The following is a 288,358-nucleotide window of genomic DNA, read 5'->3' as shown; positions in this document are numbered from 1 at the left end:
ACAAGTGTCTAAAAGAAACGTCAATACAAATTATTTTATGTAAGGTCAAGCAGTTATATATGGTACAATGTATTGCGGTAAGCTTTGGCCTCTCGCGCGTTGATCAATTGTTACAAACACAATTACACGTATTTGCAATACCAATCATTGAACCGGGATTAAATGTCTATACATTTAACGGGGCTGTGTGTAAGAGATCCTCAATACCAGATATGTATCAACGATGTTAACGGAAACGCGCACACACGCGTTTGTATTAAGTAAAGTATCACGCGAGTACGCCCTTTAATTCAATAAAAGAGCAATATTGCTTCTTCAAAGAATCAATGCACCGGTATATACTTTGCGAAAAAACATCATATTTTGTAACTCTCTATTCGATGAGTTTCGTTCTTGAATTTCAAGCATCTGCATACAAAAAGTAAACTTGGGAATGTCTTCTATTATATGAATAACTTGTCAGAAGCTTTTTTATAAACAGTCCTATTCCTATATAACGAAGACTTTATTTTAAATGAAAAATGATCGGGGTTTCTGCTCGTTTAGTGTTGTTTTGCTGTTTATGTTTATTATTCTGTTTCCTTTTTTATCATTATTAAGGGCTATACGATTCGTTTTCAGTATCGATCAGATAGTGTTTAGCGGATTCTTAAAATGAGTTTATATTACTGATGTAAAGTATAACTAGTTTCAACTAATTTGACAGGATTATTGTATTTGCAAGAAAAATTAATTCTCGATAAATAAAATACAAAATAAAAAAACAGCATCAACTCAACGATTTCTTTTTAATCAGCATGACACACGTTTGGCACAGAGCAAGGTTTAAATCTTGCCCCTGCGGTAATACTCGGCTGCGCCACATCAGTCAACTTATTTATGTAGACTTTTATAGTAAATAACTTCGAATACCTACTTCTCTTTCACCGTGAGGCTCAGAGTTTTAATATTTGGTGTGTACCATCGTCGCATTGTCCTCTATGAAGATTATTCAAATCGTGTCTCTGGTTTCCAGGTTTTGCAACATCAAATATTCCTCTGAGGTTAAAACTTGCCACGCTCCAGCGGTTTCATGATTAATATAAATTGACATTGTAAAAAGCTGTAGGAACAAAATTCTTCTCTAAAACATCACGTCCCATATCTTCTATATTGACCCAATTTGAGGATAAACAAATCAGATAAAGGTCATGTACAACGTTTATCACAATATGCTTGTTGCACCAATACTGAATACGTCCCAATCGTTGCATGATTAATGTATACTTACATAGTAAATAACATTTTAACATATGTTATATTCGTTTTAATATTTTCCGAGCCTTACGACACTAGAGCACTATCTTTATTTTTATAGTATTTGATTAATGTGTCTCGTTTGGCTTTCATGTTGTTGTTTTTTCATTGGTATATTTAATTGAGATTGTTTTAGACGCGTTTGGATTGTAATTGGTACTGGGGTAAGTGAGGCCTTAAATCCGTTCAAAACGGAACATGCTTTGTATTGAGGGTCAAAAGTGGTGAGCCCAGTTTTTATCATTTCATATTTATATATTATGTTATTGTATAAAAGTAGTCGAAAAAAGCACAATAATTTTTCTCCTGATACAGAATCTGGAGTTTCATTATTAGTTTTATTTAAAACATATATTTCTCTGAAGCCGCATAGGTGAGATGTTGAATATTTGGCATGCAACAATGTCTTGTAGTCCCCTTTAAAACTTTTTAATCATGTCGCTGATGTCTAAACTGGCCATGAAATAGGATCACATAAAGTATATAAACTTATATAGTGAAATTTCGAAACTATTCACCCCTTGATAAAAAGGAAAGCGATATGCGGCCATGGTTTTTCCTTCTTTGTCTTCATAATGTTGATGAACATTAAAACGATTTTCGTCTGCGTTTAATTTTTATTTATCAGTGTTGCCTATCTATTTACTGTTTCTGTCATTACAGTTACCTTTTTTTTTGTAAATAGTTGAACGTTATTGAATGGAAGATCCGTCCGTATACAGACTTAATTTTACACAAAGGATCATTTAACGGTGCTAGTATTTTACGAGCGTAATTGATTTTTCAAAACGCGTAAGCACCGATAATTATTATATTTGGATCGCTATCATGAATATGTTATCAGTATTATTTGTTAAAGTTACTCAGCTAGTCTCCAACAATATTAATGCAATCGGGCTTCAAAGCTGCACATGGTTTTAGTTGAATAGCTAACAACCCATAGGGATTAGAACCTAGTTCATTATGCGAACACAAAATGAGATTTAGTTTCCCCCCATGAACGTATTTGAGAATTGCGAGGACATTTTATGACCGTGTATCTTTATTAATGTGTTGGCTCCATAATATTTTGGAAAATATTCGTGCGCATTAAAAAACGACGCCTGTCCTTATGCTGTCATTTGACATCTCTTTCATTTACTTTCGATATCGTAGTTTTTAATGAAGATAAAATGGCAGTTTGTTTTGCTGATATAGATTTTATGCGTTTTAATGACAGCAAAATATATTGTTTGAAGAGAAATCCCAATTTATTTAAAAGCTTTGAAAATGCGAAGTCTATTGAACAAACATCGAATAAGAGAAATAAGTGTGGTCTTACCGAAAATGAATTGTTCACTTATGAGGTAATTATATTTACTCAAATAGTTGCTCTTGTAAGAACTGTCCTAAAGGCACGTGTTTACTTGCTTTTAATAACTTGAAGATGGCATAAATTTGATAATCGTTCTGGAGTGTGATTGTTTCTATATTTAGATGCAATATTCTAGTTATTGAGATTAAAATATCAACGTCTCACAAGCCCATACAGGAACAATTGCCGACTAAGGGTTGTAACAATCGACAACTGAGTTATATACGTGCCTTATTTAAGACTTATAACACTCCAGAGACAACCTGAGAGGAACAATCTCGTTGTAAAATGAAGTTGCTACGAATAGAATTGCTCATTTGCAGATCTCCTGATAGAGTCGTTCACCTGCTACGAATAGAATTGCTCATTTGCAGATCTCCTGATAGAGTCGTTCACCTTAAGTCTACATATCACTTTATTGGGTAATTGATGCAGCTACATATTTTACTGTCATATATTCCTGCTTTTATATTAATTCTTGGAGGATAGGCGACGAAATCTGAATGCAGAGAACTCCCTTGTTTCTCTGCTTAACACTTTACGACGACTGAAAATTAGATTTTCATTTCCCTCATCACAACAATTAAAGATTGAAAATATCTCGCACCACGAGCAAACTCTGGATATTCGAAATGTTAATAACTAAAAGCTACAAGCAACTGTAACAATGTAGTTCACTGTGTACAAGTATATTCACCATAATCAACTTGATGCCTATCAAATTTGCGCGAAAAAGATATCGATATTTTAACAACGGCATTACCTTAATACTTGTATTTATATTGTCAAATACCATTATACGCTGTGCTTGAATCCACGTGTTTTGCAACATATGTTAACAGGTAACAAAGTCGCATATGAATGTTCACAAATACAAAATGTGGCATATGGTATGGTATGTCGCTGAGGATGCCTTCGGATTCATTTTACATGTTACACATTGATACGAATAAGGAATTAATTTATTAGCAACATCACACATAATTTTAAAATACACACAACAGAACAGCAAGCTGTTTACAAAAACTTATTCGTAGCATGCGTTTTCTTTGCAAAGTCGTCGCCACTTATCTACCAATGAAATGCCGATGCTGTTGTATCGTACTTAACAGTCTTCGGCGTCTTAAAACAGTGATCAGAGACAAAAGTCGGATATTGGGAAGTAATGCTTATATCTGCTACATTAAACATCAATTCGTGGTTTCGTGTCGGTTGCTTTTATCATGCAAAGCGAAACTAACAACTTTTTTCAAAGTGATAATTGTTAATGACTCCCAAGAAGAAGGCATATGTAGCGTGCTTTACCACACTCCCGTTAGCTTCGTAAACGGGATATTATTTACTTATGATACATCCATAACTTAATCATAATGTTCAATTCTTTGCAAACTTATGGTCGAAATATCGGTTAATAGTCTGTAAATAGACTTCGTGTTGGTTTGTGAGCGCGGGTTTAGATCCACTAAGCCGAATCTAACAAGCTTATGTCTGTTGATTGAGCATTATTGAGCATGATATTTACAATAAGTAAAACTCAAGAACAATTGAGCCTTGTTCTGAGAAAACTGGGCTTAATGCATTTGCGTTAAGTGTCATCCCAGATTAGCCTGTGCAGTCCGCACTATCCACATAAACTTGATTTTCGGTAAGGAGAGACTTCCTTGAAAATAAAAATACCATAAAAACGGACAGTGTCGTCCCTGATTAGCCTGTGCGGACTGCACAGGCGAATCTGGGATGACACTTTACGCACATGCAGTGAGCCCAATTTTCTCAGAACACGACACAATTATTCGGAAATATGTCTTAAATAAGTCCGTTAGTCTTTTATTTAAAAAAGTGACTAATCTAAACATTCCATAGTTATTGTCAATAAAACCATCGGGACAGAATTTATTTAAACTTCGAAACACATTAATTGTTCTGATGTTAATTAAAAAAGTTGTTCCAATAGTCAAGTACCGTTGCACTAGAAGCCACCAGAGCTGGTTCGGGTTAGATTTTCCTTTTGTTGATTGAATGTTTTGAAAACTCAAACTCTTAAAACACAAATTTCTTCTTTAAACACCAATGCTGAGTTTTCATTAAAATTAAGTTAAAAAAGTGAAGCAGAGGTTGAAACCGTTTGTTTAATGGTGTGTTGAACGTATTGTCTGTTACTGTATTGGTAAAAGGTCACTTGCCTTAACCCATTTATGCCTAGTGGACTCTCCCATCCTTCTAAATTGGATCAAATTATTTCCAAAATTAGGGATGTCTTGTGTATTTATTTATATACTTAGAATATTTCTAACAGAAATTCCTTTAAGCAAACAGCGCAGACCCTGATGAGACGGCGTCTCATCTGGGTCTACGCTGTTTGCCAAGGCCTTTTTTATAGGCGCTTGGCATAAATGGGTTAAATATACGCTAAGCGGATGGATGAAAATAGGCAATGTATTTCCTGTAAATATTGTTATTATTTAGGAATAAACTAAATAGTTTTCAATCTAACACTCCTTCCATAATAAATAAATATCAATCAAATGATGACTGACATACATGATCGCATAAGCCTGTGCGGATTTGTGCATACGTGCGTGCGTGTGTGTTTGTGTTTGTGTTTGCCAGTGTGGGTTTGTTTTATAATTCATTATGAGAACACTGTAGTTAACCCATGTATGCCTAGTGGAATCTCCCATCCTTATAAATTGGATCAATTTATTTCCAAAATTAGGGATATCTACTATATTTATTCCTATATTTGGGATATTTCTTACAGAAATTCCTTTAAGCAAACAGCGCAGACCCTGATGAGACGCCGCATCATGCGGCGTCTCATCTGGGTCTACGATGTTTGCCAATGCCTTTTTTCAAGACGCTTGGCATAAATGTGTTAATTGAAAAGCAACCAAACCAAATTTCTGATGATGAATTGTAAGTCAGCTGGCCTGTTGTGCCGAGAATTTCACTGTATCACAAGATACTGTCATGATTGAATATTCACAACAAAGATGCGTTTCCATTAAAACACGTTAACTTTTGCCATGCATACAAAGGTACAAACAAATCACAAATGGATATCGGATTGGCGTAGACAGTAATTATATATCAGATCCATTTCTGGTGTTGTGGTGCCTCCGGGATTTGATGTACTATGGAACATTATAACTATGCCAGAAGCGCCTTTCATTATTCCGCTAGAGTCAAACACATGAATCTCGGTACATTGCGTTGAATAAAGCAGCTCCAAAGATTACTTCCAACCGATTACCACCGATACAATTTTCATTAAGTGAGCGATGGTAAAGGCAACATTCAGACGTCAAATGTAAACATTATGAAAAAACAACCTGTCGTTCTACCTCAGAGGTCGTGGTCAAACATAGAGGTCAAAGATTACATTTGGATTAACCCATGTATGCCTTGTGGACTCTCCCATCCTTCTAAATTGGATCAATTTATTTCAAAAATTAGGGATATCTAGTATATTTATTTATATTTTTAGAATATTTCTTACAGAAATTCCTTTAAGCAAACAGCGCAGACCCTGATGAGACGCCGCATCATGTGGCGTCTCATCTGGGTCAACGCTGTTTGCCAAGGCCTTTTTTCTAGACGCTATGTATTAATGGGTTAAAAAACCCAGCTTATCTGGGCATTTACTTTGGCATTCATCATGCGATTTAAGTTGACTGCCCGTACATTATTACCGTGGAGAAACTCAAACATATCATACATGTTTTCGTTCCTTTTAGGTTATACATGCTAAAATGGATTTAAACGGGTGAATCGTAATCACATAAAAAATGAGCCTGACTTTGTGCAAATGGGGCTTAATGAATGTGCGTTAAGTGTCGTCCCAGAATAGCCTGTGCAGTACGCACTGGCTAATCAGGGACAACACTTTCCGCTTTTATGGTCTTTTTCGTGTAAAGAAAGTCTCTTATTAGCAAAAATCCAGTATATGCGGAAAGTGTCGTCCATGAATAGCCTAGGCGGACTGCACAGGCTAATCTGGGGCGACACTTTACGGACATGCAGTAAAGCACCCTTTTTTACAGAGCACGGCCAAAATGTGTGGTCAGCTAAAGAAAGCCAACGTTTATTTCATGATGTCTGGTACATCAATATTGGCTAAATATTGCGGATGAGTTTGAATATGTATAGATAATCCTTGTATAAACTAGTTTCTGCTGATGTAATATCTATGGCTATGCCAAACAATTGAATAATAGTGCCCGATTTTCTGTTTCACGAATCAATACAAATTTCTCGTCTTGATTGGAAACTATCTTCCAAAGTTATCCAGCACAAGTCGACTTTGATTACAGCGAACTACAAGAAGTAATTGTAGGCTAAGCTTTCTAGCGATTATTAAGTGTTATGCTTTTCTTTTATTTCGAAAAAGACATTTATTGTATTGTATGATATAAACGTGTTTTTTTAAACCGAACTGACGAAGATATATGTTCAACAATAAAGTGTCTGTTGTTTATAACGATTTTTCCTTCAGTATATAATTCATTAGTTGTATAAGTATGCATGCTTTATGTTATGTTTATCGTGTGCTATTACAATGGTGTAGCATTTTAAAATTATTCATAAAAAGCTCGACATTTTGAACTGTCTGAAAGTGGCTATAGTCCAATCAGGGTGGGCTGTAGGAAAACCGGTCTTTATACATGTGCGTAAAGTGTCCTCCAAAATGAGCCTATGCAGTCCGCAAAGCCTTATGAGGGACAACAATTCCCGCCTTAAAGCCCCATTACTACTCAAAATCAACGAATATGTTGTACAATATTTCGTAAAATAAAGTTAAACAATAAAAAATCAGTGTCCCTTATGGCAATTGCCGAAATTTCAACGCCAGATGTGGTCTGGTAAAATTGATGTTTGTAGATACATAATGCTCCATTTTATAACTGTTTCGCATATTTAAATCCATTTAATTACCCGCAACGATATCTTTTCATACGACATATGAACACTAACATGGTACCATTTTATTGTTCGTGTGTCGTATGAATAGATATATTGGCGGGAAATTAAAATGGAAATCATTGTGACACAAATAGATGAAAACGAGCATTTTGTATCTGCAACAATCTATGTAATCATATCACATCTAGCGTAGAAATTGTGGCTATTGCTATAAGGAACACTGATTGTTTAGGTGTTAACTTTATTTTACGAAATACTGAACGAAATTTTCGTTGACTTTGAGCGTTATAGAGGCTTTAAGTGTTTGTCGTCAAAATAGAATAGGCTGGTCTGAGACGACACTTGACGCACATGTCCGTTAAGCCCGTTTTTTCCATAGCGAGGCTCGTGTCTTTCCGTAAGTAAGCTACTGATAATGAACATAAAACGTCTTTTACAGAGACTAGAGAAGATGAGACAGGCATAATGTGTTCCAATGTGCGAATCAATACCATCGTATTTCCCAGATGTATCAAACCTCCATTATACTGCCATGTTATTAACAGTTAATTTCAAAATGGACAGCTTGGGATGGCATTCATGTTCGCCAATACGTGATATTAATGTTGGCCAAAGACTTATAACATATATTCCATTTTCATGAGTGAGTTGGTGTTTGCAAAGTTTCAAAATAAAATCCACATATAACATTTCGTCGCTGTTCTTCGAAAACCGCGTAAGTCAAATTGGCGCAAATTGTTATTTGATTTTATAAGAACGGCGGGTTCACGGGTCATTTTCTGCGAAAATACTGTATTTCATATCCAATTGGAAGGCATAGTTATGAGCACGTGAGAAAATCCTGAACACTCATTGGTGCACTAATTGTTTCTGCAAAAACTGCGTAAGTCAATTTTTCCAACTTTTCAAAATACATTTTTTAAATATTTTTTGAAGTTTTAAAATATATTTATTTAGATAGTCTTAGTCAAAATGGGCATACTTTATAAAATTTAAAATTTACTTACGCAGTTTTCGAAGAACAGCGACGAAAATTTGTATTAATTAAGTTGAGTCACAATCTGAAAGGACACTTGAATGCAAGCGTTTGTATTTATATATTCAAATTTTGAATCGACAATTTCCAGGAGGTGACTCAAGTTTTATTCAGTGTTGTTGTGTTCATCGTAGGTTTTGCGCTCAGTCTAATTGTATGGCAATTTGTTTCTTGACTTCAAAAAGAAATCGTACTGTTGATATGAAAGATATCTCCGATGCATCTGGAGTTTTGCTTTGTTAAAATGAGACTCGCTCTGACAAAAAACGGGGTTTAATGCATGTGCGTAAAGTGTCGTTCCAGATTTTAGCTTGTGAAACCCGCACATGCATTTCAGAGACGACACGTTCCGCTTAAAATAGATTTTTTGCGAAGACAAATACCATACCAAAGAAGAATGTTGTCCCTGATTAGCCTGTGTGGACTGCATAGGGTAATCTAGGACGACATGTTAAGCACATGCATTAATATGAGGCTCAACTTCAAATGATTGCAGCATGCATTTATTTTATGTTGTTGTTGTCGTTGTTTTTTCAGCAATGATGCACATTAAGCTGAGACGTTCTTACGTATACACGTGATGTAATTGTCAAGCGGACTGAATCCGGCCATTATCAGACGTAAGTGTTGTGGCTGCGTGTATATTAAGACGTGGTTCATTAGTGTGTTGTGTTACATGCGGTACGAGGTCAACGTGTGTACTTTAGACAGGATCACTGTCTTTGTCACCAATTCGTATCATGAACCCACATGCAAAACATACACATGTTTTTTAAATGTGCAACAGATCACGTGAACTTAAGTGACGTTTATCGCAATGAAAAGTGTTTGTTTGCAAGAAAGCATTTATTTGTGGTCATCTTCGAAAGCGTTGGGTGAACATATGGTTACTGCTTTATTGTAGTTTAATTACTCAATATACCAAAGAATCATATTAATCGCTTATTAAGAACTACAAAATCAATATAATTTCACCGATTTTAATGCGTTATATTTAATTCGGTTCACTATAGGTTAGAACAGATAGCTAAAGTTATGTTTCTTGTGTAGGGTTTAATATAAGTTTCAACTAACATTAGATAGATAGACAAACAGACAGACAGACAGACAGACAGATGATAGATAGACAGATAGACAGATAGACAGATAGATAGATAGATAGATAGATAGATAGATAGATAGATAGATAGATAGATAGATAGATAGATAGATAGATAGATAGATAGATAGATAGATAGATAGATAGATAGATAGATAGATAGATAGATAGATAGATAGATAGATAGATAGATAGATAGATAGATAGATAGATAGATAGATAGATAGATAGATAGATAGATAGATAGATAGATAGAGATAGATAGATAGATAGATAGATAGATAGATCGATAGATAGATAGATAGATAGCTAGATAGATAGATAGCTAGCTAGATAGCTAGCTAGCTCGCTAGCTAGATAGCTAGCTAGCTAGCTCGCTAGCTAGCTCGCTCGCTCGCTCGCTCGCTAGCTAGCTAGATCGCTCGCTCGCTCGATCGCTCGCTAGCGCTCGCTCGCTCGCTCGCTAGATAGATCGCTCGCTCGCTCGCTAGCTCGCTCGCTCGCTCGCTCGCTAGCTCGCTAGATAGATCGATCGCTAGATCGCTCGCTCGCTCGCTCGCTCGCTAGCTCGCTCGCTCGCTCGCTCGCTCGCTCGCTCGCTCGCTCGCTCGCTCGCTCGCTCGCTCGCTCGCTCGCTCGATCGCTCGCTCGCTCGATCGCTCGCTCGCTCGATCGCTCGCTCGCTCGCTCGCTCGCGCTCGCTCGCTCGATCGCTCGCTCGCTCGCTCGCTAGCTCGATCGATCGATAGCTAGCTAGATCGATCGATAAGAAAGCTAGATTTGATAGATATATAGATTTATTTCAGTATAATGATACAACATGATAAATCATACTTACATGAACTTACATTATATCTATACAAAAATGCAGTATGTTGCGATGTATTTAGTTCAAAGCAGACGTATGTATAAGTCAATGTGATACTGACACATACTCTTGACATAATCATCATTTCACTTTAATTATATACTCGAGCATCACTATTCTGCGATATTGTAGATGGTTATACTGTACACTAGTTTTGTGTAGGGCCGACCTCGTTTGCCGAAAACAGGCAGTAATGAACGTATAGTAATACTGAATCGAAAAACACAGAGAATATAATATTTTTTCAGTCGACCTTGGGTTAACTCATTAATAAAACATGTATTTTGTCTCGATTGTGAACAGATTTGTAATAAAACAGAATTTTTCTTTCAATGATACATTCTCATCTTACTACACGCTGTTCCGCTGTTAATTATGACTTCTGCAATCACTGCTATTATCATATAATCATACGTGATTTATTTTAAGTTGTATCGCTCAGTTAAGCAGTATATTGTAGTTTTTTAACAAAGCTTGCAAGCCCGTATCCACTAATTATCGACGTGTCAAACAAAATCACAGACAGCTTGATAGCTTTCCGAGCATTGGATGTTCTTTAAGCGGCGACTTGATTTGTTGTTTTTTTCCAAAGGTTTAATTGTTGTAGATAAGTTTGTGGGAATGCAGACTCGGTATTGATTGTGCGCAGATGACAACACTGGAAACAATTTTCGCGTGACATTAATGACTCAAAGCACTGAATTAAGCATCGCATTGCTGGCAAGATGCAATACAGGGAAACACCGAACATCGCGTGGGTATTGTGCTAAATAATGCAAGATCCTTCATTCAATCTGAATTTATTAGGTCGAATATCCTTCCCTACATGCTCTAATCTATGCCCATAATACTTACTTGATAGGACGTTTATGAATGCGAGGAGACGGTAATTGAATTGTGTGCGTAACATGTGAGCCCGCTTTGTGGAAAGGGGGTTTCATGCATGTGCGTAAAGTGTCGTTCCAGACCGCAGTCCGCATAGGCTAATCAGGGACGACATATTCCGCTTTTATAATATATATTTATATATTATCTTTTTATAATATATTATAATATTTTCTGTAAAATTTTATGTGAAAAAGTCTATTCTTAGCAAAAACCCAGTTTAGGCGGAAAGTGTCGTCCCTAATGTTTCAAGTAATAAAGATCAGACATTTCGGCCCTTCAGATAGGTATTCTACAAAAATAGCCATATAAAAGATGCCGGTTAAGAGTTTATGTTTTCTAAAGGTATATTTTACGATCCTATGAAATCCTTAGAAACTGTATATTATGCTTTCGCAGTGATCAGAAGTAGCAGTTATTTTGAATATAGAACAGTTTGAATGAAATTAATCGCTATAAATATACGGGTCGTTATTTTGGAATATTTGGGTTGCCGACCATTACATTATAGGGCAAATTCATGTATGTTTAAGTTAACAGTGCCCGCTTTAAGAAAGAGATTTTAAAATAGATGATTCGCTACGTATGGTTGTGTGTACTTAACGTAAGACACGTGACTATTGCTGAGACATTGCACAGTTCAGTAATACTATGACAGTGTACGCAGAGGCGTATTTAGGTGGGGGGCTAGGGGGCTAAAGCCCCCCCCCCCCAGCTGGCTGGCTAGACACGATTTTTAATAAAAATGAGCCCCTTACAGTTTCAATCCACTTGTGTATTTCCTGTCATATGTCCCTAATTAAGCCATAAACAGCTGTCGATTTGTGTGATAAGCCCCCAGGCATGTGTACAGACAATCTAACCATCGTCAGCTTAAGTGCACGCTTCATTGACTGTAAGTAATAAACTGCGCTATTTGATTGGCTGAAGAAGATACATTCAACAAATGAAATTCATCCATACATTTAGCTATAGATAAATGTTTACAAATGGCTGCCGCATGAGACTTGTGAAAAACAATCTTTCAATTTGTAGCAATTAAAGAGTTTAGACGAACGCAATGGACAATCATTATTATTTTTTCGGTAATTTCTTTGATGAATTTAATTGGTATTAGCTCTTTAGAGTGATAATCCTTTAAAGTAACAAGTTATTGCCAGTGAAATTCAACTGCACACTTAATGACTGGCAATTATTTTTTTTTGTTTTTATTTGGGTTTTTTACAAATCGGGCTAACTGCTTTGATGTTCATCCATAGTTTTTAAAATTAAAAAAGACTCAAAAATTAAGAATTACTTTGCTATATGAAACTAAATCATTTTCTTAAAGCGTGACAACATCGAGGCAGCAACACCCGAATTAAACTACACAAGACACCTAACGACTCCCTTTGTTGACACTTTTGTGAACGAAATGGACACCCGATTCAGTTATTTGCAGACTAAGGCAGCCATGGGATATACGTTTATACCTGATCAAATGTGTTCCTCTCCTGTCAGTGCTAGTGACCTTGAATGGTTCAATGATGATCTCCCTTCCCCTCAGTCCCTCCCTGCCGAGTTGCACTTTATATGGCAGGCTAGGTGGAAAGGTGTACCCAACCCACCTACTTCCCTTCAGGGCTCTGATGCACATTGTGATTCACAGCTGTACCCCACCATTTACACTGTTTTGTCCATATCATGTGTGTTCCCTGTCACATAATAAGAGTGTGAAAGGAGTATCAGTGCCAAAGCACTTGTTAAGACAAAACTAAGATCATCAATGGGTCAGGACAGGTTTTCCGCTGTGTGCCTGCTTTCCATTCATAGGGACATGGACATAAACATTTTAATGTTGTACCTAAGTTGACCTAGTAGGATATCCAACAAGGTTAAATAGGAGGTCCACCCATCTTACACCGTTAAAAAAGTTATGGATAAAGATAATGTCTCCCACCACTTTAGTGGTTTGAGAGACATTTGATTTACCCCTGTGTGTCTGTCTGTCCGTGTGTCTGTCACACTTGATGTGTGAACTCAAGTTCTTATTTGTTTCACATGCACTTTTATCATGCAAAATGCTGATTAGATAGCAGGAAATCGCATCATTTCAAGGTGCCATTAAAAAAAAAATCGACGACGGAAGGGGACACCCCTTCCGCACCCTCCCCTGTTGAGCCCCCCCCCCCCCCCATCTCTGAAAATTTTCTGGATACGCCTCTGGTACGTATGTCGGTTTTATGTCTGAATACATCGATCATGGTATTGTAGCAGACGACCTGTAATTTCAGACCGCACTGCCTCGTTTGAATAATGCTGAATTGGTAGAAATACAGGATTTTTTCACGTTTTATAAAAGTATCTGGTTTTAACCTATTACACTAATTTATTAAAATGTCAATTTTATAGCTTAACATCATATAAGGTTGGCATTTTCACATTTTAACGATAACAGCTTCATCAATAATTTTCTCTTGTAATGTTAAACCGTTCACGGAATCCAGGACTTGGGGGCAGGGGATCTTTCAAAAATTTCCTTTTTCTGTCTAATCTTCATTTTTTTAAAGGTAAAATCTTCAACGCCCCGGTTTATACTAAAAGTACATAACACAGTATTCATATACATAGTATTATAAGCAACAAATGATCCGCGTTCTGAGAAAACTGGGCTTAATGCATAAGCGGAAAGTGTCGTCCAAGATTAGCCTGTGCAGTCCGCACAGGCTAATCAGGGACGACACTTTCCGCTTTTATGGTATTTTTAGTTACAAGGAAGTCCCTCTTTACCGAAAATCAAGTTTAGGCAGAAAGTGTCGTCCCTGATTAGCCTGTGCGGACTGCACAGGCTAATCTGGGATGACATGACGCTTGACGCACATGCATTTAGCCCAGTTTTCTCAGAACAAGGCCCAAATGTAGTACATCACTACAGTACATAAAAACAAACGTCTCGAAGAGGAAAGACATTTAGTGATTGAGAAAAGGCGCATTAAAGTTTTATCACGTAAAACCCTCAGCCAAGAAGCCAAGAAAAGACTTCAAAACAGCTCAACAACATTATGGATGTCATCCAAGGAAGGATTGATGGCGAAACTTTCCACTTGAAGGGGATTCATCTGGAATTAATGTGTTATTTTTTGCCCTTACTTAAGCAATTATCAACAAGAAGTCTCAACAGGAATCATTAGGCTTTAAGGAATAATACATGATGAATGTTTGTTATTTCCTTGTCACAAATTTGAAGTAGACCATAACATATTTTAATGTGTGACTTTCATAATGGCCACTTGTAAAAACGTGCTATTAAAAGAGTGTAACTGTGTTTTTTGTTGGCTTTGTTTGTATACCGTCTATAATGTGTCATACAGTTTTAAACTTCCATCTGTTCTTGTGAACACTATATGATACATGGAATGTCCATACACCACACGTAAGCCTTTACAATACAGGGCAAGACATAAAATGCATAAAAGGCTTTTTATGTAGTCTGCGATACATACGTTGTGCTTTATTGCGTTTAACAGTGCTTCAATGTTGACAGCCAAATGTATTCAAAGACATCTGCAACGTTGTTCGTTCATGCCAATTGACGCAACACGCTGCACATATATGTGCAATTTATTCCCAACAATTGACCGGACGCCAGATAAGCGATCATTCCGATCATTTAGTGTTTTTTTGTAAGACGGTTATTGCGATCTTTGTATTTATTATCGTATGAGCCTCGCGTTAGGGAAAATGGTATTTAATGTGTGTGCGTTAAATTTCGTTGGAGATCATTCTGTGCAGTCATCACAGGCTAATCGGGGACGACACTTACCGCCGAAACGGCATTTTCGCTAAGAAAATACTTCCTTTAAAGCAAGATTATACGATTTTGTATATGTGTTAAATTGTAATATATTGATAAATATGTTTCAATAACACAAAATAGGAAAGAAAAATTGTACATTGAAGACGAATTTCATAAAATGCAGCAAAGACAAATAAGCGCCCCGAGCCGATTGCGACGAAGATATTTCGTACATATTTTTCTACAATAACAGAAGCATTCGTCTTTTTAGTTAGTGTTCGTGTGTCGAATGAATAGATATCGTTGCATGAATTTTAAATGAACCGTTAAACTAAATTTAGATTCACATCGTACATGCATGATATACATGCTGGCGAATTCGACTGTACATCCTTTTTCGATTTCAGAATTAAATATCTGGCTTATTTCGAATTTTTCGACAAAATCGTATAATCTCGCTTTAAACAACAAATACCTTACAAACAGAAAGTGTCGCCCCGGATTAGTCTGCATGGACTGCCCAGGATAATCTGAGACGACACTTTACCTACATACATTAACGCCACTTTTTCCCATGGCTCATATGGTAACTATAAACGGTTACTATTTTGTTAATTCGTTAGTTTAATGGACAACTTGTGAGCTTTAAAATATCAATATTAACTATAATACGAAAATATTGTTCGACGCATCTCAAGGTTCCATATATTTGGTATTTTATTTTTGTTAACAATTATGATGGCGTTTTAAACATTAAATAGATTTTTTTTTTCCTTTCTAAAACGTGTTAAATGTATGTACGGTTTTATTCACGATTCACTTATTACAATTTCTATTAATAGGAAAAGCTTTATAGCGGATGTACCGCTGTATAACAATGTCCTGAAGTAGACAGTTGTTACATCTGGTTTTATGTCGCAACTAAGAGTCTAGTCTGATCGTGCGATTGCCACGCAGATATTTAACCATTTAAGAATACTTGATATTGTGAATAGGAATATACGTGTCTGTATTTCTGTATTTTCAGATGTTGTATTGGCATGAAGCGGCTCTACTGTACATCATCAACTATCTGGTAACAGTAGGAGGAGTTGATCCATGTACGTAAATGATCATAAGCAAAACCCTTTCAGTTGTTAAAATTGTTAATTATTCAATTTCATAATTCAATTATGGTCCCTTACGTCTAATATACTGTTGATTGTTGCCGCCATTGTTAGTGAGTAACTTAACGTGTAAGACTGCATGTATATAATAATGTGATATTACTTGAATGTATGAAAGCAACACTTCGCGATCGTGTCAGAATGATGTTTAATGAATCTCTTAAATGTAATAGATTATACATATAAATAACGCGTTTATCGTATTGAGAGCAAATCTAGATTTTCTCGCCAGCCTTTAGGTAACACATCAATCAACATGTCATGCACTTTTTATATAAATAATACTAGATAAAAAAATATGTATTTGTAACAGAACATACCAGATTTCATCCATGTTGATAAAAAATATGTGCATATTGTTTGATCAAGCTTCAACACCATACTAAAGATAGCTTAACCAAATTCTCTCCTTTGATGTCGTGATTCTTGTTAGGTGTTGACATATCAATTAATATAGTTTACAAATAAGCCCTTTTATCGAAGAAATTACTTAACTTCTATCGAGCACTATATCTTGCGTTATTAAACATAATATATCAGAATGTTGGCATAAATGTTGAGTCAATGTTTAATAAATATGTTTGCGTAAATTTGAATATTTTATAAATATGATGTTTTTTAACATATCGGACTTTCTCTCTCTTTTCAATAAGCCTCACGCGTCCTATGCTATCGAGCTAAACTCTAAACTACATATATTTATACTAATTATGGTAATAAAGGAACGATAAACATAAAGAAAATCAAAGAGGTCGATGTGGCGTAGTTGATATGGTGCCTAGCGATCGGGAGGTCACGGGTTTGATCCCCACTGTGGGAACGTTCTTTAGATCTCCCCCATAGACACCCAGGAAAGGGATTAGAGAGCGTTTTAAATAAGCTATAAATGCAATCTAGGTTAAACAAAAAAATAAAGAAAGAAACTAAACAATATATAATTTTTAACAATAGTTAGATTCCTGGGTAGAACCAGTACTTTGTAATTATATTATCATTTCTACTGCAAAATTATTTATCAAATCATATAATCATACACATAAATTGCGCATTATCGATTTTTATCGATCAACAAAAATATCTTTTCGTCGTTCTGATTATGTTGGGAGATTTTGCCAGAGCTTTCTTGCGTGTTGGCGGGTTTGAAGGCAGACACAATAAGGCAACAAAAGACATACTTGTCGAACCGGCGCCCATCTTTGTCATTCTTGCGGATAAAGATTTGCTTCTTCAAATCCGCAAAAAGACCAGAATGATATCGAGGAAATCAGCCTCTCTATCTGATATCAGAGCCAATATACGTTGTATACTAGCTAATGAACAACGATACATAGAAACATAGTTCTTAAGATTTTGCAAAAGCAGTCTACGTAAATACTGATATAAGAACATGCTAAATTTCTTTATGGCACGTACATGCATTTTTATCAAATCGTTATGCATATATCTTAAAACTTAACAGAATACAGTTATCGAGTAATAGAATATAAAAGGCATATGTTATTAATTGGTATTGCTAACATAAATAAAAAATATTTGAAATGTGAAATGGAATTTAATGAAACATGCTATGCATTTTTTGTTATTTGATATCGATAGCTTATATTTATAGTATGTATATTTGTTTTAATATTTAACTCTGTTGAAGTACTTAAATTATCATCATGCCGAATGCATTAATATTTAGAACAAACTATATTATAAAAAAAATATGTGTATTAGAGTACATACTTGTGATCTGAGAATAATTTGTGCTTAATCGGTGTTTATTTCCAGCAAAGGAAGCTTGTTTAGCTTCCGATAACACTTACAGAGGGACAGGTAACACAGTACATGCAAAAACGAGACTTTCAAGCCATATTTTAGTTAACTCGCCCTCAAAATCGTATATCCGTACATATGTATATACTTACCAGTTAATGCAGTTACACACATTTTATAGTGTGTAAAATCAAACGTATGTAGCCTTTAAAAGATGCAACAATTAATTTTATTGCTAAGGTTACTGGAATTAAATTTGAAATGAGTTTAATTGTTTGGACATGTTCATGCCTTTATATATTGTTGAATACAGCTAGCTTGAGTTATTTCCATGCCAACTTCATGTCTTTGTATAGTTTCAGTGGCATACACACATTTTGTTTAAATAAACGATTCAACTGCTTGACAATTGCTAATAAGTATACATTAATGCGGTAATGATACGATTTTGAAGGCCAATGTACTTTTAATATTTCATAATTTGGCGCTTTACAATTAGCAGTATGTCTACATATGATTCATTTCTAAAGAAGTCTTTTTGCTTAAAATTAAATCAATTTTTCATCGAACTTTTTATGTAATAAACATAACAAGTGTCACAATGTTATCCCTTTTAGATATATATCTGTATAGCTTGGTTTTTCGAATCGGGTTGTATTAGCAATTATGTATTTGCTCTAAAAACATATATATGAACAGCGCTCTGAAAAACCCGTGCTTAATGCATGTGCGTAAAAAGCCGTCCAAGATTAGCCTGTGCAGTCCGCTTAGGCCTATTCGGCCGTCAAAGAATAGCCTGTGCAGTCCGCATAGGCCTATTCGGCCGTCCAAGATTAGCCTGTGCAGTCCGCTTAGGTCTATTCGGCCGTCCAAGATTAGCCTGTGCAGTCCGTTTAGGCCTATTCGGCCTTCCAAGATTAGCCTGTGCAGTCCGCTTAGGCCTATTCGGCCGTCCAAGATTAGCCTGTGCAGTCCGCTTAGGCCTATTCGGCCGTCCAAGATTAGCCTGTGCAGTCCGCTTAGGTCTATTCGGCCGTCCAAGATTAGCCTGTGCAGTCCGCTTAGTTCCATTCGGCCGTCCAAGATTAGCCTGTGCAGTCCGCACAGGCCTATTCGGCCGTCCAAGATTAGCCTGTGCAGTCCGCACAGGCCTTTTCGGCCGTCCAAGATTAGCCTGTGCAGTCCGCTTAGGCCTATTCGGCCGTCCAAGATTAGCCTGTGCAGTCCGCTTAGGTCCATTCGGCCATCCAAGATTAGCCTGTGCAGTCCGCTTAGGTCTATTCGGCCTTCCAAGATTAGCCTGTGCAGTCCGCTTAGGCCTATTCGGCCGTCCAAGAATAGCCTGTGCAGTCCGCACAGGCCTATTCGGGGCGACACTTTCCACGTATACACGAATTGTCGTTTATGAGAGACTTTCTTGAACTGAAAACTCCATTAAAGCGGAAAGTGTCGTTCCTGATTAACCCATTTATGCCTGGCGTCTAGAAAAGAGGCCTTGGCAAACAGCGCAGACCCGCGGCGTCTCATCTGGGTCTGCGCTGTTTGCTTAAAGGAATTTCTATAAGAAATATTCTAAATATAGAAATACATATACTAGACATCCCTAATTTTGGAAATGAATTGATCCAATTTAGAAGGATGTAAGAGTCCACTAGGCATAAATGGGTTAACCTGTGCAGCCTGCACAGACTTCTGGGACGATACTTTACGTGCATGCAAAAAAATCTTCGTTAAAAATGACCAGGCTCGGTACGATTCTAAAAAATATATACAAAAAGCAATCAACGTTTTATCAGATTGTTTTATTAAATAGTTCTAGTTATTTGTTCCGAATATATATTACATCTACGGATTCATGCTTGCCGTTTCTATGCCTTCCAATTATCCCCTGACGACCAGCCGTGTATCGGATTTCTGTTTAACTTTTAGTTCCAATGAAAACGCCGAGGTTGATGACGAATGAGGTGCCAAGAATGCTACGTGTTTGTAGTTTTCACTAGATGCATGATTTAATGGCGGCTCAGTCGTTATCACACTGGCATTAAAAGCTTAAGAGCTTTATTATCTAGTAAAATGTTATTGGGAAAACATCTTAAAGTATATGAGTTTTTTTTGTTTAGATAAAATAATAATTGTTTTCAAAATTGGCTTGCTCTTGTTTATTAACTTAAGTGCATCGTCATATCATTTAATATTGCAAACTGAAAAAAAAACAGTTATCTGATGGCAAAGTTAGTGTGTTGATGACAACAAACAAAACACAAGCAGAATATAATGTGCAAATGAGCCTGTGAAATCGGGAAGGTAAACCCAGATTAGCCTGTGCAGCCAGCACAATATAAGCAGAGATCACAATTTCCGCTTTTAAGGAATTGTTTGTTTGATGGCAGCCTCTTCTTAGGTTTAGGCGGAAAGTGTCGTCTCTGATTAGCCTGTTTGGACTGCACATGCTTATCTGGGACGACACTTAACGCACATTCATAAGGCCTCGTTTTCCAGAGATAGCGATGTTCAAATCCAACGAAGGTATACCAGTTAATCAATAAATTCCCTTTCCCCATTTCAGCCTGCGGCTGCGTGGTGTTCCAGAGCTACGGCCTCTCACATGGCCACTTCTACTCGCCAAACTACCCGAACTTCTATCAGTCCAACTTCGACTGCATTCTCTACACCTTTATCGGCGATGTCAATGAAATAGTAGAAATCAAATTCCTGAACATGGACCTTGAACAACAGAGGACAGCACGAGGGCATGAGTAAATTAGTTTTATTATATGCAGTAAAATTAAATCGATTAGACCTGTATTTAATGAGACATTCTACAGTTAAAATAGATAAAACGACCCTGTGTAGTCTCCACGTTTGTGTTGTAACTGTTTTGCTGGTTACGCCTTGCAAAAATATCAAGGTGAGAATTGTATGCTTATTTCTTTTTATAAAGGATATCCTTGGCTGTTCGATAGAACTGCTACGTTATTTTCAGTTTCAATCGACGTTATGAGTCGCGCTCTGAGAAAACGGGGCGTAATGGGTGTGCGTAATGTGTCGTTCCAGATTAGCCTTTGCAGTCCGCACAGGCTAATCAGGGACGACACTTTCCGCTTTTATGACATTTTTCGTTTAAATGAAGTCTCTTCTTAGCAAAAAAAACAATTTAGGCGGAAAGTGTCGTCCCTGATTAGCCTGTTCGGACTGCACAGGCTAATCTGGGACGACACTTTACGCACATGCAGTATGCCCAGTTTTCTCAGAACACGACTCTTATGAATGTTTATAAATCTGCGTATGCCGCGTCCGTATGTGTTCCGTACCGTCTCATGTATTTGCATCTAGAGCGTTTCTGTCAGTAAACAATATTGCTTTGGACGCAGTTGCAATAATAACAATGGCAGGCATTCTCACTTGGGAAGCCTCGCCGCCTATAAGTGATCGAGCGGTAGACAATTATAATTTGATAAAGAAACCTTTCACAATTTCCAGAGCATTGCTGGGAGATTTTCAATGGTAAAAGAGCAAGCGTTGTCCTCAGTTTGGAGGCGTGTGGCGTGAAGAACCATAAATTACACAAACCTTGTGCGAAACAGTGATTACATTTTAACAAATTTAAGTGCGTTGACTGGCGCACTGAAAAGGAAAGGCAATTAAACGTATTGTACGAATATTCCACAATGTATTGTATGCACACCATATTTTACGCAGTTACTGTGGGATTTTACAATTAAGTCGATTCATGAAAGCGTAATAATAAAACTGTCTAGACTGTAATAGTATTTGTTATCCTGCATACAATTGAATTATATGGTTTCTGGATTACTGTTTAATGTCGTGTTCTCTAAGAAAATTAAGTAAATAGAGTCCGTTTTACATATGACGTACACAACCAAAACGTTTCATAGGTTAATAGATTATAGCGTTGTATACAATTATTGTTTGCTTTGTAACGCGACGAGAACAAGTATAATATAGCGCTTTATATAGACTAAATAATATAATCGAATAGAAAGAAATACATAATTACACACGTAACGTACATATTGATCATATGGTCAAGAGTAAGAGTATATATAAAAGATTATTTTCTGGTAGAGATATGGTCTACACATGGTCTTATACACATGTATGAAGGTATAAACGAATTGTATAGTGTGTTATATGATTAAAAAGCAGTATATGTGTATTTATTGTTTTAACATTTGAATTAGAATGTGAGATTGTAAACAAAAACCATCCTAAGCTATGTGTATGAAAAATTAGATATATGAATGACCCTTTGAGTAAAATACTAGCGCTAAAACCACTTGGCCACCCGTTCTAAATAACGTATTTTAAACTTATGTAAGCAATCCTCGTAATATAACAAAATATTACGATAACAACATAACTCTCTTGATTATTCAATCGTTTTGCGTTTGTAACGCTTTATAATGTTCAGGTTTTTAAATCGTCAAAAGATGCATATAATCGATATTTTAGAGTGTGGTAAATGTTCAGTTTAAATGTTTCCTCGCAAATATCATAAACTTCAACGAACATTTGGAAATCTGAAACAATTTTTTGCAATTATGTCAATTTACTAAAACGTTAAAAAGGTCCCTTTAAGATTTTCGCACAAAGTATTACATTTATAAAGAGGTCATTTCGCTAACAACATTTCACTATAGACCCTTATACAAAATAATAATAATGATGTTCATTAACATAGTTATACCACACGTTTATTTTAGGTGCAAAGACTATATTCGAATCTACTCAAATACGGATCGAGGGGAGGTTAATGAAGACAGTCGATACGACGAGGAAATTTGTGGATCGCTCGCGTCAATGGAAGAAAAGAAGTTCTATTCAAGTGGTCGGGCTTTAGTACTTGAATTCCATATCGGAGCAAATTCATCAGAAAAAAGACATACTGGCTTCAAAGGAGTGTTTTCTTTCTTAGAGAAAAGTACGTCTATTCAATGGAGTTCAATGTTATTTGGATATGTTTTTAACGAATATGGAAATGGATCTAGTTTGATCAATGTTATTCTTGGAATTAAGTACTAGCACTTAGTACAAGTCTTTCAAGACCTGAATACTGATTTTCTAATTAAGCTGTGTTTTCTAAAAGATTATTCAATAATTTTCAAAAGCATATTCATAGAAAAATATTTAGTGTTCTTTTATGAACAAGCTACTGTTCGAAAAAAAATGTTGTGTGCTTATTTATTTAAACGTTAGAACTTTTTTCTTGAATAAATGTGTTAAAAGAATATTTATCATATCAGAACAGACGCGCTTTGTTTGCGAATGCAATTATTCACTTTTGTACCCGATTAATTTGCATTTGTTGGATTTAAATCTGAATACAAGAAAAAATAACACTTGCATAATTATTGTGATGTTATTAAATTAGCCGCGTTCTGAAGAAACTGGGCTTATTGCATGTGCGTAAAGTGTCGTCCCAGATTAGCCTGTGCAGTCCGCACAGGCGTAATCAGGGACGACACTTTCCGCCTAAACAAGATTTTCGGTAAGGAGGGACTTTCTTTAAACGAAAAATCATAAAAGCGGAAAGTGTCGTCCCGGATTAGTCTGTGCGGACTGCACAGGCTAATCTAGGAAGACACTTTACGCACATCATTATGCCCAGTTTTCTCAGAACGCGACTCAAATGTCTAACCAGTTTTTGTCCCCCGGTTTTACCCCTTAGATAAGTGTGTTACCTTGTTTGGGGCTCATCTGCACACTAAGTGTACAGGCAAGATAACAGCGTCACTTTTGTGTTTTGATAATAATTATACATATTGTGCGACTCCTACTTCGACCTGTTAATTGCTTATAAACTTCGGAAACATCTGCCTTTCTGACTCTGACTCTCATATTAATTTCTGTATAGTTTCACTTTCACATTTGTACTTGCGTATGCACTAACAACGTTATTTACAACAATCGACGTTCAATTTATAAGACGTTCCGCAAATGCACAGATATTTCCGATTTCAGTTCTAAAATATAATCTTTCAATTAACAAAAAACATATTTGTATTCGTGCTTTGCAACGAATTCGATTAAACAATATAATTTTTCATGTTTTCCGATTTTAAAATGTTAATTTATTTTTAAACGGACATGGCTGAATGCCCTCTTATGAATAGCGCTTTTAAATTTGAAAAGATTAACATATAGAACTATGTACTAGTTGTTCTGTTTTATTATATTTTTGTTTCATTTTACCTTATTTAACATTTGTATAAGATTTTTTTTAACTTATTATATGTTTATATGTTTATCTTTATATTACGTGTGTATGTTAATGAATGAATAATTCGTTCAACTGTCTCAGTATTGAAGTTGACACAGATTAATTGTTTAAGTACCTTTTGGGAATTAACGTATGTAGTAGACATGTGCACTATATGAAAAAAATGACCATCAATGCATTAGAAAGGATGTGTCTTCTTTGCATTTTCGTATTGTCACAAATTGTTGAGGCCTTTTCTTTTGCTATTATTCTTATAGCTCTGTCTTATGCGCTATCGTTTTACTGTTACGCATTACGTATTTTACTAACATTTACGTGCTTACATTTTTATTCCGTTGCACACATTTGATTTTCAATTACACTGATGGATAAGTTAAATAAATAGGCAAAAATATCGCAAAAGCATCGTTATTAAAGCTGCCTTTGAGATTTGTTCCAAGAAATATGTGCTATTAATGGTATGTTTCATTGTACAGGTGCATTTAAAACCGACGGCCTATTGCAGTACGGTACGCAATGCTCCTACAACATTCAAAGCATGAACAACCACACAAAGGGTAACTTTTACTCGCCGAGATACCCGCAGAAATACCCCCGCTCGTCACATTGTCAGTATATGTTCATGGGCCAGGAGACGGAGACGGTGAAAGTGACCTTCAATCTTATACGTTTGCCCAAGCCAAATCAGTAAGTGAAAACAGAGACAAACATCTGTTACTTTATATCATAGCAGTTCCAAACATCGTCATGAATAAATTAAACATTTGAAAAATTCTATTTATATTGCAAAGTTGAAACATATATAACCGTTATGACTAATATGCTTAAAACCTCAACACATTTTAAAATATCCCGTGTTGCCAAAATATATGGAAGACAAAGAAATAATGTTTCTATAATAGTATTATCTTAAAGAACTTTATACACACTATGCATGTTATCCGAATGAAAATGTAAAGAAGGCGAGGTTTGTGAAAAACAGTGATTAATTGTGTCGCGTTCTGTGAAAACTGGTCAAAATGCATGTGCTTAAAGTGTCGTCCCAGGTTAGCCTGTGCAGTCCGCACAGGCTAATCAGGGACGACACTTTCCGCCTTAATTGGCTTTTTGCTATGAAGAGATTTTATTTTAACGAAAAATGTCACAAAAGCGGAAAGTGTCGTCCCTGATATGCATGTGCGAACTGCACAAGCTAATCTGGGACGACACTTTACGCACATGGATTATGCACAGTTTTCTCAGAACGCGACTCAATTGCTTTCACAATGCGCAATATGCTGTTGGATCCAATAATCCCAGGGTAGAATTGATACTTTTAAGTCTTTATAATAGCATGTTACATTCCTATATAATTTGTCCCTGTCATGAATGTTATGTGGAAAGGGAGATAACAAAGATATATCGAAATGAATATTTGTTTGTACAGTTAAAACCCCTTTTGATTACATTAAAAATCCAAAAGCGGTGACCCGATTTTAATTGATTTGTATTTTGTGTTTTTTATGTGATGCCACCTGTATTAAACCAATGCTTTGTTAAAGTTGTGGGAAATGTGGTTTAATTATTCAGTGGCTGCTATTGTTTGATTTCTGTTATTTCAGTTGCGGTGACTACATCCGGGTATACGACGGGAGCAACAGTTCCGGCAAACTGCTTAAACAATTTTGTGATCATACTTTTAATAATGAAGTAGTGTTGTCTACGAGTCCATATTTGTATATAGAATTTAAGTCTGACGACGATAAAGAAAAAGAGGGATTTTCTGCTGAATATACGTTCTTGGATAACCGGTGGGAAGAGAACAACCCGTCGCCCACAAGCAACGGTAAGAAATTCGATTGAACTTTCGAAATTGGTGTTTCCTGTGAACTCTTTGTCTGTGACTTGTTGTACATTTATTAATTCAGTAAAAGACATTATAATGATCATTGAAAAAAAGTTATAGTAAGAAATGAAAACTTAACATATGCACGTGGAGACTTTTCTAACGCAACGCGTATTCAAATCAAGATAACTCTCTTATTTTTGAACGGATTTTGTTACAATTTGGACTCAGACTAATTCAACACATATCTAATAATCCAAGTAAATTTAATTGAAATTGATCAATAATAAAATATAAAACATATACAATTTTTAAAAAAAAATCATTGAAAAAGTAAATTCGCAAATCGTACATCGTAAAATTATAATGTGAAATAATAAACGCATTAACTTACACGTCTTAATGACCGACCGGCTTTTAACATTGTGCTTATATAAGCCATATTGTTTTTATAATTAATGTTATGTTTTTCTGGTGTAAAAAAAAACACATAGAATGATGAAATTGAAATTAAATTGTAATTATATAGCGCGCTGTTCTACACATGACAACTTTTCGAACGCAGCATCTTTCAAACTTAAATATCTCAATTATGAGTAATATTTTGATTTAAATTGTACATGTGATCATTTGACTACAATATGTTCAAGCAAACGATGAAATCATTCATCCATGACGATCGGATGCTTCAGCAAGTGGGGAAGGTAGACTTCAACATGCCGATTGCGCTGTTGCGCTGCTGAAATTAAATACGAGACATATTTATTTTTAAATTGATATTATGTTTTCCTGGTGTATCAACCCACCATAAACGAAGAAAATATATAAAATTAAAATCATATCGCGTTTCACCATTTTCACGTGAAAAAAAGATGAAAACACACCTACCCCACGCACAAAAGCGCCTGATTATCACGGATGAATGATTTTATCGTAATCTTGCACAGAATATAGTAAAATGATCACTTGTGAATTTTTGAATGAAAATCTTAACTCATCACTGAGATATTCAAGTTTGAAAAGTGTTGCGCTAGAAAAGTCTCCAAGTGTTCTCATATAATATAGTATGATAAGAAATGTACACTTATACATAATTGTTAAGTATTAAGTTTTTTTTAGATCTAAGACTCATTTGAGAAAGCGATTCAACAATTTGTTTAAGTGAACCTTCATGTTAAATTTAACATATTTTATCCCACTTTTACAGCGAATTCGGTTGATTAAAGCCCCGTTGATTAAATATCATCTATAATCAACGGCAGGAAATGACGTCAATATTTCGACGAAATGACGTCATACATCCAGCGAAATTATCCAGTCAAACTAATTTTGTTTAAACAAAAAGGTTTACAAAATAAAAAGTGGGATAAATAGAATAATAGATTAGTGTTGATTATAGATCAGGTTTATCATGCCAAGGCTCGTGCTTTTTGTTTTCTAAGCCTTGCATGATAAACCTGATCTATAATCAACACTAAGCTATTATTCTCTATGTTATTATCTGTAAGTAACGTACGGATGCCTTTGTGTTGTAAGTGTTGTGCCGCTCTCTGTGGGACTTTCGCCAGTTTAGTTTCTGGTATTCCTCTTTACAGATGGTAGCTCGGAACGTGTTACTGGGCCTATCATAAGTAAGTACAAGGTTTATTATACATTTTCAACAAGGCCAACACCATAAGTGAGTTTCGTTTTAAGCTAATTTCTGAACTGGTAACATCGTTGATCGATCTTTAAACCATTATAACAAATGCGCTGAGCAAGGTTAATGATGATTTGGCAAAAGATATTACTTCAAGAGTGCACACACGATTTTTCTTTACGTTGACTAAGTGACCTAGTTTTTCACTCCACGTAATACAGTTTCACAATCGGTTTCATAAAGATTGACCAGTTAATGTGGCCCCTAGAATGTTTACAAAGTAAATGTTTACGACAGATAAATGACGACGCAAGACGGACGACGAACGATGGGCGCAAGGTAATCACAAAAGCTCACAGAGCGCACGATGTGCTTCAATGCGCTAAAACGAATAAACTTACTAAAATTAAGTCGCCGCATAGGTTTCTTCCATGCTCTGCAGTTGCACCCCTTCGAAATATTAGGTAACTTTCACTGATTCGTTATTTCTCCTTCATATTCATTAGACAAATTGTATCTAAGTTTTGATATTACTGTTGAATACTCTAAGTCTGTGTTTCCGGCGAGGTATGAACCAATGGTTCGTTAAGTATTTTTTAAGTTGATGGATTTTAGTTTGCTTTCAAAAGAAACGAATTTTGCTGATATAACTGCTTCTGTCCATACCCGATGTCGGTTCTTCCGTCCTTCCGTCCTTCCTTCCTTACTATTGTCACTCGGTCCTTACGTATGTATCACTTTCATTGTGTCCGCGCAGGATCTCAGACACAAATGATCACAAAATGAAACTTAATATACAACATCCTTAAAGTGTACACTTTCGAATCAATCCAGCCAATTATTTGTAATGGATGTATTATACTTTGCTATGAAGAGTTTTAAGTCCACGCGAGATCTCAGACACATATGATCTGAATTTTATCAACTTGATACTCAGAATTCCTATAGGAAGCTCTCCTGTCGCTCCGGTCAAAAGGATTATTCAGAGAGTTATTTGCCCTGCTATGTGTCAATTTCTAATAGTTTTTTTGTGTGGTTCTGATTAAGATCACAATTTTTTTCAGCCGCATTCGATGACACCTAATATGCATTTTTTAGAGTGGACATGCGCATACAATGAGGTTAATTCGCTCCGTGGATTGTTCAGGGAGTTACTGCCCTTTGAATACGACTTTCGATCCACGTTTAGGTTATTCTGCTGCAATTATTGTTCAGGGTCATTGCTTTTTCATAAATAATATTGCATTTACTGATTTATTGTACGTTTCTGTGTAAGGTCACTGGAGCAGATTATTTGATGAAATTTTAAGTATTCCCACATGGTGGACGCGCGCATATTTTCATGACGTTCCTCTCCGATGAATTAATTTTTTTTTAAATATGAATTTGTTCCCACATAAGTTACCCATACATAAACAAAGGGAACCATCGGAGAGCACCCGTCAGTTTCTCTGATATTCTTGTTTGTAGTTGTGTCCCTTATCTCGTGGTTTTAAATATAATATGTGACTTATTGTTCGTGTGATTGTAGGATACAAGAGTTCATGCATGACACATTACGTTTATCATTTCTATTGGCTTAACGACTTGCATATTAATAAGGACAAGAATTGCCAAATATTTTGTAATTCGAAAATTGCCGTTGTAAATGTATTCTTTGTCTAAATGTTTAAGTTGTTGATGAACATGCAATTGTACATATATGTAACATCTACATGTAGCTATTAGATTGTTGTAATTGACATATCTTCCTATAAACATTATTGTATTGACTTTTTTTACAGTTTAAAACTGATATAATTAAAAGAAAAAACACACGAGTTATTTGTGACATTTAAATTGTATACATAACGCATTTATTAATAGCAGAATAAACAGATATTAAATATTTGTACTTGTATAAAATAGTTCGAAAATGCGTAATAATATTTAGCTAAAATTATTGAAACACAAGATACTTTCTACTGAACATCTACTTACGTACGTTAAATTGTATAGAGAGGTGATAGTGAGCATACTTGATATCTCGTACAAACTAGAATACAATTCGTTTTCATTATAAACACGTTTTCCTTAATTACGTTCATTATTTCAAGCATGTTTTAAGCTTAGGTAAATCTTTAAGTTCTAAAACACCATGAAACATAGTTTGCTCTTTTAATTTTAGTGGGTTTATGTCTTCTAGCCCTTAAGGCTGTCTCAGAATAGTTAGAATCCAGTTAAAAGAAACATGAAAATAGAAAAGTTGATCAATAAATGCACATACATACTGTACGAGAAAGATCTAGACAAATATAAGGTCGTTTACAAGACTCATAACGAATTGTCATGGTCTCTTCGAGGAAGTTCTAACAATCTGTCTGCTTACGTCCCATCGGCTGTGCATACAAACGTATATAATTCATTCTATGTTTATATGACGTCTCTTCCCGCCTATCCGATTATGTTTGATGACAACAAGGAAAGTCCATTCTAAAAGAATGAATTGCTTGCGTAGATTGTTAATGTCGTATTTATGTTAACCTATCATCGGTCATTGGGTTTTATAGAGGAATTCTAGAATTCCGGGGACATACGTTTGCTTCTTTTTTTAAACAAACAGTAAACAATAAGTTTTTGGAAATGGTGTACATTGCCAACTTTATTTATTACGGTTTCTAATGTTTGTCAAACTTGGCTATCATTCGACATATAGGAGGTCTGCTATGGGTCCAGCATTTCCTTTTCATATACAGCAAATTTACTCTGCATAATAATTATTGTTTCTCATTTTGTTGATTTTTTCCAATCCGCTGTTGTAAAAATCTTCTGTTATACAGTTATGGTATCGTGGCCTAAATCGATCAAATAAAAACGATTTTTACATTCCATGCATTTGTCTTATTGGTACTCAACACGCGATAGTTAATCGAAGTAAATCTATAAAAATAAAACATAACTTTCGTACAATTCGTCTTTAAACGTATCATTGTTATATTCCATTGAAACCAAGCGATGTTATTTTTACAAAGAACATTTTACAATAACTTTAAGTAGAGTGATGACTTTATTAATATATCTCAATAATTTATGCTTTACACAGAGAACATTAATTCCAACAAATAACAAAAGTGTATTATTTCATTGAAATTCATTTACATTCGTTGCGTTATGGCTAAACTTGTACGCCAAGACAAATGAGTCTATAAAACAAGGCACTCCTAAAACCCCGATTCTGACAAAGTCCATGTTTGCTAATGCGTTTCACACTCTTGCATTTTAGTCAATTTAGAAAAACGCTGACAGAAAACCATTACCAAATATTGTTAATGGGTATCGCTGTAATGTGTTGTCATATGTAGTTCAGAACGTTCGAGAGATTCTCTAGATTTATAAGGAACCGTATCAATGAGATGCTGTAATTTTGAATTATTGCTTCAATTATTTGTTGAATGGGAAATCCGCTTCCTGTTAGTTATATACAAATTGCAACTCACATTATGAAAGTCTGCATGCATTACATAAATAAAAATAAATTTAATACATATTACAAAAATAATTTATATAGGTGTTTCATTACGTAATGGTCCGTCATAAAATAATCACAAATATCTTGTTTAACTGTATATTTCATAGGTTAACATAATATTCGCATATCGTAATTCAGTCTGAAAAATTATGAAAGACCATTTATTGGCTTTGTGAAGATGCGTTGAAAGCTAGATTTGTATGCGTAGTGTGTGACCTTGTGTAGTGTATTGCCTTGGTTACGTATGTCATGGTGACTTAGAAGGTTACAATACACTAAATGATCGCTTCATGCAGGGCTGTACTCTCTAAAAAAATATCATAGTTGACAGGAAGGCATGTTTTACACTTTTTACCATTATTCGGGTGTTATCTTGCGGAGATAATGGTAGGGCATGAATAGGTGTTCACTACTGAATCCCTGAAATATGATACACGTGAAGACTATAGTAAACCATTGCACTAGCAAAGGTTACATTCCACTAAGAAACGGCCGAAAAAAAAGTTGCAAAAACAGTCGATTTTGATTTGTGTCAAGTTCTTTCTTGCATTGTACATGACATACCTTTTTTATTGCATAAATCGATTCCGCTTAGAATGGTCTTTAAGAAAAGGTATGGTTATGGGGGTCTCTATGTGCAAAATGTTGCATTTATTTTCGCTCAAAGTTGTCGCTTTTACATTGAATTATATAGGGAAACTATTTAGTGTATTATGACCTAAACGCAAAACCAGGCCTAGTCACAAAGGAGCTGTATTTACAGAAAATCATCATTTCTTAAGTGGGATATGACGCGTTTTGGCAAATTTCACGGAATAAATGCGTTTGTTTCACGAATTTAAGGAGCATCGTGAGTTTTTAAGAAGAAAATACGTTTTCAGAGGAAAATAAGAAAAAAAACGTACAAAAACTCGTCTTGAGCATCTCAAATCGCAACAATTTGTGCTGAAAGAGCTCATGAACACGTTTTAATAGTTGTTTACTTCTTTTTCTACATAGCTTGTAACAATATTCCAGTATTTTGACCGATTGTAATTATTTAGGGTAATCGTTTTTCGCCTGAACGCCCGTTATAAATCAAAGCTCCGAACGCGAAAGCCACATGGCTTATCAGGCGTTATAATAAAGTGCAGTTTCAAGCATTTCTACGTGAAAGATCGGTCTGAAAATTGGCATGCACATAGAAAATAGGTTTATAAGTATCGAGAAGTGCTTTTTTTTCGCGATGTTAACAGTAAACGTTGTCTTATAGGTTACAATACACTAAATGATCGCTTCATGCAGGGCTGTACTCTCTAAAAAAATATCATAGTTGACAGGAAGGCATGTTTTACACTTTTTACCATTATTCGGGTGTTATCTTGCGGAGATAATGGTAGGGCATGAATAGGTGTTCACTACTGAATCCCTGAAATATGATACACGTGAAGACTATAGTAAACCATTGCACTAGCAAAGGTTACATTCCACTAAGAAACGGCCGAAAAAAAAGTTGCAAAAACAGTCGATTTTGATTTGTGTCAAGTTCTTTCTTGCATTGTACATGACATACATTTTTTATTGCATAAATCGATTCCGCTTAGAATGGTCTTTAAGAAAAGGTATGGTTATGGGGGTCTCTATGTGCAAAATGTTGCATTTATTTTCGCTCAAAGTTGTCGCTTTTACATTGAATTATATAGGGAAACTATTTAGTGTATTATGACCTAGAATGGTTATATAAAAATCGTGATATTTCTTATAAGTCGTCTAAATGGGAACTAGGCGTTCGATAAAAATCTACTTAACCCATTTATGCCTAGCGTCCAGAAAAAAGGCCTTGGCAAACAGCGTAGACCCAGATGAGACGCCGCATGATGCGGCGTCTCATCAGGGTCTGCGCTGTTTGCTTAAAGGAATTTCTGTAAGAAATATTCTAAATATAGAAATAGATATACTAGACATCCCTAATTTTGGAAATAAATTGATCCAATTTAGAAGGATGGGAGAGTCCGCTAGGCATAAATGGGTTAATCTCGCCATGGTTCCGATATCTTGTGTGTCTACTGTATTTACAATGAGTCTAAATTTCGCCCGATCCTCTGTGTTCCACATATCTCATTCATGTATTCAATGTATTGGTAAGTCTCAATGACGTCACCGAAGCATATTTATGACAGATCGCCTTAGGACTGCGGAAAATGCGTTTGAGACAAATGATTGTTGTTTTCCTTTCATGTGACTCTTATTCTACGAGATTTAGATTAGACGTATAAAGAGAAATATCCATTGGTTTATTATAATTTATTTGAAAGGTTTTAGTACACAAATCTCAATTTTTAAGTTAAGTTTGCGACATATAAATTATCAGTGCTTGTAATGCAAAGGTTGGATTTAATCTAGTCCAATTCTCTCTTTGAATAATATATCGCTTGTGTCATGTCACCAGTTGTCTAGATATATTGATGTTTTATACAAACATGCAATTTACTTTTTTATAGCAAGAGCTTTTTATGTCTTAGAAGCTGCATTCGAACCATATATCATAGAACTTTGTCTAATATAATGTTCATGTATTGCAAACATTATGGATTTCTAATTCGTATAAAATACGGACCATTACATTGATGTTCAGTATAAGTTTAAAGAAGAAGAATTTGCGCTCGTATTTGCATAACACACGCTGGGTATGAAGATACTTTGATAACAGATGGCACTTCGATACCAGATAACAACAAAGCCACGCGCGAGAGGTAAGTTCATCAGGGTTTTTTTAAAGTTATATCATAAAGATTAGTTTTTTAGACAAGGCGCATGGTCGAGTTTATGAATGGTGTATCCTTTTCTATTGCAAAGAAACAAAATGACGGAAGAATGGTAGATTTTTCCCCAAAAAATAGAAAATTCGGTTGGAAAACAGCATAAAATGGATGAACAGTAAACATTTCAACAAAATAAAACTACTTAGAAATATTGCAAGAAATTGTTTTTTATACCAGTATGTAGAGTAATCACTGTGCTTCAAATACTAAAAATTTGAAAGTATTAAATGAAATATAAACGAAGATAGAGCATGTTTTAATAGGTAGTATTCGTGAAGTTGCGGATACTTTGATTCCCGATATAGGGCACTTCGGATAACAGAGACTTTCAACAAATTGGGCACTCGGATAATCGAGTTTTATCTTCTACCTAAAATGCATTTATGTATAGTATGGCTATTCTTACCAAACATTTTGAAGTTCGAATCAATTTGCATTGTCAAGCCCGACACATTGAGAATTTATGCATAACGTAATTACATACACAAGTAAAATATAACCAATGGCGTTGTTCGTTTTCAAAAACCTTATTACTATTAATTTATATAATTAATATTATAATTTCAAATTTTAAATAAGATTCAAATGCTTATTTCTGAAGTAATACATTTCAAGTAACGACCGAAAATAATTGTCTAAATAATAAACTTGTTTTTAAGTGGTACTTTAGATTTAATTAGAGAATTGAAAATACAACGGATCATGTGGATCAACACGACTGTGCTCAATTGAACTTATAGCAGGACTCTAGATAAGGGGAGCAAGTGGTCTTAAAGCGGTCAAAACTCCTCATATAATCCTATGTCATTGGTGCTCATTAGAATCCCATCATGAAGACCATACTATTGCGTAGCCACAAAATTTAAAAGGGATTGGAAAACTCCCTTTATATTGAACTCTACTTATAGGAAGCACTTCCCTTTACACTCCCCTTTCCATTTTATTATCATATTCCAAAGGGATAAGAACATGTTTCGGTAATTCGTTGTTAATTGAAGTCAGTACATACATTTTTATGTATTGCCTGCTTACTATAGAAATAGAGTCTCATTTCATTACATGCATTAGGGTATTAAATAATATGATATTAAAGCATAAGACAATAATTTAAGTTGCTTCAAACCAATTTAGAATAGTCAAAGCATTGGGAGTTCAAATAAGGAAGTCAAAAACTTACACTTGGCACTCAGTTAAACAAATAAATACACTAAAATCAAACAGACAAGGAACGTCTTTCTGAAAATAATTATTATCAGTATCTTCATCTTATGAAGACTTGAAATGTAAACAGCAATGCGTACATATATATTGTTAACCTTACATAACACAATACCGATATTGGTTTATCATTAAAGTTTTGTCCCTTGGCTATATAAAGATAATTTGTTCCAGACGATGGAGTTAATAGTAATATGATTACTTTGACACTCGGATGATTATCTGAACGACAAAAAAGAAATGAATAACAGTAAAGCATTCTTTCCTGGTAATAAAACATATATATTGTTGACCTACTTGTCACAAAACAGTCCAAGTAATATTACTTTGAGGCGTATGTTATTATAAAATGTCAGCAATTCTCGGGCAGCTGAAGTTCATATTGTTTATTTTATGTGTTTTCCATCCACATAATACGTGAAGGCTTGAAGGGCCCTTTTCACAGCTTTTGGCAGATATTGACGTTTGTCATTAAATGCTTTATATTGATACATGTAAACATTGGATCAAAAAAGCTTCAGTAAAAAAAATCAAGAATTAAATTAAATAAAGAAAAAAGTATCGCTAAACTGGGCTCAAATCACTGACCCCTGGAAAAAAGTCTAACGCTGAGACCACTCAGCCATCCCCGCTCATACAGTGAGTGATGTATTTTGTACTTTTTATAAGCAATCCTCGTAGTGTCACACAATATAACGACAACAACAGAACTCTTCAAATTATTCAAGCATTTCGCATTGCAACGCTTTATAATTTTCAGGTTTTTAAATCGTCAAAAGATGCATATAATGGATATTTTAGAGCATGGTAAATGTTCAATATAACTGTTTCCTTACAAATATAATAACAACAACGAAAATTTGCAAATCTGTAACAATTTATTTTAAATTTTGACAATTTGTCAAAACGTGAAAAGGTCCCTTTAAATGGCACGAATGCATATTGCAGGAAAGAAAGCGATAAACGTAATGGATTCGATATACCGGTAAAAGTAATATGTGATTAAAATCCTTTATGACTAGCTATGCCAAATACGTATGTATATTTTCATAAGCGATACGCATCCATCAATCTATGCATAAATTGAATTGTTGATATTGTATAATGTGTGGTAAATAATTTATAAATTGTCGATGTTTTGACCAATATAAATACGAGGATTTATTATGTAAGACTTTATGAATATGATCCATACTTGATTTGGTTTTTGTGATTCGATATTTGAAGATTCGATTATCTTGTTCTTAACCAGTTCTTGCGTTACTCTGGAGAACATAGCAACTAAAACCAGACACATCCGATACAAAGAGATTTTACATCTGGGAATTCGTGTTTTCCATTCTTCAATTTAAGTGTAGTGGAATTGGTTTCAGTATTGAGACATATTATCTCTCTTTAACATTAGTCTATTATATCACTGTTTATTTCAATGAAATATGATCAGAAAATTTAAAAAAACGTATTCGAATTAACATGTAACGCGCTATGTATATATTTCGTTCATTAAACACTCTATAAAAGTTGGAGTTTCTTTTAGATATGTCCTTGGTTATTGGTTGCCCTGAATTCGGGCGATGCTGAATTTTCCGTCAATATGCCTATTGTTCACACAGTGTGTGTGCCCACATATTAATCTCGTAGTTCTCTGCTTATGGTAATGCCCAATGACATCTCTCTTTCTCTCTCTCGTTGTTCTGAATGTATATCGTTGATACACGGAAAATCAATTCGAAGACAAATGTTGTTGCTGCGCTTCGTGAGAACATCATTTTTAGCATAGGTGCGTTTACGCACCTATGCTTATGGTATATACCACATTTCGAAAATCCACATCAATCGGTTGCTCTTTATGAAGCCTTACCTGATCAAAAATCAGACGAAATATCTATTTAATTTAGTATATGGTCATTCTTACAAATTTTTTTTTGAAACGTTTTTCTAACGTTTTCTTCCAAGAATATTGCTGACACCGTTTTTAGTGAATTTTTCTAAGACCGTTTTATGTCAAAAAATCTTCTTATAACCTAAAACAAATTTCGTTCGTAAAACAATTCTATCTGCATTATAAATCTCAATCTCCTACGCAGTGGCCTCCCTTATACTAGAAGTTACTGACCGGGCGAAGCAAGGGAAGTAACTGCTGTGAGGAGTTTCTATAAAAATCTGCATCCAGAAATCTGTATTCAGAACTCAATCTGTTGTGCACGTCTGCATCTAACGCTTACCACAAGTTTTACGACAAATTCTTGACGCAGACGAATAGGGTAGCGTCTATTTTCATTTGTGAAAACAATAGTTCGATACAGATCTGTCCGTGCTTAAATTTTGAAAGGCTTGGGTAATTATTTTTCATAAGCGTTTCAAACACTGATGTAAATGGAAAGATTATCTATTTAAATAGTCGGTAATTGTTTGAAATTATTGATTTGAGAAATTCGCGGATGGCGATATCGAACTACATTATACCACGTGACGCCATTCTTCCCTGTATCTTGCACCTATGCTTTTAACGCCATCGGCGCTCTCGTTTCTTGCGTTACTCTGGAGAACATAGCAACTAAAACCAGACACATCCGATACAAAGAGATTTTACATCTGGGAATTCGTGTTTTCCATTCTTCAATTTAAGTGTAGTGGAATTGGTTTCAGTATTGAGACATATTATCTCTCTTTAACATTAGTCTATTATATCACTGTTTATTTCAATGAAATATGATCAGAAAATTTAAAAAAACGTATTCGAATTAACCTGTAACGTGCTATGTATGTATTTCGTTCATTAAACACTCTATAAAAGCTGGAATTTCTTTTAGATATGTCCTTGGTTATTTGTTGCCCTGAATTTTTGGGCGATGCTGAATTTTTCGTCAATATGCCTATTGTTCACACAGTATGTGTGCCCACATATTTCTCTCGTAGTTCTCTGGTTATGGTAATGCCCAATGACATATCTCTCTCGTTGTTCTGAATGTATTTCGTTGATACACGGAAAATCAATTCGAAGACAAATGTTGTTGCCGCGCTTCGTGAGAACATCATTTTCTCTTAAAGCCCAGTCCACAAAAAAGTTCTAACAAAACTAACAATGTTCAGTGATTGATTCGTATACTTGTCGACCAAATTGAAAACTCATCGCACTAAAATCAGTATATTAATAAAAATATGGAAATTTCTAAACGCCATATAAATGTCTATGTGTTTAAAATTCACTAACAAATGCTCCGCAAAGAATACCATGACATTATGTGTTAACGATTATTGGCATTTTATGGCTCAACATAGATGCATCAGAACCGTCCGTAATCATGTGATATTACTAACCACTTGCGTCAGAATATAAAATGTTAAAATCGCGTATGCGTAATATATACAATTAAACTTGAAATAATACTCATCGCACGTTTTCAGAAAATAATCAGACATTTTGTAAATATAGGTTTTATTCATTACCTTTACCAATGCAGAATATCGTATTTGAATAGAAATAGTATATTTTCTATCAAAGTTTGTTATCAAATAACCCACGGTCAGGAGTATAGATGCGTATATTAAAATAACTTTTGCTAGTGCTTTCATTTCCCACGCATCTTAAAGGGATCTTTTCACGCTTTGGTAAATTGACAATATTGAAAAAAGTTGTTTCAGATTCGCATATTTTCGTTTTAGTTATGATATTTGTGAGGAAACAGTAATACTGAACATTTACCATGGTCTAATATAGCCATTACATGCATCTTTTGACGATTTTAAAACCTAAAAATTATAAAGCGTTGCAACGCGAAACGATTGAATAATTTGGAGAGTTCTGTTTTTGTCGTTAAATTTTGTGAAACTACGAAGATTGCTTATATAAGGTATAAAATACATGTACGTCATATATGTGTATTCGGCGGAATAGCTCAGTAGGCTAAAGCGTTTTTACTTCAGGACTCTGGCAGGACTCCAGGGGTCACTGGTTCGAAACCTGCTCCGGGCAATGTTCTTTACCTTTTTTAAATTTTATTCTTGATTTTTTACTGGAGCTTTTACGATCCAATGTTTACATTTATCAATATAAAGCATTTAATGAATAAGTTAAAAAATGCCAAAATCTGTGAAAAGGCCCCTTTAACTTGTGACCGTGGGTTATTCGACAAGAAACTATGATATACAATAATCATGTCTTAGATATTGAAGCTTCTGGTGAAAAAAAGGTTATTCCATCAATAGTACTGCTACATGGACGACAGACGAATGGATATGGTATTTTTTATTGGTAATTTATTTGATCTAGACAATGTATTGCAGAGCCTCTGCGGTTTATTTTTATATATGCATATACATTGATTGTGATGAGTGACGTTCAACTGAACTGACTTATGCATTTGTGTTGCGCCTTCTATTTTCGATAAAATTCTTAAATATTCTTACACTCAACTTAAGCAAAGATGTTTGCCCATTTATCAAACAATAGAATAAATATTCAAAACAGAGTGATTAAATAATTTTTGCGAAAAATAAAATGATGTTAACAGAAACATTTCCAACATAAAATTACTTAAACTTTCGAACACCGCGTAAGGCGTCATGGACAGAGCTTATTATGTTTCGATGTTAAGCTCTGCACGTGGTTAATAGTTTGACAGAATGTCTGTTTCTATCAGATATTAAAATTCCTTACGAACGAAACATGGCTAATAGTAATTAACAGGCGTGTGAAGGTTGTGTTTTATGATTATCTAACAATGTTAGTAAGAAAGATAGATGTAATGCAACTCAAAAACACTATCATAATGATTTTTTATCTGCTAGATTTTGTTTTAGTGACCGTATTTTCCTATACAATTAATCGTAAACAAATGACGCTGGAAGGGTCAAAACAAAGTATTGTGGATTCGGCATGCCAACATTATAAACATATGTATCAATCGTTTTTGTCTTTTTACCTAATCATGGTAATTAATGTTCTTGTTACTTTATTAACACCAAGCTATTATTCGAGGTAGATATTCCATTCACTTGAAACGGTCGTTCTATATTCATTTAAGAGGGTTGTTTTGTTTGTATAGGAATGTATCTGTAAAGACTATGATCTTCCTCCTCCTTATATATCATGCTACGAGTATATATCATGCTACGAGAACGCTTGCCAATAATAACCATAAAATATGATTTGTCTATAATGCAATTAAGATCAAGGATCAAGAAGCTAACACTACTGTAGTTGTATTGTATCAAACAACATATGATGATCAAAACCAATACTTCAATACATTTGACAATAATAAATTATTCTCGGTTATTAAGTATACTAATGAACTTGCAACGCTTTTTACGCCTTTTTTAATGTCATGCATATACACTGATTATGTTGATAACACATTGAGGATCTCAAGGTTTCCAAGACGCCACTCATATAATCATTGAAGAGAACGTTACAAATGACAAGATCACAGACATCGGGTATGCAATCAGCTCCTGTCACTCCAACCAAATTGTCAGACTGCATTTTTGACATATATGTTAAAAAATGAAGTAACCGAAACTCACGAGTTCGAATATTTATATGTCTTATGAGTCACCATGGATCAAAATTACGAAACAGACAAATGTTAATTTAATAACAACACTTGTTAATTTAGGAAGAATTACTATTGCATGAATCACGCAAAATATCTAGAACCTCACCGCACATTTGTCAAATATGATAACTAGTAATGCGTTGTGAGTTCGTTTTTCTTTTGATGATTATTTTAAGCAGTTAACCCATTTATGCCTAGCGTCTAGAAAAAAATGCCTTGGCAAACAGCGTAGACCCATATGAGACGCCGCATGATGCGGCGTCTCATCAGGGTCTGCGCTGTTTGCTTAAAGGAATTTCTGTAAGAAATATTCTAAATAGAGCAATAAATGTACTAGACATCCCATTATTTTGGAAATAATTTGATCCAATTTAGAAGGATGGGAGAGTCCACTAGGCATAAATGGGTTAAATCATTGATAAATCCACTATGTTCCTGCATGCATACACACCGTTAGAAATGAATGACTCTAGATTAAATAAACATATGGTTTTATTTCATAATAAAGCATAAATTTGGTATTTGCTGTCCAATAAAATCCAAAATTCGGGCATTATGTTAACATTCGGTTTGTTACAGCATCCCACGTGCTGCTGTAAAATTAGCCCCCCCCCCCCCCAAAGTTATAAATGTTGTTTGTATAGCAGATACTTATTTATAATATAAGCACCATGATGTCAAGCATACACAATGCATAAGGATTGAAGGTTCGTAATTTTTGACAAAGAACTTAAACATGTAGGGTTGAATGAAAGAGGATGGTTTCGTTTATTTACAAAATCGCACCTACAGCTGCTTTGTGAGTTCCCGCCATTTTATGTCAACTATTTTAAAGCCGATTTTTTGCAATAACAGGTCTTATACAAATGTGTTCTTGTGGCATAGTTCTGTGAATTTAGACTCATAAAAATCATCGTTTGAGAACCGATACTCGCAGATCTTCTCCTTACTCCTATATGCGAACCATCTGTACGTTGATGGCATATTGTTTGCTGAAATGCGGATTTGTTATATCTTTGAAAGAACGCAAACATTTAAACAATACAAGTTCATATTGATCTGTTAAAATGTTACAGAAAAATATTTATAATATATTGATATGTGTTACATAAATGTAAGCATTCAAACGTTACTCACATCTAGATAGAAAACTAGTTCCTAAATCTAACTCATTTCTTTAAAAGAGTCAATGTTATTAGTATTCAGTTCTTCATGCATTTCTTAAAATCCATATATCCTGAATTCAGCAACTAAATTGCTATCGTGATATGTATTGACTAATCAGCATAATGACCAACACCATTGGTACTGATGCCCTTGCACACATGCTTGGGGATGACTTGACGCGCTATTGGTTTATTGAAGAATCCTTCGGCAAGTGTGTTGGGATCAGTTTCAAGCATATCTCTACAGATTGTCTGTTTGATTCATTATCCTCCATAACGTGGAAAGAATGGTTTTTCACTGGTGAATATTATTTATTGGGATAACAGGACTTGCTAGCTGTTCCATTGTACCGTCGCGTAGGTCGAGAAAAATAGGGATATTGTTGGATTATAGTGTGTATTTTGATTTGGATTGCTTTACTTTCACTTCAAGCGGTTTCGTTTGAACCAGAACTTGCGAGATAACATGAATCTGCTAGGGATTGCATTACTTATGTTTGTCGGTGCTGAATGTTACCGTTTAAAAACAAGAGATAGAGAAAATACACGTGAGTGTTTCAGTTTTCAGCATATGTTTGACTTCATGAATAGTTGTATCAGAATTTTGTTGATATCATAAAGAAAGTACTAACATGACATTTGTATAAGTATAATTTTATACAGTCACGCACGCAGTATATTGTAAATAAAATAAAATGGCATCAAGCTTATGTTAAACGGATATTTTTACATTCACCAGCTATTCCATAACGGCTTGATTTTATGGTTTAAAAACAGATAATACTAGTTCAAAATTGTCTACATCGATTTGTTTTTCGAATCTTATAAATAAAGATATTGTTTGTTGATGGATCCTGAGAGCACACATGAACATCTTTGATAATGTGAGTCTCAAAGTAAATTAATAGCATCAGGTGGAAAGTATGTTTTATGGCGCATAATATGAAATGTATAGCCCTTTAAGAGGCTGCTTAATTTTTTTTAAAGTCATAGGTAATGTTATTGTATTCTAATCTTTCACACACATTTGTTTTATAAACGTGATTTATGTAAGTAAGTGGTGAAATTAGTCTGCATGTTATACAATGTCTCTGAACGTCTGAAGATTTACAAGTATGTGTCGCTATAAATATTCTATTACATAAGCGATAAATTAAGTAAATTGCGCTGATACATGATTTATCGTCATGCTGATCAGAAACCGATGTCCGTAGGCGTAACATGTGTCGAGATATTTCATCTTTTGTAGTATCTATAATAAGTTTGATATGACTTATCCGAATGCGTGTAAGTGTATACATGTTTTTATGCTTTGCCATGATTGTGTCTCGAGGCGATAAAAAGAGTTATCTGTTCTTGATAATATTATGAAAAGGGAAATTATTATTTCTACTATAGACGTGAATTAAATTGAACTGAATAAAATTTATGCATTACTACATATATGAAAGAAACATGTGTTTATAAATATATAGAAATGCATATAACGTCCACACAAATCCTGCTTGAAGGAGAGTGGATGTTCAAATCTGTATCTCCTACATGAACATGTATTCGTTTTAGAATAAACTTTGTCAGGCCTTTATCCAGGCTTTACTTGAAAAAAAAAATAAAACCACAGTAACTATGCGTTGAAAATATACTTAATCTTTATTATTTTACCGATTTCAAACCAGTTGTTTTGTATTTTGGTTCGTTAGGTGCCCTTTACATACAATTTCGTAAAAGTAATTGTGAACATATTTGGCGTCTTTTCCTTTAAGCACACAGGATAGTTCGCGATCTAACGTGAAATTAGAGTTAATGAAAAAAAAATGTTTTCTCGTATTCGAAGCTAAATACTGAAGTGATTTGCCAGCGCACTAATGCCTATTTATTGCTTTCTTCGTTTGATGTATTAGCAAGGAATGGCCATGGTCTGTCTCAATTTACTCACTGCCGATTGTCAGATGCTTTAATTCGATATATGTGTTTATCAATATATCCATCTTCCGTCAATGTATGATGATTTGCACACCACATACAAGCGTTAAATTAAGTGGGCTTTCAATTCTTGTTACTAGCTTTTAGTCTTTTATATATTGAAAGTGACCAACTGAGTGATAACGAAGGTAAAAAATCATGGTACAATGCTAAACATTCGAAATTATACAATCTGAGGTCAATGTCTTTAACTGTTAAAGACGTTTTATGTTTATGATTAGTGATGTATTTATATTGCCATTTATTATATATGTAGATGGTCAATTCCTTAAATTAAAGGCTAGCAGATGGTTACACTTATTTATCGCCTGACAATCTTCCTGAGTTTTCATTATATCTTTTTTACTTGCAAAAAATGAACATCTTATAAATCCACCATTCCTTCCAAAATTTCCAAACCATTAAATCACGACGGGGATAATTATAAGCATGTGTAGCAGAAGGCACTTATTTGGACGCCGCTTCCACGCTGAAGCAGAAGGCACTTATTAGGACGCCGCTTCCACGCTGAAGCAGAAGGCACTTATTTGGACGCCGTTTCCACGCCTTTGGCAACGTCTGTGTCAATAGTATTAGACATCGTCATGTACACAGGAGTTCAGTTATTTTACTCTGATGAAGCATAAATCTGCATTCGTCGTTTATGGAGAACGCCTATCTCACTCGAAAAAGAACGAGATCAGTTTTAAAACCTTCCACATAAATTACATAAAAAGCAAGAAAGTATTGTCATACTTTTTTTAATATATTGCACAATGTCCAGAACATATTACGTTCAACCGAAAGTAAGACCAACGTGATGGTACTAGTTATCCTTGAAATAAATAGTTACGCAGTAAAATGTATTTTGTAATTATTCTTTAGTCGGATGTGGTTATCAACATAGAACAGAAATTTATTTGCCGATGATTTAACCTGTATCGTTTCTCTGGCATTTTGACAAAAATAACCCCCTGTTAACATTTAAAAATGTCGATTCTAGCAGTTTAGCCCAAACCAAAAGCGAGTCTATTATAAACGTCTAGTTTTAGTTAATAACAACTTTATTTGCCTGATGAACTTTGTATGTATAGACTGTGAATTATGAATCCAATCACACGACTATTAAATCGATCATGGTGATAAAGGGGATATATTTTTAGTCGTTCCGGATTAGATCCCAACTCCAGATTATCTCAAAAGACTTAGAAAGTTCTTGTTTTGCACCAATAAATGGAGTGGATAATGAATCCTAGGCCTCGATGCCATCGAGCTTGATTAAATATATCCCTTTTCCAAATCAGGCAACGTATTATTAAATAGAAACTTTGAATGATATTAAGTTATTAAATCGCCGTTAATTGCCAATAAAACGTGATCAGAAAATTGCCAAGAACAACTATTTTAATTATCTGTAACGTGCTGTGACTAAATATTCACAAAATGTTCGCTAATTTGAAACTCTATGAATATTTGTTTTTTTCTATTAGATCGGGCCTTGGTTATTGATTGCCTTGTATTCGGACGTTTGTGAATTTTCCACCAATATGTTTATTGTTCGCACAGTCTGTTTGCTCAAATATTTCTTTCATATTTTGCTGATATGGTAATTCCTCATGACATCTCTTTCTCCCTGTTCTGATTGTGTTTCGTTGATACATGGAAAATCAATTCGAAGAAAAATGTTTGTCGACGCGATTGGTGAAAATTTATAGTGCTCTGTAAGGCCCAGTGCATAAGATTGTGAAAATAAAACAGTTTTGCATTAACTAATTCTGATTAAAACTGTGCATGTCTAAATAAAAACACAACGCGCTGAAATCGCGAGTATTAATTGCCTAGTTTTCATATGTGATGGTATATAAAGCCTCTGGATTAAATATATAAAGTTTACACGCGCTTTCGAACCCTAAAACAATAACATTCATTTAAAAAACGGAATAAATTTCACGCAAATAAATACGAACAGATGCTTTATAAGAATGCGTTAACTTTTTATTCGTTGGACATGCGTTTTAATATCGAGACGATAATAATAATATACCATCATCTTTTTAAATAGTATTAAATAGTATAACGGATGTTATTCTAACAACACCAATTGTGAAGTCAAAGTGGTTTTATGTTTATTAAAAATCTCATATATTCTACAAACAGTAATCTTACTAAATGGTCATTATTTGTATAGTTATTGCCGTAGTGTAAATGTACTTTCAACACAAACAAAAGTGATTTGCCTATACTATGAACACTGCAAGTTAGGGCTATTTAACACTCTGTAGATTCTAGCAGTTTCCAAACGCCATAAAAAATATCTCAGCGTGTCAAGAAATACTCCACAATGAGTACCATGACATTATGTGTTAACGATTATTGGTATTTTATGACTCAACACAGATGCATCAGAACCGTCCGTAATTATATTATATTAATAACCACTTGTGTCAGAAAATAACATTAAAACATCGCTATTGACCTTACTGAAGCGGTAAAATATATACTCGTCAAACGTATGCGTAATATATACGTAACCTATACAAAATTACATATGATTCATCGCACTTATTGGCAGGGTGAACAGATTTTATGTAAATATAGTTCTCATTCATTACCTTTACAAGTTGAGACTAAGAAAAATAAGATTCCGTTAGAATCGTAATTATATTTTTGCTAGTATAGTTTTCTGTCGAAGAACCCACGGTCAGGAGAACAAATGCTAAGTATCAACTATCAACTGATTTAATTTTAACTAGCGGTCGTGGGATAATCGACACCAAACCATGATAAAAATAGTATTCCTTAGATATTGTAGCTTCTAAAACAAGACTGATGTTAATTTTAATGAAACAATGCTGACTTAGATCATGATGATATTTTGTCCCGAGTTATTCAATCAATAGTTACGTTAAAATGACGACACACGAACGGAAACGTTATTTTAATGTATTTATAATTGACAATGTATTTTGCAGCCTCATCGGTTTCTTTTGATCTATATACTTGATACACATTGATTGCATTAAGAGACTTTTTTAACTAAAATATGCATTATTTCATCTTGTGAAGCCTTTTAGTGCCTCGACAATTGTATGTATTTATTTTGACCTTGCAGTCAAGGATAACCCATGAAAGTGCAAGCACTTATTTCCAATGGGGTCCTTTTGGGGCAATGGGGCAAGCTGTTTAAAGAGACAGTATTTGGATACAAGGAATCCGGGTGTGATACTCTAGCTCTTTGTGAATAGAGCCCTTGGTTCTTTTACGTGCTCAGTGTATAGCACCGATACACGCGAGAATTACCTGGGTTTCATACCAGTAGATCTCTAGTTGGGTGGGAAACACTTGAAGCATTTCTTAAATTTCCAGTGCCCCGGCCGGGAATTGAACCGGGGACCTCTGGAATGGTAGACCAGAGTGTTACCACTGGACCACCGCACCACCCTAAATTCTATAAATGTTCTTATACACGTCTGAACCCAAGAGGTTTTGTCCAACAATAAAAGTCTGTTCAGTCACCACAAACAAACTATTATGCAATAAGCGGCGTTTACGGGTTAAAACCCTTAGTGGTCATATGAAAATGTTTTGGTGTAGTCAGTGCCAGCCACAGTGTCATCAAAATATGTTTCTCTCAATATAATCGAGAGTAATAGGAATGCGTTGCTTCTTCAATTATTTCCTCAAGGGGAGAAAATGTCGGCGGCGCATTAACAATTATTATTACAACTAGGTGCTTGTCATTGCCTTCCAGTGTGACCCTAATGAGGGGGAGATACTTTGGATTATTGACAACCATTATTTATTATCGTAGCGTCCTCTTACCCTATTGCCATTTTAATATACGACTTCCAAATGACTTTGAATGTATCCGACAAACACATAGAGAGATTGAATTATTTTACAGACAATAAAAGAATGTTAGCTTAAAGATTTTTAATTTGAATTTTCAATTTCAAATTTGAACTGAACCTTTTTTTAAATTACAAACACCGCGTGCGCTATTATGGACAGAGCCTATTATATGTTTGGATGTCAAACTCTTGTTGAGATTTATATGTTGGCTGCATATTTGTTCTTTTGCGATATTAACATTCCTTACATTACAAAAATGGTTAATTGTAAGTTACAGGCGTATAAAGGTTATGTTGTAAGGTTATCTAACACATGTTATTTAGAGTTATAGGAATAATGAAACTACAGAAACAATGAGTTATAGTTTTAGCTAGACGCTTATGAAGTCAATGTATTTTAATTAAAACTGGGGTCATTGCTGGAACGGCCAAAACAAAGCATGGCGAAAATAAATAAAATACATCAACATTCGGCTCAAATATTGCAATAAATGTCCATTCTTGTGTTCTTGTGACTATATTAACACCCAGCTGCTATTCGAGATATATATATTCTATTCACTTAAAACGGTCGTTTTGTTGTAACGAAATTTAACAGTACATATGTTGATCCTTATCCTTATCATACTCTGAAAATTCTTAAATATAATTTTCATTAAATATAAGTCGTGTACAAAACAATACAAAGATGTCGCACCGTCAAGTCTTGAGATTCGCTGGCCGAGTATGGCACAATGTCCATTTTCGCTCGACGCTACTCATATAACCATTGAAGAGAGCCAAACAAATGTCAAGATCGCAGACATCGCGAGGTTGTAATCAGGTCCTGTCTCTCCAACGAAATTGTCAGACTGAATTTGTGACACATTGTAAAAAGATGATATTACGGAAATATGAGTCACCGTGGATCGAAATTACGAAACGGACACACGTTAAATAAACAATCTAACTTGATAATTTATGAATATAGTTATATCCGCCCAAAACGCCAAATATCGAGAAAGTAATTTGGAATTTGTCAAATATGATGATAATTTCTTATATTTGATCAGCATAGCTAGATGAATTTTTTTCTTCAAATCAAGTTTCAAACTGTTAAATGGTTGACAAAATCAACTACATGTATACACCTTCATGCAACGATACAGCTAGTTATGACTGACTCAAGATTATATAAAGATACATGTATTCGTTATTGTTTTCATACCAATAATAATTATAGTGCATAAGTTTGTGCGTGCTGCTCACATAAATCAATGACATGGGCTTTAACCCTTTGCATGCTGGGAAATTTGTCGTCTGATAAAATGTCGTCTGCTGAATTTGTAAAATAAGCATTTTCTTCATTTTTTTTCAAAGAATACTATCAGAATACCAAACAGTTTGGATCCAGATGAGACGCCACGTTCTGTGGCGTCTCATCTGGATCCAAACTGTTTGCAAAGGCCTTTAAAATTCAGCTCCAGCGCTTTAAGGGTTAATTCATGAGGTAAATATTGAGCACGTGTTAACATATACGTTATTACAGCGACTCACGTGATAGTGTAGCATGAGCTTCCTCTCGAATTCATTACTATAGTTTGTGTAAGCGAATAATCAAGGTCAGACAAATACAGAGCAAAAGGGTTTATGCTTTGATGATTTACTAAAAGCGTGTATGGTTGTATAAATACGACAGGGTAACTTTAAAAAATCGATTCTACAACGTCTTTATGATTTCTTTAAATTTTATTGCAACGTGATTAGTACTCAGTTATTCAAGAATTACTTAAAATCAATGAATACTGAATTCTACAACTAAATTGTAAAATACCCTTATCACAAATCGCCCCATTGGTGCAAAAAGGTACCATGTGCCTTCAAATTGCAATGTGACATGGTACCTTTTTATACCAAGAGGGCGAAATCACCGTTATGTCCTACACCCTCTGCGCCGTGCCTTTGAACACACGCATGGTGAAGACTTGAAGCACTATTGGTTTATTGAAGATTCCTTCAGCAAGAGTGTTGAAATCCGTTTTAAGTTTATCTGTCGTCTACAGATTGTCTGTTTGATTCGTTATCCCCTGGATAAAATGTGTGTTCACTGGTGAACAATATTAATAGCGAGAATAGGAACAGTTCGCAGATTCATTGTGCAGGTTGAGAAAAATTGATATCGTTGGAATATATCGCGAGATAGTATGAATCAGTTAGTGATTGCATTACTTATGTCTGTCAGCGCGGAATGTTACCGTTTGAAAACAAGAGATAGAGAAAACACGCGTGAGTTTTTTTTATTATCAGCATATATAATATTTCATGAATAAGTATACTAAAATGTTGTTAACATGACAAATTGAGTAATTACCTAATTTTTGCATAGGATAAGTCACACCTTAAGTATATTGTTCATAAAATATAATGTCATCGAGCTTGTGTCTTATTTATATCTCACTTTGTAGTAATCAGGGTATTCCATAACGGCTTATAGTAATATGTTACAAATAATGCTCGTTTTAATTTGTCCAGTCTACGTTGATTCGATTTTCGAACCATACACATTTAGCCTCGCTCTGGGAAAACGAGGCCTACTGCATGTGCTGAAACTGTTGTCCCGGATTAGTCTGGGGATTTTTGCTAAGACGATAATTCTTTTCATCTTAAATTAATTGTGTCTTGTTCTGAGAAAACTGGGCTTAATGCTTGTGCGTAAAGTGCCGTCCCAGATTAGCCTGTGCAGTCCGCACAGGCTAATCAGGGACGACACTTTCCGCTTTTATGGTATTTTTAGTTTGAAGGAAGTCCCTTCTTACCGAAAATCAAGTTTAAGCGGAAAGTGTCGTCCCTGATTAGCCCGTGCGGACTGCACAGGCTAATCTGGGACGGCACTTTACGCACATGCATTATGCCCAGTTTTGTCAGAACAAGACACAATCAATTAAAATAAACTAATTACGGAAATTTTCGTCAGTGTTTCCCCGTGTGTTGTGCGCAGGCTCGTCTAGGACGACACTTTATGAACATGCATTATGCCCGTTTTCCCAGAAAGGGCCTCATTTTGTTTGTTCATCGTTCCTAAGCGCATCAATTCAAATCATGACTTGCATCCCTAAAAGCACATTAAAAGCGTCTGGTGGATATATTTGTTATGGTACGTAATCTGACATTTATAGCTCTGTATGAGGCTACTAAACAGTTCAAAAAGTCATATTTAATGTGTTTTTTTCTATTATTTTACACACAGTTGTAATATAAGCGTGCTGTATGTGGGTAGATTGAAGCATTTAATTGCCTATAATACAAAGCCGCCCTGTCTCAGAATGTCTGAAGATTTGGCAAGCTAGAACAGCTGTGAGGTTGAGTGAATTTCGGTGTTACCGGATATGTCGTCATGGTAATGAAACCTAGTAGCTTGCTATGACCGCACGTGTCATATGTATCGAGATCATTCATTTTTTATTTAATAAGTTCGCTTCGGCTTATACAATCACGTGTTATTTTATTCATGTGTCTTTGTTTGATTAGGATTGTTTCTTCTGGTAGCGATTCTTACGAAGAAAAAAAGTTATATTTTCTAAATTATATTTCAAAAAGCGAAATTAATATATCTTGTTTGAACATGAAGTCAACCGAACAGAATGAAAATCGTTTCTTCGTAACTAAATATATGAAAAACAAATGTGAGTATAAATAAGATGGACTTCCGATGGACAAGTTATTTGCATATAAATAAGTTCAAAATTTATATTGGTATCCGCTTGTACTAAATTGATTGAGCATTAATAGTTGAATACATAACTTCAACTGCTACAGATGTAGTCAATAGTTAAAACAATGTATGTTCATACTACTCTTGAGTAGGTTCTGAAACCGTCATGTACATATATTAACATCTATTCGTGAAAGCATAAGATTGCCCATGCATTTTTCTAGGCTTTAATCGAAACTACAGTGTGTGTTTTAAATAACAGTTGTATTTTGGTTTCGATTGTGCGCGATCTTTTACTCATAAGCTAAACTAAATATCAATATTTACTACGTGTACTATTACATTTATTCTTTATTTGCATGAATTATTCAAAGATATTTATAATAACATTTCCAATACACCCACTTGCTTTGCTCACCTCTCAAAGCTTCAGTCCACCGGAAACAAAACGATTCGTACAAATGAAATATAATACTTTCCAGCCTTCATATAAATGGTTTATTCTTACTTGATTACTTTCGACGAAATCCCCGACTCTCATATGCAAAATAACTAATGCGATTTATATTCACCAAATCGTTATTATTTTACCGATTTCAGTTCAGCTGTTTATATGTATATAAGTATTGTAAGATGTCCGTAGGAAACGTTTTCGTGAAAGTAATATTTGAACATATTTGGAATATGATGCTTTAAGCCAAAAGGATGTGTCTCGATAAAGAGATAAATTAGAGTCGATGTCAAACAAACTAATTCGAAGCTGAATATTTAAGTGCTTTGCAATCCCACTAATGTCTATTTATGGCCTCCAGGGCGTGATGAATTAAAAACGAAGTACCTTGGTCTGTCTCAATCTTCTTACTGACGATTGGCAGATGCTTTCATCCTATTTGTGCGTTTTTCGTTGGTCAAGTTTTTATGATTCTCCTTCTTGCACATTTCCATTGACTCAGCTTGACTTAGAGAATGTATAAAAAAATGATCGAGTGTCGTACACTCAAAATATTGTTTGGCTTTTCTAAATGTATTATTTCGTAAATAAATAACAGTATGATATTATCCTGCTGATTCAAATAGGTATGTGCGTTGGTATTTTGTAGATACATGTACATGACAATTTTGGCAATTCGTAAAGTATAAACAAATAATATTAGGATTACATAACATATCAAACAAATGGTAAATTTTCAGTTGGCAGTAATCACTTTTGCACTCACAAATACTATAAGGTTATTATAGTTTTATTGTATACCGATATTATGTAAATGATATTTTTGATTTCGGTTTTACAAGTTTCCAATTAGAAAGGCAATACAAGACAATACACATGGCACAATATTAAACATAGACATTTTCAATCTGAGGTCAACACATTGGAACTGTTACAGAAATTTCATGTTTATGTTAAAGGGATCTTTTCACGGTTTGGTAAATTGACAAAATTGAAAAAAGTTGTTTCAGATTCGCAAATTTTCGTTTTAGTTATGATATTTGTGAGGAAACCGTATTACTGAACATTTACCATAGTCCAATATAGCCATTATATGTATCTTTTGACGATTTGAAAACCTAAAAATTATAAAGCGTTGCAACGCGAAACGATTTAATAATTTGGAGAGTTCTGTTTTTGTCGTTTAAATTTACGAAACTACGAAGATTGCTTATATAAGGTATAAAATACAAATACCGTGTATGCTCGGCGGAATAGCCGAGAGGGCTAATGCGTTTTTACTTCAGACTAACTCCAGGACTCCGGGGGTCACTGGTTCGAGCCCTGGTACCGGCTACTTTTTTTTCCTTGTTTTAATTTATTCTTGATTTTTTTCTGGAGCTTTTAAGATCCAATGTTTACATTTATCAATATAAAGCATTTAATGACAAACTTCAAAATATGCCAAAATCTGTGAAAAGGCCCCTTTAAGTGTTTTATTATTTATATTGTCCAAAATAGTATATATAGTTAAATCATCAATTTCTTAAATAAAAGGCTAATGGAAGGTTACAATAAATAATCACTTTATATAATTTCTTGGTCTTCATTATTCTTATTTTTACTTGGCTTTGCGCTAAATTACAGAGCTGATGTATCTACCATTACTGACAGTATTACAAAACCATTTAATCAATACGGGCAAAGTAGAAACAAGTCTAGCAAAAAGCACTTTATTGGACGCCGTTTCCGCGCCTTTCGGCAACGCCTGTATGAATAGTTTTAATGCCAAATTAGACATCTCAATTTGCACAAGATTTCATTTATCACAATTTGCCCCGAGGATGCATAAAGCTTTCTTCGGCTCAGATGGAGAGTTCTTTTCCCACTCGAAAACAACAAGATAATCATTAAAACCTGTCACATACATTACAACATGAGAATAAAGTATTGTTTTACTCTTTAATTCTAAGTAACGATAGCTTGCGGGAATGTATTGCTTTTTATATGGTGTACTTATATGGATATTTATTAACAAACCGTTCATCTCAGAGTGAAAGCATACGGATATGTGCAATGTGAATACAGTACAATAAGTCATATTATGAATGAACGCTTTTGCACAAGTGTTGTATAACTTCAGAGCTCCAGATAAGATGCGTATCTGCGTATTTACGCATTGAACATTTAAAAAAATGCTTTAACAATAGGCTCAGTACGTAAAATTATGCAATACAAATCTTGGTACGTATTTGTGATCGATTAAACTGCGTTACCGGTTTAACCAATAATCTAGTGTAATAATTTTCAGAGATCTAATTGTTGAAGAAGTTTATAGTTAGCTTACATAGCCTACAGGCAGTGTGACTTTATTTTCAATTGTACAAGCAGTGCCATAACATAATTGCGAAATTTGTACACTGTCTGTGCGTATGTGCAGCACCTGTTGTCTTCGCTTACCATAATAGAGCAATGGATTACTACGAGGTGTGTTAAGATCAATGGCCTTTTTAAAAACTCTCAATGGCTGAAACATAGGAGTAAAATTCCCTTTAACAATAATATCAGTGGGTAAAATACCCTTTAGACCAAATCCTTATCTGGAGCTCTGGTTGTATTCAACAAACCGCAACATTTGGTAAAAAATCTCATACCATGTACACCAGACAATGACTAAATAAAGTGTATTTAACCCACTAAGCACAGCCTTAATTATAACTTTATGACGTGGGCTTAGTTTAATTTAACCGGTTCAAACCTTTAATGCCTTGGATTGATTGTTCAAAAGGCGGTGATATCAGCTTTAATCGCTGTATATATGTTTTTGTTGGGTTGTATTAATCGTCCTGTATTGTAAAGGCAACTGATCACTTGCCTTTAATAAACGCCTGGTGGTTTTAATAAAGAATTGTTTCTTGTCAATGTTGCTGTAGAGATATTTCCCTATATAGTTAAGCCTTAGACTGTAATGTTATCCAATACAAGCACTATTGTGTTGCTATATTGTACATGTTAAAGCTCAACTTTTGTCCAAAAGAAAAACCTATTGTGTGTTAATTCGCAGCACCACAAATAGAGACAATTTCATTTTTACAAGACGATATGATTGATTAACACATGTTACATGTACAATTAAATAAAAGAAGAACCTTTTTAAAAGCGTATGAAAAATACACATGTGTATGATATATAGTAAAACACATAATATGCATCATCCTTTTGTATGTTTCACCAGTGGATAAGTGCAACAAGAATTTCGTGAGCCAGCCTAACCATAAAGGGGGGGTGATCAACAGTCCCAATACAGGGAGGAGCTACCAGTCCGGGATCATCTGCCAGTACGAATTCGAGGCCTCGGGACAGGAGCGAATACAGCTGAAAATTACCAAACTTGATCTTCATTATTCTGCAGGCGATCCGAATGATCCTTATGGGTAAGCATGATCTTAATTATACTTATGACAAACGGTCCTTATGCTTAGGTAGATTCTACATTACTTCAGCGGTTGTTACAAAGACCCATGCGTCAAAGTAGATTCAACATTACTGTATAGGTTATCTAAAACATCCTTACGGTAAAGAAGAGTGTACATTACTTCAGAGGTTACGCTCAATGATCCTTACGTTTAAGCAGGATCTGCAGTACGCTTACGACAGTCTACATTACTTCAGAGGTTACGCTCAATGATCCTTACGTTTAAGCAGGATCTGCAGTACGCTTACGACAGTCTACATTACTTCAGAGGTTACGCTCAATGATCCTTACGTTTAAGCAGGATCTGCAGTATGCTTACGACAGTCTACATTACTTCAGAGGTTACGCTCAATGACCCTTACGTTTAAGCAGGATCTGCAGTATGCTTACGACAGTCTACATTACTTCAGAGGTTACGCTCAATGATCCTTACGTTTAAGCAGGATCTGCAATATGCTTACGACAGTCTACATTACTTCAGAGGTTACGCTCAATGATCCTTACGCCTAAGCAGGATCTGCAGTATGCTTACCCCAGTCTACATTACTTCAGAGGTTACGCTCAATGATCCTTACGTTTAAGCAGGATCTGCAGTATGCTCACATTACTTCAGAGGTTACGCTCAATGATCCTTACGTTTAAGCAGGATCTGCAATATGCTCACATTACTTCAGAGGTTACGCTCAATGATCCTTACGTTTAAGCAGGATCTGCAGTATGCTTACGACAATCCTAACATGTAAGATTGTTTATGGCACAAGATGAGACATCAATGTTCATGTTGTGTGAGAAAGATCTTATACATTCTACTGACAATTAGACTATATTGGGTTTAATCCGTATAATTCTTATGACAAAATCATTCGTCCGTATAAATGAATTTGATTTGAATTATTATGTGTATTAATCTGTTAGGTGTATGATTTGAACCATTAAAGTTGCGACCAAAAACGTTTTATAAAATAATAATAATAATAATATTAATAATAATCATAATAATAAAAATAATACTAATTATAATAATAATACAATCCCAATGACTCACATACATAAATGGTGATAAGCATTATGTGTTTGTGTTTGTTTCCTGAGATGGACCCAATGCCCAGTTTGAGTTAGCATGAAAAGCGATTTACATATTAAATATATATTGATTTTTTGTTAATATGGAATTGTTTATAATTTTTGTCGTTAGAAAATTCATTTGGATCCATTAACTCGTAAGGTAAAATTATGTCCAAAAGGTTGCTAATTTAGAAGCATATTTGTATGTATTGTTTTTCGTCATAATGTTCGTTATGCTTTAATTTAGTTATTTCCCCCTTTTCAGTTCAATGAAATGGCAACATTTACGGTACAATAAATCGATAGATATAACATGCATCTAAATGTCATGAAAATATTTCAAATACATATATAACATAAGTTTGGTAAACCGATCAGTGCATGTGTGTATAATGGAAATAGTTTAGTAATGACCGTGATACGGTTCATTTTGAAAGTCTCGCAGCATGTTCATGCAAACATATTTCGTCCCGGCAACCAGAGTATATAACCATAATGTATGATAATCTGTTTGAAATCACTTATAACGCTTATGGATGCCCTGAAATGATGATTTAACCATTTTACCAACGCTTTCGTCACCTTTCATAACGAATTTAATCACGCAGCTTACCCTTGGAAGTTGATTTGTAGGGACCAACATATCTTTACACAAATAATTGCTGAAGTGCGCGATGCACGTGCAAATAATGATTATAATTGCGTTGTGTTTTTCTTAGACAACATTTTAGCAGTATACGTTTGTCATTATAATTTGATTTAGGTCATTCATATTTAACACTTAAAGCGCTGGAGCCGAATTTTAAAGGCCTTTGCAAACAGTTTGGATCCAGATGAGACGCCACAGAACGTGGCGTCTCATCTGGATCCAAACTGTTTGCTATTCTGATAGTATTCTTTGAAAAAAATGAAGAAAATGCTTATTTTAGAAATTCAGCAGACGACATTTTAGCAGAAGACAAATTACCCAGCATGCAAAGGGTTAATGCAAGTAGCATCTTCCTAATCTAAACAAATATTAGTATAACCTCTAGCATAGCTTTGGATTATCGAAGTGACACAGCAATATTTATTGCACTTTGCCGATTACATTACGCGGCAGTTCTGTTATTTGCATGAAACAAAGATAAAATTGACTATATCACGGTGTAGATGCATATCGGTGGCCTCTCTGTCAAAATGATGCCTCTCTGTTCATTCTCGGCTGCTTCTTCTGTTATAATCATGAAAAATGGATAATCGTAATTCTCAAAACAGATAAGAAAATCTAAAATTTCATTGTGGCACGGAAAGCCTCTCGATTGGCTCACTTTTCTGGCACGGGAAGCCTATTCGTCGATTATATGTATCCGATAGCGTTAGTCCAAATAATTACGTTAAAAGTCCCCTTCCGCTTTTGATATTTACATCCAATATTCTGACATTTAAGTTTTTACTATCAACACTTTTAACAAGTGTTAAACTCATTTTACTTAGAAAAATAACAATGTTAATCGACGACTAGGCTTCCCGTGCCAGAAAAGTGAGCCGATCGAGAGGCTTTCCGTGCCACAACGAATGCGAAAGTAGGCATTTTTTAAGTAAAATTGACGATAATTACTATATAGCGTACATTGAACTCAAAGTTTTGATCAGAAAGATGATATCAATTATATTAGATTTTTGACATATTACGGAACAGCTATGTTAAAAAGTCATCAATGTGGCATGTATGCACGATTGTTCCACCACCCTCGTCATCATTCCATCTTCGATAGAGTTTGTGATAAGTGTTTGGACCTGCGGAATACTGTGAACCTGTAGCTGGATATATGCTTCAACTCATGGACCACCTCTTTTTATGCACAAATCTGTTTACGGGTTTTAATTTTAGATTTTCTTATCTGTTTTGTGAATTACGATCATCCATTGTTCATGTTTATAACAGAGAGGCAGCCGAGAATGAACAGAGAGGCAGCATTTTGACAGAGAGGCCACCAATATGCATATACACCGTGTATATCTGAGACGTGTGCCATACTGCATGGTTTTTATTCGACGCGCATGCTCAAACTAACGTTCGGTTCTCAGCTTACTAACTTAAAATGAACGAATGCACTAAATTATGCATTAAATGGCTAGACAATGATTTCCTAAGACATTTCAAACGTGTCAAGTCCATTAACCGATCTTGGTCCATAAACATTCTGAAGCAATATACCTACTCGAAAAATTTGGCTCTCTGGTGAAGTTTATATGTTTTGAAGACATAAGCCTTAGTTGGAAAGATTCTATTACGTTGACTATTGATTTTACGTTTTAAATATTTACATGTAATATTACAAAACGGAATTATAATGACAGAATTGTATACAGAAATAGGCCGATACCAAATGATCAGATGTGTGCATTAATGTATATACATGTATGTATAGATCATGTATTTGGATCAACTTATTTGTTTTATAATGAAGGCAAGTTGATTACCCTTATTGCTTACAACGTTACCTCTCCGAACAAGACAGAAAGAAAGAAACTCCTAATAAAACAGACACTACTGCAATATTTACGTGCAAATTATGCAACTGTAATGGCCACACGAAATAATGTTGCACAACCTTTTTGCCGCCGCAGCTGCGAAAACCAGGACAGCCTAACGGTGTTCGTGTACATCGACAGTAAGGAGGTAGAGCTGGGCGAGTTTTGTGGGCGGAAGTTTCCGCCCCAGCTGATGTCTCCGGGACCGCGGATGAAAGTCATCTTCAAAAGTGAAAGTACGCCCAAGGACAATAACTCAGGGTTCGAGTTAGCGTATAGTTTTAGAACAGGTAAATACTTGTGTTTTCGATGCTTGTGGTTTGTGTACATCAAATGAGTTTAAAAAACTTAAGTTTGATTTAATGATAGCGTATGTATTAACTGGTAATATATAACTTCAAGTCAATCAGCATTAATATAATGTATTATTAAAATGATACGTATTACTTTGTCATTAAAAATTAATACTTTGACTTTTCTTATAAAAGAAATGGACGAGCGCAAGAATTGTTCTCCTTATAGAGTTTTTGGAGTTTAATTATTCGCTTTATTAAGAAATTTAGCTTAGTTCCTATCTGATCCATTAAAATACCAAATAATAATGTATTCCGTTTTAATTTCATACCATTCTTTATCCAGATTACGGGGTCGAGGGTAATGGACAGCAGGATGAGAGACACGGTAATAACCCTTCACTTATTCTCAGTTTACTTACTAAATTTGCCTGACGATGAGATTCCCTTGTCATTTATGCCTAGCGTCTAGAAAAAAGGCCTTGGCAAACAGCGTAGACCCAGATGAGACGTCGCATGATGCGGCGTCTCATCAGGGTCTGCGCTGTTTGCTTTAAGGAAATTGTGTACGAAATATTCTAAATATAGAAATTAATATACTAGACATCACTAATTTTGGAAATAAATTGATCCAATTTAGAAGGATGGGAGAGTCCACTAGGCATAAATGGGTTAATTGTTTAGTGGATCTGTATGCAAAAGCAGTCGTGTTACGATGGTTGACAGACTTTATCCCAGCTAGCCGGAGCGTATTTTCGTTTTACATGACAATGCCGTTCAACAAATGTCAATAAAAGCTAATCGTTAACTTGTTTGAATGCACATGCCTTGTATTCCATCAGCGTTCTGGAAAACATTCGGCTTAATATGCTTGTGTGTAGAGTGTGATTCCAGATTAGCTTTTATGAAATTTTTCGTTGGAGGGAAGGTTTTCGTTTAACCAAATTTGCCAGTCTAGGCGAAAAGTCGTCCCATATTTGCCTGTACGGGTTAATCTATGGGAGTCGTTTTCTGAGAAAACTGGGCATAATGCATGTGCGTAACGTGTCGTCTCAGATCAGCCTGTGCAGTCCTCACAGGCTAATCAGGGACGACACTTTCCGCCTTAACTTGATTTTCGGTTAGGAGGGACTTCCTTGAAACTAAAAATACCATAAAAGCGGAAAGTGTCGTCTCTGATTAGCCTGTGCGGACTGCACAGGCTAATCAGGGACGACACTTTACGCTCATGCATTAAGCCCAGTTTTCTCCGAACGCGGCTCAGGGCGAGTCTTTAAACACAAGCATTAAGCCCTATTTTCCTAGATAGCGAATCATCCAAAAACAAATATAACAAAATGTCAATTAGTTGTCGCCTTTTCTACTCGAAATTACAATGTAGCGGATAGTGTATAACGTCTATAATATTTTGATAAATAATATTATGACCTAATATTTACTATTAATTGTTAGTCCATAATTTGCATAAACGCAAGATATTATGTCAGAAGGTGTATTTAAGATTAGGTTAACGTCAAATCGCATGCAGAGTATTTATATTTAATAAAAATTAAGCAATCAGATATATATTTTTCATAAATACCTAATGACGTTTCAACAACATTTTGTCCGAAGAACATACGAAATATTCGAATTAACTTCCATTTGTTATCGCCTCATGGTGTCTAGCATATATCACTGTTGACAACATGCTGACAAATATTTCATATTAAAGCTTGCTCATTCAAATTTGATGGATCCCGGATTCGGAACGGTTCCTTTACGAGTCCCAATTACCCGGGCCCGTACCCTAGGAACACTCAATGCAATTATACGTTCCAAGGACTTACAAAGACAGATAAGACCAAAGGAGACCGAGTTCGAGTTACGTTTGAGAACTTTAATCTCGATCGGTACGTTGCCGTACGCTTTCCACGTCAGCGTTATAGCCCCCGTTGTTTGTACTGCACAATTGCATGATTTTACAGTCAGATTCTTTTTATATTATAGATTGATATTACAAAATTGTGTGCCATTGGTTAAGATGTAATTTACTTTGCACCTTTCAGTAGAAAACAAAGACGTCCTTGCTTATTTTTAAATGTTTTGATCGATTACAGTTGTACATATGAGTCGTGTTCTGCGAAATCTGGGCTTAATGCATGTGCGTAAAGTGTCGTCCCAGATTAGCCTGTGCAGTCCGCACATGCTAATCAGGGACAACACTTTCCGCTGTTATGGAATTTTTAGTTTCAAGGAAGTCCCTCCTTACCAAAAATCAAGTTTAAGTGGAAAGTGTCGTCCCTGATTAGCCTGTGCGGACAGCACAGGCTGATCTGGGACGACACTTTACGCACATGCACTATGCCCAGTTTTCTCAGAACGCGACTCATATATGTATGGGTTTAGTTAAACATAGACCACTATTCTATGTACTGTTTACGTCAGCAATGTATCGTCGCAAGGTTCATACATACAGTATTACACCAATACGTGTTTATGTTGTTGCATGATCGATTATAATCATTTTTATTTTTATATTATGGTTTTACCTACGTAGATAGAAGCAGGTCCAATGTGTAAGGCAAGAAGATGAGTGCCAACTCAACAATTCTTAAATTGACCTTTACCTTAACCCATGTATGTCAAGCGTCTAGAAAAAAGACCTTGGCAAACAGCGTAGACCCAGATGAGACGCCGCATGATGCGGCATCTCATCAGGGTCTGCGCTGTTTGTTTTATGGAATTTCTGTAAGAAATTTTCTAAATATAGAAATAAATATACTAGACATCCCAAATTTTGTAAATAAATTGATCCAATATAGAAGGATGGGAGAGTCAACTAGGCATAAATGGGTTAATTCGGCCTAAATGCGATGGCAGCAATTGTGCTACAAACAACGGGACTCCATACTGACTAGGTTGGCCGTACTGACTAGGTTGGCCGTACTAACTAGGTTGGCCGTACTGACTAGGTTAGCCGTACTGACGCCATACTGACAAGGTTGGCCGTACTGACTCCATACTGACTAGGTTGGCCGTACTGACTCCATACTGACTAGGTTGGCCGTACTGACTCCATACTGACTATGTTGGCCGTACTGTGCCTACATGACACAAAGTTTGCCTCACAAATTGCCTTCTCTTCTTCCAGTCTGCACATTCCAATTTCACAGTGCATTGCACTCACAGGGTTTTTTCACATCTCCAAATTACGGGGGGCATTACCCCAGAAACACTGAGTGCCATTACATTTTCTATGGGAAAAAGAATGAGAGGGTTGTCGTGGAATTCTCCCATTTCGATGTGGATGGAATAATTCCAAGGTAATTATACGGATTAAGCACCTGAATAATTACATCGTTGTAGAGATTCTCAATTAACATGAAATAATTGTATTATTTAGTACAACAGTTTTTTAATTCCACTCTTCAGTTTGCTTTTCATGGTAGCGTTTATCATTATTGTTATAGAAATTTACTAGGTTAAGTACCAAGTGTGTGTTTTACTATTTATTTTACGCACGGTGTTCTTTTTCTCTTTATTTGTCTACATTATTACATATATAGTACACCATTTAACTGTTGATGCCAAGCACTTGTAGTTTAAGTATCGCATGAAAAGGTATGTTGTTATATTATTATACTGGTCATTTGTGTGGTCAACGATGTATATGATTTTTTTTTATTTTGAACTGCTTGTATCTAATTTATAAATTTCTATATAAACAACATTTCTATATATTCAACATATGAGTCGTGTTCTGAGAAAACTGGGCATAATGCATGTGCGTAAAGTGTCGTTCCAGATTAGCCTATGCAGTCCGCACAGGCTAATCAGGGACGACACTTTCCGCTATTATGGTATTTTTCGTTTAAATGTAGTATCTTCTTAGCAAAAATCCAATGTAGACGGACTATCGCGTTCTGAGAAAACGGGGTTAATGTATGTGCGTAAAGTGTCATCTCAGATTAGCCTGAGCAGTCCGCACAGGCTAACCAGGGACGACATGCATTATGCCTGATTTTCTCAGAACACGACTATTGAATGGGCTAATGTTAATGCGTACTGGAATTTCTTCAACGAGTTGAATGTATTTACATTTGAATATATAAAGTGGGCGTTCTGTTTGGTCGTATACATTAACTGCGAAAAGAAAACCATGTCTATAAATAACCAATAATTGTTTAACATATCAATATAACCAAAATAGGTTAGTCAATTAACCACTTGAATGACTTATTTCACAACAATTCAATAGTTTTCGTACATTATTGAAGTAAACACTGACCCTAAATAACAATATACATTATGCCTCGCAAAATTAAAGTTAACTCTTTGTTTGTTTTCTGAGTTTACAAAATTGAATATTAAAATCAGCTTGCAAAAAAACAAGTTAAAATGCCAACATTCAACAAATAAGTATTAAATACCGGGTATGTGCTTCAATGATTTCCATCAAATATATATTATTTATGCAATATACAACGAGCTATAACATTGTATTGTTCGCACTTATATGCGTTAATTGAACCGCTTCTAATTGTAAGTATAGTTATGTATTTGGAATGCGCTCGAGGGTTTTCGGTGCGCTGTTTTGTGATAACGCGATTTCAAGTTGAAAAAAGTGACATCGGAAATAAAGCCTCTATAACGCTCGAAATCAACGAAAATTTCGTAAAGTATTTCGTAACATAAAGTTAACACCTAAACAATCAGTGTTCCTTATAGCAATAGTCACAATTTCAACGCTAGATGTGGTAGGATTACATAGATTTTTGTGTATACAAAATGCTCGTTTGTATTTATTTGTGGCACAATTAATTTCATTTTAATTTCCCGCGATTATATCTATTCATACGACACACGAACACCAAGTTAGTGTTCATGTGTCGAATGAATAGATGTCGTTGCGGGAAATTAAAATAGAATTAAATATGCAAAACAATAATAAAAACGAGCATTTTATATCTACAAACATCTATTTTACCAGACCACATCTGGCGTTGAAATTTTGGCGATTGCCATAAGGAACACTGATTTGTAATTGATTAAGTTTATTTTACGAAAATTTGTACGACATTTTCGTTGATTTTGAGTAGTAATGTTAATTAAACGTTCAGGAAATAGATGAAACGTATGTTGTTATAATGTACATCTTACTCAAAGACTGCGATCATAAATAAAACTAGTCTAGTATTTTAAATAATGGACAACGAAGCTCAAATAAACCTTATGCAGATTCATTTCTAAATAAACCAACAACGCGTCTAAAATTAATTAAATTCAATTGACATACATCCAATAAATTAAACGTATATATTTTAAACCCTTAACATTAAAAACATTCTGCTGATAGTTAAAATAAGTTACCTTAAAATAAATCTTGATATGCATAGTTGTGGCTATATTTATGTTGTATTTAGCATTACCCCCCTCCCATTGCAGATGTGACACCAAGACCGACAGCGACTACGTCTCCTTCTCCAACTTCTTGAATAGCGTGGACCGAGCGATGCCCCGTTACTGTGGTAGCCGACCTGCCTACGAGCCAATCAAATCTGACGCCGCCTTCTTCCGCGTCACGTTCGAGTCTAACGACCAGTATGACGCAAATGGATTCAAGGCTAATTTCGAATTCGTTAGAGGTAGGTTTGTGTTTCCGTACCTTTTGCATACGGTCCTTTAATAATGACGATTAAAATGGATTGAAAGCCAGACGTGAATTGAGATTATATAGATGTTTTGGTATCTCTTATATACGACACTAAACATCATGCGGTTTAAAGAGTATACCAAATGTGTTTAACCCATTCATGCCTAGCGTCCTGAAAAAAGGACATTGCAAACAGCGTAAACCCAGATGAGACGCCGCATCATGCGGCGTCTCATCTGGGTCTACGCTGTTTGCTTAAATGAATTTCTTTAAGAAATATTCTAAATATAGAAATAAATATACTTGACACCCCTAATTTTGGAAATAAATTGATCCAATTTAGAAGGATGGAAGAGTTCACTAGGCATAAAGTGGTTTAAACGGTGCATATCAGATATTCTTTTACTATAATGTTAAACCTTTTGCAATTTACAATTATTCAAACAAACATGAATCCATGCAGTCGTTGCATAAAATTTTAATTCAGTGGAAATGTCCATAATGCTCTATAAAATTGTCGATACCTGAACTCAATACCTCTACATCCTACATTTTTGCAACATGTGCCACTTGCTCTATAATATAGTATTTTTATTCCGAGATAATACTCGTTGGTAATTTTGATCCTGTAATAGAAAATTTATTGATTGTTATCATTGATTGTTAAGATATATATGTCCGACTCTATATATGCCCAGTTTAACGAATAAAATGTTATGAGGTTCATTTTTATAAGAACGTTTACGTAAGCGATTTATTCTTGGCTCATGGTTAGGGTTAGGGTTAGAGTTAGGGAGAGGTTCGACACACCGTTAATCCGGTTAAAACTCACGAATCTTGGCATTAACTGTTTCAATGCAGTGATCTCAGCTTTTATCATGTTTTATGTTTTATGTGGTATTTTATGTATCGCATTATAATGTATGGTCATTTTGTCAATTGATTTCCATAAACGGATAACGTGGGTGAAGTTATTGCAAGGTTTACTCAACCTTGCAATATTCATTCATTTCGATTACCCCTTTCCCCTCCAGTTTTAATGTATAAGTGTAATGTTTTACGTTGTGATTTTCAGACGAGGACGAGACAGATAGGTATAAAACACCGTCACCATCCCCATGGATCACCCAGAATCCCCCTAATTCGGTTCCGGCTCAAAGCGTCAGTCGCTTCAACTTTGCCATAATTGCGCTGGTTTTCGTGCTTCAGTCTGTGATATTTTCTTGACATCAAGTCGCATATGTATACGCGGTAAGGACGACGCGAGACCAGGTTGTCCGTCATTAACCATAGTTAACCATGGTGAATTATTTGCACAGCATCAATCTAGAGGAAACTAACGAATGACTTGATGGAGAACTTAGAAAGGAACGGCGTTACTTATTCGAGAACCTTGTCGAAGAAATGCATATAAATCGATACATATCATGTTGTAACGAACATTATTCGTCATCCTACCAACGGCTTACAATTGCACTACAAACATCAAGAAACATGGACGATTAATGTGACAAATATAAACAATATATTAATCAACGTATTTGGTTACAGAATAATAATTCCGATCGAATAGCATTCCCGACGTTCTACAAATGAAATATCAACAATTGGGATGCTTAATTATTTAAATGTTTGAAAGCAAGATCAATAAAGTCTAGTCATCGCCAAAGATGCGTGTTTTACGTTACATGTTATTTAATGTCGATGATAATAGTCAAGATTATTAAAAATATTGAAAACGTACCGTAGCGAACTTATTTTATTAAATGTGTGTGTGTTCATTTGTTTGATACAATCTGACGCCGAAGTGATCAAATTGCTCTTCTGACGAGTTTTGAAGATTGAACTGGGACCAAACAAAATTATACGTGTGTAACATTATTTGAGCCGCGTTCTGTAGAAACGGAATAAAATAAACGTACGTAACGTGCCACTCCAGACTGCACAGGTTTAACTGGGACGACACTGTCCGCTATTATGATATTTTTCGTTTCAAAAAAGTCTCTGCTTAGCAGAAATCCAGTCTATGCGGAGACTATCGTCCCTGATGAGCCTGTGCGGATTGCACGGGATCATCTGGGATAACAGTTTACGCACATGCATTAAGCCCAGTTTTCCAAGAACGAGACTCTGTTGCAAGTTGCGTGTCATAATATTTTGTTAATATATAAATTATGTATTATTCGGGGCTATTTCGTCGACGCTAAAATTGTTAATCGTTCTTATGCTGCATGTACGTCCTAAATATGTTGTGTATATATACAGACATGTATCTTTATGTGTAAGATTTATGTACGTCTGCTTCACAGAAGATGACCTATCCATAAGACGAATCAGGTTATTGGGCCGTGCTCTGTGAAAAGGAGGTTTAATGCATGTTCGTAAAGTGTCGTCTCAGATTAGCATGTGCAGTCCGCACAGGCTAATCAGGGACGACACTTTCTGCCTAGACTGGATTTTTTGTTAAGAAGAGACTTTCTTGAAACAAAAAGCATCATTTAGCCTGTGCGTACTGCACAGGCTAATGTGGGACGACACTTTACGCACATGCATTAAAACTCTTTGTCATAGAACATTGCCCAATTATTCTTATTTCTAGTTACCTATCGTACCATATAACATCGTACAGTGTATGGCTTTTATGAATTATTTATTCGAATTAACAGTTTTAGATAAGTTAGTAATACTTGGTTGTAAAACGTATTCCAGAAATATGTGGAATATTCATTGAGGTTAAGAGTTTAAGAATCGATCATTCACTAGATCAAAACGCTTCAACATGTACCTTTTTACCTATGGCACCTCTGTTAAAAACAGTTTACGTCTATATATTCAAACTGAATAATATTAACTCTCGCAGTCAATGTGTGATATGTTCGTGACAATTACCACCGAGGTTTTATAGATTTACAGTTTATATTTTATATTACCACACACTAATTGTCATGAAAGTTGTGTTGGTTAGTGTTTATAAAATTGGTTTAAGAACACGATGTTAAAAAATGAAGCTTATTTAATAATGAATTACATGTTTACGTTTTTACGGAATCGTATGACTTCACATACAGTACAGAATCTTTAACCATTTCCTCCATAAGATGAAAAGTGAAAAAAAAAATTGCAACCAGCATAAAACCAGAACAGCCTGCGAGTTACTCGCAGTCTGTTCAGGATTCATGCTGTTTGCTGCTCATCATTAACTAAGGGTTGAAAATTAAGCCTTTACAACTCGAATTTAGTAAGAAAGGCCTATAATTAAATATAACTTGCTATAGGACTAGACATGCGTCAAAATACGTATGTAAGTGTTAAAGGACAGTGGTTAAGACAACTGTTCAGTTTAAAAAAAAACTTCAGTTTTTGTTTATTGAAAACAATAACGAAATCTGCTGTAGATATGTTGTATGGATGTATTACCGATGACCCACCTATTTCAATGAAGTGGATTGGTTTTATTGTATGAACTATGCTTTATTCGCAGTTATCTTTCAATTTTGTTAATGGCATTCAAAAACTGGCTTCATGAATAATTAAACACCATATACATTGTTTGAGGCTACATTGTAAACAACGAATGGCTTTAGCAAAATATATACACACAATTTGATTTGTATTGTTGGTTATATATTCACATAAGAAAAGAAGGCCACATATAGAGAAGGAATTGCAATTCTTGTATTTATTAATTTAACCACTTTATTTGTTTGAGAGTTTTACGACTTTGTTTTCAAATATTTAATGCACTGAGTAATTTGTAATTTATGTGCACACACTATTTATTAGTGTTATTATCCTCATGCATTTATTTATACAGTTATACATGTGTTATTTACTATCAACATATTTTAAGTAATCGTTACGCGTGTTCGCGTTGGCCCATATATATTCGTATAATGAAAACAGTTGTGCATGTTACACAAATATTTTAGTGATTTCTTTGCGAATATATGTTATTGTAGAAGTGAACATTGATTTGATTAAAGTGTGTATTTGTGTGTAGTATACTCATATTTAATTTTAAAATTAATGCAATCATTCAATGTGTGTTCATTAAGACGTGGAAATAACAGATACTCATCATTTCTTAATAACCGACAAAAATCATTACACCATATTTCTCTTTATTATTATAAATAAATAATCGATTTTTCTTCTAACCAATGATAATCATATGCATGTTTGCATTAAGTATTTTTAAATGGAATATTTGATAACATTTGTGACAATTATTACATTGCTTCTCTTTGCATTGACCTGTTTATTAGTGTTTTGTTCTGGCAAAATATTAACATTACAATTTAAATAAGTTTTTAGTTACCCGCTTATCATCTGTGTTCTTCGATTGACAGTTTCAGTTATTGTATGGCCTATGGTTCCCAGACTGCACAAATCTATGGTAATAAATTGCGTCGTGACTTTAAACTGGTATACATCTATATGTTAGTCAAGAGTTGCTTACTAGTTAAGTCGCATCGTGAGAAAATGAGTATTATGTTAAATGCAGTCTTGTCAGGAGCTACGCTGCCCGTTATACAGACACGCAATGTTTTGTGCTCTCATTAGCGATCAGTATGAGTTCTCATCACAGTAATCAGACACGCAATGTTTCGTGCTCTCATTAGCGATCAGTATGAGTTCTCATCACAGTAATCAGACACGCAATGTTTCGTGCTCTCATTAGCAATCAGTATGAGTTCTCATCACAGTAATCAGACACGCAATGTTTCGTGCTCTCATTAGCGACCAATATGAGTTCTCATCACAGTAATCAGACACGCAATGTTTCGTGCTCTCATTAGCGATCAGTATGAGTTCTCATCACAGTAATTAGACACGCAATGTTTCGTGCTCTCATTAGCGATCAGTATGAGTTCTCATCACAGTAATCAGACACGCAATGTTTCGTGCTCTCATTAGCGATCAGTATGAGTTCTCATCACAGTAATCAGACACGCAATGTTTCGTGCTCTCATTAGCGATCAGTATGAGTTCTCATCACAGTAATCAGACACGCAATGTTTCGTGCTCTCATTAGCGATCAGTATGAGTTCTCATCACAGTAATCAGACACGCAATGTTTCGTGCTCTCATTAGCGATCAGTATGAGTTCTCATCACAGTAATCAGATGCAGATGCATCTCATTGAGCTACACTGTTCGGATGTCTCTTAAGCCCTATTTTTGCATGACGAGGCTCGACTATGTATGGCTGTGTATGTCATGTTATGAAACGTTTGCTGAGAGTGTCAATACCAGTATTTAATACTTATTTTATATTTGTCTTATTCTATAATGTAATCATGCTATCAGTACGTTTACTTGATGTTTCTCTTTTCTATTTATCAATAAACAATGAATATATGATGTGTTTATACTCTTTTCAATAGTGGTGACTGTTTTATCTGCATTTTATTTGTAATAAGCATTATAACAAACAAAAATTCAATTACATAAGTAGCAAAGGACTATTTTGCTTTTGTAGTTTCTATTATGAAATAAACCTCAAACAAGTGAAAAGGTCTATTCGCTTGTGTGCATAAAGTATATACGAGAACTCCATGAATAGAATAATATTTTTTACATTTATAAATCATACACAGTTTTTATGTATAATTAGCATTTTTATTACAAAAATTAATCAATATAAACAAATGAAACATCAGCTGCATCAGCGGGTGAGGAGGCTGATTATAACATGCGGTCCTCTATTTACGACAATTTACAAATTGCAACACAGTATGACACGAATCAAAAGCACTAGAAACAACATAAACACAAAAGTGAAACAACGGGGTCACCAGAAAAACTCAACACACACAATTGTAAAAAAAAAACAGGGTCACCGCATTGAAACGGATATTTTTCAAAGCAATAGGGATGTCAACCGGTTTTAAGAGCTCCAAACCCGACATTATGCCCAGACGTATTCACAGAACACAGAACAGTCAGATGTAAATACTTACCTCAAAGCATGGCAAGTAATACGAACCTCAATAAAATTATTTGAAATATTTGAGGCTTCGCACATCTAGATTTTTTTATTTACATCTACGCTATTACAACTGCTTATGTTCACGCAAGTTAACGTGCAAAGTGGGTAACTGCTAAGCATATGAGCCTCGACCTGTGTCGGCACATATTTATTTATTTATTTGTTATAGTGTCATCAATGTACACAGTATATAATCACATACATAACACAGTTTAAAATACAGTACATTCCCAATCTAAAAAGATTTACAAATGACTTTTAATGTTAACAAGACAAACTAAGAAACACAATAAGATAATCAAGATCCGTAGACTATACTTTATATACACATTATACAAATAAGATCTAAAGTATCCTTGTTAATCGGGTAATTGAAATCTGCCTTAAGAAGGGATGTTGAAACACATTCTCAAAATGGGTGTAAAATAATGGAAAGTGTTTGATCAGATCTTAACACAATTTGATTAACAAGGGAGCTTTAGGATGGAGCTAAAACAATTTCACTTATAAAACTATTGTCATATATGCTCTAAAACATGAACCTAGCAATTTAAAACTAAAATATAGCTCACATCAAATTGGTTTTCAAGCATTTACACTATGATACATGTATAACACTTTAAATTGTTATTGTACAATACCAGTTTTCTTTTGTTCAGTATGTTGAAGCAGGTTTTGGCACTAAAAAAAGCTATGTCTGAATTAGATAATAAAAATCCTACTTTATCAGTATCAGATAAGGTTACAAAATGTGCATCTAATTCTTCTGCCTTTTGTAACAAATCAAATCTAATAGTTTCGTATAGAGAACAACACATGCGTCTCATCTTCAATAGTATCCTGACAATAAAAACAGTCTCTTTGCTCAACTGGCAAACCATTATATCTTCCCAACTCAATACCAATTGGCGCAGTTCCACTGCAGAATTTTGCAATAGCTCCCCTGTATGACCTATTAAAAATAGTGCTACGATAGCCTTCAGTTTGTTAAGTTTATTTGAACGTTCAATATAATCTCAGTTTATAAAGACCATTTCCATTTCTAGCAGATTCACGATTTACATCATTTAACCAATCTTGCTTAAAACTGTCTAATATTTTAGGTAGTACAGAAGCATAAACATCATGTTTTTGTATAGGTATATCGATATAACAAAACCTTTCCAGGTTATAATCTTTTAGCATTTTACAAACTTTAAAATTCCAATTTTTACATGTACTTCTTGCAACACTATTGCCCCATACAAATATATTCCTATTTAATCTACTTTGACTCATACAGCTAAATCTTTACCAACTGGCTAATACACTTTTCCAACAAAGGTAGGCTTCCAGCCAACATCTCCTAAAACAGCGGTATTTGTGGTATATTTCCCAACATTCAAGAAGTATCGAGCAGCTCTATTCTGCACTGAACTTATACAGGAGAAATTGTCACAATCCCATATGGAAGAAGCATATGTAATTACTGGAACAACTGTTTACTCGTACAATTTTGAAAACGCTTCATATGGAATACCCCTAAATGTCTTGCAGAAATCTAAGTGCTCAGTTAACACAAGACCAAGATATTTATACTGCCTATGCAGTCCGCACAGGCTTATCAGGGAAAACACTTTCCGCATAAACTAGATTTTCGATAAAAAAGAGACTTTCTTTAAGCAAACATTACGCAAAAGCGGACAGTGTGTAAGAGGTTCCTTTCACTTGAAATCAATTGACGGAACAGGAAGACAGCCACCAAACCCAAAAAGGTCGCCGTGGTGTAATGGTTATGGTGTCCGCCTAGCGATCGTGAGGTCACGGGTTCGAGCCCCACTGTCGGAGCGTTTCTTTAGAACCCTCTCCCCAAAAGACACCAAGTACTGGTTCTAGGCCCAGGACATGAACCCTCTCCCCCAAAGACACCAAGTACTGGTTCTAGGCCCAGGACATCGGGCGTTTCAATAAGCCTTATGCGTTCGATGCAATCGAGCTAAAATAAATAGGTTTAAACTAAACTAACAAAAACATCGCAGTAACCACAAGAGCTAGAGCTAGCTATCAAAACACACTGGACTGATCCCCACTGTGGCACAATCATTATAAAGGGTTCTGGTTGTTAAGGGCCAAACACACTCGATGACGCATACAACACGGCTGTCAATGTGGTTGTTGTTGTTTTTATTACACTAAATATATTGTATTCCTTACATCGCATACGACGTTTACATATAATATGGACATGTTTTTGTCCCAAACTTTAAAACCTGAAATAAGCAATTCAAAGATTGGTGTCAATATCTACTATTTTGTGCGGTTCGCTTCAGTACAACAATAATGTATGACTTACATCGAATAGTCCATTCATTGTAGACAACATCTGATTCTACACTTACAAATATGGCAATGATGAAACGCCATAAACATTTCAGAATAGTAATTCTTGGACCACTTGCTAGTCTTCATCGTAAGGCAAGATGTAAATTGCCTATACAATACAGGACAAAACATGCTTAAACATACAACAGTTTTATACAATGGTAATTTCCGGGTGAATTGGTGAAATGTGGGCCTTTAAAATATTTGCAGAATGTTCATGATCATATTCATATGGGAAAAAAATAATTGCACAATATGTACATGTAAATAACACTTAAAATACATTTTTAAATCAATATATAATAAACAGGGACGAACTCAAAAGAATTCGACAACAAACATAATGGCCGAAATCTGGTAACAGTGTTGCAAGCTTTAATAGAGGTAAGGAGTTTTACTCATACGTTCATAAATAACAATGTCTATGGGAAAAAGACCGAAGTGCCTGAATGTCGTAAGTATATGCACATGTACAGAGTCATGAAAAGAATGCACACTCAAAATGGTGTGAAGGTCTAAAGTAACAGGGGTTTTCCTGGCATGAAATTACAGAGCAAATTTATCTATATATATTTAAGAATAACTACCTTTCAAACCAGTAAATCAATACGAGCAAATTAGAAACAGATGTAGCATAAATACAATGTATTGGACACCGTTTTCGGGCCTTTGGCAAGGCGGTAATGAATAATTTTAATGCCAGATAAGACATCTCAAGTTTCACAAGACTTAATAACTCTAAATTTGCATGATGAAGACGAGCTTTCGTTGGTTTTAATGGAAAATTCCGTCCTTACTCGCGGAGATCTACATTAAAAGCTGGCCCATAACTTACAATATACCAAAAAAGAACATGTATTGGTTGTCTGTGTCTACATCTGTTCCAACATGCACTTAAAGAGAGTATGAACGATTTTTATACGTGTTTTATATGTGTTAAATTGTTATATATTGATAAAAATATGTTACAATAACAAAAATAGGCAAGAAATTTTTTACATTGAAGACGAATTTCATAAAATGCAGCAAAGACAAATTAGCGGCGCCCCGAGCCGAATGTGACGAAGATAAGTACATAATTTCCTACAAGAACCGAAGCATTCGTCTTTTTATTAGGATCGGAGTTAGTGTTCGTGTGTCGTATGAATAGATATCGTTGCAGGAAATGTAAATGATCAGTAAAACAAAATTGTGTCTTTGTGCCGTATGAACGCATCTGCACTAAAACTAAATTTAGATTCACATCGTACATGCATAATATACATGCTGGCGAATTCGACTGTACAGGCATTTTCGATTTCAGAATTAAATATCTGGCCTATTTCGCATTTTTCGACACATATTCTTTTAACTTTTATTTAATTTATATTGAAATATATTGTAAGGAAAGTTTCCTTACTTGACATTTGTATCACTCCCGGAAACAGGTGACATTATGAAAATGTAAACATTATAAACATTCATAACACATCGACAGAAAATACCTGGATAGCCTACGGAGGAAGCCAGCTGAAGCCACCAGAAATCACCATTGTTTATCCTTTATTTAGCAAATATTGCTATTTGTTAGTCTGTCACTGTCTTTTGTCAAACACTAAACTCAGCGTTCGTTTGATTGTCAATTTCATGTCGCGTAGGTTATACTGCACACTTAAACTTTAAATAGTTGCAGAGGTTAATTTTGTGAATGTAATTATATTCATCCCCTTTATGATCTATAACTTTAAATATTTACTTTTTAAGCAGTAAAAGATATTGTTAGTCAGCGTCTTTGAAAGTGACCGCCATGTAAAGTTCAGGCGCGAACTATTTTTCGTCTGTAAGCTAGGTCTCGGCGTCTGATCAGTATTAACATTATTGTTTTTATAATTTAACAGTAATCCTTTGAGAGTATTTGGATGCTTCGCCGAGATACAGCCTAGTCATTTGTTGCATTATATAAATGTTAATATTTATATGAGCAGATGTTATTTCTCATGGGGCGGAGTTTCGACTGTCTCACCTATTCATACGCCTTACCATTTGTTAAGTTCGGCGATTGTTTGTTTCATGTATCTATGTTCAGCTGATTATTTGTAAATACTGCTTTTCGTTAAAGCCGTTAATTTGACCAAAGAGCTGTATATGATGCATTGAGTTTAGATTGTTATATTATTTAAGGAATGGACCTGAGCACACTTTGTTGTTAAAAGCCGAGGATTTCATTGGTTCATTTTATCACGTGGTAACTGAGTCGGAATCTATAAATACGGACTCAGAATTCAGTCTCAGCATCTTCTTTCACACCTCCTTAAGACAACCAACAACAACGGTAAATTCATTACATACTCTTATTATAAAATAAACAGGATGGAAAATAGAATGTTCAGACGAATGAGAGCTCCTCCGTTTACTACTTAATATTAACGCTTCAGTACAGTAAATGTAATTATTTATGTAATAACTACAGTTAAGAAGATCCCGGTGCATAGGCTCGGTCCTTCCTCGTCCATTGTGTCCACTTATATTCAGGGACGCCCGCTTGGCATATTGTATTGTCTATATGCAAATTATATATATATAGATATAACAAACACAGTATTAAATTGTTGAAACTTTTATTTGGTTTCGTTGTTGATGAACCCGAGGGATTGAAACTCCGGATCGGGGTCAACTATAATCAAAGGGATGGCTATTACTGATGCGTACCAACGGTATACTACCTACGCTAGGTATCCTGACAAGAGTACGTGAGGCGGTATACTCGTTACACTGGTGTCAGAAGTGGGATATCATCGGTAAAACCGGACCTATTCGACGGTCAAGAGGACTGGGAACAATACTTCTCTCATTTTTTAAACTGTGCTGCACTTGGAAACTGGCCAGAGAAGACACAGCTTCTTGTACTGTCATCGTGCCTTAAAGGGTCGGCAAGGACCTTCTACATTGGTCTACCACAAGAAGACAAACATTCGTACCGAAATCTCGTAAGAAGACTTGATGAACGATTTGGTAGCTCAAAACAACAACCACGATATTTAGCCAAATTTGAAAGTCGGAAAAGACAGGCAGGCGAGACAATAGCTTCCTTTGGAGATGACCTGAAACTCATTGCTCAACGTGCATATCCAAACATAGGTACAGCTGGTCAAGAGAGTATAGCTTTAAACCAGTTTTACAAATCGCTTACCCCGGAAATGAAATGCAGGTGCATTGACAGACGATACTCAAGCATTTTTGAAGCCATTGAAGCAGTTGAACAATACGAATCCATCATGGAGGGCGCAGATAGGAAACGTCAAACCAACATTAGGGTTATCACCAAATCGGATAGTATAAGTGTTTCAAATGGAGAAGTAAACAGCATTCAAGAAAATATGCAGAAAATCATGACGAGGCTCGACACACTGGAACGACAGTCAAACAGTAGTAACCGCTTTGAAAGTAGATCAAAGTACAGGAAGATTCGTGACCCGCAGACATACAGCGGCTGCCACCACTGTAAGTCAAAACATCACTACATTCGGGATTGCCCCCAATTCAAACAAGTTAAACAGATGTCGGAAAACTTCAAACCGCTGGCTTGAGTGGCCTAGGGACAGTGGTACTTCCAGGGCCAAATCACATTCTAGATCTAAATCATATTGTAGACGAACGAAATGGCACTTTTCATAATCAAGATATCATGGACCTGTTGGATAATGGCATGTATACGAAATGTAAAATACTAAATGAGACCTTCACGTTTTTTGTAGACAACGGTTCCACAGCATCGCTGATGTCGAAACGAGCATATGATCAGATTGACCACCTACAGAAGCCCAAATTAATTGAGACCCAAAACAAACTGAAAGGTGCAGATGGTAAACCAATCAAGCTGTATGGCAAAATTAACGTCCCTATAATCTTTGGGAAAAACCAAATACACCAACAAATACTGGTGTGTGACATTGTATCAGATGGCATACTTGGACAAGACTTCCTGTTGAGTCACGCAACTGCTATAGATTACAAGAACTCATTGATCAATACTAAATCATTCCAAATAAAGTGTTGGATAGGAGGGGAGGCAAATGCATCTTGTCGCGTTCTGACGACTGAGAGGAAACACATTCCTGGTTCTTCAAAAGCAAGCGTAAATGTTAAAATAGAAAATCCAAATAGCTTATCCTGTCTGGCCCTTGTAACAAAGAACACTGACCTGAGTGAACCGAACTTATTAGTGATAGAAGGTATCATTACAACCACCAGTGACATATTTACTATCCACATAGCCAATACTGGAGAAGAGCCTGTATCCATATTTGAAAATGTTGCAGTCGCCAGATGTGAGTCATATTACGAAACAGACGCTTATGACGAAACAGAAGCATCAATCAGTAACACCTTCAGCTGTAATCGAATTGATGCAAGGGAGTCTAGAGGATTACCAGACCATCTACAAGACTTACTTAATCGAAGCAGTACCGATTTAGAAAAGCATCAAATAGACCAATTAGCAGATGTACTTCTTAAGTATGAAAGCGTGTTTGCAAAGTCAACTGACGACCTTGGACACACTGACCTAGTCCAACACCGAATCAATACAGGAACGGCTGCACCCTCTCGCCAGGCACCGCGGAGACAACCACTAGGAGAGCGACCATTAGAAAAGGACGACATAGAACGCATGTTGGCCAAAGGTGTAATTGAACCATCAGAAAGTAGTTGGGCATCGCCTGTTGTCCTGATAAGCAAGAAGGATGGTTCAACACGATTTTGTGTGGATTATCGACGGTTGAACGATTGCACAATAAAAGACGCATATCCCATTCCACGTGTCGATGAATGTCTAGACGCTCTGGCTAACTCGAAATGGTACTCTTGTATGGATCTTAATTCAGGATTTTGGCAAGTTGCGCTTGACCTTGCTGACAAGGAGAAAACTGCTTTCGCGACAGGCTCTGGACTTTATCACTTTACGGTCATGCCCTTCGGCCTTGTAAATGCCCCGTCTACCTTCGAACGTCTTATGGAAAACGTTATGAGAGGGCTTCAGTGGGAAGAATGCCTCGTTTACATGGACGACATTATTGTGCCGGCCATGTCATTTGAACAAGGGATTGAAAGACTTGAGCATGTGCTGGAGCGACTTAAAGCTGCAAAGCTAAAACTGAAAGCATCGAAGTGTGTTCTCTTTCAAAAGCAAGTTTCGTTCCTTGGACATATTGTTTCTGAAGAGGGTGTTTCGACAGATCCTGCGAAAACATTAGCCGTTAGCGAATGGTCTATTCCTCAAACCAAGAAACACCACGAAGCTTTTTAGGACTTTGTTCATACTACAGAAGATTTGTCCAAGATTTTGCACATATAGCAAGGCCACTGCACAAGTTATGCGAAAAGAAAGCAAAATTCCTTTGGGATAGCGATTGTCAAACAGCATTCACGGCTTTGCAACAGAAACTCGTTTCAAGTCCAATACTGAGTTACCCACAACTAGGGAAGCAGTTCATACTAGACACGGACGCAAGTGAATTTGCCACGGGTGCTGTACTTTCCCAAGTGGATGACGAAGGCAAAGAGCGTGTCATTGCATACATGAGCAAGACACTCAATGTGCATGAAAGGGCATATTGTGTTACGCGGAAAGAGCTGCTTGCTGTTGTCGTTGCCTTGAAGAAGTTTCATACATACCTATACGGTCAACGTGTACTTCTCCGTACTGATAATTCTGCAGTCAGCTGGATGAAAAACTTAAAATTGCCAACCGGACAAATGGCTAGATGGCTACAGGAACTATGTTCTTACGACCTTGAGATTGTGCACCGAAAAGGAAAGAGCCACTCCAATGCCGATGAATTGTCCAGAAAGGCGTGTAAAGTATGTGTCCGTTATTCAGCGAGTCCCGAAGAGATCGGTGAAATAAGCGACCTGGAACAGTGTTACTTGGAACATTCAAGTCAGTCAGTAAGGGCGGTGACAGTTAAATCCAAATCAGTGGACCAAACTCCGTTTTTGCTTCAAAACTGGGAGTCAGCGACGGTCCAAGAGGAACAACTAAAAGATGACAACATTGGCCCCATCTTACGTGCTAAACAAAACTCAAACACAAGACCCGAATGGAAAGATATCCTGGGTGAATCGCCGAAATTAAAAACTTTGTGGAGTCAATGGGAAAGTCTTGAACTTCAAGGAGAACTTCTCTGCAGAAATTTAACAAACGACACCGATGTCAAGATTCAACTTGTTGTACCAGTGTCACTACGGAAAGATCTCCTGTGTCTTTGCCATGACATACCAACATCTGCTAATGTTGGGTTCAAAAGCACTCTTGCAAAAGTACAAGAACACTTTTACTGGCCTGGGATGCGGCTTGATGTTGAGCAATACTGTCAAACCTGTGATGTGTGTGCTTCCAGAAAGCCAAGTCGGACCTCAAATAGGGCACCATTGGGAAATCAAACCACGGGTGGGCCAATGGAACGTGTGTCAATGGATATACTTGGTCCATTGCCAACGACTGAAAATGGCAATCGGCATGTTCTAGTGCTGGTTGATGAGTTCACAAAATAGACCGAAGCTTTTCCATTGCAAAGCCAAGAAGCGGAAGAGGTAGCAAATGTTTTTCTTGACCATTTCATTTGTAGGTTCGGCACCCCGTTGGAAATACATACTGATCAAGGTAGAAATTTTGAGCCCAAGTTGTTTAAGGACCTGTGTGAATTATTAAAAATCAACAAAACTAGAACCACTAGTTTCAGACCCCAGGCAAATGGTACCCTCGAGAGAGCAAATCGGACGATCACGAAGATGCTTTCAGCATACTGCAATAAAAACCAAACTAGTTGGGACAGTTTACTCCCACAAGTAATGATGGCATATAGGGCGACGCCACATTCTACGACTTCGCTGTCACCAAATGTAATGGTGTTCGGGAGAAATGTTGTTCTTCCATGTGAACTGGCAACTGGAGTAGCTGAGAAGAGTGCTCAAACCATAGAAGAATATTCGCTCCAACAGCGTATGAACATTGAAAAAGCGCATGACATAGCTCGCGAACACTTGAAAAAACATTCAACATACCGAAAGAAGTATTATGACCGAAAGGCTAAATTCAGGGACCTACCAGAGAAATCAGCAGTGTGGATGCACGACCCGACAAGAAGAGTTGGCGTTTGTAGCAAATTAAATAGTAGATGGATTGGGCCATTTATGATTGAGAAGCGCATTGATGACATGGTTTACCTGGTTCGCACTTCTCCAAACAAACCACCAAAAGCTGTGCACATTGATCGGCTTTTGCCCTATCGTGGCTCCAAGAAACCAAAGTGGATGGTTTAATACATATGTATATGCATCACTGCTTAGTTTCACTTCTTTATATTGTAGAATAAAAACACTTGAATTGCGTTACAGATTTTGTTGTTTTATATTTTTGTTTCCGAAGCCGGGTGTTCTTAAATCGGTAGGCCTACCGTGAGGGTGAAGAAGACCCTTCGAAGTAAGGTGAGAGGACCTTACTGCGTATGGTGTGTGATCCAAACAATTTCATTTCTTCGCGACAACTATTGCATTTCAGGGCCAATAGCTGTGTAGACGAAGGTGTTCATTCGTAAATTGTGTACGTTGAGCACATGGTGATATTACAGTGAAGTGTAATATAGATGAGGATACTCGTTAACGGCGTTATTTATTATCCTTGGTTTGCAAACGCAGATTCAATCCTTCAACGGTAGCAACATGTCCTGGTCTGTACTTGAAACCGAGCCTATCACCATGGTCTTTTAAAATTTATCACAGCTATTCATCGTATAATTTTAGCAATTCCTTAGGAGGACGTATTTATTGTGTATTCCAGATGACGTTCGAATGCTGGTTTGCCGGATGCGAAAGGATTTTCACAACTCGTGATCAGCTGAGGAACCACGTCAGCAACCACGGGTACCTACGGGTGGTCTGTCCATGGTGCAGCGAAGAGGAGAAGTCCAAGAGACGGATGGTTGACCTCAAGAGACATGTGAGTGAGTGTCACGTCAGGGTGATCGCGGACGATGAGAGACTTCACTTCTTACGTGAGCGTTGTGGGTTCTTCTTGGCCATCAATCCAGATGATTACAAGCGTGCTATTGGAACACCGGAGGAGGGTCCTGCCTCAGATTACCTGAAGGATGCCGTCAGAGGATGGTGTGCCAAGAACCCAAAGGGGCGTGCCATCACGGAGTGGGAGAAGGGTTGGCGGTCCGTCCAACCATATTCCCCGACGAAACCGCAAGTTAACACCATCGTATCCGTGACCATGGCTCAATCGGGAGTTCATGCGGTGCTGTGGGTAGGTGACAAGAACTACAGAAGAGTGACCGTATCACCAGCCGTTATCGGGCAGCCAAAGAAGCGAGAAGCCTTATTTCGGCGGATGGCAGTTGCCCACACCACAAGCGATCTTCCGCCTTGTCTGGACGACTGGACATCTTGCGAGGACGTGCCGTCTGAACGTCTGGCAAGATGTCTAGGAGTGGACATCGAGGATCTTGTACTAATTGAAGCTCCCCTCACTTCCAATGCACGGTCGTCTACTCCATGTCCGATTTCCCCACTACCGGAATCATCAAAGATCTCTTTGCATTCTCCCCAGAAGTCACCGCCCAGAAAAGTCCAGAAACAAGATCCTGACATATCCCTCAGTGCCGTTGCCGCCCCGCCTCATAGTCGGAAGTTGACCTTCGAGCAATTGTTCAATGACTTGGAAAGTCCAACGAAGTCACCAAACACATCATCACCCACGTGTCAACGGAAGTCTCCTGTGGAAGTTATTTCCTCAGCCGATGGGCATCACACCCCCCTGAAGTCTCTACCCCGTCCACTTCAGGCACCACCATCCAAACAGCCCCTCCCGAAGTCTCTTCCCCGTCAACTTCAAGCACCACCATCCACACAGCCCCTCCCGAAGTCTCTTCCCTGTCAACTTCAGGCACCACCATCAACACAGCCCCTCCCGAAGTCCCTTCCCCGTCAACTTCAGGCACCACCATCCACACAGCCCCTCCCGACGTCCCGAACACCAGTCAGTCCTGCACAGAATACTCCCGTGTTGCAGGTCTGGCCCAATTCCTCGCCAGTGGCGCCAAGACAACTACTGATTCCTCCAAGTCCTGGCTCAGTATCGTCTCGGCTATCTTCAGATGTCCACTGCAATAAAGGACAGTGCCATGGCCCTACTTTGCTCTGGTGGGATGCCTCTTTTTCCACCAGGCAGACGTGACTGGACGCTGGCTACGCCCGTAGCATTGCCTGTCACTGGCCCTTTGAGTACATGGCCCCCAGCCGACTGGCAACAGATGTCCCCAGAAGATAAATTGATGGCGTGGGAGGCTACAGCCTATACGTTGGGCGTTTCTTTCAACTTTCCTGTTTCAAGGAATTACCTCTTGGATGCGTTCCAGTGTCTGGCGCTGCCCGGGTCCCGAAACCCCTCTATAAACTCCCATGAAGCACAGATGCGCCATTTTAATTACATGGCCCTCAGAAACATCGCTGTTGAAAAAACACCTAATGGACCATGTGACAGCAACATTGTCGCCAGTCTGCAAGCAGCTTCTTCCCTGAGCATGTCACAAGTTGAGGGACCATACAAAACTTTCATCTCTTCGCTAGAAGGCATCCCACTTCGCCTCCATTCTTCGGAGTCGCGTTCAGGAAGTAGATCAAGCAGCCTCAGGAAGAAATGAAAATCAATTGAAATTTACTAACATTTAATGCAATGAACTAACATTTAATGCAATTCAGTACTTATTTAATTGCATAAAGAAACTTAGGGCATAATAATCCCTAAGCAAGTGTTACAGTGTTAATCTACAAGTGTATATCTTAGGACATAATAATTCCTAAGCAAGTGTTACAGTGTTAATCTACAAGTGTATATCTTAGGACATAATAATTCCTAAGCAAGTGTTACAGTGTTAATCTACAAGTGAATATCTTAGGAAATAATTATTCCTAAGCAAGTGTTACAGTGTTAATATACAAGTGTATATCTTAGGGCATAATAATCTTTAAGAAAAAAAAATCAGGAGATTTTTTCGGCAAGAAGGGGAGAGTGTAAGGAAAGTTTCCTTACTTGACATTTGTATCACTCCCGGAAACAGGTGACATTATGAAAATGTAAACATTATAAACATTCATAACACATCGACAGAAAATACCTGGATAGCCTACGGAGGAAGCCAGCTGAATCCACCAGAAATCACCATTGTTTATCCTTTATTTAGCAAATATTGCTATTTGTTAGTCTGTCACTGTCTTTTGTCAAACACTAAACTCAGCGTTCGTTTGATTGTCAATTTCATGTCGCGTAGGTTATACTGCACACTTAAACTTTAAATAGTTGCAGAGGTTAATTTTGTGAATGTAATTATATTCATCCCCTTTATGATCTATAACTTTAAATATTTACTTTTTAAGCAGTAAAAGATATTGTTAGTCAGCGTCTTTGAAAGTGACCGCCATGTAAAGTTCAGGCGCGAACTATTTTTCGTCTGTAAGCTAGGTCTCGGCGTCTGATCAGTATTAACATTATTGTTTTTATAATTTAACAGTAATCCTTTGAGAGTATTTGGATGCTTCGCCGAGATACAGCCTAGTCATTTGTTGCATTATATAAATGTTAATATTTATATGAGCAGATGTTATTTCTCATGGGGCGGAGTTTCTACTGTCTCACCTATTCATACGCCTTACCATTTGTTAAGTTCGGCGATTGTTTGTTTCATGTATCTATGTTCAGCTGATTATTTGTAAATACTGCTTTTCGTTAAAGCTGTTAATTTGACCAAAGAGCTGTATATGATGCATTGAGTTTAGATTGTTATATTATTTAAGGAATGGACCTGAGCACACTTTGTTGTTAAAAGCCGAGGATTTCATTGGTTCATTTTATCACGTGGTAACTGAGTCGGAATCTATAAATACGGACTCAGAATTCAGTCTCAGCATCTTCTTTCACACCTCCTTAAGACAACCAACAACAACGGAAAATTCATTACATACGCTTATTATAAAATAAACAGGATGGAAAATAGAATGTTCAGACGAATGAGAGCTCCTCCGTTTACTACTTAATATTAACGCTTCAGTACAGTAAATGTAATTATTTATGTAATAACTACAGTTAAGAAGATCCCGGTGCATAGGCTCGGTCCTTCCTCGTCCATTGTGTCCACTTATATTCAGGGACGCCCGCTTGGCATATTGTATTATCTATATGCAAATTATATATATATAGATATAACAAACACAGTATTAAATTGTTGAAACTTTTATTTGGTTTCGTTGTTGATGAACCCGAGGGATTGAAACTCCGGATAGGGGTCAACTATAATCAAAGGGATGGCTATTACTGATGCGTACCAACGGTATACTACCTACGCGAGGTATCCTGACAAGAGTACGTGAGGCGGTATACTCGTTACAATATGTATAATAAGTTTTTTTATACATTTGATATAAATTCATAAATATTTGACAAAATCGTGCATACTCTCTTTAACAGTCCCTATTCGGAATGTTCAGATTTGTTCAACGATTTATGATAAAAACGTTTTATTTTAGTACATCTTAACTTTAAGATATATACTTAGTGTGTAGTTCAGCATCCATATGGTATCGATACAGTCACTTAGGTAATACCATATACATCACGTTACCAAGAATTGCACCAATCGCTATATTTGCTAAATGTTTTATATTTGCGTTCTTAAACAATGGGTGATAAGTTGGTTCCTTTTTCCTAGTTCCTTATTCCTTATTCGAATAAGGAATAAGGAACTGTTCCTTATTCCTTATTTACGCGTAACATATTTGCTATAGAGTTTAATAGAACAATAATACAAACATTTCTGAAGTAAATCAAAACAAAATAACTCGAATACATTTACTTTATGTTTTACGTTACATATTCATGTTTATTCTTCGCGCTTGCATAGGATTTCTTGTTTAAACCGAACCGAAATTTTTTAATTCGAATACTTATTTCAAATCAACAAAATCTAAAGCACATACTATTATTTTACATGTATGAGATATAAAAAAAATCAATATTGTACATTTATTTCCTTACATTTCCTACATTTCCTTATTCCTTATTCAAGCCGAATAAGGAACTGGCATTTTCTTACTTAAACATCAATGAAATTGATCCAAAATTAACCACATATAAATGAACATATTATTTATATATTGGTTGTATATGTAAAATTCTAATTGCAATACATTTCTACTAAAATTTAAGTGATTATTATCCAGTTCCTTATTCAGTGTGAATAAGGAATAAGGAACTGGTTCCTTATTCCTTATTCAAATCGAATAAGGAACTGGAATTTTCTTTCTATAAATTATAAGTCAAAATGAACCAACGAGACGAATAACTCAACGAAAATTATTGTAAATGTATGTAGGATGTAACAAATAATATTTGCAGTACATTTATACTTTGTTATATTTAATAATAACATAGTTCCTTATTCGGTTTGAATAAGGAATAAGGAACTGGTTCCTTATTCCTTATTCAAATCGAATAAGGAACTGGAATTTTCATACTAACCAAAATATTAAAATGAACCAAAGGGACCAATAAATCAATGAAAATCATTGTAAATGGAGGTTGGGTATCATTAAGTTTCATTTAATGATAGCATAGTTCCTTATTCGGATTGAAACAGGAATACGGAACTGGTTCCTTATTCCGTATTCAAATCGAATAAGGAACTGGCATTTCCCTACTAAACAAATTATTAAAATGAACCAAAGAGACCAATACATCAATACAAACCATTTTTAATGTAGGTTGAGTATAAAAAAAACAGTATTTGCAGAACATCTCTAATAAGTTTAATTTAATGATAACATAATTCCTTATTTGTATTGAAAAAGGAATAAGGAACTGGTTGACGCATTGAAATCGCTTTGCATCCCTAATCATATCCCCTTGTAACTGTTTAGGTATAAGAACGGAATGGGATAGCTAAACCATGACTGGTATTCAGCTATCGGAAAGTCTGCTCTAGAAGTTAGGGTCAGGAAAAACTTCAAGAACTGTATCAGACATATAAATTTATAAAAAAATCTAACATTAAAATAGCCAATAATAACGAATTTATATCTGTGCTATTCTAGAATGATCCGAATTTAAATATCCGAAATTATGGCCTCTGAATAAGGAATTGGAGTTAAGCTAGTTCCTTATTTGGAAGCCTGTATTTCGGAAAATCACTTACGGATATGTTATATATAAGATGTATTGTGGGTTATTTAAGCACGATTATGTTATATGGACGTATTCTGTCACATTTCTTTTTATATTTTATGTCACTATACACGCTGAAAACAAGTATTATGAAGAGGATAATTAGGAAATGGTATTGCCTTTCTCAAACATAAATTAAAATTAACCAAATAATATAAAATGTCGATGAAAATCATGGTTTATGTAGGTTCGAAGTTAAAAATATGTATTGCTATATATTTCTGCCTTGTATTATTTAATAATACCACAGTTCCTTATTCAGTGCGAATAAGGAATAAGGAACTGGTTCCTTATTCCTTATTCAAATCGAATAAGGAACTGGCTTTTTCATAAATGTAAATTGTAAATTTAGGTTGAGTCTCAAAAACATTAATTGCAGTACATCACTACTATGTTTCATTTAATGATAACCTTGTTCCTTATTCGGATTGAAAAAGGAATAAGGAACTGGTTCCTTATTCCTTATTCAAATCAATAAGGAACTGGCATTTTCTTACTTAAACATCAATGAAATTTATCCAATATTAACCGCATATAAATGAACATATTATTTATATATTGGTTGAATATGTAAAATTCTAATTGCAATACATTTCTACTAAGTTTTAAGTGATGATTATCCAGTTCCTTATTCGATTTGAATAAGGAACTGGTTCCTTATTCCTTATTCAAATCGAATAAGGAACTGGAATGTTCTATCTATAAATTATACATCAAAATGAACCAACGAAACCAATTACTCAACGAAAATTATTGAATATGTTGGACTGGTATAAAATAATTAATTGCAGTGCGTAGTAAGTTGTTCCTCGACTAAGCATATCATGGGGACAAGATAGAAAAAAAGAGGTGTGCAATTTTAAAATCAAATAAACAAGGATGATTGATTTTCACATCTATGCTACAGTAGAATTAGGTACTGGCTTTAAAAAAAATGTGTTATTGACTGTATTAACCCTTTGAATTTTAATTAATATTTCTCGCTCGTGCAGACCAACGATATATTAGGGGACCATCAGATATATTTAGGACAACGTTGCCGTCAGTAAGACATGATTGGCGTCACGATCAAGGCGAGACTGCACCGTAAGCAGCGACCCGGGTGCCTCTTTTAGACTGGAAAGTTTCATTAAAAATGCGTAAACAATCCGTAATTTAGTGTTTGCATTTAAACAGATGTTCTTTCACTGGAAACGCGTTTTCTCGATCTTGGATCACAGGCGCTTGATGGCAATGTTTTTTTATTGTTTTTTTTTCATGTTTAGTTTTTTGTTTGTTTTAGTTACCCGTTGTTTATTATGATGCATGCACATTCTAAATCAATGAAACATTTCCGACAAAACGTCTTCTTAAAAAAAGATAGTTCGACTATGTATATTGATATTGACATAACTATATACATAGTCGAACTATCTTTTTTCTAAGAAGACGTTTTGTCGGAAGATTTTTATTGATTTAGTATGTGTATGCATTATAATAAACAACGGGTAACTAAGAAAAAAAATACAAACATTGCCATCGAGCGCCTGTGTCTTGGATGCAAACGATATATCCGGCAACTTACAACATTGGCGCGCGATAAAAGGTCACAGGAAGCGAAGAAATCGCGCTTTTCTTTTTGATTATCAGGCCTACCGGTATTTTTCCTAAGTTAAAGCAACTGGTTACTTGTGCATTATTTAGTAGCAAAAAACGGGAACTGGGTTATCATTTTAATAAACAAAGTAGAATTGTACGGCAATAAGTATTTTTTTAATTAACCTACATATACCATGATTAACATTGACGTTCATTAATGTTGGGTTACTGTATTTATGTTTGATTATGAAAAGGCCAGTCTCTTACTATCGTCTTTATAATACTTATTTTCAGCGCTTATCGCAAAATATAATATACAGTAGAAAAGAACATTTCCATAGAACATAATCAAGCTTAAATAACCCACACTACGTAGTAAATAGAACATATCTGAAAGTGATTGTCCGAAATCCAGGCTTCTGAATAAGGAACTATTTTTACGCAAATTCCTTATTCAGAGGCCATAATTTCAGATATTTAAATTCGGATCATTCTAGAAAAGCGCAGCTATATATTTGTTATTATTGGCTATTTTTAATGTAAGATTTTTAAATTTATATCTCTGATACAGTTCTTGAAGTTTTTTCTAACCCTAACTTCTGTAGAAGACTATCCGATAGCTGAATACTAGTCATGTTTTAGCTATCCCATTCCGTTCTTATACATAAACAGTTACAAAGGGATATAATTAAAAATGCAAAGCGATTTCAATGCGTCAACATGAAAGCAATACTGCAACGGAAGCAGCGGTCTAGGTTCCTCAAGTAGATTTTAAAGTTTAATCGAGATGCCTCAATATTTTATTTTATAATTCAAACGCATGCGCGCATACTAGCTGTACAAGTGTGTTTTCTTCATAGATTTGTTTAAGTGCGAAAACGCGTTTTCTCACTCATTCAGACCAACGGTATATCCGGGACCTTTAACCTCAGAACACGACTTTTGACTGTGGGGTCTACAAAATGGTGATGGCTTCTTTGGTAAACAGTCCCTCGCCGATCTTATCGTAACAGTTCCGACTTTATTCGTACCGAATGCTGGTGGAATATTTCGGACAGCGTTCTTGTCAGTGCGACGTCACTGACGTCACCATAAAGGCGAGGCTGCACCGGAAGCAGCGACTCACAGGCCTCTGGAAAGTTTCATAGAAATTCCTCCGTATTTTGTTTTTTAATTAAATAAACAAATGCGTATACCAGCTTTACTTGAGTGCTTATATTTAAATATATTTTCTATCTCCGAAAACGCGTCTTCTTCATCTTGGATGCCAACGGTACATCCGGCGATCTTCAAAATTGCCACCAGATTAAAGGTCGTGATAAACGACAAAATAGCACTGGTCTTGGTGGTAACCAGTCCTTTTTGTTCCGAAGACAGTGCACCTGATTACTTTTTACCACAAAAATATGGTTATCATGACGCAAAAAACTATTTAGAAATGTACTACAATACATATTTTAGTACCCAACCTACATTTAAAATGATTTTCATTGATATATTGGTCTCATTGGTTCATTTTATTTGTATGTGTGTGTAAGGAAATGGCAGTTCTTTATTCGATTTGAATAAGGAATAAGGAACCAGTTGCATATTCCTTTTTCAATCAGAGTAAGGAACTAGGTTATCATTAAATGAAAATCATTAGAGATGTACTGCAATTAATGTTTGTTTATACCCAACCTACATTAACAATGATTTCCATTGATTTGCTGGTCTCTTTGGTTCATTTTAATAGTTTGGTAAGTATGAAAATGCCAGTTCCTTATTCGATTTGAATAAGGAATAAGGAACCAGTTCCTTATTCCTTTTTCGCACTGAATAATGAACTGTGTTATTATTAAATAATACTAGACAGAAACATATTGCATTAACTTTTTTAAACTTCAAACCTACATAAACCATGATTTTCATCGACATTTAATATTATATGGTTAATTTCAATTTATGTTTGAGTAAGGCAATACTATTTCCTTGTTATCGTCTTCATAATACTTGTTTTCGGCGTGTATCGTCACATGGAATATGAAAAGAAATCTGACAGAATACGTCCATATAACATATTCAAGCTTAAATAACCCACACACCATCTAAAATATAACATATCCGGAAGTTATCGTTCGAAATACAGGCTTCCGAATAAGGAACTAACTTTACGCCCAATATCTTATTCAGAGGCCATACTTCGGATACTTAAATTCGAATCATTTTAGAATAGCACAGCTTTATATTCGTTATTATTGGCGATTGTTTGTGTAAGATTTGTTACTTATATCTCTGGTACAGTTCTTGAAGTCTTATCTGACCCTGAACTTTGGTCAAGACTATATAAAAGCTGAAAACGAAACATGTTTTAGATGTATTGTTCCGTTTTCATACGAAAACTGTTACGCAGGGATATGATTAAAAATATAAAATGATTTCAACACGTCTCCATAAAAGAAAGACTGCACCGGAAGCAGCGGTCCAAGTGCCTCTATAAGACTGAAAAGTTTCATCGAAATGCCTCAATATTTTATTTTATTTTATATTTGAAACGAAAAAGCGTGCATCCTAGCTGTAAAAGTGTGTTTTCTTCTGAATACGCGTTTTTTCGCTCATGCAGACCGACGGTACATTCGGCGACTTTCAACCTCTGCACAAGACGAATGCCAATGTTCCAGACAGAGTTGTCATCAATGCGACGTCACTGATGTCACAATAAAGCGAGAACGAACCGGAAGCAGCGGCCACGGTGCCTCTATTAGACTGGAAAGTTTCATAGAAATTCCTCTGTATTTCGTTGTTGCTTTTTTTTCAATTAAACACGAAAACTTACATAGCTGTAATTTGGTAGTTTTATTTCAATAGATTCTCTATCTCCGAAAGCGCGTTTCCTCGCTCTATGATGCCTACGTTACATCCGGCCACCTTAAAAATTGGCGCACGATTAAAAGTCGTGAAAACCGACAAAATGGTACTGTTCTCGGTGGTTATAAGTGATATCTTTAGATATTGCAACTGGTTACGCTTTCCTTTTTCAGCCGCGAAAACGGCACTAGGTTATCATTACACAAGAATACTCAAAAGAAATGTACTGTAATAATTACATATTTTGTTTTCCCAACCTACATATACAGTGATTTTCCTTGATTTATGCGTCTCTTAATTCATATTATTTTATTTGTTCAGTAAGAAAATATCAGTTCCTTATTCGATTTGAATAAGGAATAAGGAACCAGTTCCTTATTCCTTATTCAAACCGAATAAGGAACTATGATATTAATTAAAACAAAGCAGAAATGTACTGCAATAAATATGTGTCACACCCGACATACATTTACAATAATTTTCGTTGAGTTATTCGTCTCGTTGGTTGATGTTGACTTATAATTTATGAAAAGAAAATTCCAGTTCCTTATTCGATTTGAATAAGGAATAAGGAACCAGTTCCTTATTCCTTATTCACACTGAATAAGGAACTGGATAATCATCACTTAAACCTTAGTAGAAATGTATTGCAATTAGAATTTTACATATACAATCAATATATAAATAATATGTTCATTTATATGTGTTTAATTTTGGATCAATTTCATTGATGTTTAAGTAAGAAAATGTCAGTTCCTTATTCGGCTTGAATAAGGAATAAGGAACTGGTTCCCTTTTCCGTATTCAGCCTCGAATAAGGAACTGGATTGTGAATTATGAAAGATTGATTTTTTTTATCTCATACATGTAAAATAATAGTATATGCTTTAGGTTTTGTTGATGTGAAATTAGTATTCGAATTAGAAAATATCGGTTCGGTTTAAAGAAATACTATGCAAGCGCGAAAAGAAACATGGATATGTAACGTAATACATAAAGTAAATGTATTCGAGTTATTTTGTGTTGATTTATTTCAGAAATCTTTGCATTATTGTTCTTTAAAACCCTATAACAAATATGTTACGCGTGAATAAGGAATAAGGAACAGTTCCTCATTCCTTATTCGAAAAAGGAATAAGGAACTAGGAAAAAGGAACCAACTTATCACCCATTCTTAAACATCCTTATGTCATTTGTGGGACACGACTTGCTTAAAGAACACGCAAACCGGCTGAAAACGGACTTTCTTTGTGCGACACAAGGACCCTATAAAACCAGTATATTTTCAAAAACGTATGTAAATCATTTTTAGTCAACATTATAAACTAACATTTTCAAACTATAATCCATTTTTGTTTTAAAGTGATACTGGAGAAATCAACAATTTGATGGTTTAATTGAAAAATGAGTACCATATTAGTAAATTTTGAGATACGGTGTACCAAATATAATAATTAATTTTACTAGCTTTTACCGCATATCGTATTTTTACAAGCATAAAGATGAGCGTTATAAAGCTAACTATTAAATATTCATCACATATGCATTAATTGTGTCTCACGAATGCCTTAGTAATGTGGTACACATCTGCAGTACAGGCACATGGTATCAACTATCGTTTCTTGCACAACAAGCAGAGGTAAAAAAGGAGGGCCGTTGTATAAGCACAATCTTAGTAATTGTGTTAGGCCCTAAATACGTGACAGCCGCCAAACATTTGTATTTCATTGAAGTACACCCTTAATTCACCCTTTGAAATACAGTGCTATAGTGTATAGTAATTTACCATTTCAAATGCTGTGCTATATGGTGTACTTAATAGTTATTAACCATCTGAAATACAGGTTTTTATTTTAGGTTGTATACCGGCAGTGATTAACCCTTCGAAATACAGTGCTATATTTTGAACCGTATAGTAAATTAACCGTTTGAAATACAGTGCTACATTTTGCACTGTATAGTAATTAACCCGTTGAAATACAGTGCTATAGTTTGTACTGTATATTATTATTGTTGCATCTGTTAGAAATTAATGATATGAGTAACATACTGTTGTTTAAAAAAGAGGTGCAACATATCACTAGATGTTCAGTTTTACGATTGATCGACAAAAAGGGATATACAATTTCATGGTTTAAAGGAACCTATCGACAAAAAGGGATATACAATTTCATGGTTTAAAGGAACCTATCGACAAAAAGGGATATACAATTTCATGGTTTAAGGAACCTTTTCACAGATTTTGCCATCTATTGAAGTTTGTCGTTAAATGCTTTATATTGATAAATCTAAAACATTGGATATAAAAAGCTCCAGTAAAAAGATAAGAATAAAATAAAGAAAGATACAAAAAGTAAAAGTATAAGATATCATGCGCATTTTTCACTGTTGAATTGAGCTGAAAAGAATTAACAGGTCAAAAGAGTAAGTAACCATTTATCTGCAACTCATCTTGCTACCAGTTGTTTATAAAAAATATATATATTACATTCGATATTTTACAAGACTGTCCCAGTCCTCTAAGCCGAGCGGAAGTGTCTTTTTATTAGGATCGGGGTTAGTGTTGGTGTGTCGTATGAATAGATATCGTTGCAGGAAATTAAAATGATCCGTAAAACAAAATTGTGTCTTGTGAGATGAGCTACATGATCTGTATGTGTGAGTAAGATAGTGTAAAGTCTCGTAAGCCACATCAATAATCCTGTACAATCAACAGACATTTAAAAAAAAACAATTCCAGTTATCCTCATATATGCACATACTTTTCTTTACTGAAAAGCGTAACAAACCTTATAGGTGACGATATTTCAATACCTTAATGCATGACATTATTTGTCCAACCCTATGTTAACCCTTTCAGTGCGGGAACCGAGTTTTGAAGGCCTTTGCAAACAGTTTGGATCCAGATGAGACGCCACAGAACGTGGCGTCTCATCTGGATCCAAACTGTTTGCTATTATGATAGTATTCTTTGAAAAATATCGAAGAAAATGCTTATAATAGAAATTCAGCAGACGACATTTTAGCAGACGACACATTTCCCAGCATGCAAAGGGTTAACGACTTTTATAGTCTCCAATAGTTGTAGGCCTATTCATCTTGGGCAATACAATTCTTCAGGTAAATATTGTGTGATTCTAGACGAGACTGTGTTGTGTGGATAAAGAGAACATATCCCCAAACATATTTGCAATTCTGTCATATTTCAGTATTCAGAGACTGTAAGAAGTTAAGCTATTTGTGTTATGTGGACGATACATGTTTTCGGCCTTTCTTACATCTGGTTCGTTTGAAAAAGTCTTTACATACGTTTCTCAATTTAAAGTTCAATATCTTTTTATACATGGACCAGATGATTGTGTATTTAAGTAACTTTAAAATCCATCCCGAAATCGTTTAATACACATCCGATACTAACAACACTAGTACACTATAAATATGCAGCACGCTTTGAATTGACCCTTTTAAGGATGTGATTCCAAAATTATCATTGTATTTTTATAATAAATGTTCTGTTGTAAAAGAAGTGGATAAGAACGAAAAATATATATCCCCATATAAAGTTTATTGAATGCCACTGTTTGCTATCTGCAATAGACATTTAAAGTTTATAAGTTAGATCAAGATGAATGCTACAATAAATAACGTTATATTCGAGTATGCTTTGTTTAATAAAAAGACTTCTGGAGCTATGTCAAACTCTTCGTTTGATTTAGTTGGAAACTAACTGAAATATTTATGTCATTTATTTAACAAAAAAGATTTTGTGTCAGTTGGCAATGTTGTTTTTTTTTTTGTTTTTTTTTTTATACTTTTTATAACAATTTTTATTTTACGCACATGAACTATTTCATTACCCTATATGCTGTGAACTAGCACACATTCCGTCATCAAGTATTTTTCGGCGTAAGCTGCATAAGCCAGCTTTTCACCTTAGCCTGACCTTTGTAAGTGTCCAATAAAATTCCAATAAAATTTCCCGCGGCTAGGTACGAATGAATACACTTCATTTATTCCATTGGCTGATTTGAGTATACCACCAGAACATTGGAAACATATCCGCGTCTTTGTAACACTGTTTTACTGTATGAAACAATTTTATCTCGAATGAAAAGGCTTTATAGATAGAACAGTTTTACACTCAATTCTCGACATCAATACAGTTTGTGCGTACACCTTTTATTTTCAGAGTATTACCAGCGCAAGAGCGTTTATACTTAAAAGGCTATGTTCTCATATTTAGTACTTACTTCCTTATTCCTGTCAACATGTTAACATGTAAAAGTATAAAGAGCAATGGAAGCGAGGCCTCACTTTAAAGCATTGCATTTCAACCCGCGAGGTATATCGGTCAATTCGCGGACATTCAGAGTTTATATACAGGTCATCACCGGAGTTGGCGGCCAGTAAAATAATCGTTATATAATAAAGACGCTATCCGTGAACTAGGTGACCTGGAATTTTCTTTAGACCAGAAATATGTTAAATGAAGATATTCAGCAATATAATTATGGTATGTAAATAATAGATTCTTAATGTGTTTTCAACAATACAATGATAAATATTATTGTTGATAAATTTAACAATAATTATTCGTCCATATTGCCTAATGTACTAAAGTGATATTATGAGCATGTAACAGTTTATAGGTGTCTATCGCAACCGTTGATTATTTTTGATGTTTCTACTTCATATACACTTATATTAATTAATGCAGCATCATCATACTAAAACAATATACCAGAAAGAGAAAAATAATGCATTTGAATATCAACCGTACTTTCGTTTGACAACTGATCATGCGTTTACGAGTTGAACCTAAATTTAGTTTTAGTGCAGATTTGTTCATACGACACAAAGACACGAAATTGTTTTACGGATCATTTCAGCTTACAGGACTGGGTGGGTCACGTAAGAATATCGAATATAAAATATATTTTTATAAACAACTGGTAGCAAGGTGAGTTGCAGATAATTAATCAGTAACCACATTTTAACTAACTATTTTGACCTGTTAATTCTTTTCAGCTCAATTCAACAGTGCAAAATGCCCATAATATCACTTTAAGCATTAGCACGATGATAATTGATACTGTTAATAATCGAATCAAATAGCAATGCCCGACAAACCACTAAAACAGGTTTGTTCGAAGAACGCGCCTATAAATACGGATACTTCTCGTGTGGCCGGTTGACTCATATGTTTAAATTTCACTTCCATTTTTCTTTTGGTTTTCTGTTTTGTATCTATAGGTTTATGACCAGCAATATGTTATAATGTAAAATAAGCCGCGAAAACTCCCCGTAACATCCCGTACTGCGTGTGATGCAGCTAAGAACTGCACAGAAAAAGACATTCGCTATCCTTGATCTCATTCATTAAACTATTAACGCCGTATATCTTTTTTAAAGATATTTCTTGTTTCCAATCAGTTTTTGTTTAGAAGTTTCTATGCCAATATGTTATACGTTCCCAACGATGCGCAATTTCAGCAAGAACATTATTTAACTGTGATTTTTTTTTCTTTATCAGACTAAATTATTCAGAATGTATTCATCATGGTATTTTTATTTTATTCATTTGTATATTTTATACAAGAAGCATTCTCTAAAACTCGTTGAATATCACTAGAGTTATTACCATAGGATTAGCCTGGAATAAGTGAGGAAATAAACAACATTGTTTCTCGCACTTTTCACATTAAAGTATGCACCAAATGTTTTATTCATATTCTGAAAAGACAATTATATTACTAAGAAACAAATAATACGTAAAGGTTTGCTGCACGTGCTCATCAATAATAGTCTGATCTCGGATAGCTCATTTTTAAAAGCTTACACTAAAATACACGAGTCCATTAGATAATACCACTAATGGTATGTAACACCTCTGCAGCTTCACTTCTGCACGCACTTTATTGTTCTGTAATAGAGACGTAATGTATAGAAGACATTATTCCTCTTTAGGTTTGTGCAACTGACAAATGAGTCACCTACAATCTGCTTAAATTTTACATGAATACGGTATACTGATGGCATTATAATTTATACAATAACAACAACAAAATCAGACCGATTCTTGAAAACACTTATTTTGTAACGTAAAGTAGCGTTATATTACATGGAATTCAATTGAGTAGAAATACTATTCAAGGTATACACACTACAATCGTCGAAAAATAACAAAATTAACAAACCTGATATGACTTTCCCATACCGTAAACCGTCTTTGTTTATGACAGTGCATTCGTAAAACGTGCATATAATAGTATACATTAAAACAATGCTTATTTGAATGCTGGTTTGAAAATAATATTTGTTAAATGTATATACGTAAGTGCGTCTGTCTCAGCTGGTCCGGACTGTAATTTAATGAGTCATCATGACATTTGTAAATAACGTCCACCCGCGATTACCATGTCGCGTCGCAAGTAGGAGCTCTGTAACTCTTTAATAGTCAATTCCCCAAACAGATGTCAAATTTAGGCATAATCTTATCCGGACTGTATCTTCTTAATCAATTATGCAATATTAATTTATACACCTGCACGTTTGACATTACCCTAGAAACAATGTGAGCACTTATATTTCTATGGGAAAGAAAATGAAAAGTATGTGTGTGGAATTTCAACATTTCGATGTGATTAGAATAATTGCAAGGTTAATTTTACGGCGTAAGATTTTGACTTATCGCATCGTTGCGGAGTTTCTCAATTAAATTAACTTTGGCAATTATAGCTTTTAAATCAGTTTTTGTTAAAAAAACATTTGTAGCGATTTGCATTTTTGGCATTTATATGTTTGCTGCCACAGTTGTGTTTGCATTGTATGTGTTCGTGTATTTGTGTTACTCCATGATTGAAATGGTGTTCAGTGCTCGTTATCAATTCGTGTCTTAGTGTACTTAATTGAGCATGTTCTTTATTTGCACTTTTCTGAATTAGCACATGCTAGCATACATAGTGTAGATGTTAAAGCTCAGTACTGGAAATGGTAATTAGTGGAAGATAAATATATTGTTCTGCTATAATATTCCGGTAGAATTCACGCTTTAGTAGTCAACAATTTAAACATCGGCATCGCAAACTGATATGTTGTCTTATTAACAAATACATGTTTAAATATAATACATATACTAATCTGAAACCGACGTGTTTGTATTCATACTCATCTACACAATCCGCTACAAAGTTCATGATGTTAAGAGTCAGTCGTTTACAGATCTGCGTTATCTCACAAATTGGTTAATTTTCTTAGAGCGCATAAAATAATTGTTCGTGCCCATTGCTGTCAAGTACATGTAAAAAGTCTAACTAAACTGAATCGCAATCTCTAGTTTGGCCTCTTCGTATGGTAACAAGTCCACCGATTTCGGAGAAAGCTAATGCAACATAATTAGATTGTGGAATAATTGCCTTGAGCTTTATTGTTTGCATGTGCGTGGTCGAATTTATGTGCTTCCCTTCTCGAATAAATATAGATTTTGTAAGAGACGGATGCGGCGGCCGATTTCCAGACTGTATTGATAGGGAACATTAGGCTACTGCTTTTAGTACCTGAATTTATTCGATGGTTTAAATCAATTTCCAGCAACAATCTTTTTATGTGTACAACAACTATTTTGTATGACCCTGTACATTAATTGATTTTAACTGTTACACTTTTGATTAAGCAGGTAGCAATAATATCTTTGAAATAGCATACATTTGCTTAGAAGTTTGTTGTGCCAAAGTATCGAATATATTTGACAGATATATGATTTTTTTGATCTTTTATTTATTATGAGCATGTATATAGTGATGGAGCTTTTGGAATTTCGATGTTTATTTTATGTTATATGGACGCCCGCACCCATCCCCTCTCCACTCATCGCAGATGTGATATCTTCCTGAACACCATCAACCTTTCTGTGGTAACTAACCTTACCGCGAGCCAATCAAATCTTACGCTGCCTTCTTTCGCGGCACGTTCGAGTAAAACGACCAGTATGACGCAAATGAATTCAATGCCAGTCTTAGTTGTATGTGTTGTGGACAATCTCATCGAAATAGCTTTTAGGAAGTAACGACTTCGCATAACAGAGCAACTCAGCTTATCGTTCCTCTAAACGGCAGGTTCCTTTTTAACCAATCAAATATCTCGTTATGTTCAGTCGATTGGATTGGTAAATTGAAATGTGATCTAAACATGACCTCGTATGCGATGTCATCAGAACCTGTCGGCGAAGGTAGGGGTCAAATGGAATATCAATCAGGTTGTTAATAATTCGGTACATCATAGTGACCGTTGCTGTTTGACGTCCGTTTAGAAGGGCTGCCATCCGATGTCAGTTTTCATCTGTGAACTACTGCTTGTAGTATTTTATTCGCCTTTCACGTAGCGGGCCGTTAGGTAGGCTAAGTTTGAGAACTGTTCATCAATTCGGAACCGTTGGCTTCGACCAACTAGGAAGCTGTCTATCCAGGTTTATACTTATCCCCTGTAAGTTGAGAACAGCTGCGTTTCTGTCGGGGGCCGTGTTGTTGGCCGGCCAGGATGTTGTGCTTGTCTATGTGAGACATGACCTGGCTGTGGATGATGTGATTCATAAGCTTGCAGCAGACGGATGTCAGAGTGATTATGATGGGTAACGTTGGTATTATGTTGGGTTAATTTGACATTATGTTGGGTTAGGTTGGGGTATGTTAACATTGTGTTTCGTTAAGTGGACATTATGTTCGGTTGAGGTAACATTAGGTTGGTCAACTAACCAAACATAAGTTTCTTTTTACAAAAGGCAATTTTGGCGTCCGATATGTACTACATGTAACTAAAACAGTTCCGTTCACTCAACACCTGTGTCTTACCCTTGCGAGACCTGTCGAAAACGACCGTATTAAGTCATTCGCTGCTAGTGAACGACCGTATTTAGTCAGTCGCTGCTAGTGAACGACCGTATTTAGTCATTCGCTGCTAGTGAACGACCGTATTTAATCAATCGCTTCTAGTGAACGACCGTATTTAGTCATTCGCTGCTAGTGAACGACCGTATTTTGCCATTCGCTGCTAGTGAACGACCATATTTAATCAATCGCTGCTAGTGAACAACCGTATTAAGTCATTCGCTGCAAGTGAACGACCGTATGCAGTCATTCGCTGCTAGTGAACGACCGTATTTGATCATTCGCTGCTAGTGAACAACCGTATTTAGTCATTCGCTGCTACTGAACGACCGTATTTAGTCATTCGCTGCTACTGAACGACCGTATTTAGTCATTCGCTGCTAGTGAACGACCGTATTAAGTCATTCGCTGCTACTGAACGACCGTATTTAGTCATTCGCTGCTACTGAACGACCGTATTTAGTCATTCGCTGCTAGTGAACGACCGTATTTAGTCATTCGCTGCTACTGAACGACAGTATTTAGTCGTTCGCTGCTAGTGAATGACCGTATTTAGTCATTCGCTGCTAGTGAACGACCGTATTTAGTCATTCGCTGCTACTGAACGAGCGTATCTAGTCATTCGCTGCTAGTGAACGACCGTATTTAGTCATTCGCTGCTAGTGTGTAGAATTGTATCAGACGGTGTGCTTGAAGCACACTTGAACACATAAAAAACCACTCATACGTGTAGAAAAGGTTCATTGCTGTAAAAACCTTTAAAAACATGTCAGGTACAATGAGACCGTTTTAAATCGAAAAAAAAACTATTAACATTAGAACAGTGATTGGAAAATAGACTCGACTGCCCGTTTAAGTAACTGAATGGGATGCCTTTATAGTAACGACGATCTTTCAGTTAAAAATGACGGAGACTTCTTGTGTTATGACATAACAATATCTTTAAAAACTAGAATTAACTTTACGATTTTAATTTAATATATTCTTGAAAAAAAAAGACAGCCACTGCCGTTGATTGTACAAAGCATAACATTAGGATCGATTTGAGCCTCGCTCTGTGAAAACTTGGCTAAACATTGGTCTGCACAGGCTAATCAGTGACGACTCATTCCGCTGCCATGGCTAAACATTGGTCTGCACAGGCTAATCAGGGACGACTCATTCCGCTGTCATGGCTAAACATTGGTCTGCACAGGCTAATCAGGGACGACTCATTCCGCTTTCATGGTTTAATGGAATTCTACTCTTAGCGAAAATCCAGTCAAGGCGGAAAGAGACATCCTAATTAGCCTGTATGGACTGCTCAGGCAAATCTTGAACGCCACTTTTCGCACATGCGTTAAGCCCCGTTTTCACAGAGCAAGGCTCAATTTCAGAATGACTTAACACATTATGTGTATGTTATTCTTACATAATAAGGCAGTTTCAGTACTACAATGAGAAACTGATGTATATGAATTGATTTTTGTTTAAGTAACCGGCTAGCAAAGTGGTTATATAGCTTGTTCGTAATAATTGCCCATATTTGATCAGAGAATATTGTGTCTGTGTCGTACGATCATTACGATGAACGCTTAATAGCTGTTTCTATCACAGGCAGCAGTATCATAAATTTGCCCCCCCCCCCGGGACCCTACCCCCCCCCTCCCCCCAAGCTTACCCCAAGGGTTCCAGAATGTTAAATGTACACCAATTGTGTATGGTTTGACTTTTCAACAACGAATATTGACAAAAATACACAGTTTGAAAAAATAAGCCTCGAATAGGTATTATATATACATATATATAAATATATACAAAAAATACATAGTTTGAAAAAAATAAGCCTCGAAAAGTTGAAAAGTCAAACCATACACAATAGGTGTACATTTAACAATCTGGCTCCCCTGGGGTAAACTCGGGGGGGGGGGTCCCGGGGGGGGGGGCAAATTTATGATACTGCTGCCTGTGGTTTCTATTGGAAATTTAGTGCAGTTGAAAATTATTGCGATTAAACAGTGTAAGGCAATATTAAACAATTGGTTGTACCGAAACCTCTGGTCACTGGCCCTAAGTTGAACCGAAAACTATGGTACCTTATCATATGATCGTTATGATCATAGGCTTATTGTATATTGTACATTTAAAAGTAATATTATAATAAACAATATACATTATATAATAATATATTAAGACGAATACAGTTGTGACTAGGTAAGAGACCGAGAAAGTTCGAAGTGGATACCCAGATATCTCATGAAAACACTAATATGTTTTAACAGCATATGTCTTAACACCGTGTTAAACATTTATTTCGGGTATTGTTCGTTTATGCATCAGTATCATTATACAGAATCAGTCAAAAAATTAATTGGAATCCGGTGTGTTGGGGCTGAAATCGGTATTGTTTGCATTCCCCATTCATCAACTAACAGGTCACATTATGCGGCTACCAAATGAAAAGTGTATTTTTTGCTTACTAGTTTAGTTAGGGTACATTATGTAGTAACTTATATATTACCATGCGAAAATGGGTCTTACGCTATATACGACCAGTGTAGTCCAAACCAGACTGCGCGCCCGCGAAGTTTGGTCTGGAGCTACCCTATCCGCTTATACTTGCGTGATTTTAAAGCGGACAGCGTAGCTCCTGACCAGACTTCGCGAGTGCGCAGGCTGACCTGGAGCCCCGCTGGCCGCATACGGATTGTTTTTCGATTGTTTTTCAGATAAACTGTAAGAATGTTGATAATACATGATCCAGGATGTCACTCATATTTCGACCGGCATTCAGCAAGCGCTTTGGCATGTATCAAAACCACCGAACAAAACGAGGCCGTTGCACCTTTATCGCGCAATGCCCACGCGATAATGTAACGCGAATGAACATTAAATAAAAAATAAAATATTTACGGTTGAGGAACTGAATTTCGAAATGTCGAATGTCGTTTAATGTTCTTTAACATGATGCATATTTGTATATGACGTATCAAAAAAAAAAGTTTATGTATGTTTTTGTATGAATCAGTTGAAGGGACAATAAATGAAAATAAAAAGAAAATATCAGAACGATGCGAAAAAAGTTTGACCCTGACGTGATTCGAACACGCAACCTTCTGATCTGGAGTCAGACGCGCTACCGTTGCGCCACAGAGTCATACCATTTAGGCGCCACACAACACTATATATTCACATTTGCTGAAATCGATAGGCAGTTTTTTTCTTTTAAAATTCAACAATCATTGGCGTTTCTAATACTTATTTACATTCCATAAAAAATTTTAATTTGAAAAAAAAATACATTTTTTAGTATGTAAATGCCTAGTTTTTTAAAAACGTTTCAAAACGATTTAGTTTCGAACAAAAAGCTAGCTTTACCTAACAGGAGGACCCGGATGATTACAGTTTGTGTGTCCCGATAATTCGGACAATTGAAAATGGAAACGCTTCTAGAGCAACAGCGTCGATACCACGAAGAACGAGAGCGGCTTATGGATGCAATGACGAAGGAAACTTTGTTTAGTGCAAAACCGGTAAGATTACACTGGAAACTTTGTGGTTTCGGGATATGCAATGTGTTTTCGCGATATGTTGATCCAGTTTTTGTGGACACATTATTATGCTTTAAATTTTAATTATGGTCCGACTAAATGCCGTATTCGACTTATAAACGTGGACATAACATACAATACAAAATATGTGGAGAGATACAGGCTTTTTCAGGCTTCCTGAAAAGTCCCAAACAGTGCCTGTCAACCGGACAGGCTGATGGAAAAGTAAGCCTGTCTGGACAAAAATTCACCTGACCGAACAGCGTGAGATTAAAACTGAAGAATTTAGTAAAGTTTAACTCATATTAATTGCAATGTGCAGCCTGTGTATAAGTATTGGACAACTATAAGTAATTGATTTTGGAACATATAACATCAAATCATTATGTGTTCTTATGCAAATGTAACACACTGTAATTTTAGAATATGGGATTCATTCAATATAATATGTAATTATGTAGTCAACTTGTACAAAATATACTCTTATATATTCCGTACAATATCAATCTTTTACAAAACTATCTGTTATATATTATCAAAAATAAAATGATAATGGCATTATGCGATATTACACTGATATACGCAAATTTCCGTGTTATTTCATGCGTTCCGACAATACATAAAGCAAAACATTGCTTAATATGATGATGACAACTTCATTTTGACAATTTCGATCATTTGTATAAGCATTTTTTTCATGTGTAGTTTTTTGTTACAACCTTTGTAATTGGATAGATGGTTATATGTCGGAACAATAAAATTGACGTTTTCGAAAAAGAACAACAAAGGGAGAGTACTCATAAGAACTAGTAACGCGTTAGTGTTCTTAATGACAAAAAGGCTTGAAATTCACGAAAAGAGGGATTCCAATTGGGTGTAATCTTTCTTTTGGCAAGTATTAGACTTTTCGGTATTTAGTCATATTTTGTTTGGACTGTCACAAGGACCGGCAATATTAGAAACTTTGCCGGACCGTAAAGAATTTTGCCAGACAAGACCGGCGGTCCGGCCCTTTCAGGAAGCCTGCTTTTTAAAGTTAACCCTATGCATTTTTATGAAAATTGTTCTGTCAATACAAATCAGATTATTCATTAGTCAGAACGAATGTCAGACGTTTCCTCCCAAGACGTTTCCTGCCCAGACGTTTGTTTTTTAAGCTCATCTATTTTTGAAAAAAAAAATTATGAGCTATTGTCATCACCTTGGCGTTGGCGTCCGGTTTAGTTTTGCGTTTAGGTCCACTTTTCTCAGAAAGTATCAATGCTATTGCATTCAAACTTGGTACACTTACTTACTATCATGAGGGAACTGGGCAGGCAAAGTAAGGTAACTCTGGCGTGCATTTTGACAGAATTATGTGCCCTTTTTATACTTAGACAATTGAAAATTTTGGTTAAGTTTTATTTTTAGGTCCATTTTATTCCTTAAGTATCAAAGCTATTGCTTTCATACTTGCAACACTTACTAACTATCATAAGGGGACTGTGCAGGCAAAGTTATGTAACTCTGATTGTAATTTTTTTTTATTGCCCCATTTGTATTGCAAATAGTTGGTATAATAAGTTATCAATTTGGTGCCGCATAAGTTGTTGATATAAAAAGTTCGTATTTGATTGACAGCCTAATTGACACTTTTACACCTAACTGATTGAATAACAGTTTAATCCCTTCCTAATCCTTGTTTATCACCTTGTTGATGAAATTTTTCCTAATTTTGCGTCATGACAATTTTAATAATATCCTAAAAGATAATTTAACTCTTTCCATACTGCAGCTTTATCTCAAGGCAACCCCTATCAGTAATAGCCTTATCTACCCCTAGATAATCAGTACCCTCGTCAGCTCTGAATGCCTGACAGATCATCTGTTTATTGTTACTTTTTGTGGTGTGAAAAGGGATATGGTGGTTTAGTTGTTGTTACTTTGTTGACTGATTATGTGACAGATGGTTTATTATTATATTTCCCATTTAGAAATAAATACAGTAATATTATGAAAAATTCTACATCTTGCATAACTTATCAAATAAAACAAAATTGGATTATTTCCAAATAATGTAATGAATGCCATTATTATTTATTCATTCACTTTTCACAAATATAAACTGTTTTAATGAATAAAAACAATCTTCAAAGATTGTTTTAAAATAAAACAATTAATTATTTAATAACATAAAAACCAATTAAACAAGATATTCATTTTAAATAATAAAAAACAAACGTCCATAGATAAAAAGCACAGTTATGTTTCAATTGCAATTAATTTTATGAAAAAAAGAAAGACATTCTGAGAACATCTTAATATGCTTTTATAAGAACTTTATAAAAATGAAATAGATTACAAATAATCATCCTTAAAAGCAAAACAAAAGAAACCATAAGTTAACAAATGTCTGATAAGTGTTTTGCGTGCCCAGACAAATAAATATTAAATATTATGATACAATTATACACTATAATTTATAATTACATTTGAGTTGCATAAGAATGAATTTAGTTATGAAAATAAAAAATAAAAACATATTCATTATAAGAAACAAATCAAAATTTATAATACATTTTACATGATAGTACACATATTATAACGTCATAAGATCATGACAAATTAATATAAATTGCATATATTATTGAATAAGTGTTACTGTTGAAAAAATGTAAGTGGTGTAAAATCTTGATCTTTCAAATCTTCTCTTTTGAAATATTTGAACAGCCAAACCTGGCACACTTGATTAAGAATATTGATAATATTAACTAGTTATTTTGAAAAGCACCCTTAATGTTTTATTTTTGTGTGTTAATGCCACAATCAATTGATTTTTCACACATTATATATTTTACAAGTAATAAGTAAAAAGATAATTAATATCTGTATCAAATCTCATATTTTTTGTTACTTTCATGCTTTTTTGATTGCCCCATTTGTATGGAAAACAAGGTAATTTTACAAAACAATTGATAAATACTAACCCATTCATGAATAATAAGATCAAATTAAAAAAAACCCATCTAATTACAGTACAGGCAATGTGTACTTTGACAAACGCCACTCGTTGCGGTGTTCATTTTACGGTGTTCGCTTACCAAACAACCCCCGCGATGGGTGTTCAGATCAAATATTTGCGGGGGCCGTTTTCCATAAGGTGGACACCGCGAATCACCGCGGACCCATAATATCTACCGCAGTGTTCATCGTGTTTGCTAGAAATAAAATAATTGAACATAATTAAATTCTGGTCAATGTTGAAGATAAAAGTGTGATAGAAATGCAAAAATCACAAACGTTCGCCATATCTCTAAACTATCAAATGAATTTCTGCATATGTTTCTATTTAAAGATTTGATGAAATAAGCGCCTAATCAGAACAGGTGTATTCCAACATTCGTAAATCACATGACGCCTAGTGTGCGCGTTGTGTAGAGTTCATGTTCTGTTACAAATTGTAGCCACAGATAATACATGTATATATGCCCATGATATTTTCATTTTCTTTGTTCTGAACCTAGCTAAAGAAACTTCAGCGTACAGTTTACATAGTATTGACAGACCTGTATATAAAGTCGCGCCAGTCAAAAATCATAAAAAGCGACATTTAAAGTTATGGTAGCCAGAACTATTCTGAACCATAAAAAGCGCGCGAAAATTGGCGTGGGTGTATTTATTTTTGACACAAAATCTTCGTAGCGCAGACAACATTGGTATCTTTTAATTTCAATTTAAAGTTTCGTAGTGAATTTCTTCTTAAGTACCGGGGTAGCTCGCGAATGATTTGGAATTGACATTTCATCTGAATAAAATAAAAATCAAACACGCTGTAACACGCTATATTTAGATTTCATGCAACATGTACAAGTCATTTTCTGGAAATCGGGAAAAATGAAACCCAATTTTGTGAAAACAAAAAGGGCAATTGCATTGATTAACACAATAAAAGTTAATCGTATTGATCATCTAAACGCTTAGTTTTAGTTTCCAACTTAACGTACTGCCCGAGTTTAAGTACACATAAAAAATGTGCACATAATATCTACATGTACATGAAGTATATGATTTTATTTTGTACATGTACATTTAAAACGTGTGAATGACCCTCGCAGTCAGGTGTTTACGGTGGCTGCGCAGCATCGCGGTGATCACGGGTGTTCCCGTTAACGATAGCATGCAATCGCGGCAATTTCGGGTGTTCTCCGAACACTGCGGTCAGTAGCGTGTCCGCCCTCCGCGAAATGTCACCCATCGGTATCGGAAAAATTGAACACCACGGACACGCGTTTTTGTCAAAGTACACATTGCCTGTACTGTATCATTAATTAATCCAATATAAAAAGCATCAAAATACCTAATTATCTTTACTTAATCAAATATCAAAAGTCCACATGTAAATTATTTTGGGAAGGAAACGTCTTGGGAGGAAACGGTTTGGGAAGGAAACGTCTTGGGAGGAAACGGTTTGGGATGGAAATGTCCACAGTGAGGAAATGGTTTGGTGTGGAAACGTCTGGTAACCGTCGGAACTCCTTTAGTCTTTTTTCATGAAACTCAGCACCGGGAATTAGCTGCGCTTATTATTGAAAAAATCTTTCACTTAGTGATGCAAGCATGAAATTTGGCATAAATTACCTCTAGGTAGTGCTGCAACAATACGCCAAAAACCGTATCGCAATATATTGTCAGTTCAAAAACCCGTATTGCAATATATCGCAATATATTGCTAACTTGTACCAAAATTATAACTTGCCAATTACCCGATAATCACATAAATTCCAATTTTAAGACACGCGTTTTTGTCAAAGTACACATTGCCTGTACTGTATCATTAATTAATCCAATATAAAAAGCATCAAAATACCTAATTATCTTTACTTAATCAAATATCAAAAGTCCACATGTAAATTATTTTGGGAAGGAAACGTCTTGGGAGGAAACGGTTTGGGAAGGAAACGTCTTGGGAGGAAACGGTTTGGGATGGAAATGTCCACAGTGAGGAAATGGTTTGGTGTGGAAACGTCTGGTAACCGTCGGAACTCCTTTAGTCTTTTTTCATGAAACTCAGCACCGGGAATTAGCTGCGCTTATTATTGAAAAAATCTTTCACTAAGTGATGCAAGCATGAAATTTGGCATAAATTACCTTTAGGTAGTGCTGCAACAATACGCCAAAAACCGTATCGCAATATATTGTCAGTTCAAAAACCCGTATTGCAATATATCGCCATATATTGCTAACTTGTACCAAAATTATAACTTGCCAATTACCCGATAATCCCATAAATTCCAATTTTAAAGCAAATTCTGGTAAATATTTACTATAAATGTGCTCAAGAATAATAAGAAACACAAACATTCGCAAATTTTCTAAGTATCAAATACATTTTTGCAATTGTAACTATTTAAAGATGTGATGAAATAACGTCCAACCGGGGCGTTTTTCCCACTGAACACGCGTAATTCAGCTGACGTGATGTTCCCGTTTTTATACAACACAAAATACACCCTTAGTTTCCATGCGACGTTCTACATGTCTGTATAATTTTCGCGCGGTTTTTATTGAGACAAAGGATAAAGCACTTTTTATTTGATGCTATAATTTTTTATTGTCGCGTTAGCATTCAAATTTGGAAGCGTGTTTCCGAAATTCGGATTACAAATAATGCTCAAATCAGAATCAAACGAAACATTTACAGCTGTGCGCAATTAATTCAACGATAATCTGTTCAAAAGCATCGAATGAATGCTCCCATGTAACAACGCTACTCCGTATAATACACTTTTTAGAATGCTATTTTTACGTAAAAAATAATTTACACTGCTTTGTTTTGTTTACCTTTTTATCATAATTTCGGATGGCTTTTCTGGACGAAATGTGAATGAATTTTTGTAAAATTTTCGTACCGGTATGATGAAAATCATATCGCAATACAATATGCGGATTGCGTATTGCGATATATACCGATATACCGGTTTATTGTTGCAGCCCTACCTTTAGGTACCCCTTTCTTCAAAAAGCACGTTAGCCACTTGAAAATTCAAAATGGCGGCATTGTTTTTAAGATGGCCGCCAATACTCTGTTTTTAGCAAGAAGTACTAGTAGGGTCAATATATGAAAAAAATACATTCAACCACCAAAAAATTGCTACAAAGGGTATTTTAACTGATCCCGGTAGGGTAGTAGGTCCTTTAAAACATATCAAAAGTTCACCACAATCGGACATCCGGAAAGTTTTTTTTTTAAGATGGCCGCCAAGATGGCCGTCAATTACATATTAATGATCATAACTTTGTAACTATACAATCAAATTTGATGAATGTGTTGTCTATACCTAAGTTTCAAGGGGCAAAGAACACATAAAGATCATCAGACATTGTTTAAGTTTACAATAGTACACACAAATCCAACATGGCGTCCAAAATGGCCACCAAGATGGCCACCAAAACCTATAAATGATCATGTAAATATCCACTCAAATTTGATTATTTTGGTGGCTATACATAGGTTTCAAGGGGCAAAAAACACATTAAGATCATCATGCATTGTTTAAGTTTATCATATTACACACAAATCCAACATGGCGTCCAAAATGGCCGCCAAGATGGTCACCAAAACATATTAATGATCATAACCATGTAACTATCCACTCAATTTTGATGAATTTTGTGTCTATACCTAGGTGTCAAGGGGCAAAGAACACATAAAAATCAGCAGACATTGTTTAAGTTTACAATCGTACACACAAATCCAGCATGACGTCTAAAATGGCCGCCAAGATGGCCGCCATACCCTATTAATGATCATAACTATGTAAATATCCACCCAAATTTGATTATTTTGGTGGCTATACATAGGTTTCAAGGGGCAAAGAACACATTAAGAACACACATCATCAGACATAGTTTAAGTTTATTATATTACACACAAATCCAACATGGCATCCAAAATGGCCTCCAAGATGGCCACCAAAATCTATTAATGATCATAACTTTGTAACTTTCCACTCAAAAAATTGATGATTTTGGTGTCTATACCGAGGTTTCGAGGGGAAAAGAACACATTACGATTGTCAGACATAGTTTAAGTGTATTATGTTACACAGAAATCTCACATGGCGTCAAACGACACAATACAAAGGACCACAAGTCCATTACTTTTGACGTGATGCTTGTTATGTGAAACGCCATAGTTTGGACCTGCCGTTATTTTTGGATTTGGATAAGAGGATCAATATTTTTCAGCTTCAGGCAACACTGAATTTGCAGGGAATGATGCGTATCTTGCACCAGAAAATACAGTACCCTGGGCTGCAATTGTCATTCAAATTCTTGCCTATGATTAATATGTACAATGGGGACAAAGCGTGCATTCTGTAAACATAAGCCTTAGTTTGCAAACTTGCCACAACCTTCACACCATTGTAACGTTTGACCAACCCTTGTATTGAAAGGCTGCTGAAATCATCACTGATGCGCCACAAAGTAGTTTAAAGTGTTGATTAGAATTTGGGATGTTTCATAAACGTATGAACGCAAATTACAACCTGCTCTCCATACACAGCTAACCCTACTCTGAGAAACATGGTCAATAAGATAGTGGCTGGGTCAGATGTGAATGTTCATGCAGTTGAGGCGGTTAGGAAAACGATCATAAGAGATATCATAGGAAAGTCGGTCTTTGCTTATAAATTCACGAGAAAATACAGAGCCAAAACTCTGGGGAATAGCTTGGCTGTTAAGATCGCTTCTAACCGTGCTTTTTATCCTGCTCTTTTGTTGAAATTGTTAAAGAAACAGTATAACGATCCCGTTGTAGCACCACACAGTTGGTGGGCGAGGATAGAGATTTGCTCATCTAGATCCTGCATTACTCCGAAAGGGACAATAAGACCATCTACTTCTGCTTTGATGTAAATAAATAGTCAAAGGAACACAAAGTGTATAATATTAACCTTTTGGAAGAACTCATGCTTATTCAGGCTGTAATTAATATTCAATGATTTTCAGCAACGGTAAAAAATGAAGTCTACAGAAGTTAGTAAAACCTGATCCTATTTTGAAGTCATGTGCTAGTTCATTCTCTCTTCCAAATGTCATAAATTGGAGTTTATGATTATTCAACTGCTTAATGATAACCTCAACTCGATTGAAGTGTTCCTTGTTTCCTAAACTATGGCGTTTTACGTAACAACCATAACTTTTGAGTAACAAGTTATCGACTTGTGGTCCTTGGTATTGTGTTAATTGCCATTTTTGTCGCCGTGTTGGATGTTTGTGTAACAAAATTAGCTTACATTTTGTCTGATGATATAAATGTGATATTTTCTCCCTGAAACCTGGGTATATCGATATTGACATGGGGGTTATTCACGCGTGACTAATACACAGCCACGCGAATCTTCGCTGCTTGGGGCCATACTCTGATACTAGTTGGCTGACATAATCTGGTCCTGTCCGGTTTAGAGACTGCAGCGAATGGTTTATCACACCTTATTGAGATAAGAATGTAATTAGGGTGTGCACTGTGTAATCGATTTCATGACATGGGAATTTGAGCAAACAGAATCAGACCGACTGTTTGGGATTTTCAATCGGTCTTTCATGACCTCAATCGGTCTAGGACCGACAACAGTCGTCGAAATTCGCACTAGTCCGTCAGCAAAAAACTAGTATTTTTTCTTTCGGGCTTGTAGGAAATCCACTATTACAAGCCCGACGTGCTGGTACAATTCATTAAACAGAAAACGAGTTCCACTGTGACTTTCATTTTCAATATTTGTAAACAAAGTTTTGAGCAGCTTAAATCAACAGCCGCTTATGTTTTAACACACTGCACACATGTGCTGGGCAATCAGACGAAAATTGGATTACTGCGCATAAAGCGCATGTTTTGTGGTTCCCGGATAACTATTATAATGTAAAATAAATGTTTTGCGTTGCGTTCGGGACAGAGAGTAATGGCCGAACAGTTGTCATTCAAGTACGTCGTTGAGGAATGCGAATCTGAGGTAACTGTGATTGACGCATTTGTCAACTGGCTTTTTGTAGAATAACCTGGCACTTAATTGCTTATATATTTTCTGGTGGTTCAGGTTTGCTCTCTCTTTCACATGGATATATGGGATACATTTCTGCTAATTTTTTACCTAAACTTTATGTATATATTTATAATTGTGATTTGATTGAAATCTGTGTGTGAAATTAATTTCTTCTTATTTCAGGATCCGAAAGAGGCTGGCTCAGATGACGAGGAAGCTAACTTGGATGAAGATGAAATTAATAAGAGATTTGTATTGTATTCTAAAGATTGAATAAATGAATGCTTCTTTGGATGTTTTATGTTATGTTTATCTGCATTTTTAACAAAAATGTTTGGGCTAGTAAAATCTGACTCGGGCTTGTTCAAATTCCCATAGTACTAGCCCGACTTGCTTGAAGATTTAAATCTGAATTTCAATGACTGCGACAAAACTGACAAAAATATGATCCCTGATAATAACCATAAAACACAAAAGGCACATTCTCTGATCATTTTACTGCACTAAGTTCTCTAATGTTATAAAAGGTCTCTAGATACCAGACTAATTAACTCTAAAAATGATGTTTCCATGAATAATTGAACACACAAAATGATTTGCATACAACATGCTAGTTTCCTTTTTCCAGACACTGTTCTTAATTGAGATGAATGATGATATAGTTTTCTCAAAAGTTATTTTTCTGTTTCCATGCCTAGTACCAGAATTTATATCAATGATAAAAGGAAAGTTACTTGGATGTCAAAATGTGTTGATTTTTATAACAATACAGTGAATTTTAGCTGATTTATTGCAAAATAAAAATCAGTGTTACATGTTTTTGAAATGTCAATCTGTTTTGTTATGGGCTTATGGCTGTAATGTACACGTATGGAGAACACTTACATGTATCTGTTTTCCAAAGCTATGCATTTCATCAAGTTAGGTGATAAACATAGAGACCAAAACAAGGCTTCAAGCAATACTGAGTAATTTGAGTATTTTAGTGCTTGACACATTTATGAATGATATGCAATTAATATTATTTGATCTGGCAGCCAGACATATGCCCTTCCAAATGTTTATAACGTTCTAAAGACAAATGATTTCCAAACGTAGGAGGGGTAGTTAGGTTTTCTTTTATTAAAGTAGAAAAAAGAAACCGGACGCTGAAAATATTATACAGTCCATATTTTATGATCATAAATAGGTTTTGACGGCCATCTTGGCGGCCATTTTAGATTTGTGTGAAAAATAATGAACTTAAAAAATGTCTGATGATGTTAATGTGTTCTTTGCCCCCTGAAACCTATCTACATACACCAAAATCTAGATCAAAAATTGAGTGGAAAGAAACAAAGTTATGATCATTAATATATTTTGGCAGCCATCTTGGCAGCCATTTTAGACACCATATTGGATTTCTGTGTGACATTATTAACTAACACTTTGTCTGACGAAATAAATGTGTTCTTTGCCCCCTGAAACTTGGGTATAGACACCAAATTCATCAAATTTGAGTAGATAGTTACATAGCTATGATCATAACAGTGCTCCAGCTAGGATTTGAAAAGGGCAGGGGGGCTTTTTTGTCGAAAGGGCACTTTCGACGCGCAGTATTTTGTCAAAAGGGCACTTTCGACAACAGTATTTTGTGAAAAGGGCACGTTCGAGCGCGCGGGTGTTTCTGGAATGCTTCCTATTGCATGTTAATTTATATGTTATAAATAATTGTATTATTCCCATTATTATTAAACCATTCAAATATAATGTCTACAATGAGGATTAAACTAATTACAATGTATTAAGAGATTTATGAATTATCATATGTAAAAAAAAAAAAAAAAAAAAAAATTTTTTTTTTTTTTTTTTTAGGGGGGGAGGGGGGGGGCAGGGCGGAGGTTCGGGGGGGCAGGGCGGAGGTTCGGGAGGGCAGGGCGCGGCGCCCTTCGATTTAGGCCTAGCTGGAGCACTGTCATAAATAGGATTTTGTGGCCATTTTGGTGGCCATTTTTGAAGCCATGTTGGATTTGTGTGTACTATATTAAACTTAAACAATGCCTTAATTTAAATTCAAACTAGTCAAATTGTTGTGTACGAAATCAAAATCAAGTAATATTCACAGCAGTAAAACGTTTCAGAGAATTTGTTTCTTTTTTTTTAATTTTTCAATCCTGACGGGGGCCATCTTGAAAATGGACGCCATTTTGAAATTTTGTATTGGCTAAAGTGCTTTATCAAATCTATAGTTACTGAAGAGTATATGTGCCAAATTTGGTGCTTGCGTCACAAACTGAAAGATTTCTGGATATATAGACTTAATCTGCTGAGCTAAATCTAGGCAGCACCTTAATATGGCTCGATTGGTCATTGTCAGCTCAGGTACTACTTACATGTACCCCTTATACTCTTAAGTATACTTATGTACCCCGTATATGATAAAGTATATTTATCGTACCTGAGCGATTTAGACTATACCCGAGTTTTATTACCGCCGAAAATCGGATGTCGTAAAACGCGCTACCGATTACCGTAAAACAATAGTGTTCATCTTAAACAAACTTCTCTTTAAAAAAAAACTGCATCAACATGCTTGTTTGATTATGAGTTTCAAAAATATATAGGCTGTTTTACCGAAAATTTACATAAATGTGAATAAAATTCATTTTAAAAAAGCCAACAACGACCAATTAAGCGTTACATTTCCCGGGTACATAGTATATTTAAGTACCCGGGGTTCATGTAAGTGTACCTAAAAGTACCGGGGGTACATTTTGTACATGTAAGTAGTACCCTAGCCGACAATGACCAATCGAGCCTTAATATGGGCCACATAAACTATTTTCAGGCATAAATTAACACAAAACAATGTTAAATATATCCCTAATGAGCAAATAAAAACAACGTACATGAATGGTGTGCTTGCAGAATAATGATATTATTATTAATCAAAGTTTCAAACTCATCAACTATTCCAGAAAATGTCTTCATAGTATTACATTTTTGCAATGGAAAATGGGGAGATGTTCCTAATTTGAAAATATGCAAGTACATTTATTTATAGTTTGTTGTCACTTTCCGCAATGGTGAATCAAATGCAGGATATCTGAAAAGAAAGAAATATACACCAAAACAAAGTACAACAATGCAGACATCTATTAAGAATCAAAGTAACATGTAAATCAAGCTAGATGTTAATTGCTATGTAAATTAGAAATGACATTTCACTAGTGCTTGATTAGCTATTGCGCAATACCTGCGCTAAGTTAAGACGCAAGACAGCTAGACAAATTTGTAATAAATTTCATTACCTATGTCTCTCTTAGTAACACCTAACAATGTGCAAATTTTGTTTATCAATTGATTTCATGTATAATCCAGTGCCGTATTTCCAGACTTTATCTGGTCGGTGCCAGTATTTAATGATTTTGTCTGTTATCCAGTGCCATGGAAATCAATATGCTACCCTTTTAAAAAGCGAATTCTCACGTTGTTTTTTTTAAGTTTTCTGTTATTTCATATGATTTTGTTATTAATATGAATGATTCTTACAACATTGTTAAGAAGAAGTAGAACAGGTTTTTTCTCTTCAGTTAAAAAAAAGCAAATTTCTAAAAATATTTCATGACTTACTATGTGATAGGTGTGGTTCATTTGGTTTGGTTCGTTTTAATACATATTATGTTTTATTTTTATGTCGAGTTTTTAGTAAACCATTAGCAGAAATACCATAATGTTCCGTGATCAATAGTATTTGGCATACTTACGTGGATTTGTTGCCATTTTCTTAAAAAAAAAACGTGGCACCTCCTGCATTTTCCCTTGTTTATTTTCTGATATTATGCGATGCCATTTCTCATATATGCCTGAAACGTTAGGCAACGTGATTTTGTGAAAATGAGGAGATGTGATAGTTAATTTGTTGAACATAAACCAATATTTGTTTGTGTTTAAATGGTCAAAATTATATATATATGTTTTGTCGACTTTGTATGCTGGTTTCATTCACATTTGCATTTTATCAATTCTTTTAAAAATAAACCGACATTTTTTATGTCTCAATCAGGTCTCGTTTCTGAGATCATCAACTGGATTTAACTGTGTAAGCTAATGTTTACTGACCTACACAATAATTGACAGATGACACATTCTTATCTTACGCTTTGATGTTATAATTCACAGGGCATTGGAAAGTTTGGGGTTGATTAGGCAATTAAAAAGATGCATATTTAATCCCATCTGGATATATTAAATGCAAGAAGGGGCGTTGCCAACTGCATTGATCTGGTTTATTTGCAGAACAACAATCCCAAAACTACATAATCTGGAAATTTATGAACAAAATGAGACTGAGAGGACACATTTAAGTGGAGAAAAAGCGCTGCTGTACTATTTAATCATTTGTAACTATATAAGAAGATAGAAATGTTCATTTCGTTTTAGCATTTATGATTTTTGTCACCTGTATTTGATAATGTTTAACCCATTCGTTATTGTGTTCACACTCTATTCTACTGTGAAATATCTAAACCTTTCAGGGTCGAGATCAGATCAACAAAGACCATCGAACTAGAAATCTTGTAGATGTAAGTATGACAAACAGAATAAGTTTTTGCAATAAGGTATATACAATAGGTCTCACCTTAGAATCACTTGGGTGGGACTTGTTGAGTTTGAAAATTGCAATGTTTTTATGCCCTCAGCTTATACTGATTGTGGGAGGCATATAGAAAAATGCGTTCCGAATTGTTTTTCCATCTGTCTGTCCCTTTGTACAAGGTTAATACAATTGATGTTTCCTTTGACATCCATAAAACTTCTTAAAAAGCTTTTTTACTAGCATAATTGTTATACCCCCATTACCATTGGTAATGGGGGCTATATAGGAGTCACTTTGTCGGTCGGTCTGTCCATCTGTCGGTCTGTCCCGAAATTTCATCCGATCTTCACCAAACTTGGTCACAAGTTGTATCTTGATGATGTATAGGTCAAGTTTGAATATGGGTCATGCTGGGTCAAAAACTAGGTCACGGGGTCACTAAGTGTGTTTTAAACCGAAAGTTTGTCCGGATCATAACTATGTCATTTATCGTTAGATTTTAAAATAACTTGGTACATTTATTCACCATCATGGGACGGTGTGTCGCGTGAAAAAAGTACGTCAATATCTCCAAGGTCAAGGTCACACTTGGAGTTCAAGGGTCAAATGCTTGTCCGGGCCATAACTTTATCATTTATTGTGAGATTTTAAAATCATTTGGCAGATTTGTTCACCATCATGGGACAGTGTGTCACGCGAAAAAATTACGTCGATATCTCGAAGGTCAAGGTCACACTTTGAGTTCAAAGATTAAAAATGGCCATAAATGAGCTCGTCTGGGCAATAACTATGTCGTTCATTGTGAGATTTTAAAATCATTTGGCACATTTGTTCACCGTCATTGGACGGTGTGTCGCGCGAAAGAATTATGTTGATAACTCCAAGGTCAAGGTCAATTTTTTAGTTCAAAGGTCAAAAGTGGCCATAAATGAGCTTGTCCGGGCCATAACTATGTCATTCATTGTGAGATTTTAAAATCATTTGGCATATTTGTTCACCATCATTGGACGGTGTGTCACGTGAAAGAATAATGTTGATAACTCCAAGGTCAAGGTCACATTGTGAGTTCAAAGGTCAAAAATGGCCATAAATGAGCTTGTCTGGGCCATAACTATGTTGTTCATTGTGAGATTTTAAAATCATTTGGCACATTTGTTCACCATTATTGGACGGTGTGTCGTGCGAAAGAATTACGTCGATATCTCCAACATGAAGGTCACACTGTGAGTTCAAAGTTCACAAATGGCCATAAATGATCTTGTCCGGGCCATAACTATGTCATTTATTGTGAGATTTTAAAAATACCTGGTACATTTGTTCACAATCATTGGACGATGTGTCATGCAAAAGAATTATGTCCATAACTCCAAGGTCTAGGTCACACTTGGAGTTCAAAAGTGAAAAAATGGCCATAAATTTGGACGGCATGTCATGGGAAAGAATTCAAGAGGTCAAAGGTCGAAAAGGTCATAAATGATAATGGCATTATAATTCTTAAAAATCGCCATAAATTTGATTCTATTGTTTTGTGAAGACAGCATGCAAAATAGTCTGTGTCAATGCGGCACGTGGGGGTATACGGCACGTCTGTGACAAAGCTCTAGTTGTCTATGAACTCTCTCAACACACCCGTATCACTTGACCTTATTTTGACCTTGTCATTGACCTACTTTTATAAAGTTTCACTATGTCAAAGATTTTGGTTACCAAAAATTGACATGATTTGCCTAACATCAGTACCCCTTTGATGCAAAGATTTGATACTTGCACAGATGTTATCTACATGTATGAGCACTCAAAATACATGAACATAATCTGACCTCATTTTGAACTTGACATTGACCTTCTTGTGAACTAAGACATTTCAGAGGGGCATAATATTGTGTAACCCAAATTGACTTTTAAGTTAACTTAGATACTGGCAGTACTGCTTACTAATAAGCTTTGATACTTCCATGAAGTCCTCACTTGAGCATATTTCGACCTTGACATTAACTTAAGTTTGGACAAAGACTTATTCACGTGGGCAAATAAACCGCATTTGACAATGTTTAAACCTGGGCATCAGCATTTATTGAACGCAGAATCTTTTTATATAGCTAGGATAACTGATGAATGTCGCTATTATAATCAGATGGATTGTGGTGAATTCACCAAGTGTTTTGTAGGTTCAACCATTTATTTACATTCATACAAGAATCATACCTGGAAGTAATATGGCAGTCATGTTGTGTAAGGGTTTTCCATACTCAAATTCAACTTATATGGGGGCATTATTCATGTAGTATTGTGTGATGAGCCATGTTGTTTATTTGATGTTTGCTATGATTTTAACCATTTCTACTGCAAGTCCTATTGTTCTCTTTCAGAGATATGCAGAGTGCACATCAGAACTTCATGAGTTGTATGAAGACAAAGATGGGTAAGTGATTAAGTATGTTTTTCAGTGGAAAAGTCCTGTTTTTTTATTATCAGAAGTAATGTTTTTCAATGTATTAAAAATGCAGTGCAAGTAGATTGTTAGGCCTAATGGCCCTGCATGGTCAGTGGGCTGGGCAAGTACAGTACAGCCAACACAGAACAATCGTATTTCGCAATCCGCGGCAGCAAGGCAGAGTTGAAGTCGCGTCGGTATGCAACGGCAAGTCGCATTTCGCCGTGCAGCTTCGCATATGTCCGCCAAGACATGCCGAGGCAAGCCGCGATCCTCGAGTCGATGCGCATCTTCAAATAAAAATCTTTTAAAAATGATTCGTTAAAATAATAAAACAAAACAAAATAAATTAAAGAAAAAATATAATAATATTTAAAATCATAATTAATTTAATGTGTGCGGATTCAAAATAGATAAAATAGTTAATAAAAAAACATGCTGTTGTTTTGTTTTTAGTGATTGCATTCCCGTTTCTAGAGAAATTGCTGTAATCCGGATAGAAATAATAATTATTTTAAAAGAATGCAATTTTTAAAAAATCGAATTTATAAAAACAAAACACGATTATCACGGGCATGTATTAATAAAATTGCAATAATCATTTACCATTGTCATTTTTAGAATCGGCTGAAGTACTTTAAGTTACTTTGTGTGCGTTTATTGCGCCGTATGATTATTGTCTGTATATTAAGCGATCAACAAACATATTTGTTTTGGGTTTTATTTTTACGACAACATGTATTAGCATATAAGCATATTTTATGTGTCCCCCAAGTAAGTTTGTTTCCTGCCTGTTGTGTATGCATTTCACACATAAACAATGTCACGTAATTATGTACAATTATTTTCCCTTTAATATCGAGACATTTATGAGACCAGGCAGCTGTTTTTGCTATTTTATTTTACCTGAGACAATTAGCAGTTTGAAGCCACATCAATAATCAACACTTAATTGTTGTTCTGTTAATTATCAGCTTATTATAACTATTGTTTGACTATGCGTATATTTTGTTTATTATATTACACCGTTGATATCGCTAGTCATTACCCGGTTATCCAGTATATTCCAGTTTTAAAGCAAATTCTGGTAAATATTTACGATAAAACATTTTGGCATTTGTTACTATTTAAGGTAGCGCACCTCTAATGGGCACATATCCAAATATAATCTAATTAATTATTTTCTTAATCAGCATCATTTCACTGAACTACATGCAAATTTGTAGGTAGGCTTTCCATGCTTTTTAAAAAAATATACCGATTTTTTCAAAACCACCCCCACGCTCGGCTCTTGTCCAGTTTATTTTCACCCCTGGGGTATATAAAAGTTCCATAATTCATTCAAATTTCCAAATATGGGCATGCAGTTGGTGTGTACAGATGCTGTAAAGGTGTTTAAAGTTTAAACAAGATGAAATAAGTATTCTTTTACAGACATTTATTTTTTACAAATTTTTATCTATGGAAGAGCGCCATGAAATGTAAGTGATTTCAGCCAAGTAAAAATTGGGTCGGTTAAAAACAAAGTGTCATAAAATTCAAAATAGTATCATTTAAGTCATATTTTAAACTTAGTTTTTATAGAAACACTATATACAGCAAAAATACCAAGAACTAGACAGATTTACCGTTTACTTTTTGAAATAAAAATAAAAATGCAACATGCATGGTTCGTATTTTCAACAGTAAATCACCCAATTTCGCCATAACGTTGTTTTAATTTTAATAATTGAAGAATGTGCATAAAAATTGCAACATATTTAACAATAAATATAGCTTATATGCCATATTAAATCAAATTACGTTAGAAAATAAATAAAACGCGTCGCAAAAAAGTATACGTCGTCGGCAGGATTCGAACCTGCGCGGGAATATCCCAAAAGATTGCTAGTCTATCGCCTTAACCACTAGGCTACGGCACCTAATAGTAGGCTCTTCAACCTTTGAAGAAATCGCGGGAAATCATTAGAGGTGCGCTACCTTAAAGATGTGATGAAATACCGTCCAATCGGGGCGTTTTTTTTCCACTGAGCACGCCTGACGTGATGTTCATGTTTTAATACTACACAAAATACACCCACACTTTACACGCCACGTTCTACATGTCTGCATAATTTTCGTGCGCTTTTTATGGAGACAAAGGATATTTTAGCACTGTTTATTTGACGCTAGCATTTGTTAATGTCGCATTAGCATTAAAATTCGGAAGCGTGTTTCGCATTTCAAATTTAATAAAGCTCATTTGAGAATCAACGAAACAATAGCATTGTGCGTAATTAATTCAATGATAATTTGTAAAAGCGTATTACGTGCCAAATAATAAGTATGAAAGTAGCGTTAATCTAGGTTTCTTCGCTACACAAATGTACATGTAGGTGTATATCTTTTAACACGATCCACCGCGTACGTCCGCGACGGATTAACTCCGCGAAAGTACGCAGGGTTAATATAGACTCTGCGTCGTTGCTGGATCGATGTCACGTGCCTCGGCAATACGCCGCGTGAACACACGACGTGGCCATCGCGTACTGATATTCTGGCTGTGGCGTAGCCGAGGATTGTGTTTGTTCCGCGTTGGCTGTACTGTAGGTCTGGAAATATATATAGAGGCCTGCATATGTCTGAGAAGGCATTATGTCCATTTTTGCATATGTCTGGGAGGGCATATATCTGGCGTGGCATATGTCTGGAAGGGCATGTCCAGAGTGGTATATATTTGTGAGGCCATATATCCGTTGCAGCGTATGTCTGGGAGGCAATATGTCGGCCTTTGATAAAATGATTAGGAGGGAAAATATTTTTGAGGCAGTGGTTTCATTCAGACCTCAAAGGCAGGCTATTAAATAAATCAATTTGCTATTTTTACTTAACGTATAATATTTTCAGCGTCCAGTTTCTTTTTGCTACTTTAATAAAAGTAAACCTAACTACCCCTCCTATGTTTGGAAATCATTTGTCTCTTTAGAACGTTAGAAACATTTGGAAGGGCATATGTCTGGCTCCCAGATCAAATAATATTAAATGCATATCATTTATAAATGTGCCAAGCACTAAAATACTCAAATTACTCAGTATTGCTTGAAGCCTTGTTTTGGTCTCTTATGTTTATCAACCTAACTTGATGAAATGCATAGCTTTGGTAAACAGATACAAATGTACATGTTATTGTTCTCCATACATGTACATTACAGCCATAAGCCCATTACAAAACAGATTGAAATTGTCAAACATGTAACACTGATTTTTATTTTGCAAAAAATCAGCTAAAATTCACTGTATTGTTATAAAAATTAACACATTTTGACATTCAAGTAACTTTCCTTTTATCATTGATATAAATTCTGGTACAAGGCATGGAAACAGAAAAATAACTTTTGAGAAAACTTTATCATCATTCATCTGAATTAAGAACAGTGTCTGGAAAAAAAGGAAACTAGCATGTTGTATGCAAATCATTTCGTGTGTTCAATTATTCATGGAAACATCATTTTTAGAGTTAATTAGTCTGGTATCTAGAGACCTATTATTTCATTAGAGAACTTAGTAAAGTAAAATGATCAGAGAATGTGCGTTTTGTGTTTTATGGTTATTATTATTATTTCTTGAGTGGCATTTCATTTAACTGTCATTGCAACTTAAAAAAGAAGCATTACTTATAATTTACTAATTCCTGAAACAGCAAATACTGGACTCCAATTAACAAATTCAGATGATTTAAAAAATAAAAAGAATTTGCAGCAGTAAATCAGTAATTGTCCATGTGTATATTGGAGTAAGCAGTATCATGTATGGATAGAAGGTTGCCTTTTTAAGGACATGCCAAGTAACTAGTCCTTTTTTGTGACAAAACTTCTTAATAGAAATTGATATGTTTTTATTTCTCTCTAATGAATGTACAGAAACTTTTTTGGGCAGGCATAGATCGCTTTGCGGACATTTATTTTTGATCCGCGGCGTTTGGCTGATAGAAATACAACATACGCGAAAAACATAGTACACACGCTGGGCATGAAGGGTTAATAAGCGCTAATCAACCTAAACAAAGTTATGGGTATCAATACAGCTTAATTGCATTAGCTTACTTCCAAAAATGTGAAGTGTAAGCTTAGAACACATTGTAATTCATCTCAGTAGTGGTTTGGATTGCTTAACTAAAACAGAAAGTGTTTGTGGATAACGCTGTATAATAGTGTCTTTCATGTCTCCGGTAATTTTGTCTTTAACAAATTAATGATTGGGAATAATTAATAGTCAGGATCATACATTCCTGGATCTGTCTTCCCACAAAATCTTATGTTTATCTCCTAACTTGATCAAGTACATAGCTTTGGTAAACAGACAATTATTGTTCTTCATACATGTACATTACAGCCATAAGCCCATAACAAAACGGATTGACATTGTCAAGAACATGTAACACTGATTTTTAATTTGCAATAAATCAGTTAAAATTAGGGATGCAAGAGGTTACAAAAATCATTAACTGGTTAACCTTTTTCCGTAACCTGTTAACCTAACCACCTTAAGTAGTTAAATTGTTTTAGAGTACAGAAAAATGTCATACCGCTCGAACCGCTCTGTAGAAATAAAAGTTATTTAAAATTTGAAATCGCTTGCGTTGATAACATGCCAGTTTCGTAATAAAATGTATGATACAATTTATTTTAATAATTTTGTAAATGTATGCTATATATTTTATGTATTTTTCCTGCGTAAATGCATAGGAGTAAAAAATTAAAGATCTACACAATGCTCATTTTCACTAGTTATTTACTTATTTTTTGTTGGGCCGCTTATATTACATTCGCGTCGTATCGCTCACAAAAAATGGTGTGTTCCTTTGTTCATTCTGTTTTAATTTTTGAAACTCAAATTGGCTTAATATACATGTAGAAATGTGTTTTTCCTTTCAATTCGACGTAAAATGAGTCATGTGTGTTCAACTAATCCGCATCTATTCTTATTCAATAATTGCATATTTTGTTGTTTTCATTTTAGCGTTTGTAGCCGAAGTATTATTGTTTGATTTTCATTATACAATTAAAAAATGTGGGAAAAATAAAGGACACAAATGCAAATTAAATTAATTTTGAACAAAATGTAAGTTAGTTAAAAAATTTATATAATCAGTACATTTATTAAATAGCTAAGTAACTAAGTATTATGATCTCAAATACTGATAGTTACGCATGTTTGTTAACGTACAATAGCGCACAAATTTTAAGCAATTACACAAATACTTAATTTAACGGTTTTATTTTTTAAATATTTTAATTGATGTTTATTTATTTAATTAGTTAATAATTGGCTTTCTTAAATAAAACTTGCATCGGACGGTAATGGTGGAACCGTTTGACGTAAATTATCATTATGATATTAATTTTTGATAAACAAATTTGACATTAACTCGTCAGGATTTTAACTTTCAATGCAATTCTTAAAAAAAATTGTTTCTTATAAACACAGTACATTTGTATTTTCGCAAGCAATCAGTGTTGGATATTGGTTAACAAAACATCAAAATAAGCCGTCCAATGTCTCAACTGTTTTTTATCGCACCTACCCTTGCCTGCTCTCCGGAATGTCGACAACAATCCCCATTGGAATTCCTCAATAAAGAAGTGTAAAAAACACAAACAAAGAAATGTCCGAAAGTTTATTCAAACAAATTTATTTTTGACCAAAACTTCTTCTACCGCGTTCATATCTACCAGTAGCGACTTCTTGTTGTTTAGACAATGGCCCCTCAGTCTGTACCATTATAGGGTGGTAGTTTTCTGGGAAAAAACATGGCGGCCATTTTGATTATTTACGATTACGCAACATATTTTTTACCAATTTACCGTAGGTTTCCACGTATAGCGCGCACCCGTGTATAGCGCGCAGGCTGTTTTTTAAATGCAAAAATGGAGAAAAAAATATTTCAAGACAATAAAACCACCAAATCGGACCGAAAATGGCCGCCATTTTACTATTACACAGTCCAATAATCCGGGGCATTGGAAAGCTTAATTAAGCATTCAAAATAGGAAGCGTCATTATGATTATGAGCAGGGGTTGCATAGCACTATACTTTTCTGACAATTTTATAATTTTCTTGCAAAAGATTAACAGTCCACGTGCATTTCGTGAAAAACGTGAGAAAATAAGAATTAGTGTACATCGTGTGATTTTTCCTTCGGGAAAGCGTGGGCATTACCGGTAAATTTGAATTACGCATAGAAGACAGGGATACAATTGTTGAGGTATGCGGGCGAAGGACGATGTCAATATCTCTCTGTGTTGTAGTTCAGGCGATTGCTAACGATAGTTTGAAACACCACAGTTGAACGTTGAATATTTATACACACAAAATGCAATTGCATATTGTCACAAGTCGTGGCACATATTACTCAATATCATCTGCCAATTACGAAGTGCAAAATGATCCCCTTTCACACCTACCGTTACCCGTAAAAAGACCTCGTTCGCACCTACCTTTGCCTGCTCTCGACAACAATCCCCATCGGAATTCATCGAAAAGGAAGTGTTAAAACACAAACAAAGAAATGTCCGCAAGTTTATTCAAACAAATTTATTTTGACAAAACTTCTTCTACAGCGTTCATACCTACCAGTAGCGACTTATGGTTGTTTCGACAATGGCCCCTCAGTCAGTAAGATTATAGGGTGGTGGTTTTCTGGAAAAAAAACATGGCGGCCATTTTGATTATTTACGATTACACAACATATTTTTACCAATTTAGCAGCCAGGACAGCGTTGTATCAATGTATAACGCGCATCAACTTTTTAATTTGATTTTTGGAGGTAAAAAACTGCGCGCTATACGTGGAAACCTACGGTAGCAGCCAGGATAGCATTGTATCAATGTATAGCGCGCACCAGCTTTTTAATTTGAATCTTTGAGGTAAAACACTGCGCTTTATACATGGAAACCTTTGTAGTCGTTTCGGTTGGTTAACCGGTTAACCTCTTGTATCCCTAGTTAAAATTCACTGTATTGTTGTACAAAATAACACATTTCGACATTCAAGTAACCTTCCTTTTATCATTGATATAACTTCTGGTACAAGGCATGGAAACAAAACAAAAAAACTTAGAAAACTATATCATCATTCATCCCAATTAAGAGCAGTGTCTAGAAAAAGGAAACTAGCATGTTGTGTGCAAATCATTTCGTGTGTTCAATTATTCATGGAAACATCATTTTTAGAGTTAATTAGTCTGGTATCTAGAGACCTATTATTACATTAGAGAACTTAGTGCAGTAAAATGATCAGAGAATGTGCCTCCCGTGTTTTATGGTTATTATTCATTTTCTTAAGTGGCATTTCATTTAACTGTCATTGTAACTCAAAAAAAAGGAGCATTACTTAAAATTAGGGATGGCAAACCTAAGCCAATCCGTAACCGGTTAACCTGTTTTGATATTCAAGCGGTTAACCGGTTAACCGCCTGTCTTTGTACCACATAAATAAAAAACAACATCCGAAAAACGTATGAGTTTATAAACAATGTTTCATATGCTTGTCGGTGAACTGTGATATTTCTTTGTTGTAATATTAGCTTCACATCATTTACACATAATTATGTCTCTACATCTCGATCAATAAAAGCTAGTACAGAATTTGAATTGTGTTGAGTTTTATTAACACCCATTATCCTTTAAGAATTACATGCTGATTAATAACAATTGTCAATTAGCGTAAATATATTTTGCAACAGGCAAATAGTTAAAGTTTGCAATACAAACAAAACAAAAGTGATCGGGTGTAATCAGTGTCACGCTTTATTGATTTTTATCAAGAAATGGTAGTCAAAACAATGGCATACTTCACGGCACGTGTAAATTGTGACATATCATATCATGCAAAAAAATATTGTAATTGACTCTGTTTCTGAGCCAGTCATCTTTTTTGGAGTATTTACATAGCAGTCCAGTGATGTCAGCTTTACTGGAGATGGCTCACATCGAAATTCAGCGGGGTGTTTTAATCTCATGTGATTACGGAGCTTGGATGTACCCCCTGCAACGACAGTGTCGTTGGGCATAGTATGCACGTAACTGATTTCTTGTCAGCAGCCCGTTTGAAAAATTTCCAGGCATCCGATGATAGAGGCATGAATGTATTTATTATCGTTGTGTGAATGAATAAACTGGTTATACAGGTTTTTGAAGGTGATATATGTCCAATGGTGCGGAAATCAAGATTTCCTCGTGCACATATTTGTAGGTTTAGTCATTCGACAGGCAAGCAGGGTAGAGCGAAGACTTGATTTAAATCGTTTTATTTATTTTCTCAACCACATTTAACTGTGAAATTTGATTTATTTTTGTGTCGTATTGGCGTTGGCAATTTATTAATTAAACAGTCAGGATGAGAGGAGAGATCGCTTCGCCGGCGGGGACAGGGTTGGTACACACACATAGCGACCACGTGGTAGCGGTCAAGAAGGTAGGCCCTCGGGGATAGAGGAGAATTGTTTGACGTGTTTGGTTTACATATAATACGCACATTGTGAAGAAAAGTATCATTTCTCCCGTTTTTCTCTTGTAAAATGTTTAAAGAGGCATGTCCTTTTTTTCGGAAAATCATTGGTGCCAATCCTGATATAATTGACTGTATTGTAGGCGATTACGCATTACCATTCTTACAATTACCTGAAAAATGTGTATCTGGAAATAACCAATCAGCTTTAAAGCAGATAGATTAGCAGATGTTAACGAGTCGTTGCAGGATATGTAAAATAATGGCTGTATTGAAGAATTAAAAGACATCCCTCATGTTGTTAGTCAATCAAGTGTAGCCGTGAATGAAGCCGGAAGCTGGATTTGTGATCAATGAGGACAAGTCAATATAAGTACCAGTTCAGAGGCTAGAATGGGTAGGATTAATCTGGGATAGCCAAATGTTTTCTTTTGAAATTCCCGATAGAAGAATAACTGATTTTAAAAATACTCTTTTAAAGGTATTTTCTTCCATGCCAATGGTTTCGGCAAGGGATTTAGCTAGATGTACGGGGAAAATTGTTTCAATGATGCCTGTTATAGGTAGTCTGGCTAGGTAAAGACTAGATATCTTTATTCTGAAATCGTTTCTAGACCGTCATTGCATAGAGTTATAGCCCTTGAACCAGATAGCTTATTTATTTCCGAATATAGATTTTGGTTTGGTCGCATAGATGGCATACAATCAAGACATTTTAGTCAAACTACATGTGTCGAAGTTTTAAAAGTTTACAGTGATGCAAGTGGGTTTGCTGGTGGGGCTTATATTGCTTATATGTCAGGTTTCATTTTTCACGATATATGGTCAAATGACGATTGCAATACAAGTTCTACTTATAGAATAATTAATGGAGTAGTTCTAGTTTTACGTGCATATGGGAATTTTTTAGGGGGAGCTGTTAAGAGGTTTACTGACTCTGAATCACGTGTAAAGCTGGTAAAGGTAGGAAGTTCTAAACTTTAGTAACATGATCTAGCACTAAGCATTTTAGTATGTGTTTCAAGATGAATATAGGACTAGAAATACAATGGGTTCCAAGAGAATTAAACTCCATTGCCGACAGTAAAATGAGCAATACATATGAATGGTAAAGCTCACGAGATTTCTTTGAGTTTTTAAATGGTAGCTCGGGTCCGATTTTGATTGATCGCTTGGCTACTTTTACAAATGGAAATACTTAAAGATATAATTCAAAATTCTTTGATTTTGAAACAGAAGCAGATTGCTTTACACAGTTTTGGGGTGCCGATTTGCATTGGTTGATGCCCCTATTTATCTCGTAGGAAAAACAATTTTGCACTTTCTAGAATGCAACGCATATGGCGTTTTGGTGTTACACAGATGGCCTAGTGCAGCATTTTGGCCATTCTTATTTGAGGCTGGTAATGTACAAATGCACTTTGAGAATGATATTATTGTGTTTGACAAAGGGCAAACTATTTGTATGAGTAATAACCACTCTGTTTCAGTTCAAGTCCTTTTTCAAGAAATGTTCTTGCTATTCGAATTTAACTATACTATATGTCGTTTATATGTGAATTGGTGATATGAATGTTTTGACTGTTTTGCTATACTTATGGTATAGTTGGGCTTTTTCACGTGTTTATATGTGTAGAAATTATTCAATGGATGTTGTTTTTGTATGGCCATTAAGTATGTATAGAAACCATGTTGGTGTATGTCCGTTTGCATCTGGTGCTTACGAAGTCGTGTACAGTACACGAGGAATGGAATATTGCAAAAAAGAAAGCAAAAACAGTACTTGCAAAAAAGAAAGCAAGGGTTAAAAATAATAGTTTTAAAAGTATAATACTTGCAAAAAAGATAGCAAGGGTAATATTTATTTCAAATTGGAAAATACTTGCAAAAAAGAAAGCAAGGGAAACGGTTTTGTTACAGAAAGTCAATTTCAAATGTTGGTGTGTGTGTTTCGTGTCTGTCTGCCTCTGGGGTAGACGCGATTGTGTGTGGCATTTCGTGGGCTCATGGGGTTGTGGGATCGTGTGGTCGTTGTAATTCTGGTCTGGTTGTGTTTTCTGATGATGGATTGAAAAGGGCCAATTCTGGGCCGCTGGTTCGGAGGTGCTTAGTGACTAAAGCGGATGTGTAGAGGCTTTGATTCTTTGATTTGAGATTTGTAACGGTGTGTTTGGTGCGTTTTTTTTTTGTGGGGGGGGGGGGTTTGGCGGTTTGGGGACTTTGAATTGAAAGGATGCGATACAAGATTTTTTGAGGATTGTGCTATAATTATTATTTTCAATAGGTAAACGGTTCAATTGTGCAAGGGCAAACATGTATTGACATTTTGTAAAACAAATGCAGTTTTATGCCCTGTCTTCTACTTGAAAAAATGTATCTTGGCAACAACTATTCTAGATATTGCAATATATGTTTTGCTTAGAAACATAACAAATTGTAAGAAAATGAATAAATACATTTTTGTTGGCTCAAAGCAGATTAGTTACAGTAGACAATTAGATATTTTGCACCACATCTTTCGTGAAATTTGACTTAAACCTAATGTTCACGGGTTGCATTCATTTCGGTCAGGGGAAGCAACTGCTGTTGCAAATAGCGGTGTATCTGATAGTGTTAAAAAAGCATGGGCAGTGGAAGACTGTTGGCGCTTAGGATGGCTACGTGAGAGATTCGGATGAAACACAAACAATTGTTTCTTCTCGTTGGGATTTGTAAATATATATGGTACTTGGTGTTGTGTGTTGTTAGTTGTGCGTTGTTTTTTTGCCCCGTTCTTTTTCTGTCGATAAAATACCCTGCTTGTCATGACACCTAAACAAATGTGTTTGTTTTTATTCTAAATGGTTAGATGATAAATAATTTATGTTTGTCATAAAATGTAATGGAATATAAAACATAATTATAGATTGTCGCTTTACTTTTTAAATACGTTCTATCGGATCAAGCTTTACCGACTTTATACTGGATATTCACTTTGATGTTCTATTTATAAAAAAAAAGGACTTATCGCAGTCAAATGTGCTAATTGACAAGTGTAATTGTTCGGTTTATAATTTAAATTTATCAATATTTGAATAATTGAAACACAATAGACTGTAAAGTGCTAAACAAGCACACTGCAGAGTAGGTGCTCGTGTGCCTGCTCATGATACCGCTGCACCCCAATGGTTTACAACTCTAATCGCTTTCGATCCACAGGGGGGTATCACGGGGTGGTAATTGCCAATAATTTGCGATCAGATTAGCGGATTAGCCAATACAGTGAAATGAAGTAAAAACAAAACTTACGATTTGAGCATTAATTTCGTTCAACAAAAAAAGCGTTTTCTGCAAGAGTAATCGAATATTAATTTTGTAACTGGTTAACCTCCTTAAGAAACGGATAACCGGTTAACCGATTAACCGTTGCCATCCCTACTTAAAATTTACTAATTCCTGAAACAACAAATACTGGACTCCAATTAACAAATTCAGATGATTTAAAAAATAAAAAGAATTTGCAGCAGTAAATCAGTTATTGTCAATGTGTATATTGGAGTAAGCAGTATGGATAGAAGGTTGCCATTTTTAATGACATGCCAAGTAACTAGTCCATTTTTGTGACAAAACTTCTTAATAGAAATTGATATGTTTTTATTTCTCTCTAATGAATATACAGAATTTTTTTGGGCAGGCATAGATGGCCTTTTGGACAGATCTGCTGATCAGATGCATATCTGCGTATTTACCCATTGGAAAATAATACAAAAACGCTTTAAAAGTCGACCCAGTACGTAACATTAATTACATTACGCACCATTACGTATTTTGATCCATTAAAGTGCCTAACTGGATTTACAATAATCCAGGTGAGTGTTTAGTGTAAGTAAAGCTTTGAACCAAAAGTAAGGCAATCAAAAAAAACATGTAATCAAAATGGCAGCACATCATGTTCTAGATTCAAAAAAGGGACGTTTCAAGTGAACAGCAGCTCCTGCAGGAAGTAACTGTATATAACAATATGTCAATAGAGATGAATCTTATGATGCTTCTAGTATTTTAAATAATTTTAGGCGATATCATTGTCACAGCAATTGAAAAGTCAGAAAAGAAAACTAAACATCATAGTGGTGACAAATTGCCTGACAAAAATTGCAGTGCTATAATTAGTTAAATTGTGAAATGACGTTCATACACAACATGAATACTATATATAACCCAATCTATTCAGAGATACAACACTTGTAAATTGAATATTTTAAAGAAAGTCTGTTAAAATATAAAATTTATTCTGTTTGCATTTATTAATAACAAATAATAACATTTCTAGATTAAACACGCCTTGTACTATGTCAGTTGGAAATAGAAAATACCCCTCACTATTCCTAAATACCCTTTATTGCTGAAACAAAGGAGTAAATTATCCTTTAACAATAATATCAGGGGGGTAAAATACCCTTTAGACTAAATCCTCATCTGGAGCTCTGCATGTGGACATTTAAGCCAAAGTCTCACTATTGCCGGTAGAGCCTCGGTCCATCCTGGTTTGCTAACGCTGTCTGACAGGCTAGAACTGGGATGATAAGTAGAAGTTTTTTAACGCAGTCGCACTATTTCACGGTGCCGCCCTGGTTGAAGCCGGTCATCAACCTGGCAGAGTCCTGGTCAACCCCGGACTAGCTACATTTTTTCCTGGTGAAGCCCTGGCCGAGCCCTGGTTTTGCCGGTAATGCCCAGTGGGAGTCCTGGTGAAAGCCGGCAGCATCCCAGCAGAGGCCTGATATACCGTAACTCCACCGGCACTCACCGGGCTATATCGGCATCAGACCCCGGCAGAGCTATGGCAACGCCCGGTTTAACCCTGGTCGTCACCGGTAATGCCCAGGCACAGCCCCGGTGAATGCTGGTGGCGTCACGGCAGAGGGCCGGTTTACAGATATACCGTAGCTATATCGGGACTCTGCCGGCATTCACTGGGGCGTTGCCGTAGCTCTGCCAGGGTCTGTATTGGTCCCGGTGGAGCAACAGTGCCGTCTGAGTTGTTCCAGGTGCCGTCCTGATTGTTGCCTGTGCCGCGCCGGTCCTTCCTGGTGACTCCTGGTTCATCCTGGTTCACTGGGATCGACTGGGATGAACCGGGGATGACCAGGAACAACCGGGGCTCCACCGGGAAAGTATTAAAATGATTAACTTTAAAAGTTCTTCATATTTTTTCATGAAACTTGATACATGGATAGATTGCTATATGGAGATTATGCACGTCATTTCATTTTGTTCGAACGTCAAGAATTCTGGTTGCTATGGCAACAAATATAACAAAAAAATCTGAAAATGGTGTAGTTTCACCATTAGGGGACATATATTTCTTGGCAATAGTCTTGTTTATTATAATGTTTTTCAACATTTCTTAGCATAGAAGAAAATATATATGACAACGCTCTACCTGTATGTGGTTTCAGGTTGCGTAAGGAGGAGGTTCAGGCTTTATACGGTCCCAATGAGTTCCAGGAGTTCTACTCACGACTGAAAAATCTCAAAGACTTCCACAGGAAACATCCCAATGAGGTAAGGGAGATAACAACTCACAATTTATTTAATAGAAAACAACCTAATGAGGTAAGGGAGATAACAGCTCTAAGACTTCCACTTGAAACATCCCAATGAGGTAAGGGAGATAACAACTTAGACTTCCATAGGAAACATCCCAATAAGGTAAGGGAGATAACAGCTCAAACACCAACACAGGAAACAGTCCAATGAGGTAAGGGAGATAACAGCTCAAAAACTTCCATAGGCAACATCCTGATGAGGTAAGGGCAGATAACAGCTCAAAAACTTCCATAGGAAACATCCCAATTAGGTAATGGATTGAACAATTTAAAGACTTCCATAGGAACATCAAAATGAAGTAATGGAGATAACATGGTTAAGACTTCCATAGGAAACAACCTAATGAGTTAAGAGAGATAACAGCTAAAAGACTGCCTTAGGAAACATTCCAATAAGGTAAGGAAGAAAACATCTCAAAGACATCAATAGGAAACATCCTAATCAGGTAAAAACGTCCATAGGAAACATCACAATGAGGTAAGGGAGATAACAGCTCAAAGACTTTCAAAGAAAACATCTCAATGACGTAAGGGAGATATCAGCCGAAAGACTTCCATAGGAAACATCCCAATGATGTATAGGAGATTACTGCTCAAAGACTTTCAATTGAAACATCTCAATAACATAAGGGAGATATCAGCTAAAAGACTGCCATAGGGAACATCCAAATGGGGTAAGGGGGATAACACCTCAAAGACTTACACACAAATCATCCCAAAGAAATAACAGCTCAAAGACTTACATAGGAAACATCCCAATGGGGTAAGGGAGATAACAGTTTAAAGACTTCCAAAGGGAATATTCAAAGCCCTCACAAATATATGTTACCTTTACTGAGAAAATATAAGGTGGTACTACCTCAAAAGCAAACATATTTTCTCAGTTTATTATGCTCCCCCAAAATTTATTTTGGGGGAGCATATAGTTACCGCTTCGTCTGTCTGTCCGTGTGTCCGTCCGTGCACAATATTTGTCCGGGCTATTTCTCAGCAACTAATGACCGGAATTATAATGAAACTTTATGGGAAGCTTCACTACCAAGAGGAGTGGTGCATATTATCAGCGGGTTCTGGTCGGATGATTTTTCACAGAGTTATGGCCCTTTGAAGTTTTCTATAACAAAAATTATTGTCCACCCAACTACTGTGCCCTCAAGACGTTTCCTTTTATCTGAATATATAGTGCAATATTGTGACAAAAAAAAACTTTGGGGAGCATCACCCGTCTCCGACGGTTTCTTGTTTCTAATAGAAATGAAGGGCATAGAAGGTTAAGACTACAATTTTGATAGAACTTTTTTAAACAGACAGTAAAGAATAAAGAAATATATGCACATGGATATCTTGGTTTGGTACAGTTAAATTGTTAAACAGAATATATATATTAATTTTTTTCAAATGTGTTTTGTAAGTGATGTAAATTGCATTCCTTTTTACTCTGTCATAATATCATTGAGTCCATGTTCAATTACAGATCAGCGTGCCAATGTCAGTGGAGTTTGATGAGATAAACAAGCTGAAAGAGAATGCAGATGACAACACAAGTATGTAGATGAAGATTTTTATGCCTCGGTAGGGTGACATATAGCATTTGAACTGTCTGTCAGTTTGTCTGTCCGTCCGAAAACTTTAACATTGCCCATAACTTGTGCAATATTGAAGATAGCAACTTGATATTTGGCATGCATGTATATCTCATAAAGCTGCACATTTTGAGTGGTGAAAGGTCAAGGTCATCCTTCGAGGTCAAAGGTAAAAAAATTAAATCAAGGTGGCGCAGTAGGGTGCATTGTGTTTCTGACAAACACATCTCTTTTTAACATTACATACAGGCCTTCATGGCAGGGTTCAACACTAAGGCACGTCCGACAGACATTGTCTAGTAAGATCCGGCGTCGGGCTAGTAAAACTGCGTGCTAGCTTGTCCGACTGGTCGTACATAAAAAAATCTATACTGATTCATATAACTGTTACTAATTGCTGTGAAAACCTTTATTTTTAATGTGTAAAATTACTCTCGTTTCCGTTATTTACATTAAAACAAAACTTGTGTATTTAAATAAACGCGGAGCATTCACATGATTCATCGCTATTTTTAGACGCAAAGGAGAGCTTCCTGCAGAAATTGCTTGTTTCCATTGGTCAAGTTGTCATGCATATTAATGATTTTTGCAGTGTCGTAAAACTGAAGGGCATGATTTTATGACTTCTATCGAAAATCGGTATCGTCAATGTAAACATTTTTGCGTAGCAGACAAGAGAATGTAATTTAAAGAATGGCTTTGTTCAAGTTAAATCAGTTAATAAAAAAGAATCCGACGCTTAAACTGACACGAAACTTTAATATGAAGAAACGCGAAAACGTCAATTGTATCCTAGATGGAAAATCGAGTCAGTTCCCATGGCTTGACTTTGACGAAGAAAAGCAAAAAAAGAGTTTTATTTTATTGTTTTACTCTATGCATAAAAAAAATCTGTTCACTGATTATTTACTGATAAATCCTGATTAAACAGTTACATGACACAATTGTGTTAATTTACTATGTCATTTATGGTCTAGTAGACATCAGGTTCGGGCTAGTACATTTTAAGAGGAGCTGGTCCTACGGTCTTGCTGTTAAAAAAAGTAAATGTCGAACCCTGCATGGTCAATTTTTGGATTATTTTCCACCATGACCAAATAGAAAAAGAATATAATGTGAGATAATCAGTCATCACTTGATCTGCTTATGATAAAAATGAAATATTTAATAGGCAAACAATAAGAAGGGTCAGTTCCTATAACCTGATAACAAAGAACAAGTTATTTGGCTTGTTATACTAGTAAACATGGCCCACATCCTGCAAGTGACTCAAGCTAGCACCCCCTCTCCCCACCACGATTTATTGCAGACAAGTATTACAAACGAATAAAAAAAATGACCAACGCAAATTATTGTGCATTTTTTTATCCAAACTTAGAAGTTAGCAAATTTATGTGTTGATGAAAAATTTATGTTTTTTAAAATTACGAAATTTCATGCTGATGGAAATAAATGGTCTCACAGTAAGTCATATTTGTGCTAAAGCTCACATTTCAGTTTTAGATTTATAATTTTATATTTCCTATTATATTGACAATTTTTTATCTTTCCATCTCACAGACATGGTGGAATTTTCGGACGAGGAGGGCTATGGTAAATACCTGGATCTGCACGAGTGCCATACACAGTTTATCAACCTCAAGGGTATTGAGGTATGCAAACACAGTGGCCAGTGGCTAGCCACCGGTTTTTAGTTTTGATTTTAAACCATTTTTTGGTCATATTCACAATGGCAAAAAGTTTAGTGTTAATTTTACTTAAACCAGTCTCAAAAGTCCCATTTGATGGATTGCTTGTTTATTTTTATGCCCCCCTGTAGGGTGGCATATAGCAGTTGAACTGTCCGTCAGTCCGTCTGTCTGTCTGTCAGTCTGTGCGTCTGTCCGAAAACGTTAACATTGGCCATAACTTTTGCAATATTGAAGATAGCAACTTGATATTTGGCATGCAAGTGTATCTCATGGAGCTGCACATTTTAAGTGGTGAAAGGTCAAGGTCATTATTCAAGCTTTTAATCATGTTCATTATATGAATCATCCCACAACAAAACATGTATTATTGACATCAGTGACTATATTGGGAAGCTTGAACTTATACATGAATTCTGCAAATGTCCTGGGTTCATGCATAATGATCTTTTATGCACCATTCATTTATGCAATACATTTAAATTGAACATCAACTGTAATATAAATTTACCATTCAAAATTTTATTTATAAATGCCCCTTGAGGAAGTTGGGATATATTGCTTTGCACCTGTCTATCAAGTGCTTGCTCGGTGGGTCCAAAGACTGTCGCATGACATCTAAGGAAAGCTTTGACCTACGATCATGCTTATGTTATAATAGTTTCTTGGGAAGAAAGAAAGATGAATATACATGTTAAGGCAGATAGGTCAAAGATAAGTCATAGGCATAAGTAACTTTTTATGTACATGTAGACCATTTTGTTTCCTCTGATAGATAGAGAATGAATTGACCTACTATCAGGAAAGTTTGTATGTTGACTCCATGAAATGAAGGTGCCCACCAATTTTCATTTCAACAGTCAAGGACCTTAGAAAACCGTCCCACACTATATCTAAAAAAAACTATTTCACAAAGGATCATATAAATAAGTATGCCATTATACATGAATTAAGGAAGACGCCTATTGATTTACAGATTAACACTTAACTGGTCAAAGTTTTAGGTCACTGGGGCATATTACATTAAAACAACCCATAATAACTGCATGGAGGAATACATGTTTGACAAATATATCTTGTTTAATTAATAACATAAAAACTTGAACCAACTGTTAAAAGGTTGTTTAGGTATAAGGTTGATGTAAACCTATAAGTTTAAACTTTATTGATCATGTTTTCTGCAATATTACTACATGTGGTGTTTTAGTGGATATTTGTCACTATTGTGCCATTTCTAGTTTTGTCTGTTGATACATAAATAAACAATAGAATTGTGTGTGTTTGGACTCGAGGATTCTTTACTACTCTGATGTGTGTTACTTTACTGTTGATAACATGCTGATGAATGTTTTTTTACAGAAAATAGACATTTGTTACTTTACTGTTGATAACATGACGATGAATGTTTGGTTACAGAAAATAGATGTTTGTTACTTTACTGTTTAAAACATGCTGATGAATGTTTGGTTACAGAAAAAAGACGTTTGTTACTTTACTGTTGATAACATGCTGATGAATGTTTGGTTACAGAAAATAGATGTTTGTTACTTTACTGTTGATAACATGCGGATGAATGTTTGGTTACAGAAAATAGATGTTTGTTACTTTACTGTTGATAACATGCGGATGAATGTTTGGTTACAGAAAATAGACGTTTGTTACTTTACTGTTGATAACATGCGGTTGAATGTTTGGTTACAGAATATAGATGTTTGTTACTTTACTGTTAATAACATGACAATGAATGTTTGGTTACAGAAAATAGATGTTTGTAACTTTACGTTGATAACATGCTGATGAATGTTTGGTTACAGAAAATAGATGTTTGTTACTTTACTGTTGATAACATACTCATGAATGTTTGGTTACAGAAAATAGATGTTTGTTACTTTACTGTTGATAACATACTGATGAATGTTTGGTTACAGAAAATAGACGTTTGTTACTTTACTGTTGATAACATGCTGATGAATGTTTGGTTACAAAAAATAGACGTTTGTTACTTTACTGTTGATAACATGCTGATTAATGTTTGGTTTCAGAAAATAGATGTTTGTTACTTTACTGTTGATAACATGCTGATGAATGTTTGCTTACAGAAAATAGACTACATTTCATACCTGTCCACATTTGATCATCTGTTTGATGTTCCAAAAGACAAAAAGAATGCGGCATACAAAGAGTAAGTAGGAACACTGCATACTATTTAAATACCACCTGCTAGCAAGACATATTAATATTTTTAAACAATTTGTGTTTGTCTCTGTGAAAACTAAATCATAGATGTCCGCACAGGCTAATCAGGGGCAACGTTTTTTGCCTAGACTGTATTTTCCTTTAGAAAAGACTTCCTTTAGTTAAAACCTATTAATTTTGGCTCGATTGCATTGAAAGCCAAAGGCTTATTTGAAACGCTCTCGAGTCCGTTTCCTGGGACTAGAACCAGTACTTGGTGTCTTTGAGGGAGATCTAAAGAATGCTCCCACTGTGGGAATCGAACCCATGACCTCCTGGTCGCTAGGCCGACACCATATCCACTATGCCAGGGTGACCCTTAAAAAAAGAGACTTCCTTTAGATGAAAAATTCCATAAAAGTGGAAGTGTTGTCCTAGATTTGCCTTTGAAGACTGCTTTGCTTTACGCACATACATTGAGCCTGATTTTCCTAGAGACTGGCTCATTGTATTTACAGTGTTCGAACAATATTGTGACGCTATCTCTCTTAATAACTATAAGACGACTAACATTAAGTCTCTTATTTCATCATTCAAATTAATCCCTTTATGTTACAGCACAATATAACATTTATTTTGATGATCTGCCAAACAATGTTGGAATTAACCATGGTGTTTGCCTATAAATTATTATAAACACAAGCTTTATTGCAATATGAAAATAGAAAACCTAAGCTTATTTTGGTAAAACAGTCTTCAGCGTTTTTGCAGAATTGTGGCCAGCTGCCTTACATAACCTTTTCAGTGCTTGTTTCCTTTTAAGAGATGAATTTTCACCAAGATCTCTGGGAATATTGGACGTGGGCTTATTAACTGCCACTATAATTTAGTGATCAGGCTTTCTGAAATCTTAAGTCTTTAATTCTGAATTTATCTTACAGAAATAAGTTTCTTAAAGTATAATAAATTAATAAGTTGGTTACAAATCTATGAAGAGATCAACAGTCTGGTATAACTTTCATTAGAGAGACCTGTACTAATGTCTCATGGCAGGTATCTGCAGTACCTGTTGGACTATATGGGAGGCTATATTCAGAGGATCAAGCCACTGCTGGACGTTCAGAAGGTATGGATATCAGGGGCCCCGTTCATAAAGCTTCTTAAGTATATCTTAAATCACCAGTGCAAAATGTCTGACACAAATATTTTATCTTCTTAAGATTTCCTGTTTTAGTGTGTGTGTGGGTGTGTGTGGGGGGGGGGGGGGGGACTAGAAAAAGCCCATCTTTTTTTCTTTCCTCTTAAAGTTAACATTGTATTTAGTGGTTTTAACAAGACACAATTTACCTTTGCCATCCTGATTGAGCAACAGATAGAAGTTTCATACAGTATCTTACATTGACTCCTGAACCTAGACTTACAACCAACTTGTCCTAGGTGTGATGGCAATTTGATTAACAGTCTTCTAGTGCAGTCCAGTAGCCGGTAAATAATTCTGACTCCCATGTTTAATTTTCTATATTAAGCCAATGGACTGGTAAATTCAGACTTGTGAAAAAAAATGTTCTCGTGATAACGTATACTGTTTGAATAGTATAGTAATTGAAATTCAATTAAAACATATTCTTATTTTGCTGTTTGTTTTGACTGATGATTCTATTAGGTTAAATTTGATTTGCACTCAAATGTTTTATGATGAAATATGGGCCAAATGTGAAGTTTTGATTCCTTGAAACCCATTTTAAACTCCTTTTACTATCTTTTGCATTGTCCGCTCATAGGCTATAACCCTGGTTTTATTGATCAGGGTTTGTTTACATTTTGTGCGTTTTCCTGTGTCTAACTTTAAGTTAATTAGTCACTTGTGAAAATGAAAATGATCTCCGTCAAATGAAACTGGAGTTTCACTTCGTTCATCTTTGATAAATAGCTTTAATTATCTGATTATATTTACAGGAGATCGATAACATAATGATTGACTTTGAACTCCAATTTTCTGAGGGTCAGTTCCCTGGATGGCCGGTAAGCTTTTGCTTAATTTTTTATTTTCTTTGTTGCAATATCAGGTAAGCCTTTTTGGAGAACATACGTTTGTAAATGACTTGAAATGTTGCTTCCATTCTTTGCACTGCTTGAATTGTTTGGTACAATGTGTTTGATAGTATAATCTGAACTGTTAAAGCAGTGTGCCCAGCATTATCGCTAGTAATCGCAAATGTCGCCAAAGGCATCAAAATCGTAAAAATAACACCGTTGCTGTTTTGGCAAATGTTTTTCAAAGTATTTTATGTTTATGCCTCCACGGAGTTAAAGCCATAAAGAATTGCACTTGTTTGTCCGTGCATACGTCCAAAAGCTTGTGGTTTGAACTCCTGGGTGGATCTCCCTCAAATTTGGCAGTTGTTTAAATGATTGTTAAGAAAGGATTATGGGCTGCAACGATTTTTGGCAGAATTATGGCCCTTGGTCTGTTTCCCTAAGGTAGAATTTATAGTCTCCTGAAGCTCATATCGTTATATCCTCTGGATATATCAGTGTAGTTGAAAAAAGAGTCGCCATTGATGCTTCCATGTAGATGATATGTAAATTATCTGAAAATAAGTGCATTATTAACTTGATTTCTGTGAATATAGACTTGTGAAACAGGTTTACTTAATTGTTCTTTTGATAAAGCTTGGGTAGGTAATTAATCAAGAAATGAGTTTGAAACAGTTTTGTCAACAAACAATTTCTACAACAAATACAAGTTTCTCACTTACCCATTTAATGACAAGGTATTATTTTCAAAGTTACTTAACAAATGTATGCCGAGTGAATTATATTAATGTTGTAAAACTCAGAAAAGGTTTTAAGTAGCTCAATTTTTTCCTAATTTAGTATACTCCACCTATACACATCAATCTGAGATGCACTGTTCATCACCAAAAGACATCAAAACCAAGAATGTTGTATGTTGTGCAGCCAGTTCTGTTCATGTCATTTTTCTCCATTTCAGAAAGAGACCCTTGGAGCTCTTGCACACACAGGCGCTCACCTGGATCTCTCTGCATTCTCATCATGGGAGGTGGGTACACTGTACAATCAGTCAGTCTTGAACCCTGTGTAACTCGCAGTCTGTTCAGGTTGTATGCTGTTTGCTGCTCATCAGTATCTAAGGGTTGGAAATGAAACCTTTAAAACTTGATCTAGTTGGAAAGGTCTTTAATTGAATGTAACTTTCTATGGGGCTACAAATGTGTCAAAATACATATCGAAGTGGTAAAAGGTTAATGACAACAAGCACATATCATAATATAACATACAGTTTTCAATATAGTAAATGTACATGTACATTAAATCACAAGTTTCATAGTAATAGAGCAATTTTCATCGAGCACATTTTTGACAACATCAATTCATGGTATGTAAAAAAATAAGCACACATTTCATTCACACAATACATTGCAAACAAATCCTGCTATATACAGAGCACAGGTGGTTAGCGTGTGGCTTATTAGTGAAAACATCATTTTGAATGATAAATAATCATATTATAACCAAAAATCAACATTTCTGGAAACAAAAATTCACTATCAAATATATATATATATAACAAGGTATTCAACTCGAAATCGCCTAAAAACAGGGTGCATCGCTTTGAACAGCCATTACTTCATCAATTTTGCAGCGATTTACATGAACCCGGTCTTATTCAACGCAGAAATGAATTTCCATTCTGGAAATGTATATATCTTGTTATATTTCTACATATGCTTGGTCAAATTTTAAGAAATAAAACGATACTTAATTCACCTGGCCTACTTAACAGGGATCAGACAGGATTCATGAAAGAAATCTCCAGGTGTAAAGACACACCTTCGCATTGGACCAATGAAATCACTCGTGTGTTTAAAATGTCAGTTAGTTGAAATGTATGTAAACAAAGGTTTCAAATGCTGCTGGACAGTTAGTTTTGATTCATAATGCCATGGCAGGCACGGTACGAATGTTTTTAGCTCACCTGATTGCTCAGGTGAGCTTTTGTGACCGGTCTTTGTCCGTCGTCTGTCTGTCTGTCCGTCCGTCTGTCCGTCCACATTTGTTCGTAAACACTCTTGAAGCCACATTTATTGTCCGATCTTCATGAAACTTGGTCAGAAGCTTCGTCCCAATGAAATCTCGGTCGAGTTTGAAACTGGGTCGTGCCGGGTCAAAAACTAGGTCACTAGGTAAAAAAAAGGAAAAAACTTGTAAACACTGTAGAAGTCACATTTCATGCCCAATCTTGATGTAACTTTGTCAAAATGTTTGTCTTAATGATATGTTGGTTGAGTTCAAAAGTGGTTCCGACTGTTGAAAAACATGGCCGCCAGTGGGCGGGGCAGTTTTCCTTATTTGGCTATAGAGAAACCTTGTAAACACTCTTGAAGTCACAATTTTTACCCAATCATCATGAAAGTTGGTCAAAACATTGGTTTTATTGATTTCTCAGGCGAGTTCGAAAATGGTACAGATCGGTTCAAAAACATGGCCGCCAGTGGGCGGGGCATTTTTCTCTATATGTATATAGTGAAAACATGTGAACACTCTAGAAGTCACATTTTTGGCCCAATTTTCATGAAATTTGGTCAGAACATTTGTTTCCTTGATATGAGAGTTGAGTTCGAAAATGGTTCCGGTCAGTTGAAAAACATGGTTGCCAGGGGGACGGGCAGTTTTCCTTATATTTATATAGTAAAAAGGCATGTAAACAATCATGAATTAAGGTCATGTAACATGCGAGACAACTCTTCTAAATATTGCATTTAAGTTTACAGTAGTTACTCCCCTTTGACTATTAATGTTTTCATTATAAAACAGTGTATTTTCTAGAGTGCACATTTTTTTTCCGATCTTCATGAAACTTAGTCAGAAGCTTTGTCCCAATGATATCTCGGTCGAGTTCGAAACTGGGTCATGCCGGGTCAAAAACTAGGTCACTAGGTCAAAAAAAAGAAAAACCTTGTAAACACTGTAGAAGTCACATTTCATTCCCAATCTTCATGAAACTTTGTCAAAATGTTCGTCTTAATGATATGTTGGTTGAGTTTAAAACTGGTTCTGGTCCGTTGAAAAACATGGCTGCCAGTGGGCAGGGCAGTTTTCCTTATTTGGCTATAGAGAAACCTTGTAAACACACTAGAAGTCACAATGTTTGCCCAATCATCATGAAAGTTGGATAAAACATTGGTTTTATTGATATCTCGGGCGAGTTCGAAAATTGTCCAGATTGGTGAAAAAACATGGCGGGGCATCTTTCTCTTTATGTATATAGTGAAAACATGTGAACACTCTAGAAGTCACATTTTTGGCCAAATTTTCATTAAATTTGGTGTGAACATTTGTTTCCTTGATACGAGAGTTGAGTTAAAAATGGTTCCGGTCAGTTGAATAACATGGCTGCCGGGGGTGGGGGGGGGGGCAGTTTTCTTATATTTATATAGTAAAAAAAGCTTGTGAACACTCTAGAAGTCACATTTTTTGCCCAATCATCATGAAACTTGATGAAATGATTGGTTTTATATATATCTCAGATGAGTTCGCAAATGGTCCCGATCGGTAAAAAAACATGGCCACCAGGGGGGGGGGGGGGGGGCAGTTTTCCTTATGTGACTAGAGAGAAACCTTGTGATCAAACACAATAGAAGTCTCATTTTTTGCCTAATAATTGTGAAACTTAGTCAATACATTGGTTTTATTGATTTCTCTGACAAGTTTGAAAATGGCTCAGATCGGTGAAACACACTTTTTAGCTCACCTGATTGCTCAGGTGAGGTTTTAGAATTGGTCTTTGTTCGCCGTCCGTTCGTCCACATTTGGTTTGTAAACATTCATTCAAAAATGATGTTTTCACTTATTAATATCATAGCCACACGCTAACCACCTGTGATATAGAGAACAAAGTCATGACATACATTATTGGCTTGCTATTTCATTATTATACCCCCATTACCATTGGTAATGGGGGCTATATAGGAGTCACTTTGTCGGTCGGTAAGTCGGTCTGTCGGTCTGTCCCGAAATTTCATCTGATCTTCACCAAACTTGGTCACAAGTTGTATCTTGATGATGTATAGGTCAAGTTTGAATATAGGTCATGCCGGGTCAAAAACTAGGTCACAGGGTCTCTTAGTGTGTTTTAAACCGAAAGTCTGTCCAGACCATAACTATGTCATTTATCGTTAGATTTTATAATATCTTGGTACATTTGTTCGACATCATAGGAGGGTGTGTCACGTGAAAAAGTACATCAATATCTCCAAGGTCAAGGTCACACTTGGAGTTCAAGGGTCAAATGCTTGTCCGGGCCATAACTTTATCATTTATTGTGAGATTTTAAAATCATTTGGCATATTTGTTCACCATCATGGGACGGTGTGTTGTGCGAAAGAATTACGTTAATATCTCGAAGGTCAAGGTCACACTTTGAGTTCAAAGATTAAAAATGGCCATAAATGAGCTTGTCTGGGCAATAACTATGTCGTTCATTGTGAGATTTAAAAATCATTTGGCACATTTGTTCACCATCATTGGACGGTGTGTTGCGCGAAAGAATTACGTTGATATCTCCAAGGTCAAGGTCACACTTTGAGTTCAAAGGTAAAAAATGGCCACTTGTTCACAATCATTGGACGGTTTGTCGCGCAAAAGAATTATGTCGATAACTCCAAGGTCAAGGTCACACATTGACTTGAAATTGTCAAAAATGGCCATACAGTGTAAATGAGCTTGTCCGGGCCATAACTTTGTTGTTCATGGTGAGATTTAAAAATCATTTGGCACATTTGTTCACCATTTAATATTGGACGGTGTGTCGCATGAAAGAATTACGTCGATATCTGCAACGTCAAGGTCACACTGTGAGTTCAAAGGTAAAAAATGGCCATAAATGATCTTGTCCGGGCCATAACTATGTCATTTATTGTGAGATTTAAAAATACCTGATACATTTGTTCACAATCATTGGACGTGTCATGCGAAAGAATTATGTCGATAACTCCAAGGTCTAGGTCACACTTGGAGTTCAAAAGTATAAAAATGGCCATAAATTTGGACGGCATGTCATGCGAAAGAATTCAAGAGTTCAAAGGTCGAAATGGCCATAAATGATTATGGCATTATAATTCTAAAAAATCGCCATAAGTTTGATTTTCTTGTTTTGTGAAGACAGCATGCAAAATAGTCTGTGTCAATGCGGCACGTGGGGGTTTACGTCACGTCTGTGACAAAACTCTAGTTATGCACTGTTTTTTTACCAGCTCACAGATTGTAGATCACTTTAAAGTCCACATCTTTACAGTCTATTCCTTCAATAGAGATTTTCATGAGATGTTCCAAAGTTTTCATATTAAAAGATTTCTTAAATCAGTTTTCATCACATTCTGCCTACTGAACCCCCGTTCACAATCTACTGTTGACACTGGGGTCACCAACAATCTTTTAACAGATTCTGCTGATGCTGGATAGGAATTGAATTTTGTAATTGCCAAATTTGTAGCAGTGTATTTCAGTAATTGACTTGTTTCCAGAGTTATGGCTGGCTTTTGTGAAATTTGCATAGCAGAGAAGTTAAGACTGTGAGCCTTCAATACCTATAGTCCTTTAGTAGTCAGAGACAGTGTCTATGTCTGAGTGTATTTGTGTGACTGCCTTCAATACCTATAGTCCCTAAGTAGTCAGAGACAGTGTCTATGTCTGAGTGTATTTGTGTGACTGCCTTCAATACCTATAGTCCCTAAGTAGTCAGAGACAGTATCTATGTCGGAGTGTATTTGTGTGACTGCAATACTTGGGTCAAGTCCGATATCATCATTATTTGTATTCCAATATCATTTATTGTAGTTCATTATAATCGTTAAGTGAAGTCTAATAAGTAATATGTTGATTCATCAGTGTTACCCAATATCATCATAAAGTTGTAGTCCAGTATCATTCAGTGTAGTCCAATGTCATCTTTTGGTGAAGTCCAAGTTCAAAATTCAATGTTGTCAAAGTTCATCATTAATTTTAGTCGAGTATTTGGTGAAGTCAAGTATGATCATACATAGTAGTCTAATATCATTATTGTCCCCTACCGGTTTCATCAGAGGGGACTAATGGTTTGCGCTCTGTGTGTCCGTGAGTCTGTGAATCTGTCACACTTTTCTGGATCCTGCTATAACTTTAAAAGTTTGTAATATTTTTTTAGGAAACTTGAAACATGGATAGATGGCAATATGGACATAATGCACATCATTTTATTGTGTTCCTACGTAAAAAATCTGGTTGCTATGGCAGCAAATATTGGAAAAAAATATATTTTATTTAAATATTTCTGACAATGGTGGAGCAGGTAGGGGACATGTATTGCTAGGCAATAGCCTTGTTCAGTGTAGTCCTGCAACTTTATTAAACGATTTGATGGTCAATCAATTTACTGTTACAGGAGCTGGCATCTCTGGGTTTGGATCGTCTCAAGTCAGCCTTGATGGCTCTGCGACTCAAGTGTGGCGGGTAGGTCACTTCCACTGTAAAGCAATTTTCCTGTGAATTACATGATCCTCTGTTCAAATCGAGGTTTTTATCCCTCAACTCTTGTTCAGACAGGCTTATACGCAAATACATCTGAAATACATGATATGTGCTGTATACATTTCAGTGTCATTTCAAATTATGCGCCTTGAAAATTAAGTTGCTTCAAAAGAATGACTTTAACCAACTTAAATGTCTAAGATATAAGCAATACAAATGGCCTTTGCATGAGTATTTATTGAACAGCAACTCAATCAGTTATGTTGAGGAGTTTAGGAACACATCACAACAAATTAAATAAAGGGGAACAAATTCCAGTAGCTGTTATTTAGAGAAATGTTTCTTGGTAATGGTACCTTTATTGGCACAACAAGTTTAAGTTACAACTGAATGTTAAGTTCATAAACAATAGACATTTTGAGCAATGAGCAATTATTGTTCTAAACTAAAGACAATGTTGTTAAAGATTGAAAAAAAATTAATAGAATTACCAGCATTGACTAATCATGGAAGTTGGAGTTTTACTTTCGAAAACTGTATCACAGTATGGTCAATTGAATGTGTTGTATTATGTTTAAACCTGGCCCCTGATATCTGGACTTTTCTTATGAATAGTCAGCATAAGTTTCTTTCTTAAATATTTTTAAATATCATTTAAATTCAACACAGGATTTCGTCATGTATGATTACCTAACTACGGATTTTCAATTAATCTGAAATTTCTCTTTACAACAATGGTAAACCATGTTTTTGCCATGGGATAGTCTACTTGGAGCGAATCTTGTTATAACAGGCTCAAGAACTGTCAAGAAATCTGGACCAGGTTTTATTGATACATTCTGTTTTTAGCACTCTAGAAGAGAGGGCCCAGCGTCTGTTCAGTACAAAGGGAAAGCGTCTGGAGGACCTGGATCCGGCCATGTTTGCAAAGTCTAAACCAGGCAGGGCTGGCAAGGCCAGGTTAGAAGATCATAGATATATATAATATTGTTTTACTAGTTTTCGACAGGTTATCATTAGTAAATAAATAATAACATTTTGTTTGTTGTCATTTTCGAACATTTAACATTATAGTAGTATAATCAATATTTGTGCATTAAATCTATATTAAATAAGCTAAAGTTTCAAATAAGCCTCAGGCTTTTTATGCAATCGAGCTTAAATTAATTGGTTAAACAAAAAATAATAATAAAAAATCTATATAATTGTTGTTAGGATTGTACTTTGTTTCACCATAATAAGTTCTCAAGGTTGTGCTCACTCAGACTATAGGAGTCGGTCAGTGTCTGGCGTTCATTGAACATTATCACTGGAAAGTAAATTAGCACAGTTTTGAAAGCCCTGCACTGGTTAATGTTGCACCAAGCTTGCTCACTATTTATTGAGCCTCTGTGTTGGAAAAATCGGGCTTTATGCATGTGCCTAAAGTGTCCTCCTATATTAGCATTTGAAGTCCGCACAGGCTAATCAGGGACGACACTTTCTGCCTTAACTGGATATTTGTTTGGAAGAGACTTTCAACAAACAGAAAATTCTTAAAAAGAGGAAATTGTCATCCCTGATTAGTCTGTGTGGACTGTTTACTGGCTTATCAGGGATGAGACGTTGCACACATGCATTAAGCCCTGTTTTCCCAGAGTGAGGCTCAAATTTTCTTTCTCAAGAAACAATTTAAGATATTCAGGCCTTCTTTGATGACTGTCATAAAGCATATTTTCACAACTTTATTACTGACACCACTTGAATATTTTTATGCCCCCAGTAGGGTGGTATATAGCAGTTGAACTGTCGGCAGTCCGTCTGTCCGTCCGTCAGTTCGAAAACTTAAACATTGGCCATAAATTTTGGAATATTAAAGATAGCAACTTGATATTTGGCATGCATGTGTATCTCATGGAACTGCACATTTTGAGTGGTGAAAGGTCAAGGTCATCCTTCAAGGTCAAAAAAACAAATCCAAGACAAGTAACAAGCTTTATAGAGAGATAATTTCTATTTATCATTTGGCAGGTACAGATCATTTTCACAAGGGAAGTAACATTTTTTGACTAGATTGAACTTTACCGGTACGCAGTTGTTTACCACTATCGACAAAGCGGGGGTTTGGGGGCGATAGCCCCCGATACTAAGGAAATATATAAGATAAAAAAGATTATAAGGTGTTGCGTTAGTTGTTATGTGTAAGGTGTTAAGGGTTAGGGTTAGGGTACGCTGTTTGATGTTAAGTGTTGCGTACCGGTAAAGTTCAATTGCCCCATTTTTTAAAGGGATATAATAAAAAATAAAATAAAATAAATCAAAGCGGTGCAGTAGAAGGCATTGTGTTTCTAACAAACACATCTGTTGTTTCAATCTTGTCTTACACCTATTTTTGTACCCCAAACAGGGAGAGTGAGAAGCAGCGTGAGATAGCTGGTCTGGAGGCGCAGGTGTATCGTTTCTCAGAGCTGCTGAGCGAGCAGCGGGCAGCCACACGGGAGAACGTGATCCGTAAACAGGCGCGCACCGGGGAGGAGAGGGAGGAAGAGGGAGACGATGAAGACGCAGCGGGGGACAGCGACGACGATGATGATGACGTGCCGTACAACCCTAAAAATCTGCCCCTGGGATGGGATGGGAAGGTGGGCATTTTGTACCTAGGTTTTGCTGTCATGTCTTTGGGGATTTACAATTTTAAAAAGCTGACTGAGAATAATTTATTATAAATTGAGTTAATTAAATTTTTGTTGTTTTTAATATTGATTAAAGTGTGATCTCTTTTCATAAAGCTATGAAACATTTATGTATCAAAAAGTAAAAAATCCTCTTGACACATCATTACTTAAAACTAGATAGCAATTGGATCTAATCATTATCAGTCACCCACACAGCAATTACTTAAAAGTAAATGCCTATCATTACTGTTGGCTGGTTATCACAAGATTGCAATTATCTAGTACCTCTGTGTGTATTTTTTTTACCCCATTGTATTTCAGCCCATCCCCTTATGGCTGTAACAGCTATATGGACTCAACTAGCCTATGTCTGTATGTTACTTACCTCTCTTGTGTTTCCTCTGTTTCAGCCCATCCCCTACTGGCTGTACAAGCTACATGGACTCAATATCAGCTATCAGTGTGAGATCTGCTGCAATGTCATATACAAGGGACCGAAGGCCTTCCAGAGGCATTTTGCTGTAAGTTAAACCAGTCAACACAAATAAATATTGAATTGAGAAGACCACTAGTTTCCAAAGACCATGTCAATGTCACATGTATGTGTTTAGTGTTACCCATTAAAATGTTATATCCAGGTACAATGTTAGGGTAAAATATATGTCATGGCCAAGTAAACTGTTTAGATAATAATTGTTATATCCAAATGCAATGTTGGGATAGTATATGTGATGTTATATAATTTATGGGATAGTCAAGGGCACTATTTCGATTATGTTTATGATAACCAAATGCAATGTTTGGTCTGGATTATATCTCTGATATCAAAATGCAATCTTTGGGTAATTTTGCAGATTTATTTTTATGATTTATGTTTGTGTTACATGTCTCTTGTGCTCCCTTGCAGGAGTGGCGTCACGCTCACGGCATGAGGTGTCTTGGTATTCCTAACACAGCCCACTTCGCAAACGTCACATCCATTGAAGATGCCCTCTCATGTATGAACACACAGTCATTTAATCCTTTATGCAAAGAAGTTTAGTTGTGATTTCCAAGAACACAGAACATTGCATCTTATTTCAAGGCTTGTTGTGTACTTTTTTCAAACAGGTGTATAATTTCTGTCTAAATGTTAGTAACTCGCGTCTGTTCAGGTTTTATGTTTGCTGCTCATCAGTATCTAAGGGTTGAAAATGAAGCCTTTAACACTTGAATCTAGTAAGAAAGGTCTTTAATTAAATATAACTTTCTAAGAGACTACAAGTGCATGAAAATACATATCCAAGTGGTAAAGGGTTAATTGACTGCCATATGACTAACACAATTAATTGTCTGTCCCTTTGAAAATATACATGTACCATATATCACCTCTGTATGTTTTTTACAGTATGGCAGAAAATCAAGTCTACTAAAGAGACTGACAGGTGGAGACCCGATGCTGAGGTTAGCACAGATATATTTCATCCTAACATTGTGAATTAATATTCTATACAGGAAATTTGCTTTTAGTCAATCATATAAACCTCTCTTTGAGTAATAATTCATAAAAAGATCTTTATTATTATAAATAAAATAACTAGTAAATAAATAAATATTAAAATATCAAATATACTAATGTTCATATAATTTATCAATACTGTAGAATTTGTATCATCTGCTTATTATCCAGTTAAAAACTGAATAAGAATGAAATATTCTTGTAGGGTTGTTTTTCCTTCAATTTTTTTATTAATGTTAGACTAGACATACTCTTCAATTTCCAAGGTTGCAAATTCGTATGAATGTATGATTTTTCCTGTGACTATTATAACTTGTTACTGGATACAGTATTCAAATTTTGAAACAATATTGAGAAACCTGGAGACTGATTCAAAATGGTGTCGCGTCTCTTTTCACATTTGTTTCCAAACTCTAATGTAAGTTGTCACTATTAACCCTTTGCATGCTGGGAAATTTGTGGTCTGCTAAAATGTCGTCTGTTGAATTTCTAAAATTAGCATTTTCTTCGATTTTTTTTCAAAGAATACTATCAGAATAGCAAACAGTTTGGATCCAGATGAGACGCCACGTTCTGTGGCGTCTCATCTGGATCCAAACTGTTTGCAAAGGCCTTCAAAATTCGGTTCCCGCTCTGAAAGAGTTAGAGTAATGTTGGATTATGTGTATGACTTCAGGAAGAGTTTGAAGACTCAATGGGCAATGTGGTGAACAAGAAGACATACGAGGATATGAAGAGACAGGGCTTGCTGTAGACAGCAGTGACCCAGGCTGAAAAAATGCATTCGAGCCATGCTGTGGAAAAATGGGGTTTAATGCATGTGCAAAGTGTCGTCCCAGATTAGCACTTGCAGTTCGCACAGGTCAATTAGGGACGACACTTTTCTCTTTTATGGATTTTTTTTGTTTGAAACAAGTCTCTTAAAAGGCAAATCCACTCTAGGCGGAGAGTGTTTTCCCTCATAAGCTTGTGCTTTCTGCTCATGCTAATCTGGGATGACTCTTTGCACATGCTTTAGCCCAGTTTTCCTTGAGTGAGCTTCATTGTTATTATCTTCATATGTCCTACAATGGCAAAAAGGCTACCGAAGACAGATTTAACAAATGAAAGACTGTCTGAAACTTGACAATACATGTGCATATAAACTTAACATTCAATGTAAGAGGTCAAGATTTCAATTTGTTAAATGACAGTAATAAACTATGAAGTGATTATTCGAATTGTTAAATGAAAGTTATTATGGATTATCTATTATCATTCTTTTTTTCTTAAAAAACTTGTTAAGATTTAGAAATCAGGCAAATGAAAAACACAGTGCATGTGTACTTGAATTAATTAGCATTTCATTTTTTAGGTTTTGTTTGTCATCTGTTGATATCAATATTTTATCACAGTCATTTTTTATGAATTATTTTGTATGTAAATAATGTGCTAATGTCAATAAATTGATTTTAAGAAAACATAGTTTTATATTGTTCTTCCCACCACACCTTGTGTTGTCAGAATAAAAAAGGTTTTGCTCTATATTGAAACAAAACAATAAGCTGATAATGAAAATCTTCTATTAAACATTTCATTACAAAGTGTTAATATAACTGTCTGCACAGCAGAAAAGAAAAAAATATTTTCGCTTGGATAATTTTAACAATACATGTTCTTTCAATTGTGCTGACACAGAGGATTCCTGACTAACTCTGGTGGTCCTTGGTTAGAGGCATGGGTACCTTACATTTTGTTCGGTAAGGTACGAACGCGCTTCCTGAACAACTCATTTTTAGCTCGGTTGTTTTCGGAGAAAAGCCGAGGAATTGTCATAGCCAGCTCGTCCACTGTGCTAAAACCTTGACATTTTGCTCTTAAATCAAAGTGCTTCCACCTACAACTTTGAAACTTCATATGTAGATGCACCTTGACGAGTTTTACAAGCCACACCCATTTTTGGGTCACTAGATCAAAGGTCAAGGTCACTGTGAACTCTTAAAAAAAAAAAATTCGATAAGCTTTCATTTATTCAAAACTGCACCCGCAGCCGAACCAGGGGCGTATTTAGGTGGGGGGCTAGGGGGCTAAAGCCCCCCCCAGCTGGCTGGCTAGACACGATTTTTAATAAAAATGAGCCCCTTACAGTTTCAATCTACTTGTGTATTTCCTGTCATATGTCCCTAATTAAGCCATAAACAGCTGTCGATTTGTGTAATTTGCCCCCAGGCATGTATACAGACGATCTAACATTCGTCAGCTAAATGCTTCATTGACTGTAAGTAATAAACTGCGCTATTTGATTGGCTGAAGAAGATACATTGAACTAATGCAATTCATCCATACATTTAAGCTATAGATAAATGTTTACAAATGGCTGCCGCATGAGACTTGTGAAAAACAATATTTCAATTTGTAGCAATTAAAGAGTTTAGACGAACGCAATGGACACTCATAATTATTTTTTCGGTAATATCTTTGATGAATTTAATTGGTATTAGCTCTTTAGAGTGATAATCCTTTTGAGTAACAAGTTATTGCCAGTGAAATTCAACTGCACACTTAATGAATGGCAATTTTTTTATTTTTTTTATTTTTTTACAAATCGGGCTAACTGCTTTGATGTTCATCCATACTTTTTAAAATTAAAAAGACTCAAAATGAAAAATTACTTTGCTATATGAAACTTAATCATTTTCTTAAAGTGTGACAACATCGAGGCAGAAACACCCGAATTAAACTACACAGAAACCTAACGACTCCCTTTGTTAACACTTTTGTGAAAGAAATGGACACCCGATTCAGTGATTTGCAGACTAAGGCAGCCATGTGATTGAAGTTTATACCTGAACAAATGTGCGCCTCTCCTGTCAGTGCTAGTGACCTTGAATGGTTCATTGATGATCTCCCTTCCCCTCAGTCCCTCCCTGCTGAGTTGCACTTTATATGGCAGGCTAGGTGGAAAGGTGTACCCAACCCACCTTCTACCCTTCAGGGCTCTGTTGCACATTGTTATTCCCAGCTGTACCCCACCATTTACACTGTTTTGTCCATATCATGTGTGTTCCCTGTTACATCATGCGAGTGTGAAAGGAGTATCAGTGCCCAAGGACTTGTTAAGACAAAACTAAGATCATCAATGGGTCAGAACAGGTTATCCGCTGTGTGCCTGCTTTCCATTCATAGGGAGATGGACATAAACATTTTAATGTTGTACCTAAGTTGACCTAGTAGGATATCCAGCATGGTTAAATAGGAGGTCCACCCATCTTACTCTGTTAAAAAAGTTATGGATAAAGATAATGTCTCCCACCACTTAAGTGGTTTGAGAGACATTTGATTTTCCCATGTGTGTCTGTCTGTCCGTGTGTCTGTCACACTTGATGTGTGAACTCAAGATCTTATTTGTTTTACATGCACTTTTATCATGCAAAATGCTGATTAGATAGCAGGAAATCGCATTATTTCAAGGTGCCAATTTAAAAAAAAATCGTCGACGGAAGGGGACACCCCTCCCGCACCCTCCCCTGTTGAGCCCCCCCTCTTAAAATTTTCTGGATACGCCTCTGCGAGCGTTGGCACCCGTTAAGCGATGCTCTTGTTATCGTTTTATTTTTTTGCAATACTGTAAGAGATTGAGGGTTATTTTTGTAACAAGAAGCCCCATCAACAGATTGAATTACTTCTGAATAAAATGTTTATTTATGAAAATATAATTGCAAAATGCAATAAATATGTTCTTACATGAAAATATAATGGCAAAAGTTTAATCAAAATACAATGTCTTAAACTTAAACTATATATGATTCAGTTTCGGAATACCAGGTTTAATCCATGTGTGGAGAGGATTGTCAAAAAAAAACATGTGCAATCCGCAAAGGTTATTCAGAGACAAAGCTATCCAAATCGACAGAATTTTCGTTTAAAAGATACTTTCTTTAAATGGAAAGTTCCATAAAGGAGGAAAGTGTCATCCTTGATAAGCCTTAGCAGACTGCACAAGCTAATTGACATGACGCCTTATCAGTGATCGCTCCGCCCACTTAATCACGTGGCTCAGCGGGAAGAAAACCCAGACAAGCTAACACCAAAATGGCTTCTTTGCCTATAGACTGCATATAGATTTACGCGATATTCCGGATGATTTTATGGACTTGTTTAACACCATATTACACTTGTAAAGGGGTTGATGCCATTTAGTTATTCTGCAAATGCAAACAAATATACGATTAAAGAGAACATCAGCTACTTATAACGGGTAAATCGGTACATTAAACAGGCTCTCAAGCGCTTGCGCGCTTACCGAAATCGAACCCGTTATTACGTGTAATGGTGGTATTTGCAATAAATTAACACTTCACCGGTATTTACCCGTGTTATTAACAAAATTATTACCGAAACGAAACATTCCCCCCTACCCGTGTATTTGACACGATATAGCGCTTTATAACTGGGAATTCGGTGAAGTTTTACGCGCTTTCTGACGCCGGGTGTGTACCTCAATCCCACATGTTATTGCGTATAAAAGTGATATTAATCATATTAAACATTGCTTATGGGACATTTATCAATCACTATAATTTAAAACGCAAAAACAACACAGAAAGTTTGGACATTGTCTGATATAAAATTAGCGTTGTAAGAAATGGAATACGGTCAGGCTATTATAAATTAATAAGGCTACCAATATCAGACGCTCGCGCAGGTACCGACTTCCCCGAAGTTACCGCATTTATTGGTTAACTAATATCAGTAATAATAACCCTTTTACAATAGCATTTATCGATACGTCTTTATTAAAATAATAACAAAATGGTTTTCACTTGTTTCTGACACAAACAGAAACGCGATTTTTAACGGGGATTTCGTAAAGTTACACGAATTGGGACCAAAATTCTCAATTATTTTACATGCACACGTGACACAAAACATACTTAATAATGCTTAGTTATTGCTTATATGACATTCAAGTTTGTGAAATAAATTAATGTTCTATAAAGGGGATCTCGGTAATTCTTGAAGCTTCCACTCGCTCTTGTCAAGACCGCATTGCCGCGTTGGAAATGGTATAAATTCAATGTCACCAACTAATCTGTCAGGATATCGATTGTCCGAGTTACATAATCCCCATTGACACCGTTTAACCATTTTTAATCGTTTTTTTAAAGAGGAAAACAAAAGAAACTCGTTGGAATAAAAGTGAAACTACACATGTAGCTTGTCTAGAAAATGGCGGACAGGTCGTTGCTAACGAGTGCGCCCGATTAATCGATCGCTGATTGGTGGATCAATTCTAGTGGGCGGAGCGATCATAGATAAGGCGTCATGTCAATTAGGGATGAAACAACACCAAACAACACTAAAGCATTCAGCCTGGTTGTCCCAGAGCGTGGTTCATACATGTTGTTTTTTTAGGGGGGGGGGGGGGGCATTGTCTTGATTGGATACACACCCATTACTGGTGATTATGATCCTCTGTTAATAATTCAGTTTAAAATGGATATTATAGCAGTCTTTGAATATATGTGTATATACATGTACACACATAGTTCTCACTCTACTGAAATATGTTTTGCAATGCAATTTGAAGCCAGCTAATATATGTATTTAAGAAACCATTGCTGTCTGCACCTTGTAATTGCATTCTGTTGATAAAAAAACAGCCTCTTCGTATCAAGTTTTAACTTATCATATAAAATACAACATAAACCATAAAGAAACCTTTAATATAATTTCAAAACTAGTTCATCAAAGTATTGTTTAAAAATGAGACAGAAAAAAATGTTTCTGTGTAGTTTATTTATTTCTTGTTTTACTCTTCTAAGAATGATTAAAGTTCAAAGGATTAGTACAATCACTGGTGTTGCTACCTTATGTCCTGAAACCACAGAGTATGTAAAGACCTATTTTATGTCTGGTCCCACTGTCATGTCTGTAGTCAGTCGATGGGACCATCATCAAATATCTTTATCTATAATGTTTTCTCTCAGCTGACTTATCAATGGGTTACTGTTTATGCACGGTTTCCTGAGCATCTATACGTTTATCTCAGCTGATAAGGGCCCAATACACTTTTAAGTGTGAGCAACGAGTACCAGCTTCTCAAGTACAATTATACACAATAAGTGCACTGTAACCCCAACTCCAACTCATCGGAGTGTCTGTTTTACTACACTGTAAACAGCAAAATCACTCTGGATCAGCAGACGATTTATTTCATAAATCAATCTCTGGGTTAATGGTCGCCATCTTTCGAACTACTTTCAAAAGTACAACAACAACAATAACAGTAGAAGACAATTTTAATTGAGAAAAGTTGAAAAATTGAGTACATGTGTCACGGTTGTTGAGTGAAATAGTGTTATTTTCAACTGTGTATGAAGCATGTGAACTGGTAGTTGAATAACCGAATTGTTGGTGGAAATGGAATTTAGAAATATATCTAATAATTCATCATCGTGTAGAATAATCATCAGCATCATTTCTGTGGAACATTGCACTATTAAAAAAACAAGTGTTTCATAGATATGGTGCTTTTGACATAGTTCACTAACCATCAAGACTGAAATGATTCATGCACACAGGTAAAGTAAATAATTGAATTTGTGCAGAATGTTTATTTTTTACAAATTATTATTTAATTTGACTAGTTCTGGCTACCATAACTTTAAATGTCGCTTTTTATGATTTTTGACTGGCGCGACTTTACAGGTCTGTCAATACTATATAAACTGTACGCTGAAGTTTCTTAAGCTATAATTTGACCAATTTATTTTAGATTGATTGCACTGAAACTCAAAGTCTAAAGCTTAGTAAGACACTTAAGCCAGTTTTCTGAGAAGAAACAATACTTGTTCAGAGTATAGCAGGCTCATGCGGCCTCTGCCCTGGTTTATTTATTTGGCCTCGGCCTTTAACCTGGGTCGCTTTGATTTCAGGTGTTTAGCCCCCATATCAACAAGGCTCTCGACCCTATATGTAGTTATTTATATTGTTTAAAGATTTTGAGAACCCTCACTCGGTGCCAGTGGGGATAAAACAGGGACCTTGTTATAGCTAGATTAATGCATCAAATATGCCAGCAACACTTTATAATCAATAACTTTATAATTGATGATTCTGTTCTTTAAACTACATTACTAATTTACCAAAACAATGTGAAACACATTTTTATGCCCCCAAAGGAGTGCATATAGTGATCGCACTGTCCGTCTGTCTATCCGTCACACTTTGCATTTAGGTTTCAAAAAAATGCTCATAACTTCTATGTAGCTTCAGATGTAACATTCATATTTGGTATGCATGTGTATATGGACAAGGCCTTCCCATACACACACAAATTTTGACCCCTTTGACCTTGAACTTAGGGTCGGCTTTTAGGTTTTGAAAAATGCTCATAACTTCTATTAAAGCGTTTATCGGGGGCGTATGTCATCCTACGGAGACAGCTCTTGTTTTTGCTACTGTCCTCTGCACAAACCATGATATATCTGCATATATGCATCCAACCAAATCAGTAAAACTATTTGTCACTTAATTACAGTAAACTTATTGCATGTTAACTTTTCAACAATATATATATACATGTATATATAATTATATATAACAGATCTTGAAAAACACTCACATCAAACTTCAAATTGTTTTAGTAAATTATAGGCTTTAATTGGTATTGTGACATTGACACCACTCATGCATGCGACTATACAATTATACAACTATGGAGCACATTATTTATGAGAAATTCCAATACATCAACATATCGTCTCTAAGATTTAAGGCAGATAATCTAGTGCTTTTTTGCTGCCATTTTTACTATTACACATTTTTTCATTTTATGTTATGATGCATTGATCTTGTTTCTAAATTAACCAAGCAATCATGTTAAACTTTTGAAGAAAGATGTTGTCTGATAAATATAGGAAATATAATCACTATAAAGTGAACAAAATTCAGTTGCATACTGTGACCAACAAAGATTTGCCAAAGAGCAATTCAGATCATTATTTAAATTAAATACAAGTAATATGAAAGTCTGCCTATTAGATCCCAGTTAAGACTTATTTGTCAAATCTGCACATTAATTTTCCCTTAGCCATGTAGAATTGGGGACTAAATACCATCAAGTCATGTAAAAAGGAGCAGGGTATAGCACGCTGCTATTGATCTCTTGAGCGTTCACATGAATTTTACGGGTAATTTTCATACAACAAATGATATTTTGTAGTGTAATGATAAAGCATTATGAGCACAAATTATGTCTCTTACTAGTGGTGCAAAAATCATTTAAGTGTCACATTTCAAAAGAAAATTTATATAAGAAGGTATTATTAATTGTTAAAACGTTATAAAAGGTTATTTCAATTCACTAAAGCATTTAATTACAAGAACAAGTGCATTTTATGTCCATTACAATACATGTAACAGTATTGGCATTGTATTTATCTGCATTTGATGTGCATTTAATACACTTAAAAATGCAGACAAGACACACTTCTAACAGAAACAAATGTATTTTTTCTGCATTTTTCCAGCATTAATACTCTTCAAGTGTATTTTTTATCATCCCAAATACACTTTACCAGGAAAAAGGTATGTTAAAATGCATTTTTAGTTTGTTTTAAGTATATTTTCAAATGCATTAAGACACTCTTTTCTTTTGCAAAAAATGTTGAACAAAAACTTGAAAATATTTAATATACTAAAGTGTAGTAATAATTAAAGTTTTGTATGAGTATCAAAAACAGTGTCAAATTCATACCAGTGCCTTTTTAGTAGCAGTAAGCCTTATATGGTCTACTTGTGGTAGAAATAATGCATTTTGTATAATACAACATACATAAATTAAAAAATATAGCTGCCCATACAGTTCAATACAATGTTCAATTAACTACACTATGCAAAGTTGAAATATGACATCAAGCTTGGAATAATCTTTTCAATAATGAATAATATGCTGTTTTAATTTATAAGTGAAATAGACACTTGCATATAAAAACTGATTTTAAATCAAAACTAAATGTTTAATTTGATTTTTAGCTCCACTGGCCAAAGGTCCTGTGTCCATCGTGCATCCATGCATAAACTTTTCCTTTAAACATCCTCTCCTAAACTACTGGTCCAATTCTGATGAAATTTCTTAGGAATGTTCCTGGGGTGTACCTCTTTCAAATTTGTTCAAATTATGCCCCTGGGGTCAAATTTGACTCTGCCCTGGGGGTCACAAAATTGAAAATTTGCTTAAATACAATGTAAGGCCTATTTTGTGAAAACTTTCAAAATCTCCCGTCCATAACCATTGGGCCTAGGGCTATCAAATTTGGTATGTAGAGACATCTAATAGTCCTCTACCAAATTTGTTCAAATTATACCCCTGGGGTCAAATTTGACCCTGCCCAGGGGGTCACAAAATTGAACATATGCATATATAGGGTATATTTTGTGAAAACTTTACAAATCTTCTCGTCCATAACCATTGGCCTAGGGCTACCAAATTTGGTATGTAGTGGCATCTTATAGTCCTCTACCAAGTTTGTTCAAATTATGCCCCTGGGGTCAAGTTTGACCCTGCCCCGAGGGTCACAAAATTGAACATATGCTTATATAAGGCCTATTTTGTGAAAACTTCAAAAAATTTCTTGTCAATAACAATCCGGCCTAGGGCTATCAAATTTGGTATATAGTGACATCTAATAGTCCTCTACCAAATTTGTTCAAATTTAATCCCTAGGGTCAAATTTGACCCATTCCCCGGGGGTCACAAAATTGAACATATGCTTATATAATGCCTATTTTGTGATAACTTAAAAAAAAATCTTGTCCATAACCATTAAGCCTAGGGCTACACAATTTGGTATGTAGTGACATTGTATAGTCCTCTACTTAGTTTGTTCAAATTATGCCCCAGGGGTCAAATTTGACCCTGCCCCAGTGGCCACAAAATCAATTTTATGCTTATATAGTGCCTTTTTTGTGAAAATTTTAAAACTCTTCTTGTCCTTAACCATAAGGCATAGGGCTACCAAATTTGGTATGTAGTGACATGTTATAGTTCTCTACCAAGTTTGTTCAAATTATGCCCCTTGGGTCAAATTTGACCCTGCCCGGGGTCACAAAACTGAACATACGCTTATATGGGGCCTATTTTGTGAAAACTTTAAAAATCTTGTTGTCCATAACCATTGGGCCTAGGGCTACCAAATTTGGTATGTAGTGACATCTAATAAACCTCTACCAAATTTGTTCAAATAATGCCTCTGGGGTCAACTTTGACCCTGCCCCGGGGGGTCACAAAATTGAATAAACGCTTTTAAAGCGCCTATTTTGTGAAATCTTTAAAAATCTTCTTGTCGAAAACCATTTGGACTATGGCTACCAAACTTGGTATGCAGTAACATCTTATAGTCCTCTACCAAGTTTGTTCAAATTATGCCCTTTGGGTCAAATTTGATCCTGACCCGCATGTCACAAAATTGAACATTATAATATACGCTTATATCTTGCTTATTTTGTGAAAACTTTAAAAATATTCTTGTCCTTAACTCTAGGACCTAGGGCTACCACATTTTGTATGTAGTGAGATACAGTAGTCCTCTACAAAGTTTTCTCAAATTATGCCCCTGGGGTTAAATTTGACCCAGCCCAGAAGGTCACAAAAGTGTACATGTGCTTAAATAGGGCCTATATTTAAGTATTTGCACATGCAGAGAAATTTGTTTCAGCCTTTTTTCAGCAGTGGAGTGATACAGGGCCATCATGGCCCTCTTGTTTAAATACTCAAAAAATGAAACCGTGTTCATGCTTGCATGAACACAGTTTATAAATGCTGTCAGAATTATAAAATATGCAATTACTATAAATACAAATGCCAGGGAAAAGTGCTTTTTGTACTAAAAAATTCCAATGAATATTACAATAATACATTCTGAATACTTTAGTATGTAATTAACAGTTTTTGTCTGAGAAAATCACTAAATTTTATATATTTATTCAAATTCACATAAATCATATTTCAAAAACACATCATTACTTCAAATCCTTTCACACAATACTGAAAAAAAGCACAGTTTCTGATTGTTATTGATTCTTTATTAATTTATACATGTACCATTTTTTAATCTTGATGCATCCTCAATTGTATAATGCACATCTTAATCTGTTTTAACAATTACAATATAAAGATTAAGGCTGACTCAGTAAAATAATAATCCATGATTTCTGCAGTACTTGCAGACAAAATAGGAATACTGCTGTGATATTATCTATCTATCTAATGGGATATTAATTTGGCTTCAATATAAAAAAATCAAAGCATACACATGTATAAAATGTGTATGTATATATGAGTTAAACTTAAATTGATTGACCATCGATAAAAAGATATTATAATATATGTATGTATATATATATCCTTGTTAAACTAAAAATTAAATATGTATGTTTCTTTTACATCATTTAGGACTTTTATTTTCAGACAAAGTAGAGTGAAGCTTAAAACAGTATCCAATTGTAACAGTCAATTTTTGGAAAATCAACCTTATAATTATTTTCTGTGTTGGCCAATGTCATAATTGGTATAAAATGTATATTGAACTGGAAGTTTTCTTTATTTTAAATGATAACATTTGCTTGGTCAGCCATAATTGTCACAATCAAGTGGTCTTTTTACACTGTAGTTTTCTCACTGACTATGGGTTTGTTCCGAGAATGAGCCACACAAAGTATCGTTGGGGAGATGAGTTGTCAATTTTATGTTTATCAGTCTTTCATAATCCAGTATACCTGTAAAAAGGGAATTTGTAACTAATAATCACACAATATACACAATTAAAATTGATTGCATTTAGATTTATTTAGTACTGCACATTAATCATTTTCCAAAAATATGTAGCAACATTACATTATATAATGCTGCAATACTAAAGTAATTTACTAATTAAAGGTCGCTGATGTGTAATGGATGTGGTGTCCACCTAATGATCTGGAGGTCACTGGTTTGATCCCCAGTGTGGGAGCATTCTTAAGAAATCTCCAAGAGACACCCAAGTACTGGTTCTAGGCCCAGGAAACGAACTCAAGAGCATTTCACATACATGTACGTAGTTAGTACTTTAAATTTAATCGAACTAAAAATGGGTTAAAACTAACAACTGAAACCCTTATTAATACATTTTATTTTGAATCAAGCAAATGTGCAAATTCATTAAAAATAATGAGTAAAATTTAAAAATTCTACTTTAAAGTAATCATGATAATTTAGATCATTTTCAGAATATTTAATGATGATAATGATACAATTATATATTCCCTAAATGATAAAAATAAAACATGTAATGTTAATTTATGAAAAAAACGTTTTAATTTTATCAATATCATGGTAATTACAACTAGATACAGGCAATTAGATCAGAAACGTGCATTAATTATATTAACCCATTCATGCCTAGCGTCCTGAAAAAAGGACATTGCAAACAGCGTAGACCCAGATGAGACGCCGCATAATGTAAGAAATATTCTAAATATAGAAATAAATATACCAGACACCCCTACTTTTGGAAATAAATTGATCCAATTTAGAAGGATGGGAGAGTCCACTGGGCATAAATGGGTTAATGAACAACCCAGACATTTGTAGTGATTTATGGTCACTATTTGATTAACGTTCTATACATAACCTGTCATAAAGGGTATTTTTAGACAGTACTACAATCGGCAATATAGTCTGTATTGCATACATATTCCAACGTCTATTATCGATTCGCTTCCTCAAACTGAACAAATATTTAATGTTTACATCGCGAAACGTAATGCATCCAGTTTCACTTTCGGTTTGGTTGGTTTTGTAAACACCGTAATTTCATCTTAAAAATTGGATGATAGGGTGATTAAATAATAATGGAAAAGTAAATCACTTGGATAATAGGTCAAAATGCAACACAAATGAACGTTAATAGTGCTCTTAATATCAAAGTTTCGGTAAAAAGTTTGGCGCTAGTTCAACGCGCATCGTATACAGCCTCATAACAATAGACTGACAACCTTTTGGGTAGTAAAGTAGTAATACAAGGCAATATGGCGACCGTTAGCCACGAGGCCTATCTTACGGAGGAATCCGAGATAGCCGATGTATCACGATTGCAGCAAAATGTCAAATGTTAAAAAAGCTTCGGTAGTTGTAGCAGGGGAGGCATCGGAATCAGACGATGATGAGCAACAACGCAAGGATGTTGATAGCAGTCAGGTAGAGTGATTGTTTCAAACATTTACTATTTGCCAAGGTTTGGTTTGGTGTCGTTTCTCCAAGATCGCGAAAATGAATTGCATTTCCTGGTTGAAGGCTATGAACCACTAATAATATTTATGTCATGTTTAAAGGTGTTGCACAAACACAGATGAAAGAATCTTTACAAATCTTATCTGCATAGCATTCAGCATACTGATATTGTAAAATCCCTGATAGATTTAACATTTAATATGACAAGAAAGTAAATAAATTCAACCTGTATGAAATTGTTTACTTAGTAAATTTTCCAAAATTTAATTATTTTTCTTCCAATACAGCACTCCTATTAAATAGAAGATTATGGACAACACTATAATTTAACAAGTATCAAATTCCGGAAATCAAAAGCTTAACCCTTCTTCATTATGTTGATGTTTAGGCTGGTGAAGATGCCGCTAAGAAAGATGTGACAACAGCTGGTGTTTCTGGCACTGTGGTATCAGGGGAGGCCTCAGAATCTGATGAAGAGTTTGAGGTGGTGACCAGCGATGGAGTTACACTGCCTCCACTGAATGGTAGGTTGGAAGTGTTTCACCTCATTTTGTCACTCTTTAGTGGTCAATATAAATATTAATTTATGTCTAAAAGTTTACATATTTTTTTAAATAGTAAATGGCAATGATTTAATTAAGGTCATACCATGCAAGAAACAACTAAGATTTAACAATTTATTGGAAAGTCTCACCTGCCCTACCTGTATCTTGATGCAACCCGCCGTACCTTTTGCAATTTGTATCTTTTGTTAGGTACAGGTATTAATTACTTTCACATTTAAATAATGTATAATCATGGGTTCCCTTGTTCAATCCATGAGTGCTATCAATTGTTGTCAACATAGCCCCAAAAGACATACAGCACTGGTTATGTATAAATAAAATCTCTATTGAGCCATATATGCATCTGAATTTTGTTGATTCAAGTTGAAGTAAAATAGTTTTAAACTAATGTGTACAATTTTACTCCTTTTTGTTATCCAATATGTTGACATGATACAAGAGAACATTTTAATGCAACCATTATCACATACTTTATGCCTCAGCAACAGTATCATTTGAGCCTTGTTCTGTGAAAACTAGGCTTAATGCATGTGCGTAAAGTGTCATCCCAGATTAGCCTGTGCAGTCCGCACATTCTAATCAGGGACGACATTTTCCACTTTTATGGTATTTTTAGTTTCAAAGAAGTCCCTCCTTACTGAAAATCAAGTTTAGGCGGAAAGTGTCGTCCCTGATTAGCCTGTGCGGACTTATCTGGGATGACACTTTACGCACATGCTTTAAACCCAGTTTTCTCAGAACAAGGCTCATTTAATTAAACATATTAAATACACAGTGCAGTGTATACAGGCATTCATATTTTGTGGTGATGGCAATTAACATTTGAATGTTTAAATATTCAAATATTCTTTTGCAGATTTTTGGCCACTAATTAATACAAATTCATGCCACCTATAAGGATCTTGAGTACGCATGATAGATGTAAAAATCCACATATATCCCTATTGTTGCGTTGATGTTTGTTATTTCTATTAATTCTGTACGTCAACTGCGGTCCATTAACAAGGGTATAATACACAGTTAAGTTCAACTAAAACATGCTTTTTGTTGTTAATAATATGTACATGTATAATTAAATTTTGATGTATTTTAATATATCATGCTGTATGTTTGTATGTTGTTGCACATTTATCTTAACCCATTTATGCCTAGCGTCTAGAAAAAAGGCCTTGGCGAACAGCGTAGACCCAGATGAGACGCTGCATGATGTGGCGTCTCATCAGGGTCTGGGCTGTTTGCTTAAAGGAATTTTTGTAAGAAATATTCTAAATATAGAAATAATTATACTAGACATCCCCAATTTTGGAACTAAATTGATCCAATTTAGAAGGATGGGAGAGTCCACTAGGCATAAATGGGTTAATCTAAGGAGAGGTTTGTAGCAGCTGTTTACACTATACAGTTTTTAAACTTTCAGATCTTGTGCATGTTGTTTTGAATACTGTTCAATTAAATATTCAACTATTTTAATGACCAGATATTGGAATACCAATCTTTCCACTCATTGACATCCCTAATAGTTCAATCAATAGCACAAGACATGTGATAATGAAGACAAAGAGACACTGTCATCAATATGAGAATAATTCGCTTTGTTCTCGATCCATTAGAATATACCATTCTGTGAACAACTTGAAGGCTGAAAGTGTCACATACCGATATATATATATAATCACGGTGATCCAAATTAGCACCAGCCCGCAAGCACTCTGCCCAAGTAGTTTGGAAAGGGTTTGCATAGATAAACTCTTTTCCACTCAGAAGCAAAGTGAAATGGCTATGTGCAAACAGCATAAAACCAGAATAGCCTGCGAGTAACTTACAGTCTGTTCAGGTTTTATGCTGTTTGCTGCTCATCAGTATCTTAGTGTAAGAAATGAAGCATTTAAAACTTGAATCTAGAAAGAAAGGTCTTTAATTAAATTTATCTTTCTTAGGGACTACAAATCATATCTGAGTGCTAAAGGGATAATAGTTGTATATACCTGGGCTTGTAACTTTGTTTTGGTCTCAAGTTCTGGTAATGAAATACAAATTATGAGGTTAACAAGAATTTCTCTCCTGATATAATTTCATGAGTTTCTTCTTCCTAAATTGTAGACTGGAACTGCTAAGTTCATAGAATGTTAACCCATTTATGCATAGCGTCTAGAAAAAAGGCCTTGGCAAACAGCGTAGACCCAGATGAGACACTGCATGATGCGGCGTCTCATCTGGGTCTGCGCTGTTTGCTTAAAGGAATTTCTGTAAGAAATATTCTAAATATAGAAATAAATATACCAGACATCCCTAATTTTGGAAATAAATTTATCCAATTTAGAAGGATGATAGACAGAGAAGAGTCCACTAGGCATAAATGGGTTAATTCAGTAATTGCTTGTTGTTGCTGTTGGCAGTAAATGAAGCGGAGAAGGCAACAACAGACACTGGGTCACCTGTCTCGCCCGCTCCAGCACAGAAGTTGCCTCCCAAGTCCAAATATAATTCGTAAGTGTAATGCCTTTTTAAATATATGGGTCATTCTTTAAAAAAAGAAAACTCAATTGTTTTATAAACATCAGCTTTGTTGATTTTTCGTTTCCAAATCTTTCCTTTGAATATGTTTCATGTTACTTTTATCATGTACATAATGTAAGACATACCAGGTTCTCAACCAATTTCTAAATTCCTATAAATATCATACAGCCAATTTTTTTACTTAATAAAAAAGGGTCCGGTAAACATGTTGTGTACTTATGACCCACACACATTGTCTTGAATCAAATGAATCTTACCCTGCCCAATTGCAAACATGAACAAAAAAATAAATAAACATAAACTGTCATTTGTTTTCACAAAGGAAATTGTTGGGAAATCCAAGTGAAAACTTCGAGTTATTATTGGTAATAACCAAGTTTTTCTCATGTTTTTTGCATTCAACCAATAAATAAGCCTTAACAGTTAATTTTATGGAAACAAATGTTTATTAGTAAGACAGACATATTTTTAACATTTAAGCGAACCAAACCAGGTTGAATGAAAAGAAGAAAATTATAATGAATATCAATATGTCAGGAAAAAACATTCTGTCTTATTACTTTTGAAATTAGTCTTAAAAACTCAAATATTTTACCAAGAAATTTCAAATATTTTTTCTTTATTTTGTTCAAACCCGGTTGGCGGCCTGGTGTACCGGTAAACAATATAATAATTATTTATGTATCTTTTGGAATTCAACTATAAAAGGTATGAAATCAGAAGAAGTTACATTTCTTTTAAAGATAATAGACTTGAATTCTTTTACCTACCGGTACTTGCTTGTATGGAGATAAAATTGTTCATGAAAATCATATAACAGTATTTAAAAACATAGTAGCTACTGTGCCTCTTTGTATAACATGTACAGGTATATAACATTTTAATTGCAGGTTACTGAACAGAAAACTGCGTAAGTATCATCATAGCATTATTACCAGTCATTAAGTGTTTATACGCGCTTCTCTTGACATCAAATGGGAACACACTATTGTGTGGTAAGTTGTACAGGTATTGGAAACATTTCATTGTTTCCATATGTCATTGGTTGTGTTGTTATTGAAGTTTCATCAAACTTTTTGGAAATTGTTGTTGACCTCTTTCGATAATATGCCAATTTTTGTTTTATTCCTAATTTTCAAAATATGAAAAATTAGAATTGTTATATGTCTATGGCTTGTAGTGTTTATAGTGGTAAATGTTCTCACTATTTGCCCAATATATATAGTAGAGGGGTATACTTGATTCAATGTAGATTTCATATGTTTATCTGTTTTCCATACTTTCAAACTTTTTCATAAATATACTTAAAATCTTAAAATACACTTTTCAACATACAGCATTCAACCTTGCCGAAATTGTTCCTTATGATATGAAGTCATGCATTTTAATTTTATTGTCCTACATAAGAAATTTTAGAGTTAGGCCTGTGTTCAACTTTTATTACATTATTATCATTATTCAAACAATCGTCTACATATTACATCATGCTGCACTGGGGAGGGGTTCTTCTCTTCTGAGATATGATTGTTCTGTATTTCAGGTGAGAGAAACATAGCGTTACGGAGACACCTTGTGGACACAGTTCACCAGAGTTTCACTATCGCTGCCAAGGATATTCACAACCTTACCATGCAGTTGCAGAAATCACATATTGCCATACAGGTGTGCCAATGTTTATGATCTAACCCTTTGCCTCTTAGATATGTTTTTTCACGCATTTGTAATCCCTTAGAAAGTTAAATTTAATTTAAGACTTTTCTTACTAGATTTAAGTTTTTAAGACTTCATCTCCAATCCTTATATACTGATGAGCAGCAAACAGCATAAAACCTGAACAGACTGCGAGTTACTTGCAGGCTGTTCTGGTTTTATGCTGTTTGCACATAGCCATTTCTCTTTGCTTCTAAGTGGAAAAGGGTTAAACAAAATCCTAATTACACAAACATATCCAGTGTAATTGCTTTTCCAAATGTTGGACATACAGTGTGATTTGTGTGTAGTTTTTGCATATACTTAAAAAAGAAATTTTTAAATTCAGAAGTTAAAAAAAAAAAAAACATTAAAAAAAATTGAAATTTTTTTTTTTTAAAGAACTGTCTCATAATCATGATAAATATATCTCAAATTTATTTCATAAACAACTAACAAAGTATATAACTCTGATTTATATTATTTTGAATTATTATAAAGAGTTATATTAAATAGTTTTTCCCAATTCAGTGGACTTTTCACATTAATTGCATTTTCTTCCATAATGGCCAGGAAAAAGCCTGATGTATCTATATTGTGTCAATATTTGTTAATAAAATCATTCCAATTTGGTCCATTTTATTGATAAAAAAATGCTCAAATTTGCCATTTTATCGATTTAAAAGATCCCAATTAGACTCAAAATGGCTAAGAAAACTGAGACTGTGCATGAAGGCTGAACTGTCTGAAACTAATGTTGAAAAAATCATTGATATATATTTCAATTTTAGGAAAAAGGACAAAGACATTCGGCTGTGAATATTATATTCATACAAACATGTGTATTAATATCATAAATATCATTGCATATAAACAAGTGAATTTTTAATTTTCCCCTTTTCCTAAAAAACAACGCATTTTTTCCCCTTTGGACGGGCCCCGCCACCATTCCCCTATAAGTGAAAAAAAAACACTGAAGGTTTGTTCACATAGTTGGGCATTGTTTTAAGATTGTCATTTAATTATTTGATAAGATTTTAAAATTGAAATTTAAGGGCTCAATTATAAAAACAAGAAAAAAGGTTTCTGAAAAATACACACAAAAAACACATCCCCAACAGGATTTAAACCACGGTTCTTTTGATTAGATGACTAAAGCCTTATATCCACCCAGCCATCTGGGCTATTAAAATTAACCATTTTATTCCAGACATATTGTCAATTGTCATTAAATATAACAAACAGCAGTAACACTCAAAATCACTGAAATGTTAAGTGATCATAAGGCTTTATTATTTTAACAATTTCAAAAAATTATAAATAATGGACGTAAATGTATTTTCAGTGTGTGTTTATGTTATTATGTTATAAGTGATAAATTGCCCCTTGTCTTTATTGTGAAGTCTTCTTGTATATTTTTAAATCTGTGACAAATATATGGAATGATCATTTTTGGTCAACTGAACAAGTCCTTTAAAGGGCCCTTTTTACGTTTTGTAATTTGTAAAAAATTGTTTCAGATCTGCAAATTTTCGTTGTAGTTATGATATGTACGAAATAACAGTAATATTGAACATTCACTATGCTCTAAAATATCAATTCTATGCATCTTTGAGGATTTAAAAACCTGAAAATTATCTAGTGTTACAAACGCAAAAGGATTGAATAATTTAAGAGTTCTGTTGTCATCGTTTTATTTTATTAAATTATGAGGATTTCTTATATAAAGTAGGGTATATAATACAATAGATATTGTATGAACACAGATGGCTGAGTGGTTTAACCCTTACAGTGCGGGAACCGAGTTGTGAAGGCCTTTGCAAACAGTTTGGATCCAGATGAGACGCCACAGAACGTGGCGTCTCATCTGGATCCAAACTGTTTGCTATTCTGATAGTATTCTTTGAAAAAAAATCGAAGAAAATGCTAATTTTAGAAATTTAGCAGACGACATTTTAGCAGACGACAAATTTCCCAGCATGCAAAGGGTTAAGTGCAAGACTTTTACGCTAAGGGTTATTGGTTCGAGCACAGTTGAGGATTACTTTATTTTCCTTTTTTAATTTTAGTCGTTTTTTTATTGGAGCTAGTTAGTTAAAATGTTTACCTTTGTCAATTTAAAGCAGTTAATGACAAACTTTAATACATGCCAAAATCTATGAAAAGGTCTCTTTAAAGCTGACCTGGGTATTCCAGGACGTTTCTCACAACATGAGGGAGGCCACCAACACTCTGTTCTACCTGGAGGACAAGGTTGACATTGTACGCCACTGCATGATACTACCACAGATCAGCTTTCCTAGGCGGCCGTCCGTACAGCCTCAAGAGGCAGCCTCAATGTGACGTACAATGTGTGCCAGTTATTGATGATTGCTTGTTATTTGTTGTTACTTTTTATTATTACAGTGCTTATTATATTTGGGCTGTGCTCTGTGAAAAAAGGGTTTAATGCATGTGCATAAAGTTGTTCCAGATTAGCCTGTGCAGTCTGCACAGGCTAATCAGGGACAACACTTCGCTTTTATGATATTTTTCTAATAAAGAAAGTCTCTTCTTATCAAAAATGCAGTTTAGACGGAAAGTGTCGTCCCTGATTAGCCTATGTGGATGCATTAAACCCCCTTTTACAGATCATGGATCATTTAATATATAACTCATTAAATGGTATTCTTTATGAAGCTTTTATAATTTGAAACTGGTACACTTTCACACATGTGTCTGTGATTTGGGGCATGTTTTCAAATATTATGGAAATTGTCAACTGGCTTATATATTAGGGCATATATATTTAAAGGTATACATATTTATTTGAAATAACTGAAAGCTTGTCTTTATGTGCATACGTGTTTTCTAATGTTCTGGTAATTAAAATCATAGTGCATCTCTTTGCCATTGTTGCATGACACAATTCAACCCATTAGTATATGTACTGGTACTAAGGGTAGAATCTACTTTTCAAAATCAACCAGTAACTTTCAGAAATGTTTACTTGATTCACAAAGTAAACTTGTGAAACATATTTCAGTAAAATCTATTCAGACATTAATAATTTTTCCTACATCCTTCGTGTTTGCTTCCATTCAATCATAGATAAAATCAGTCACCAATTGATGCCTCAATCACAAGCAGCTGTTATGTACAGTGTCCCTAGCGATCAGTGCTCTGTATAGAAGATAATCCACATAACTGCCATGTGTAAGAAAGTTCAAGTTTCTTAAACAATAAACAACTGGTGACAAGGTAGCATTAAATTTACATTCCTTTTGTCTCGGATCAACTGATGTTATTCTGTGTACAACAAATATGCCATATTGTGATATTTTACTGTGCAAATTCATTTGTGCAATAAATGTGTTTTGATAACCTACCGTTTTTCTTTTCTTTTAAATCTTAAAAAAAAAAAATGTAACAAAAACAACATATTAGCATTTGCAGTTTTAATTAAACATGTTCAGAGATTGTCATTGATTTGAAAAATGTCATAAAATGTATAATCAGGAGGGGTCCGATTACGCCTCTATTCAACTTGCTTCCTCTCTTTCAATGTTAAAGTAATTTTATAAATACAGTGGTAATTCAATATGCTGGATCTATATACACATGAAGAGTTTAGTTGAATTGGTCAATGGGATAGGTCATTTTCTTCTCTGTTGATGGTTCTTAAATCTCACCCCTGTACAGTCAAACTAGAATATTTGGAATAATATAATAAATTAAATAGCAATAAAAAGACAGAAAAAGGCGTTCAATAGGTTTTCAACCAGAGATATTTGAAAGCAAAATCTTCCTCTGGACTATTTCGACTTGAACAATAACCAGCCTTTTTGAACGCTTAAAAGAAATACACTTATTTGCTATAATTATTGATGGAAAGTGTTAAAAGAACATAGCCGTTAATTATTGAGATTGATGATTAATTGATAATACATGATCAAAATAATATTTAAAAAAAATTCTCATAACTTATTTGGCTTGATTGAATATAATTCATTTATTCTTTTGAAAATCTCTTGTCACTTTCTCATTTTGTAAATAACTGTCACTCTAAATTTGTCTATTTAATATATAGTCACTTAATTCTTATGTATCTCTGTCACTTTTTAAATTGTAATCTAATCAATCCGTGAACAATTCCCTTTAAAGATCATGCTTTTAAAATCTTTTATAGTATATTTCATATTGATAAGTCCAGTAGTTTCAAAGGTACATATTTTATATTTTTATGCCCCCCTTCAAAGAAGAGGGGGTATATTGTTTTGCACATGTTGGTCGGTCCGTCGGTCAGTCGGTCTGTCCGTCCACCAGATGGTTTCCGGATGATAACTCAAGAACGCTTAGGCCTATGATCATGAAACTTCATAGGTACATTGATCATGACTGGCAGATGACCCCTATTGATTTTCAGGTCACTAGGTCAAAGGTCAAGGTCACAGTGACTCGAAACTGTAAAATGGTTTCAGGATGATAACTCAAGAATGCTTACGCCTAGGATCATGAAACTTCATAGGTACATTGATAACGACTGGCAGATGAACCCCATTGATTTTCAGGTCACTAGGTCAAAGGTCACAGTGTATTGAAATAGTAAAATGGTTTCCGGATGATAACTCAAGAATGCTTATGCCTAGGATCATGAAACTTCATAGGAACATTGATCATGACTGGCAGATGACCCCTATTGATTTTCAGGTCACTAGGTCAAGGTCACAGTGAATCGAAGCAGTAAAATGATTTCCGGATGATAACTCAAGAATGCTTACGCCTAGGATCATGAAACTTCATAGGTACATTGATAATGACTGACAGATGACCCCTATTGATTTTCAGGTCACAAGTTGTTTTTGTCCTGTCTGTCTGTCATTCTGTCCCAAAACTTTTACCTTGGTTAAAGTTTGATAACTTTTTATGTATGTCAGTCCGTCCACCAGATGGTTTCCGGATGATAACTCAAGAACGCTTAGGCCTATGATCATGAAACTTCATAGGTACATTGATCATGACTGGCAGATGACCCCTATTGATTTTCAGGTCACTAGGTCAAAGGTCAAGGTCACAGTGACTTGAAACAGTAAAATGGTTTCAGGATGATAACTCAAGAATGCTTACGCCTAGGATCATGAAACTTCATAAGGTACATTGATAACGACTTGCAGATGAACCCCATTGATTTTCAGGTCACTAGGTCATAGGTCAAGGTCACAGTGACTTGAAATAGTAAAATGGTTTCCGGATGATAACTCAAGAATGCTTATGCCTAGGATCATGAAACTTCATAGGTACATGGATCATAACTGGCAGATGACACCTATTGATTTTCAGGTCACTTGGTCAAAGGTCAAGGTCACAGTGAAAAAAAACGTATTCACACAATGGCTGCCACTACAACTGACAGCCCATATCAGGGGGCATGCATGTTTTACAAACAGCCCTTGTTTATATTTATTCATCGAGGACTGCAATGTAGGCTGTTGTTTTGGTATGATTGAAATATTGTATAGATAGAACAGATGTTACGAACAGTAGGTCATAAACATTATAAAGTAGAAAGCAATTTGAATTAATATGAGGTTGTGGTAACAAACAATGAAAGGATTGGACAAATCAACAATTTAATAACATACTTTGTACAATGACTTTTTTCGCATTGGCGTCTGTGAAAGTTGTGTATATACTGCTGAAACTAGTTTTACTAGCTAAATAGAAAACAAGGGACAAAATTGTCACAAAACCGGGTTTTCAATAAAAAAAAGTCTGATAGAGGGAGACAACTGCAACTCAAAATGTGCTTTGCTACTGATTGTTCATCACAATTACCCCCTTGTTTCAAAATCAATCTATTTTTAGTCGTGGCGACCTTGACCTTGGAGATATCTGCGTAATTCTTTCGCACTACACACTGTACAATGATGGTGAACAAATGTGCCAAATGATTTTAAAATCTGACAATGAATGACATAGTTATGGCCAGGACAAGCTCATTTATGGCCATTTTTGACATTTGAACTCAAAGTATGACCTTGACCTTGGAGATATCAACGTAATTCTTTCGCGTGACACACCGTACAATGATGGTGAACAAATGTGCCAAATGATTTTAAAATCTGACAATGAATGACATAGTTATGGCCAAGACAAGCTCATTTATGGCCATTTTTGATCTTTGAACTCAAAGTGTGACCTTGACCTTGGAGATATCGACGTAATTCTTTCGCGTGACACACCGTACAATGATGGTGAACAAATGTGCCAAATGATTTTAAAATCTGACAATAAATGACATAGTTATGGCCAGGACAAGCTCATTTATGGCCATTTTTGACCTTTGAACTCAAAGTAAGACCTTGACCGTGGAGGTATCGACGTAATTCTTTCGCGCGACACACCGTCCAATAATGGTGAACAAATGTGCCAAATGATTTTAAAATCTGACAATGAATGACATAGTTATGGCCTGGACAAGCTCATTTATGGCCATTTTTGACCTTTGAACTCAAAGTGTGACCTTGACCTTGGAGATATAGATGTAATTCTTTTGCGCGACACCCCGTTCAATGATGGTGAACAAATGTGCCAAATGATTTTAAAATCTGACACTGAACAACATAGTTATGGCCTGGAAAAGCTTGTTCCGCCCGCCCGCCAGCCAGCCCGCCCGCATTCGCCAATCTAATAACCAGTTTTTTCCTTCGGAAAACCTGGTTAATAATAAATTTGAAACTCTGAATGAAACAAATTTCAACCCTTCCCTTCATATATATATTAAAATAAATATGATTTTAGCTCACATTTGCACGGTGCAATCACAGCGAACTTGTTCTATCTCCTTCTGTTCTAAGTGGCCTTTTGTGAACATATACTTTGTGAACACTAAAGAACATAATATGTCCTTATGATATCTAGATAGTTAAAAACAAATTAGAGAAAAAGCCTGTCCTCAGTCATAATGAAACTTGATTAGAACTTATGTTCTAACGATATCTCAGCAGAGTTCAAAAAAGGTTGAGCCTAGTTGAAAAACATGTAACTGGATGGGGTTGCTGTAAAGACACATAAAAAACAACATGGATACCAGAGGTTGGCAGTTATCCTAATATTATAGTTTAAAAGACACTAGACCATCAACATTACACGTCCACATTATCTTTTAATATTTTATTTATTGTTTATTTCACCAACATACCACATCACTTGATTAAAGAGTGATAACTACCTAACCAGCAAGCATTTTATAACATATGTATATAAGTATAATGCGAAAATAGGTCTGTGCACTGCAGCATTCACGTAGTCTAATCAAGAGCAACACTGTCCACTATAAAGTAACGCAAGGTTGCTTGGTCTCATAAACAGACAGGGAGGCTCCTGATCAGACTTCATGAATGCTTGTTTGAAGCTAAGCTGGCAACATATGGCGTAAGACCAAATTTTGCATGACACAGCTTTTATACATTTGACAACTTTCACAAGGAATGTGCATGTCATGAAATTTTATATTAGGTACAGTAGTATTCCTTTCTTTAATACATACATTAAGCATATGATTAATATTTTACAAGTGCAATAAACTATACAAATTTCTGTATTCCAACAGTGGTTATTTATAAAGCAATGTGAGTAAGATCTTTTATAGCTCTGCTGTCATCCTTAAACTTGTTACTTTTAATAAACACAAAGAATCACTATTTTCTAAATAAATTTGCTTACATTACATACATTCAATAAACATAAATACATGTTCATATATTGTACAGGATGAAATGTACAAATTAGCAGACTCGAGCTTGAAAACATGTGAGTAGATTTCTTGAACTTTGTGTCATCTTCATCAATAAAAACATTCAAGATTTTAAATAAAATGTGTGCATGTTGGTAAGACCATTTTGTGATGAATTTAATGGTACTTAAAAATCTGAATATGTTTAATTTGTGATGGTTTAAATCAATTATTCTAATCACCAAAAAAACCCAACCAGTTGATCAACAAATTCAAACACAATTGACCTAACATACCAATCATTCACTGCATGATAAGGACAAGTACATTGATCCATCCAAACAGCCCAAAAGTTCATTATTTAGAACCAAGGTCTGACAGTATGTGGTGTCATCAGAAACTGTATGAATCAATGATGAGAGTTTGCTGACAATTTACAACCATGAACTTCTAGACTAAGAGCATTCATTCTTGAAGACATAAGAACATGATACATGTATTATGGATATGTGTTGTAGACGTTTGTCAGAAACCTCATTTCTTCATTGTTGTTTATAAATGAACATGTTCAGTCCGATACGTCAGAGGCCACCTCATCTGTGTTTGATTTGTCATGCAACAAAACATACTCCCTTGAACTGAATCCAAACTTTATAACGTCTTTCTCCATGAGCTCAACATAGCATCGACTCTCAATCCTCTTGTTGTTGACAAATGTCCCGTTGGCAGATTCCAGATCAATAATGTAGGGAGCAATCTTGTAAGCCTTTCTACCATCAGGCTTCTCATATGGCACCATACGGTACTGAAATACTGCATGCTGCTTCGAACATGAAGGATGATCGACCGGAATATCAGCAATAATTCTGTCTCTACCGAACAAAAAAGCACTCTGACGATGCATGTGAAAAGGTTTCAGCGCCTCGTCATTCTTAAAAGGGTAAAGCCTCCAGCGCTTCTTAGGTTTCCTGGCCTCAGGTGGCTCATTGTATTTTATAACAACTCCTTTGTAAGTGTTTGTATCCTCTGTGAGTTTACCAGACAACTCAAAATTAGGAGCATCTTTTGGCTGCTGTGCTGCATTCTCCTGTCCTCCTGTGGCCGCATCAGATTCTGGTCGTCCAAACTGCTCTCTTTCTGGCAGACCTCTCTTTTGTCTGTTTTCACGCCGTCTTTGATCATGGACCCTGCGCTCATTTCTCTGCTGCCTCATATCTTCTTCGCTATCTGGCTCTTGCTTGACACGGACATTATCGCTGTGACCATGTCTCCCAGCTCTGTGATGAATTTCGCGATCTGCGTGTCTTTCACCCTGGATTCTGTGTCTATTATGTTCACGATCACCCCTGCTGAGTGTATGTTCCTTTTTCATTTTGGGTTTTCTTTCTGGGCTTGAATCTCCTTCAGTGTTTGACAATGGCTCTGACTTTATTTTTCTCTTTACATCTCCCGACCTTTCCAAGGGTGATGTAGAACTCCGAGTACGCTGTTTCTTGTGTGATCTCTGAAACATAAAATCACAGCAGTAAGTAAAAATTAGCATTTATATGATAATCATTGAATATGAATAGAGTCTGAGCTCATAGATAGCACATACTTCTAGGGCTCTAGTCGACAATAATGTCAAATGCATACAACATGGTGCTCCCAGAGTGTCAGGATATTGTTCTCCAACCCTCCATTAAATGATGCTAGTTAGAGCGAAGCTGTTAAAAGAATATTGGCTGAAAATATAAACGTTTAGGACTTGCTCAACACATTCAAAGTTTATACATGTAATACAGGCTGTGTTGAATATACTCGTATACTAAAAGAAGACCTCACCAGATGTTGCAAAAATGCTAGTACTGAACCAGTTATTTTCTTTTACTGGATTTTAAAAATTGACTCTGTAATGATTCATCAAAAGCAATATTATTGCAAGTACAGTTATAATAACCCAATTTCTCTTTGTTTGAATCCTTGTGATGATCGTAAAACCACACAACCGTTGCATGTTCTGTGTCAAGATTTGATGCAACAGTCAGCAGTAGAAGTGGCTCTTTCAACAATTGCATTACTTGTTGTTTTTAACAAAACTCACAAAGCTTTTTTCCCTTTTAGTAGAAAGTTTTACCATATGTTTGAATAAAATTCATTTAAATTTAGTTGTTATGTTACTGTATTAAATATTGTTAAACATTGTGAATGTAATTTTAACAAGAGCACCGCATAACGGGTGCCACGCTCTGCTACGAAAGCTTGTCAGAATTATTTTTTTTAGAGGTCACAGTGACCTTGACCTTTGACCTAGTGACCCAACAAGAGATGTGTTTGTTAGAAACACAATGCCCTCTACTGCGCCACTTTGAAATAAAATGTATATTTATCATTTGGCAGGTATAGACATCATCTCCCTTTAAAGCTTTATTACTTCCCTTGGATTTTGTCCAATCTAACCGGGGGGGGGGGGGGGGGGGGGGTCTGTAGACAGTCAAAAATGACCAAGTCAGACATCACTGACAACCAAGGCCTGTGGTTTATCAAAGAGATCATAGCCAGAGTTCATCATGTATGTATGGACATAAGTCCACTGGTAATTAATGAAAAATAGCATTCACAAATTAGAACAGGTAAGAAATGATAATTATCTCAAGAGATGTGTTCGTCTGAAACACAATGCCCCCTATTGCGCCGCTTTGAAATAAAATTGCTTTTTACCATTTGGCATATAGAAATCATCTCCCTTTAAAGATTATTACTTCCCTTGAATATTGAATATTGTCCAATCCAACTGGGGGGGGGGGGGGGGGGTCTCACAGTCAATTATAACCTCAGACATCACTGACAACCAAGGCCTGTGGTTTAAAAGAGATCATAGCCAGAGTTGATCATGTATCTATGGACATAAGTCCACAGGTATGTAATGAACATCAAAGAAATTATAATTCTATCATTTAAAAAAAAACTTTGACAAATCAATCCTTTGAGTTATAAATAATCAAAATAATAAATCTGTACAGTAACTGTAAAATGAACTTCAATTCTTGGTAAGGAAATATATAATATGAGATTTATAATTATATAAATTACTTCCCTTGAAAATAATTGTCTTTAACAAATCTCTATTTTTAGTAGTAAATAACTAAAAGCCACTACCGTGACTGTGATTGACCACTCAAAATGTGCAGCTCCATGAGATACACATGCATACCAAATATACAAAGTGGCTATACATGCATACCAAATATACAAAGTGGCTATGTTCAATATTGAATAATTATCTCCCTTTTCAAAGCTTATTACTTCCCTTAAAATTGTTTTTTTACTGTAGACCGTAAAGGATGACCATGACCTTTTACCACAATGTGTTTGTCAGAAACACAATGCCGCCTACTGCGCCGCTTTGATTTATTTAACAAAAATATATACGTGGGCAGGTCAGATAACTATGTTCATTTAAAGCTTATTACTTCCCTTGACTTTGTTTTTTCGACCCTAGACCTAAAAGGCTGATGTTCACTTTGAAAGTTTACCATTCAAAATGTGCAGCTCCATGAGATACACATGCATGCCAAATATCAAGGTGCTATCTTCAATATTTAAAAAGTTATGGCCAATGTTAAGGTTTAAGCAAGACGCCTATGGCGGACGTCAAGCTGGCTATGACAATAGCTCGGGTTTTCTCCGAAAATAGCCTCGCTAATAAATATAAACTTTATAAAAGGGATTTTCTATTGTTTGGTTAAAGAAGAAAAAGGTAAAAAGGTAAAATCTGGTTAGGTCTGGTAAATTTTAAAAGTTATCAGACCTCATGTCTGGTAAGATTTTATGTCTTTGGCATGGTTCACAAGGTTTCTCTCTAGTCACAAGGAAAACTGCCCCCCCCCCCCCCCCCCCCCTGGTGGCCATGTTTTTTTGACCGATCGGGACCGATTGCGAACTCATCTGAGATATATATAAAACCAATCATTTCCCCCCCCCCCCCCCCCCCCCCCCCCCGGAAGCCATGTTATTCAACTGACAGGAACCATATTTTAACTCAACTCTCGTATCAAGGAAACAAATGTTCTGACCAAATTTCATGAAAATAGGGCAAAAAATGTGACTTCTAGAGTGTTCACATGTTTTCACTATATACATATAGAGAAGAATGCCCCACCCACTGGCGGCCATGTTTACCGATCTGGACCATTTTCGAACTCGTCCGAGATATCAATAAAACCAATGTTTTGTCCAACTTGCACAATGATTAGGCAAAAATTCTGACTTCTAGTGTGTTTACAAGGTTTCTCTATAGCCAAATAAGATAAACTGCCCCGCCCACTGGCAGCAATGTTTTTCAACGGACCGGAACCACTTTTGAACTCAACCAACATATCATTAAGACAAACACTTTGACAAAGTTACATGAAGATTGGGCATGAAATGTGACTTTTACGGTCTTTACAAGTTTTTTCCTTTTGTGACCTAGTGACCTAGTTTTTGACCCGGCACGACCCAGTTTCGAACTCGACCAAGATTATATTGGGACGAAGCTTCTGACCAAGTTTCATGAAGATCGGACAATAAATGTGGCTTCTAGAGTGTTTACAAACAAATGTGGACGGACGGACAGAAGACGGACAGACGACGGACAGAGACTGGTCACAAAAGCTCACCTGAGCAATCAGGTGAGCTAAAAAAGATCATTGATTATAATGTTCTTTTTTTAAATAATTACTTTTTATTTTCATAAGATATAATATATTTCCGGAAAACACATTAACGTAATTCTAATTGTTTCAATACTTCTAATTGAATCGGATTACTTCTCATCGATAATATTTATGCTTTTGTTTTCGCAATTTTTGGTCTTGGGGGGACAGTCCCGCCTTTGGAGTATTTTGCCCGGCGTTCTGATGTGAGACAATATATCCCGACATTCTTAAAACACGACGTACTTTCTATAAATTCACAATTAATTTCACTATTCAATGCCTGCCTTGCTAAAACTTACTATCACTAATCCCTTAATTGCCCCCTATTAACATCCACTTCTACTTCTTGAGTGCACAAGTGTTGTTTTTGACACCTTATCAGCGATATATTGGCAAATTATTGATTTTATCAGGCATTCACACCATGGTGTTTTATGATATGGGTCGCTTATTGCTATTGAAAGATGTGTCGCACTGAAATAAAAGCCAAATGCGGCCCAATCAAGTCCAAACATACTGTGTATTCTACCACCTGAGGTTAAAAGACCTGTAAAAACACAGATTTTATATATCAAACAAATTGAATGTCTATCGATACAGATTGATGTTGCACATAAATTAATTTTCATTTTCGACTGATTATCAGAAAATAGTTTGTACATATTGCATCAATATAAATTTTAAGTAAATTGGCGATTGGTCCCTCTCCTTATACCCTCCCGTTTGCCAATGATCATCTTGTTCATTATAGGCAGCTGTTATCAAAACAATGACTTATGCAGGAAAGTCGTCTGCAATAAACCGAAACTGCGACTTTGTACATTTAATTTTAACTTCTTAAGAAGTATCTTTGCATAAAAATAGAATATTCAAATATGACTTTTGGATTCGAATATTTGTCTGATTTTCGAATATACGGTCCCATTCCTAAAAATACTAATTGCCTGTATGAAAAGTTTTAGATGATGCAGATGTTTGCATTGGGATTAATGCATGCCCTTGGTTAATTTGGAGACATGTAATGTATTACATGTCAAGTTAAATGTAAGCAAAAATATTATAAACTATGTTCTTATAAAAAAATTGTATGAAATTTTCAACTTTCTGGTTTCCACTACATAAATGGTACTTGACCTATGAGTTATTCCAGCAAATACATCTCACTTCGAATTAAATGTTCTCATCAGGGGTGTGATTGATGTGAAGTCTGAGGGGAGGAAAATTCTGTCAACTGATATATACTACGTGATTCACATACATAATGCAATGACAAACCTTAAAGCAGACATTTAAAGAGACATCTTCTTAAACTTCATAAAAAGATTAATCTATGAAAACTTTTTTAACTTCACATTTTTAGGGGCCTTTTCACAGATTTTGGCATGTTTTGAAGTTTGTCATTAATTGCTTTATATTGATGAATATAAACCTCGTATATAAAAAGCTCCGGTAAAAAATCTAGAATAAAATTAAAACAAGAGGGCCATGATGGCCCTGAATCGCTCACCTGACTAACCTGCTACATCAACTTAAATTCTATCAGACCCATATACAATCCCAAGCCAGATTTAATAAATTAATACATTCTGACAAAATTTCATTCAGACATGATGAAAACTGTGACCTCTTTCATCTACACAAGGTTTTACTAGAATTGGCCCGGTGACCTAATTTTTAACCCCAGATGACCCATATACGATCCAAAATCGATATTATTAAGATAAACATTCTGACCAAATTGCATAAACATCTGATGAAAACTGTGACATCTATTGTCCACACAAAGTTTTTCTATTATTTGACCTAGTGACCTAGTTTTTGACCCCAGATGACCCAAATACAATCCCAACCCAGATTTCATCAAGATAAACATTCTGACCAAATTTCATGTGAATGATAGACCTTGACCTTTGACCTAGTGACCCGAAAAACGGGTGTGGCATGTAGAACTCATCAAGGTGCAGCTACATTTGAAGTTTCAAAGTTGAAGGGGAAGCACTTTGATTTAAGGTTTTAGCACGACGCGGACGACAAGCTGGCTATGACAATACCTCGGGTTTTCTCTGAAAACAGCAGAGCTAAAAACAAACGAACCAGACAAATAATAATTACAGAAAGGCAGTGGCTAGTCGTACAGCCCCGTAAGGGTAGACAAGAGGCTAGCCGTACGGCTCCGTACGGGTAGACAAGAAGCTAGCCGTACGGCTCTGTTCCTATAGCCTTTCCTATGGAGAATGTCTAGCCATACGGCTTATAAAGTATAGAATTGTCATTCAGTGCTTTTAATCAGTAATAAGTTTGTTTAAGCTCATAAAAGATAAAAAATTCTTCATCTGTTATGGCCTCCATTCATGTAATACGGTTGCTTATTTGATTCTTTAATAAGTCGACGTTCCTAAGTAAGGTGTTAACAACTGCTTTAATAAGTTGCAGCATCGATATTGTGAAGTTCAATGACGGCAGCCATCAAAGGTAGTTCTCAGAAACTGAGTTACACAAATAATTTAATTTGGTTTATAATTTGATTCTTTAATTAGCCGACGTTCCTATGTTAGGCGTGATAACTGTTTTTAATTAGTTGCGGCATCAATATTATGAAATTCACTGACGGCAGCCGTCAAAGGTAGTTCTCAGAAATGGACTTACACAAATAATTTAATTATCTTTTAGACAATTGATAAATAGATGGTTTCATACAAGCAATACATGTATATCAGTTACCTGAAAATGGCCGTGTCTTAAACTGTTGGGGAAAAGTTCTCCACTTATGGTGCATTAATAGGCAAAATTGAACTGTACCAGCGTTTAAATTGTGAACAGTTTTACAAACGTAGTTCAAGGAACATTGAGGCTGCTAAAAGCAGATGCCCTAAGAAAACTTTCAGTGAAAATCTTAAAGTGTCGGAAATTACCTACAGTTGTATTCATGGAGGGAAGAACTTCAAATCAGAAGGCAAAGGCAAGCGAAATCAGAGGTAAATAGGATAGAATTTGCATTTTTGATGAACATTTATTCTGTTTACTTAAGCACATTATTTAGTGGCTTAAAGAAATTATTTGCTTAGTCTGGTCATAGTCATTGAAGTCTGAGAAAATGTAGACATTAGTTATGCAGATTTATTTAGGAAGTTGTTCCCCTTGAATAGTTGCCTGTTTGAAGTTAAAAAAGTATCAAAGCAACATATTTTCATGAATATGAAGACATTCTATTGTTTTTATGACACATGTTATTGATGTGTTTATTTTATTTATTTTCAAGTGATCTAAATGACAAATAAATTTATAGATTTTTCCTCCTTAAGCTATTCAGCTTTTAGTATTTTGTAGTTTTATATAAACAGGTTTCTGTCATACTTTGTTTTCCTATAATTTTGTGCGCAATAGGATTTTCCATTTTATTCATTTTACATTGTATGTAACGGGATCTTTATTAATTGTCGTATGATAAATTAGTAAATTCTTAATAATTAATAATTCTGTCCCTTCTGCGATTATCGGTCATTATGTTAACCAAGGTAAAACTCCAACCTCACTGTATTGATTTTATTGTTTTATATCAGTTTCCGTTTTTGAATAAAGTAACACCTGAATATTTGTCATTAACGAACATCATGAACAGGATGCATGAGCATGGGTCGCATTGTTTCACACCAGAGTGTGAATTGATGTATTCTGATGTTTGATTGTTTACCTGACGGCTGATTTCACTGATGAATACATAGCTCTGAGTGCGGAAACCATTTTAGAGCTTATTCGTTCGGTGATTAATTTTTGCCTTAATAGTGATCGATTTTTACTGTCATAACATTTAGCTTAATCAATAAAAATGCAATTTAATTTTGACCAGAGTTTAGAACCTTGTTAATTATACTGTTTAGTATAAAGATACAGCCGACTGTGCTCTTTCCCTTTTGGTAACCAAATTGACAGTCAGATATAATTTTATTTTCATCACACCATTTCGTCAGTCTGTTTTATAGTACTTGGGAATATATCTTTGATAAAATATTATTTAATGTTATTCCGCGATAATGTTTTGCATCGCTGGTATCACCAACTTAAAATATTTGTGTGATGTAACCTATTCCCCAGCTTTCAGGATATTGTGTAGTATCAAATACGCTTGAAGGGATCTGGGTCTAAACCACAAGGACATGTTAGCATTGTGATATGTCTTTAGCTAAGTAGGGTGTTGTCCCACTTCGCATACTTCCCATTTCAGCTACTTTATTTTGCAAACTCTTTTCTTTGCAATAACAACTTTATAACTTCAAATAATCAGTTAGATTCTTCGAAAATAGTATAAACAACTGTAAAACTGTAAAAAATAATAAAGTCACTTTTTAGAAAAACTAACATTAGGGGATGTAGGAATGTCACTACCAGTTCGTATACTTAAAATTAGTCTACTTTGTACTATATTCAATTTGTTATAAATTTTCCAGTACATTTCAAATGGGGTGCAAAGCTGAAATCAAAGTCCGTGCTTCAGCTGACCTAATGCCTGGAAGTGAGGTCACTCAACGAGCTTCACAATCACAAAACAAATAATCCATTGTTAAGAACTTTGCCTCAGCAACGTCGACTTGAAAGCCATGTAAAGGAGATATTGCGACTATGCTAAGTGTAAAAGCGAACAACAAAATGATCCAACAACGAGTTATGAATGAAACAGGGTCATTTCTGTTGTTGAAAGATATTCACAACTTGCGTACGAAATTGAAAAGCACGACTAAAGATGTGACCACCCTCCAGTCAGCTGTTGATCATCTCTCAAAGTGTAATGCCACCTTTGTGAAACTTGTGACAAATGAAAATAGTGAACTGAGAGGACTTTATTTTCACGACGCAAGGATGCTTGATATTTTTTAAGCATATCTGGAATTCCCGTGTATAGATGCAACGTACAAGGTGAATGATCTCCGAATGCCGTTGTATATACTTCTTAAAGAAAATGGAAATGGACAGAGTGAGGTAGTTGGATTGTGGTTAGTTGCAGACAAGACAGAAGAAATGATGACAGAAATGGTTAGACTATTTAAAGAACAGAACCCTAGCTGGGATAAAGTACAAACGGTCATGTCGGACAAAGATTTTGTAGAAAGAGAGGTATTTAAGAAAGAGCTGCCTCAAGCAAAGCTCAAAATCTGCTTGTTTCATGTTCTTAGAACTGTCCGCAGAGAAATAACAAGTGAGAAAACCGGTGTGAATAAACGCCAAAGAGAAAATCTATTGGAGATTCTACAGAAACTTGCACACTCCTCTACACTGGAGCAGTATGAATCAAACAAGGCGCTACTCATGGAGACACAGAATCATCAAATAATTGAATATTTCCTTCAGTCTTGGGATCCCATCAAGGACCAGTGGGTCATCGGTCTGGCTACTTCAAGGGCCTTGGGTAACAATACCATCAATCAACTTGAAAGTATCAATCAGAAAATCAAACAGGTCGTAACAACAAGAGCTCTCAGAGGACAGCCCGCTCGACTATTCGAGTGCTTGACAGTATAACCTAAGCCATCATGGGGAAATTGTTCATATTCAATTATTTATAAGACGATCTTTCAAAAAAAATTAAAAAAATTGGGGGGGGGGGGGGGGGGGTAGGGGGGGGGGGATGAGAGGGGGGTATAATGTGAGGTGTGGTAATTTACACGATGATGTTTAAAAAAAAAAATTGGGGGGGTGGGGGTGGGGGTAGGGGGGTGGGGGGTATAATGTGGAGTGTGTAAAATTTATTAGATGATGTTTTAAAAAAAATAAAAAAAAATTGGGGGTGGGGGGGTAGGGGGGGGGGTGGGGGTGAGAGGGTGGTATAATGTGGGGTGGGGTAATTTATTCGATGATGTTTAAAAAAAAAAAAACTTGGGGGGTGAGGTTGGGGGGGGTGGAGGGATTCTGGTAGGGGCGTGGGGTATTGTTTGGGTGGAATCAATTGTGGTATTCAGGTAAGTGTTGTTTTGTCAAAGTAATAATAAAATGTGATCATAAATAAAGAAGTTATGGCAATTTAAGCAAAATGTTCAATTATCAAAGTGTAAAAGGGGCCATAATTATGTCAAAATGCTTGATACAGTGGTCTGCTCTTGTTTATAGGTTGGGGTCATGTTGGTAAACAAGTATGCAACATATAAAAGCAATATGTCAAAGAATATAGGAAATATTTGGGGTAGTACGCAAACTTTAACATAGATTTATCAATAATATGCATATTCTAAGTATAAAAGGGGCAATAATTATGACAAAATGCTTGATAGAGTTCTCTTCTCTTGTTTATAGGTTGGGGTGATGTTGGTAAACAAGTATGCAAAATATCAAAGCAATATGTCAAGGGACAATGAAAATAAATGGGGGTAGTACGAAAACTTTAACATTTGCTGCATATTCTAAGTGGAAAAGGGGCCATAATTATGACAAAATGATTGATAGAGTTGCCTGCTCTTGTTTATAGATTGGGGTCATGTTGGTAAACAAGTATGCAAAATATGAAAGCAATATGTCAAAGGATATGGGAAATATTTGGGGTAGTACGCAAACTTTAACATAGATTTATCGATAATAATGCATATTCTAAGTATAAAAGGGGCAATAATTATGACAAAATGCTTGATAGAGTTGTCTGCTCTTGTTTATAGGTTGGGGTGATGTTGGTAAAGAAGTATGCAAAATATGAAAGCAATATGTCAAGGGATAATGAAAATAAATGGGGTTGTACGAAAAATTTAACATTTGCTGCATATTCTAAGTGGAAAAGGGGCCATAATTATGACAAAATGCTTGATAGAGTTGTCTGCTCTTGTTTATAGGTTGGGGTCATGTTGGTAAACAAGTATGCAAAATATGAAAGCAATATGTCAAGGGACAAAGAAAATATTTGGGGTAGTACGAAAACTTTAACATTTGCACGCTAACACAGACGCCGACGCCGGGGTGAGTAGGATAGCTCCACTATATATATTGCATATATAATAGTCGAGCTAAAAATGCCAAATTTGATGACTTTGCACAGGACATTATAGTGTTCTTAAACATTCACAGAAATGAGATAAACGGCAAACGGCTAAAGTGCCTATTATAGCCCATTCAGACGACTGGGTTGCTGCTGAGTACAGAAAGGAACTTACTGAATACGCGTATTCTTTGGTTGAGAAACAGATTAAAAGGTCTGAGGAGGTAGAGCTTGAATTGGTTGAAGATGGGTGCTATAAGATTAAAAACACAGATTCTAGTGTTACGGATTCCAAATGTGAACACATGTTCTCAGTAAGAAAGCAGCTGCACATGAACCTGTTCGACAGAGCACTGATAAACAAACGTGGGTCGAAATGTCATAATTTGGGTACTTTCATGAGCTATCAGCATGAAAATAATGTGACACACTCTGTTCTTTCTCCACGTGCAAGAGTAGAATCGCAGCAACAGCGATATAGAGCAGCGTATCATGTTACACAAAAACTAGCCTCTTGCGCAGGGGAGGTTACAGGACATATGTTTGACGTACGACTTCAGAAATTGACAACATTTCTACGAGCATGGGAACAGGGAGAAGAAGTTGTGATTGAAACAACATCTCAACCTCATGAACCCGCAATTGACAACAGATTACCTGACTTAGAGACAATAACAGAAATACCACCACCCTTATCCAGCGACGATGACGACGGTGTTCCCAGTGTAGCTGTGGCAATGGCTGAAGGCCTCAATTCAGTGGGTATCACAACAGTAAATGATACAAGTGCCATTGTATCAGCGCTGTCTTTACCAGCCGAAAGTGACGCGGGGGCTACATCGGCTGTTACTGAGGAAACCACAGATAGCAATCCCGGGAGACGTGATAATGACACTGTTAACGTTCCAAAAGACAATGATGCAGAGCTTATGCTATCGAATGACACAGCAGAAGGTGAACGTGCAACAAGCAGCGGTGTTGTGATTTCAGCATCATCAGACTTAGGTAGCATCACTCTCCCGCCACATATCCGGAAACGAGGCCGCCCTAAAGGATCTGAATTAACTGTTGTTGGTTTACCGAAAAAGAGACTGAAACTTAAACGTCGACCTGTACCTTTGTGTCAGTTAGAGACAAGTGTAAAAGCCAAAATGATGAAATGGTTTGTCGATGATGCTGTTGCCGAGCGGTGCATTACTTCGGAAGGAAAACTAATAACAGAAGAGGAGGTCGAATGTTGTCCTGAGCATATTGATATGGCTGCCGCTGAAACATGCATTGACTGTCTCGAGAAATATTTCGAACCAGACGCATCGGTTGCTTTGTTACATGTTCTTGACAGTGTTAAGTTAATGTCAATTACATGTAAAGTTTGCAATGAGGAGTTAAAAACTAGATGCGTGTGCTGCGACCTGTGTCTCGGTTGGTTCCATTACCATTGTGCAGCAATATCGGATTCTCCTAAAACGAAGTTATGGTTCTGCAGTGAATGTTCTAGATAAAGGGTATACATGTAGGTTGTCTGATACACGCTTGAATGCGTTTTTACGACTTTAAGTTCACACGATGCATATTCTTGATGCAAAAAAGTTGTACTTTACTAAAGATCTTAAAACTAGATGCTTTTGCATTACGATCTGTCTCTGACAAATGTATATTCTGTAAATAATGTATAATCTAGATAAGAGGTATAGGTTTTCTTAAATGATTAAGATAATAAAAGATTGAAAATGTAAGTACGACTTAAAATGATCATGGTGCTTATTTTCGGTGTAAATCGAGAAAGTTGTACATGGATTCAAGCTTTTATATACCACAAACTCTGCGTTTGATCAAATTTAAGACCATTATCATTGTTTCCTTCGGTTTGAGCGAACTATTACTGTAAATATCGGTGGATTTAGTTAAGTTTGTTTATGGTGTGATTTCTAGTGCATCGCGCATGGCAGTTCTTTAAAGTGAAATGATTTAAGATATGACCAACTTCAATTGTCATACATGCGAACAACAAAGACACGGATAAGCCTGTGTATTCACACTGTCTAATCAGCGTCTTTGTTGCTGCTGCATCATTACTATAGAAATTACACATCAAAAAGCAATCATTGTCGTTCCGATGATTTATTTGTTTGCATAGTCGACATTGTCGTGAAATGCTGCCTCATATTGTGAAATAGGTTATATTACTTCGTGTTGTATATGCTTTTGTCAAGTGCTATTATCTGAAAGCAATAAAATCATATTTAATTGTTTTCGTTCATTAATACTTTTTAAAATTTCTGTCAATTTACGTTTCCCATTCTTTTTTATTGTTTTATCTTTTTTACGTTAAGTTTCCTTTTATTCGTTTTGTTATAAACTTTTCTCATTGTGATATCGCAATTTTCATTGACTTAGTTAAGATTATTTACTATATATTTATTGTATACATTTAATATTTGCATGTACAATGCGTATTTATATACTCCATAACTGTGATTTCTATTGATTGTTGTAATTGTTGTTTGGCGAAATAAATTTACAATTTCATATCTCACTTGTTTACACCCTTTATATACTATGCACGAATCGGATTTCCAACCACGACGAAACATAAACCAGACTGCAAATTCCGTGATGACAACTACACGAGCCAGTCTAAAGGCTAGAAATTTCGGAATCTGCACGTAGATCAATAATAAATCCATATATTTATGTGTCATAACAGCCGTACGGCTAGACAATCTCCATAGGAAAGGCTATAGACCAGTTGAATGTTACTGTTTACATTCTGGATTTTCTGCGCATGCGCACTCACTGGTTGGCAAAAACACTTGTTAAAGTAATGTAAAACATGTATAAAGGGCTCTTGTTTAGTCAATAAATTGGTAATAAGACCGAAATAAACATTAAAACTCTTAAAATATAGTGCAAATATATCATATTTAGTATCAAATAGATGTATATACACAAATCAAATTTCCTCGTCATAAAAATACGAAGTAGTTATAAGCATAGAGTAAACGTGATCGGAAGACTAAATACTGACGATTCCACAAAACAAAACAATAAATTAGCCGTATTCTTTCTGATAGTAAGAATTAAATAAATTATATTTCAACAATAATAAAAATGTATTAATTTCATTATAGTTGTAAGTGGTGTGAATAGTGTTATTTTTCATCAGCAATCAATAGTGTCAGAGGTGCATTTAATATAAAACAAAGCCCTAAAAAGCGTAATACATTACAATTTTTAAATATTGTGGTGATTTTCTTTTACATTAAATGACAATATTAATACAATTTAGCATGCAAACGGAAAAACCCTGCATATTATGCAAATTGAACTGTCTTTGCATGTATATTGAAATCTCTTTACACAAATAATGAGTGATAAAAATATAGCATTTTATGATAAATGCATATATTTAATTTATTTAACGCAATTATGTTTTACCCTATTGTGATGGCTTTTGTTCATGATGGTGTTTCTTACACTGCAGTAATGTACAAGCTTTACACGTAATAGTTGAGTTTACTTTTGCCGGTACCCGTTAAATACCTTACTTGCGTAGCAGTAAAATTGCACAATATTTTTAATGTATAGTTGTTAAACAATGTATTATTATGATTAAAATGCCTAATATATATATATATAGTTCCTGTTAATCCAATTCCGACAAATGTCTTCATTTTTTAAATGTTAAAATATTTTATTGACGCAACTGTTCAGTATTTTAGCTTTAAAATTTGGTTTAAATGACTGCTCAATATGCCAAGAGATGACATGGAGGTATCGTAAATTGTGTTTAATGACCAGACACTCGTCTGCCACATGTGGTTTATTCAGGGACACAAGTTTAGGTCCCTGGGTTGTACTTTATGACACCATGTTTTCTTTGTAATTGTCTGGACAGTATCCGATCATAACAAGATAATCAGTTTGTGATGAACAGAGGTGCAATTAAACACCGGGATCAGTGGGGATATAAAATCTGCAGCTCAGAGTGTCAAAATTAGTGTGAACAAATTAAATAAAACAAATACATTAGTCAAGGGAATTGATTTAATGTGTAACAAGGTAAGATTTTTCAGACATAAAGGTTCAAATCAGTTACCCTGTGTTGCGTACAGAAAATAGACATATTGGTGGTTTGTTTTCAACCTTATTTGTTTTCGTTCATTAAATTTAATCTATTCTGAAAGAATTTCAATTTTTGAGATTTTTTTAAAACTAAAAATGGTCATGAAGAAGTGCCAAGTAGAGAGATTTTGTGGTAACCACATATCGAGCTCTTAGATTGTGTTCCACTCCCGAGTTCGTTGTGAGTAAAAACGAATATTAGCAACAATATAACCGTTCCAAAGATGCATTCCCTTGCATGCTAATGTTTTATATAGACATAATTAGTAAAATTATATTTGATATGTGCATGATTATCATTAAAAACGATGATTTTGTCAACCTTCTCTATATGCGCTTATATGAATTCTACCTCTTTTTGCCAACCAGTGGGCGGAGTCTAAACTTTGCAGGTGTGCGTGACGTCACACTTCAACTGGTCTATACCAACAGAGCCGTATGGCTAGCCTCTTGTCTACCTGTACGGCTAGCCTCTTGTCTTGCCGTACGGGGCAGTACGACTGGCCACTTTCTTACAGAAAAATATAAATAATGAGTTGACGTGTTTGACTGTCATTTGTGAATCATACACAACACAAAAGATCACCTTAGGGCTGCTAGATCGTTTCCTATGATGCTTCTCCTTATGATGGTGTTCTCTTTCGTCATCACTGCTTGAATGGGACTTACTTCGTACCATATTTAATCAATATTTTTATAAACGTTTAAATTCGTAAACGCCGGAAGTTAATGTATGGTTGCATTGTTTCCAATATTCATACAGCTGAATTTTGTTGGTAAAACCGGTCAATCACAAACTTATACCGTTTTTCAGTAACTCTAAAACTAAAATACAAAATAAGTTAATTATTCAAAGGAAACGTAATATAATGTAAATATGCATATGTATCCCTCTAATCATTGTTTATTTAGTAGATAAGCTATGTTTGTATTTTGTTATAATGTAACCAATTATATTCGATTACCGGTAAATATTTACTTCCGCTTGTTTTGGTAACAAATGTCAACACTCAAATAACTACGAAGTATTGCGACACAAGCGACTTATTTTCACCTTGACATTTGGATTGGAAAGCATTTTTTCTCCGAAAAGTGTGATACACAATTTTTTCTTTTTTTGTTGTGGGGTTAGTTTTCATTTAAAATTATTGAAACAAAAACACCGCAACAACAACACTGCTTCGGTTGCTTGTATTTCGGATATGTTGTTCTGGTTTTCCAGCCAATACCTAAATAAATTAATGTTGCCTTGCCTACATATGTTTTTATGAATTCTCAATTTATCGTTGTAAGTATATGATTTAATAACATCTTATTACTTATAATAAAATTATGCAAATATCAGAGGTCCAGATAAGGGTCATATTTCGTAATTAAGATTAATTTTCAAGTCTGTTACGTATTTATATTAAAATCTGGTCGTACCATTAAGAATTACCACATTAAGTTACAAATATTATTTTAACATCCGTTTGTTTCGATTTTTATTGAGTTCTTTTCACGTATTAAGATCTTTTCGGTACTTATATTGAATGATTATCAGGTTTGTTTAACGAAGCGCATTTTTCCAATAAAAGCGGCGTGTACAGTCTGTCAACAAAAAATGGCTGCGCCCAGAGGACGTCCTAAAAACTGCAAAACTTGAACAAAAACACGCTTTTAACATATTGTATGCAAAGTGAGCCGAAGTTGAATGTTAAGAAAGACATTATAGAAAAGATCTTATACAATGTTGTATGTAGATAATCTTTAATACGGCAAAGATTGAAATGACATGGAAAGTTGAAGGTTATTAAATGGAATACATGTACCTAGTTGAAATGATTGAAACTATTGTATAATACTAAATAGACAATGTTGACCTCGTATAAATAAAGTCGCAAGTATGTTTACTTGATTTTTTGCATTTTGCATGAAAATAACCATTTTTATTTATTTTTAGATCATTTAGAAAAGTTAAGAATTATTTTCCAAAACTTAGTAGTAACATTAAGAATAAAATTTTAGAGATAAGAATTCTTTTAGAAAATCTAGTAGTAACATTAAGAATTTCACAAAATCTTATCTGGAGCTCTGAATATGGTTAAGGCAGTTTCCTTTGCAGATTATCGTCTATTTTTCTGTATAAATGTATGTATTTGTTCAGCTCAATAATTGGGGTATTATGGAAATAGATAAGTGCTTTTTTTAGTCATTTTAGTATTATATTATTTCAGGGAATGTCATATATACCCATTATTCATCAAACATTTACTTAATAATTAAGCAATTTCTTCTTGCGTTTAGTCATATACTAAAATGACTAGAAATTATGTTGCAATGTCATCTTAGTATTGCTGAATTCTCAAAAAGAATTATTCAAACATAATAAATCAGTAGATAAAAAAACACTGTTTAATGTTTCAAGTTAATACAAATGATGAAGTCAATAGAATAAACGTTGCTAGTATTTAAATGATCAGAATATGCAAAACAATAATGTTTTTATGGAAACTCAAATTTCATTAAATATTGTACAGACCAAAGATGTCGGGTTTGTTCCGGAGTGCTGGGGACATCATATTTGATGACTATCAGCCTATGCCAGGTCAAGTCAGCAATGTGCAGTTGAAGAAGTTTTCTGAGACCAGCAACTTCCTGCAGTTTCTCAAGCCACTGACACCACAGCATCCATACTTCTTTGCTCAGATACGGGCACTTGGTAATGTTTAGATTTCATTATTGTGTTCTGAGAAAACTGGGCATAATGCATGTGCGTAAAGTGTCGTCTCAGATTAGCTACCTTAATCTTTTATTTTAATTTTCATGTGAATCTTGACCAGTTGAAACAACTTTGCAAAAATGTACATCCTGATTTTTTTGTCATGCACATTTAAGCGTGTTAATAGATCTTACTCTATATTTTGGAAGTTTTTTTATGAAAATAATTAATCTGGGGTCACAAACCAAGCTAAACCATTAAAAATAAAACCACATACCGGTTCTGTATAAAATATATTTTGTTATGTAAAGTTATGTAATTGTTTGAATGAAACAAGATTGGTACATTAAAACTGTACAGCATCCTTTGTAACTTTGTATTCACTGATAAGATAAGATTTTGTCCAAAGTTGTGGACATTCGGATAACAATTATCAAACAAATGCATACATTCATTATTTTGTAATATATGTTCTTCGCCAGCCCAAAATAGCAAGATAACCTTGGGCATTGCGGGCCCTGACATTGATGAGGATGCCCACCCCGGACACTGGAACCACACCGTGGGTTACCACATGAACACTGGCCAGTGCTTCTCATCCCACATGGACAGTGCCAACACAAAAGGGGAGAAGTTCTCTATAGGTATCGCCTTGCTTTATAATAACAGTTATTTGATTTACAAAATGAGCTGAAATCTGGGAAAACTGGGCCTTATGAATGTGCGTAAAATGTCATCCCAGATTAGCCTTTGAAGTCCACACAGGCTAATCAAGGACGACACTTTCTGCTTAAACTGGATTTTCCCCATGAAGAGGCTTCTTTAATAAAAAATACCATCGAAGTGGAAAGTGTGAATACAAATTCAGGAATATTTTCATCTTTTCACTTATATAATAATGTAAAACACCTAAACCAGTCAATAAACGTGTAGACCAGATTGTTCTTGGCCATGTGTTTAAGATTAAAACTGGTTTGGCCCCTGACTATATGGGAGAACATTTTATTCCGCAGGCCTCTATTCATTCATACAGGACTAGGTCAACTCAAAAAGGTGCATTTGCTGTCCCCAAAATCAAAGGTTTCGGGTCAAAGTCCTTTTGTTACACGGGATGCTCATTATGGAACAATTTACCCTCCAGTATAACACAGATTGATAGATTGTCTGTTTTTAAGTCGTCTTTAAAAACTCATTTATTAGAAAATCTGTAACTTTTTATGTATATTGTTTGTTTTTTTTGGGATTCAGGAATCATTTCTAGTCATCAATTTTTATCAACATTGATCCTATCTTCCATAAATGTTTATAAGTGCCACTGTATGTCCTGCCACTAGCACAAAGGACCACAATGGATATATGGGTTTACTCATTTTTGTGTTATCCTTGGTGTTGGTGTGTATGTCATGGTATATTTATCTTCATGTATGTGATATTTTTTAAATTTTGTACATGTTGTAAATGCCCATGTGTGCATTCCTTGCCGAAATAAATCTATCTAAATCTATCTATCTAAACCTTTGTTGTTTTAATTATCCATAAGTTAATGCTTACTGCAAGGAAAATTTTAATTTGTATTTGATGGTACATGCAGTTTTAATGTCTTGGAATTTTGTTCTTTGATTTCAGAAAAATGCTGAGTACTTTGTTGTAATTGAGTTACTTAAAATAAATAGAAATTGTAGCTAAAGTAATGTAAAAGCTAACATGAAAAACACAAGATGTCTCCTTTAAATTTGATATTCTGTTCTCCAAACATATATATATATAATTATATCTAATCCATATAAGAGAACTAAAAATAAGTTACCGGTAATTGAGCCTTTTTACAAAATAAACTGTATTAGTAACCTGCAATCATTTGTGTTTAAATATTGTGTACTTCTGTACAAAATTAATACTTTATATTAATGTAACAATATATGGTTTCCTTTAAATCTTGCTACCTGAATTTGAAGATTATAACCATTATCACTAGTCATGTTACAGATATAGATATTGTCATAGAATGTCTGTGTGTTAGTGCAATGTTGTTATGCACGTTTCAGGGGACATGTTTGGGGTGCTGATTACACATTTTGGTGAAGACATGTCCACTGTCATGTTTCTGAGGAATGGGACACCTGTCGCAACAAGGTAACCATGCTTAATGCATGTGTGTAACATTCCTTCTCACTTTCCACCTTAACTGGATTTTCTTTGAGAAGAGATGTCCTTTAAACGAAAAATTCCATAAAAGAGGAGAGTGTTCTCCCTGATAAGCGTCTGAAGACTGCATTTGTTATATTTCAAAGCTAAGTTAAGTATATCAGCTGTTCTTTACAATTATAATAACTGTTATTAATATATATTTGTTTGAAATAGATAAAAATGAAACTGAGTGAAATGCTTTGCTTTAATGTTAAATACCAGTGTTTAGCGTCTGTTTTTTAGTTAATAATTTTAATAAAATCAATATCAAATAATTATTCATTGAATTCATTTTAGCTAAATCATTTTATCATCTGTTTTATAGATACCTGTTTGAATCAGATCAGAGCAAGTTCCTACCCACACTATGTCTGGAGAATGGACCAGTAGATCTTGGTGTGATGTGGCCGGAGGCAGCTCTCGGCGTACCCAGGTTTGATGAGGTAAACTTTTCTCAATCTCAGTACTGTGTCCTAGCAGGCGCTAAGGATTAGAAACTATGGGTGATTAGAAACTATGGGTTTCTTTAATTTTATTGTGTGAATTATCCAGGACTCTGGGGTAAAATTTATCCCTGCTTGAATGCTGAATCCAATTCCTTTAAAAAGATTACAGAAAACAATTCCAAAATAAGTTTCTGCTGGTGATCAAAGCATAAATGATCAAGTATTGTTTTTGTATTGAACCAGAAAAAACAGGCTATTATTCTTAATTTTTATTCATGCTTTACACAAACTAATTTGTTTAGATTGATGAAATCCATGACACTTCATTTGACACCTGTTGTTGGATGCACATGTTGGCCTTTGTTAAGCAATTTAATACCAGAAACATAAGATGAACATATTAAGGGAAATACCCAGACCAAAAAGGCAAGGTGTATGATCTTAATGTAGATATTTCAATATTTAATAAAACGTTTATGAATTATGTTTTTTATTATCATTATTTTACCACATTTTTTATTTTGATTTCAAAGAATATGCTTAGTTTTCCATCCTGCACTTAAAGGAGCACACCCAACATGGCCTTTTATTATTACAGCTTCATATACAACAGATAAGTTGATCTGCTACATCTCTTGAAATTATTGTACACATTTTCATAACTTTAAAAAAGTAGAGGTTATTGGCCTAATTACTTTTAAATACGATGCAAAATAATATTCATAAGTAATTGCAAGAGGTACTAGTACTGTTTTGCAAACTTTAGAGGGGATGTTTGGTCTTGGCAGATAGTGCTTAATGAATGTTCTTGCAAGTGCTGTCTAGGATAAGCCTGTGCCGTCCATGCAGGCTATTCAAGGGCAACCATTCTGCTTTTAACAAATTATCGACTTTTTTGGTTATAGTGAGTCTCTTCTTAAGGAAAATTCAGTCTAGGCTGAAAGTGTAGTCCCTGATAAGCCTGTGTGGCTGCACAGGCTAATCTGGGACAACACTTTTTGCACATGCATTAAATCCCATTTTCCCATAGCAACTCAAATCATTTTCTGATGCTAGTTGTTCCTTACATATTGTTCTTGTGCATTGTAGAACAATATGCTCTACTGGATCAAGGACTCTGATGCTAGTTGTTCCTTACATATTGTTCTTGTGCATTGTAGAACAATATGCTCAACTGGATCAAGGACTCTGGTGTGCAGTATGATCCTGGCACAAACATCTTCCACTATGACAAGAAGCTACCCGAGGTTACACTGCAGTGCCCGGTACCTCTCAACAAGGGTGAGCTGGTGGTCAAACACATGGGACAACATTATTAGAGACTTTTTCACGGTTTTGTTAAATGACAACAAAAAATATAGTGATAAACATGTATTCAAAAACTGAGTTATGTTATACATGTATATGTAAACAATTGGAAAAAAAACTTCTGAATAAGAAAAAAAGTGTTATGTTTGTCGTTAATTATTAATTAAAATCACTTTTATAATAAAAAAGCCTTTATTGATACTTTGGGAAATATGTGTATTAGTTATACAGTGTTTAATACTGAAAATGGCTGTAGCCTATTTAGTTCAGTGGTAGCACTTAAGATTTTGCCCCCAAACCTTCTAGGATTCTCAGTTAATGCAAAAATGCAAAAATGCACTCACCCTTTCATCTTGTTCTTGTAATTATTATAGACTATTCCAATTGTAACATATTCATAAGTAAATCAATGTAATGACATTTTTTTAGAAATATAAAATTCTGTACATTTAGTACATTATGGTCATCGGTGTATGTATCGCTTTCATAAAGTCTTGGGTTCATTCTTATCTCAAGTTCTCAAAATGTTTTTGAAAACACAAAGTATTGTTGTTGCCATTGATGGGTCTCTCATGTGTATAGTTATGCCTTATGCGTTCTAAGCAGTTTAGTTAAAATAAATGGGCTTGAACAAGATTTAAAATTAACCATTAAGTAAAGAAATGAATGCTTACCTGTATTAGCGAATTGTAAGTTTGTTAGAATTTATCAATTAATTCATTTGTAAACCAAGGCCCTTCCCACAACAAAGGAATAATACATAGGACAATACAAATAGCAGTGTGTGTGTTTTTTCAACATTTTGGGAATGGAGATGGGCTTTTTAGATTGGGAAAAATAACGTTATTATGAATAGAATTGTGAAATTGGTTGTGTTGTTTATTTGCAAAGAAATACTTTGAGAAGTGTTTTCAATATTATAAAAAATAAGATTCAACTCATACAACTGGATACAGGATGAACGGCATTTTGGGTTTTACAAATATATTTAAAAATTAATAAACTATCATTTGGGATTTTTAGGCATGTACTTAGGAAAATGAAACACTGCTTTAGAAACAAAATTGGGTCCAGTTTCCAGCCAAAATTTGGGAAAAAAACACTGGAGCAGTACCGTAAGCACCCTTACTCATCACATATATAATAAAACATCCATTAGTCTTAGGCAAGCACAGGCACAATTCTGACAATATGGCAAGTACTTATGGTTTGTTATCATTTGAGCTGTGCTCTGTGAAAAGGGGGTTAAATGCATGTGAGTAAAGTGTAGTCCCAGATTAGCCTGTGCAGTCTGCACAGGCTTATCTGAGATGACACTTTACGCACATGCATTAAACCCCTTTTTCACAGAGCATGGCCCATTTATATTGTATATAATGTCTGTTGTTATGGTTCAGCCTACTTTTATAATCTTGACCTTGATTAAATTGAATTTCCTTTTTAGACGAAGGCATGAAAAATGTGTTTACTGTATTTCTTCTATATGATCATATATATGAATGTAAGTTTCACCATTTTGGTTGTTGTTATTTTCAGAGCTGGTTCATTACGAGGTGATAGTGCAGGAGGCAGTGGAAGGGGAGAGTCCAGCCGTTGGCATAGCAACCTGTAGCCCTTTGTGGCCGGTGCCCACTTGTGTTCTACTCAGGGATTTCTTCCGATGGAAGGCAGAAGGGACTGGTGAGATGGATATGAATTTTTACATTTGCCATAATCTGTATATTTTATTATTTTTAAATATGAATTTTCCAAAGGTTAACAAATTTCACTTTTTGCTTGAATATTCCTTCAATTAATAATTTACTTCAATTAATAAATTCCGTAGGATCTTTTGTTCTTTTGTCTTGTTTATTTGTGTTATTGCTTAAAGAATGCTCCTGAAAACATCACATTGGAATTTTTGAAATCATTTATCGTACATGTTGGGAAACACTTAACTTTCTCAAATTTTTTGACTTTTTTAAAAACAAATACAAGAAAAAATGGCAGAATTTGTCAGAGATACTTGATAAACATTAACCCTTTGCATGCTGGGTAATTTGTCTTCTGCTAAAATGTCGTCTGCTGAATTTCTAAAATAAGCATTTTCTTCATTTTTTTTCAAAGAATACTATCAGAATAGCAAACAGTTTGGATCCTGATGAGACGCCACGTTCTGTGGCGTCTCATCTGGATCCAAACTGTTTGCAAAGGCCTTTAAAATTCAGCTCCAGCGCTTTAAGGGTTAATGGCATTATGCAAATTGACAGAATTATCCATGCAATCATGAAATAAAGTAAAGAAAAGGTTTATTTCCACATTGCACAAGTTATTAAGACTTAAAAAAACCTTGTGTGTATTTCTCTGTGCAGATTTGAAGTCGGAGGTGGGTCAGCGTATCGGGTTTGGAATCCACTATGGGCCAGAGGAGCGCAGCAAGCCGGACTTTGATGATAAGAAGCTACAGCTGGTTCTGTGCTTCGTTACCGTGGATATGCAGATTGTGTTCTTCCGTATGATGCTCCAGCCTCCAGGGGGATTCTTTCCCTTGGTCATCCTGTCACGTGGTGGTAAATATTTGCATGCCCCCCCCCCTTCTATGAACATTGTCACAACACACCCACATCACCTCACCTCGCGATGATGTTAACCTTGACATTGACTTACTTTTGGAGCTGTAGTGATTCTGAAAGTCCAAATTCTTGCTTACCCCTGCATAGATGCTTTTTTTACTAACACTATCAACACACCAACATCATCTGATCTCATTTTTACTGTGGTATTGACCGACTTTTGAAGTAAATCTTGATATTGACCTTATGTTTTACTGAGATATTATCAAGGGACTTGTTCACAGATTTTTGGAGTAACACATTTCAAACTTTTTTTCACTGAAAATAAAAGAACACTGTACATCAGGGAGCAAAATATTATGAATGTTAACCCATAGTTAAAATACATTTTCGTTTTGAATATTTTGTGCCAATTTATGGATGCTTATAATTAGTAAAAGAAAGCAGCATTAACAGAACAGCATGGTTGGTCAAATTGTTAAAGTGATAGCCTTTTAATCCAAAGGTCAGTGATTCAAGCCAAGATGAGGTTAACTTTTGTTCTTCCTGAAATTATATTTTTGTCTTATACTGGAGTGTTTTAGTTCTGATGTATACATTCATTCAGTTAAAGCATTTAATGAAGTACTTTATTAATGCTAAAATCTGTAAACATTGCTTAAAATGGGCCTTTGAATCAATACTGAAATGGCTTAGGGATGCATCAGCATGTGAACACAGCATTGTGTGACCGTTTATTTATGCAATAAACTTCAATAAAACTAATAAGTCATTGAACGGGTAGGTCAAATTTTTTACACATGAACATTATTGTTTATGTAAGACAAAGTATGATTTATCAGCTAAACTTGCCAAGGCATATTACACAGTGATTAAATTGTAATTCATTGGTAAAAAAAAACAACCTGAAAATAGAGAAAATAAATAAATACAAGAAACCGTCGGAGACGGGTGCTGCTCCCCAAAGGTTTTTTTGTCACAATTTTGCATATATATTCAGATAAAAGGAAACGTCTTGAGGGGCATAACTTTGGACAAAATAATACGATGGATGGTTTAGCAACTTCAAAGGGCCATAACTCTCTAAATAAATCATCTAACCAGAACCCACTAATAACATGCGCATCTCCTCAAGGTAGTTAAGCTTCCCATAAAGCTTCATTGTATTCCAGTCAGTAGTTGGGGCGAAATAGCCCGGACAAGAATTGCACTATATGTACAGTTTATAGAAAATTTCAAAGGGCCATAACTCTGTGAAAAATCATCCGACCATAACCGGCTGATAATATGCACATCTCCTGTTGGTAGTGAAGCTTCCCATAAAGTTTCATTGAATTCCCGTAATAAGTTGCTGAGAAATAGCTCGGACAAGAATTGCACTATATGTACAATGGAAAATTTCAAAGGGCCATAACTCTGTGAAAAATCATCCGACGAGAAAAGGCTGAGAATATGCACATATTCTCTTGGTAGTGATGCTTCCCATAAAGTTTCATTGAATTCCCTTAATAAGTTGCTGAGAAATAGCTCGGACAAGAATTGCACTATATGTACAATGGAAAATTTCAAAGGGCCATAACTCTGTGAAAAATCATCCGACGAGAACCAGCTGATAATATGCACATCTCCTCTTGGTAGTGAAGCTTCCCATAAAGTTTAATTGAATTCCGGTCATTAGTTGCTGAGAAATAGCCTGGACAAGAATTGCACTATATGTACAGTTAATGGAAAATTTCAAAGGGCCATAACTCTGTAAAAAATCATCCGACCAGAACCGGCTGAGAATATGCACATCTCTTGGTAGTGAAGCTTCCCATAAAGTTTTATTGAATTCCGGTCATTAATTGCTGAGAAATAGCCCGGACAAGAATTGCACTATATGTACAGTTAATGGAAAATTTCAAAGGGCCATAACTCTGTGAAAAATCATCCGACCAGAAGCGGCTGATAATATGCACATTTCCTCTTGATAGTGAAGCTTCCCATAAAGTTTCATTGAATTCCGGTCATTAGTTGCTGAGAAATAGCTCGGACAAAAATTGTGCAAGGACGGACACAGGACGGACAGACAGACGAAGCTGCGACTATATGCTCCCCCCAAATTTTTTGGGGGGAGCATAAAAATATATTGATTTCCCTGAAAAACAATTTGATTGTTGTTAGAATATGCTTTTCATGACACCAGATAAAATATATAGAGGATCTGGCACGAGTTGTCATATCATACCATATTTTATTAAACCAGGTCAGGAATTTAGTTAGTACGGAGCCTTTGGCGAGTGTCAGATCTTTTTATGCTCCCTTAAAATTTATTTTTTTGGGGGAGCATATAGTCGCCGCTTCGTCTGTCCGTCCGTGTGTCCGTCCGTGCACAAATTTTGTCCGGGCTATTTCTCAACAACTAATGACCAGAATTCAATGAAACTTTATGGGAAGCTTCACTACCAAGAGGAGATGTGCATATTATCAGCGGGTTCTGGTCGGATGATTTTTCACAGAGTTATGGCCCTTTGAAAATATATTGTCCCCCCCAACTACTGTGCCCTCAAGACGTTTCCTTTTATCTGAATATATAGTGCAATATTGTGGAAAAAAACACTTTGCAACGGTTTCTTGTATATCACATGCTTTTAAATGAGCAAATTAAATAAATATTTACGCAAACATAATGATAAATCCCAAATGTTGTTTACATTTAGTGATGTCATTTGAAATTGCAACGTCATTTCAGCAAAATAACAAAATGCGATTTGTCAAGAAACGAAAACGCTAAAAAATGTTGTAATAAACACGTGTAATATAAACAAATGTGATGGTTGTATTACATGGAAAACAGGTTAAAGCATGTGATAAAATATGTTTTTACACTGAAATCAACAAACTTGTACATCATTTCTATGTGATACTAAGAAGGACACTCCAATATCATTATTACAGCTTCCAAGGTGGAGCTGGATCTGGCCACTAACAGGGACCTGGGTAACCAGGAGACCACGGAACTACTGGACAACATTTACACAGAGAGGGCCACAGCAGCCCTACAGGTCATTGAGGAGGACAAGCAGAGGAGATGTATGTGCAGCTGAGAAGTAGCACTCACTTTTGTGGAGTTTCTGAATTAACCCATTTATGCCTAGTCGACTCTCCCATCCTTCAAAATTGGATCAATTTATTTCCAAAATTAGGGATGTCTAGTATATTTATTTCTATATTTAGAATATTTCTTACAGAAATTCCTCTAAGCAAACAGCGCAGACCCTGATGAGACGCCGCATCATGACAAGGCCTTTTTTCTACACGCTAGGCATAAATGGGTTAAAATATGAGCCACTTTCTGGGAAAACTGGGCTTAATGTATAGGCTAATCAGGGATGACACTTTCTGGGAAAACTGGGCCTAATGTATAGGCTAATCAGGGATGACACTTTCCCTTTAAACCCCGGACCTAATGTATAGGCTAATCAGGGATGACACTTTCCCTTTAAACCCGGGACCTAATGTATAGGATAATCAGGGTTGACACTTTCCCCCTTAACATTGGGCCTAATGTATAGGCTAATCAGGGATGACACTTTCCCTTTGAACCCCGGGCCTTATGTATAGGGTAATCAGGGTTGACACTTTCCCCCTAAACATTGGGCCTAATGTATAGGCTAATCAGGGATGACACTTTCCCTTTAAACCCCGGGCCTAATGTACAGGCTAATCAGGGTTGACACTTTCCCCCTAAACCCCGGGCCTAATGTACAGGCTAATCAGGGTTGACACTTTCCCCCTAAACCCTGAGGCTAATGTATAGGCTAATCAGGGTTGACACTTTCCCCCCCCCCCCCAAACCCTGGGCCTAATGTATAGACTAATCAGGGATGGCACTTTCCCCCTAAACCCCGGGCCTAATGTACAGGCTAATCAGGGATGACACTTTCCCTTTAAACCCTGAGGCTAATGTATAGGCTAATCAGGGTTGACACTTTCCCCCTAAACATTGGGCCTAATGTATAGGCTAATCAGGGATGACACTTTCCCTTTAAACCCCGGGCCTAATGTACAGGCTAATCAGGGTTGACACTTTCCCCCTAAACATTGGGCCTAATGTATAGGCTAATCAGGGATGACACTTTCCCTTTAAACCCTGGGCCTAATGTACAGGCTAATCAGGGTTGACACTTTCCCCCTAAACCCCGGGCCTAATGTACAGGCTAATCAGGGTTGACACTTTTCCCCTAAACCCCAGGCCTAATGTATAGGCTAATCAGGGTTGACACTTTCCCCCTAAACCCCGGGCCTAACGTATAGGCTAATCAGGGTTGACACTTTCCACTTAACCCTGAGGCTAATGTATAGGCTAATCAGGGATGACACTTCCCCCCCCCCCCCAAACCCTGGGCCTAATGTATAGACTAATCAGGGATGGCACTTTCCCCCTAAACCCTGGGCCTAATGTATAGGCTAATCAGGGATGACACTTTCCCCCTAAACCCTGAGGCTAATGTATAGGCTAATTAGGGATGACACTTTCCCCCAAAACCCTGGGCCTAATGTATAGACTAATCAGGGTTGACACTTTCCCCCTAAACCTTGGGCCTAATGTATAGGCTAATCAGGGATGACACTTTCCCCATAAACCCCAGGCCTAATGTATAGGCTAATCAGGGATGACACTTTCCCCCTAAACCGGATTTTCGTATAGTAGAGAATAACTTTAAAAGAAAAAAATCCTTAAAAGCACAAATTGTTGTTCCTTATTAGCCTGTGCAGACTGCGACGTTTATCTTCTCACATGCTTTAAGCCCATGTTGTCCAAGAATGCGGCTCATATATTTCCTGATTCAAAATGTATGCTTTTTTTGTATTGACATTAGTACATGTATCATGTTCTTTTCAGTTTCTTGTTACATTTAGTTTAACAAGTACAATATGTTCCAGTAGGTAGAAAAATTTAGTATTTAATTAGGACTGCACATAAGTGTGGTATTTGAGTGCCTACAGATATTGACTGTAATCAAGGCTTTATTATATATTGGCCACTATTTGATTGCTTATGGACCAACAATTTCTACTTGTTCAAATTCACAAGTGTGTTGTTGAGTTTGCATGGGTGAGGAATAATTCTCCCAATAAATGTATTCATCCATCCATCTTTCCCAATGTTTATATGTCCTGCTTTTAGTCATCCATCCATCTTTCCCACTGTTTATATGTCCTGCTTGTATTCATCCATCCATCTTTCCCACTGTTTATATGTCTTGCTTGTATTCATCCATCCATCTTTCCCACTGTTTATATGTCCTGCTTGTACTCATCCATCCATCTATCCCACTGTTTATATGTTCTGCTTGTATTCATCCATCCATCTACCCCACTGTTTATATGTTCTGCTTGTATTCATCCATCCATCTATCCCACTGTTTATATGTTCTGCTGTCAATTGTGATTTTGGTTTCTGTGTAGGATCTCGGTAACAAATTATCAGAATTTAACGTTTTTTGACACTCATAATTTAAATTTTAATGTTGTTGCAGTCCAGTGGTTTTTGCCATCTTATAAAAAATATGACATTTTGAAAGGAATTTTTAATTTACTCTGGAACGTATCTGTGATTTTTTTTTTAAAGTTTTTATTTTACCGATCCCTATAGGACACGTGCATTCTGTCATGATCATGCTCCAATTCTTTTCCAGTCACTAAACCTTTTCATTACAAGTAAGACGGTGCCATGCAAGATCTCTGAAACTACATTAAAAAAGAATGACAATTTATAGGCAGCTTTCCTGCTAAGCTTTGTGTGCATTATGTCCAGGTTTTCCGGTTGTTAATTTTTCAAAGATTTATTCTCCTTCGATTATCTTATTTTCCTTCCCAATGCATACCGGTACCATAAACCCGTACTTTGGAAAAAAACATGAATTGTGAGCATAAATCAGCTTCATTGATATTCATGTTCTAAAAAGTATATTTTTAGTCTATTTAGACTTCTGTCTTTTGTGTCTGAGACCTATTGTTACCTACACTTTTTCAGTGTTAGACCTGTCCAAGTTCCGGAAGTCCGATGACATCGTCATGGAGATGAATGAGCAGTGTTGCCGCCTCCATCTGCCGGCAGAGAAGAAGCGAATACATGCAATACAATTACGGGTACCACTCTCTGAGGAGGCCTGTGTTTTCTACTGTGAGGTCATCAAAATGAGTAAGCCATTGTTTGATATGAGCCTGGTTATTGGATTACTGGGCTTAATGCATGTGCCTAAAGTGTGGTCCGGCACAGGCTAATTAGGGAATACAATTTGTGCCTAAATTGGATTTTACCCAAAAGAGACTTCCTTTAAATGTAGAATACAATAAAAATGGAAAGTGTTGTCTGCAAACAAACAGTATTAATCTCTTCAGGATTTTTAGGCACATGCAATTAACCGCATTTTCTATCAATGCAGCTCATATATTTTATATTTAGATATACAATTTAAAAGTAATGTTAATATTCTTATAATGAAATACAAGTACTGTCTTCTGAAGATGTAATTCAATGCCAGTTAAAGTGTCTGGTGATTGTTACTTTTGATATTTGATTGTTTTTCTAATATTCATATAAATGGTTGGCTGATATTGAAACCAATTATTAATGTGAGTGCCATGTCATATAATAAATTATTGCGGTTTAATTGCTGTTTTACATTCATGCAAGGATTGTAAACTGATCTGTATTCTACACTTGTCTGGTATTCTATCCATTTTGTGGCACATAAAAACACAACATGGAAACATTGGCCATTACAGCTTTATCAAATATGAAATTGTGCTTAGTTTGTACTATGTTGGGTGAATTTATACCTGGGGTAAATTCTAAAAATGAGCCGTGCTCTGTGAAAAGGGGGTTTAAAGCATGTGCATAAAGTGTTGTCCCAGATTAGCCTGTGCAGTCTGCTGTCGCCTAAACTGGATTTTCGTGAAGAAGATTCTCCCTTGAAATGAAAAATGCTGTACAAGTGAAAACTGTTGTCCCAGATTAGCCTGTGCAGACTGCACAGGCTAATCAGAGACAACACTGTACCTTCATGTATAAAACCCACTTTTCATGGAGCAAGGCTCAAGTGCCTGATGATGGTAAACAAATTCATGTTTGGTAAGGTCAATCCTTGATTAACAAGCATCAATTGGTTAATTGCCTATGTAGTCACATGACTTGATGGACAGGCATTATTCTTCTATCAATCTCTTTTGTCATATTTCTTGCAGATGACGATTCAGTAATAGGCATAGGTATTGGTGATGCCCAATTCAACTTGTCCAAACACCCTGGCAAACACAAAAACTCCACTGGATATATTTCTAAGGATGGGAAACTGTATTATAACGAAAGGGATCACACGGATAAATCTGTTATTCGATTTTCTGAAGGTACTCTTTAATTTTAATATCAGTAACAAACATTTGTTGTCTACAAATGCTAAAATATTATTACAATCGTATAACCAGAGAAGACGTGGGGACAAATTTGTTTTCCATAAAACATAATATAATGTTTTTTATTATATTTATTACTACCAACAACTTACTGTGGTACATGTAGTTCTATTTTTAATTTATTATTTAATCTTCAGGGTTGCAGCCACACCATTGTATGTCTTATTTAAAATAGATTAAACACAATTTGATCAACAATTTTAAATTAAAATTAATTCATAATAACAAATTTGACGGAAAAGCTATTTTTATTTGCCATAGGGAAATAAGAAACCAAAAAGAGCTATACAATCAGAAAAAAAGGCCCTGAATGCCAATCTGTGCAAATGATTATTGCAATAAACAAGTTGTCATAATGAATCATTGTTCTTACATTTTACTGATAAGGGGGATGAATTGAATTATTTAGGCTTGATTTCTTGTCAAAATTTTGTTTGCAATTACAATAGTGCGAAAAATTATACACTGAAAATTCAACTGATTTTACAGTATTCTGTGCATTTTTCAGGTGATACCATAGCTATGGAGTTGATTCACATTAGCAACAGGAATTGTAATTCTGTGGTCCGTTTTATCCGGAATGGGTGCCCAGTCGGTACGCAGTTCGTTACCATAAGCAACAAGGAAGAGCTGTTCCCAGTTGTGTCTCTATGCGGGAATGGATACAGTGTTCACTTGAACGTGTTCTGGCAAAATCAAGTGTCACAGGCCCAGGGTTTGAAAGTTGTAAGTTTTAAGTCTGGATTCCATGGTAACAAATTAGTATACAGTTTGTTTATTGAAATTTGAGGATGCTATTTTGTTGGTGTGTATGAATGCTTGAGTTGTTTTAGTTTTTAGCTGAGCATGAAGTGTTCATGGTTGGCTAATGCTGTCATTTTTTGTCGCTTAAACCTGTGTCCTAAAACTATGTCAAAACTTATTACAGCATTTAGGACCCAAGCTTTGTTTATCTTGACTATGCGTTCAGATAGGGTAAAAATCTTGAACTGGCTTTTTTCAAAACTGGGTCACAGTTTTGGGTTGGTCAAAAACTAGGTCACATTGCATAATGAAAGAAAAAAAATGGTCAACAATCTTGAAGTCATATTTTTTTACAATCGTCATGCAGGGTTTTTTTCCACTTTTTGGGAAGATAGCCCATGGCTTTGGAATTGGGAATTTTATCGGCATTTTCATGAAATTGGGAAAATAAATTCATATAATACTTTGTTAGATGTAATTGAATTAAAATTGAGATAAAATACGCATTAGACACTTCTTTAAAAAAAAAAAAAAAAAAAAAAAAATTTTTTTTTTTTAATGGGAATTTTTTGCCACATTTTGGGGAAAAAGTATACTTTTTGGGATTGGGAACATAGCCGAATTTCGGCTATAAAATCGGGCCAAAAAAAACCTTGTCATGAAACTTACTGATTTCATTTACATTTGTTGTAACAATTTCTCTGCATAGTAAAAAAAATTCCACTACATAGAAAAACATGGCTGCGAGGGGGCTTGGCAGTTATTATTATTTGGCTATAGTTAATCCCTGTCAATACTCTTGAAGTCATTTGTTTGTCCAATCTTCATTAAACATACCTAGAGCCTTTGTTTGTTACATCTTGGATAAGTTAAAAAAATGGTTTCAGTCCATTGAAAAATATGGCTGCCAGAGGACGGGCAGTTTTCCTTTTTAGGCTGGCTATAATGAATCCTTGCGAACTCTCCAGAAGTATCATTTTGTGTCCAATCTTAAATAAACTTCATCCGAACCTTTTGTACATTGATAACAGGGGCAAAATTTCAAATGCTTTTGGTCTGTTGAAAAAGCATTGTAACAAGTGGATGATGCAGTTTTCTTAGTTTATGGATTAAGCGAAGCCTTGTTTACACTTAAGATGTCTAATGTTCTTTTTCCCAGTCTTCATAAAACTTTTTTCATTGCATTTTTTCTAGTGATCTCTCAGCCTAATTTAAAAATGCTTCTGGCCAAAAAGCACGGGTAGAAGCCACATTTATTATGCAAACGTAAAAAAAGTTTCTTGGTACAGTTGAGTTAATTAGTTCTCAGTTCAGCAACCTAGGGTTTTTTTAATTGCCATATTAAATGTCCTTTCCAATAGTTGCAGTGTTCAAAACATTTCATGATTATGTACTGGTATCAAATGTTTGAATAATTATGGTCTAATATTTTCACATCGAATTGTTACATCAATGGACAGCATCACATATCAATGTTCACCATGTAGTTTGATAAAAAAAATAAATTAAGACAGTCCACATGTCTCAAGCTTCAGACATATGGGAAAAGTTAAAGACCTTACGCCTATTGCAATGTCGCTCATCAAATATGATGGACAGTATATATGGTACACGAACATCTATTTGTCTGTTTAGTAGTTGGTAAGTAGACTACATTCAAATCCATTATTTAAGTCCGAAAATTGCCACAAATCATTTTTATGCTCCCGGCAGGGTGGCATATAGCATTTGAACTGTCTGTCCGTCCGTCCGAAAACTTTAACATTGGCCATTACTTTTGCAATATTGAAGATAGCAACTTGATATTTGGCATGGATGTGTATCTTATGGAACTGCACAGTTTGAGTGGTGAAAGGTCAAGGTCATCCTTCAAGGTCAAAAGTAATAAAATACAATCCAAGGGAAGCAATAAGCTTTAAAAGGGAGATAATTTCTAAACCTGCCAAATGATATATTGAAATTTTATTTCAAAGCGGCGCAATAGGGGGCATTGTGTTTCTGACAAACACATCTCTTGTTAGATTGGTTTTTACACTTAATCTTTATGGAGGGAAGGATAAATGTTTTTGGAGAAGCCCTTGTTTATGTAAAATGTGCAATTCTTTCAGGCAAACTTACATCACTGGTGCTTACCTGAAGGTGCAGAAGTAGACAATGACAGCAAGATAGTCACTGTGAAACCATTACGAAACTCAGTCTGTGTGCAGTGTCCAACCCCTTTGAACGAATGTAAGTGAACAAGTGGATGGTGATTGGAATAACCCTTTCCCACTCAGAACCAAAGTGAAAATGGCTATGTGCAAACAGCATAAAACCAGAACAGCCTGCGAGTAACTTTAGCCTGTTCAGGTTTAATGCTGTTTGCTGTTCATCAGCATCTAAGGGTTGGAAATGAAGCCTTTTAAATTTGAATATAGCAAGAAAGGTCTTTAATTAAATTAAACTTTCTCAGGGACTACAAATGCGTACAAATACGCATCTAAGTGAGAAAGGGATAAATGTATGAATATTAGTTTATTCTCGACTTTTAGCAAAACAAGTGGAGCTTATATCATGCTGTTGTAATTGCTCTCTTGTCTGTATCATCCTCTGTGTTTATGGCATAAATGAAGCAATACAAAGAGTAGTTTCACATTTCAGCAAAATATTGTTCTCCAACAGTAGGCAGTGCTTTGGTAACATTTACCATTTATCATAGCATACAAGGATTTAAGTCTGCCGGTAAACTGACTGTTGTTTGCGTCCAATCTCGTCGTGTCAATCTGGAACAAAACAATTATTTTCATCTAATGTCTAATGAGCATAAATATGCAGATTATTCCCATTGAACTTTGTACTATGACAAAAAATAAAATGCTCCATCATATTAAATAATTGCATAACCTTTATTGTTACTTAGAATTTTATATGTCCTCTTATGACATTTTGCAGTGTGATTCAAGAAAAATAAGTATTTTTCAGCAAATAATTATTAAGTCATTACAAGCCTTGCTAGATTAGTAAAAGCGTAAAAATAATTCTGGCAGAGAGTTATTATAAAGACCTGAGTAGGATTCCTGTCTTTCAGATTTCAGCCATTTTGAAGTGAAAATTATCGATGAATACGGGTTTGACAACCACCCGCCTCCACCGATGATTGCATTAAGTTCTGCATCCTCTATGGACGTGACCAGTCCCACTGACCGATCGCATTTTCGGCTTGACCATCTACGATTCTGGGCGGTTGGCGAAGGTTGGTCTTATACCTGTAGCAAATTGTCAGAGTATTTTCTTAGGGCACTAAGCCCAGATTTCTCAAATATTCAAATCTTTTTTAACATGATAAGCTTTTTCTCATTCTTTATGCGCTCGAAGGGAGGCACATTGTTTCTGCACTGTCAGCCAGTATGTCAGCACTTTTTGGTTTCTGCACTTTGACTCATGCAGTTTTCATCTAATTATCACCGAATGTGTTATTAGCATAAAATGAAGGCCAAGTTAAATAAAAACCGTATACTACCAGGCATTTCACAGTTATGTCCCTTGAATTTATCAAAATATGGCTTTTTTATGGACATAATGTTTTTGCCCTGTCTGTTTGTTGGTTTGTTTGTTTGCCTCAAACTGTAACATTTGCCATAACTTTTGTAATATTGAAAATTGCAACTTGATATTTGGCATGCATGTGTATCTTATGGAGCTGCACATTTTGAGTGGTGAAAGGTCATCCTTCAAGATCAAAGGTCAAATATTTCGAGGGGGGGGATAGTGTTTCACAAACACATCTTGTTTTAGTATTACGTCCCTCTAACTCAACCAGTTTTCATCTGATTATCACCAAACCATCACTGAAAATGTGTTGTTTGGTACATCTGTCTACCCATCTCAAAGGTCAAGTTCACATGTAGGGGACAAAAGTCAAATTTTGCCATGAAACTGTTTGAAAATTCCTGTCTCAACCATAACTTTGCCATATATAAAATTGATGTATTTTAAAATTACTTCACACAAATGCAAGCCATCAAATGATTACCGGTACATGTGGCGTAAAACACTCGTCTCCCTTCGTCAAAGTGCAAGGTCACACTTAGAATTAAATGGTCAATTTGGCTGTAAAACAGTTTTGCCCAACTAAAACTGGCCACAAAACGGCTTATCTGGACTGTATCTTTGTCATTGGTCATCCAATTTTAAAAAGAATTATCACAAAGACCGCCATAAGGAGACTGAGTGCCGGGTGTATCACTGGTCTCATTAACTCAAAAGTCAAGGTCAGACTTTTGTTTCGTGAAATATTTCGTAAAATAAAGTTAACCCATAAAAATCAGTGTTCTTTATAGCAATAGCCGAAATTTCAATGCTAGATGTAGTATTGTAACATAGATTTAATGAGATACAAAATGCTCTTTTTTATTTTTTTGTGAAAATATACTCCATGTGAATTTCCCGCGACAATATCTGAACATTGACGAGCGAATGTGAGATTGTTTTCGGGCAGAGTCGGACGCACAATGTAGTGCTCTTGAGGTGCCCAAAGCCCATCTTTCATACGCTGGTAAATGTTTTGATATCATTGTGGGAATAAGAGGCATCAGTGCCTTATGGATACATGCCTTGCTTCATATTGCAATTAAGTGTGTACACATATGGGCCATGCTCTGTGACAAGGGGGTTTAATGCATGTGTTAAGTGTCATCCCAGATTAGCCTGTGCAACACTTTCTGCCTAAAGTAGATATTTGCTAAGAAGAGACTTTCTTTACAGGTAAAATATCATCAAAGCGGAAAGTGCTGTCCCTGATTAGCCTGTGCAGTAAATATTCCATACAAGTCTTACCTCAAAAGCCTGTGCTCAGTGCAAAGGTTAATCTGTGACGACAATTTACGCACATGCATTAAAACCCCTTTTCACTGAGCACTCCTCATTCCATTTTAAAAATAAAACAAGCTTTAAATGAACATTATTTGTGAAATAAGCAACAATGTCAATTTTACATAAGTGTTATTTAAATCAATGAAATGCACGACTTAAGCCAGGTATTTATTAACCAGTCGGAAGAATGTTTTAAAAAATCATGGCCATTAGAAATTTATTAAATTAAAGAATTATTGTGGTTCTACTGTTTTCTTAAATAAGTTACTAAAGTGTATGAAACAGAAAAACACTTTTTTCTTCAATGTTAATTTCTAAGTTTGCATAATAATCTGTTGCTCAATCAAATTGTTTCTGTCAGATATATAGGTATTATTTCATGAGTGTGTTGTATTGTTTTTATTATAAAACCAGTTTACTCCTAGATAAAGACTAACTATGGCTCATTGGGTCATTGTCGACCTGAAATGGCCCATAAGTCATCCGGGGGTGACTAGAAGCCGATTCTTGTCACCCTAGGGTGACTTCAAGCTGATTCATGTCGCCCTAGGGTGACATGAAGCCGATTCTTGTCACCCCGGGTGACATGAATTGGCTTGAAGTCACCCCAGAGTGACATGAATCAGCTTCTAGTCACCCCCGGGTGATTTCAAGCCATTTCAGGTCGACAATGACCCAATGAGCCTAACTATGCACTTTCTGTTTTAGCGGCAGGATCTGTGAAAGTGGGTGATCTTGTTGGATGGGGAATGTTGATTCCTGAAAGTCAGGTGAACGAACTGGAGCGGCTTGTGATTTGTTTCCTCACCATCAATCGGAGCATAGTGCTGACCCGGGTTGTGTTTGAGCCCGAGGGCGGATGGTTCCCTATTGTTCTGCTGGCTGCCGGTGGTATGTGTCTGATGTTGCTGTGTTTGTAAACCAGTTGTTTATCATATTTTAGCTATTAATATACATGTACAATATTTTAGTTGTTATGTATGTTAAAATGAATATGCATGAAATTTTATTATGTGTTGATGACACATTCTCTCATATTCAGGTATTTGTTGATTTTTTATTCATTAATGAGAGTTCTTTTGAAGGCGTATTTCGTCTTCTTACTTTTATTTGTAAAATAATTAAAATACATGATTGGTCATACATTCATACATTGTTACATTTCAGTCCAAGTATAGAAATGTTCTTATCACTTATTATGTTTGAGAGCAGTAAATATGATAAAATTATTTTAATGAAAAAAACATGTTGAAATTATAACAAAACTTAAAAAGTTCTGTAATATTTTGTTACATGCTAAAATATTAAATTTACACTAGTTGATATACAAATGGTTGTGCAAGTTAAATGATAATTACCAGAGGAATAAAGTGTTTGTTTTTCACCAAGCATACGTTTTTTACTTTTGATTTTCAGTCAAACGGGTACAGTTTGAATTTTCTGCCATCAGAATCACGGAACACCCACTTACAGATGCCTACATGGAGTCCCTTATAACTGAAACCAAAGAGGTTCACGCCAAAGAGCTGGAGCTTATAGCAGCTGGGAAGGACATTGATGAGCTCAACATCAAGAAAACTGACTTAATGAAATATTTACCAGAAGAAATTGTAGAAAAAGACAGACTTAAAAACCTAGAAAGGCCAGCTAACGCCAAAATGTCGGACGTTGTCATGAAAGCTAAAGGCCTGGACAATTTTCAGAAAGCTGTGAAAGGATTCAGGGATATCAAGGATAAAGGACAAGGTTCGAAGGCATGCGTTATTTTGTAATATTGGATGGTTTGAATGTTTGATAAAGGTCAAGGTCTATACATTGTTCTGAATAAATGGTTTTGCTCAACAGTGTGCATTATTTTGTAATCCTCAGTGTATGCCAGGGATACTAATCAAGGCGCACATTTTATAAAGGGATACTTATAAAGGCATACATTTTATAAAGGGATACTTATCAAGGCACACATTTTATAAAGGGATACTTATCAAGGCACACATTTTATAAAGGGATACTTATCAAGGCGCACATTTTATAATGGAAAACTTATCAAGGCACACATTTTATAAAGGGATACTTATCAAGGCACACATTTTATAAAGGGATACTTATCAAGGCGCACATTTTATAAAGGGATAATTGTCAAGGCACACATTTTATAACGGGATACTAATCAAGGCACACATTTTATAAAAGGATACTTATAAAGGCACACATTTTATAAAGTGATACTTATCAAGGCTCACATTTTATAAAGTGATACTTATCAAGGCGCACATTTTATAAAGGGATACTTATCAAGGTGCTCATTTTATAAAGGGATACTTATCAAGGCTCACATTTTATAAAGGGATACTTATCAAGGCACACATTTTATAAAGTGATACTTATCAAGGCGCACATTTTATAAAGGGATACTTATCAAGGCTCACATTTTATAAAGGGATACTTATCAAGGCGCACATTTTATAAAGGGATACTTATCAAGGCGCACATTTTATAAAGGGATACTTATCAAGGCTCACATTTTATAAAGGGATACTTATCAAGGCGCACATTTTATAAAGGGATACTTATCAAGGCGCACATTTTATAACGGGATACTTATCAAGTCTCAAACTGTAAAGAGTGATACATTTAAAGGCCCAAAGTGTATGCATGTACCAGGGATATACACTACTCAATATTTGATAAGGATCACTTTATTTTCACATTATCTTCAATTTTGGATTACTTTCATTTCAAATTGTTATTTTGCAGGTTTTGATATTAGAATGTGTGTTTTTGATTTTATTTGTTTGTATTGATTTATCATTGATGCGTGACGCTGGCTGAATCTAGCTAGGGGTGAACTTCAAATTGCACATACTATAAAAAGTGATCCTTGATCTTTTGAATAATATATATCTAGGCTCAAAGGAATCTGTTATATTGTAAAACATCAAAGTTCAAATGTGTGCATTATTCTGTTAATCATATGTATATCAGTGTTATATGTCAAGGTTCAAAAGTGTGCATTATTTTGTTATACACAGTGTTCATAAGATAGCAGTGTTGTAGGCTAAACTGTAAAGAGAGGAAGATACACACAATCTGGTCCTAATGGTTCATATAAGGAATATATAAATAATAATTTTTAACTAGGGATGCGATCAAATACAAAAAGTTAAAGTACAACTTTGTATTCGGGTTTTTCATAAACAGTCACTGTTGAAGACCTAAAACTGTGACTACAGACTTTTTTGTTTAAGCAGAATTATGCCCTTTTTGTACTTGAATATCAGGTTTACGTGCACAATGAAGATAAAGGTATATGGTATAAATACATATATGCTTTAACTACTACAAAATAGTCAAGCATTCTATCTTGGGGAAGCCTAAAAACGTCCTTTGATATTATTTCTGGTAATGTCTCAAACTTTTACTCCATTTTAAAGGCCACTTAGCATACAATAACAGATTTAAATGACAATCTTACCTAGACATTAAGTTCCAAAGATCATCAACATATCAAAGGTTATTTTTAGTAAGTAAATAAATAGTTAATGTAGTTAGTCACTTGAATGTCGTGAAGCACAGTTGCTCAAAATTTGTAATGGCCAATACAGATAACAACCCTTGACTTCTGAAGCAAGTAATTTATGTTCATAAAATGTTAAACCTTTCAAATATGTCATGATTGTAAAAAATAGATATAGAAATATATTTAGAATGTCTTATAATTATGTTGCTTTTATTAATGTTTAAAGTTTACATTCTATTAGCTTACGAGGCTATTTATGTTTTGAGCAACTTGCTTTGTTTGGCGCATATCGGTAGGCAGATGAAACATTTTAGTTTCACTGATTATTTTCAGTGGAAATTATTTTGAAAATACTTTACAAAAGATGTATTGTTATTTTGCCACTGAAACTCCTGGGTTGGTTTGTTACTGTCTGGTACAGGTCCTATAGGCAGGGGAAGTGAAAGTAATGCAGCTTTTGTGATATCTTTTATTTCAACTATATACATCTGTATTATCCTAATCAGCAATATTTTGTATATATAAACTAATTTATTAATTTGTTAGTGAAACTCATTGTTAAATAACTACTTTTTAATTATATATGTCCGTAGTTTAAGTGATATTTATTCTTTGTTGAATTTTAACATGCATATCAATAAATTAAATTTTGTGTATGATGTTTTTACTCCTTTGTATATTATAGTGTAATTACAGATGACAAAATGCGATAAATTGAGTTATGGAATTTTTTGTTGTTTTTTTCTATTGAAAACAATTGCATAATTATATGTTAAGTCTGTGTATATGTTAAGCTGAATCAATATGGCTTTAATTGATTTTTGTGTCAGTAATATTGTTTATGATAATGTATATATTATGGAGACTTTGCTCAATATGATGTTGACAGTAGACGTCTTAGTGTAATCTGATTTGTTTATTTAGCAATATGAAAGTATATCAGCTGCACTCTGGAAAAACAGGACTTAACTCATGCATATAAAGTATCGTCACATATTGGCCTTTGCAGTGAGCACAGACTTTTTTGGTTGGACACTTTCCACTTAAATAGTCGATCAATAAAACATAGGAAACAATTTCTAGGCTATCAACAAAACATAGGAAACAATGTCTAGGCCATTAATAAAACATAGGAAACAATTTCTAGGCTATCAATAAAACATAGGAAACAATGTCTAGGCTATCAATAAAACATGAAACAATGTCTAGGCTATCAATAAAACATATGAAACAATGTCTATGCTATCAATAAAAAATATGAAGTAATGTCTAAGCTATCAATAAAACATATGAAACAATGTCTAGGCTATCAATAAAACAAAGGAAACAATGTCTAGGCTATCAATAAAACATAGGAAACAATGTCTTAATGTTTTAAAATTAGCATAGGGAACAACTGTTTGTCTATAGGAACCAATGTATGGATAGCTCAGTATCCATAGTGACAATCTATAGAACACCAGTTTGGAAATATAACATGTTTTGCTATTTTTTTAGGTTATTGATCTGTTTTAAAATTAGTAAGTATTTAACCAATATAACCTCTTTTAGCTCAGGTGTACCTATGCTTAGAAATAAAGTTTTACATTTTATTTGATAGGTCTTAATATTTATCATTTCTAATATGATATCATGTCTATTTCATTTCCTTGCAACTCGATAATAACATAAATTCACTCTAACTGTGCAAACTTTTGTTCATGTAGTGTTTGATGTTTTAAGTCTGTTTTTCAATGATTTTGATGGTCAAAGAAGAGTTGTAAGAGTTGTTGATTGATGAATCAATAGTTCATCAATGCGTCTTTTTAACCCATTTATGCCTAGTGGACTCTCCCATCCTTCTAAATTGGATCAATTTATTTCCAAAATTAGGGATGTCTAGTATATTTATTTCTATATTTAGAATATTTCCTACAGAAATTCCTTTAAGCAAATAGCGCATACCCTGATGAGACGCCGCATCATGCGTCATCTCATCAGGGTCTACGCTGTTTGCCAATGCCATTTTTCTAGACGCTAGGCATAAATGGGTTAGTTATGTATTATATTGATCTTATAATATTAGTTTTTTCGTGGCATAATTGTGCTCAATTTCATTGATTTATTGGTAGGAAATACAAAATGTATTTTATGATTGTGCATTTATTGGCATGGTAATCTACGATTGAAAATTATATTTATCGTATCAACATTATAGGATAATTCACATATGTGCAGTGTAAGTGTAGCCGGGGTTTGAGTTTATAAAGCAACCTGGGTTTTACGTTCCAAGCTTTTAATACTATATAAAGTATAAATGATGTAAATGATGGCCTGAAACATGAATAAGAATCATATTATAATTAACAAATGACAATTATAATAACAATTTAAATTATTCATTGTTATACATAATAATATGCAATACAATACAATTACAATTCAAGAAAATACAATTATATAAAATAATATGCAATACAATGTAATTCAAGAAAATACAATTATATAAACATAGAATAATGCACTCACCAGTGACCTCAAGACTTGTAGAAATTGGCAATTGGAAAAAGCCAACTACCTCTTACAAGGTTTTACAAACAACTGACCAAATGTTTAGTTAAAATTTACAATTATATAGATGACCATGAAATCATCTCACAATAAAAACATGCACTGTTAGTAATTAAACTCACTCATACATCACAAAGTATCTCTCCCACTGAACTTCTCTCAGTCTTGATTGGGTTAGTATTGTTAAAAGGATTAGTGTCAGAGTGAATACCCTGTTACATAAGTACATGTAGATAAATGTGTTACATTATTATTTGAGTCTTGCTCTGTGCAAAAGGGGGTTTAATGCATGTATGTAAAGTGTCGTCACAGATTAGCTTGTGCAGTCAGCACAGACTAATCAGGGACGACACTTTCTGCCTAAACTAGATTTTTGCTTTTAAGATACTTTCTTTACAAAAATATCATTAAAGGGGAAAGTTCAAGGTTTGATAGCCTACATTAATAAAATGAGTCTTGCAATTTTAACTCTTTCAGTGCTGGAACTGAATTTTGAAGGCCTTTGCAAACAGTTTGGATCCAGATGAGACGCCACAGAACGTGGCGTCTCATCAGGATCCAAACTGTTTGCTATTCTGATAGTATTCTTTGAAAAAAATCGTAGAAAATGCTAATTTTAGGAATTCAGCAGACAACATTTTAGCAGACAACAAATTTCCCAGCATGCAAAGGGTTAATCAATGTATCTGTATAATACATTCAATATCACCAATTGTGCTCTGTTAGCTTATTATTGTGTATACCGGTAGATCTATTTACTTGATAATTAAATAATTACATCTCTTCTAATTGTTACCATAAGTAATCATAATTACAACTTATATTTCATGAACAAGTTAAACAATTATGTTGTTGTTTTTATGCTCCCCCTAAATTTTTGGGGGGAGCATATAGTCGCCGCTTCGTCTGTCCGTGCGTGTGTCCATGTGTCCGTCCGTGCACAATTTTTGTCCGGGCTATTTCTCAGCAATTAATGACCGGAATTTAATTAAACTTTATCGGAAGCTTCACTACCAAGAGGAGATGTGCATATTATCAGCTGGTTCTGGTCGGATGATTTTTCACAGAGTAATGGCCCTTTGACATTTTCCATTAACTGTACATATAGTGCAATTCTTGTCCGGGCTATTTCTCAGCAACTAATGACCGAAATTCAATGAAACTTTATGGGAAGCTTCACTACCAAGAGGACATGTGCATATTATCAGTGGGTTCTAGTAAGATGATTTTTCACATAGTTATGTCCCTTTGAAATTTTCCATTAACTGTACATATAGTGCAATTCTTGTCCAGGCTATTTCTCCCCAACTACTGACTGGAATTCAATGAAGCTTTATGGGAAGCTTAACTACCTTGAGGAGATGCGCATGTTATTTGTGGGTTCTGGTTAGATGATTTATTTAGAGAGTTATGGCCCTTTGAAATATTTAAGTTGCTAAACCATCCATCGTTTATTTTGTCCAAAGTTATGCCCCTCAGACGTTTCCTTTTATCTGAATATATAGTGAAATATTGTGAAGAAAAAAACTTTGGGGAGCATCACCCGTCTCCGACGGTTTCTTGTTTGTATTTCATTCTTCGTACTTTAATATTATTAGTGATTTTCTGTTTTAGTGATTTTAGTTTTACCTCATGATTTGGTATATCAACTGGAATATTGTTATTGAATGTATCTGATTAAACTATCTTATTATTTGCAAAACATTTCACAGAATGTTCTGGACAGCTATATCGTCTTATATGTTTTCAAATACTTATCATATCTTAAGTGTGTATATGCCTCGTTAGAATATAGCACTGACAGTGATATTACTATATAAAATAAAATCTCTATTGTAAGAAGTTGTACTGACCACTACTCAATAAGATGATATATGTTGAATGTGAAAAAATTAGGCAAGTTATTGGTTTGTTAAATAGAATGGCATCATAATAGGATACATTTGTTTGTAAAATTTCTGAATGGTCTCGAAAACAAAGTTTTGGCACGGCAGAATAATTTTTTAATGATGAATAGATTTTATGTGTTTAAATCTTACATTTAGTTCAGTATAGGTAGTTTAGCATACGACTGAGAAACAATAATGTTTTGAATCAAAGTTTCCAATAACATTTATGCAATTAGTATTCTTTCCGTCCACAATGGTGTGATACTTTTACTAATAAAACATAATATATTTTATACACGTGTGTCTGTATTTGTTAATTGTCGGTGATTGTTAGGACATATTTAATTACTTTTAGCTCACCTGTTCACAACATGCTAATGGTGAGCTTTTGTGATTGCCTTGTGTACGTTTTTTGTCATGCCAGGTGTGTTGTAAATATTTATCTTGTGAATACTCTAGAGGCCACATTAAGTATCCAATCTTCATAAAACTGGGTCATATCATTTGTCCCAATTTTACATTGGCCGAGTTTGGGGCTCATGAGGTCAAAAACTAGGTCTCTAGGTAAAACCAAAGAAAAAGCCTGTGAACACTCTAGAAGTCACATTATTTGTCTAATGTTCATGAAAATTGGACAAAAAGGTGTTTTCTTATAAAATATCAAGAGAGTGAGAACATGGTTTCGGTCCTTTAGAAAAATATGGCTAGCTGAGGGCGTGGCATTTTTCCTTATATGGCTTAAGTGAATACTCTATATAGTCACATTTATTTGTAAAATCTTAAAAGTTACTGGGTCAGAACATTGTTATTATAATATCTCACCAAGTTCAAAAAATGGTTCTGGTCCATTTAAAAATATCGCCACCAGGGGAGGCAGGGCTGTTTTCTGTATATGGCTAATGTGAAACCTTTGTGAAACTTGGTTTGTTCTGTTTGTATCAAAACTGAGTTCAAAATTAGTAATGGTCAGTAAAAAAAGATGGCCGCCAGGGTGCAGGTGGTACAGGTTTCCTTTTATGGAACCTTGAGAACACTCAAGAAGTCACTTTTTTCCTATCTTCATGAAACTTGGTCAGAACATTTGTTCTTATGATATCTCAACCGAGATTTTGATCCGCTGAAAAACATGAGGGCCACTGTGAGGGGAAGTTTTCCTTAGATGGAAATAGTGAATCCAAGTGAACACTCTTTAAGTCGCAAGTTTTGTCCAATCTATTAACCTTACACAGGATTTGTGTTATTTTTATAAATTGCCTGTGTTAAGTTAAATGGTTAAGTACCTCCTGAAAATATGGCCATCAGGGTTAGGGGATTGAAAACTCTAGAAGTCATATTTTAAGTCAATCTTTATAACACTTGGTCAGAACATTTGTTTTTTAATGACATGGGCTGAGTTCTTAAATGATTCCAGTAAATTGAAAAATATGGCTGCAATTGGGTGGGGAAGTTTGCCTGGTATGGCTATAGCGAAAACTCATGAACACTTTATATTCACATGTTTTTGCCCAGTCAGCATGCAATTTTTATCCAGTGATTCTTATCTTATTTCAGCTGCATTCAATTTCAAAGATGGTTCCACATAAAAAAACAAGATCAGAATACACATTTATTATACTTCACAAAAGCTGCCTTGATGTGTTTATTTACATGGGTTCTAAGGTGAGCAATTGGCGCTTTGTGTTGACTTCAGTTTCTTTTTTTGTATTATATTTATTTTAGACACATGATTACAAAACAGTTTGTTGATGAGTGCTTCTTTTTATCCCCACCGAAATTTTGGAAGGGGATAAAGTTATAGTCTCCGTCCGTCTGTCTGTCCATCCGTCCTTCCGTCCGAAACTTTGTCCAGAGCATAACTCCAAATCTATTCAATGGATTTACTTTCATCTTAGAATATAAACAGATGGCAACTAGGAGAAGTGCAGTGACCAAGAACCATAACACTTTCTACCTTAGTGTTTGAATTATCACCCTTTACTTGAAACTTGAAATATAAACAGATGGCAAGTAGGAGAAGTGCAGTGACTAAGAACCATACCTTAGTTTTTGGATAAATTTCCCTTTATTTAATTTTAAAGTAAATTTTTGTCTGGAGCATAATAAACGTACTGAAGGGATTTACTTGAAACTAGAAATATAAACAGATGGCAACTAGGAGAAGACAGAAGTGCAGTGAACATGAACCATAACTATATTGGCCATAGTTTTTGAATTATCTCCCTTTATTTAATTTCATAGAAAATTTGTATCTGTTTTGTCTGGAGCATAACTCTTAATCTACTGAAGGGATTAATTCTAAATCTACTGAAGGGATTAACTTGAAACTTCAAATATAAAAATTAAACAACTAGGAAAAGTGCAGTGACCAAATACCATAACTCTATCTACCTTAGTTTTTTAATTATCTACCTTTATTTAATTTCAAAGTAAATGTTTGTCCGAAGCATAACTCTAATTTTATAAAAGGGATTCACTTGAAAAAAAACAGTGATCAAGAACAATAACTGTTTATAGTCTTCTTTTTTAATTACCTCCCTTTCTTTTATTTCAATATATTATTCTCTACAGCATAACTTCAACACTATATAACTAATTGATCCTTGAAATATAAATAGATGACACAGGTGCCATGTTTTACAAATATTAGTCTACTGTCTAAAACAAATGTTCGCATACAAGCGAACATCTGACTTTAATGAAGATGAAATGAATTATTTAAAAATGGTTACGTTATATCTATTCTCATACTAAACTACTTAATATCTTATCTTTTAATAAAAATATAATAAGAATTGTTTTCGTGTCATTACTTGCATTATAGTGATTATTAAAGATTGTTATGTCCAAGCGTTAACAGATGATAAATGCACATATTTGTATTGCTTTTATGCCCCGGAACGTCATGTGACTGCCCTTTCCGTCTTTGATTTGGTCAACACCCTCATTGAAAGTAAAGTATATTTTACAATTGCACCAGTTGATTACAATGTTTATCTCCATAATGTCTCACAATGTCAAAACTTAGAATAGTCAGGTTACAGCTCTAGAGACGTCATTTATGACTCAATCTCGATCAATCTTGGGCAGAATGTTGATCCAATATCTTGGCCGAGTTCGAATCTGGGTCCCTTGCGTCCCAGAAACTAGGTGGGTGCTGGAGGTTTCGGTAAATGACAAGTTCGGTAAATTGATTTATAGAGTAAAAGCCGTGGAGGTTTCGGTAAATTGATTTTATAGAAGAAGTATACCTACAACGAGGTGTTAATGACACCTATTATCGGCTTACAATAACATTGGGGGCATTTATTTGCAAACTGTGGATTACTTTTGAGTTGAGTAATTAATGCTATGCCTAAGGTAAAGAATTAAGGGAAATGAATGAGCTACCTCTGAAAAACGAATTCTGTTAGGAAATTTCTAGTTAATTTTACGATTTAAATAACGCAATACTGTTGTTTGTTTTTTAAATTGGTGCTTTTATTTAAATAACATAATAGTAACATAAAAGTAATAAGAAATAATGATTTATGGCGGAATCAATGTAAGCTCTTCAATTAAGTTTAATGCTATTATTCCGCCATAAATCATATTTCTTATGATTTAATAAAAATGATTTCATGTTGAATTTTATATTTATTTATATGTTTCATTATTTCTTTCTGGTTGAGAAAAACACAAGAAAAAACCATATATAAAATTTAATACGTGTACTTAATTAATAAAAAGTAATATAATGATACGCGTTATGTTTTATAATTATGTTAAGTGCGCGTGTCATTGAACGTTGAGTTAAGCGAAGAGATACACATAATTGAAAACTGATAAAAATGACATCTAACACAACGTCAGCCGAATTAATACACTGTGTAATAGCAAGCTGCCGTGATGATCATTATATTATCAAATTAATACACAGGCACCTGGCTACTGTACTGGAACAATGGGTTTTACGGCCAAAATAACTGATATCATTTTTTGCCTAAACAATGATCAATAAAAAAATAATAACTGATTTACTTTGTAATCCGTTTTCTTTACCATATATTATAAATAAGCAACAACTAAACCTTGGATACAATATATATATTTGAATATTTCATGTCATTTAAAAAAAAATGAGGGAGTAATCACATATTAATTAGATACATTTTTGACGCACTACAATATTAATAAGACACATTATTATCATTCAGATTTTCGAATACAAATGAGATACATGTACGACACTGTTCAATTTAATGTTACATTTCAACCATATTAGTCGTTCATCGTTCATGACTCGTCGTCGTCGAGCATGTGGTGGACCGCTGTGGATGGTCCAAGGGCATTGATGTGGCTGATGATCCTCAGAAGTTCAGTGGTTTTCAGCTTCTCCTCTTCGTAGTCATCCCATGCTTGATGTAGTCTGCCGTGTATCGTAACATACTTCTTCCGTCTGATCTTCGTGAGAAGGTGCTGGCTCACCAGCCGTATATGTAGATCAACTGTCTCAGATTCCTCTCTGAGAAGGTTGGCCAACTTGTAAAGACCAAGGTTGGCTGAACACGCTCGTGCGTCGATGCGTCTATGCCATCCTGTGGAGGCCACCTCTTGTAAGAGCCACATTATTATTATTTTTTTAACTAATACTCTTTAATTAAGGTTTTTATCAACTAATTGTTTAAAAACATATATAAATTACAAAACGATCATGACCTTAATATATAATTTACCTCCATCGATTAGAATATTAATAGGTTGCAAGCCTGGATAATGAATAATAACACTTTGCAAACATCGTACATTTAAACAGATAATTTAATTAGTGCCAAACAACTCAATTAATGTACATCAAAATTAATCCACAGTTTGCAACTAAATGCCCCTAATGTTATTGTAAGCCGATAATAGGTGTCATTAACACCTCGTTGTAGGTATACCTCCTCTATAAAATCAATTTACCGAAACCTCCACGGCTTTTACTCTATAAATCAATTTACCGAACTTGTCATTTACCGAAACCTCCATAACCCAACTAGGTCACAGGCGCAGATGGTTACTTTTGCTGTCGAATGAGACCTACAGAAGGCCTTCGGCAAGTCATCAAAGAACGGGTTACAGTTGAAGCTTTACCACAGTGCTATCGAATGCAATATGTACCGTGGACCAAGTCGTACCTGTACTACTCCTATAAATATTAGGTCGATATACTCCTATAAATATGAGATCGATGTACATCTATAGATTACGTCTAATTATTTGGACTATAATTATTTGGACTTTACCTGCACAACATGAGAGCCCATGTTTCGATAAGCGGTCCATGTGGGCAATAAGTATTGCTGCGTGAGCCTGCGTCAATGGGTCCCATATTATCTTCGTCAACAACATCGTACTAGAACTACTTCACAGAGCGTATGGTCTACGTTAATGACTGCGTAAATTTAACGTTTTACTGAATGAAAAGACACCGCCCAGTAAATGGAAAGCACTGTTTGCTTAAAGCATAACGTCCAAAGCTGTTGGTAGGCCTATTTATCTTTCCGTTTCGTGTCCTTATTAAAGGCACGGACTCTAGATTACAGTGTCTCTAGTGTCAATATACACTCCGTGTTAAAGGCGATAAAAAGTCGTTGTGCACAGACCAACACAGTTATTGACATTTACACACAAGTTTGATTTCATGTGAGACGCTAACAAATCTGTCTGACACCAGGGCCGTACCCAGGATTTGTTTACTGGGGGGGGCCCAACCGGAGAGGGTTTGGGGGGGGGGGGGGTCCCCCCTCCCTATATATATACTTTTTTTAATTTGGCACTTTGCAAGGTGAATTTTAATGCTTATAAAAACGTATTTTGTGATATGAATTAATGGAATATAACAAGTAAATCAGCACATTTCGGAAGTCTTAAGCTTTAAACATTGGTGTGAATTCACAACAATATTAAAAGCTTTAGATTTCCAAAACTTACAGGTTTAAACTGACGATTATCCACATCAACTCTCGTATTGCTTCCACCATTTTTTTCACAAATCAATAACATCACAGGTTTTTTTAAATCTGATTTTTTGGGAAAGACCTTGCCATTTTTTAGGAAAAAACTTGCGCGAAACGCCTAATTTTTGGGGGAAATAATGAAAGTCTTAAATAATCAATTTAACATATTTTTACTGTTTTCAAACAAATTCAAGGAAATAGATAATTTAATTATACAATATTTTTCTACACTGGATCAAGTTAACTTATATAATGAGATCGATTTGTTGTTTCAATTTTCATTTTTTTTACCAATGAGCCATTAATAGGTTGATATTACTCAATTCTCGGTACTCAATTATTTTAAATACTGAATTCTGCCAAATTCTTATCTGTTGCTCGGCAAATTTATGAATCTGTTTTTCTTTTAAACAAACATGTTAACTATCTCATCGTAGTCTTTTTCAGTGATTTCCTTTCAAAAATTATAAATACTCAGTTTTAATACCTTTGTCAGTGTTTTGTTCCGGTTCAAATTCAGGGCCCTATTCTCAATGCAAAAAGTATATATTGGGACCTAAAAATTCCCAATAAAAGGTTTCAAAAAAAAACAATTAAACTTTTAGAAGGGAAAAATACGTCTAGGGCCTTCTCAAAGAAGGAAAAAAACTTGCGTCGGCAATTATCAGACCATAGTCTACGAACTCCTGTAGCAGTTGCTTCCATTCGCTGCACTTATCAAAATACATGACATCAACCATCGATAGATGAAGCATTCATGATCACAATGGGGGATGTGTGAACAAGGCGATTAGAAAACATTGCCTAGAGGCTTATCTCGATTGGCGAGCGTTAATCCCCTTGTTTATCAGGGACATTAAAACATAGCTGCTCTTTTGTTTTGAGGGAAAGCGTACTGTGGGCCCTTGCACGAGTCATTGCAGTGGGCCGACTATTAAAAAAAAAAAATCATAGTTCGACAGCCAGCTGGGGGGGCCCGGGCCCCTGGGCCCAAGGCCTGGGTACGGGCCTGGACACAGATTTACGGAAAAAACTATGTGTAAAAGAAATATGATATCTATATTCATTTAAACAGATTTATATTTCTGTAAATACATATTAGCATTTATGACTAGGGTTCAGTAACTGTGTTATACTTTTGATGATTAGGCAGGAAAAATCATGATAGCTGTAGAATACGGTAAAAAGAAACTCAACTATAAATCAGTTCCTTAGACTTAAGTAAGTGGTGGTTTTGATATATGACAGATCGATGCAAGTGTCGTCCTAGATTAGCCTGTGCAGCCAGCATACTCTTTCCGCTTTTCGGAATTGTTTCTTTAGATGAATCATTTTTTAATCGAACCACCAGTCTACGTTGAAAGTGTCGTCTCTTGTTATGGCAGTAGTTATATAATAGTGACAAATACAGTCAAACCTGAATTCAGCGGTCAGTCAAGGGAAATGATCAAAGTGACCGTTGTCCACAGGTGACCGTTGAATTCGGATCACAATTTTAAGAAGGTTGGCCAGTTGGTAGTATTACTACGTCGTTACCCCACCCAGTCGTTTGCATACAGTGTAAAACAAATGCTCATTGCATTAACAAAGCATAATAACAGCATTAACTTACGCGTGCATATTGAATAATAGAGAATCATATCTTTTAGATTGATTTTATTTCATAATGTTAAATTAAACAATGACTTTATCAACGCTGGTATAATTGTTTTCTCATGCATCTCATTTATTCAGTAAATAACGTCCGTAAAAGTCTAAAAAGCGGATTCGGTGTCATAAACCGATAGTACGGTGTAATTGTACCGTTCTAATTCAAAGAAATAGCGGTCATTTAATTTCGCGATAATTACTTTCAACAAGTCATAAACTCTGATAAATTTTCTTTAGAAGATACACCCACAATTATCCCCGGAAAAGAAACCTTCTCAACACCTTATAATTTGTTTACTCGCAGCGGGCCGCTTTTATAATATCATAGACAATTACCGCTTTCAGACGCTTTAAATGTTGCAAATCAGTCCATGTTTTGCCATTAAAGCTAATCACTAATCCTCTTATCGCCTTCTTATCAAAACACTCGCCAGCTTAATGTTGTTTTAACACTTAATCAGCGATACAGACCAATTGACTTCGTCACGCGCTAATGCGTTATGCATGCAGACGATAATTGCTATTAATAAACATTGTTATTGTTAATGTCACCTGTTTAAAGTGATATTATGGGCATCTAACAGTTTATAGCTGGCTATTGCAACCGTTGTTTATTTTTGGTATTTTCACTTCATATACAATGTACACTTATATTTGTTAATTCAGCATCAACATACTAAAACAATATCCCGGAGAGAGAAAAAAAGGCATTTGAATATCAACCGTCTTTTCGTTAAACAACTGATCATGCATGTACGATGTGAACCTAAATTTAGTTTAAGTGCAGATTCGTTCATATGACACATAGACACAATTTTGTTTTACGGATCATTTCGGCTTAGAGGAGTGGGTTAGTCATGTAAAATAACGAATATAAAATATATTTTTAATAAACAACTGGTAGCAAAATGAGTTGCAGACAATTGGTCTTTCAATGCAATTAAAATGAAAATTCAATTATAATGGTGAAACAATTTTACATACCGGTCATGGATGCACAAATTGTTTGTTTACTCGCAGCAGGCCGCTTTTATAGTATCAAAGACAATTACCGCTATCAGACGCTTTTACCGCAAAATAGACGGACACATGATGTGCTGTGTTTTTAATTTTCGCTACTCGAGACGACTCGAGACGACTGACGCGTGACCGTTGATTTCAGGTCAAACATGAATTTCGGAGTGGAATGTAGTGGCCGTTGGCCGTTATGGACAGGTGGCCGTTGAATTCAAGTGTAATTTAGAGTGTTTTTCGTCGGGGGGATTCCAGACTGACCGTTGTCTGCAGGTGACCGGTAAATTCAGGTGGCCGTTAGGTCAGTTTCGACTGTAATGACAAACTTTATTTGCGTAACATATACTAGGAAAATGTTAACTGTTAGAGTATTGACGCTATATAAATTAATTAACTTCCCGACATTTCAAATGTTAACAAATGCAAAATGATGCATCAGACAGTCGAGTCCTATGGCTATATCTTACTTTATTAACAAATGTTGGTTATTAACGTGTATGATGTGATAACTTGTGTGTTTTATTATGCCACAGCCCTTGCACTGCGTTCTAAAAGTCTATCAGAGCACGGTGTGATCGCCACGAAATATCTTAAAATAATAATAATACATTGGTAGTATATGGAGCTCACAAAGCGTCCCCAGAACTTCCTTCCTGCGTTCTCATCCTCGTTCTTACAGCTTCATCACAACGTCACATTGGACGGTCACTTTTCTTGACGTATCGCGTAGGGAAAGCACATTGCAGGTAAAATCAGTATTGTTACAAAAGTATTCTTTCATGCATAAATACCTCCGCATATAATACACATTCGTTCGATAAAATCGAAATATGTTCAGGTGAAAGCAAATTCTTAACAATTGAATGCATGTTTAGTCAATGTTATTTTATGAAAAATAATCGTCTACGAATACTAAATGATTTAAACACAAAGCTATCTATCACATTTATTTGGCATAATATCATAGATTTCACCGCGAATATCGCCAACATTTTTAAAACAATGCGATGCCTACTGTCCTATTGTGAAACCAAAATACAATCAGAAGTCTCTCCACAGCCTATCAGAACTTTGTTCGTCCTTCTTTCACAATCTGCGCATACAAGGCGCTGGCTTCAAACGTGACAGACTTGGTTGCATGTGCTGGCCTTCTGGCGATGCTTCCTCCGCCTTGCATGCTGTCGTTTACGAAGCCAATGGTCTCAGAGGAGGTGTCCGGCGTGTATATATTATTTGCAACACTGTCGGATGTTCGATCGTCTACAAACGGCTCATATAGCGGATTATGTGTGCTTTCATGGTGTCCATACAAATCAAGGCTAGGATGGCTGTGTTCCGGCTTCAGTGTAAGAATTACGGTGGAATTTTGCACGGTGTCATTGTCAGAGGTTTCTATTTTTGCCGTTGCATTCCCGTTCAAATGGTTCCCGGATATGTGTCTGTTAGACGCGGTACTTTCTGTGTCTTCGTGATCTTGAGGAAAAGAGTAAAATATATTCGTATTTCGGATGTAATTTTTACGAACACTCTCTTTTTGTTTCATGCTGAAATAAATTTGGAATAATTCGATAAGTGTTTGAACCTAAATTAAATACTGCACCGAACTTAAATATTAAAGGGACATTATCACAAATTTTTGGCATGTATTGAGGTTTGTCATTAAATGCTTTAAATTTGATAAATGTAAAGATTGGAACCACGGAGTGTATATTGACAGGAGATGAATCGAGTATTTGACCCTTACTGTAGTAAATTCAATCTTATGCAAAAACTATTCATCCGATTTTATTGGTGCATACGTTATCTTGTTGCTTATTAATTCCTCTTTCAAAAAAATATAACTTTTAGTATATTCCCGTTGTTATTAATGGATTTATTGCAAGTTAAACACAAGAAATACACATTTTATGTTTTACCACCGCGCGTTTTAACGTGTTGTGGCTATCGATCTTTTACGATTAGCGTACAGCGAAGCGCCGAGGTTATACATTTTGGTGTACCCACTCACGTCTTTTGTTAAATTATAGTTTCATTTCTCGGCCGATTTTGACAAATTATATATCATTAGAAAGCTTACGTTACGTAGTAAACAGATATATCAATATATATTAAGTTTTTCTTCTGATTTCGACAGCCGGGCGAGTTATAACTTTAACTTTTGCAAATATCATACCGTTTTGGAGTTTTAGAATCTAGATTTACGGTTGACATGTTCGTACTTAATACCAATTTGTAGCGTTTATATATGGAGTTCAGTTTTAAAAATTACATCTTGCTTAGGAGAATAGAATTCTGTATACGATAGAAAAAAAATTTGTTTAAAAACGAAAGTAATTAAGGAATGAAGGCGGGAAAATGTAGCGCGCGTTCCTAACGCACTGAACTGATGCTACGGTCTTGGCGATTATGCTTTTGTTTAGAAACCGGCCATTGAATTTCTTTTGCCATCTTATTATATTTTTTATGGAATATATTGTAGTATTTTGTTCACGAAACATATCAATAAAGCTTATTATAAATGAATCTTAATAAATTAACGATTTCAGCTCTTGTTTATAACACAGAAAGGGTGTAAAATTTGGGATCCAGACATAAGCCCCCCAGGACAAAACCCCCCCAATGAAAAAATGAACATTTGGACAATTGCCCCCCAGAAGAAATGACAGGTAGGATATAAGCCCCCCAGTGCTTATTTTGCATCTGGACATTTGCCCCCCAGTGCTTATTTTAGAAGTGGACATTTGCCCCCCACCAGTGCCTAATTTTTAACGACATTACTCGATTGAGCAGATAATCATGTCCAATTATCACCACCTTTTAATCCTTTTGATTGATTAAATACAGAAGCCTTTAATTTTCATTAACAAGTATATGATCAAAGCCACATGTAACACCTTTAACAAGCTGATAATCCTTTTGATTGATTAATTAAAAAACAATTCAAATTCTTTAAGATGTTTGTTTTACCTAAGATTAGGCAATTAAAGTGAGTTTCTGGACCTTTTTTATTTCGAATTATAATGATCCAAGTTTCTATGATTATATATTTATGAGATATGAAATAATACTGAATCCAAATACAGAGATATACTAGTCTAATGGAAACAACATATGATATTAGCACTGGGGGGCAAATGTCCACTCCTTAAATAAGCACTGGGGGGCAAATATCCAGATGCAAAATAAGCACTGGGGGGCTTATATCCTACCTGTTATTACTACTGGGGGGGCAATTGTCCAAATGTTCATTTTTTCATTGGGGGGGTTTTGTCCTGGGGGGCTTATGTCCTACAATCGTAAAATTTATGATGAAACAGCGTATATAGCGGACCCTCTCGATATTATTCGGCTTTGCATGCATACTTGAAATAAAATGGGTGTCAAAAACATTCATCGTTTGCTGTTTATTATCAACAAGGTAATTATGTATAATTATTTGAAATGTTATTTACCTTAAATTATCAATTTATTAAAGAGTCTTGAAAATCACGGTCCGTGTTACGCGGGTCATTTCGTATTTTGACATCAGGGCATCATGTCCAACTATTGAAAATCAGATTTTTTTTCACCGGGACGGTGACGGCTTGGATTTAGACAGGCAGACAGATAGTTTATTCAGACTTAAACAACAGTACATCGTCTTCAACTCAAATATATAAATTATTTTTAGACGAATTGTTAGGTGATTACACATAAAGCAGACTAAGCAGTGACGATTCTGAGAATGTTGCCATGTTTCTTATCCGTGTAATCTAGAGTCCATGGTTTGAGCATTTTTATCGCGGTGTTCAAAAAAGATATCTCAATAATCTTGTTTATTGATAGATCTGTGGTTTTATTGCCCCTGTGTTCAGCACAAACCAATTATCTCGTTATGATCAGAAACTGTGCCGACCAATACTAAATAACACTATGGTGTCATACGCCACAGCAGGGACCTATACTTGTATATTGGTCCCTAACCACAGGTGGCAATGTCTGGTCAGATTACACTTTTTATGATACCTCCATGTCTTCTCGTGGTATAAGTGGTCATTTCTTGGAGAAATGTAACGCCAAATACTCAATTTTGCGTTTATAAGATATGTAGCGTATTGAAAACATTTATAGTCATCTGCCCATACAGATTGCCCTAAACTAAATACTGTATAGATGTCAGCCAGCTAAATCACAATAATTATAAGTGCTTAATACCTATACATGTACATTTTAAACATTTAAAAAATCTAATACTTAACATTTAACGTATTTAACGGGTACCGGTAAAAAAACTCCGTCATTTCGTAGTCCTATAAAGAGTGTATGGTAGTGTACGGAACAACATAATTAAAAACAGCATTCTCATTTGACCACAACGGGGTTAAATAATCTTTCCGAAAAATACAAATAATACAGAGTTTTAATTTAGAATTCTATATATTTATAACTCTGTTAACTTATAAAGATATTTCAATATACATGCATAGACAGTTGGCCGTGATTTTCAAGAATCTTTAAATAATTTTAATTAATTGATAATTTATGGTTAATAACCTTTCATATAATTTTACATAATTACCTTTTTGATAATAAACAACAAACGATGAATGTTTTGACACCCATTATATTTGAAGTATGCAAAGCCGAAAAATATCAAGAGGGTCCGCTATACATTTGTATACGCTGTTTCATCATAAAATTAACACCCTTTCTGTGTTATAATCAAGAGCTGAAATCGTAAATTTATTAAGCTTCATTAATACTTAGCTTTATGGATATGTCTCTAGAACAAAATATTTCAATATATTCCATAAAAAATATAATAATCGTGGCAAAGGAAATTCAATGGCCGGTATCTAAACAAAAGCATAATCGCCATCAGTTCGGTTCGTTAGGACCGCGCGCTACTTATTTCCGCCTTCATTCCTTACTTGCTTTCATTTTTAAACCAATTTTTTTTCTATCATATACAGAATTCTATTCCGCTAAGCAAGATGTTATTTTTAAAACTGAACTCCAAATATAAACGCTACAAATCGGTATAAAGTACGAACATGTCAACCGTAAATCTAGATTCTAAAACTCCAAAACGGTATGATATTTGCAAAAGTTAAAGTTATAACTCGCCGAGCTGCCAAAATCAGAAGAAAAACTTAATATATATTTATATATCTGAAAACTACATTACGTAAGCTTTCTAATGATATATAATTTGTCAAAATCGGCCTAGAAATGAAACTATAATTTAACAAAATACGTGAATGGGTACATCAAATGTATAACATCGGCGCTTCGATAAAAGATCGACAGATACGACACGGTCAAGTGACTTAGACACAACAAGATATTTGGCGTAACGGTCCCGTTTCATATCCGTGTAATCTAGAGTCCGTGTTGGAACTAAATAGCTCCAGTACAAAACAAGAATAAAATTAAGAAAAGAAAAAAGTGAACCTCAACTGGCCTAGCACCACTGACCCTTGGAGTAAAAGACTAACTCTTAGACCCAGGCGATCCGTACTCATTCACTGAGTGATGAATTTTATACATTATATAAGCAATCCTCGTAATTTCACAAAATATAACAATAAAAACAGAGCTCTCCAATTTATTTAATTGTTTCTTGTTTGTAACGCTTTATAATTTTCGTTCGTTTTTTAATCGTGAAAAAGATGCAAATAATTGATATTTTATAGCATGGTAAATCTTCAGTATTAATTACTGCTTCCTCGCCAATATGATAACTAATTTGCAAATCTGAGCCGGCTTACCGTTTGAAGAAGTAGACAACCAGCACTCCCACCACGAGGATGATGGTCAGGAGGATGCCGATAGTAAGCCCAATGATGAGGCCGCGGTCACTTGGGGAACCCGAGTCTGAACAACGAAGTAGTAGTTGAATTTGACATATACATGAGCAACGTTCTGGAAAAACGATGTGCATGAAATGTCGACACATTCCGCTTAACTGAATTTTCGCCCCGAAGATTTCATTTGAACGAAAAAAATACATAAAAGCTGATAGTGTCGTCCGAAATTAGCCTCTGCGGACTGCACAGGCTAATATGAGTCGACACTCCTATTCATTAAACCCAGCTTTTCCAATCACAAGGCTCAAATATGCTAGTAATCAGTCTTGCTAGAATGTGTAGATGGTGTTATGGTGTTGAATCTAATATGCGTATTTAAGTGTCATTGTTTGTATCAGTTTTTAGAGTAAGTTAATGTCCGAAATATGTGGCCAATTGAAAAGCATTTTCAATTTAAACTACAGTCTCGATTTGATAACCCACATTGGTGATAATTGGTTCAACACGTACAGACCTTTCAACATTATTGTATTTTGATCAATGCAGAAGCGAATTCGTGGTCTAGTATATATGTTTGCAACATACCTGTATCGTTCGTAACAAGTGTTGCACCAGTATTACTCACAGCGCGTGTAATATTTTCAACAGAAAAAGTAGGAGGTGTTCGAATCTCGTTAGTCTGTTGTAGGATTGAGGAAAACGAGACATAAGTTACAAGATTGCTATTAAAATCGGGCGTTGTGGCGCCTACGGCAGGTCTAGATGACACACCACGTGGTGTTTCCGGATTTGTTGGAGTGGCTGTGGATATTTCCGTGCCTTTTGGATCTGGCGATGTGGCACTAGGATCCGGAAATATGGATTTAGGATCCGGTGATATAACGTGAGAATCCGGCGATGTGGTGCTGTGGTCCGGCGATGTAGCGCTAAAATCCGGCGATGTGACTTTGGGATCCGGCGATGTGGCGCTACGATCCGGCGATGTAACGTAAGGATCCGGCGATGTTGCGCTAAGGTCCGGCGATGTAACGTAAGGATGTGTTGATGGTACGCTAAGATACGGCGAAGTTATGTAAGGTTTAAACGATGTTACATTAGGATCCGGCGATTTACCGTAAGAATCCGACGATGTGACGTAAATAACCGGCGATGTAACTTCAGCTGTGTCAGTTGTCTGGTCACTATATACTGCTCCACTTGTCACGCTATCTGAAGTGGCAGGCTCTGTACCCTTTGATGCGCGCGTTGTAGGTGTAAATGGCGTATATGTTGTGTGTACGGGGGATTCATGAGAAATTGTTGCGCTAAGTGTGGCGCTTGCCAAATGTGATATAAAAACTTGTGTGGAACCACTGCCGGTTGTCTGTGATGTGGGTGTGGTGTCTACGGAAGTAGAAGAGGAGGCCCAACGGCAGGCGTATTGCATCCAGACATAGTTGCTCGTAGGAGTTCTTGGAGCTCTTGGGGACCAGCCTGAACACGATTTGCGACCTTCACACAGGGACACCACAGTGCTCCTAAAAATAATAGATCGACATAATCAGTCTAAGCTAACAAAATTCACACTAGCATCTATACAATATTCAATATTGATACATTATTGTATGCGTACTTAATTGTGCCAGACTGGTGAAACGAGATTCGGCATTGATTAATTTTCTTTCAAGTTTACTTTTAATCCAGACATCACGTTGAAACTGTGTATCAATGCGAGTGCAGATAAGGCTATTTTTTTTACTGAAATTATAGTTTTTGTGCATTCATTTTTATATTAAACCGCATAACTCATAAAACACATCTGTGAATAAAAGCAGTTGGGATTTCCATCTTGTCTGAAATAATATAAACCTCATAATAAGTATTATCAAACTCGTACTTATTAACAAGAAACAGAGTATCCACACACCTGTTTGTTTCTGTGAAGTTTGAAAACTTGTCCAGAGAATCATACTGGCAGCACGCCGTGGTATTCTGTCGGACACAGTCAGATATTCCCTGAATACACTCAGCGTTGGACTTAAACCCGTACAGCAATTGTCCCAAAACGATAACTTGTCCGTCGACTGGACAGTCCAGAGCATACTTAGCACATACATCCGATCCGAAGCACGACGACGTGTATTTCCATGGCTCACAGGATACGTTCCCTATAATCAATAACACTACTGTCATTTCTGCAACCATATGGGCCGTGCTCTGTGAAAAAGGGGTTTAATACACGTGCGTAAAGTGTCGTCCCATACTAGCATCTGCAGTCCGCACAGGCTAATCAGTGACAACACTTTCCGCCTAAATTGGATTTTTGCTAAGAAGAGATTTTCTGTAAATGAAATATACCATAAAAGAGGATAGTGTCGTCCCTGATTAGCCTGTGCGGACTGCACTGGCTATTCTGGGACGACACCTTACGCACATGCCTTTTCTTAGAGCGCGACTCAAATGTGCATAATTTGTATTTGACAGATCATATTGCAATCACGAGAAAGCTTAGTTAACCCTTTGCATGCTGGGAAATTTGTCGTCTGCTAAAATGTCGTCTGCTGAATTTTTTTTCAAAGAATACTATCAGAATAGCAAACAGTTTGGATCCAGATGAGACGCCACGTTCTGTGGCGTCTCATCTGGATCCAAACTGTTTGCAAAGGCCTTCACAACTCGGTTCCCGCACTGTAAGGGTTAAGTAATTGCTTATGCAGTAGAAACAGCAGTTGTAGTAGAAGTCATTAATCATTATCAGTATACAACAGATGAAGCGCCATCGTTCTAATAAGCAGCTAGTATAAATTTGTTCAACGTGTTATCAAGTTGTTAGTACTTACCGAGTAGACTTACTATTACATAGACTCCACATTTGACAAATGTTGTTAGTCCAACCCTCATGATTCGACCGTATCATAAAGTATTCCAATTAATATTGATATATACGTTTCATATAATTTTAACAAAAATATTATAGCATTCATTCCGTTTCATAACCATGCCGATTTGATTACGTTCTATTAAATCAAGATGCGTCAGTCTTCTACAATAACATATTTGACTAACGGTAAGCTATATTTAAGATCGAATTAAGGACTGTTTGAGTAATGGTTTCCACATCAGGGCCGAGTCCAGAGAACTGATAAACATCTTCTGTAATAACGTACCAGTAACCAACTCGGTTGGCAAGTCACCGATTTGTCAACTCAGATATTCAGTACTTTTTGAACGTTTTCGGTGGTTTATCTGAAAAGTTTAAACATTCATTGATTTCATTTCTCAAATGCTGAGGAATGCCATACAAGCTCTCAGCGAACATCGATTTAGCAATTAACTGGTCAAAACATTTGATACAGAGCACTGGTGATTTGAGGTTGGTTGTTAGGGTAACGAACGTTTGCCATCAGAATGCGCATCCGTGATCGGGCTATCGAATTCCTCATTCTATGCTTTGGTACTTCATAATTTATCACGGGATATACGTAATTGTGAAAGTCTCCGACGTCTTTCCTCGATACCGGGATGTTTTGATGCATTGCATCCTCACAGAGAAAAACATCCAAAACTATTTTTGTTTTCATGTTCATACTTTAACTTCCTCCAAGTATAGAATCAATAAAAAGGTTTGTATAAAATAGGTATTTTCGGACGTGTTATAATTGCCTGTATGCAAAAATTTAGAACCTAAATGTACTTTATAAACTTTAAGTTCATTGGTTAAAGGTATATACGTTTGGATATACATTGTAGTTTTGCTTTCCTCGCGCTAATTCTTGCATGTTATCCTAATGTTTTATCTTGTGTTTTGTAACATGCACTTGAACAGTACACGTCCATGCGCATAAAAACGCGGTGTTAGCGTGTATGCTTAACCCATTTATGCCAAGTGAACTCTCCCATCCTTCTAAATTGGATCAATTTATTTCCAAAATTAGGGATGTCTCGCATATTTATTTCTATATTTAGAATATTTCTTACAGAAATTCCTTTATGCAAACAGCGCAGACCCTGATGAGACGCCGCATCACGCGGCGTCTCATCTGGATCTACGCTGTTTGCCATGACCTTTTTTCTAGACGCTAGGCATAAATGGGTTAAGGATGGTAAATTGATGTTTACTAAAATTTCTCTCCTTCTTGTGGTTTTGGATGTTCATATTAAATATATTTAGATGACCGAATATTTCGCTCCATTTATTCTTTTTAAAGTAAATAGTAAACCATTTAAAATATTTCGAGCAAATTAAGGACGCATGCACTGCGCGGCAGTTTAGAAATAATTTTTCAGTAGAACATAGAGTTCAATGTCGCATGATATTTTGCTAAAGAAACATTTTGCAAAACAGAAAAATGAGAAATAAAAAAACGGATGGTTACCAACGTTAGGAAGAATCTATCGCACTTAAAACATGGCTATACAAACATTTTTTTTAAAATATTTTCAGGATAAATAGAGCTCGAACTTAAAAAAAAATAATAAAAAAAAATATATATATATATATATATATATATATATATATATATATATAACATAAGAAACCAATGCGTATTTTTAACTGGTTATAAAGTTACTAACAAAGGTTATTATATTTAAAAAAGAAGCTTTTAAGAAAGGTATTAAGTTTTATATGTTTATAATAATTTCTACAAAAACTGAATGTGTGCGAATAAAAAAATTGTTATTAAATTAAATATCAATTTGAATGCATATAATTTCCCCAAAGTGACCAAACCGCTATTTCACCGGGGTCGTTCAGTTGAGAATGATGAAAACTGATTTTAAAAAACAACAAAAACAGATAATAAACGTAAACAATCACCTATAAAATACATGTAAGTACAGCGAAAACTCGTATTTATAGTATTCGAACCCACGATGTTTAAAAATAAGTAATATTGTTTAATTTTTTTAACTGATACTATAGGTTGCTGCACGACTTGAATGAGTCAAGAACCTAATTGAATCGGATAGTACCAAAACATTATCTCCTGATTAAAGTTTGAGGGTTTCAGTGTTTTATTGATCCTATAAGCATATATTAAACTTCAAACAACATATCTGGATAAAATGTTATATGAATAAAAAAAAAATTTATAAAAAAAACACTTTGTGATACATGTGCACTAGTATTAACTGTTTCTTACTATGTTAGTAAACACGTATTTTAAAATGTGTTAACGCCCAATTAATGAACAGAACGGAAAAGTTCATAATTTTTGTTTAACAGAACGGAAAAGTTCATAATATTTATTTTTAAATAAGAATATACAGCTTATCATCAAGTCATTATACACATAAAACAAATATTTACATGAACACACATATATAACTTTTAACAGTGGAATATAATATTAGCAAATAATAAGCTGATATGAAATGATTATGTGGCAGAGATACTATTCATTTGCTTTTGATTAATTTCTCCCTACACCATGCACATGCCTGGGTGGCTCTGAGAGCAGTGCGTTAACGAAGACTAATGTGCCGATCATATGTGTTATAACGACTACATGAACTCTGGTGGTATCAATAACTCTTATTCACACTTTGACAGGGATTTGGTGTCATTGAAATATCAATTGAGGAGAAAGAAATGTTCAATGTAAATACTCGGATAAACAGTCGTCTCATGTCGTAATTACGATAAAAGAAAGGTCAATTGTAGTTTGCCGTTCACCACTCTCGATAGTTTGGAATGCCCGACGGGGATTTTGCAGACCGTTTAGACTGAATGATGTACGCTTAGTTCACATTGGAAATGATAAATGTGCAGAACGGGATTGAATGGTTAATCCTGTGGAAATATCTTGTCATTAAATTGGGCTTGGGTCGTTGATATCATACCAAACAAAATTGGGCGTTTCCGTTATATACATAATAACAAATAGCAAATGAGTCATAAAGAAAATATTTGATAAATTTTCAAGTAACACATATTTTACATTTCATTTCACCCAATACAAGAAAATGATACTTTGGTAGATCTACTTATTATCAAATAGAGGAATTGTTTTTGAACATTTCTAACATTTAACTAGTATTTCCTAAATAAGTATTTTAATGGTAAAATTGGAAATTTCCTCATCTTGTTGCTATCGATTAAAGGGACTATTTTACGTTTTGGTAAATTGACAAAATAAAAAAATGTTTCATATTCGCAAATGTTCGTTGTAGTTTTGATATTTGTGAGGAAACAGTAATACTAAAGATTTACCATGCTCTAAAATATCCATTATATGCATCTTTTGACGATATAAAAACCTGAAAATTATAAAGCGTAGCAACGCGAAACGATTGAATAATTTGGATAGTTCTGTTTTGTTGTCATCCTACTATGGGACACTACGAGAATTGCTTATATAAAGTATAAAATACATCACTCACTGTATGAGCACGGGCGGCCGAGTGGTCTCAGTGATAGGCTTTTACTCCAGGGCTCCAGGGGTCAGTGGTTCGAGCCCAGTTGAGGGTTACTGTTTTGTTTTCTTTAATTTATTCTTGTTTTTTACTGGAGCTTTTAAGCTCCAATGTGTACATTTATCAGAATAAAGCATTTAATTACAAACTTCAATATCTGCCAAAATCTGTGAAAAGGTCCCTTTTAGTTTTGCCTTGATATGAGCCGCACCATGAGAAAACAGGGCTTAATGCTTGTGCGTCAAGCGTCGCCCCAGGGTAGCCTATGCAGTTCACATAGGCTTTACATGGTCGGCTGTTTCCGCTTCAAGTAGATATCCGCTGAGAAGAGACTTACCATACAAGCGGAGAGTGTCGTCCAGGATTAGCCTGTGCGGACCGCAATCTAATCTGGAATGCGCACATGTATAAGACCCGTTACATCAGAGCTCGGCTCACGTACGTCTATTAAAATTACGAGCCCTTAATTGATTTCGATTATAACATCTATGGACTATAAGGATGAAGTATTGTATTGACAAGCGCCAGGAAATTTATATGGCCATTTCTCTGCTATCGGCTGCGGATCCTGCTATCTATATTAGGAGCGCAGATGAGTAAGTGTAAAGCATCACGCTTGATTGGTCATTGTCAGCACGGGAACTTCTTAAATGCTCCCTGGGTACTCTTACGTATACTTAAATATACCCCGGTAACGGAAAATATTCTTTCACGTACCCGGCCTATTTCGACTGTACTCGAGTTTTCGTCCCGTCCAAAATCCGATTTCGTAAAACGCGCTACCGAAAAAAATTATCTTTGACCAAATCCTGCCTCAATATGCTTTTTGAGTAGGCATTTCAATATTATAGAGGCCAGTTTACAGAATATTGACATAAATACGTACAAAGTTATTATGAAAAAAAGCTGACAACGACCAATTTAGGGATATAAAAATACAAATGCGATTAGGTTTTACTGCAAACATTTAAAAAAATATTTAAACATTCAGTAAATTGGATGAAAGCGTCACAGAAAAAAACGAGGTATTTACACAGCACATTATAATGCGTTTAAATGGTATTGGGCTAGTGTTAACAGTTTGGTTAGCAGCCACTCTTACTTAAAACATGTCTCAATCCATGTTGAAGGGGGCTTTCTTTGCATTCATATTAGAGATAGAAGACTAGTACACGTTGTACCAACCTCCGTGCCGAGATTGCACGGGTTTAATTCACGACATATCTCATATCAAAATCGCCATCAAAAACCCGTAAGTGAATGAGTTTATTGCAACTACTGACACTGCTCCCGTCGCCTACTCACACACACACTTGTGTTGTGACCACTCTGATCGTTAGCCACTACCGACAACAGGGTGCAGGGTCACGCCACTTTGTGGTATTCCCAATTAAACGTTAATGGATGTGAACACACCTGCAAGTGGTGCCTTTTTTATTAAAAATAACTTTTTAAAACAATTTTTTTCAAGAATTTCAACTAGTGCATAAAAGACAGATTTTTATGCTGCTTATGGCAATGTGGAATACATCAGAATTACTTTATTTAATATGCCTGCGTTTTTGTTCAAAAATAGCTTGTGTACTGCACGGTTATGCTTCACGAAACGTGAAATTGTGTCACAGATTTTAGACGTATTCAAGCATGTATTCTTTATATCTTAAGATATCGACACAAACTGCAAGAAAATCTTTATTCTTGTGCACAATTTTTTTTGCAAATGTATTTCAATAACTTGAGATATTTGAACAAAGAAATATGGCATTGATTGTAGTTGGTGTTGATGAACGATTTAAAGTTATATCTATGAGATAAAAGATAGCGGATAGCCTTTTTTTCTGCGTAGTTCAAAATCTGCATCACACGCAAATCAATTACGCGGTGTTGCGCCAGATTGTGTGGCTTATTTTGCTTTATTAGATATTATTGATCAGATATCTATATTTTCAGAATAGAAGAATGAACGTAAAGAAAGCATATAGGTCAGCCGGCAACTAAGCATCCGTACATACCGGGTATTTGAAATATGTATACGCGCGTTCTTCGAACAGACCTGTTTCGTGGTTTGTCGGACATTTGTTATTTGATTCCATTATTAATACATGTAGTTTCGTGATTAATCGCGCTCATGCTTAAAGAAACGGTCTATATAGTTAAATATTTATAATTAAATTAATCAAAACTAGTACTTATCATGCAATTGTTGAGTTATATACAGAATCTATGATTGGCATACCATATTAATATCGCCGAATATCTTCATTTGATGTCTTTTTGATCAAAATAAACTGCAAGTGCACATAGTTTACGCGAACTGACCTTGATACCTTGCGGGTTGAAATGCAATGCATTAAAGTGAGGTAACGATTTCACTCATGGAATTCAAGTATGAAATCTTCCGGAGTAAAGGCACACCTTCGCGTTGGACCAATGAAATCACTGCGCTGGACAGATAGTTTTGATGCATACTGTAAGATGAGAACGATGAGAATGTGTTTATATACGCTTTATTGAATTATGGTACCGAAGTCCGTGAACTTTGCAGGCAAAATGACGTTACTGCGTGAAGAGTTCAGTCTTGGATCGGGTCTGACCGATGACGAGTAGGTCACCCGAGTTGTGAATCGGGTTATTTCTTAAAATTTTACCCAGCATTTATAAACATAGTGCAAGATATTTACATTTCCAGACAGGTAAGTCATTTCTGCGTTGAATTAGAGCGAGTTCATTGCAATCGGTGCACAATTGGTGAAGATACGGCTGTTCAAAGCGATGCACTCTGTTTTCGGATCATTTTGAGTTGAATACCTTGTTATATTTTTTTTCCAGAGAAGTTGATTTCGTTATAATTTGATTCTTTTTCATTCAAAATGATGTTTTTTCGAATTATTATCATAGCCACACGTAACGACGTGGTACAATAATTAGAAAATAATTGCTTGGTGTATTGTGGTAATACCGCCGTGTCTAGTTTGTATGTAAACAGAAAAAAAATGGCGCGGGATTTAAACAAATTTATTCAAGCTCAAAGGTTAAGCCGTGCAAAATTTAGATATGAAACCAAATCGTTAATAAGAAAGGTATATTATGAATTTTTGATTGTTTGTACAGTTTTCTATGTCATGAAGAACTGTGGCATCCATATTCATTATTCATATGTTTTCGCGACCAGCGTCCGTAAATTTCATAATAGCCTAATTGGGGCGTAATATGGAGTGCTTAATAGTTTTACAATAAATGGTCATTCAACGTTTAGGACAAAGTTATTTTTTGCTTAAAACATTTTTTTTTATTTTACCTTGAAAAATGATCTGAAAGTCTTGACTTATGACAAAAAAGTTCTTAAAAATAAAAAATCTGTAAAACCGGATTCTTTATAATTTATATCATGATTCTTATGTCATTTCCAAAATTGAATCAAACCCAGGTAGTTTGTTAAATGGTTGAATGTAGGGAATCGTGGATGATACGAAACAAGGTGAAATGTGCATGGTGGTTGAAGATGAGACGGTCTTATCATGTTGCTGTAGGATCTAGTTGCAATATATTGTATACCGCAGGTTTTTTTTCTCCACTTTTTGGGAAGATAGCCCATGGCTTTGGAATTGGGAATTTTATCGGCATTTTCATGAAAGTGGGAAAATAAATTCATTAGCCTTTTTATTTCCACATGAAAAGTCCACTGATTAGGGAAATACTAAATTTTACATAACTCTTTATAATCATTCAAATTAAAAGAACAAAATCAGATAATACTTTGTTAGATGTAATTGAATTAAAATTGAGATAAAATACGCATTAGACACTTCATTCTGAAAAAATAAAAAATAAAAAAATAAAATTTCTTTTTTTTTTTTGAAATTGGGAATTTTTGCCACATTTTGGGAAAAAAGTATACTTTTTGGGATTGGGAACATAGCCGAATTTCAGCTATAAAAATCTGGCAAAAAAACACCTGTACCGTTTTACTCGCGGTACTTGAGGAATATTCACTTGCGTTTAGGAACGATCTTCATATATCAGATAAATGATTTAAACGACAATCATATTAACTTAACTTTATTGGACAACTGCCTTTTTATGGCAAACATCCTTCAATATTAACTGCTGTAGAAACAATTCCAACACCACTGTCCACCATTGTTGTTTATATAGGTTAAACAGCACCAATTTTAAATTAAACATGAATTATCAAAGCTCTGACATACTCTCCAACGTAACAAACAATAAAGTATTATATATAACTATTTAACTATATGGAATTTAAGACATCAAATACAATAAATAGCACAGTTATTTTCAGGCAATGTCGTATTTTTTCGTTACGACAATGAACTGAACTATAAAAATTCAAATATTGTTAATGTCTGAGTTTTGCTACATTTAATTACCAAAAATTGATTCCAATCTGTAGCGAGAGATGTTTTCTGTCAGATTTGACAAGAAGGTCACGCAGGTTTGTTTATAAACAACATCCAGATGGCGCTAATGAAATACTGCGACTCAACCAGACCCACGAGTTAAACGGGTTTGAGTATAATACAACTCCCAGCTATTGACCCTCCGGGTCGCTGGGAGTTGCAACTGATTACACGTTAATTCATGTAAAGATGCTACCCAGAATCCAGGCGGGGCTTTAATAGGAAATATTAGCCATATAAAATATTTTCTGGCTAAAATGAACACAAATAGATCGTAAATATATCCATAATGTGCAAATTAAAGCAACTTTCTTGATATGGTATGCTCGCGTAATATTAAATATATCCATAATGTGCAAATTAAAACAACTTACTTGATACAGTATGCTCCCATAACAGTGCAGGGCTCAACATTAACCTAAAAACCAACTTGCCCTTCCGGGCAAGTTCTTAGAAAATCTACTTGCCCTGAACGTAAAGCCACTTGCCCAAACATGAAATATCACATTAACTGTAAATCTCATATTCTTTAATAAAAATCAAAATGATACACCACAAAACCTTTTTTTATTTGTGAACATTTAACAAAATAATTACAGCATTTAGTCTAATTTAAGTCTAAATTAAATGATCTTTGTTCTATTTTGCACTTGCCCGGGCGGACAACTAGATTATAAAATAACTTGCCCGGACCCAACTTTTACTTGCCAGGGGCAATAGGACAACTGTTAATGTTGAGCCCTGCAGTGTTTTTTTATGGCAATTTCAGGGCCGATATTCGGCCCCATTCCCCTCAACAAAGAGTATATAGAGCAAATTTAGTACCCTAATTTCGACAGTTTAAGATTAAAATGTGTATACCAATTTGTATGATCGGTATCCTCCTTACTTCGACATACCAATAATGTAACTTATCGCATCCCGCGCTTTTTAAGTGTTAACGTAAGAATGCTCTATATGTATCTTATTTACTTATAATGTAAACGAAGTATGAGATAGTTATTTCGACATGGTGCCCCTTATTTCAACACCCCTAGTTTGTTAAAAAAAAATAAATGTAAACAAAACGAATATTCTTTTAATGGAACAGAAAATTACCACAACATTTAAAAATTGTAATTAATGTATTCCGCTTTTTCAGTCTTTGTTTTATAATTGTTTAAGATCGAGCACCTCTTAACCAAGAATTTAAGTTCTTTTTACAGTAACTGTTCAGATTTTGTATTTTTTTTATTTATAACTTAAATGACAGGTTTTTTTCCCACTTTTTGGGAAGATAGCCCATGGCTTCGGAATTGGGAATTTTATCTGCATTTTCATGTAATTGGGAAAATGAATTCATAAGCCTTTTTTATTCCAAACGTAAAGTCCACTGATTAGGGAAATACTAAATTTGATATAACTCCTTATAATCATTCAAATTAAAAGAACAAAATCATATAATACTTTGTTAGATGTAATTGAATTAAAATTGAGATAAAATACCCATGAGACACTTCTTTCTAAAAAAAATATATGGGAAATTGGGAATTTTTTGCCACATTTTGGGAAAAAAGTATACTTTTTAGGATTGGGAACATACATGTAGCCTTATTTCGGCTATAAAATTGGGCCAAAAAAAAAACCTGAATGATTGATTTGTAGAAGTTTTTTGTTCAATGATATAACTATCATTTCTTTCCTGTATTAATTGTGAATGGTAGGTGACATTACTTACCTGTGGACTTTTGTCCATAGATACATGATGAACTGTGGCTATGATCTCTTTGATAAACCACAGGTAGAGTGGCATATAGCAGTTGATTTGTCAGTCCGTCTGTCTGTCTGTCAGTCTCTGTGCCCGTCCAAAAACTTGAACATTGGCCATTACTTTTGCAATATTGAAGTTAGCAACTTGATATTTGGCATGCATGTGTATCTCATGAAGCTGCACATTTTGAGTGGTGAAAGGTCAAGGTCATCCTTCAATGTCAAAGGTCAAAAAACCAAATCCAAGGGAAGTAATAAGCTTTTAAGCTTTAAAGGGAGATGATTTCTATACTTGCCAAATGATAAAAAGAAATTTTATTTCAAAGCGGCGCAGTAGGGGGCATTGTGTTTCTGACGAACACATCTCTTGTTTTATATAAACATGAATCTTATCAAATATATGTCTTGTAAAGAATGGAATTGTTGTCACTTGTATAATGTAAAATGTACAGGGCCCTCACACTACTTTGGGGGAAGGGGTCCGCAGCCCTTAGGAGGGGGAATTTTCGCGGCGTTTCCGTTTTTGGGGGATTTTTTACTTACTCTCTCATTATTTCATTTGTACATGTTTGCACTATATTCATTGCATTTTTCATGATTTAGTATGTTTGAAACGATTAAATTGAAATAGAATAATTTTTTATTTTATTTTTTTTTAGGGGGAATTTTTCCCCCCAAAAGGGGAAAAAAGTATACTTTTCAGGTGGGGGACTGCCGCCGAAATTCGGCGGCAGATTTGATAGATTGAGGGCCCTGATGTAGTAGGTACTATGCAGGCTAAACATGAGTTGTGAGGTGAAAAGTGCTTGAATTTCGCTTGTTGACCTTAACAATGCTTAACGAGTTCTTGAATTTTGTCTGAAAAGTCCTGTATCAGTGATTTTTTTTGACCATTTTGAAAAGTACCTATACTAGCCTGTTTGGGAAATATTAGTGTAAAGAAATCTGCAAATGTGAAAATTCGTGTAATGAAGTTTTCAGATTGGGAAAGTAGTGTAAAGCGTTTGTTGCTAACAAATACTTTAAAATTGATAACCAAGTGTTGTCAAGTTCTCAATATTATTTAAAACCACACACCTTGAAATGATGTACATGTTAATTGATACATATAGATGTTATTTGAAAGTGTGCAAAATTGTCATTAAATCTATCGCCTAGTTAGTAAGTTATTTGTCTTTTTTTCTAATTTTAAAACCAAAAGTAGGATTTCTATACTAATACGTCAATTTCGACAAGCGCGATCGTTTTTAAGTTTTAAAGCGCAAAAAGACGGATTTCTACCTTGTAACCACCAGATATATTCTAATTGAGATAGATAAAATTAAATGTATAGCCTAGTTAGCAAGTAATTTATTATTTTTCAAACAGTCCCGATTTTAAAACTGAAAGTAGGAGTTCTAGACGTATGCGTCCATTTCGACAAACGCGATTATTTTTTAATTTTTAAAGCGCAAAAGAGACGGATTTCTACCTTGTAACCACCTGATATATTCTAATTGGCATAAATAAAATATGTTGTTATTTATACTCAAATTTACTATGCCATGTATTTCGTTTCAAGGCGTGTGGCTTTAAACTTAGGTTCAAGCCATAGAGATTCATAGGGAAATTAACTAAATGTTGCATTTGATTTAAAAATAAAGAGGAAATGTTAAGTTTTTTTCCCCATTCGGAAAGCACAGTTTTTTGGTACTTTATAAAAAAGAAAACAAATCGCTGTGTATGAACCCTAAATGTTTGTTGACTTAACTATAGTTTGTTTTACAAAATGTTATATTATTCCATGTAATAAGAGTTTTTAATTGTTATACCAGACCTAATCAGCAATGTCACTGCCTGTAATCATTATTTTCTTAACATTATTTCAGTACGAGTCATTGGAGGAGGAGAGTGACCTTGCATCCATCTTGGACATCACCTCCTACCAGGTGCTGGAAGACAGGACAGGTATGGGGGAATTACAGGCTGGGGAGACAGGACAGGACAGGTATGGGGGATAACAGGCTGGGGATACAGGACAGGTATGGGGGAATTACAGGCTGGGGAGACAGGTCAGGTATGGGGGAATTACAGGCTGGGGATACAGGACAGGTATGGGGGATTACAGGCTGGGGATACAGGACAGGTATGAGGGAATTACAGGCTGGGGAGACAGGTCAGGTATGGGGGAATTAAAGGCTGGGGATACAGGAAAGGTATGCGTGAATTACAGGCTGGGGATACCAGACAGGACAGGTATGGGTGAATTACAGGCTGGGGATACCAGACAGGACAGGTATGGGTGAATTACAGGCTGGGGATACAGGACAGGTATGGGTGAATTACAGGCTGGGGAGACAGGACAGATAGGGGTGAATTACAGGCTGGGGAGACAGGACAGGTAGGGGGGAATTACAGGCTGGGGATACAGGACAGGTATGGGTGAATTACAGGCTGGGGATACAGGACAGGACAGGTATGGGTGAATTACAGGCTGGGGATACAGGACAGGTATGGGTGAATTACAGGCTGGGGATACAGGACAGGTATGGGGGAATTACAGGCTGGGGATACAGGACAGGAATGGGTGAATTACAGGCTAGGGAGACAGGACAGGTATGGGGGAATTACAGGCTGGGGATACAGGACAGGTAGGGGGGAATTACAGGCTGGGGAGACAGGACAGGTATGGGTGAATTACAGGCTGAGGATACCAGACAGGACAGGTATGGGTGAATTACAGGCTGGGGATACAGGACAGGTATGGGTGAATTACAGGCTGGGGATACAGGACAGGTATGGGTGAATTACAGGCTGGGGAGACAGGACAGGTAGGGGGCAATTACAGGCTGGGGATACAGGACAGGTATGGGTGAATTACAGGCTGGGGAGACAGGACAGGTATGGGTGAATTACAGGCTGGGGAGACAGGACAGGTAGGGGCGAATTACAGGCTGGGGATACAGGACAGGTATGGATAAATTACAGGCTGGGGATACCAGACAGGACAGGTATGGGTGAATTACAGGCTAGGGAGACAGGACAGGAATGGGTGAATTACAGGCTGGGGAGACAGGACAGGTAGGGGGGAATTACAGGCTGGGGATACAGGACAGGTATGGGTGAATTACAGGCTGGGGAGACAGGACAGGTAGGGGGGAATTACAGGCTGCGGAGACAGGACAGGTAGGGGGGAATTACAGGCTGGGGATACAGGACAGGACAGGTATGGGTGAATTACAGGCTGGGGATACAGGACAGGTATGGGGGAATTACAGGCTGGGGATACAGGACAGGTAGGGGGGAATTACAGGCTGGGGATACAGGACAGGTAGGGGGGAATTTCAGTCTGGGGAATCCTTATATAAAGAGGCTTTCGTTGGGGCAGTATGAGATAGTGGCTAACATCTAGCCAGTATGGTACAGGTCTTACATAAAGGCAATATAGTACAGGGCTAATATCATGGCAGTATCACTATGGTACAAGGCTAACATCACGGCAGTATCACTGTGGTACAGGGCTAACGTCATGGCATTATCACTATGGTACAAGGCTAACATCATTGCAGTATCATCAGGGTTCTCAATAACTTTTGAGCCAACAGGCCAAGATGAAACCAACAGGCCTTCTAGGGGGGTCGGGGGGCATGCTCCCCCAGAAATTTTTAAAATTGACCACTTGATTTCATGCATTTTGGGCAATTTTATGGCTATTTTAATGGTCAACCAGGAACTTAAATTTGAGCATTTTTGTGCATTTTATATATTTTAGCTCTTTTAAAGGTTTGCCCTAATTCATTAAAATACAATTTTTCACAAATAAAGTGTATCATAATTCGGATAAATACGACTTTCGGATACGTAATTGCACTCTATTTTTAGGGTCAATTTTTACGATTTTGACGTTTTTTTTTGCACAAAGTTCCAATTGGGACATTTTATTCGATGAGGAAAAGACTTTGATTTTGGATTGGGAATGGGGCTGAAATTCGGCCCTACAGGAATGGGCGGAAAGGGCCTGATCGTCCGTCTACCATGCACATTTTGCTTGACACTTCTAGTTTGAAACGTTACTGAATTAAAACAAAACTTTCACAACAACAAAAAAATGCAAGCAATCAGGAACAAAAATTCACCATGTGATGAAAAGAACGTCAAAATATTTGACTGCTTTTTGACCGATTCCAATTTGCGCCTTTTCATTGTTGTTGTTGTTGTAATTCGTTGAGGGAGATAATCAAGTGACGTCTTTGCTTAATAGCAAAAAGGAGCAAAAATAACAAAAAGACACGCAAATTTCGAAAAGTCAATTGCCGATTTTCCGAATCTGAGCGATTTTTAACCGGCCAAAATCTGATTTCAAACAGCCGATTTGGCCGGCGGCTGGCTCTTATTGAGAACCCTGTATCATTCAAGGCTAACATTTGGACAGTATTGCAAAGGGCTAACATTTGGGCAGTATGACACAGGCCTAACATTTGGGCAGTATAGTACAAGGCTAACATTTGGACAGTATTGTAAAGGGCTAACATTTGGGCAGTATGACACAGGCCTAACATTTGGACAATATAGTACAAGGCGGCTAGATTGAACTTTACCGGTACGCAGTTGTTTACCACTATCGACAAAGCGGGGGTTTGGGGGCGGTAGCCCCCGATACTAAGGGAATAATTAGGATAAAAAGGATTATAAGGTGTTGCGTTAGTTGTTATGTGGAAGGTGTTAAGGGTTAGGGTTAGGGTACGCTGTTTTATGTTAAGTGTTGCGTACTGGTAAAGTTCAATCGTCCCGTACAAGGCTAACATTTGGGCAGTATTGTAAAGGGCTTACATTAGGGCAATATGGTACAGGGCTCACATCATGGCAGTATGGTACAGGGCACATATCATGGCAGTCTGGTACAGGGTTATCATTATACCCCCACTAAACGAAGTTTAGGGGGGTATATAGGAGTGAGCTTGTCTGTCTGTTGGTCGGTCTGTCGGTCGGTCCGCGTCCGCTCTCTAATTCAAGTAGTTTTCATCCGATCTTCACCAAACTTGGTAAGAAGTTGTATGATTTTGTATCTAGATGATGTCTAGGCCAAGTTCGAACATGGGCCTTGCCGGGTCAAAAACAAGGTCATGTGGTCACTTAATGCGTTTTAAACATTCAGCATGTTGTCCGCTTTCTAATACAAGTAGTTTTCACCAGAGCTTCACCAAACTTATTCAGAAGTTGTATCTAGATGATGTCTAGGCTAAGTTTGAACGTGGTTCATGGCAGGTCAAAAACTAGGTCCTGGGTCACTTAGTGCATTTTAAACATTGAGCATGGTGTCCGCTCTCTAATTCAAGTAGTTTGCATCGGATCTTCACCAAACTTGGTCCGAAGTTGTATCTAGATGATGTCTAGGTCAAGTTCCAATATGGGTCATGCCAGGTCATAAACTAGGTCACTGGGTCACTAAGTACGTTTTACACATTCAGCAAGGTGTCTGCTCTCTAATTCAAGTAGTTTTCATTCGATCTTCACCACACTTGATCAGAAGTTGTATCCAGATGATGTGTAGGTTAAGTTCAAACATGGGCCATGCAGGGTCAAAAACCAGGTCACAGGGTCACTTAGTGTGTTGTCCGCTGTTTTTTGTGAAGATAACATGCAAAATATTCTGTGTCAATGCTGCATGTGGGGTTATTCGTCACGTCTGTGACTAAGCTCTAGTTTGTGTAGTACTAGTATGGTACATGTACAGGGCTAATATCATGGAAATATGGTTCAGGTGCAGTATTGTACAGATCTTTTTGCAGTTGATTGTTGAGGGTTTTTACCCTTCTTTAAGGAAGGAACGGAATGTGGGCTGGTTTCCCCAAGCTGACGTCTTTCAAAAGATTTAGGTTTTAAGCTTGATGTGGATTATTCATTCCCTTTTCATATATTTTTTGTTAAAATATTTCCACAAAGGAAGCCTTGTCACTGTTCCCAAATCAAGAAACACATTCCTGATGTTAAAAGGCTTTATGATCCCCGTCCAACACATTTTTAGAAATCATGCTATTTGCTTGTTTTCCCTAGGATTTTATACCATAGTTAAATGCTGTGGATATATTTCATTCTGTTTTAGGTTTATTTAACAAGATTGACTGGAAAATCGGAAAACATGGAAAGGAACAGAAGCACAAAGGTTTGTGTTAATACTTGTGTGATTGTCGTGAAAACTACCTTAATTAAATTTGTTGATGCAAAATCATAAACAGACCCTAAATTAAAGAATAAGTGAAGTAAATTTGAAGCAAGGCAATCCAGCCACAAGTTAAACACACCATTTTGTCACTCCCTACACAATTGACAATACATTTTAAGGCTAAAGATATCACTGTTTGTGTGTTGTCATTTAAAAGTTCATGTGCAATTATGAAGTCCACAATTATTTATCTAAAGCGTTTTTAAAATTGAATAAGAATGTTTTTGTCTTGTATTGGCTAAGCTTATCCTGAAGTTTGATTGTTTGGATCTTGTATTGTGTGCAATTTTCATTATGGGCCATTTTTAGCTCGACTATTATATATAAAATATATATATTGGGGCTATCCTACACACCCCGGCGTCGGTGTTCCCGTTCCTGTTAGCGCTAGCGTGCAAATGTTATAGTTTGCGTACTATCCCAAATATTTCCTATGTCCTTTGACATATTGCTTTTATTATGCCCCCGGTAGGGTGGCATATAGCAGTTGAACTGTCCGTCAGTCAGTATGTCAGTATGTGTGTATGTCAGTCTGTCCGTCCGTCCGAAAAAAACTTTATCATTGGCCATAACTTTTTCACTATTGAAGATAGTAACTTGATATTTGGCATGCATGTATATCTCATGGAGCTGAACATTTTGAGTGGTGAAAGGTGAAGGTCAAGGTCATCCTTCAAGGTCAAATGTCAAATATATGACGTCTGTCCCTCCGAAACTTTAACACTGGCCATAACTTTTTCAATTTTGAAGATAGCAACTTAAAATTAGGCATGCATGTCAGTGCTCCAGCTAGGATTTGAAAAGGGCTGGGGGGGGGGCATTTTTGTCAAAAGGTCACTTTGGACGCGCAGTATTTTGTCAAAAGGGCACTTTCGAGCGCGCCGGCATTTCTGGAATGCTTCCTCTTGCATGTTAATTTATATGTTATTAATAATTGTTATAATATATTATTCCTATTGTCATTAAACAATTCAAATAAAATGTCTACAACAAGGTATACATTAATTACAATGGATTGTTATAGGAGATTTAGTAATCATCATATGTAAAAAAAAGGGCAGGGGGGCCCTGGGAAGGGCAGGACGGAGGTTTGGGAGGGCAAGCGGGGCGCCCTTCAATTTAGGTCTAGCTGGAGCACTGCATTTGTATCTCATGAAGCTGCAAATTTTGATTGGTGGAAGTTCAAGGTCAAGGTCATCCTTTAAGGTCAAAGGTCAAAAAAATAAAAATAAAATTACAAAGTGGTATTCTCATGAAGCTGCACATTTTGAGTGATGGAAGTTCAAGGTCAAGGTCATCCTTCAAGGTCAAGGTTATCCTTCAAGGTCAAAGGTCAAAAATAAATTAATTCAAAGCGGCGTTCTCATAAAGCTGCACATTTTGAGTGGTGGAAGTTCAAGGTCAAGGTCATCTTTCAAGGTCAAGGTTATCCTTCAAGGTCAAAGGTCTTTTTTTTTTTAATTCAAAGCGGCGTTCTCATGAAGCTGCACATTTTGAGTGGTGGAGTTCAAGGTCAAGGTCATCCTTCAAGGTCAAGGTCATCCTTCAAGGTCAAAGGTAAAAAAAATAAATCAAAGCGGAGTTATCATGAAGCTGCACATTTTGAGTGGTGGAAGTTCAAGGTCAAGGTCATCCTTCAAGGTCAAAGGTCAATTTTTTTTAATTTTTTCCAAGCAGCGCAATAGGGGGCATTGTGTTTCTGACGAACACATCTCTTGTTTTTTGCATAATTCTTTGCCAACATGACCCCAATCTATAAACAAGAGCAGACAACTGTATCAAGCATTTTGACAGAATAATGGCACCTTTTTTACTTAGAATATGCATATTATTGATAAATCTATGTTAAAGTTTGCGTACTACGCCAAGTATTTCCTATGTCCTTTGACATATTGCTTTCATATTTTGCCTACTTCTTTACCAATCTATAAACAAGAGCAGACAACTGTATCAAGCATTTTGACAGAATTATGGCCCCTTTTATACTAAGATAATTGAACATTTGGTTAAGTTTTGTGTTTTGGTCCATTTTACTCCTTAAGTATCATAGCTATTGCTTTCAGACTTGGAAAACTCGTTTACTATCGTAAGGGGACTGTACAGGGCAAGTTGCATAACTCTGGTTGGCTTTTTAACAGAATTATGGCCCTTTTTTGTCTTAGTAACTCTAAATATTTTGTTAAATTTTGTGTTTACATCCACTTTGCTTCTAAAGTATCAAGGCTATTGCTTTCAAACTTCAAATACTGGTAATTTCTTACTATCATGATGGTACTGTTCTTGGCAAGTTTAATTTGACCGTGACCTTTGAATGACCTTGACTCTCAATGTCAAATTAATAAATTTTGCTTACATTGCCATAACACCTTTATTTATGATCACATTTGATTCATACTTTGACAAAACATCACTTACCTGACATACCACAATGCACTCCACCCAAACCATCCCCCACACCCCACCCCAGAACCCCCCCCCCCCCCCAACTCCTGCAATTTTTTTATATTTTTTTCTTATTTTTGAAAGATCATCTATTAAATGATCACACACCCACATTATATTCCCCCCCCCCCCTCTCCATGATGGCGTACGTTATACTGTAAAGCACTCGAATAGTCGAGCGCGCTGTCCTCTGACAGCTCTTGTTTTTGGTATAAGAGTTTTTTCCATTTGGTCAAGTCTAAGATTGGCAACCTTTACACTGTATTGAGCTATATAGGAAACTTGACATATTCTTATCAAATATTATTAAGTCGATTAATAACAGGTAATGTTTATTATTAAATTGTTTCAAATGTCTTATGAATTTTTTCCCCCTTTTCTTCAGATAAAGACATAGAGGACATAAATAAAGACATACAGTTCACAAGAAAGGTATTTTATAAGATCACTTACTTAAGCCATAGTCACAACACCCTGTAGTAATAGTAGATTTTGTCCAATTAACAACAAATAATATGCTCTTGATTAAGTTTCCTACTTAATATTCTGGTTCCAGTCCTGAAAATTAAGCAAATTGCGTGGCAGGAATTTTTGGGTTCAAATGATCACTAAAATTGTGATTTCTGTAGATACTGGATGGTACTATTTTATTTTATGGCCATTTTATTCCAATAAGGGCATGAATGCTATGCTTGTCTGCCATTTTTATGGGACTCTGCTTTATGTGTATTGTCCATAATGTTTCTGCCAGTTTTCATACATGTAGACTGTAACAGCACGGGCTACAAAGCATTTGTTTAAAGGAGGCCTTAGGTATGCTTGGAGAAACTCATCATGCTTTCATCCTGCACAAATTGTTGGGTCAACCTGATAGGGCTATATATATGTAAGAAGGAGCCCTCAAGCCATTTACCCGTACAGGTCCCTAGATTGTCAAGCTCCATAGGAGGAGCATAAAGTGGCCTCTTTGTCCCTTTGTCAGAATTCTGCTTTTAATGGAATTGAGTTCGCGTTGTTCTGAAACAAATTTCCTAGATAATATTTTCTGTTCCACAAAATGTCTGTCCTTTTAGCTTGACTATTATATATGAAATATATAAAGTGGAGCTATCCTACTCACCCCGGCATTAGCGTGAGTTTTCGAATGTTTAAGTTTGCGTACCACATAAAATATTTTCGATTTCCCTTGACATATTGCTTTCATATTTTGCATACTTCTTTACCAACATGACCCAACTTTATAAACAAGAGCAGACAACTGTAACAAGCATTTTGTAAGAATTATGGCTCTTTTTCCACTTAGAATATGCATTTTATTGATAAATCTATGTTAAAGTTTGCATACCACATCAAATATTTTCTATGTACCTTTTCATTTTGCTTTTATATTTGGCATACTTCTTTACCAACATGACCCCAATATATAAACAAGAGCAGACAACTGTATCAAGCATTTTGTAAGAACAATATCCCCATGATGTTTTGCATTATACTGTCAAGCACTCAAATAGTTGAGTGCGCTGTCTTCTGACAGCTCTTGTATACTTAGAAAATTGAAAATTTGGTAAAGTTTTGTGTTTAGGTTAACTTATTTCTAAAGATTCAAAGCTATTTCTTTCATACTTGCAAGACTTACTAACTGTCATAAGGGGACTGTGCAGGCAAATTTATGTAACTCTGACTGGCATTTGACAGAATTATGGCCCCTTTTATACTTATATAATTGAACATTTGGTTAAGTTTTGTGTTTTGGTCCATTTTAGTCTTAAAGTATCATAGCTATTGCTTTCAGACTTGGAAAACTTGTAATTATCGTAAGGGGACTGTACAGGTCAAGTTGCATAACTCTGGTTGGCTTATTAACGGAATTAAGGCCCTTTTTTGTCTTAGTAACTTTGAATATTTTGTTAAATTGTGTGTTGAGATCCACTTTACTTCGAAAGTATCAAGGCTATTGCTTTCAAACTTCAAATACTTTCTTACTTTCATGAGGGTACTGTACTTGGCAAGTTGAACATGACCTTGACCTTTGAATGACCTTGACTCTCAAGGTCAAATTAAAAACATTTGCTTAAATTGCCATAACTTCTTTATTTATGATCAGATTTGATTCATACTTTGACAAAACAACACTTACCTGACATTCCACAATGGTCTTCAACCAAACCATCACCCACGCCCCACCCCAGAACTCCCCCTACCCCCGAAAAGATCATCATATAAATGACCACCCACCCACATATAATCCCCCCCCCCAACCAACCCCCCCCCCCCCCCCGCCACACCCAAAAAGAACAATACATGTATATTTTTTTTAAACAATTGTAAGAAAAACACACAAATATTTATTTATTAATTTGTTGAAGGACTGTCCAACCAACCCACCCAAGCTATTGCTATCAAACTTGAAATACAATCTTATTACTTTGTTTTATGTCTTTACAAATGTTCAATAGATTGTGGAAAACATACCTGAACTAAGAATTGTCTATAAAATACAACTTCTTTAAAACATAAGCGATCAATATGTTTCAATTATGGTCCTCTTCCACTTAGAATATGACTATATTACCTTGACCTTATTAAATATGAACAATTTCCCCATGATAGCTAACGTTATACTGTCAAGCACTCGAATAGTCGAGTGCGCTGTCTTCTGACAGCTCTTGTTAATGCAGAGTGATTGACATATTCTTTGTTATGTGCCCTTGAACTTAACCATTTAAATGCCTCCCATAAATGTCACAAAGCTGTAACGTCCGTGATAAAGCTCAAGTTTTTGTGACATCGATGACTCCTAGTAGCATTTAAACCTTAGAAAAAAACAAACGCCTTTTTTTATAGTGCTTTAGTCAATGAATGAGTGTGTCTCCTATTGGTTACTTTCAGACTGCTGGGTCACCTGGTCTGGTGTATACAGATCAAGAGGAGTTTGACTCAACTTTTGATCTCACGAATGGTATATCATATTAATTATTGAAATAATACCTTCCATGGTATATATATTTATTCTTGTTTAATTTTCTATTGAATTTTTGTCATTGTAAACGTTACTTGAAAATGTGTACAAATAAGCAACAGCATGTACATATATGTGAAATTCATTGATACACAACATTATTGTATGAATGAAATTAAATCTCAGATAATTTCTGATAGAACTATGAAGAAAAAAATGATTATAACATACTTTTATAGAAATAAGCTGTTGATTATAGAAATAATATGTTCATTTAATTAGCCCTAAGGGCTTACATGGTTATACCCAACTGCGAAGACAAAAGCGTATAAAGATTTGCAGCTGTACATCTATCACTTATGATTGTAACATACTTTTATAGAAATAAGATGTTTATTTAATTAGCCCTAAGGGCTTACATGGTTATACCCTACAGAAAAGAAAAGAGCGGCTGCGTATAAAGCTTTACAGCTGTCCATCTATCACTCAGATGGTTGGTTGGTCCGTAGACCAGTTTTGTTCCTGCGGGATATCTTGTGAACAACCTTGACATACCATCATCCACATTGGTAGGCTGGGGACTTGTGAGGAAAGGAAGACCTGTATTGTTTTTGGGGTTAGCTGTTTAAGGTCAAGGTCACATGTAATCATGTTTGCACTATTTTCAGTGTGAGTACAACTAATAATGTAACCCATAACAAATAATAGACATTCAATTATGATTAAACACTATCAGAAAATTGGAATGGATATTACTTCACATTACTGGTTATTTTATGGTAAGTCTTGCGACAAGAAATCCATTGTGTATGATAAATATTATTTGTCCCTGTAAAAGACATATATTACAAGTATCCTACATCTTGACCATAGACGTGTCCACTGAATTGATAGCCAGCGTGCTTGAAGAAGTGGAGGAGAATGAACCCAGCGACGCTGAGACTATCAACTCCAGTGACTCGTACGAGACCCTGCTTAGTGACGAGGATAGTGATGCAGACTCCCAACAGCTTCAGGAGCAGAGTAGCACAGCCACCATCAGTCAGGAGTTCTCAGAGCTTGACAGTGGTGTGTAACCTTCTCTTGATGTTCTGGAACAATTTGAACTAAATGTATGTGGGTTAAGTGTTGTCCCAGAATAGCCTGTGCAGTCCGCAAAGGCTAATCAGGGCCAATACTTTGCGCTTTCATGGAATTTTTGTAAATTGAAGGTCTCTTTTAAGCAAAAATCCATTTTAGGTGGAGAGTGTCGTCCCTGATTAGCCTGTGCAGACTGCATGCTACTCTTCACCAAAATACGGTTATTACAGTATGCAAATGTTTCGTTGAAGCTATGTTAGTAAAGTGCAGATGAACCAGACATTTTTTTCAATAGTCAAAGTGATAAAATTAAGAAATTATAATCATGTTTGCCTCACTTACTTTGGTTAGTCTGTGTCAGGTATAAACTTGTCAGGATGTTTATCTTTACAATGTCTAGGCAGCTTTTGAATGTGTCAAGTAGGATCCAAAATTCACTAGGTAAAATCTAAAACAAAGCTGTTAACAGTTCCCACTTTAGAAGCAAAATTTATGACTCAATCTTGATAAAATCTTGTCAGAATACTTATCTTGACAATATCTAGCACAAGTTTAAATCTCAGACAAGTTCGTTCAAAAACTAGGTCACCAGGTACAATCTTAGAAAGACCTTGTTTAAGTAAATCTTTGGTTTCTTATCTGTATTTTCTATATGTAAGTTCTGTATTTAAGCATTTAAACTTAGATCTTATAATATATAGCTTTATGAGAGAATATCTTTTTCTCAGAATTAAAATTGTGTATATAATTATCTTACTGCATACTTTTTATCCCCCGCCATAGGCGGAGGGATATTGTTTTGGCGTCTTCTGTCCGTCCGGCACTTTTGTGTCTGAAGCCATATCTTGAAAGTGCTTTGGCAGATTTCATGTAAACTTGGTATGAGTATATATATGGATAAGAGGATGATGCACGCCAAATGGCATTGTACACCATCTGTTATAACGGAGTTATGGCCCTTTGTATCTTGAAAAAATGCTTTTTTGTGTCCGGAGCCATATCTTGGAAGTGTTTTGGCGGATTTCATTGAAACTTGGTATGAGTATATATATGGATAAGAGGATGATGCACCCCAAATGGCATTGTACACCATTGGATAATAACAGAGTTATGGTCCTTTGTATCTTGAAAAAATGTTTTTTGTGTGTGTCTGGAGCCATATCTTGGAAGTGCTTTGACGGATTTCATTGAAACTTGGTATGAGTATATAAATGGATAAGAGGATGATGCACGTTAGCAATGTCCATCCGTCCAGAAATATTTGTGTCCAGAAGTACATTGGCAGGGGATATCAATTCAACAAATTTTCTTGTTTGACCAGGTTTTGCGAATCTCGGCGGGCGGGCGGAACAAGCTTGTCCGGGCCATAACTTTGATGTTCATTATGAGATTTTAAAATCGTTTGGCACATTTGTTCACCATTAATTGACGGTGTGTCACACGAAAGAATTACGTGGATATCTCCAAGGTCAAGATCACACTTTGAGTTCAAAGGTCAAAAAAGGCCATAAATGAGCTTGTCCGGGCCATAACTATGTCGTTTATTGTGAGATTTTAAAATCATTTGGCACATTTGTTCACCATCATTGGACTTTGTCTCGTGTGAAAGAATTACGTCGATATCTCCAAGGTAAAGGGCGCTACGACTGAAAATAGATTGATTTTGAAACAAGAGTGGTATTAACTATGAACAATCAGTAACAATGCACATTTTGAGTTTGAGTTGTCACCCTTTATTAGACTTTTTAATTCTTATTGAAATTAAGGTCGCCACAAGTAAAAATAGATTGAATTTGAAACAAGGTGGGTAACAGTGCACATTTTGAATTGTCTCCCTTTTTCAGACTTTTTTTTTAAATTGAAAACCTGGGTATATTTGCAAAAAATCATATACTTGTAACAATGCATAAAATTGTTATGTTATTTTGACTTGTGTATATTTATTTATTATTGATTTTATTGATGAGCTGTATATATGCTAAGGCTGTAAGTATCTGTTCTGTTCTGGTTTCACTCTAGTGGTATAACCTTCTGAAACCCAGTCAGAGCAATATCCAGGCCAAGTGTGGATCTGGGTCAAGTTAGGTTAAAACTAGGTCATCAGGTCAAATATAAGAAAACAATAACATGTAATACCACTCTAAAGCCACATTTGTGACTCAATCATGAACTTGATTAGAGTGTTCATTTTGACAATATCTAGACCAAGATTATTACTATGTCAATTGGTTTCAATAGGACAAATAAAAGAAACCAACGTTACCACTCTAGAAGCCACATTCTTGACTCAATCACAATGGAACTTGGTCAAAATGTTAATCCTGACAAATTCTAGGCCAAGGTCATATGAATGTCAACTATTTTCAAAACTAGGTCACATATAATATTTAAGTCTTAGGAAAACTTTGTTATCACACTAGAAGCAATATTTATGACTCAATCTTGATGAAACTTGATAAGTTTTTTTTGTCAATATCTGGGCTAAGTTTGTATCTGGGTCAAGAGGGGTCTTAAATGAGGCGATGGGTTCAATTGTTAGAAAAGGCCTATATAAGTCTGAATGCTTGTCTTAAACTTATTTAGGCTTAGTTTAAAACTGCGTCTCATGAAGTAAAAACTAGATCATGTGGTCAGATTGTTGACAATTGTGCCACTTGGACTAAGGTGACATTAACACATTTACAAAGAGAAAAAGTAACAAACTTGTTTTATCAATCAGAATGATAATTATATTTGTCTTTTGGAAAAACAGTGAGAATAATTTTAGTTTGAGACTGTCAGTCGTCCGCATTGTGGGTAAGAGATTGTGTGTTCTTTATCACGAATAAGTATTAACAAATGTCTCAACAAGGCTAAAGCTAGTGAATCTTACATAAAGTAGTTATTACAAAAGTGTTTTATTCTTTATGCAGATGCCACCAACACTGCTGATGAAGTGGACGGTGGAAAGGCAGCCATCTGTAGGCCACAGCTGACATCAAAGCACATGGTAAAAGTGAGGGCAACATAGAAAACTTGTGCAGTCTCCTAAAGAGCCAACTTGCTTTAAGACAATAACTAATAGCTGAATCATTCAAATGGCAGAGAGCTTTATATTGGCTGATATAGAACCATAAAAAAACATGTTTATATTCTCTCATGGACTGTCCCAAAGCTTGAGTTTTGAACACTGAATACTTACTGAATACTACTGTATATCACTCAAACTTTCGCAGGTTTATGATCTTTATTTGCAAATAAAGAATTTTTAACTGCGACAAATTTTGGTAGAATTACAGCCCTTTGTCTGTTTACAAAATGTGTAATCTTGTGTGTTTTACTTTTTTTTTAAATACTGATTGGATCTCTCTCAAAATTTCACAGTTGAATGACGTTAATGTGCAGAAGATTTCAAAGAAAGGTACTTTGAATGTGACCAGTTTTGGCTCAATAATGACCCTTTGTCGTTTTGTCCACTGTAGAATATAAAGTTGTTTTGTCTAAGTCCAAACATATGTTGTAGGTGCATCAGTGTCTGTTACACATTTACAGCTTGTTCTAATCTTATCTGACAATTATTTTTGCACATTAAAATGGGATTTGAATTAGAGCTTTGCTTTTCCAGAGTTGGGTTTTCTTTTTGGATTGTTTGCAACAAACACTTGCTGTATATTCTAAGTCTATATGTAAAGGAACAAGCAGATGTTAAAGAGCCTGTATCCGTTAAGGATTTTACCTTTTGATCCTTAAAATGCTAACCTCTTTGTACCCAGGTTTCCAGGCCGTCAGATTTCTCAGACAGCAGCAGTTTCTCTACCGCTGCTCATATTGAAGGCTGGAACTACAAGTCTCCGAGAGGTCGAGGGCGCACACAAGATAGAAACTCATACAAACAGCCTGATAAGAGCCAGAAAAAACCAGCTGGAACCCAAGGAAAAGTGTCAGATGTCAATAGGCCTCAGTCTGTCAAAGACATTTTTCAGGCATTAAAAGCAGACATTAAAGGTGAAGGTAGAATGAATGCACAGGGATTAAAATCAGAATATGTCATGGCTGCTGTGGAGGTTGCTAGAAAAGATATTAATGTTCTAGGTGCAAGACCTAAACATGTTCGTAGATTAAGTACTCAGCACACGCCATTTAGTGAAAATGTTCCCAATGAAATACACATGAAAGGTAACTTAGAAAGCCTTGGTGTTAAGAATGTCTGTATGAGTCCAAGAGATGGACATAAAGAAGATGCTGGGTTTCCTAATAGAAGAAAACATCATTCCAGTGAGAAAAATCATAATAATTTGCCTTCAACAAGTTTTAGTCATATGAATAACTCAATTCATCAAGTGGAAAAACGCCCTGATCCGAATCATTACAGCCCAAACATCAAGCAGCAACAAACTGGTAGTACTGGCCTAACACAAGTGCACAGTCCAAGGATGCTACCTATGAGATCTATCAGTTGTGATGATTCAGGAAGAAATTCTCCACCTATATCTCCGAATAATCATGAACATGCTGATGGTATTGCAACCCCACTTCATCTGAAGCAAGCCCGACAAAGTTGGACACATCAGTCTGGTAATATAGAAAAAAGTTCTCCACGTGTGATTTCGAAAAACAATAAAGATTCTGGAGTTGGCACTTCTTATGGGGAAACTTCTTCAATGTCTGAATCTAAATTACAGCCTGAGCTGTCTGAGAAATTAACAGTGAGTAATTTGAAGCACTTTGATACAGTTATGAACGAAAATTCATTACTTTTGGATGTATCGATGAATGTTTCGGGTAAAAGCCACATATTGGATGATGAATCGGTTGATAAAGTAGAGAAATGGCTGTTTGGAATTGATGTGCCTAAAACTGACAAACCAATGAGATTAAAGACTAGTATTTGTCAGAATATAGACTCGGTTTCTTTGGATCAGCATTGCACACAGAGACCAAGTTATGGATTAAATGTAAGGAGCTTCACTGAAAACTGCCATGATCAGTCGTTTGATGGTCTGCAGACAAAAGGTCGACGAAGACATGTCAGTGATGAAAGATACAATATCGACACACTTCTGAGTCCACAAACAAACTCAGTCGAGCCTATAATGGTACATCAGCGAAGTCACCATTCAAAATACCATGGATATGAGAAAAGCGACAGCCATCCCAAACCAACGAAATCTCCCGATGAAAAGAAATATCAGCAAAGTCACCATTATATATACCATGGACAGGAGAACAGTGACAATCATCCCAAACCGAACGCTAAATCTCATGATGAAAACAAAGTCTTTACTGGAAGAAACCATGAAACAAATTTGGTTCATGTTTATACAGATGCCGTGGTTTCTAAAATGAGATATCCAAGTGGACAAACAATTGATTCAAGTTTTAAGTCACCTAAAGACAGACATGAGGAGCATCATCATCGTCAAAGAAAACCTTCAAAATCTCCAAGGAACTCACGGCAACCTCATGATGGTTGGGAATCAGACATTCAGCTTGGGCCACAAAGCACACACCCAAGGAATCTTGCAGAGTTTCGCAGTCCTGCTATTGAACACAGTAATGATGCTCAGTTTTACAGACAAAAGATGAAGAATGTTCAAAGCCCACACAACAGACATGAATATAATTACATTGATGGTGTTGAAGAAACAAATGAAAATATGTATAATTTGGTTAACACTGTGAATGATGGCAGAATAAGGTTAAAAGTCAGAAGAAATTTGAATAACAATACAAATGATATAAATCAACATTCAAGGAGTAATAAACAAGTGTTTGCTGACCAGGTTGGTGATATGATCAGGAAAGCAGATGTCGGGTCAAACTGGAATGAAGGGCCAGCTTCAAATGTTGTAAAGGGTAAGCGTCAGCTTAGCGGAGGATACATGGAAAAAATGGAACTTGACGAAGCACCAGATGGCTTCCATGACAACCATGCTGTACCAACACCTTCGAAGTCAAGAAAGTTGAACCATGGTGAAAAAGTTGTACCATTCAGAAATGAACAGCACTGCAGGCAAAGTGGTCAAACAGTTCACATAAGATCTGAGAAGGTATTGAATGGATCGTATACAAATGATCACCAGCGAGGATATGAACATGATAAGCATCAGGAATATGATATGCACATTAGGTCTGCTGAGAAAAGTGCCCATATCAGGCCACCAGAAGTGCCTGTCTATAAAGAAAATACAGGATCAGGGGAATCCCCGAGATCATTTAATAGGTACAGTAAAAATGTTAAAAGTTCAAATGCTTATGATGGAAGACCTATTGATCATTTTTTTGAAATCAAAAATGGAATGGGATTAGATAACAGTCAGTCTTCTGTAAATAGCCTTAGACATAATGTGAACACTGCCCATTCAAAAAACATGAATTTGAATGAGGGACCAAACATTTTATCACCAAATTCTAGAACAAAACATGCAAAGCATGGTAACCTTGCTGAATCACCTACATTATTTAAATCCAGAGGCATTTCTACGGATGCTTACAATAACATGTCACCAAATGTAGACCGCAAGAGGGTACCAGCTGTCCGAGATGATTTCTCACCCAGCACTTCCATGAGCAAGCTGAAATTGAACACACCAAAATCAATGGCTATGGAAATACAGAAGCAGCGATCGTTAGAGAGGGGAGATGGTAACAACAGGGCAGCAGAAACATTGAAAGATCCAAGAGACAATAAGAGGAATTCGGTGAAGCAATTAATGATGGAGTGGGGAACCAGTGGGGAGGATGCCAGAGGTGATACAGGGCAAGCTATGCAGTTAGAGAAACCAGAGGAAAACTATAGGACATTGAATTCTGACAAAAACTCTAGGACCTTGCAATCAGATGAGAACTATACAACTAAATATTCAAATGAAAACTTTAGGACTGAAAATTCAAATGAAAACTACTGGTTTATAGCGCAAAATTCTGATAAAAACTTTAGGACACAACATTCAGATGAAAGTTATGGGAATAGAAATTTTAATGAAAACTATAGCACTCAACATTCGAATGAAAACTATGGGACTCAAAATTCAAACAAAAACTATGGTACTCAAAGTTCAAGTGAAAATTCTGGGACCGTAAATACTTGCGAAAACTATGGGACTTTAGCGAAAACTGAGAACAATATCAGTCTCATAAGAGGTGTTTCTGAAACGGGGACAAGAAATGGTCATATGGGGCAGGATAGAAGGGAATTAATGTATGAAAGGTCTGAAAATCGAATGCAAGATTTTGTCGATGAAAAGCATGAAGCTTATAAGGAGAGAGATAGACTTATGCAAGCAGTAAACAGTTCTGAGAAATGTAGACAACAGCCCAGCAACAAAAAAGAATCTCATAAAAGAAATGAAACCTATGTCACTGGTCAGTATAGACTACCTCATACAGAAAATGTTAGCAATGTGAAACCTATTGACACATTCAGGCATAGGAAAGAATCTTCTGAACGGTCAGCAGAGAGAAAAAGGGACGTTAATAGGATCAATGTAATACAACCTCAATTTGAATCCCAATGTAACTATGGTGTTCTAGCACAGAATAAAAGACAACAGTCACCTGGTTTTGTTTGTTTAGACGATGTGTCAAAAGAGAGGCAGTCTATACGTGTGCAAATGAGAAACTTAACTGAAAACCGACCCCTTGCCGATAATTTCCGAAAAAATGCTCGATCAGATACAGATGGTACCAAAGAAAACGGTCGTTCAATGGGAATTTCATGTAATATTACTGATGAAAGGCCCATCAACACTGCATATGCTGAAAGTGATGAAGATTCCTTTGGGCGTAAGTTTGAATCACATGGTAAACATCTTACAAGCCCCAATATAAGAAAAGATCTCTTTGCAGCCAAACTTGATTGCCTGCAGCCAGTGTCAACAGGCATATCAGACAGCTTCAAAATTCCCATTAACCCACCAGTTTTAAACAAAAGTGCTATGCGCAAGAATAACAAGGAAAATGAGAACATTACAAGACCTCCCGCCCATCTGGCACACATACGAAAGGCAGATGTTCCAAATGATCAGGGCCGAATAAGGAACAGTCTGATGCCGTCAAAGCCAGCTGTTACGTCAGGGTATGCACAGAGTACCCCTATAAAACCTGGGGCCCATTTCTCAATGGATATTTCTATGTCTACAATCATGGCCGGGGAAGAGACGTGCGCAGATGCTGATCAAGAGGAGGTTGTGTATTTGTAGCAACTTTGGGAACGAAAATGTTCCAGTATTTTCCGCAAGTGTGAAAAAAAGGATGGCAGATGAAGGGTGCTCTTTTGAATAACATATTAGTGTTTGACTGACAAATATTAACTGTTTTAAATTATGAATCTAAAAGCATGCACAGAAGCTGGTCATAACCACAGATCCATTATTATTTTTTATTTTTTTAAAGCACCTCGCACTTTCTTCTATTTAGATACTTGTACTGCCAAAACATGCCTATACACATAATTTATATGATGTTCTAATACTAATTTCATGAGTTTCTACTAAGTACTACTAATGTATTTCAAATATGATATTCTAAAGCTGATGTCATGACGTTCTTATTAGTTATCAATGTATTTCATGTTAAATGTAAGTAAAACACAAAATACATATATTTGAATCCCTTCTAAGTTTACTGTGAAGTCAATGATATGTAAATACTTGTACTTTAGTTAACTATAAACAATAAATCCATTTACAAGTGAAATAAGATGTACAAGAACATAATTTTTTGGGGGGTAAAATAGTGTGCGTAATATGGCTCTATTATGTGGTGCAATGCAAACCTTTTTGGTACCCATTGATGTAGATTATATCAGTTGAAGATTTGAAATTGTTTTGTTTTTTTAAAAAGGTTTATGTTGCAATGAATAATACTCTAGCTGTATGTATAAAATGCATGTAAATTGTAATTATCAGTGATTGATACTAATAAGTTAAATCAGAAGAATTATACTTTAAATCTTAAATAAAATGTGTATCTTAAATGTGTTTATGTGAAAGTTGTTACTTTGAATTAATTTTTATTTGTTTTTTATAAAGTTGGCCTAAAAGGCGGAATGCCAATTTTACATGCTATGGTCGACTTTGAAATTCTCATTAAATACTTGTATTTCATATAGATCTGTGTTTGTTTTTGAATGTTCACACTTCCTTGGAATAATTGTGACCATTTGTTTATGGCATTATATTTTATGAACTCATGGTGTTAATAAAATAATGAGAATCAACACTTTGTTATGATCATCGGTAGTTTTCCTATACCAGTATGTTAGTTAATTTTTATGCCCCCCTTTGAAGAAGAGGGGGTATATTGTTTTGCTGGATGTCGGCCGGTGTTTCGGTCGGTAGACCAGTTTGTTTCCGATCAATAACTTGTCAACGAATTGATCGATTGGCTTGATACTTCATGTGTATTGGCCTTGGACAAAAGATGACCCCTATTAAAATTCGGGTCACTAGGTCAAAGGTCACTATAAAAACAATAAGTGTGAACATCGTTTCCGATCAATAACTCCTGAACAATTTGACCGACTGGCTTGATACTTTGCATGCGCATTGGTCTTGGACAGTAGATGACCCCTAATGAAATTGGGGTCACTAGGTCAAGGTCACTGTCACAATAAGTGTGAAACTCGTTTCCAATCAATAACTCGTCAACAAATTGACCTATTGGCCTGATACTTCCCATGTGCATTTGACCTGGACAGTAGATGACGCTTATTGAAATTGGGGTCACTAGGCTACAGGCCATAGTCAATGTCACAGTAAGTTGGAAAATCGTTTCTGATCAATAACTCGTCAACGAATCTACCGATTGGCTTGTTACTTCCCATGTGCATTGGCCTTGGAAAGCAGATGACCCCTATTGAAATTCGGGTCACTGGGTCAACGGTCAAGGTCACTGTCACAATAAGTGTGAAAATTGTTTCCGATCAATAACTTGTCAACGAATTAAATGATTCTTCACATGTGCATTTGCCTTGGACAGTAGATGACCCCTATTGAAATAGGGGTCCCTAGTTCAAAGCCCTCTTTTGGGGGCATATGTCTTCGACCACGGAACTCTGGTTTTAGTTTGGCCCATCTATAAAGGTTTGCTATTGCAATTTTAGATTGAAACTTTAATCTATGTTTTCAAACGAATGTTGCAAGAGTTATGATCTCAACAAATTTCCGAAATTCACATTTTTTGGTGAAAACGTTCAAACTAGTGTACTGAAAAGTGTTGGTGTCAAATGACATTAACACTCATTTCCAAATGTGTTGATGAAATGTATCCTTTTGAAATTATACAAAGGTTTCAAACACGCAACAACTATATCATTTCCATACCGCTTTCATTATAAAGTAAGAGCCACTTCACCTGCAAACTGTAATTATAGTATCCATTACACCTAAAATGGGTATTACGAACATTTACATGGTTGCATCGTAAGGTGACACACACAATAGAAAGTTAATATTCAAAGACGTGATTTTTTAGATATTAATTTTTTTATTTAACGACCTTGTACGTTCTCATAATGTTTGTGCGTCGATTTTACTCATTGACAAACGCGTGTTTTTTTCTTCTTTTAAACTATCCTAATGATGGTATGGACTTGGGCGTTCAATTTATTTAGAGGTCTGAAAAGTTTGGTTATTATTCCACTAGGGGTCAACAACCTTTTTTTCGCACGCCACATATTTCTTTTTATTCGAGAAATATGGTAATGTGGCCATCGGCAAATTTTTTTAAATATGTCTTTAGGGTAATTATAAGCCTTGTTTTAGATATCACGTTGTTGCTGTCTATTTATTTGGGAAACACACTTTCGCTTGTTTTATGATAAATTGTAAATTGTGCCCCCATAAACGTTGGCCGAATATCACTCCATGGCGTACGATAAGACACGTCTATCGATAATAGGGATCTTAAATTTTCAAATGTTGTGAGAAGCGAATTATTTGTACATGTTCAAATGGATTTGATCGGAACTTAAATGAAGTGTAGGCAAGACGCAATTTTACGCACAGTGATCCATTTATACAGGAGTTACTTGCCTTTGAACTAAGCCAAGTGCACGTCTACTCGACCTGTGGCAACGCGGTGCGGGGGTATTTAAAACGCATCTTTTAAAACCTTGCGTTAATCCCGGCTAATCTATTCATCATAAGTGAAACGCAGTCACATCTGTGACAAAGGTTTTTATGCCCCCGGTAGGGTGGTATATAGCAGTTTAACAGTCTGTCCGTCCGTCCGTCCGTCCGTAAACTGTAACATTGCCCATAACTTTTGCAATATTGAAGATAGGAACTTGATATTTGGCATGCATGTGTATCTGATGAAGCTGCACATTTGAGTGGTGAAAGGTGAAGGTCATCGTTCAAGGACAAATGTCAATTATATGGCTTCAAAGCGGCGCTTTAGGGGGCATTGTGTTTCTGACAAACACATCTCTTGTTATGCTTGTATTTTCTATGTTTTTCGATGAATGCGGATCAATCCATCTGAATGTAAAGGTGCGTATAATTTAATGCATAAGATGACTATCTTTTAAACTAATTGAATACGGACCCATGTAAATCTAGCCTTTACAACAAAATGAAGACCAGAACAACGAATAATTTTCCTTTACTGCTAGTCTTTTTTGTAAAGAATACTTCCTCATATCGTCATTTCGTCAAAACATATTCACATTACTATAACAAGCTGGTTAATACATATGGCAATACAAGTATCATATTCTGAAAAGTTTATGAACCCTGCGTATCCATAATCTGTTATTAGCTGCAGTATACGGATTTGTCGGATTTGTGCTTTTTCATATTCACGAAATTTATCTAACTCTCCGTTGTCTTCCTGTTTGGTCACACGACTTTTGAATAACAAATGAGCCGCTCTCTGTAGAAAGGGGGTTTACTGCATGTGCGTATAGTGTCGTTCGAGATTAACCTGTGCAGTCCGCACCGGCTAATCAGGGACGACACTTACCGCTGTTATGATATTTTCTGTTAAAAGAAAGTCTACTTAGCAAAAATCCAGTTAAGGCGGAAAGTGTCGTCCCTGATTAGCCTGTGCGGACTGCACAGGCTAATCTGGGACGAGACTTTACGCACATGCCCAAATTATTTGCGCGATATAAAGTTTTTTTTATTAACTTCGTACAGTGTAACTTCCCCTCTGGAATGCTTTATAGTTTGTAACGTTTTCATATTTTATGCAAATCCATGTTATTTGGTACATACCTGAGCTTGTTATACATTGTTTACAACATACATGCAAAATAATTATAAGAATAATAAATAGGGTAAGACATATACAATGACCCTTTTATTTGAAAATAACTATCATCACGTGGTCTTAACGGTTGCAAGGAAATTAAGGAGCTGTGCTCTTAACCAGTCTTACCTCGGCTCCAAGGTTAGCCCCATTCATGGCTACTTTAAAAAACGTTTATACCGTATTTTAGATTACGCGAAGAGTTTTCCAAAAGCAAACCAAACGATAGAAACAATTCAGAATATTTTGTGCGGTCTTATTTGTGTCAAACTAATATTTGCATTTTGAACTTGCTTTGCAAACAAGTTCCAATTATGTAATTGAGTGTAGCTAATACGAGCATTCAGAGCAAGTGTTGTTTTCCGGTTACGAATAGCAACATATAAGCATAATGTTAGATGTCGTTTACAGACATGAGAGGGTTTCAGTTTAAGTCTTCGTGAATAACTTGAGCTTTTATGAGTGCATACGTAGCGACCGGAAGGTTCATATAGCTGAGAGTAGGAATATTGCAACTAGGTGTCCGCGCACGTTTGATCGTTTTGCCTGCACCAAGCTTTTTCTTGCGCAACTAATTGACACCATTCAAAGACTAAATGTGCTGGAAGAGGTACATAATCACAGCATGACAAGCCTGGTGCTTATAATATGAGTCGTGTTCTGAGAAAACTTGGCATAATGCATGTGCGTAAAGTGTCGTCCCAGATTAGCCTGTGCAGTCCGCACAGGCTAATCAGGGACGACACTTACCGCTTTTATGACATTTTTCGTTTAAATGAAGTCTCTTCTTAGCAAAAATCTAATTTAGGCGGAAAGTGTCGTCCCTGATTAGCCTGTGCGGACTGCACAGGCTAATCTTGGACGACACTTTACGCACATGCATTATGCCCAGTTTTCTCAGTACGCGACTCATATAATCATGAGGCCCCTTACCTGAGGATGTATTATGTAAAGACCCGGAGTGTTTCACAACACTTCTATATAATTAGCCTACTAGACTCAATGAAGATGGAGCCAATCTTTAAACGTATTAATATTTAACTGAAATATTTCCAATTTTGATTACTTGATTACATTTTGGTGTCAATCTTTCGGATGGGGGGGGGGGGGGGGGGAGGGAGGGGGGCGGAGAGCCAAGAGTAAACCCCACTTGTCCAGTATGGTGACCAGCCCACAAAATAGCAGGCGCTGGGTGAGAGAAATTCCCGAAGTTTGACAATTGAAATAAATCAAAGAAATTTGTATTGTTTTAGTCACTTTGTTTGCACAATAATATAACATAATTCTGGGAAATTCCGATGTTTTGAAGATTCATATTTTCCATTGTACTTTTCAAAGTACTTGCAAAAGGATTCGTTGGAAATACAACTTGGTAAGTTGCTCATTAAATTTCTATTGTTGACACCGTGAAAGGTTTTTATCGATACAGTATATGATATTTAAAAAAATCGCTTTTCACAGTGCCTTTGTCTTACCGAGCATGCGCTCTCGTGTTTCTTATGTTATTGAATGTACTATCCACGACGTTAACACCCGGGTTAGCGTAGCGTGACATTTGTTACAATGTGAAAATCGAAAGACAGACCGGAACTTAACACCTGAGGCGTGTTTGTGGTCCCCGAGATGTCGTGTGTTATTCTAACCACTACCCCGCGGTATTGATGACACTCATTTTCCGTATAAATACGAATAAGATGCATTAACAAATTTATACACGCCCTTTTTAACTATACTAAAAGCATGAGGTTTCTTGATCCATATGTATTTGATCCCTCGCGTTTCAATATAGTGAATACGAGTTAAGAATATCAAAGATGTTGTGACCGATATTCCTTGAAATCACTTGTTTTATTAAAAGGTTACAAGATAAGTATTGATGCAAAGCATCAAAGGGCGTCGGGAATTTCAGTGTGAAAGGCACTCAATGAAGCTAAATGGAACGATTTTTTTTCTACTGTAAATATTAATATATTTGCCGATTATTTTAAACAAAAAAGAAAAAGATACTGGTATAACCATTATCTTTGATTTTATGTTATAATCCCCAAATAACCATTATCTATGATGTTGTGTTATAACCCCCAAATAACCATTATCTATGAGTTTGTGTTGTAACCCCCAAATATTTCATAGTTCATTTTATTTACATTGGTTTCCTTTTTTTTACTGGCATCCGTGTGCAGTTTTCATTAATGGAACAGAACTGTGTAGGTTTTAAAAAATCTGCTTCATCTTGTAAGCGTAATTTCATATTTTTCTCAACTTCAAGGGGAGATGATTCTGAACTTATTCTTACGTTGCTCATTTACGATAGGGGTTGAGTACTCATTGATATAAAAACACTGTAAAAGATTGAAAAAAAATGAATGAAAACTGTAAATTGTATAAAGAAGCTGCATTTCACAATACTTTGAAATTCAGTAAAAGATTATAATAGATTTATTGCTCCGATAATCATCAATTTAAATAGGGTTCGAGTAATACTGATATAGAAACACTTAACAAGTTTGGAAAGATTCAGACGAAAGTTGTGAAATCTTTTAAACAAGTGGAAATTGTTTATTTTGTCAAATTTAATATAATAAAATTCTGTCCCGATGTTTCTCATTTTTAATGAGGTAAAATGCTCATTGATATGAAGACACTGTAAGTTTCGAAAGAATCTGATGAAAAATGTTGACATAATCACCTAACCAAGCAGTTTTTTACTTTTATTTTTAAATTCAAAGAGACATAATTCTGGACTTATTGTCCGATATTGCTCATATAGAGTTTGTGTTGGGTCGTCATTGATAAAAAACCTGTGAAAGTTTGGGAACAATCGGATGAAAATTTTTGACTTCGAGCAAGGATTTCAAAATTTCTCAACTTCTAAGGAAGATAACTATGGACGTAATGGTCGGATAATGCTAAAGGGCCCATACCACCTGGATAGTAATACGTGTCGCGCTTCGCGCTCTATATGTGGTTCTTAAAAAATACTCCGAGGAGTGCTTGACTCTAGGGAAACGGGTTGCTAAGACACAGCTCCTCCTTGATAAGCGGCTGCTTCCTTTATCGCAACTCATTGTTACAATCAATAATACGTGTCGCGCTTTGCGCTCTATATGTGGTAGGGATAGGCCTTTGATAGACAACCAAAAAAAATACATGGATAATAGATGTGTTGTTTGCATTTATTTGTTAATATAAAAACACGTGTATTTTTTATAAGATATTTAAGTGATGTAAGAAATTTTTATTAATGTTGCATCCATTAATTTTAATAAAAATGTCCAATTGTAGTAAAATGGATTTTAAAATGTCTACATAAAATAAAGCTTTATTATATTTATTAACCTGACTGAAAACATTGTCAGCCGCCGAACTGTTCCGTTCGTGCCGGAACCCGGGATTGAACCGGGGGGCCTTTAGATGACTGTTGCGTAATCAACTTCAGTCTAACGCTCTCCCAACTGAGCTATTACGGCTGACATTCACTTATGTACTGTTATTTGGTGAAGTTGTGTATAGCGATCGTTATTATATGTCTATTAATAAACTAAAACATTGTACGTTTTCGTACCACTACGCCTTCCAATAAACTTGCTTGCGCGATAGGTCGTCAAATATCGTACTACATTGATTCTCCACTAAATAAGCAAATTAGAAAAAACAAAAAATAAATATATTTTGATTATGTTTTGTTTTAATACAAAACATCATTTGTTTATATACAAAACCAGAAAGTTTCGCGTATTTGCCCAGTCCCTGTGATCTTTCCGCTGTGATCAGTTGTGGATCAGTTAATAATTAAAACAATTAGCTTTGCATTATTGGCAATAAATGTTGTAATAAATGTAATAGGCACAAATGCAGTACTAATTTACACTAATTTACACAAAAAATCACCACTATGCAAGATATTTTAAAAACAAAAATATATACATTGATCCGTAAAATAACTTCTCCTCCCATAAGCGAAAAAAATGCATAACATACTAGTCGCCGCCCTCCAGGGCGACGCCAATAAAATTTGATAAAAAGTAATACACGGAACTCTTTACGGAACACTCTATGTGTGTTGTTGGCATGGTGATTTTATGATTGTGTCCATTTTCTATACGGCGTAGTTATGTTTTGGCAACGCTAAAAGGTACCATGTGTTCCCGGCGCCTGATCTATCGTTCCTATCGTTGGTTTATAGTGTGAGCGTTAGCTCACACTAATGTTACAGACCATATTTTGCAAATCAGTATGTGCTTAGAAGCCTTAGGTACGGCATGGAAAGACAACCACTGCCTGTTGCAGCAGACGACTAATGCCATTCTCCTAGCAGAGTTGTCGTTCGTGCCTCAACATAAATGTGAATGTGATGAACCGCTGTGTATTGGTACACTGCAGAGGGTTTATATGACTAATAGTGTTTAACAGCTTGTAAAACGAGATTGGCCTGTCTGGTGTTTATCATTGAAATTTGTACATATTGGCTGCTTTCAGGGAAAACGGGGCTTAATGCATGTCAAATAAGATTAGCCTGTGCATACTGATTAGCCTGTGCAATGCGTACAAGCTAATCAAGGACGACATTTTAAAACAGCGAACACCTACAGTGCCTTCAGCGCTTTGATTCTGTAAACCTTCTCGAGCGCAACAATTGGCGCGCTTTGAGTTGGCTGTTCAGTAAATAAGATGCTTTAATGAGCTATCTCAACAACGTTTGGTTGATCAGATTTATGCATACTTTGACTAGTTGGATTCAGTTATTGTATCCTACTTCCTTGTTCAGATGTCAAGAACAACCATTTCATTGGCGAGCAAACTCTCAAAACCTAAACAACTGAAGATAACACTTCAAATGCACAGAATTAAGTATTTCTGAAATAGCAAATTGATATATAATTGCTAGTTACAGAGATCTAATTATTCTCCCGAAATAAATAACGTACAGGGTAGCTAGTTGATACATTAACGACATGAGAACGAACCGCGATCTATTGCGATGGTAGACTTAGATCGTAACATTTGACAGTTGACCGGAACAGATGTGTCAATGACATTTGATCGGTAACGACATGTCAATGACACTTGACAGGCAAAATAGTGTCAATGACAATAGAGAAATTTGGGGGTATATAAGATAAGTGACCTTTAACGACGTGTCAATTGCAATTGACAAGGAGAGACGTGTCAAAAGCAAAATACCGATAAGAACATGTCAATGAAAATTGATCGGTGGAAGCGTGTAAATGAAAATGGACCGGTATCGGTATATCAATTGCAATTGACCGGTAGAGACATGCTAATCACAACTGACCGGAAGAAACGTGTAAATAATTATCGACCGTTAGGTTAATGCCAATGACCGATAGAGACGTATCCATGAAGGTCTTAGTTTGCAAATTGTTAGCATATATGGCAGTGGAAACTTTGTCTGGAGAATAAAGGCACAAAGTTTAATAAAACATCTCCATGCACACACATACACTTTAAAAAACAAAAAGACGTGCGATGTATGTTCGGCTTCAGGTTAATTAAAAATTGCAGGCCTATAGTAACTGAACGGCAAATGTTATTCATACAGACTGAACCATAAGCCCTATCGTACCTCGCCAAGCCTTTCAGACACAAAGCAAGTCAAGTGACATATATTTTATGTTACTTAATCTTTGTAAAGTCCAGCAAATATGCAAAATGCAAAACTTCAGCACCACCAGCATGATTAGAACGCTGTCCTTTACCAATGCAAAGCAACCAATTTAAGTTTAATTTGAAGGTCAGCACTGGTCCGTTGCTGATTTTCTGCATATCGATCTGGCGTGCTGGCTGGTACAAGACCACCAACACGTAAGAACGACCACAGGAGTTTGAAATTTTATCAATATAGCTAATCTAATGGCTAAAAAAAAAAATACCCCTATATAGTATAAAGACTACTATATAGGGGTATTTTTTTTTTTAGCCATTAGATTAGCTATATTGATAAAATTTCAAACTCCTGTGGAACGACAATTAAACGCACCGATACGACAAACGAAGATACTTGTTTTTTGGTATATCGCGTGTTGACGACTGTCATACCTGCCAACACTCATGAACGGAAAAGAAAGATCTCCAATACGACCAGTTAGTACCCGCCATAACGACAACACGTTAAATAAATGCACACATGTATGAGCCGTGGTCTGTGAAAATGGGGTTAAATGCATAAGCGTAAAGTGTTGTCCCATATTAGCCTGTGCAGTCCGCACAGGCTAATCAAGATCGACACTTTCCGCTTTTATGATATCATTTAGTTTCAAGAAAGTCTCTTCTAAGCAAATATTCAGTTTAGGCGGAAAGTGTCGTCCCTGATTAGCCTGTGCAGACTGCACAGGCCAATCTGGCGCGACACTTTGCGCACATGCATTAAACCTAATTTTCACAGAGCACGGTACATAGCTTGCTCTTGTTACCATTGCTTTACGTGTTGGCGACCTGTAGTTTTAGTGCTGGCGTGTTGGCGGGATCGAAGGGCGCATTAATCCCAACACGCCGGAACAATAAATAAGCGCACGAGCACGACATTTAAGATATTTATCGTCCTTTTAAGTCGCCGAATTCTTAGCGGAAATCACGTTTCGACTGTTGAACGTCAAATAGCATAATTGTCGAATCTGCGAGTACATATGTTTTTCAGGCAGGTGTTGGCACTCTTTGGACCCTTAACACGCAATAACGATCAGGCAGGAATCAACACCATTACATTCGACAATGAACGTGCTGTTGTTAATTACTATATTATAGTGTCGTGTAATAACTGCTGGCAATATGCATCATGGATACGCCCCTGTCCGTGATGGAGTATAAGATAAGAGACAATTGACACTACAAAACGCTTACTTCTTGCACTTATGTTATGGTTATTTCTTTGTTTAAAAGTGAAGGAAGTCACTGTAAATTGACTTCCTTGTTACACAATTACTTCAAGCGTGTAAATAGCTTTGTTGCACTGCTTTGGTGTCGACCGAACTTCGGCTTTCAAAGCCAATGAGCTTCTGAATATGTGTGAAAATAATCATTATCAGTGTCTTGTTTTCCTGCTAACCCGCATATTTATCATCTTCATCACCACCATCTTATAATCATTATATCATCCTCAAAATCTGTCTTTTCTCCTCTTCTTCTTCCTCCTCCTCCTCCCCCTTCTCATCATCATCATCATCATCATCATCATCATCATCATCATCATCATCATCATCATCATCATCTTCATCATCATCATTATCATTATCATCATTATCATCATCATAATCATTATCATTATAAGCAGCAGTATTTTGTTCGTACATCGCTTTTTATGAGGAGTTTATGGTAAAACTTCTTTATGGCGAACGCTGATTTTTAGGTGGTTTGTGTTTCTTACAAAAAATCTAATGTGAATAATATGTTATTGTCATCCTGATCGATGTTTACCTTCCTTCTTAGTATCAAGTTACTTCTTAACTTTCTTACATTTAAGTTTATACATTGGCTCAGCTTAGTTGAGGCTGCCAAGATACATCTCATTTTCGATCGATGTAGATAAATTCACGTACCCACGTATCCATTGCAACAAGTATCTATGACACAACTAATAATTCGCATATCCCGCGCTGTAGTTGGCTTTCTTCACTTCCTTTATAGTGCTTTTTATAGGAGCTATTGCAATGGCCGCCTTTTTTACAGAATGAATGTACGCCCTTTTCGTAAGGTTCATCGCATATCGTAAGGTTCATCGCATACAAGCATTTATCGTTATAATTGTACATTTACATTATTACATTCTTTGGCCATGTTTTTATCGCATTGTTTATTTGGTTTCATTTCCCCCCTTTAAAAAAAAATATCTAATGCAGCCATGTCACGGCAGTCAATTTACATACCATGCCTTTACATCGATAAGCGAAGCCGATCTAAGCGGTAAACACTAATCAAGAGCACAATATATATTAGTATGTCATTAAGTAACAACTGACCTAATTTTGTAGCAAAATAACTCTTATATCATGACCAAAGCCGAAACAATTTAATAAGCCGAGCTTGCAATGTACGACCAAAGCCCACACAGGTTATGTTGATGGGCTGAGAATCCCAATCTGAACGCATCGGACAGTGGGCTACACCACACCGTCTCTCTGATGTACGTAGGCGGCCGTCATATTGGATTTGGAACTACTTTAGAAAACAAGATGGAGGCCCCCTCGTAAAGAGGAAAAATTGAAATGTGTGTTTTAGCTCGTCTTTTTCAAGATTACATTCTTTAAGTACTAATTTAATGTAGATCTGTGAATTCCCACAACGTACTAAAAAACTTGTTAAAATTTAAAGATGCCATTACTGACATACTGATAGGAGTACTTATAATATTGACATCAAGTAAATTTAAAAATTAAATCGACTGTTTTTGTTATATTTTGTGAGATACGAGGATTGCTTACATAAACTTGATAAAGTATGAAACACATCACTCATTGTATGAGCATGGATGGCCGATTGATCCAAACGGTAGACTTTTACTCCATGGGGTCAATGGTTCGAGCCCATTTGAGGGTTACTTTTATATTTTTATTCAATTGTATTCTTTTTTTATTGCAGCTTTTTAGATTCAATGTTTGCATTTATCAATATAGCATAGAGTTTATAATGACAAAAATAATTTGGGGAGTTCTTATGGTATAGTTAGATTTTGTGACATTACAAGGATTGCTTATATATTAATAAAGTATAAAATAAACCACTGACTATATGGGAGCACTGATGGCCCATCTGTTTAAGCTTTTACTCCAAGGGTCAGTGGATCGAGCCCAGTTAAGGGAGATTTCCTTTCTTTTTTTCTTTTTTTATTGAGTTATTTTGCTAAAATGTTTACTTATCAATTTAAAGTATTTAATAACAAACTTCAATACATGTCTAATTTGTGAAAATGTCCCTTTGAAATTGCTAGTTTTCCTCTTACATGCCCTTGTATTTTAAGATAGAATACTTTCCTCTCCAGAGGAAAGAGGTATGGGTTTGAATCCCATCGGGGGCTTCAGAGGATGATTCATTTTGAGACAAATGTTAATATTTGCTTTATTGTATCCCAAAATTAACCTAATATTAAATATATAACTGTGAAAGATAATTGAAAATAATGTTTGTTACAATATACATTGTGATCCATGGACATGAACATTCAATTATTCAAGAAACATGTATGATTTGAGGGATATATAAGACAGCAAACTTAGAATGGACATTCATTTTAGATTGTTTAGTAACTAAAACTATAAATGTTGTAAAGCTTGTGTATGACGTCCTTGCTTCTGGACAGCAGAACAGTTTAGGCATAAATCATTAAATGATTACTCTTTTTCTTTAGAATCAACATTGATGCATTATTACCTAAGCAAAGTTGAACTTTTTAAAAACTCAAATTGGGAACTGAATTTTTCATGTTCGTTGCTTGCAATTTACCAGTACTGAACATAATGTTACTGGTGAATAAATGCCTTCTCTCTTTACACTTTACAGGGAGATGGTGTTTTTCATAAATATCAAGGTTAATTTGTATAAGACCTCGTATCATATTTATATACATGTAAGCTACCCGGTATACATTTATGATGATGACATTTTGTGTTTGGCTGTAAATTTACAGAGAAAATATACTACAGCCGCATGTCACCAGAGTTGTTAAAAGGGCATTTAGACAGTATTGTCCCTGACTTTTGCCCATTTTGACATATTCTTATAAACAAGAGGGCCACGATGGCCCTGTATCGCTCCACTGCTGGAAAAAAGGCTGAAATAAATATTCTCGGCATGTGCAAATACTTAAATATAGGCCCTATTTAAGCACATGCACACTTTTGTGACCCCTGGGCTGGGCCAAATTTAACCCCAGACGCATAATTTGAGCAAACTTTGTAGAGGACTACTATACCTCACTACATAAAAAAAGTTGGTAGCCCTAGGTCCTAAAGTTAAGGATAAGAATATGTTAACAGTTTTCACAAAATAAGCAAGATATAAGCGTATATAATGTTCAATTTTGTGACCGCGGGTCAGGGTCAAATTTGTTAGCCGTAGTCCGAATGGTTTTCGACAAGAAGATTTTTTAAGATTTCACAAAATAGGCGCTTTATAAGCGTTTATTCAATTTTGTGACCCCCGGGCAGGGTCAAAGTTGACCCCAGAGATATTATTTGAAAAAGTTTGGTAGAGGTATATTAGATGCCACTACATACCAAATTTGGTAGCCCTAGGCCCAATGGTTATGAACAAAAAGATTTTTAAAGTTTTCACAAAATAGGCCCAATATAAGCGTATGTTCAGTTTTGTGACCCCCCGGGCAGGGTTAAATTTGACCCAAGGGGCAAAATTTGAACAAACTAGGTAGAAAACTATAAGATGTCACTACATACCAAATTTGGTAGCCCTATGCCTTATAGTTAAGGACAAGAAGATATTTAAAGTTTTCACAAAATAGGCACTATATTAGCATATAATCGATTTTGTGGCCCCCAGGGCAGGGTCAAATTTGACCCCTGGGGCATAATTTGAAAATACTAAGTAGAGGACTATACAATGTCACTACATACCAAATTGTGTAGCCCTAGGCCTAATGGTTATGGACAAGAATTTTCTTTTAAGTTTTCACAAAAAAGGTATTATATAAGCATATGTTCAACTTTGTGACCCCTGGGGCATGGTCAGATTTGACCCCAGGGATAAAATTCAAACAAATTTGGTAGAGGACTATAAGATGTCACTACATACCAAATTTGATAGCCCTAGGCCGGATGGTTATGGACAAGAATATATTTGAAGTTTTCACAAAATAAGCACTTTATAAGCATTCAATTTTGTGACCCCCGGAGCAGTTTCAAATTTGACCCCAGGGGCATTATTTGAACAAACTAAGAAGAGAACTATTACATGTCACTACATTCCAAATTTGGTAGCCCTATGCCATACAGTTATGGACAAGAAGTTTTTAAAGTTTTCACAAAATAGGCCATACATTGTATATAAGCATATGTTCAATGTTGTGACCCTCGACGCAGGGTCAAACTTGACTCAAGGGGCATAATTTGAACAAACTTGGTAGAGGACTATAAGATGTCATTACATACCAAATTTGGTAGCCCTAGGTCCAATGGCTACGGACAAGAATATATTTGAAGTTTTCACAAAATAAGCACTTTATAAGCTTATATTCAATTTTGTGACCCCCGGGGAAGTTTCAAATTTGACCCAGGGGCGTTATTTGAACAAACTAAGAAGAGAACTATTACATGTCACTTCATACTAAATTTGGTAGCCCTATGCCATACAGTTATGGACAAAAAGTTTTTAAAGTTTTCACAAAATAGGCCGTATATAAGCATATGTTCTGTTTTGTGACCCTCGGGGCAGGGTCAAACTTGACCCCAGGGGCATAATTTGAACAAACTTGGTAGAGGACTATAAGATGTCACTACATACCAAATTTGGTAGCCCTAGGCCCAATAGATATGGACAAAAGATTTTTAAAGTTTTCACAAAATAAGCACTTTATAAGCATATATTAAATTTTGTGACCCTCGGGACAGGGTCAAACTTGACCCCAGGGGCATAATTTGAACAAACTTGGTAGAGGACTATAAGATGCCACTACGTACCGTATTTGGTAGCCCTATGCCCAATGGTTATGGACGAGATTTGTAAAGTTTTCACATAATAGACCCTATATACGCATATGTTAATTTTGTGACCCCCGGGGCAGTGTCAAATTTGACCCCAGGGGCATAATTTGAACAAATTTGGTAGAGGACTATTAGATGTCTCTACATACCAACTTTGATAGCCCTAGACCCAATGGTTATGGACGAGAAGATTTTGAAAGTTTTCACAAAATAGGCCTTAAATAAGCAATTTTCAATTTTGTAACCCCCGGGGCAGGGTCAAATTTGACCCAGGGGCATAATTTGAACAAATTTAGCCAGTGGAGCTAAAAACTGATTCTTTGTTTAGCGTGCAAAGGGGATGGAGGAACATTTGTTGGTGCCTTTTTAAAAAGTTGTTTCATTGTGTGGAAAATTGAGTTTAAAAATGTATACACAATGCCTTATTTGTAGCAAATTCCAACAATGTCTGTAGTTTTTCATGTAAAAACAAGAGATATGTTTGTCAGAAACATAATGCCCCCTATTGCGCCGCTTTGAAGCCGTATATTTGACCTTTAAGGATAATCTTGACCTTTCAGTACTCAAAATGTGCAGCTCCATGAGATACACATGTATGCCAAGTTGCTATATTCAATATTGCAAAAGTTATAGGAAATGTTTAAGTTTTCGGACAAACAGTTAGCACATATAAGTTGGTTTTACAAATTCACTGAGTGTAAACATTGGACACTTATATAGCTCAAAGTGACCGGGAAACAAATTCTTGTGTTCTGATTTACATACATGTATTTACACTTGCAAATTTCAAAGTTAAGAATGGTAATTGTTCTCTTATTGCCAACAACAGCATAAATCTTAACATTGTAAACTGCTTGTTTTGTCTTTATTACTACTTTTGTACATTCTTTTGTATTGCCCTCTTTATATTAACTTTCAACATATATATTATATCCAGTAATTGTAGATATCATATGTTTTGTGATGTAAATGTGTAGGGTTCTTGTTGCTTGTCACACCCATTTCCATTTCATAATGCCTTAACACTGATATAGGATATTAGTGATTTTTTATTATTGTATTTATGTAAACTTATTCTCTATGCTGATGAAAGTGTCATCCTTTTTTTTCACAAAGATCCTAGTATCATCAGTAGTGTTTTTTGTAAAGAACTTGAAAATTGTATTAAATGGTTAGTGGATAACAAACTGTCTTTACACCTTGGAAAAACTGAATGTATAGTGTTTGGTTCCAAAAGGAAATCTAAACTTCATAATTTTAATGTATAATGTAATGATCACACTATTGTTTCTCAATCATCTGTTGAACACCTTGGTTCAATATGCGACACTGATCTTTCTGCTACATCTATTG

The 288,358-nt window shown here is 35.5% G+C and overlaps 7 protein-coding genes, 3 long non-coding RNA genes and 2 other non-coding genes across 22 annotated transcripts; 6 read left to right on the top strand and 6 right to left on the bottom strand.

Annotated features, from left to right (window-relative positions):
- Window positions 1-9,168: 9,168 nt before the first annotated feature.
- Window positions 9,169-70,399, top strand: LOC127851644 (suppressor of lurcher protein 1-like). Its single transcript, XM_052385466.1, has 13 exons — window positions 9,169-9,229; window positions 16,264-16,336; window positions 20,727-20,916; window positions 22,885-23,102; window positions 24,878-25,088; window positions 26,003-26,226; window positions 27,822-27,857; window positions 55,289-55,487; window positions 59,207-59,400; window positions 59,750-59,791; window positions 62,537-62,708; window positions 64,831-65,030; window positions 66,114-70,399. Exons 2-13 carry the CDS (start codon window positions 16,264-16,266, stop codon window positions 66,263-66,265), a joined length of 1,911 nt encoding a protein of 636 aa, XP_052241426.1. The 5' UTR covers window positions 9,169-9,229; the 3' UTR covers window positions 66,266-70,399.
- A 32,617-nt stretch (window positions 70,400-103,016) lies between these two features.
- On the bottom strand, window positions 103,017-103,088 carry Trnaw-cca (transfer RNA tryptophan (anticodon CCA)). The gene has a single exon. It is a non-coding gene; the product is annotated as a tRNA-Trp (tRNA).
- Window positions 103,089-103,295: 207 nt separating this feature from the next.
- On the top strand, window positions 103,296-153,182 carry LOC127850553 (splicing factor 3A subunit 3-like). Its single transcript, XM_052383673.1, has 17 exons — window positions 103,296-103,464; window positions 117,023-117,070; window positions 119,454-119,506; window positions 133,446-133,551; window positions 135,070-135,139; window positions 136,739-136,830; window positions 138,966-139,048; window positions 140,095-140,167; window positions 140,998-141,063; window positions 142,037-142,105; window positions 147,485-147,552; window positions 148,420-148,530; window positions 149,957-150,191; window positions 150,635-150,745; window positions 151,132-151,222; window positions 151,612-151,667; window positions 152,399-153,182. The coding sequence occupies exons 1-17, from the start codon at window positions 103,369-103,371 to the stop codon at window positions 152,474-152,476; spliced, it is 1,506 nt and encodes a 501-aa protein (XP_052239633.1). The 5' UTR covers window positions 103,296-103,368; the 3' UTR covers window positions 152,477-153,182.
- On the bottom strand, window positions 121,359-121,440 carry Trnaa-agc (transfer RNA alanine (anticodon AGC)). The gene has a single exon. It is a non-coding gene; the product is annotated as a tRNA-Ala (tRNA).
- Window positions 153,183-157,818: 4,636 nt separating the features above from the next.
- Window positions 157,819-173,109, top strand: LOC127851772 (biogenesis of lysosome-related organelles complex 1 subunit 3-like). Its single transcript, XM_052385646.1, has 7 exons — window positions 157,819-157,891; window positions 164,848-164,941; window positions 165,363-165,498; window positions 167,937-168,027; window positions 168,948-168,967; window positions 169,598-169,719; window positions 171,943-173,109. Coding segments are annotated over exons 1-7 (612 nt in total). The 5' UTR covers window positions 157,819-157,889; the 3' UTR covers window positions 172,090-173,109.
- On the bottom strand, window positions 163,287-164,731 carry LOC127851776 (uncharacterized). Of its 2 annotated transcripts, none has more exons than XR_008035940.1 (2): window positions 164,376-164,731; window positions 163,287-163,482 (listed from the first exon to the last, which is right to left on the bottom strand). It is a non-coding gene; the product is annotated as an uncharacterized LOC127851776 (long non-coding RNA). The 2 variants fall into 2 exon arrangements; XR_008035939.1 differs by having other exon boundaries at window positions 164,436-164,731.
- A 3,774-nt stretch (window positions 173,110-176,883) lies between the features above and the next one.
- Window positions 176,884-193,981, bottom strand: LOC127851771 (smad nuclear-interacting protein 1-like). Its single transcript, XM_052385645.1, has 2 exons — window positions 193,803-193,981; window positions 176,884-178,964 (listed from the first exon to the last, which is right to left on the bottom strand). The coding sequence occupies exons 1-2, from the start codon at window positions 193,893-193,895 to the stop codon at window positions 178,029-178,031; spliced, it is 1,029 nt and encodes a 342-aa protein (XP_052241605.1). The 5' UTR covers window positions 193,896-193,981; the 3' UTR covers window positions 176,884-178,028.
- A 222-nt stretch (window positions 193,982-194,203) lies between these two features.
- On the top strand, window positions 194,204-223,715 carry LOC127851769 (uncharacterized). Of its 7 annotated transcripts, none has more exons than XR_008035935.1 (17): window positions 194,216-194,343; window positions 195,736-195,917; window positions 196,400-196,561; window positions 197,963-198,050; window positions 198,430-198,547; window positions 199,711-199,831; window positions 201,395-201,538; window positions 202,210-202,407; window positions 205,348-205,482; window positions 208,430-208,597; window positions 209,644-209,805; window positions 210,380-210,597; window positions 212,724-212,844; window positions 213,683-213,847; window positions 216,175-216,357; window positions 216,883-217,762; window positions 218,011-223,715. XR_008035935.1 is itself a non-coding variant. In XM_052385642.1 (16 exons), exons 2-16 carry the CDS (start codon window positions 195,743-195,745, stop codon window positions 217,236-217,238), a joined length of 2,514 nt encoding a protein of 837 aa, XP_052241602.1. In that variant the 5' UTR covers window positions 194,204-194,308; window positions 195,736-195,742; the 3' UTR covers window positions 217,239-223,715. The 7 variants fall into 7 exon arrangements, 2 of the variants coding, with proteins under 2 accessions (XP_052241602.1, XP_052241601.1); XR_008035934.1 differs by having other exon boundaries at window positions 217,949-223,715; XR_008035933.1 differs by having other exon boundaries at window positions 217,918-223,715.
- LOC127851775 (uncharacterized) lies at window positions 213,117-229,048 on the bottom strand. The gene is made up of 3 exons (XR_008035938.1): window positions 228,687-229,048; window positions 213,659-213,860; window positions 213,117-213,377 (listed from the first exon to the last, which is right to left on the bottom strand). It is a non-coding gene; the product is annotated as an uncharacterized LOC127851775 (long non-coding RNA).
- Window positions 229,049-232,997: 3,949 nt separating this feature from the next.
- On the bottom strand, window positions 232,998-241,010 carry LOC127851770 (uncharacterized). 2 transcript variants are annotated; one of them, XM_052385643.1, is made up of 5 exons: window positions 240,673-241,010; window positions 239,760-240,000; window positions 238,439-239,370; window positions 237,815-237,920; window positions 232,998-233,608 (listed from the first exon to the last, which is right to left on the bottom strand). In XM_052385643.1, exons 1-5 carry the CDS (start codon window positions 240,731-240,733, stop codon window positions 233,128-233,130), a joined length of 1,821 nt encoding a protein of 606 aa, XP_052241603.1. In that variant the 5' UTR covers window positions 240,734-241,010; the 3' UTR covers window positions 232,998-233,127. The 2 variants fall into 2 exon arrangements, with proteins under 2 accessions (XP_052241603.1, XP_052241604.1); XM_052385644.1 differs by having other exon boundaries at window positions 233,358-233,537.
- Window positions 241,011-247,222: 6,212 nt separating this feature from the next.
- Window positions 247,223-272,301, top strand: LOC127851768 (uncharacterized). Of its 3 annotated transcripts, none has more exons than XM_052385638.1 (8): window positions 247,223-247,329; window positions 252,288-252,366; window positions 256,502-256,561; window positions 259,449-259,495; window positions 261,953-262,022; window positions 262,896-263,090; window positions 266,015-266,091; window positions 266,855-272,301. In XM_052385638.1, exons 1-8 carry the CDS (start codon window positions 247,243-247,245, stop codon window positions 271,280-271,282), a joined length of 5,043 nt encoding a protein of 1,680 aa, XP_052241598.1. In that variant the 5' UTR covers window positions 247,223-247,242; the 3' UTR covers window positions 271,283-272,301. The 3 variants fall into 3 exon arrangements, with proteins under 3 accessions (XP_052241598.1, XP_052241597.1, XP_052241599.1); XM_052385637.1 differs by having other exon boundaries at window positions 266,015-266,097; XM_052385639.1 differs by lacking the exon at window positions 259,449-259,495 and having other exon boundaries at window positions 247,260-247,329; window positions 266,015-266,097.
- LOC127851778 (uncharacterized) lies at window positions 252,536-253,550 on the top strand. Its single transcript, XR_008035942.1, has 4 exons — window positions 252,536-252,614; window positions 253,085-253,159; window positions 253,195-253,229; window positions 253,515-253,550. It is a non-coding gene; the product is annotated as an uncharacterized LOC127851778 (long non-coding RNA).
- Window positions 272,302-288,358: the final 16,057 nt, after the last annotated feature.

The sequence above is a fragment of the Dreissena polymorpha genome, chromosome 11 (assembly GCF_020536995.1).
Source record: "Dreissena polymorpha isolate Duluth1 chromosome 11, UMN_Dpol_1.0, whole genome shotgun sequence".
In the NCBI taxonomy this organism is placed as follows: Eukaryota; Metazoa; Mollusca; class Bivalvia; order Myida; family Dreissenidae; genus Dreissena; species Dreissena polymorpha.
The sequence above is the reverse complement of the archived record's forward strand: the minus strand, read 5'-3'. Positions and strand labels throughout refer to the sequence as shown.

Coding starts and splice junctions, on each gene's coding strand:
- LOC127851769 (XM_052385642.1), top strand. CDS start 195,743: ATGTCGGGTTTGTTCCGGAGTGCTGGGGACATCATATTTGATGACTAT. Junction 195,918..196,399: donor TGCTCAGATACGGGCACTTG/GTAATGTTTAGA, acceptor GTTCTTCGCCAG/CCCAAAATAGCAAGATAACC. Junction 216,358..216,882: donor TGTTCTGCTGGCTGCCGGTG/GTATGTGTCTGA, acceptor TTTGATTTTCAG/TCAAACGGGTACAGTTTGAA.
- LOC127851772 (XM_052385646.1), top strand. Junction 165,499..167,936: donor TACACTGCCTCCACTGAATG/GTAGGTTGGAAG, acceptor TGCTGTTGGCAG/TAAATGAAGCGGAGAAGGCA. Junction 169,720..171,942: donor AATCACATATTGCCATACAG/GTGTGCCAATGT, acceptor TGGGTATTCCAG/GACGTTTCTCACAACATGAG.
- LOC127851770 (XM_052385643.1), bottom strand. CDS start 240,733: ATGAGGGTTGGACTAACAACATTTGTCAAATGTGGAGTCTATGTAATA. Junction 237,921..238,438: donor ACTTGTTACGAACGATACAG/GTATGTTGCAAA, acceptor TTCGTTGTTCAG/ACTCGGGTTCCCCAAGTGAC. Junction 233,609..237,814: donor GTTGTCTACTTCTTCAAACG/GTAAGCCGGCTC, acceptor AATTTATTTCAG/CATGAAACAAAAAGAGAGTG.
- LOC127850553 (XM_052383673.1), top strand. CDS start 103,369: ATGGAAACGCTTCTAGAGCAACAGCGTCGATACCACGAAGAACGAGAG. Junction 119,507..133,445: donor TTGTATGAAGACAAAGATGG/GTAAGTGATTAA, acceptor ATGTGGTTTCAG/GTTGCGTAAGGAGGAGGTTC. Junction 139,049..140,094: donor AAGAATGCGGCATACAAAGA/GTAAGTAGGAAC, acceptor GTCTCATGGCAG/GTATCTGCAGTACCTGTTGG.
- LOC127851644 (XM_052385466.1), top strand. CDS start 16,264: ATGTTGTATTGGCATGAAGCGGCTCTACTGTACATCATCAACTATCTG. Junction 26,227..27,821: donor CCCGTCGCCCACAAGCAACG/GTAAGAAATTCG, acceptor TCCTCTTTACAG/ATGGTAGCTCGGAACGTGTT. Junction 62,709..64,830: donor GTGGATGGAATAATTCCAAG/GTAATTATACGG, acceptor CTCCCATTGCAG/ATGTGACACCAAGACCGACA.
- LOC127851771 (XM_052385645.1), bottom strand. CDS start 193,895: ATGGTACGAAGTAAGTCCCATTCAAGCAGTGATGACGAAAGAGAACAC. Junction 178,965..193,802: donor AACGATCTAGCAGCCCTAAG/GTGATCTTTTGT, acceptor TTTATGTTTCAG/AGATCACACAAGAAACAGCG.
- LOC127851768 (XM_052385637.1), top strand. CDS start 247,243: ATGGCGCGGGATTTAAACAAATTTATTCAAGCTCAAAGGTTAAGCCGT. Junction 263,091..266,014: donor GTTCTCAGAGCTTGACAGTG/GTGTGTAACCTT, acceptor TTCTTTATGCAG/ATGCCACCAACACTGCTGAT. Junction 266,098..266,854: donor CATCAAAGCACATGGTAAAA/GTGAGGGCAACA, acceptor CTTTGTACCCAG/GTTTCCAGGCCGTCAGATTT.